General features: G+C 32.5%; 6 protein-coding genes and 1 long non-coding RNA gene across 7 annotated transcripts; all 7 read left to right on the top strand.

The window, feature by feature from the left end:
* The first annotated feature begins 12,397 nt into the window (after positions 1 to 12,397).
* On the top strand, positions 12,398 to 34,927 carry LOC139522747 (uncharacterized). The gene is made up of 11 exons (XM_071316252.1): positions 12,398 to 12,549; positions 18,974 to 19,161; positions 21,380 to 21,603; positions 22,208 to 22,322; positions 23,342 to 23,625; positions 24,920 to 25,034; positions 25,696 to 25,985; positions 30,166 to 30,280; positions 31,322 to 31,581; positions 31,937 to 32,074; positions 34,175 to 34,927. The coding sequence occupies exons 2-11, from the start codon at positions 18,974 to 18,976 to the stop codon at positions 34,336 to 34,338; spliced, it is 1,893 nt and encodes a 630-aa protein (XP_071172353.1). The 5' UTR covers positions 12,398 to 12,549; the 3' UTR covers positions 34,339 to 34,927.
* A 5,090-nt stretch (positions 34,928 to 40,017) lies between these two features.
* Positions 40,018 to 82,762, top strand: LOC139522750 (uncharacterized). The gene is made up of 9 exons (XM_071316256.1): positions 40,018 to 40,220; positions 41,488 to 41,645; positions 42,362 to 42,531; positions 45,356 to 45,403; positions 48,141 to 48,179; positions 51,831 to 51,948; positions 54,152 to 54,267; positions 66,422 to 66,542; positions 82,580 to 82,762. Exons 1-9 carry the CDS (start codon positions 40,041 to 40,043, stop codon positions 82,704 to 82,706), a joined length of 1,077 nt encoding a protein of 358 aa, XP_071172357.1. The 5' UTR covers positions 40,018 to 40,040; the 3' UTR covers positions 82,707 to 82,762.
* Positions 82,763 to 85,426: 2,664 nt separating this feature from the next.
* Positions 85,427 to 142,154, top strand: LOC139522746 (uncharacterized). Its single transcript, XM_071316251.1, has 20 exons — positions 85,427 to 85,797; positions 88,050 to 88,167; positions 89,360 to 89,568; positions 90,194 to 90,308; positions 91,604 to 91,887; positions 93,900 to 94,014; positions 95,403 to 95,614; positions 100,854 to 100,968; positions 101,573 to 101,832; positions 105,501 to 105,638; positions 107,631 to 107,711; positions 109,707 to 109,912; positions 111,178 to 111,335; positions 112,052 to 112,221; positions 115,056 to 115,103; positions 117,965 to 118,003; positions 122,348 to 122,465; positions 124,279 to 124,397; positions 129,730 to 129,850; positions 141,964 to 142,154. The coding sequence occupies exons 1-20, from the start codon at positions 85,725 to 85,727 to the stop codon at positions 142,088 to 142,090; spliced, it is 2,826 nt and encodes a 941-aa protein (XP_071172352.1). The 5' UTR covers positions 85,427 to 85,724; the 3' UTR covers positions 142,091 to 142,154.
* A 3,285-nt stretch (positions 142,155 to 145,439) lies between these two features.
* On the top strand, positions 145,440 to 169,955 carry LOC139522749 (uncharacterized). The gene is made up of 11 exons (XM_071316255.1): positions 145,440 to 145,605; positions 147,182 to 147,299; positions 151,826 to 152,034; positions 152,652 to 152,766; positions 153,788 to 154,071; positions 158,425 to 158,539; positions 161,066 to 161,277; positions 164,451 to 164,565; positions 165,254 to 165,513; positions 166,409 to 166,546; positions 168,648 to 169,955. The coding sequence occupies exons 1-11, from the start codon at positions 145,533 to 145,535 to the stop codon at positions 168,809 to 168,811; spliced, it is 1,803 nt and encodes a 600-aa protein (XP_071172356.1). The 5' UTR covers positions 145,440 to 145,532; the 3' UTR covers positions 168,812 to 169,955.
* A 1,494-nt stretch (positions 169,956 to 171,449) lies between these two features.
* LOC139522751 (uncharacterized) lies at positions 171,450 to 204,397 on the top strand. The gene is made up of 9 exons (XM_071316257.1): positions 171,450 to 171,629; positions 172,646 to 172,803; positions 174,370 to 174,539; positions 191,230 to 191,277; positions 196,040 to 196,078; positions 197,918 to 198,035; positions 199,384 to 199,493; positions 202,471 to 202,588; positions 204,132 to 204,397. Exons 1-9 carry the CDS (start codon positions 171,450 to 171,452, stop codon positions 204,256 to 204,258), a joined length of 1,068 nt encoding a protein of 355 aa, XP_071172358.1. The 3' UTR covers positions 204,259 to 204,397.
* Positions 204,398 to 207,584: 3,187 nt separating this feature from the next.
* On the top strand, positions 207,585 to 214,316 carry LOC139522754 (uncharacterized). The gene is made up of 3 exons (XR_011664485.1): positions 207,585 to 207,743; positions 213,057 to 213,174; positions 214,124 to 214,316. It is a non-coding gene; the product is annotated as an uncharacterized lncRNA (long non-coding RNA).
* A 6,182-nt stretch (positions 214,317 to 220,498) lies between these two features.
* Positions 220,499 to 282,729, top strand: LOC139522645 (uncharacterized). Its single transcript, XM_071316112.1, has 16 exons — positions 220,499 to 220,651; positions 226,717 to 226,904; positions 229,368 to 229,576; positions 230,189 to 230,303; positions 231,990 to 232,273; positions 233,810 to 233,924; positions 234,548 to 234,759; positions 237,797 to 237,911; positions 238,561 to 238,820; positions 253,307 to 253,453; positions 268,379 to 268,587; positions 269,973 to 270,130; positions 270,850 to 271,019; positions 272,251 to 272,298; positions 275,921 to 276,038; positions 282,651 to 282,729. Exons 2-16 carry the CDS (start codon positions 226,717 to 226,719, stop codon positions 282,727 to 282,729), a joined length of 2,427 nt encoding a protein of 808 aa, XP_071172213.1. The 5' UTR covers positions 220,499 to 220,651.
* Positions 282,730 to 288,358: the final 5,629 nt, after the last annotated feature.

The raw sequence follows: 288,358 nt of genomic DNA on the forward strand, positions 1-288,358 counted from the left end.
TTAGTCTAAAAAGGGGGGTGCGTCAAGGATGCCCCTGCTCTTCCATGATCTTCGTGATCGCAGTTGAAATTATGGCATGTAAATTAAGGAATGATTATAACATTAAAGGTTTTGAAATCAAACTTGACCATTCAAAACATAATTTAAAAATTTCCCAGTTAGCAGATGATACCACTCTTTTTCTTAAATCAAAAAATGAAATTATAGCAGCATTAAACGTTATTGAAATATTTGGCACATTCTCTGGTCTTAAATTAAATAAAAACAAAACGGAAGGAATTTGGATAGGAAAACTAAAAAATTGTAAAGATAAGGTAGATAATATAAAATTCACAGATAAACCCGTTAAAGTGTTGGGATTGTATTTCGGCACAAATAAAGCAGAATGCGCAAAACTAAATTGGGAAAATAAGTTTGAAAAAGCAAAAAAACTCATGAAATCTTGGGAAAAAAGACATCTTACGATCATCGGTAAAATTCTTATTATCAAATCACTTATCATCCCACAATTTACATACTTAGCAAGTATGACAGTCATAAATAAAATGTATAGCGACAATCTAGAAAAAGAAATTTTTAATTTCATCTGGAACGGCAAACAAGATAAATTAAAAAGGTCAACTCTCATAGCAGATTACAATACGGGAGGACTTAATATGATAGATATCGACAGCTACCTCAACACACTTAAAATTAAATGGGTATCAAGACTAATGGAGTCAAAACATGAAAATTGGTCAATTATTCCGAGATTCTTTTTTGATAAATACGGGAAAAACTTCCTTATCTTCAAAATGAATTTAGAACTTAAAAATTTAAAACCACTTAAAATAACAACTGAATTACCAGAATTTTATCTGGATATTGTAAAATGTTGGATACGGAAAGGTGGAGGTCAAACTAAATCACCCACTAACTTTAGAGAAATACGCAAAGAAATTATATGGGGTAATAAAAACATAAAAATAAAAAATAAACCATTATTGATGCTCAATTGGATCGGAAGCAATATAATCTATATAAATGAAATTATTGACGAAAACGGTCAAATCAACGAAAAGACAATACTGCGTAAGTTAGAAATAAAACACAACTGGATAGCCGAACTATCAATATTAAAAAAAGCTATTCCAAAATGTTGGATAGATATCCTGAAAACAAATAAATCTGTTAAAACCCGCGTTAATATCAACGAAAAAATAATCAGAATGAGTGAAACAGAAATAAATTTAGCAGATTTAGATAACAAAACCGTATATCAATATTTTTTAAAAAACAAAATAACTCCAAACATTGGATTAATAAAATGGCAAAAATTATTAGGCGTAAAACCATTACAAATTAAACACTCCTTATCATTTACAAACAAAGAAATATACACAAACAAACTTAAAGTATATAAATGGAAATTATTTAGCTATATATTGCCGAACACAGAAAATATATAATACGTCAGAGTGTACTTTATGCAAATGCACAGACAATTATCAACATTTTTTTATCGACTGTAAATTTTTAAAAGATTTGTGGAATAAAATAACAGAAAAAATGAATATCATAAACTTCTGTAAGAAAATAAACTTAATAGATATAGTCTTTGGATATAAAATAGGAGACCGACATTATAATGACATAAATCTTATTATAACGTTGATAGGTTTCTCAATTTACAAATCATTTTACACGTCGGAGCAAAGAACAAAATCCGCCGACATATACAATATCTTTAAAAAAGAATTTGAATTATATTTTGAAGTTAACAGATGTGTAAAAAAAAGTAAAAGTAATTTAATTCGCAAGTTTCAAAAAAATCTTTAAACTGTTAGATTATAAAATATAAAAATCGACACCTCAGCGGCCGTAAAGAAAAACCCTTAAATTACACCTATTCTAAAACTTAAATCAAAACACAATAAGGTACAGATTATGTACAAAGATAATAAATTCATATTTCTATAATAATAAACATAAAATATCCCACCTTTTGATAATAATCCAAAAGCGAAAAGATTAACACGTGAAGTATATTATCCCTCAATCACGTCAAGTTACGATTATCTGATCACATTAAGACATCTGCACGATTTTTCTAAACGAGCAATATGTGTCAGGTAGACTGTATTTAATAATAAGGATGTTAAAGTAAGGGTCAAATACGGTACAAAATTACGTAATTATAAATGTGAATGATTTGCAATTATATATGCTTATATTGTATTTTTTTTTCTATTTGTAATTGACTAACAATCAATCAGATTATATTATTAATTAAAAAATGTATGTTTCAAACACAAATTAAACTAACAAATATTAACAAAATTTATTATATACTACTAACGGTTAACGAGGCCGGGATAAGGTACCGGTATTTGATGTATCAACTAACAAATGTGAAAAACTATTAATAAAACATGAGAACTTTAAAAAAAAAAAAAAAAAAAAAAATTAATTCTACATGAACTATTATAAAGCCTAAGGAAGTACAAAATAGAAAGATCTCTCCTCACATGTGAACTATGTTTTTAATTAACTCCCATTTACAATCAAATTTCTCTCTTGCTCTAGGGGATCTGTAAAAGGAGGTAGATATTTTTTTCTATTTGGTAGGAATTTTTAATCATAGATATGACACCCGTAAGAGTCGGTAATGAAGTATTAAAGCGACATGTATAAATGTAATATTTAACCAAATCAAATCAAAATATATTTTATTGTCAATTAAAGACGCCCATTACAGGCAGAATAATCACAAGTTAAATTTGGTACAATGATAACAAAATGATTACAATTATTTGAATACAATTAAATCAATGATTACAACGAAAAGACAAGAAAGACACACTAATGTGTATTCATGAAATGTATCATGTGACCAGAATAGTGAATAAGTTTAGGGAAATATCCCAAGACTCTGACCCAAGAATAATGTTTTCCACATTAAGAATTTAATTTAAATTATTTTCAACTTGAAAAAGTGCTGCTATTTCTAACCACAAATTTATAACTAGGGTACATTCCCAAAAAAGGTGACTTATAGTTTCTTTAGTTTCATTACAGAAACTACATAAACCCATATTTCTGCAATAATGCATTTTTAGCGAGAGTTCTATGTAAAATCTTAAACTGGAACATACTAAATTTGTTGTTTTTAGTGCAACAAAAGGGTAAACTATAAATGAAATCCCAATTTTCTATATGAGTGCCTAGTTCCTTACACATTTTGTCTTCTGGTTTTGTAGGACGTTCTGTATACATTGACAAGATTTTTTTATAAAAGAACTGACATGACTTTCTATTGCTTTTTATAAATTCAAATTTATCGTTAGATATGTGCGTAATTTTCTCTGAAGTAGTGATTAAATTTTTCCAGTCTTTTGGAATCATATGCAGCAAAGATTGGTATTCCAAGAAATTAATATTAAGATTATATTTTTCGCACAATTCCTTTAACACATGTTTAAAGTAAAAAAAATACTGTTTTCATCAAGTAAATCACCTATAAAGAAAACTCCTGGTTCAACCCACATATGGTAAAAGACAGTTTTATTTTCAAACTCTTGTTTAGCCATATGGTCAGAGTACACAGTTATTTCGTAGTGCATTTCTTTTAGACAATAAATGAAAATTCAAAAAATCCCACCTGCGCTTTCTCAATAATATTTTTACAGTGTGTTGTACTACTATTGGTACAAATTATATCAAAATTATAGAAAACTCCTTCAGCTCTAACTCAAAATATGGACAATTGTATGTTGAGGGGGTCTTGAAATCTTTTGACAGCTTCCGAAGTGCTAATTTTTGACCTTTTTCAGCTGGACCTAATCACTACTTTACATTAATATTTATTACCCCAATTTTTTTACAGTGTCATTTCACCCCCCAACTTGCAATATGAGGCATAAAACATGGAGAAATAAATTTGGAAGGGGTATAACAAACATTGACAAGTAACACACTGTCCACACTAAGGACTATATTCGTGGACAACGAAAATCAAAGGACGATAACTGTGTACTCGGACCATATGGATTGTTTCATGATCCCTTCAGCAGTATCAATAGTGACAGTGTTTAGGATATTCCAGTTTAGTAAAATATCTTTACAGAAATTATTAAAATTTGAAGAAATCTTTTGTATACCATCAGGGGTCATCAACCATATTTTGTCTGCTCCTAATCTGTTGTATTGATCTATTAACAATGTTTTCCATGGGGATATATTCAAGGGGTCTAAAAGTTTATTTATCCATGTCATCTTTAATGAATAACAAAAGGATCTTATATCTGGCATTTTTAACCTCCAAATTTCAAAGACCCTATCATAACTTTTCTTTTTATCTTGTTTGGTTTTCTTGACCACAAGAAACTAAAAAAAATATTTTGGATTTCTTTTATTTTATCATCCGGCGGGATTGGTAAAACTGTCAATGATTGAATTAGAATAGGTAGAGCAAGTGATTCAATGACAGTGATCTTTCCCATATATGTTAAATCTCTATAAACCCAGGAATTTAGCAGGCTCTGTATTTTTTTGTATTTTTTCTTCAAAATTTACAAGCGTTTTAATTTTCACTGAACATGTCAAATTTTATTCCTAAAAGTTTAAATTTTCCTGAATGCTTCCAGTTTAAATTTCTTGTAGTTGTTAGTTTATTCCCTGAGTGAATCTTTGACCCAATCCATATGGCTTCAGTTTTATCAAAATTAGCCATAAGTCCCTCACTCATAAGTTCTAAAGATAATATAAAGAGATATGGAGATAGAGGATCACCTTGTCTAACACCCCGCCCAATATTAAAAAATTGAGAGCAATGTCCATTATTTATAATACAGCTCTGAAATTCTGATTATAAGGTCTTGACCCATCTACAAAAAATAGGACCAAATCCTATAAAAGACAAAGCCCAGTCTATAAATGACCACTCAAGAGTATCAAAAGCTTTCTCAAAGTCTAATAAAAGTAAAAGACCTGGTAGATTATCATCTTCTGTCTTTTCCATAAGGTCAAACATAAGCCTGGTACATTCTCCAATATACCTACCCTTTATGAAACCTTGCTGTGTTTCACAATTATATCCCCAAGAAAAGGTTTCATTCTATTTGCTAATGCAGCTGATGCAATTTTTGTATCAACATTTAATAAAGTGATAGGTCTCCAGTATTTAATTGAAATTTTGATTTACCCTCTTTTGGAATGCATGTTATTACTCCTTGTTTCTGACTAATCGAAAAAGAACCAGTTTCTAAGCTATAATTGAAAGATTTATTAATAAACTCATGGAGGTCTATCCAAAAAATTTTATAAAATTCTGTTGTTAATCCATCCATTCCTGGAGATTTACCATTTTTCATATTTTTCAATGTTTTTAAGCATTCATTAGTATTCAAATTACCCTCTGCCTGTAACCTCTGTTCATCAGAAAGTTTGCGGATAAAAGGATTATTTTCATCAAAAAATAGATTTTTATGTTCTTGATGAAGAATAAGATTTGTAGAGGAGAACAGTTTTTCATAAAATGATTTTTGTTCTTCTAAAATTTCACTTTGATTGAAAATTTCCTCCCCATTATTCTTAATAAATTTTGGAATTATCTTTCATTATAATTTCTTTTTTCACCTTCTGCTACCCATCTTGCCTTTGCTCTTGCCATAATACCTGTTATTATTCTCTCTGTGTGTTGAACAACTTTTTTAGAAAAAGGACGAGACGTTCTTTGACATACCCCTGGGTCATCAACTTTCTACTCAGACACATATGACGTTTTACAAAGTCTGAGTAGGTCTTGCACGCTCTTTAAAATCGAATAAGTTAAAATATATATCCCATATGCAGGTGAAGTTGGTATATTGCTACTAAGATGGGGGAAATTTATAATTTCAAAATTAAAATCTTTTGTCATAGATTCTGGTACTGAGATGACTGTGTAAGTCAAATTCGAGATGTAAGTCTAAGAATGAGGCGGAGGAAGCCGTGTCTGCTGTTTCTTTAATTTCTAGTTCTGGAGGATATATTAATGGAACCCAATTAGAAAAGTTCGGATTGTTGATGGAAAGAATATCATCAATGTATCTTTGATCCTCTTGTTTTTGACAAGTGTCTGAAGGAACTCCAATTCATATGAAAATAAGAAGAGGTCGACAAGAAGAGGCACACAGTTTGTTCATAAAAGGAATGCCGAAAGTTTGTTGGAAAAGTCTGCATCCAAACTCAACAAATATGTTGTCGATAAGGAACTCTGACCACTTGGTCTTCTGTGTAGTATGTTTTACCTTTTTGTTTGTTATTATTAACGAAATATGCCTTATGATATCCCAAAGTTATAAATGTATAGCGTATGCTACCATATATATGTATAAGATATTTGTATAAATATTTTGAATCTCAACACTATGTTGACACAAGCTGTGGTTACAAAAAACAAAACCCGAAATTTGGGTAAGCGACAAAATTAAACAAAGTGTAGAAAATTACACAGACTGACACATATACAAATCCGAAACAAATCAAATTTGAACAGGCCCAACAAATAGACACAAGAGCAAGCTAGAGTTAAATTAAGAAGGAAACGAGTTGGAAAAAAATGATTAAAAAAAAAATACGGTCATCATTGCCATTTCTATTTGCATAAAGAATTATAACCCTTGCTCAAACACTAAAAACAAAAACTAAAACTAAAACACATTGGTAAAGACTATTCGTGGAACAAACACATCAACGTACACTCCAAAAATTCTATTTTGAAATATAAATCCTTAATTGACAATAAAAAGTAATAAATAGGTGTTATGCAAAGTAATAAAAAAAAGTTTGATTTCTTCTCAAAAATAACTTTGCTGTAATGACAAATCACTCGACCTACAACAGTTGCCCGAGTATCCCTTTGAAATAGTCACTGAATTACCACGGTGATCATCCAATGAAATCATATTTAGAAGTATTTACTTGTAGTTAGTTTTACAACTCATTGTATTCTCCCTTCTTTCAATACAGGATATTTATGTTCAAAATTATTTAACACAATTACAAAAAAAAACTATCTAAACACGTATCATACAAAAATCTTCCATCTACATTTATTCAACATCAAAATACTTCATCGATTTCGAAAAGAACACGATCACTACAAACGAGATGTAAATATCACACACCGTTGATGTTTAACTGGGAGGGTGTGTTCTATTTTTTTGTTTCTTATATTGTTCGTCGTTGATACGCAAAGGTTTGTATTGAAATGCTATACTGATACACAAATCAGAATGTTCAAAGAAAAAACCCACCAAATCAATGTCGACACCTGAAAATAGTAATAAACGTTGTAGCCCTAATATAGGAATATGAAATAAAAAAAAGTTTTTTTCAATGTGTATAATATTTCAAGAGTATTATGTAAACAAATTTCTTCTATACTGAAAAAAGCAAATGCGATTATTGTTTACATAATTTGAAATGAAGTCTAATAAGAAAATTGTAAAATATGATAATGCGTCAGGAGCAGACCTGCGCACAGTTATGATAAGGAACAGATATGTCTTTTGGTCTGGTTTAGGGCATACCTGTCCCTAGGACTGGTCAAAAGCAGACTTGTCCGTTTAGTTTGTGGGAGCAGATGTGTAAATTAGTCTGCAGCAGTTCTTATTAAGTATAGCGAACATTATCGTAGATGGAGATTTATTTAGTATTCTTGCATCACCCTCCGTAATGCTTTATGAACAAACAATTTAAATAAATCATGCTATTTAAATCCTGCTGACATCGGAACACCTGCAACATTGTACTAAACAACATAATTAGAGATTGATTATTCATACAGCAGTACTGAAGACATGTATTATATAATTAATTTATAAACGACAAACTTAAATGCTCTTCAACTTTGTACTTATTTGGCTTTATAAGTATTTTGAAATGAGCGTCACTGATGAGTCTTGTGAACACGAAACGCGCGTCTGGCGTACTAAATTATAATACTTGTACCTTTGATAACTAATTAAACAGGTAAAAGTTGAATGATCTACATAATGTTTTTCTTTTCCTCGGTAAACGTACAATAGAGGCGGAATATTACAACGAGACATATAAAAAAGGCACTGCAAGACAACCCTAATACACAAAACACTGTCCTAAGTCAGGAGGCTGTAATTCAGTGGTTGTCGTTTGTTTATATATTACATATTTGATTTTCGTTCATTATTTTATACAAATAAGGCCGTGTGTTTTCTCATTTGTTTTACATTGTCATTTCGGGCCCTTGTAGAGCTGACTATGCGTTATGGGCTTTGGTTTGTTGAAGGCCGTACGGTTATCTATAATTGTCAATTTCGGTGTCATTTTGGTCTCTTGTGGAGAGTGATCTCATTGGCAATCATATCACATCTTTTGTATATACAACATAGAAAACTGAAGATCATTTTTTTTTGTCAATACAGTAAAGCAACATATTTGTAATGATGACGAATACATATGTTGCAAATTAGTACAGCAATTTTAATGTATTATTTATGATAACATTGTGTCCAAAACGAAAGCAGAATACACCAAGTTATTATTCAAAATTCACAAGTTCATAACAAAAAACCGGATAAGAGTATGACCAAAACTAAAAACAACAAATAAACAAAGCATAAATTACAGAAAAGAACCCGAAGTAAACAAAACTGGGGAAACACGAACTACAACAAAAAATCGCTGTGAAATCGAGGTCATCGAAGAAGGTAATCGCTACTGCCCCACATATTTCGAGGTGTATTTTTCAGAAAGGCAACACATACTCCTCGGTGAATCTTGTGCTTAAAAAGAGTAATCAGTTATTGCCTCACTTGCTTCTCTGTGACGCATGTGCTTAAAACTAGTACGCAGTTACATGTACTGCTCCCTATAGTCCGCAGTTATTTTTGTACGGTTTTGAAAGGTATTAAGTTGATGATTTACAAGTTGGATTAACAGTTAATGCTCCACTAGATTTGTGATAAACTCAGGTTCGTTAGAAGGGTAGGTAATAAAGGCTGCATATGCTTTGCTTAGAACTGAAGCGCGTGTATAGGGTTAACAGTTTATGCTCAACATGATCTTGTGGTGTACTCAGGTGCTTCATAAGGGTCACCATTTACTGCTTTATATTGTCTTCGAAGAGGGAGAGGTCAAAGATACCAGGACAGTAACCTACAATGTATATCTCTATAGTTTATGAAATAAGTACGTCTGAGTCAGTGACAACTCTACAACAGATGTATCCATCGGACCGCCATCAATGATAGTGATACATGGCTGTGTACATAATGTATATCCAACTCGTCTAAACATCAACCCAACAATGTTAGATCTTTAAATTTGCTTTCGCAAATTTTTGTTTCTTCCCTCGCCGGGATTCGAACCCATGCTACTGTGATATCGTGACACTAAATCGCCTGCACTGCAGCCGTCCCGCTAGACCACACGACCACCTGGGCTCTACAATAATAGAGCTTTTGCTGGCCATGTGTTACCTTTCCTCGTCAGTTTTAATTTAGCGGCGTACTACAGTACATGATATATAAGGAATGAAGATGTGATTGTTACAGATCAGCTAAATTATCTATAGTAAAGGATCCTACAAATTAATGTAAGATACAGTCACAGAAAATAATCATATTTATAAGTACGTCTGAGTCAGTGACAACTCTACAACATATGTATCCATCGGACCGCCATCAATGATGGTGATACATGGCTGTGTACATAACGTATATACAACTCGTCTAAACATCAACCCAACAATGTTAGATCTGTAAATTTGCTCTCGCCGAGATTCGAACCCATGCTACTGTGATATCGTGACACCAAATCGCCTGCACTGCAGGCGTCCCGCTAGACCACACGACCACCTGGGCGCTACAATAATAGAGTTTTCGCTGGTCATGTGTTACCTTTCCTCGTCAGTTATATACATCTCTCCCTTCACACCATTTTCAAGTCTTGGTCTTGAGAAAACGATGATAGTCCGTCGGAAGGGGACAATAAATGGCTGACCCGTGCTAATAGAGATCTCTTGCATGTTAAAGAAATCCTTGTAGATTTTGAAAAAGAGCAGGCTAATGCCGCTACAAGGCAGCACTCGTACCCGCAAAGTAGAAAGGGATTAACATAAGTTGTAAAACGTGTAAAACGTGTTTCCCAATCCACTATAAATAAACATGTTTAAACAAACTAAGTATATACATTAGTTACGATATGCTTATAAAAATTAAAATGCCAACCTGATCCTGTGCCTTATCAATAAATGACTTTATTTTATCAACTTACAATTAGAAAGTTCCTAATCAAATGGCATTATCAAAAGCTCAAACACATCAAACGAATGGTTAACAACTGTCCTGTTCCTGACATAGTACAGGCATTTTCTAATGTAGAAAATGGTTAATTAAACCTGCTTTGATAGCTAGCTAATCCTTTCACTTGTATGACAGTCGCATCAAATTCCATTATATATTTTAAATGGTTCTAATCTATACCACAAGCGTTTAACCCTAGTTTTCATAATAAGAAGAGCGTGATGCTTGTGCTTTGGTGTTGTATTGTGTCTCGTGACATTTTATTTACAACTTTTATTTTATTTCTACCGGTTAAAGTCAAACCTTTGTTCTGAAAAACACCTGTGTTTTAACATTTGATAATGATTATGGTAAGAAACAGTTTAATGCATCAGTGAATTCTGATTGGAAGAAATGTATGGGTTAGAGACTAGACATGGTCAATCTGCTTGTCTAACAATGTGAAACTCATTAGGTTTTTAGGAGATTAATATGTTGAATGATAAATAAAACAAAATTGCATTGAGTAAAGTGCACATTATATCTTAATAAAAGTAACAATCAGTATTTTTGTTCAAGATGGTTAACCGCTAAATAGAACAGTATAAATTGGGAATTTGACAAACGAGACGATTTTAATTTTGAAATTATAAATTTCCCCCACCTTAGTAGCAATATACCAACTTCACCTGCATATGGGATATATATTTCCCAACTTATTCGATATTCAAGAGCTTGCAGCTCCTACTCAGACTTTGTAAAACGTTATCAGTGTCTGAGTAGAAAGTTGATGAACCAGGGATATGTCAAAGAACGTCTCGTCCTTTTTCTAAAAGAGTTCATCGGAAGGTATCAAGACCTTGTTGATAAATGTTCCGTATCAACTTCTCAAATAATACACGATGGTCTTGATGTATAGATTATGCGTACTGATGTTGTTTATCATCTAAACAACATGTTTTATTGTTCTTTCATTTGTTTTTGTTATAGTATTAATATTACTTTTACTGTTGAATGGTTTTATGTGATATCAGTTTGACGTGGCTCGGTACTTATACATCTCGTCAATGTGTTTGTATTGGCTTTCATTTTTTTGTGGTTTGTTTTGTATATGCGACTTTTTGTATTTCTGTTCTTCTTATTACGTGACTGTAATTTAAAAGATCCCGTCAGTATTATATTGGTCTATTATATGTCATTATGATATATTTCTATTATGAATTACTATATACGTTGAACCACAAACGTCAAAATCATTCAATCGCGTAGTGGTATTAACTATTTTTGGATTCTCATAAATTCTACCTAGAACTTTTGGACTAGTTTTAATATCGGTCTATTTCTGTAATTTATTCTTACATACTTTTGATTTTTTAACCCTGTACGCTTACATTGCCTATGTAAATTTTAAAACTGTTTGTAGGCACATTGAACGGACAAATTTATGTGACGTATAAAATTTTCTGACGTCAGACACTCAAATCAATTAATATGTTCGTAGATAGAAGATGTTTTTGTGTTCGGTTAATTTGTCCCCTTTTAAAATTGTTATACGATGATGACTGATGTACCCATATTTTGACTATTTTATTAATTGTGACTGTTTACTTAACGCATCATGTAAATATAACGGAATTTGATGAGACTGTTATTAAAGTGAGAGGGTTAGCGTTATAGAACCAGGTTTAATCCACCATTTTCTACATTTGAAAATGCCTGTACCAAGTCAGGAATATGACAGTTCTTGTCCATTCGTTTTTGATGCGTTTTGTTATTTGATTTTGCCATGTGATTATGGACTTTCCTAATTGATTTTCCTCTGAGTTCAGTATTTTTGTGATTTTACTTTTTCCAGTTTCCTATGTGGAAACTTTCATTATCCAGTTTCTTATCTCGCTAAATGAACTGTTGAACTTGTGTAGGTGGACACTATAATTATTTCAGGCCAGGATTAGGGAAATATAAACAACGGATTGAAAATTTCAAATGCTTTGTGAAAGTAAGTTACTGTATGTTGGTAGTTGATTAAACATTATATCTATTTTCGGAAATCTTATTTCGGTGATATCTTTAAATGACCTCATTTATATGGTTCTCTTCCTGGATGATAAGCAAGTACAAAAGGAATTAGACCTCACGAACTCTTTATATACTTCTTCTGTTGAATAACTAGTTTCATTATTGGCTTAATATTTCGAAGGATTCTTTTTATTACTTAATATATTATAAGTAACTACAGGGAACAGTCTATCGAAAACAGAAGGTAAGTTTTGTATCATTATCATTCTTGAATCTAAAATTATGGAACGTCACAACTGTCTTATGTGAGACTCTGATGTTAATTTATGCTGTTCTAATATTACTTAATGATATGTTGTCATTACTTAATATGGTTTTGACATTACGTAATGATGTTTTAATATAACTCAATATGGAATATTCATTGCTTGATGATATTCCGATATAACACGATATGGTTTCGTATTGACTTGATATAGTTTTGTCATTACTCAATATGGGTTTGTCATTACTTTCAGTGGTTTCACCATTATTTAATATGGTTTTGTTATTAGTCAATGTGGTATTACATTACATGATGTGTATGTGACTTAACGTTATGTAGTTGTTTCATAACATGATGTGGGTTTGTTATTTCTAAATGATGATTTATCTATTCTTTATATGATTTTAAAATAACGTAATGATGTTTCAAAATTAGACTATGTTACACTATTTGATATGTTTGTTTCATTAATTGATGTGATCTTGTCATTCTTTGTTAGGGTCTTGTCATTCTTTGATGTGGTTATCCCATTACTTGATGAGGTAAAACCACGTGACCAATTCAGAAAAACCTGTCCTATTTTAAGATAGATTTTCATGTTCTATGTGGCATGAATGCGTGTGGACATCCATTAAATTAGTGTTAAATTAAAGTTTGGGTTACTGTTTGAGTTAAACTTTGCGTTAATTTTCGAATTCAAGTCATACTTAGAATTAAAGTTCTAGTTAGCATTGAGTTTCGAGTTGGACTTTGAGTTTGAGTCACATTTAAAGGCAGAGTTATAGTTACAACTTGAGTCACCTCATAATAAAGAGTTTGAGTAAGATTGAGTAAGACTCAAATGTGAGTCTCATTTAGATTAGATTAAGATATCGAGTTGAAATTGAAGAAATTTTATGTGTCTTTTGAGTTCGTTATTAAATGTTCTATCGCGGAACAAGGGCTTTTGCTCGGGCCTCCGAAAAGAGGGCTTTGGGATATGCGTACTAAATAGACAATGTTGCAGTATGCAAAACGCAACATAGGATTTGAAATAAAGTAAGAGGTGGTGTGATGGCAAATGAAACAACTATCCACCAGAGTTAAATGCAGTGGATGTAAGAATTCATATATAGGCAATCGTACAGCCTTCAACACTCCGTGTAGTCAGCTACAAAAGGCCACCATGCACTATGTGAAAAAAAAAATCAAACGAAAAAACTAACGGTATATTTTACCAAAAACAACCAAATATGTCATAAAGGTATATATCCAACGACAGCAATTGAATTTCATGCTCCTGACTTGGGGCAGGTACACAAACAAAGTGCCTGTTTCGGAGTTCAACATGTATGTGAACGAACATCGGACTGTAACAGTATTGTAACAGCACAACACGAGAAAAAAATGTAAACTAGATAAAGTGATGCCCCCGCACTCCACTCATTTAAATTAGATTAATTAAGATATCGAGTTGAAATTGAAGAAATTTTATGTGTCTTTTGAGTTCGTTATTAAATGTTCTATCGCGGAACAAGGGCTTTTGCTCGGGCCTCCGAAAAGAGGGCTTTGGGATATGCGTACTAAATAAACAATGTTGCAGTATGGAAAACGCAACATAGGATTTGAAATAAAGTTAGAGGTGGTGTGATGGCAAATGAAACAACTATCCACCAGAGTTAAATGCAGTGGATGTAAGAATTCATATATAGGCAATCGTACAGCCTTCAACACTCCGTGTAGTCAGCTACAAAAGGCCACCATGCACTATGTGAAAAAAAAATCAAACGAAAAAACTAACGGTATATTTTACCAAAAAACAACCAAATATGTCATAAAGGTATATATCCAACGACAGCAATTGAACTTCATGCTCCTGACTTGGGGCAGGTACACAAACAAAGTGCCTGTTTCGGAGTTCAACATGTATGTGAACGAACATCGGACTGTAACAGTATTGTAACAGCACAACACGAGAAAAAAATGTAAACTAGATAAAGTGATGCCCCCGCACTCCACTCATTTAAATCCCAAAAGGACAAAGTTCAATTTTTATCCAAAAAAAGAAAAAAAAAGAAAAAAAATCCTGACCACATGCACACCTTCAATACATATACAAACAGCTAGCAGAGTGATAAATTCCTAGCTTTCAAACTGTAGGAGCAGTTATCTGGAAACGCCTTACTTATGAAAGAATTTTTTTTTAAAAATGACGAAGTTCAACTTTCTCCTAAAAGGGCACATATTAATAACAATTTAACCCTGACCACATACAGCACACCTTCAATATATGTACAAACAGAAAATAAAGAGAAAAATTCCTAGGATTCAAACTGGAAATATGCGGAAGAACTATATACCCATAATGGGACGGAAATACGGACGGACGGACAGAGGTTAAACACTATGCCCCTTACTTTCAGTTGCGGTGTCTTGAACACAGTTTCAATTGGCTGACTCCATAGATTTGCATTACTAGATATATTAAATTCATCTGGGCGATACTGGCTTACCCATACAGGTATGGAGGTTCTGTTCAACGTGTGGCACCCGTCGTGTTATTCGCGAAATTACAAACCGAGTGATATGGTTCACATTCGAGCAAAAGGATGAAGGTATTATGGTTAAGACAACTGGAACATGTCCGTCGTCCCACATGTGAAACAGATATTCCAAAGCGTTAATTTTTCAATAAGGGCGGGGTAGATCAGTGAATTCAATTGATTAAAAGTAAAAGATAAATATGTATGTTCAAATGATCACTAACGCTAAAATAAATTCGGAAAATTATTATTTTATAGTATTGATGCTTTGTCGCTTAGTCCAGACCGCTCCCCCAATTTCCCTGTAACTGCAGTGTTTGTTTATTTGAAGTGTCTCAATTGTTCACAAAAAAGTATTAGTCTTTTGATTGTGTCGAGCCTGCGACATCAATGTATCGGCAGTGAGACACAACAACGTCGTCGAAAGTGGCGTCATTTCGGGACCTTTTATAGCTAACTGTCGGGTATGGGTTTTGCTCATTGTTGAAAACCATGAAGTTTTGTTTTAGTTAAATTAAACAGAATTAAATTGTTTTGACATGATAAATTTATTACCTTTATGATGTGTTTTAAAACTTGTATAGGAGTTTTTCCTCAATATCAAGAAAAAGCATCTACAGAAAAACATTATGTTTATATTTTTTTTACCGATTAATGTACAGCTAATCAACATTTCCTTTTCATACTGAAAGCAGCAATGTCAGGCGAGACACAGCATTCCGTGGACTATTTAAAAAATATTATAATTCTGCTTCTCTTTGAGGATCAAATTACAGGCCATGTGGTATGGGGATATCCCAATTTTGTCCGGAATATTGTAAATTTTTTAGGATTTAATTTTTAATAATTGTCTGCCGTTCCTCTTTTTCTACCAAATAAATCTGAACTACTTTCATCTGAACTTTAACTTTGGCGATACCCATTTAAAGCACATTTAACAAACGGCATATTGAAATCTGTTATAAAATAGTTTTTTTTCACATAGTGCATGGTTGCCTTTTGTAACTATATGGAGAGTACGGCTGCCTGTATTTGATTTCTTACACCCACATCATTTAAACTTCTATGTTGCGTTGTGTATACTGCAACATTTTTTTAAGAACGCATATATCCCGGAGCCCTCTTTACAGAAGCACGAGCAAAAGCCCTTGTTCCGCGACAGAAAATTTAATAACGAACTCAAAAAGACATATAAAATAGCGCGAAATTCAACTCGAAATCTTAATTAATCTAAATGAGACTTAATTTCGAATCTTACTCAAACTCTACCTCAAGAAGTGACACAAATTCAAAGTTTCTGCCTTTAAATGTGACTCAAACGCGAAGTCCAACCACAAACTCAATGCTCACTAGAACTTTAATTCTGAGCATGAATTTGATTCGAAAAGTAATTCAAAGCTTAACTCAAACAGTAACCCGAACTTTAATTTCAACACTCATAGTTAGATTTTTCAAGACACATACAGTACAACATGAAAATCTATATAAAAATAGAACAGGTTTTTCCGAATTGGTCACGTGGTTTTACCTCATCAAGTAATGGGATAACCACATCAAAGAATGACAGGACAACATTAAAGAATGACAAGTAATGACTATTTCATATTTAGTTATATAAAAACATCATTACGTAAGGTCAAAACCATATTAAGTAAAGACAAAACAACATAAAGTAATATCAGAGTTCCACATAAAACAGCTGTTGCGTTCTATATAAAATGTTTAAAAATGATTGTACGATAACCTAAGAATTGCTTTCAAATAATTATGTACAACTCAAGTAAAAGTTTTTTTTTTAAATAGAAACATGTACAAATAAACATATTAAACTTTGATTAATATCCGACTATTTGCGGGCTTGTCATTTGCGTTTGAATTCCTTATAATCATCAAGTTCTAGATTACACCGAACTGAAAGAAGAAGTGATAACATTCAATTAATTCAATTGTAGTTACCACGATTTCGTAATCACTAAGGTGATTCTGCCAACACCGAATTAAACTTATCGCATAATCGGTCGTTTATGTTCACACTATACAGAAACTATATAGTTGTAGATGCATGATTGTTTTATTAGTTGTAAGTGGCTTTGAAATAGCTGCCAGTTAACTGCAAGTACTCTCAGATATGTACCTAGTGTTGTTTTGTTTTGTCCATCTGGTGAGTTAACCTTTTATCAACTGATTTGTATATATTTCATGTTGTTATCGTTGAGTGCTATATTTAACATTGCCATACAATCGCGAGGTTCGGCTAGCCGCTTAACCAGGTTCAACCATACATTTTTGTTCTTTAATTGTCCTGTATCAAGTCAGGAAAATGACAGTTGTTATCTTATAGTTCGTGTCTGTGTGTTTTGCATTGTCGGTTTTGTTATTTTTACTGCACTTTAGTGTTTCTGTTGCTTCGTTGTTTTCCCTTTATTGTTGATGTGTTAACCTGATTTTAAATGTGTAACATGGATTTGTTTTCTCTCAATCGATTTGTGACTTTCGAACAGCTGCATACTACTGTAGTGTGTATTTAACAACTCATAAGCAATACAGAGTAGGTGACCGATGTTAATCCAGATCTGCATCTAATATTACAAACATTCTTTTTTTTTGGATTGTTTTATAGACTGTGTTGTTTGTTTTTCGTTTTCGATTGGTTTTGTTTCAGCCCTTCTTTGACTGAAAGTGTTTGATTACCTATAAAATAAAGAGCTGAAAAATTTAAAATGCCGTCTTCCTTTTATAAAAAAAAGTAAAAACACAAAAATACCGAACTCCGAGGAAAATTAAAAAAGGAAAATCCAAAATCAAAAGGCAAAATCAAAAGTCCAAACACATCAAACGAATGGATAACAACTGTCATATTCTTGGTACAGGCATTTTCTAATGTAGAAAATGGTGGATTGAACCTGGTTTTATAGCTAGCTAAACCTCTCACTTGTATGACAGTCGCATGAAATTCCATTGCATTGTCAACGATGTATGAACAAAACAAACATACTCAAAGAGTAAAAATGTCAAAAATAGGGGTACAGCAGTCAATATTGTTTTATCATCTTAATATCACAATAAAAACAACAAATGTAACGAAGAATCACAAAAAGGCATACATCAAATTTAACATACTCATTTTGCTTTTCTTGTACCAATTAATTTATGTATATAAAAAGTCTACCCGTAAAGGAAAGAAGGTTTTTATTGCTGGTGTAAAAATGCGCGTTTGAAATTCGCAAAGGTAGACATACAAATAATTTTGTCGTTCAAAGTATGAAGGTATACATACATGCATAGTCACATAAAGTTGATATAACAAACAACAGACTCAACAGTAAATGTAATAATAATAAATAAATAAGGTGTGGTTCAAAGTATGACGGGATACATACGTACAATATCACGTCAAATGTATAAAATAAAAAAAACAGACTCAACAGAAATTTAAAGTATTTTATTGAATGAAATAATTTAGTCATTTATAGTATGTCAAAAACCATAAGTAAGAGTAATTTAAGTAAATGAAATAATTTTGTCGTTCAAAGCATGATGTTTTTATATAACCACAGAGTCAATTCAAAAGAATGTCTCAAAATTTTACAAGTAATATTAATAAAGACTAATAAAATAATACTATAACGCGTTATTAAGATAACCAACGTCAGTACGCAAAATCTATACTTCAAGACCATCTTGTATTATTTGTGAAGTTGATACGGAATATTTATCAACAAGTTCTGGGTATCTTCCAATGAACTTTTTTAGAAAAAGGACGAGACGTTCTTTGGCATACTCCTGGTTCATCAACTTTATACCACCACAGAAATAATTTTGTATGGTTGTTACTTACTGAATTGACATAAGTTATGTGCCTTATTATATAACTATTACAGATGTATGTGTCTACATTGATGGTGAACAGCACTCTAATAGTTCTCACTGTTACGATGCTTGTGATTATACATGTGAATTTGAAGATACCTATGCCAACATCTTTAAAAGAAAATGAAAACGACACGTTTAATACTTTCAATGAGTCCGACGCATTTTTTTGGAATTACCTGTATAACTGTTCAGCAAGGTAAATTATAATGTGATTAAACAGGTAATGTTAAACTACTATAACCAACTGCTATAACTGTACAACAAGAAAAAAAGGTAAAATGATAGTATACGATGAAACGTGTGAATCTTAAAGTCACCAAACCTATCTCCATAACTGTACAACTGAATCCATCATGAGAATAACTGTGCAACAATTTAAATTTAAAGTCCTTCGTGTCAACTTCTATCTTTAACTGTGTTATAAGGTAAACTTTCATTTGATTTTACCTATGACTTTAAAATCCTCACATTAAAAGAGGGACGAAAGATACCAAAGGGACAGTCAAACTCATAAATCTAAAACAAACTGACAACGCCATGGCTAAAAATGAAAAAGAGAAACAGAAAAACAATAGTACACGTAACACAACATAGAAAACTAAAGAATAAACAACACGAACCCCATCAAAAACTAGGGGTGATCTCAGATGCTCCGGAAGGGCAAGCAGATCCTGCTCCACATGCGGCACCCGTCGTGTTGCTTATGTGATTAAAGTTCACAACGGTACCAGAAGGTACAATCAAATGTGCTGATACCTATTAATGCAAATAGTTATCAAAGGTACCAGAAGGTAAAATCAAATGTGGTAATACCTGTTAATACAAAGATATTTATAATATTTGTTCTACTTTAAAGCATGTAAAATGTCATGATATTTTACCTGTGACTTTTCCGATCACTACACCAACTTTATAACTGTTACAAGGTAAATTCGTGAGCAGCAATTATTCATATATATGATGTTCAAGCTTAAATCACATATTATCCAATTATTGAGTTTTTATGTCAGACTGTTGTATGTATGCGACTTTCATGCCTTGTAAACTTTATTCTTTTATAATTGTTTTATCAAAAACATAACAAATGGAAACATATATATTTAGTCCCACATTGAGGTATGTATTTGATAGCTTTCAAAGTTCCTAGGTTGTTGTAAGTTAATACAGAGAACACATGATACATTCAATCACCTTACTAGAAAGGTACCCTAGTATTAAACGTTCGACTTCATCTATATTGAGTCGTTGTGTTTGAACAATAACTTTATGACATCTTTATGAAGACCATGTTATGTTTATATATTGACAGATATAAAGTTCGATATCATTTATATTAAGTCGTTGACCTTGAACTTGTTGAACAATAACTTTCTGACATCTTCCGGAAGACCATGTTATGTTTTTATATTGACAGATGTAAAGCTTACTCTCTTAATAACTTTCTGGCATCTTTATGAAGACCATGTTATGTTTGTATATAGACAGATGTAAAGCTTACTCTCTTAATAACTTTCTGACATCTTTATAAAGACCATGTTATGTTTGTATATAGACAGATGTAAAGCTTACTCTCTTAATAACTTTCTGACATCTTTATAAAGACCATGTTATGTTTTTATATTGACAGATGTAAAGCTTACTCTCTTAATAACTTTCTGGCATCTTTATGAAGACCATGTTATGTTTGTATATAGACAGATGTAAAGCTTACTCTCTTAATAACTTTCTGGCATCTTTATGAAGACCATGTTATGTTTGTATATAGACAGATGTAAAGCTTACTCTCTTAATAACTTTCTGACATCTTTATGAAGACCATGTTATGTTTGTATATAGACAGATGTAAAGCTTACTCTCTTAATAACTTTCTGACATCTTTATAAAGACCATGTTATGTTTTTATATTGACAGATGTAAAGCTTACTCTCTTAATAACTTTCTGGCATCTTTATGAAGACCATGTTATGTTTGTAAATAGACAGATGTAAAGCTTACTCTCTTAATTACTTTCTGACATCTTTATGAAGACCATGTTATGTTTGTATATAGACAGATGTAAAGCTTACTCTCTTAATAACTTTCTGACATCCTTATAAAGACCATGTTATGTTTGTATATAGACAGATGTAAAGCTTACTCTCTTAATAACTTTCTGACATCTTTATGAAGACCATGTTATGTTTGTATATAGACAGATGTAAAGCTTACTCTCTTAATAACTTTCTGACATCTTTATGAAGACCATGTTATGTTTGTATATAGACAGATGTAAAGCTTACTCTCTTAATAACTTTCTGACATCTTTATAAAGACCATGTTATGTTTGTATATAGACAGATGTTAAGCTCACTCTCTTAATAACTTTCTGACATCTTTATGATTGTGAAGACCATATTTTGTTTGTTTATTGACAGATGTAAAGCTTACTCCAGTTTGCCATCAATTTGTACATTGAAACCAGACCCAACAGATTCATGTTGTCAGATTCCAGACTGTGGCACCTATATTCCAATCACTGGAAACAAATTCACAGGAACCATTCCACCAAACAAGTTTAATTTGGTTCCAATAGGAACACATACTGTTTTCTACGGATCCCGTCATAACCATAATGCTTTTCAGGATACTAGTAGTAAAGGTTATGAACTGTTATGTTTTTTTAAATATTTCTTTATATATGTAGTGGTGATCAGAAAAAATATACACCATCAAGAGAAAATTTTAGTGAATCTGCGATAAATTACAAAACAAAAACACAGTAAATAAAGCTACATGATTTCTGTTTGCACATTCATTTACTTGCTATTGTAACGACTGAAATCACGGAGTTTGTGTTTCATGGATCTGATGATCATTTATATGGAGTAAACGACTTGTAAGAGTGAAACACAATATAAAATTCAAATCTTTGACTTTATTTAAATTTAGCTATTCATATCCTTATAAAAAGCGCTGCATTACAAATTCCGTAGATTTTACAAGGAACGCATAATCATATAGACATCTTCCTATATCTATTGTTGTAAGATTTCAGAGATGTATTCAAGAAGTCAATTGTTTGGGTGTCTGTCAACCTGGTACCTGCATACATACAAAGTCAGAAGTATAAAAGTGTCTTTTTTCAAATAGCGTGTGTTTATTATAATACCTTGCAATATGTTAACTTCGATATCAAGGAGAGCACATTTTCAGAATATCACAGCTTAGAGTATTTTAAATAAGACTTGTGATTTTTCTTATAGACAGCTGCTTATTCAAGAACAATGCTTACAAACAGGGAGCCTCTTGGAATGATGGGTGTGAAGATGTGTGTACCTGTTTGATCGGACCTAAAGGACTGTACAGATGTATATCTAAGTGAGATTGTATCTGTTTATGTTTGAACTACATAAATGACCAAAAGGGGGCCTGGTCGTATTAACTCCAAAACCTTCCTAAATTCCTGTGTTATATAGTTAAATTTGACTTGAAGTTACATGTTTCTTCCTATACTTTGTCTTGTAGTTTTTAGTTTTCTATTAGTTTTTTTTCAAAATTCCTTATGTACGGCATACAAAATATGTCACATTATTTTAGTGTTAATGTCAAGTGAACCTCAAATCGAACAATGTTAAAAAAAAAGTAAAATCACAAAAATAACGAACTTAGAGGAAAATCAATTTGGAAAGTCCATAATCATATAACAAAATCAAATAACAAAACGCATCAGACACGATAGACAAGAACTGTCATATTCCTGACTTGGTACAGGCATTATTAGTTTCACTTTGTGTCTCCGGTGTCATCATTACTATAGAAGAGGGACGAAAGATACCAAAGGGCCAGTCAAACTCATAAATCTAAAAAATCTGACAACGCCATGGCTAAAAATGAAAAAGACAAACAGAAAAACAATAGTACACATGACACAACATAGAAAACTAAAGAATAAACAACACGAACCCCACCTAAAACCAAGGGTGATCTCAGGTGCTCCGGAAGGGTAAGCAGATCCTGCTCCACATGTGGCACCCGTCGTGTGGCTTATGTGATTACAAATCCAGTAAATAGTATTATTCGGTAGGTCACATTCATGACAGGGAAGGGGTTTGTAGTTACGACATAAGGAACACATCCGATATCATTAGTTAACCACCTAACGTTGATCAATAAGGAATGATGAATCTCGAATGCTTGGAACGATAACTGTCATACATGTCGAAAGTTCAATTCATCATTTCTACATTTGAAAATGCCTTTACCAAGTCAGGAATATGACAGTTGTTGTCCATTCGTTTCAAAAGTGGTTAAATTTGTCTCAATGATTATGGTATGGACGTTCTTTCTTTAAATTTGCCTTTTATATTTTGTTATCCTTTTCGATAAAACTATTTTAGGTGTCCAGCCTATCCAGCATTACCATCATACTGTAAAAAGAAGATGGTACCAGGACAATGTTGTCCAGTTATAAGTTGTGATATACCAGGATTTGGTACCATGGACCCAGTTCCTCAGCTTGTGCCAACGTCATTACCAACTAAAATAGGCTCGCTACCAACACCAGCTCCAACAAGTCTTATACAAATTATTCAAATCAGTCCTAACCCCTCACAAAACACAAGTAGTGTAATCCCAGGAGGAGGATACCCAATCAAACCAAATCAAATCACTGGCATCAGTAGTAAGTTAATGTAGTATATCCGTATATAAATACAAAAATTAAGAAACCGAAGACGAATACTCTGACCATTTCTTAACCTATACTTTGTTTTCAAGAAAAAACGTGTACATCAACCAGATTTCTTATTCTATATTTTGATATTTTATGTACAGATTGCTTGTGACCATGGGCGGGCTTTTGCTTATTTTGTTCTATATTATTAAGGTCTTTCCTTTTTCAAAAGGGAAAGAACTTACTGTATTTCTTCTGTTTTATTATTATTATTATAATAATTATTATTCTTTTTCCACCAAACTTTGACGAAGTTAGCAGCCTTAACCGTAAGACGTGTCGCTTTCATGTTCACACTTTGTATCGGTGTCATGAATACCTATCCGGAACTCGCCCTGTGAGTCGAAATATTTTGTCGGTTCGCAGTAATCCCTAAGAAACCCAAAAACCTTGTTATCGTACCAACACTGTAACCGTAATAGGTAGTAAAAAAACGAAGGGTGAAATTTGTTCAGGACCAGACCCTGGTTCTTCATTACATTTGGATCGAAAAGATTCAACGACTCATTGGTAGGGCTATGCCTCTATTGAAATTAACCGGTGTCGGTTGGCCACCAAAACTCAGAAACCGTGAGTTGTAGACACCTAGGATCTTCACCATTCATTATCATTTCATGCGACCTCAAGGTCAAATGTGTATGTTGACCTTGATCTTTGACCTAACACCTTGTTAGCGAACTCTTGTTTTAGGTTTCTGAAAAGGCAAACTCAGCTTTTGCTATATGACCAAAGGTCCTAGACCCAAGGTGTCTTCAGCAATGACATTTGGGACTAATGACCTTGACAAAGGTCAAAAGGTCAAAGGTCAAGGTCATGTCCCATATAGCGAATTATGTGTTTTTGACCTTATTTAAAGGATTTTCAGTATGTTTTAAAGCTTTTTAAGTTTGACCTTGAACTTTTCAATACATTCTACGTCTATTTGAACATGTAGTTTACATTACAAAAGGAAAGACCTGTCAATTGTTCAAGAACAAAAGACATTTTACGTATTTACACATCTGTTTTAAACAGATAAATGACAACTTTAGGTAATGTACCTTAGTATTCTATTTATAAATCAGTGTGTTTGTAATGACAGACTATACAACAAGGGAACACTAGAGTTTACTTGTTAAGGTATTATATTTACAGGTCAGTTTATATATAAGAACAATATATACAACTAGCAAGAGTCCTGGGATATTGACTCTGACTTTTCATGAACCTCTGTAAATTTTTCATTGTTTTATTATATTAACAGATCAGTGTGTATATAAGAACAAGGTATACAACAAGGGAGAATCCTGGGATATTGACTGTGATTTTACTTGTACCTGCGTAGATGGATCCACTGGATATTATGAATGTAAACCACAGTAAGTGTTTCAATGACAGTTTCAAGGGATTGTTCAAACACTAAAGAAACTCTTAACATTTTGATCATTACAAAATCCTTTAAATGTATAGGGAAAATACTCTTTCATACCTTAATTTCAAATTTCAGAATCAAACTTATCAAAACTTGTTGGTCTTGACTGACAAAATTGTAAGGTCTGCAGTGTGTTATATTCCGATTGTTCGATTGTTTCTTCAAAACAGAAAAATATCGTTTTGAATCATTGTTACTTCATTGTTTAGCATATAAATATGCAAGGCAATGGTTTAGAGCAAGTTATTTTTTTTTAATTTTAGTTTCTTTGGTATAATTCGGAGTAAGGTATGTCGTCCATTATCCCTGAACTAGTATGCAAATAAAAGCAACAGTAGTATACTGCTGTTCAAAACTCGTAAATCTATGGACAAAAAAAACTAAATCGGGGTAACAAACTAAAACCGAGAGAAACGCATTATATAAGAGGAGAACAAAGACTTAACATTATCCTGTTTATATGCAACAAACCGTCATACATCAAATGAATATCAGAGGGCAGTGGTTATAATCTTGTGACTATATTTGTTTTTTACCGTGGTTTGACTACAAAGATTGGAAAAAAATTTATCAATGTTTTTCAACACATTTCTGTTTTATTTCATCAGGTGTCCAACATACAATAACTTACCAAGAGAGTGTTTCACAACAACTGTACCAGGCAAATGTTGTAAAACAGTTCAATGTACCACCAAAGTTGGATCAATAGTGAAGCCTAATGCTCAATTTCCAGTTGTTGGTTCATATACTGGTGGATTCTCAGGATTTAGACCTGGAGTATCCTATAAACCAGGAGTCAACACCACCAGTGTTGGAGTATCCTATAAACCAGGAGTCAACACCACCAGTGTTGGAGTATCCTATAAACCAGGAGTCAACACCGCCAGTGTTGATGGATGTAAGACTTTCTTTATACAGATCGTTGGAGATAAAGTCAGATTTAATTATAGTTTATTGAACTTGTTTCTTTTGTTGGTTTTTTCCAGCATTTAAGGTGGTACTTAGTAGCAATAACCAACTTCACCTGCATATGGGATTTTACAAGAGTTTGCAGCTCCTACTGAGACTTTGTAAAATGTCACCAGTGTCTGAGCAAAAAGGTGATGAACCAGGGGTATGTCAAATAACGTCTCGTCCTTTGTATGAAAAAGTTCATCGGAAGGTATCAATATCTTGTTGATAAAAATTCAGTTTCATCTTCACAAATAATACATGATGGTCTTAAGCTTGATATATAGATTCTGCGTCTTGACGTTGTTTTTCATCTTAACAACGTGTTATATTGTTCTTCGTTATATTCAGGGTTTCCCCTGGGTCAATTATTTTTTCGCCACCATTTTAGCCAAAACAATATATTTTTCGCCACTTTTATTTTTTCGCCAAGTAACATGAATATATTTTTCGTTTTAAAATTTACCTTTTTTTCTACCCCCTCTCCCTTAAATAAGATGATTTTGCCCAATTGTGTCTATGATTATTCTCTCAAACTTATTTTAGAGTCTACATTTTAATGAATAAACACTAATCATTTACTTTGAAACAACATATTTTTTTTAACTTTAAATATTCATTGTATTTTAAACAACTTTTGTAAATGAGGAGGCCACTATACTTTTAATAATAAAGAATATATAAGTCCTGGAATATAACAAAATAAATGGACATGTTTTGATCATATAATATCAGTATAGTTCGTTGGGAAAGTTTCTTTTGAAAGAAAAATACTGATGTGCCCTTTTGAACTAAGAAGTTGTTTTTACAACAAAACAAAAGCTTTTATCGCACGAAATTGATCCCTCATTTCATTTGTATCATAACATTGAAGGGTTACTCTCATTCAAGGGGTTGTTCCCAACCTTTTGGATAGATTTCTTCATAACGACAGTTTTCTTTTCTTGACCATCGTAAATGAAAAAGTTGAGACGAAAAACTATGCTTGAATCACGTGTGTCACTCAAACGACTTTAAAGTAGTCTCCCAAATCGATTACCTATATTAAAGTCAAAGGATAATAAGTTTTCAATCGGAGATTTTTCTTGCTTTTGAACATTTTTCGTTAAAACAACAGCTTTATTTTCTAAACTATCTCTAAAAAGAGAGGAGACGTCAAAAGTTTGCTTCAAACACGTGCGTCGCAAAGTGGTAAATAAATTCTGTAGTGTGACATTTAGTGGAAGCCATTTAACCATATCATTTTGTCAAACAATTCAATCAACACCTTTATTAATTAGTCCTTTGTTGTCCATAGCTATACAATGCAATCAGCTGATTATTGATTTTCTGTCGTAATCTTAAAGAGGTCAAGGTGAATTCCGAGTATTGTCTAATCGGGTATTACTATAACAAATCGGGTAAAGTCAGAAAAACTCGGGAAAAAAGTAAATAAACAAGATGGAGAAAAATAAATCGTTACATATATATTTCTTTTGCCAAATTCTTTCGCAAATGCCGAATTTTTATCGCCACAATTATTATTTTTCGGCAAATTGCGAAAATGGCGACCGCCAGAGGAAACCCTGGTTATATTCCTAATACCACTTTTACTGTTTGGTTTGTTTTCTGTTTTATCCATTTGACGTGGCTCGGTACTGATACATCCCGTCAACGTGTTTGTAGTATTTTTTTCAATTTGCTGGTGTATTTTGTATACGCGACATTTTTTTTTTTGTTCTTATAACGTGAATCTGTACTTTAAAAGATCCCGTCATTATGTTATAGTTCTATTATATGTCGTTATTTTACTGTTCTATTATAAATTTGAAAATTCTAAAGACAAACGACAAAATTCTTTTACTCTCGTAATGGTATTAATCATATGTGTATTCGTAAAAGTTCTAAAGAACTTTTGGACAATTCTAAATCTCGGTCTATTTCTGAAATTGTTTTTAACATAACTTTTGATTTTTTAACCCTGTATACCACAATTTCCAAATGTGAAATTATAATATTTTTTTTTATTACACATTGAGCGACAAAATTTCTTCCTATGTGACGTTTACGTTTTCTGACATCAGACACGCAAAGCAATGCATTTGTTTTTTTTTTAATTGATAGATGCTTTAGGGATTTTTTTGTAAATGATTGTTTTGAGATTGTAACGCAGTAATGACTGCTGTACCGATATTATTATGTCTATTTTGTTTACGCATCGTTGTAAATATAACGGAATTGAATGCAACTGTCATACAAGTGAGAGATTTAACCCTATTAAAACAGGTTCTATATATATTATTTGATACTTTTGAAAACGCCGGAACAAAGTCAGGAATAAAACAGTTGTTTTTCATTCGTTTGATGTGTTTTGTCATTTGATTTTGTCATTTTATAATGGACTTTACGATTGAATTTTCCTCGGAATTAATTGTTTTGTGATTTTACTTTTTACAAAACACAACAGAGAGGTAGTTCTGTAATAAAAAGCTGAAAATGTTATTCATGTTGTATTGTAAAGGGGATGTTTATCCAATGATATTTTTCCGATTAAATGTGTCTTTCAATTCTTTTGACTTTTTCTAATATTTATTCAAAGGGTCAAAAATGAATTGAATCACACATTTTTTTTAAATTAAAGGCAATATAATTTTAATGAAGATGTTTGGAACTACCTTAAATAAAGGCAACATTAGTATACTGCTGTTTAATAGTCATGAATTGACAAACAGAAAACGAATCCAGATCACAAACATAAACCGAGTTAACAACACCAACTATAACAGAAAAAACAAAAGACCAACAGAAACACTGAAAAGAGGGAATGAATTAAATCGCCGAAACCAGCTTTATTTCATGAACTAACTATATCCCAGACATATTTATTGGTCTTCTTAAATTTGATAAGCTCATTTGAGATATAAACGTACAAATGCATAGCCCAATTGCTTTCTCTGTTAAATTCTGCAATTTCAAGCATTAATTGATACTTTGTCTTAAGTTGAAATAAGGTTGCATTCATTTCATGTAAAAAATAAACCTAATTCTAATTTGTACTGAAAAAATCAACATACCTTTGATTGCATTGAAAAAAGCGCACTGGTTCCAGGAAGATTCATAGAACTAGACACGGTACTTATAATCTATACAACAGGGCAAATATTCAATAGATGTTTGCGCTACTAAATTCTTATCTGGGGAACATGATCTGCTTACCTTACCGGAGCACTTGAGATAACTCCCATGACTTTGTCAGTTTACTGTTTTTGTATCTATGAGTATGACTGTCCCTCTTGTATCTTTGTTTTAATTGAGGTGACTATCGACACCAATTATTATAATTGAATTATTTCTGTTTGTATTAACAGTGGGTTGTATCTACAAAGGACAAATATACAAAGCTGTTTAATTAATTCTACATTATGATATTTTGTATTTAAAGTAGGTTTTATCTACAAAGGACAATCATACATTATACTATTTTGTCTTTTGTTTACAGTAGGATGTATCTACAAAGGACAATTATACATTATAATATTTTTTCTTGTGTTTACAGTAAGTTGTATATACAAAGGACAATTCTACAAAGCTTTTTACTAAATTCTACATAATAATATTTTTTCTTGTGTTTACAGTGGGGTGTATCTACAAAGGACAATTATACATTATAAAAGTTTGTGTTGTGTTTACAGTGGGATGTATCTACAAAGGACAATTTTACATTATAATATGTTTTCTCGTGTTTACAGTAAGTTGTATATACAAAGGACAATTCTACAAAGCTGTTTACTAAATTCTACATAATAATATTTTTGTCTTGTGTTTACAGTGGGTTGTATATACAAAGGACAATTCTACAAAGCTGTTTACTAAATTCTACATAATAATATTTTTGTCTTGTGTTTACAGTGGGTTGTATCTACAAAGGACAATTATACAAAGCTGTTTACTAAATTCTACATTATAATATGTTGTCTTGTGTTTACAGTGGGTTGTATCTACAAAGGACAATTATACAAAGCTGTTTACTAAATTCTACATTATAATATGTTTGTCTTGTGTTTACAGTAAGTTGTATCTACAAAGGACAATTCTATAAAGGTGTTTACTAAATTCTACATTATAATATTTTTGTCTTGTGTTTACAGTGGGTTGTATCTACAAAGGACAATTCTACAAAGCTGGTGATGAATGGGACGATGGTTGTGATTTCCATTGTAAATGTGTGGATAGTAAAACAGGAAGATATCAGTGTTTTGCACAGTTAGTTTTTCATTTTATTTTAAACCTTTGATTATAATTTAGCCAATTAAAATGGAGGTGTTTAATTAATTTTCTAGGAATTTAAATAAAAAGTAAATTATTCAGTTTTTGTTAATAAAATTGAGGGTGTTACCAAGGGAACTGGTTGAAATGTGGACAATAAATTTAATGTCATATTTAGGGAAACAACTAAGGGTAAATATCTGTCCCTATCCCTGTTTGAGTTGAATTGTAAAAGAGGGAGGAAAGGTACCAGAGGTACAGTCAAACTCATAAATCGAAAATGCACTGACAACGCCATGGCAAAAAATGAAAAGGACTAATAGACAAACAATAGTACACATGACACAACATAGAAAACTAAAGAATAAACAACACGAACCCCACCACAAACTAGGGGTGATCTCCGGTGTTCCATACCGGCTTGATAGCTATATTTGTAGGCCTTGTCACAACAATAACATAATTTAGATCCTATTCATACCCATCAAATAATTGAAACTTTCTTCTCAATATTTATTTAAGTTTTAAAATGATTTATATACCATACTTGTCAAGAAAACTATTTTATAGAAAGTTGCGCGGGGTCTGTTTTGTATGCCCCACCTACCGTCAATCCGTCCGTTTGTTCGTCCCACTTCTTGTTAGAGTTTCTGGTCAAGGTAGTTTTTTATGAAGTTGAAGTCCAATCAACTTTAAACTTAGTACACATGTTCCCTATGATATGATCTTTCTAATTTTAATGCCAAATTAAAGTATTGACCCTAATTTCACGGTCCACTGAAAATGTCCAATGATAGTACGAGTGGGGCATCTGTGTACTATGGACACATTCTTGTTTTTAAATAGATATAGTTAACGAATGAACAAAGGAAGATAACTCCACGTCAATAATTTTTACCCAATTGTGTTGCACTGCAATATACATTGAAGTTCTTACACGCAATGCTTTTCCAGTGATATGCAAAATTTCCTGTCCTTCTTTCCAGTTGGTTTTAATGTCTTGACTTGCTTTGACACTCTCATGTCTTATTAATTCAGATGTCCAGAGTTCACCAGACTTCCTGCTCTCTGTGAACTTATACCTGTACCTGGTCAGTGTTGTAAGAGACTGCAATGTAGAACTCCAACAACAGTAGCCCCCGGTGTTGTAACTCCTACTCCCTTCATACCAACACCAGATCCCCACCCTGGATGTACTGATGCCATAGAAAACTGTGCTGATTATGGCCAGTCTGTATGTCAGCCACCTTATGATGCCTGGGGAAGGAGAAATTGTCAACATAATTGTGGAATGTGTGGTATGTATTCACTATACATAGCTAGTTATACTATGTTTATGTCTCACCTTAAGGCTTTATGTTTTCAGGTTTGTGCATCATTGATATACTGACATTAAATTAGACAAATAATACCTTAAGCTACATTTGTCCCTCGGTTAGCTAAATAAAATGTACAATTTCAATTTGTCGGTTGCCCCTCTTTTAGTTTATGTTGATGGTTAATACAAATCTTGTGAAAAATTAATCTACACTCCGATACAAAATTTAAAAAAAGATTTTGCCTAACCTACCTCATTTGAAATCATATTTTTCAATACAGTCCAATCAGCTGTGACGACATTTAAGTATTAATAATTGTCATTGTATTTTACAGCTCAGCCTGGTATGAACACACCTACCCCTTCATGTCAAGATAAACTTCCAAAATGTGATTTATATGGTAAAAAGGTTTGTGTCAACGAGTATGTACCATGGGCTAAAGAAAACTGTCAACATTATTGTGGGATGTGTGGTAAGTTTATGAGGTTGTCAGTTTATTTTCAATCTCTGAGTTTGACTGTCCCTCTGGTATCTTTCGTCCTTGTTTTATTTAATAATTAGGAGGTTGTTTTTGCTTTGGTCGCTGTAGTAAAGGAAACACACACATACATTCATTAATTGCCCTGCTTATTCCAAGTTTGTCAAAGTTTGAAAATGTTATTCATTATTCATTGTACTGCTAAAAGTGTTTTATATTGTTCAATAGATTGCAAGAATGAAAATCTCTGTTTTTATAATATTAAGACAGACGTTCCACATTTATTGAAAACACGGCAATCAGATGTTAGTTAGTGACGAGCTATGATACTATATATTAAAACACAGTTTTGTTATAAATTAATGAGATCATAAAACATAAGAGAAAGGACTAAACACTGTAAAAAAAACAACAGCATGTTCTGACAAGATTTATTAGCAATGACATGGATGTACTTGTGAAAAATCTACATATCTACATTTAGATAACCTATACACGTGGTCATAAAACATAACAGACCTATTTCCCCTATATAAAAATGTGGAGATGTAGTAAGATTTGCCAATGAGACAACCATCTACCAAAGTCTAAATTTAGTTGTTAAAGGCATCTTTAGCCAAGTGTAAAACCTTCAAAAATGAGAACATTCATTTGAGTAAATTGAGTAAACTAATTACCAAATTTATAAGAAAACAATTCAATTGAGAAAACCTATGACCTAAATAATAACAGAACAATTCAATTGAGAAAACTAATGTCCTAGGTAATAAGAAAATAGTTGAATCAATTTGTTATAAGATACGGTTTGAACTGAAAAAAAAGATACATCAAATTCAAACAATATATTGTGTCAAAATGTGTACCATGTTTAAATACTATTTATGTTAATATAAAGCTGGCGATTCTTAAATGGAAGCAATGTTTCCCTATAGCGTTCACAATCACTTTAATTTTTCATCTCTTTAATTCACATAGTATATTTAATCCACGTATGCTTTTCAATCTACATATGCTCTTTAATCTACAAATGTTTTTTTTTAATCTAAATATGCTCTTTAATCTAGATATACTCTGCAATATACATAATTTTGTGCTCTTTAATCTACAAATGTTCTTTAATCAACTGTTCTTCAATCTTCATAGGCTCTTTAATCTGCATATGTACTTTAATCAACTGTTCTTCAATCTACATAGGCTCTTTTATCAACATAGTATATTTAATCCACGTATGCTTTTCAATCTACAGATGCTCTTTAATCTGCAAATGTTCTTTAATCTACATATGCTCTTTAATCTACATATACTCTTTAATCTACAAATATTCCTTAATCAACTGTTCTTCAGTCTACATAGGCTCTTTTATCCAAATAGTATATTTAATCCACGTATGCTTTTCAATCTACAGATACTCTTTAATCTGCAAATGTTCTTTAATCTAAATATACTTTTTAATCTACATATGCTCTGCAATCTATATATGCTCTTTAATCTACAAATGTTCTTTAATCAACTGTTCTTCAATCAAAATAGGCTCTTTAATCTGCATTTGTACTTTAATCTAAATATGCCGATCTTTTATCTACATATGCTACTCTGCAATCTACATATGCTCTTCAATCTACAATTTTTTTTTAATCAACTGTTTTTCAATCTACATTGGCTCTTTAATCCACATAGTATATTTAATCCACGTATGCTTTTCAATCTACATAATTATGCTCTTTAATCTACAAATGTTCTTTAATCTTAATATACTCTGCAATCTACATATGCTCTGCAATCTACATATGCTCTTTAATCTACAATTGTTCTTTAATCAACCCATCTTCAATCTACATAGACTCTTTAATCTACGTATGCTGCTCTTTAATCTACATATGCTGCTCTGCAATCTACATATGCTCTTTACTCTACAAATGTTCTTTAATCAACTGTTCGTCAATCTATATAGGCTCTTTAATCTATAAATGCTCTTTAATCTACAAATGTTCTTTAATCTTCATATTCTCTTTAATCTACATATGCTCTTTAATCTACACATGCTTTTTAATCTACATATGGTCTTCAATCTACATAAAGATATATATGTTTCAGCTGATCAGATGACAACTGCTACACCCTCTTGTGTCGACAAGAACCCCTCAGCATGCGCAGAAATTGGATCAAATGCTTGTACGTTTTTATTGACCTTGCCAGACAGAATTGTGCCCGACACTGTAATGTATGTCCTAAACCGTCAGTTTCGTCAGTACAAGTAACAAGTATGTTATCATCACAATGTGTAACTTATTCCCAAACCTTAGGTGTCATCAGTACAAGTAACGATTTTGGTCTAGATTTTGCTCACTAAACAAGGAATTGTAATCGTTTGAAAGCAGTGCATTTGGACGGTTAAAGTTTTCAGTTAGGGTAGCGTTGTACGAAGGTAGGGTTGCAGCAACGTGAAACTTACTGACAATTTATTGTTAAATTTAAACACCACTTTTAGCAGTCTTGGCTAATTCGACAGTCAATTTTTAACCAAGTTCACATGAGCATTATGATGTCAGATTAAGATATTTACCAAGATCATATCAAAATGAACACATAATCTTTTTTGAAATTTATAAGGTATGAAAGACAGAACTATTTACTAAATGTTTTGAATTGTCTTTTTCCACATTATCTGAGGTTTTGTTTATCATTTTGCAAAAAAAAACAACCAACCCTGTAATTTAGGTGTTAAAGCCAAGGTTGTTGCATATTATCCATCTGCCGTTTGCACCGAATTTAAAAGAAAGATCAACTGAAACAACTGTATACACACATTAGGTTATTTTTAACCATAAATTATATCTTGGTAACTTATGATGTAATACACTCAAAAACATTTTATATGACATATTCTAAGCACCATCACCAAAAAGTTATGTACTATTGATGATATTGCTTTTAAGCACCATCACCAAATGGTTATGTACTAATGATGATATGTTTTTTAAACACCATCACCAAATAGTTATGTACTATTGAGGATAATTTTTAAAGCACCATCACCAAATGGTTATGTACTATTGAAGGTATTTTTTTAAGCACCATCACCAAATGCTTATGTACTATTGATGGTATTTATTTTAAGCACCATCACCAAATGGTTATGTACTAATGATGTTATGTATTTTAAACACCATCACCAAATGGTTATGTAATATTGATGATATTTTTAAAAGCACCATCACCAAATGGTTATGTACTATTGATGATATCTATTTTAAGCACCATCACCAAATGGTTATGTACTATTGATGATATCTATTTTAAGCACCATCACCAAATGGTTATGTACTATTGATGATATTTATTTAAAGTAACATCACCAAATAGTAATGTTCTATTGATGATATCAATTTTAAGCACCATCACCAAATGTTTATGTACTATTGATGATTTTTATTTTAAGCACCATCACCAAATGGTTATGTACTATTGATGATATCTATTTAAAGTAACATCACCAAATAGTTATGTTCTATTGATGATATCAATTTTAAGCACCATCACCAAATGTTTATGTACTATTGATGATTTTTATTTTAAGCACCATCACCAAATGGTTATGTACTATTGATGATATCTATTTTAAGCACCATCACCAAATGGTTATGTACTATTGATGATATCTATTTAAAGTAACATCACCAAATAGTTATGTTCTATTGATGATATCAATTTTAAGCACCATCACCAAATGTTTATGTACTATTGATGATTTTTATTTTAAGCACCATCACCAAATGGTTATGTACTATTGATGATATCTATTTTAAGCACCATCACCAAATGGTTATGCACAACTGATGATTTTTATTTTAAGCACCATCACCAAATGGTTATGTACTACTGATGATATCTATTTTAAGCACCATCACCAAATGGTTATGTACAATTGATGATTTTTATTTTAAGCACCATCACCCGATGGTTATGTACTATTGATGATATCAATTTTAAGCACCATCACCAAATGGTAATGAACTATTGATAATTTTTATTTTAAGCACCATCACGAAATGGTTATGTACTATTCATGATATCTATTTTAAGCACCATCACCAAACGGTTATTTACTATTGATGATATTTATTTTAAGCACCATCACCAAATATTTATTTTAAGCACCATCACCAAATGGTTATATACTATTGATGATATTTATTTTAAGCACCATCACCAAACGGTTATGTACTATTGATGATATTTATTTTAAGCACCATCACCAAATGGTTATGTACTAATGATGATATGTTTTTTAAACACCATCACCAAATAGTTATGTACTATTGAGGATAATTTTTAAAGCACCATCACCAAATGGTTATATACTATTGAAGGTATTTTTTTAAGCACCATCACCAAATGCTTATGTACTATTGATGGTATTTATTTTAAGCACCATCACCAAATGGTTATGTACTAATGATGTTATGTATTTTAAACACCATCACCAAATGGTTATGTAATATTGATGATATTTTTAAAAGCACCATCACCAAATGGTTATGTACTATTGATGATATCTATTTTAAGCACCATCACCAAATGGTTATGTACTATTGATGATATCTATTTTAAGCACCATCACCAAATGGTTATGTACTATTGATGATATTTATTTAAAGTAACATCACCAAATAGTAATGTTCTATTGATGATATCAATTTTAAGCACCATCACCAAATGTTTATGTACTATTGATGATTTTTATTTTAAGCACCATCACCAAATGGTTATGTACTATTGATGATATCTATTTAAAGTAACATCACCAAATAGTTATGTTCTATTGATGATATCAATTTTAAGCACCATCACCAAATGTTTATGTACTATTGATGATTTTTATTTTAAGCACCATCACCAAATGGTTATGTACTATTGATGATATCTATTTTAAGCACCATCACCAAATGGTTATGTACTATTGATGATATCTATTTAAAGTAACATCACCAAATAGTTATGTTCTATTGATGATATCAATTTTAAGCACCATCACCAAATGTTTATGTACTATTGATGATTTTTATTTTAAGCACCATCACCAAATGGTTATGTACTATTGATGATATCTATTTTAAGCACCATCACCAAATGGTTATGCACAACTGATGATTTTTATTTTAAGCACCATCACCAAATGGTTATGTACTACTGATGATATCTATTTTAAGCACCATCACCAAATGGTTATGTACAATTGATGATTTTTATTTTAAGCACCATCACCCGATGGTTATGTACTATTGATGATATCAATTTTAAGCACCATCACCAAATGGTAATGAACTATTGATAATTTTTATTTTAAGCACCATCACGAAATGGTTATGTACTATTCATGATATCTATTTTAAGCACCATCACCAAACGGTTATTTACTATTGATGATATTTATTTTAAGCACCATCACCAAATATTTATTTTAAGCACCATCACCAAATGGTTATATACTATTGATGATATTTATTTTAAGCACCATCACCAAACGGTTATGTACTATTGATGATATTTATTTTAGGCACCATCACCAAATGGTTAATATGTACTTTTGAGGATATCTATTTTAAGCATCATCACCACAGGGTTATGTACTATTGATGTTTTTTTATTTTAAACACCATCACCAAATAGTTATGTACTATTGATGATATTTATTCTAAACACCATCACCAAATAGTTATGTACTATTGATGGTATTTATTTTAACCACCATCACCAAATGGTAATGTACTATTGAAAATATTTATTTTAAGCACCATCACCAAACGGTTATGTACTATTGATGATTTTTATTTTAAGCACCATCACCCGATGGTTATGTACTATTGATGATATCAATTTTAAGCACCATCACCAAATGGTAATGAACTATTGATAATTTTTATTTTAAGCACCATCACGAAATGGTTATGTACTATTCATGATATCTATTTTAAGCACCATCACCAAACGGTTATGTACTATTGATGATATTTATTTTAGGCACCATCACCAAATGGTTATGTACTATTTATGATATCTATTGAAAGCACCATCACCAAATGGTTATGTACTATTGATGATTTTTATTGAAAGCACCATCACCAAATGGTTATGTACTATTGATGATATTTATTTTAAGCACCATCACCAAACGGTTATGTACTATTGATGATATTCATTTTAAGCACCATCACCAAATGGCTATGTACTATTTATGATATCTATTTTAAGCACCATCACAAAATGGTTATGTGCTTTTGAGGATATCTATTTTAAGCATCATCACCACATGGTTATGTACTATTGATGTTTTTTTTATTTTAAACACCATCACCAAATAGGTATGTACTATTGATGATATTTATTCTAAACACCATCACGAAATGGTTATGTACTATTAATGATATTTATTTTAAGCACCATCACCAAATGGTAATGTACTGTTGAGAATATATATTTTAAGCACCATCACCAAATGGTTATTTACTATTGATGATATCTATTTTAAGCACCATCACCAAACGGTTATGTACTAATGATGATATTTATTTTAAGCACCATCACCAAATGGTTATGTACTATTGATGATATCTATTTTAAGCACCATCACCAAACGGTTATGTTCTATTGATGATTTTTATTTTAAGCACCATCACCCGATGGTTATGTACTATTGATGATATCAATTTTAAGCACCATCACCAAATGGTAATGAACTATTGATAATTTTTATTTTAAGCACCATCACGAAATGGTTATGTACTATTCATGATATCTATTTTAAGCACCATCACCAAACGGTTATGTACTATTGATGATATTTATTTTAGGCACCATCACCAAACGGTTATGTACTATTGATGATATCTATTTTAAGCACCATCACCAAATGGTTATGTACTAATGATGATATTTATTTTAAGCGCCATCACCAATTGGTTATGTACTATTGACAAATGATTGATGATATTTATTTTAAGCGCCATCACCAAATGGTTAATATGTACTTTTGAGGATATCTATTTTAAGCATCATCACCACAGGGTTATGTACTATTGATGATATCTATTTTAAGCACCATCACAAAATGGTTAATATGTACTTTTGAGGATATCTATTTTAAGCATCATCACCACAGGGTTATGTACTATTGATGTTTTTTTTATTTTAAACACCATCACCAAATAGTTATGTACTATTGATGATATTTATTCTAAACACCATCACCAAATGGTAATGTACTATTGAAAATATTTATTTTAAGCACCATCACCAAACGGTTATGTACTATTGATGATATCTATTTTAAGCACCATCACCAAATGGTTATGTACTATTGATGGTATTTATTTTAACCACCATCACCAAATGGTTATGTACTATTTATGATATCTATTGAAAGCACCATCACCAAATGGTTATGTACTATTGATGATTTTTATTGAAAGCACCATCACCAAATGGTTATGTACTATTGATGATATTTATTTTAAGCACCATCACCAAACGGTTATGTACTATTGATGATATTCATTTTAAGCACCATCACCAAATGGCTATGTACTATTTATGATATCTATTTTAAGCACCATCACAAAATGGTTATGTACTTTTGAGGATATCTATTTTAAGCATCATCACCACATGGTTATGTACTATTGATGTTTTTTTTATTTTAAACACCATCACCAAATGGTTATGTACTATTGATGATATTTATTCTAAACACCATCACGAAATGGTTATGTACTATTGATGATATTTATTTTAAGCTCCATCACCAAATGGTTATATACTCTTGATGATATTTATTTTAAGCACCATCACCAAATGTTTATGTACTATTGATGATATTTATTTTAAGCACCATCACCAAATGGTTATGTACTATTGATGATATGTATTTTAAGCGCTATCACCAAATGGTTATGTACTATTGATGAAGGGAGTGACTGGAGTAGGAACATATCCTCCTGGTGTTACTGATTTGTTTGGATTATGGAACTCAACTAAGACAATTAATGAATTCCAACAAGAAGCCAGGGCACTGACACCAAACTTCCCTGGACATTATAAGCCAATATTGTCAAACAACTGGACATTTCTTTGTTTGGATAAGGTAAAAAGAAAACAAAGTCCAATATAGAGAGTGCTTTAGTTATGTTCATGATGTTAAGGGATCTTATCTTTTTTTTTGGCATATTTAGCATATTATGGTAGAATTAAACTTCACTACTATTTTAGCTTACAGTACCATAATTACTTTTTGTTAATGTTATTTTTCTGCGTAAACAATCTCAAAACTTTAAAACTTATTAGGAATGATTTGTCGTCATGGAAATTTGATCTTTATGTCAAAATTTAGCTTGATGAAATATAAAAATATACAACAGTAGTATACTGCTCTTCAAACGAGAGATTGAAGTTATAATTATTTTTGAGTTCAGTACGATCTTTAAAGATTGTACTGTTATCGGCGTATATCCTTCACCGAAAGAACATCTCAATCACTTAAAGGTTAATAGACATACAAGGCAAATTAAAAAAAAAATCAATAATATAATTCTAAACTTTTATGATGAAACGAAAAACTAGGATTTCAATTTGTCAATGATATAAACTGTTTTAGAATGGTTTCACAATTTAATATTGAATAATAAGAATTTTGCTATTTTTGTTTCATATTTATTTTTACCAAATGCACAAAAGAGGGGAGAACGATACAAGAGGGACAGTCAAACTCATAGATCGAAAATAAACTGACAATGCCTCGGTTAACAACGAGAAAAAAAGACAAATAATAGTACAAACACACAACATAGAAAACTAAAATCTTAACAACACGAACCCAATCAAACACTGGAGGTGCTCGGAAAGGGTGCCCTGATCCTGCTCCACATGTTGGACTCGTCGTGTGGTTTATGTTATTACAAACCCAGAAAAATAGTCTAATTCGGTAGGCCATATTCATGAAATCCTTTATGGGCAATCAATACAGTAAAACGTTAATAATACATAACATCTAAAGCCAATGCATTCATGTATACTATAATAATATGCATCACTACTTTCAAAATTTGACCAAAAACTGTATTTTATCAAATAAAATGACAAAAAAATTGCTGAAGTGACAGTATTTTATTTATGATCATATTTTTTTTAAGAATGATCTGGACCTTTAGAAATGTGAAAAGCAATGGAACAGCGATGTGTCTCCTTTATGAACAAACAAACTCTCTCTGACCGACAAAAATTTCAGACAATAAATCATTCAGACAAACCAAAAAATAGTTTGGCACAGCCTACAATTTGTAAGGTTACCTTTTCTTATTTGAATAAAACGATAGAAAATAAGGTATAGAAAAAATAATCAAAATATATTACAGGTCAGGGTATCTATATACAAAAATGGTGTAGAAAAAGCTTTCATGCTGTTCAATGCTACAGGATCAGATAAGATGAGTTGGTTTACACCTAGCAGAATTATAGATTCTTCGTGGCTGGATTTCCAATCTACAACTAAACAGTACTTTGCAATGTCTCAGTAAGGATTTATACATTTGATAAGGTTTCAATTTCTCAGATACTAAAAGTAAATGTAAGCGTATGTTAAACCTGTATATACTGCATGATGCATTCTGGTTTTATATCCTGCTACTTAGTGTTTGTGCATATATAAAATTGTGTATTAAAACTGTACAGCTCAGGTTTTATTTTTCATTCTTGCAGGAAAAGTGCTGAATGATGCAAGATCGAGTTTAATGTTTGTTATAGTTACTGGCTGTTTACACAAATACAGCACTTATAGGTGTACTTTTGTTTGAATTATACTTTGGGAATAATCAGTGCCCCTTGGCATAAAACATTTCATGAAAATTTGAGTTGTCTGTAGATATTTTTATTCTAACATTCTAACTGAAGACATCCATAGCTTCTGGTTTGTTTAAACCGACTTTATCAGATTCTAAAAATAGATAATGCAATATCTCATATTCTTCATATTTGCTTCACTATAAATCAATTTTCTAAATGATGTAAATGTCTCTTTACTTATAACTTGTATATAACTTGCTTGTCAGAAATGTACATTCAACAACAAGGTTACAATACATACCACATTGTAACCTTATAGAGATCTATATTCCTAAAGCATAATGGTATAGATTAAATGCATCATCCTCAGTAAAATAAAAGAAAAATAATTTCCTCTTTTTATTTTGCAAATGTTTCATTTATCTATGAAAACAATAACCATTTCAGAGACCCAGATTTCCTAAGGGAATTCTATGCAAGTCAATATGCTGATAAATCAAAATGTGATTCAACTGGTTGGATGTTTATATCTACAGCAAACAGATGTTATCTGGAAACTGACAAGAAACCAGCTTTCTATTATGCTCCAGGACAGACCTCAGCTCACTGGGGATATAGTGAGTCTTCATTCAATTATAAAGCCTATGAAATTCTAATGGAACATATTTTCTTTTATAGAATGGATACTTTCTCCATTTTTTTTTTTTTTGCCATCTTCATTTGAAACAGACACCACCCCGAGATAAATATTGTTAAGACGGGTGGTGACAAATATGTTTATGATTTATACTCTTCAGCTCGCTGCGTCATATTTCTTTCTTAAAAGAGCTATATACAAATCTTTAATGTAATTTGTCTTCAATTATAGACTTGGTAAAGTTTCAAATCCAAGTACGACTAGGTAAAGTTACAGAGCTAAGTACAAGTCTAAGATTTAAGATTTTGATTATTTATTTTGCTTTAAAGATACTTCTAGATAAATTGTACATTACTTTCTTTATTTTGTGGGTACTAAGTAGACATACAATAAACAATGACTAATTGACATCTAGATTGATATAAAAATACAGGTATCACTACTATCTCTTACTTTTTGTAGAGAAGCGAAAGTGTATTTTAGTTATCATGATCTGTTGGCCTAATTTTACAACGTGTTAAATTGTGGTTTGTCATTACGTCGTTTGATCGTTTAATTATTGAACGTGACTTATTCATGATTGTGACTGTTTTGCATGGTGTAAATTCGCATTGGTATGAGACGTGTCACGGTTCCTTTCTATAGGAATTTCTTGTATTTAGTTTGATGTAGTATTTGTTATACTCGTCGGATTTTGTCATATGTTTTATCTTTTGTAGTTGTAAATCTTTTTTTGTTTGTTTGTATTCGTTTGTTAAGGAAGATATAATTAATCATCCAGTTCATTAATAAGATTTTTGTTTGGTTCAACTAAATTTATACGATATATTTGGTTTACATTTTGATTAAGAAGAAATACCAACATAGCTAGATAAAAAAAATAATTATCTAATTTCTACCACAATTTGATATCAATTAGTATTTATTTATCGTGTTATATCAACATTACAAACCTTGTCTTGAATTCTATCCTTATTCTATCCTATTAGTTGGGAAATGTTTAGATATTCAAATGTAACGTCACTTAAATTTGTGCGTTTATCGATTTAAGATTATTCATCTTTCCTTTTTTATTTTGTAGTTAGTCATTAGTTTTATCATTATTATATCCTGGTACCTGTGATAGCTATTATACAAATTTGCTGTTTGCAAAAGTATGAATTATTCTAAATAATAAGGTTTTTCGTATCTCAGGTAGCCGTATTTGGCTTAATTTGGAATTGTTGGTCCTCGGTGCTCTTCAGCTTTATGCATTTTTTTGTTTTTGAGATTTTATACATCAACGCTTTATTGGTTAGTTTTGTGTGGACGAACCGCGCGTCAGGCGTATTAAATTTAAACCTGGCATCTTTTGTTAGCTATTATTCTTGTGTTTTTCTGTCCTGTATGTTCTCCCATTTATTTCATATAGTCCTATCATATAATGTTGTCATTTAAGTGTTATAATTCACATTGTCATAAAAGCGGGAGGTTTGGCATGCCACAAAACCAGGTTAAACCCACCATTTTTTTATTAAATGTCCTGTACCAATGCAAGTCAGGAAAATGGCCACTGTTGTATTATAGTTTGTTTCTGTGTGTGTTACATTTTAATGTTGTGGTTCTGTTGTGTCGAAGTTCTCTTATATTTTTGATGTGTTTTCATCATTTTTAGTTTGTAACCCAATTTTATTTTTGTCTTAATCGATTTATGAATTTCGAACAGCGGTATACTACTGTTGTCTTCATTCCTGTTCTACTTTTTGAAATTTACCTGTGACGACACTTTTTTGTAGCTTTGATACATTTGTATGACGCATAGTTCATTTTTCTATTGGAATGTTCTGTCGAAAGGTAACTTGAGGTGTTACTGGCTACTCTTATGTGGTTTACATGTAAAAATGGACTGTGTTCTGAGTGTTCTTGTATTTATTTGTAGTTTATTTCTGTCACGTTATGTTGTTAGTTTAACGGTATATTTCATAAGGCATAAAGCCAGCTTTACCCAACCATTTTATTCTTTTTTTTTTGGGTTTATCTTTGTTTGGCTTTATTTTCAATTTTGACATTAGTGCATTAATGAATGACAAGTCTAGCGTATTTAATGTTAAGCCTGATAATTTTATAATTATTAGCTTGTCGTAATGTTCTATTGTATTGTTAATTTGTGAATTTCTCTATCCTGAATGTTTGTCCATTCATTTATATTGTAGTCCTGTCATGTGATGTTATCGTTTTAGCGGTACATTTTACGTTGCCATGAAAGCGGGAGGTTCGGCTAGCCACAAAACCAGGTTCAACCAACCATTGTTTTCTGAAAATGTCCTGTACGAAGTCAGGAAAATGTAGTTCGTTTCTGTGTGAGTAGCATTGTCGTTTTGTATTTTGTTGTTTTGTTGATTGCTCCTATATTTGTGTTTCCGTAAGTTTTAATTTGTAACCCGGACTTGTTTTTTCTCCATCGATTTATTACTTTCGAACAGCGGTTGCCTTTATTTGTTTCCCCCTTATAATTGATGTGTTTATCCAGTGTTGGTTTGTGACCTGGATTGGTTCTAGTAAAATCAATTTATCACTAGTTAATAGCGATATGTTACTACTGCCTTTAGTAAGCACTGGATCTTTTAGAGGTATGTGTTCTTCCTAAAAATTGGATGCTTATGTTAGAACGAACCCTTTCTTATTCAATAATCAATACCTACAATAATTCCCATTTTGATTATTCTGCAGTTTGGTTGCACAGTTTTAATTATCATATTAGCTTATTTATAAAACACTGAACACCTTGTAGTCATAATGAATATAGGATTGAGAATTTCTTACAGCTAAAGCAGGTGTTGGTGATGTATTTACTATCCAGGGACATAGTACATGTAAGTAGCCACGGTGAAAAGGTAAACAATGTGTCTGGTGTCGTCGTCGTCGTCTGCTTACTTTTATAAAAATAGTATCCTTATTAGCCAATTTTAGTCAAACTTTATCATTAGGGTATCTTGTTTTAGCATATGACCAATTATCCCAACTGCCAACCACGATGACCGACATGGCTAGATATAGAACATAATGGTAGCATGCAAGTTATGTATAATATTTTGAAAACTGTAATGAAAATAAAGAAATCTGACTGCAAAAAAAAAAAATGTTTAGTATGTTGAGCACTACCAAGTGTCTGAGTATGCACAACTGTCAGAGTATTGGTTACCTTTTAGCTTATTATGGTTTAACAAATATCAGTCAAAATTTGCATTTTACCCCTTTGTTTTTTGTTTAGTCGTATCGACCATCTTTTTTGGCAGATGGAGTCCTGAGACACGTTTAAAACTAGAAACTTCAAAGATGATTGTGCCCTAGTTACTGGTAAAATTTTACTTGCTTGAAGATCTTCACTACTGATCAGATTGCTTATTTTAAGTTTTGTTTCTATTTTAAACATAATTTATTGTACTCTTAATTGAATAAAATATCTGCAGCATTACAGTTTTTGTATTCTATTATAATGTTTGTCTTATAATAGCTAGGTCACACATTCACGGATTTGACGTCGGATTAGCTACGGATAGGATCCGGCATCATTCGTGGTAATCTGTAGATATCCGTTTTGTTGCCTGGTCATACGTACATGTAGTAGTACTTGTATATCTTTGACAATTTTTGAACATGCTCAAAGTTTGAACACGGATCAAGCAATACGTAGTAACTCCTTACTAAACCGTATCAGACCGTACTGATCCGTGTTAGTCCATATCAAAACCGTATATATCCGTACTTGTTCGTAGGCCAGAATGATTTATACGGCGTTTTTCGGAGAACTGTGTACTAGTACGGTTACATCAGGTATTGGCAAGGATACAATACGATTTGTAACTAATGTATCACGGAACGGCACGATTTCATTACGTTGCAATACCGAAAGCTAGGTATCAGCCAGGGTTTTGAAAGTCTAATAGGTTTGATAGGTTACAACACGACAGATTACGGAATACTGAGATTCTTTTATTTTCGTTGGTACCAATTTTCATGGTTTGCAAAAAACCTTGCATTTTTGTAGATAATTGATTACGTGATTATTCTAAAGTTTGGATACAACTTTATAGAAATTGGTTTTTCGTTGTTCGCCTGAGGCAAGAAAACGCATGAAACCCACATAACTCATGAATAATAATGAATCAGCAGTAATACCTATGCATTAAGGACAAACTGACATAAGGCTTGAGTATTAGTACTCCAAAATCATATATAGGGCCCTACTTATTCAGTCTTTTGAATTTAAGGTATTCATAATGATAATCCAATATGAATAATCAACAACTTCGTTTGCAATCGATTTACTGCAATTGGATATTGATCTGGCATCAAATGATAGAACAGGGTTGAGATACTTGATGACAGAGGTGATAGGAGGCTAAGTTAACTAGGGACTGACTTCTCTATCCATGACCAAATTGAGTTCCCTATAACTGACATGTATGCGGAAAATTCAGCTACATTTAAGGTGGTATGGGTGTCTTCCTCCATCTTGGATTGTAAAAAACAGAGAGTCAAAGGTCCAGATTTTCCATCAAGTTAGCAAAATGTGATGCAGGAATGCAGATGTTTAATGTACATTTTCATTTAAAAGTACCAATTTATAAAACTATAACTTCTAAATATTGATATGTTTTCAAGTGTTAATTATTTTTGGTTGTTTTTATTTATTTTTTTTAAATTGGCATTTTAAGGGGAGGTAACTCTAAAAAAGTGCATTTTCTGAAGGATTCTGTATGGAATTTTCCTATTTTGTATTTTAGCCGGAAAAAACGTACGGTGACCCTATCTTTTCTTTTGATATTCTCAAAGCAGTGTCTGGAAGCTATCTTTTCCTGACGTATTTAACAATTATATCATTTTGTTTAGTTTCTAATCACAAAATGGTGTTTTTTCCTGTATAATCCATACAAAATGTGTCATTTTGTCCCGTCCTGTAACTTGCGAAAATGCATTTTATTATATTTTTCAACATGTATCAATAGATACAACGTTTTGGCAAAGTATGAACAAATCCTATCATTTTTATTTTAGACTCCCATACCACCTTAAGAACTTTGAAAGAATAGTCCTAAACATGTTTCAAGAACTTTAAATGTCGCAGGTCCGAGGATTCCGAATATCACCACGTAGTACAGAAGGACAGATAAATAATTCATTTAACGCAAAACGGAAAAAGAAGAAGATAAGAATGACATTTAAGGGGAATAAGTTCAAGGGATTTGTTGTTATGTCATGCTTACCAATCTTGTCTTGATTATTATGTTTGCTTTAGTTTATATCTAGCTATTGTCATTTTAAGTACATACATATATCTTGAGCAAAGCCAAGAGAACATATATATAGCAGATTAACTTTAATCACAACTTACAACACCTGCTGTAAATGTTGATAAGCTAGAGATTATAAACTTTTCAAAAACATGAAGATAGATTAAAATATAGTATTGCAACAAACTATTACGACAATAAACGCATGGACATGCTAATCAGGACCGAGTGTCTTTGAAAAACGCACAGGGTTTTGTAAAAAGACACAGGGCGGTTTATAGTATATATTATTTCTAATATTTGTTTATTATTTTAGGCCCAGACAATGTGTCACTACCAACAGTCATATCCCCTGGTGAGTTGTATGTTTAGTTTATAAATTTTGTTATAACTTATAGGATAATAACATAGTAGTAGATATTTTGTATTACTTGGTTCTAGATATTTATATACCTATATGGAGTTATTTTCATTCTTTTGCAGAATCAACCCGGACGATACCATGTTTCAATGAATCATATCTAAGGCATAAAATAATTACCTGTTTGAGGTCATTATTTTCCTTGATAAAATGCAATCTATAATTTACTTTAAAATTACATTCGTCTGATAGTTTTTTGTTGCCGATTTAGGAATTTATTTTTTAAAGTTCAATCGATGATAGGTGTAAAAGAAGTCGTCTTTGCCCGCATTTTAATTTTAGAAACAACTATAACGTGAAATTTTGTTAATTTATCGCTACATTACAGAAACATTATCATATATATGAGATGAATTTTAATGTAGACTTTCATAAAATAAATCCAGGTTTAAAATATTAGCGTGTAAGATTTTTGAAAATCTTATTGAGTCACATTGAATAGGTTGATTGATTGTTGGTTGCTTGCTTAACGTTCAGTGGCAAATATTTCATGCGTGTTCAGGACGATACACACTGAATAGGAAATCCTACTGTAACCTACATGTAATTATATTAGTCTTCGTGTCAGTTCCAAACTTTTTTTAAATTTATGTATACCTTTTACTCTATCAAAAAATATGTTTATATTCCATTGAATTACATTCACGTAACTAATCAAAACCATTCCCCTCTCTTTTTCATAAACTAAGTTGGTACAAAAATTACTTACAATGTGTCTTGTATATGTCAAACACTGTTATCAGATGGTAACAATTCATTTGTTTCTTTCTTCATGCAGTTACAGTAATATTTTGATTGTGTATGGACAATAATTTTAAAGGGTTTATATCTAGATTTATTAGTGAGTTTTATTTCACATCTAAATGAGCCGTAGATCGTATTTAAACCTAAACGCATTAAAAAGGAATATCCCACTTTAGTTTGGTCGGTAAAATAGGATGCTAAATTTAAAAAAAAAAAAACGGTATATAAGTCAGATAATGCATATTTTAAGGTTTTTCTTGTCGCTGCACACACCTCGGGGTGTCAGGATTGCTCAATGAAAGACCTCCCTACGGTCGGTTTTTCATATGCTCAATCCTGACACCTTCGGTGTGTTCTACGACAAGAAAAACCTTAAAATATGCATTATCTATAACCAAACCTGATATCGTAATTCACTAATTCATTCCCACAATAACATCCTTTTATGGATATATAGAATTCCATCCATTTCTTGCCTTCCAAAAGAGTGTATTTGTCTATTACAACTTCCACATTTTCTAGTAAGAAATAGATTACATTGAGTTTAAATATTTGGTGTACTTCATTTCATGGAAAATCTCTTAAATCAAGATTATGCGAAATAGTATCCTATGTATTTTAACTTCTGATTTTTCAACCCTGTATACCACTATTTCCGATGTGAAATTGAAAAATCGTCTTAAGAAAAAAGGCCACAATGCTTTGAAACATTCAAATGGTTGCCCACGGAATCAATGTATTACTTGGGATATATCATACGGCATATTTTTGTTAAAAGTTAATAAAAAGGTCAATAATGCCATACAGACACTAGTTATTAGTATTTTGCTGTCTCGCATCGACAACGTTAAATTTTGAGGTAGACATTATTAAACAAATTGTCATCATTCCTATGGGAACGCACTGTCCAACTCTCCTTGCAGAACGTTTCTTATTTTCATATGAATGGGAGTTCATTCAGACAATTGTCAAAAACAAGATCAAAAAGCCCAGATCCCATAATGTCACATTGAGATATATTGATGATGTTCTTTCCATTAACAATCCAAACTTTAATGATTGAGTTTCATTTTTTTATCCGCCTCAGTTTTAAACTTATGTCTCGAAAATAACCTATACAATCACGTCAGTATAATAATCTATGAAAAACCAGACAAATTATCAATGTCCCTTTCCTTGATAGTAACATATCAACTGGATTTGGGATATGCATTTCCAAACTTATGTTGGAATACAAGAGCTTGCAGCTCCCACTCAGACTTTGTAAAACGTCACCAGCGTCTGAGCAGAAAGTTGATGCACAAGGGGTGTGTTAAGGACATTTTGTTTTTCTTCTTTTTTTTTAAGTTCAGTGGAAGGTAACAAGCTGTTGTTGCTAAATTTTCTGTATCAACTTCACATATAATACATGATTGTCTTGAAGTTTAGATTTTGGGTATTGACGTTGTTTATTTATCTTTATGAATATAACTTTTACTAATTAGTGATATGAATCTGACGTGGCTCTGTACTTATACATCCTGTCTATATCTCATCGTGTTATTGTTCTATGGTACAATTGCTGTATTCTTGTCTTTTTTCTGTGCTAATGTGCTTGGTCAATATGCTTTTTCGTGTTTCTTGGTCACATATAACGTGGCTCTGTACTAATACATCCCATCATTGTATTAGTGTTCTATGGTAAAATTATTGTATCTTGTCTTTCATTTTTGGTTGTGTTACATATGACGTGGATCAGAAATTAGACATCCCGTCATTATGTCATTGTGTGATGGTGAATGGTTTGTATCCATGACTTCCTATTTGCTACTGTACTTTGACTATGATTATAACACAATGTTTTTGTGATTTTACTTTTCATATTGACCACGTTCTTTTTTACATTTGTACCTACTATGTCAGTATGTTTTGTTAAAAAAAAAAGTAAAAACACAAAAATACTGAACTCCGAGGAAAGTTCAAAAAGGAAAATCCAAAATCAAAAGGCAAAATCAAAAGTCCAAACACATCAAACGAATGGATAACAACTGTCATATTCCTGACTTGGTACAGGCATTCTCTAATGTAGAAAATGGTGGATTGAACCTGGTATTATAGCTAGCTAAACCTCTCACTTGTATGACAGTCGTATCAAATTCCATTACATTGTCGATGATGCACATCGTTGTGAATATAATGGAATCGTAAACGACTGTCATACAAGTGAAAGGTTTAGCTACCTATAAAACCAGGTTTAGTCCAACATTTTCTACATACGAAAATGCTTGTATCAAGTCAGTAATATGACAGATGTTATCCATTCGTATGATGTGTTTGAGCTTTTGATTTTGACATTTGAATAGGGAATTTCCGTTTTGCATTTTCCTTGGAGTAAAGTATTTTTGTGATTTTACCTTTTATATTAGCTATAAAACAACTCTTATACTGCACACATTTTGCAGTTAATTTATTTAATACGTTTTCAAATGCTACGCAATGAAATGTGCAAGCGGTCTAAAGGTAAAAAGTAAATGTGGTTGTGACAGAAAAAAAGGCATTATTGTTCTCAGAAAACTAATGTTTTTTTTTGCACTTCATGAATTTGATTGATATTAGATAATGGTTTCTAGACTACTGCCTCCTTTACATTTAAAAAAAAAGGATTTTGTGTATGACAAAAACAAATCAATAATATGCAGTCCAGGAAGTATATATGTCGGCTGAATGTTATAACTTTTAATCGCTCTATATGTATACGCAAGGTTGTATATCACCATGGAGATTCGTATAACATAATTTAAATCGAGACATCTAGGAGGGGATAACCAAAGAGACATCTGATTATATCATCTTATTTGTTAGGTCCTGGATGTTGGTTTAAAGGTTCACTTTATCACCAAGGAGACAACTGGGAAGATGGTTGTGACTACAACTGTACCTGTGATGATGAACAAAGTGGACATTATTCATGTAATGCTCTGTAAGTTGAAAGATATTCAGCACAAAGTTAACTTGCGAAGGAAATTTTTAGACTGAAGGTTGATTTCAAACAGTAAAAGAACAAAAACTCCTAAATGCAAGGTGTAATTCAAAACGAAACGAAATCATAAAATTGCAAAATCAAATACACAAACATATGAAATGAATGGAAAACAACTATCACATTCCTGACATGGTACAGGTCTTTCATTATGTAGAAAATGGTGGATTAAACCTGTTCGTATAACTATAGAGACCCCTCGCATGTATGGCATTCATATTCAATTCCAAGGACAAAATGTTAATAAAACCATTGAGGCAATCGAAACTAAACTAAGTGATATCTCACAAACATGTTTAACCCCGACGCATTTTTGCGCCTGTCCCAAGTCAGGAACCTCTGGCCTTTGTTAGTCTTGTATTATTTTAATTTTAGTTTCTTGTGTACAATTTGGAAATTAGTATGGCGTTCATTATCACTGGACTAGTATATATTTGTTTAGGGGCCAGCTGAGGGACGCCTCCGGGTGCGGGAATTTCTCGCTACATTGAAGACCTGTTGGTGACCCTCTGCTGTTGTTTTTTATTTGGTCGGGTTGTTGTCTCTTTGACACATTCCCCATTTCCATTCTCAATTTTAAGTACAAATATAGTCAGGTCAGAATTAAAAAATAAACATTGAGCTCTAAACAGGGCTGGATTTTTAGTAGGATTCTAATAGGAAGAGTTGTGACCCTACTTTTTTACAAGTTATAGACATATAACCAATAAGTTGTGTTAGTGATTAATAACAGTTTTAATTCATATAAATTTGAGAGGATGAAAAAAAGTGTAATTCTATTTCTGGAAGATATATTCTAACTTCTGATTACTCAGTCCAGGTGTTTCCTTACCAAAGGTGATATACAGAAGAACGATAAATGCCTTTTTGTACTTCTTGTTATGTTTGTCACATGGATTATGAGAGGAATCCAGAGACATTCAACACTTTGATATTTTGAGTTTAAAGTTGTTGAGAAAGAATGCAAATCATGTGAAAGGATTATTGGTGGATTGCCTACGTCAATTTTTGAACTTTCTTATTTTGCATTTTGTCTTACACCTCTCTGTAATACGATTTTAGAGATAATTATTGAGTTGTTACCTCTCTATTAATAGAGTGACACAATATTGTTTAAAGAGTTGTTAAACACTCTTTATCATTAATTTGGATTCGAAATAAACTTATCATATAAAGAACTCAACATTTGTAGCATTCAAGAACGAAATTTTGCTATTTTGACTTCAAAATTCATGGAAATAAAATACGAACACAAAGGATCAGATTATAAAATCCCGAGCTGTTGATGACCTTAACAAAACATGGAGAGAAAGTTACGTGACAAGTATGATGTAGTAAGGAAGCTATTTAGGAAACTCTTTGAAGTTATTTTGAAAGGTATAGAATTATCCACTTCTTGAAATAAAATCAACGGTACCAATTTTCTTGCACCAGATGCGTATTTCGACAATACATGTCTCTTCAGTGATGCTCGTGGCCAAAATATTAGAAATTTGAAAGTTTCTTATACAAAAAACTAAGTATATCTTAAAGATCTCCTTTTATGAGTTTTACCTTAATTGTATTAACTTTTATGACAATAGAGATCAACAACCAGCAATGGAACTTTCGGTTTCACTTTGATTCTATGTATAGCTTTCCTTCATACTGAAACTTACAAAGACAGAGTAATTCACATTGAACTGTATGTTTAACTTTGATTCTGTGTATAGCTTACCTTTATAGTGAAACTTACAAAGATAGAATAGTTCACATTAACTGTTTGTTTAACTTTGATTCTATGTATAGCTTACCTTTATAGTAAAACTTACAAAGACAGAATAGTGCATGGTTAAGTGCATACTAAGATATTGTAACAGTGTCGCCATGAAGCATTGAAACCAACCGGCTTTCAATTTGGCTTCGAGTAAACAATTAAAAAAGACATGATTCAGTTGAACATTCATAGGGTCGTCATCGTATTTGAGAAATAGGCTAAATCAATTACTAAATTTCAGTAACATGTAATCTATAACTCCCAAAGGCAAACTTTTGGGGTGTTTTCCTTTTGGCCAAAAACATATTTCCTTCTATATAATCTCAATATATTGCTATTTTTTGCACATATTTCCAGAAAAGTAAACATGATTACTTATATTTTTAGTTGTCCTGTGTATGACCATCTGCCTAAGATATGTAAAGTTGTTATACCAAACGGTCAATGTTGTGGTCATGTTGAATGTGTTGAACCAATTTGCCGCTACCCTATACATGGTACACGTAAGTACAATTAACACATTGCACATTTCTTTTAAATCTTCTTTTTGTTCTTAATCACTCATGAAAATTCAAATAGGTCTTAACCGATTGGTTGGAATCTTATCTGATAAACACAATCCAATGGTACACCAGACTTGGTTGTCAGGTCTGCAAGTTGGAGATGACCATCTACCTCATATATATCTTTATAAGCACAACAACGAAAACACATTAAATAACACTGGATGTAGCTATTTTCCTTTTTTTTTCCAATTTTAAATATTTTATTTCACTACTGGTTGTGAACAATGTCCCTTGGCGCTACAACAATGACGCTAAGGTTCCTCCCTGTGTTGTTAATTGCTAATGAAACCAGGGGATTTGATTAGCAAAATATATCTTATATTTATATCTTGTGTTAGTTGCATTTTACAAAGTATTCATACGAGCACACAATACATAAATATTATTCAGTGATCCTATATATAAACAATCATATATAAGAAAGTAATAAAAAGAAGAACACCAGATAACCGGATTTTTGCCCGTCATTTGTTTTGATTATATAAAACCGAAAGTAGAATGATCAAGAATAATCAAGCATGGTTGACCTCATGGCTTAACCAAAAATTTCATGAAATGGTGAGTAATTTATTACAGTCGTCAAATCACTTATCAAATGTGTAAATTTTTAAACTTATAATAATCGAATATTTCAGGTAAGTAAGAATGAAGTATATCGAAGAGATCAAAGAAGGATCTATTGACCCCTGATCTTGATTGATTTGTAAATTATTAATTGATTGATTTTTTGGTTATTTAAATACTGTAGTATTTATATAAGGTCTAATTCTCATAAAAAATAAATATAATCAAAGTTTTGATATTTTCATATGAAATTTTCTCAAAAATAGACTATCTGGATGATATAACATTTGTGTTTCAATTTCATTTTTTAGAACTGACAACATGTTCACAAATTTAGTTCTCTTTTCTGATAAATAAAAACATTTATAAATCACAAAACAAATCATTGTTATGACATAATTAAGTGTATTATATTCAATATCTTCAATTTTATATCCAAGTATAAGATTTTTAAGACAGAAAACATGTTTATCTATATTAAAATACATAAATATGTCATGAATTATTGATCAATAATTTTTTACCCATTTACATTCAAAGAAAAAATGATTATAGTTATCACATTTGGAACAAATCACACAATTTGGATTATCAGATATTTTCCAACGATACAAATTATGATTAATTGCTATAATATTATGCATTAATTTCCATCTAAACATTTGTATTCTATTATCTTTTAAAAAATAGAATGTAAAAGTAAGGTTCTTCTTTATAAAATAAATAACGTTATCAAAAGTGAAATGATTTTTCCATACATAGAATCCTACTGGGAGCTCTTTATTAGATTTAATTAAAATATTATATATTTCTTTGAATGAAATTTTGTCCAGATTGTAATACAATCCATGGCTATTCATCTTTATATCTTGTTGAAAATTAATGTTTGTATTTGTAGATGTTTTACTCTTTAAATTTTCTTTCCAAGATTTGGGTATAGCTTTACGTAACATACATGTTTCTGCTATCCAATTTTGTTTCCTTTTAAGTTTGTCTAAAAGATTTTGAAAAATTTCTCCTTTATCGTCGATTATGTCATTAATAAAAATTATATCATCTTCTATCCAATGTTTAAAATGCAAACTTTTGCCTTGATTCTTAATATATTGATTTTCCCATATAACTTGTTTCCTGATATCTAAAAAGTTCTCAGGGTTTTTTGTCTTCCCGCCACCATTTTTGATACAGCATTTTAAGATTTCTAAATAAAAAGTAGGCAGGTTTTTTATGTTTTCTAATGATTTATGAGAACCCAGATTCATTTTAAATATGAGGTTATTACCCCCAAACTCACTGAAATAGTAGGTTGGAATAATTTTCCAGTTTGCCCAAGTTTCATCTGTAAGTCTTTTAACCCAATTTATTTTCATTGCTTCAATGTAAGAATCTAGATCTGTCATTTTTAACCCCCCTTCTAAATATTTTTTTCTTAGCACTGAGCGTTTAACTTTCTCACTACCACCCTCCCATAAAAAATGATATATCATCTTCTTAAACTTAGATATAGTTTCTTTGCACAGATTTATTAGTGATGCAATATATGTTATATTAGGTATAACAAGTGTTTTGATGATAGTGATTTTACCAATCATGCTAATTTTCCTTTTTTTCCAATCATTAATTATTTTTTCTGATTTTTCCAACTGTTTTTCTGTATTAAGTTTTTGACATTCTTTCTTATCATAGCCAAAATAAATACCAAGACTTTTTACATTATGTTTCCAATTAATGTTTTCGAATTTGTCCTTGCAGTGTTTAAGTTTACCTAGCCATATACCTTCTGTTTTGTTTCTATTGAGTTTGAGTCCAGAGAGCGATGATTTTATAAAAAGAGTTGTGTCATCTGCTAACTGTGAAATTTTTAGACTATGAGTTTTTTTTATCAATTTGTATTTGTATTCCTTTTATATCATTAGAGTCTCTTATTCTGCAAGCTAGTAATTCAACTGATAAAACAAACAATAAAGCGCGTAAAGGACATCCTTGTCGAATTCCGCGCTCAATGTTGAAGGTTTCTGAAATCCACCCGTTATTTAGAATACATCCTTTTATGTCATAATATAGGGTTTTAACCCACTTCTGAAATGATTCAGTAAACCCAAATTTCTTTAATGATTCCAACATAAAATCCCATTCCAGTGAATCAAATGCTTTAGAAAAGGCGATAAATAATATAGCTCCTTCAATGTTATAATTTTCAGAGTAATCTATAATGTCTTGAATTTGACGCACATTGAATCCTATATAGCGATTTTTTATGTATCCATTTCACTACAAACTATTAAAGTCTGAAATGGCCTATATCTGTACTCGACTGTACTGATTTTTACTCGACCAGTCTGAATTGGTCTGACTTTTACTTGACATTACTCGACCCCAGTCTGAACCATACTTGACTGTACTGAATCGTACTAGACCCTTATCTTTGCCGTTGAAAATAGTCTGAACTATTACTCGACCAGTCTGAAACAGTCTTAACCCATTCTCGACCTGTACTCGACCTATTTTTCCAGTCTAAACCATACTTAACCAAAGGTCTGAACAATACTCGACCAGTCTGAACCATACTAGACCAAAAAAACTCTACTTTTTTAACTGTTAAAATAAATTTCTTTTTAACTGACATATATAACAACAGCCAACAAAATTTATAAATTTTCAAACCTTATATTAGAAATATATCTATGATTATATTTAGGATAAAAAAAAACATATTATATACAATTTATATCAAAAAGGGATAAAATTTAAGAAATAAATAAAATTGTTTTTCTGATTAGTGGTGAAATATAAAGTATAACCTCTGCTTTGGGGCAAACTCATAAATAAGATCACACCTGGTCAGAGGTATTAAATTCTAAATAACATTGATTAAAAATTGCAACATCCTGTTTAAATTAAATAACAAGGCCTTTCGAATATACATGTATGTACTAGATAAGTAAAACACGAATTTAAGAAAATAGGACTTTCTTTTTACCTGTAAAACACACATGTACTGAGGTAATTAGACCATATTAAAGTGCTTCATGTGTGCCATGTTAATTTGACAAAAATTACTTAAATTAATTGAAATAGATTATTACTGTTACTTTGGAATACATTTCCTTTTTTAAAGATGGTTATCAAGGATTGCTATGGAAATTCTATTATTATGATTATATTAAATTCTTGGTTTAATAAAACAAAACAATTAAGGTCTCAATTTTTTTTAATTTATTAAGTTGTTTTATATACTATTTTATATATATATTAATAAAAAAAACATTCACTGCATTAATAACTAAACTCAACTGACACAATAAATCTATACTAGGCTTAAGTTAATGGTGAAAATAGTCCAGTTATCATATAATACTTCTGACATATTCATAAAATTTTGAATAATTTTGAAATATTAGTCACAATTCATTTTTTAGATTATTTGATCAGCTTGTTTTTTCATATTTTAAAAGTTGATATATATTATTATGTAAGTGTTGATTAATATTGTGTTGAAGTTATATATTATGATTGATTATTGTGAAATTTTAATTTCAATACTGTATTGAATACATTTTTAATTTCAAGTTGTTGTTCAAATTTCATTTTAATCAAAAATATTTCCTAAATTGATAAAATTCAGTTGATAGATACAAAGAATAGGTCTAGTTTGGTTAAGACATGGTCGAGTATGGTTCAGACTAGGTCTAGTATGGTTCAGACTAGGTCGATTACGGTTCAGACTAGGTCGAGTACAGTTCAGACTAGGTCGAGCATGGTTCAGACTCGTCTAAAATGGTTAAGTACTGGTCAAGTACACATTCACACTGTTAAGTATGGTTCAGACTATAGTCGAATATTATCAAGTAAATTTCAGACCAATTCAGACTGGTCGAGTAAAAATCAGTACAGTCGAGTACAGATATAGGCCATTTCAGACTTTTAATGGTTTGTAGTGTTTTGGTCTCTATGGATTATTAATGGTAAGATTTTTTTAAGTCTTTGTGCTAAAGTATATGTTATTAATTTCACATGTAGCTATTTTCCAATACGCCCAACTAGCAAGGTTCATTGTCTAAATTACTCTGTTGTGGTCAACTGGTGTCTATGGTCCATTTGTTCATTAGACATAGTGGTTTCGGTCTACAATGCTAAGATATTCAGTCCTATAATGGTGCCTATCAAGAAGCATATTTATAAGCACCACCAATCAATTAACTGAGTACCGCGGGCTGCATTTCTCTTCCATAGCTTGAACAATCAAGGTTCATAGTCTAAATCACTCTGGCGTGGTCTTGAACATTTACTTCATAGCAATGTAAGTTATTGGTACAAAAGCAGGTCGTCTATATTCATTTAAGATGATTTTTGGCATGTCATATCATATACTTTTAAAAGAGTCACCTTGTGAAGAGCAAATTAAGAACAAAAAGGTAACAAATAATTAGCAGAGTATAGTCAAGCGCGAAGACATGGAAATACGTGCCACCAGGTTTATTATACCCCAACGAATCAACAACGAACACCAGAAACAAGAAAACTAAGAAACGAAAATCATTTAAAAGAGGCAACGTATCAAATGCGAATCAACAACAGAGTAAATCTGGAGCGTAAAAACTGCTCCTAGTAAATATGCCCTGACTAGGTTATTTCAATAACACGAATACGGGACTAACACTAGAGACATGAAATGCCAAAAAAAACATTAAAAGAAAACCGGTAATGTGTATGATATGAATAAGGAACGAATAAGAATAACAAACTAAGATCCAACACATGAAACATGATGATCAAAAAAACAATTTATAAAAAGCGAATAAGAAATCAGTCGAGCGCGTAAAACGAATAGATACAATCTAACTGAATATTTTCATCTACAAGAACCTAAAACTTACACCAGAGAAAAAAACAAATAAAGACAATTTCAAAAAAGGACAAAGTTTAAAAAAAAACTATAAAGAATGAAAAAGTAACAGAACTTCTGTCGAGTGCTTTAACTGTTTTGTAAGCTCTAACTTGGGTTTTTCAACTCCAATTACCTAAGACTACCATCACACACTTAAAACGTAAAAAGACGTAACCATTAAAAAGGAGCAACGTATGAAATACAAATCAGGACCAAATAAATAGCGATAAAGAACAGGGTATCAGTCGAGCTCTGTTACGAATATGTAAGCGCTAATAAGGATGTGTCACATCGACAAACCCTGAGCTAACACCAGAGATAATATATGAAAAAGACAATAAAAACATTAAAAAAGTGCAAAGTATATAAAGCAAATAAGGAACGAATAAGTAGCAAGTAGTCCATAGTTCATAACAGACAGAAAAATGAAAAACAAGAATATATGATAAAAAATACAAAATACAAAATGTAAATACGAACTAGAATTGCCATTGCAAGCAATAGCGGATGTCACCCTTCCCCCTATTGCCACAAAGCGACAGCCTTTTCAAACTTGTTTAAAAGTAAATGCCCAAATATGCATGGTTATTCATCATTTTGTAAATTGTCAGTATATTCAGAGCATTTTAAAGTATTTCACATTTATACCGTTTCCATGGCAACGGCAGCCATTTTGAAAATTTCAAAGTCAAAAGTCTCATCTTTACTTGTCAGTTACCAATAATATCAAATTTCATTAATTTAAAACCATTTTGAGAATATTGACATTTTTGCAGTTTCCATGGCAAACGTGGCCATTTCGGAAATTCCAACTTCAAAAGTCAGATGTTGACTTGACAGTCAACAATCATATCAAGTTTCATCAGTAGTTCCGATGATAGTCAAAATCATTCAAAACTTGTATATAGTGGACAACTATATTGCATAAAAATTTGATGATTTAAAGTTCAAGCATAACAAAGTTATTCACCAAACCCGGAAGTTTATGGAGCATTTTGACCTTTCTGCATTGTTTCCAGGGAAACGGCAGACATTTTGGAAATTCCAACGCCAAATACCACATCTACCAAAGTTGTTCATCGTTATGCTAAAGTTTCAAAAAAATTGGAGCATTTTCATATTTTTGAAATATTTGGTGTAGTTTCCATGGCGACATAGTAGTTCCAATGATTGCCAAAATCGTCCAAAACCAGTATATGGGTGTCAACTTCATTGTATTAAAATATAATGATTCTGAGTTTAAGCATCTCCAAATTATTCACAAAAAACAAAAAGTGGAATTTTTCACAATTGTTTCGTTTCCATGGAAACGGCAGCCATTTTTTATGGTCTTAGACACTAGTGCAACTTGAAATTTTGTGTTCCTCATTATAGTTAACTATCTTTAAGATTGGTTCCATTGTCTCCAAAAAATGTGGCGGACAAAATAGTTGGCAGAATAATAATAATAACAAAGAAACAGAGGAAAAGCAATATGTCATCCGACATTGTCGATCGGGTGACACCATAAAGAACAAATAACGAACAAATAAGAATCAGGGTATCATTCTAGCGATGAAACGGGAACATACGCGCTAAATGGTTTTTATACACGTCTATAAACACATTTCTTACAACAATAAAAAAGAAAAAAAGAAATACAAATACAAGTATTAAGAGTTGCAACGTTTAAAAAGCGAATACGGAAATAATAGGCAACGAATAAGTAACAGGGTATCAGTCAATTACATTTAAGGATAACAGTACTGTAGTTGAAGAGTTGCCACCGTCAATTGTAGATTTGACGGTCGCAAATGCAGTTTTACTGGCGACGCGTACAAGTACAGTACTGTTATTCCGATTCAAATGCATTACAAAAAGAAAAAATACGATAAAACTTGAAAAAATGTCTAAATTTGTCGGATAAAATTACATTAAAACGGCGAATTCGAGATAGGTGTTGTTTTATTTTCGATTATATAGTAGTAATCGAACATTTGTTGATTCATCATCAATTTAAAATGACGGGTCCCTCCTTAGTTACGCCTGGTCAACTGTGGATTTGACGGCAACTGTTAGCCAATGAAAAAAATTGTTACATCCAAATTGCATTAGAATAACGTGTACATATGCGCAAAAATGGTAAGTTAACCTTTTACGGTCCGAAAAAATAATGAAAAGAAATAATTAAAAAGTTGCATTAAAGGACCGAATAAGTATCAGGGTATCAGTCTAGCACAACAACATGTACGTACGCGCTTATAGGTCTATTTCACGTCTTCAAACCCATAGTTAACAACAACAACAACAACAACAACAAAAGAGAACAGAGTTTCTAAAAAAAGCGAATAAGGAACGAACAAGAAGCGAATCTGTCACAGGTTATCAGTGGATCATGGAAACGAGTACATGTCCGCGAATAGACTAATAGACCTATTTTACGTCTAAAAACAGTCCTAGGTCCAAGTCCGCTTTTCAAGTTAACTAGATTTTGGTCCTAGGACTGGTCAGAGCAGTCCTATATTCGGTCACAGGTTAACTTTGACCAGTCCAAATGACTGGTTATCAAGTTAACTTGCTGTACAGGTTAGGAGTGCACCCATCTGTAGCTACATTGTAAAATCAACAACAATGACAAGGAAGGAAATTTAACAAAAGTCTTTACATGGTGCAACATTTAAGGTGGTATGGGAGTCTAAAATAAAAATGATAGAATTTGTTCATACTTTGCCAAATGTAGTATCTATCGATATATGTTCAAAAATATAATAAAAATGATAGATCAACGCACATTTTCTCAAGCTACAGGCTGTGACAAAATGACACATTTTGTATATATTATACAGTAAAAAACACCATTTTGTGATTTAAAACTAAATTAAATGATAGAATTGTAAAATAAATTACCAAAAAGATAGTCTTCAGACAATTCTATGAGAATATAAAAAGAAAAGATAGGCTCACCGTACGTTTAACTCGGCTAAAATACAAAAAATATATAAAAATTCCATGCAGATTCAGAAAATTCATTGTTTTAGAGTTACCTCCTCTTTAAATGCCAATTTAAAAACATTTAAAAACAATCAAAAATAATCTACACTATATTAATATTTATAAGTTATATTCTTATAAGTTGATTCTTTAAAATGACAATTCACATTAAACATGTTAAATTTCTTTATTCTTGGGTCAAACTTGATAGAAAATCTGGACCCAAGGTTCTCTTTTTTTTACAATCCAAGATGACGAAAGACACCCATACCTCCTAAAAAGGCGAATAAAGGACGAACAAATAGAGACCAATCCAGTCACGTATTTGTCCTTACAGCTGAACGGACGTACTGGGTCGGCTCTTCTTTGCCCGCTATCTACGATGAGGATTTACTATAGCTGGATCAACGACATACTATTTTTGGTGACATAAACCAATCCCACGCTGTACAGAAGTCAAACCGCGTAAATACCCGCGCCAGCATACACTCCAAAACCCCTTATGGTTGGGGGCGTGTTATGCCGACTGACGTCCGAGGGCTGTATCCTATAGCTAGGTATTGGATAATGGACCTTCATTTCACTGTATCACTACTTTGGTCCTAATGACGCTTTCTGTCATCGTTACTACTACGTCCGAGACTCATCGACCAGTACTCCATCATTGTGGTTAGCGGGCTACCAAGCCGACCATGCGAGGGCTGTAAAGCGAGTCAAGGTCGTTAAACACTTCCATCATCATCACGTAGCGAATAAGTAACAGGGTATCAGTTGATTGCGGATACGGGTATATGTGCGCTAATAGGCCTATATCCTGTCTATACACCCATATAATAACAACAACGACAAAGAAAAGAAATAAAAAAAAAACAAATTTAAAAGGTGCAACGTTTAAAAAGCGAATACGGAACGAACAAGAAGCGAAAAAGTAACAGCGTATCAGTCGATCGCGGATACGGGTACATAGGCGCTAATAGGGTTAGATTCAATCGTGAAACCAACGACTAACACCGGTACCAGAGACAGTTAATTAAGACACGGAATAATTAAAATGATACAACGTGTAAAAAGCGAAAAAGGAACGAATAAATAGCAAAAAAAATAACAGGGTATTAGTCGATTGCTGAAATGAATACATGCTCGCTAATAGATATATTTTACGTCTAGGAACCCAGAGCTAACACAGAAGAAAGGAAAGAAAGCATTAAAAGTGTTCAAAAGCGAATAAAAAACAAAAAAATTGCTAATAAGTATCAGGATATCAGTCGACGCTGCGATGAGTATGTACGCCCCAATAGAGTTATGGCACGTCTATAAAACTACAGGTAATAATTAAAAAAACAGAAAGGATATTAAAAGAAAGCAATAAAAGGTGAAACTTTTAAGAAGCGAATTAAAACGAATAAGTAACGTAACGAATAGGTATCAGTCGAGTGCCTACACTGGTCCATACAAGTAGTAATATATAACAAGAGTATAAGGAAAGAATAAGTAGAGAAAAAGTAACAGTCTGAAACGCTGAAACGGATTCTAATACTAATAAGTTTATTTTTACTTATAAATACATGGGTTTAACACAAGAGTCAGGTAAATGAAAGAAACTTAAGCATTTAAAAGGGTGAAACGTTTTAAAAATTATTACAGAACGAAAAAACTACGAATACTAAACAGTGTACTTTTCTAGCACTGAAATGGGTACAAACGCGCTAATAGGTATATTTCATGCTTACTTACCCTTATATACCACGAAAGAAAACAAAATGTTTCAAAAGGAGCAACGTATAACATACAAATAAGGATAAAATAAGTAACAATGTGTCTGTCGAACTCAGATACAGATACATACGCCCTTATTGGATAATTACACGTTACGAACTTATATAGCTACTACCAGAGACAAGAAAATAAAAGTTCATTTTTTTTTCAAAAAGGTTCAACGTAAAACAAACGTATAACAAAGAATAAGCAACGAATAAGCAACAGGATATTAGTCGAACGCTTAATCGGGTACATACGATCATAGTGTTGTTTTACCTCTTAGAACATAAGGCTTACACCAGAGACATGAAAATGAAAGAAAGTTGTAACTTATAACAAACGTATAACAAACAAAAAAGGAACGAATAAAAAAGGGGTATCAGTCGTTCCTGAAATGGATACATAATTGTAATTCAGGTTATTCCATCATTAAGAACCATAAGTTAACGTCAAAGACAAGAAAAAAATGTTGCAACGTATAACAAACGTCAACAAACGAATGAGGAACGAATGAGGAACGAATAAGCAATAAAGTATTAGTCGAGCGCTGAAATGGGTGCATACGCGTTCATATGATTATATTCGTTCTACAGTCAAAAAGCGAATACCAGAGACAAGGAAATAAAAGAAAAGAAAGTATTAAAGAGATGAAACGTATTAAAAGTGAAAAATGAACGAACGAGTAACAGGTATCAATCGAGCGCTGAAATGGGTACATACGCACTTATTGTTTATTTCTATCTACGAACCCATAGCTTACACCCGAGTCATGAAAATAAGATAATTATAAAATATTTAAAAGATGCAACGTATAAAACGCGAATAAAGAACGAAGAAGTAGCAAATAAGTAACAGGGAATCAGTCGATCGCTATAATGGGTACATAATCGATTACAGGGTAATGTCACCATGACGAACCAATAATTAACACCAGAAAATAAAAAAAAAAAACAATATCGTACCTCAGAATAAAACAGGTCTTAAATAGATAAAGGAAGATGTGGCGTGAGTGCCAATGAGACAACTCTCCATCCAAATAACAATTTAAAAAAAAACCATTATAGGTCAATGTACGGCCTTCAACATGGAGCATTGGCTCACACCGAACAACAAGCTATAAAGGGCCCCAAAATTACTAATGTAAAACCATTCAAACGGGAAAACCAACGGTCTAATCTATATAAAAAAACGAGTAACGAGAAACATGTACTATAAATTACATAAACAAACGACAACTACTGTTCATCAGATTCCTGACTTAGGACAGGAGCAAACATTTGCAGCGGGATTAAACGTTTAAATGGATCCAATCCTTCTCCCTTTTTCTGAAACAATAGCATAACATCACAACATAGAAAAACACACGATGAAATATCAATACATTTGCTTAAAACCTGTATATAAAGGATAAGCATAATAAAAAGCAAATAAGGAACGAATAAGAAATAAATAACAAATGAGTAACGAATAAGGAATAGATAATAAAAAGGTAACGAATACAACATAAAGAAATAAAAAACCAACTTGACCATCCTGATGTAGTAACGTCGTGAATGAAGAAAGGTTATTTACTATTGCTTCAGGTATATACCAGTATAAACATGGTCTGTCCTTCTCTTTATATACCTTTAATTACAAGGGACAATATTATGGACAGAATGACACATGGATTTATGATTGTAAATACAAATGTGAATGTCTTCAAGCAAGTCTAGGATTCTATAGATGTTAAGAATTGTAAGTCATAATATATATTATACTCAGATGTTTGAATATGATATAAAGAAAAACAAACAAGAAACCAACTTCACAACCTTGATGTGGTTATGTTCTGTCATGAAATGGAAACGGTTATAGTTCTACTGCTTCAGGTTTATAACATTATAAACATGATTTTTTCCTTCTGTTTAGCTCCTAATACCTGTTTTTACAAGGGACAATATTATGGACAGAATGACACATGGTTTGATGATTGTAAATACAGATGTGAATGTCGTCAAGCAAATCTAGGATTCTATAGATGTAAAGAATTGTAAGTCATAATATATATTATACTCAGATGTCTTTTTTTTTTTTTTACCAACAAATAAATATTCTTTATTCTTCAAATTGCTTGTTACATCTTTACTTCATTGTCCAAGATTCAATAAAGTATCCCTGTGAATTACTTTCTGAGTATCCAGGCAAATACACAGAATATAATAAAATATAATAAAACATTATTTTTTTTCCCATCAATTATATTAATCTTTTTAACTTTATGAAAAATACATTTTGAGATACTGTTTGGTTCTCATTCATAAACCTTCGTAAATCCTTTATAAACATAGCATACACATCTAAAAATTTCAGTTTTTGCTCGGATACATAGTACGACTTGTAAATACAAAAACCTATAATTGTCAAGAAATAATTAAAACCGTTATACCCTTGATCTGATATTTTGTATCCAAATACTATATGTTTTGCTAATATCTTGTTTTGAAAATTCATTTTTGCTAGAAGATAATGTACTTTCTCCCAAAAATCTTTCAAAAATGAACATGTAATAAAGAAATGCAAATAATCTTCTTCTTTTGTTTTACAAAAATTGCATTTATCGTTCTCAGATATTTTCCACTTTAATAGTAGCTGCTTTGTAGGAATAATATATTGAAGCAGTTTCCATCTGAAAATTTTTAACTTATTTTCCTTTAAAATTTTAAATATAAAATCGTATACAAATGACATCTGTGGTATGTATTCTAATTTTAAATATCTTGTCCAAATGTTGATACCTATTGGCTTTATATATTTTTTATCTACTAAAGTTTTATAGAGTATTTTATTGTTGATATCTTTTGTTTCAATTTGTTTATTTTGCCATCTTAATTTAACTTTACATATATTGATTATACTCTTAATGGAGTTTTCTTTTTTTAAAATAAAATTAACGGTACCAATTTTCTTGCACCAGATGCGCATTTCGACAATACATGTCTCTTCAGTGATGCTCGTGGCCAAAATATTTGAAATCCAAAGCTTATATAAAAGATGAAGAGCTATAATCCAAAAGGTCCAAAAAGTATAGCCAAATCCGTGAAAGGAACCAGAGCTTTGCATGAGGGAGATACATTCCTTAATTTATAATAATTTCTATCATTTTGTAACAGTAAATTTTAATAAAACAAAAAATCCGTATTTTCATGCCAGTACCGAAGTACTGGCTACTGGGGTGGTGATACCCTCGGGGACTAATAGTCCACCAGCAGAGGCATCGACCCAGTGGTAGTAATAAAATTAACGGTACCAATTTTCTTGCACCAGATGCGCATTTCGACAATACATGTCTCTTCAGTGATGCTCGTGGCCAAAATATTTGAAATCCAAAGCTTATATAAAAGATGAAGAGCTATAATCCAAAAGGTCCAAAAAGTATAGCCAAATCCGTGAAAGGAACCAGAGCTTTGCATGAGGGAGATACATTCCTTAATTTATAATAATTTCTATCATTTTGTAACAGTAAATTTTAATAAAACAAAAAATCCGTATTTTCATGCCAGTACCGAAGTACTGGCTACTGGGGTGGTGATACCCTCGGGGACTAATAGTCCACCAGCAGAGGCATCGACCCAGTGGTAGTAATAAAATTAACGGTACCAATTTTCTTGCACCAGATGCGCATTTCGACAATACATGTCTCTTCAGTGATGCTCGTGGCCAAAATATTTGAAATCCAAAGCTTATATAAAAGATGAAGAGCTATAATCCAAAAGGTCCAAAAAGTATAGCCAAATCCGTGAAATGAACCAGAGCTTTGCATGAGGGAGATACATTCCTTAATTTATAATAATTTCTATCATTTTGTAACAGTAAATTTTAATAAAACAAAAAATCCGTATTTTCATGCCAGTACCGAAGTACTGGCTACTGGGGTGGTGATACCCTCGGGGACTAATAGTCCACCAGCAGAGGCATCGACCCAGTGGTAGTAATAAAATTAACGGTACCAATTTTCTTGCACCAGATGCGCATTTCGACAATACATGTCTCTTCAGTGATGCTCGTGGCCAAAATATTTGAAATCCAAAGCTTATATAAAAGATGAAGAGCTATAATCCAAAAGGTCCAAAAAGTATAGCCAAATCCGTGAAAGGAACCAGAGCTTTGCATGAGGGAGATACATTCCTTAATTTATAATAATTTCTATCATTTTGTAACAGTAAATTTTAATAAAACAAAAAATCCGTATTTTCATGCCAGTACCGAAGTACTGGCTACTGGGGTGGTGATACCCTCGGGGACTAATAGTCCACCAGCAGAGGCATCGACCCAGTGGTAGTAATAAAATTAACGGTACCAATTTTCTTGCACCAGATGCGCATTTCGACAATACATGTCTCTTCAGTGATGCTCGTGGCCAAAATATTTGAAATCCAAAGCTTATATAAAAGATGAAGAGCTATAATCCAAAAGGTCCAAAAAGTATAGCCAAATCCGTGAAAGGAACCAGAGCTTTGCATGAGGGAGATACATTCCTTAATTTATAATAATTTCTATCATTTTGTAACAGTAAATTTTAATAAAACAAAAAATCCGTATTTTCATGCCAGTACCGAAGTACTGGCTACTGGGGTGGTGATACCCTCGGGGACTAATAGTCCACCAGCAGAGGCATCGACCCAGTGGTAGTAATAAAATTAACGGTACCAATTTTCTTGCACCAGATGCGCATTTCGACAATACATGTCTCTTCAGTGATGCTCGTGGCCAAAATATTTGAAATCCAAAGCTTATATAAAAGATGAAGAGCTATAATCCAAAAGGTCCAAAAAGTATAGCCAAATCCGTGAAAGGAACCAGAGCTTTGCATGAGGGAGATACATTCCTTAATTTATAATAATTTCTATCATTTTGTAACAGTAAATTTTAATAAAACAAAAAATCCGTATTTTCATGCCAGTACCGAAGTACTGGCTACTGGGGTGGTGATACCCTCGGGGACTAATAGTCCACCAGCAGAGGCATCGACCCAGTGGTAGTAATAAAATTAACGGTACCAATTTTCTTGCACCAGATGCGCATTTCGACAATACATGTCTCTTCAGTGATGCTCGTGGCCAAAATATTTGAAATCCAAAGCTTATATAAAAGATGAAGAGCTATAATCCAAAAGGTCCAAAAAGTATAGCCAAATCCGTGAAAGGAACCAGAGCTTTGCATGAGGGAGATACATTCCTTAATTTATAATAATTTCTATCATTTTGTAACAGTAAATTTTAATAAAACAAAAAATCCGTATTTTCATGCCAGTACCGAAGTACTGGCTACTGGGGTGGTGATACCCTCGGGGACTAATAGTCCACCAGCAGAGGCATCGACCCAGTGGTAGTAATAAAATTAACGGTACCAATTTTCTTGCACCAGATGCGCATTTCGACAATACATGTCTCTTCAGTGATGCTCGTGGCCAAAATATTTGAAATCCAAAGCTTATATAAAAGATGAAGAGCTATAATCCAAAAGGTCCAAAAAGTATAGCCAAATCCGTGAAAGGAACCAGAGCTTTGCATGAGGGAGATACATTCCTTAATTTATAATAATTTCTATCATTTTGTAACAGTAAATTTTAATAAAACAAAAAATCCGTATTTTCATGCCAGTACCGAAGTACTGGCTACTGGGGTGGTGATACCCTCGGGGACTAATAGTCCACCAGCAGAGGCATCGACCCAGTGGTAGTAATAAAATTAACGGTACCAATTTTCTTGCACCAGATGCGCATTTCGACAATACATGTCTCTTCAGTGATGCTCGTGGCCAAAATATTTGAAATCCAAAGCTTATATAAAAGATGAAGAGCTATAATCCAAAAGGTCCAAAAAGTATAGCCAAATCCGTGAAAGGAACCAGAGCTTTGCATGAGGGAGATACATTCCTTAATTTATAATAATTTCTATCATTTTGTAACAGTAAATTTTAATAAAACAAAAAATCCGTATTTTCATGCCAGTACCGAAGTACTGGCTACTGGGGTGGTGATACCCTCGGGGACTAATAGTCCACCAGCAGAGGCATCGACCCAGTGGTAGTAATAAAATTAACGGTACCAATTTTCTTGCACCAGATGCGCATTTCGACAATACATGTCTCTTCAGTGATGCTCGTGGCCAAAATATTTGAAATCCAAAGCTTATATAAAAGATGAAGAGCTATAATCCAAAAGGTCCAAAAAGTATAGCCAAATCCGTGAAAGGAACCAGAGCTTTGCATGAGGGAGATACATTCCTTAATTTATAATAATTTCTATCATTTTGTAACAGTAAATTTTAATAAAACAAAAAATCCGTATTTTCATGCCAGTACCGAAGTACTGGCTACTGGGGTGGTGATACCCTCGGGGACTAATAGTCCACCAGCAGAGGCATCGACCCAGTGGTAGTAATAAAATTAACGGTACCATTCAGTGGTAGTAATAAAATTAACGGTATCCATTCTTTTGGGATGCAGGATTTTAACATCTTAAACTATGCAATCCAGTTTGTTTTATTAATTAACTTTTTTTAAATAAAACTTTCGGATAAATTTCCTTCACGATCGAATATGTCGTTAATATAAACCAATCCACTTTTAACCCAGTTCGGGAAAAATAAGCATTTGTTGCGACATTTAATATATTTATTTCCCCAAATAATCTGTTTTCTAATATTAGAAAAGTGATTAGAAAATGTTGATAAACCTCCTGCTGTTTTAACCCAACTTGAAATTACTTGTAAATAAAAATCGGGTATTTTTGCAAGTCCATCTATTGATTTAATATTATCTAAATTCATGTTAAAAACAAGAAAGTTTTTACCAAGATTGTTCAAATATTAAGAAGGAATAATCTTCCAGTTCGGCATATTGGTTGTTGTTAATTTAGAGACCCATGAGGCTTTCAGTGCTGTAAAATAACTGTCAAAATCGATCATTCTTAACCCCCCTTTTTGGTATTCGCCAATAAGTGTGTTTCTTTTTACTTTGTCATTTTTTCCTTCCCAAATATATTTGAAACAGCAGCTTTCAATTTCTTTCAAGTAAATATCTGGAACTTTGCACGAAGTAGCCAAAAATGTAAATTTTGGTAATATTAAAGATTTTATGATCAATATTTTCCCAACCATTGTTAATTTTCTTTTTTCCCATGTTTTAATTAATGATTTCATGTTATCTATTTTAGGTTCCCAATTTAACTTTTCACATTGAAGTCTATCGTGACCAAAATAAATGCCTAAAGCTTTGACAGGTTTGTCTGTCCAGCGTATGCCCTCAATCTTATCTAGCGCCCCAATCCAAATTCCTTCTGTTTTATTACGGTTTAGCTTCAACCCTGAGAAAGAGCCAAATGTTTCAATTATATTCATAGCTTTAGATATATCTGATTTTGAACTACAAAACAGAGTTGTATCATCAGCTAATTGTGATATTTTGATGCTATGTGTTTAATTGTCTATAGTAATGCGAAAACCTTTAATGTCTGAGGTTTGCCTCAATCGCTCGGCCATAATTTCGACCGATAAAACAAAAAGTAAAGCCGATAAAGGACACCCTTGACGGATTCCTCTAGAGTTTTCAAAAATTTCGGATACCCATCCATTATTTATTACACACATCTGTATTCCCTTATATAATGTTTCCACCCATGATATGAATGATTCATTAAAACCAAAATGTTTTAGAACACCTAACATAAATTCCCATTCCAAAGAATCAAAAGCTTTTGTAAAATCAACAAATATTATAGCCCCATCTATTCCGTTTGATTCTGCATAGTCCATTATATCTTGAATTTGCCGTAAATTAAATCCAATAAATCGATTTTTTACATATCCAGTTTGATCTTCATTAATTAATTTAGGAAGAAGTTTTTTTTAGTCTCTGTGCTAAAACATGAGATAGTATTTTCAAATCTACATTTAATAATGATATTGGACGATAATTGTCTAAAGATAATGGATCATTTTTCTTGAATAATAAAGTAAGAACACCCGTTCGTTGTGTATATGAAAGAAGTTTTTCCTCATGTCCCTTGTTTAGAACTTTTACTAACAGTGTTTTTAATTTTTCCCAGAACGTCTTATAAAATTCTAATGTTAAACCATCTAGACCCGGTGATTTATTTAACTTCATCGTGTTAGTACATTCATCTATAGTAACCTCCCCATCACACATTTTAAATTCATTTACATTTATCTCCCTTTCCATAACAGTATCACCTATATATTTATGCAGTAGATCTTTATCTGGGGCCGTGGTTGTATATAATATTTTATAATAGTTTTTAATCATTTTTAAAATTTGTTCTTGATTTGTTGTTACCTCGTTATTTTCATTTTTGAGTTTATTAATAGATTTTTTTACCTGTCGCTGTTTTTCTAATCCCAGAAAATAAGAATTATTTTTTCCCCCTAGCTCTATTCATTTCTCCCTTGATCTAATTTGAGCCCCCTTTGCTTTATATTCATAAATTGTGTCTAATTGTAATTCTAATTGTTTATATTATTTGTAAGTGTTTCATCTTCGTTTAATTGTTCATCTCTGATTGTCGTTAAGTGTTCTAATTCGCTTTCTAATTTTCTTGTTGTCTCCCTTGATAATTTCGATTTTCTTTTACAGTATAAAATAGATTCGTCTCTAATTTCAACCTTTAGATTGTCCCATAATAGACGGATATCGCTACTGTCATTATTGATTAAACGATTTTCGAACTGATTTATTACTCTGTTGATTGTTTTTTTATATTCAATATCCTTTAAAATATAATTATTTAGTTTCCAGTATCCATTCCCTCTTTCTGAAGCCCCTGTCTTAAAGTTTAAAACTATCCCTTGATGGTCAGTCACCTTAATCAGTGCCGGTTTAATTTTACAATATTCAACGAGAGACTGAAATTCTTTTGCAATTAAAATTAAATCTATCCTACTGGCTTGTGTCTTATCCTTTCTTCTCCATGTAAACTGTTGTGTGCTTTTATGTAACATACGCCAAATATCTATAAAATTATGATTTTTCATTAGAACTTTTAAACTATTAACAGGCTCAGAAAATTTCGTATTTTTATTTAAGCTTTTCCTATCTAAAGTCTTCAACGCTTCATTAAAATCGCCGGCAACCAGAGTAATGCCTATAGAATTTTCTTTTATAAAATTGTTTACATTTTTAAAGAAAGAATTTCTATCTGTTCTATAATTTGGCGCGTATAGACAAACTAAAGACAATATTACATTGTCCATTTTCACATTTAATAAAATAATTCTTCCGTCGTTATCGACCTCAATGTCTGCATATTTGTTGATACCTATTGCTACCCCCCTACTTGCCGTAGTTCCATGACTGCAGTGAAAAATAAAATCAGTTTCCTTTTCTAGACTAGCCCTAGTTTCTTCATTGAGATGTGTTTCTTGTAAAAGGGCAATGGGACACTTATTACGTTTAACCCAATCTATAACTCTTAATCCTTTTTCTTTATTTTGTATACCATTAACATTAAGTGTACATAAATTGATATTTGTCATTGTAATGATTAATTAAAGGGTTATTTAATTTCGTTGACCTATCTACACGATCTATTCTAACATTAAAGTACAAACTTTCAATTGACAACAGGTAAAAATTTGCGACCTTATTTAACATGTTTAATCTCGTGTCAATTATTAACCCGTGAAGTACGGACGTACCCAGGTATACATAATTTGTTTCATCACCTGTTACAATGTGTATATTAAAAAAGCATTCAATTTGGACAAATAATTCTACCTCTATCGGTTTAAATGGATTATGTTGCAGTACACTAAAAACTAAGTGAAATAGAAATAATGTGCGAGTTAGACTTTTTAAACATTTGAATTGAGTATTTTGCAATTGAAAAGTGTTTTTGCAAATGTGGCATACTATAGATAAGCCTGAACTTAGAATGGATTTAAATACTGTTTTAGAATTCATACGTAAATGATTTTTTGGATTACTTTTACAATTCTGAAACAGATGTTTTCTGAAGATGAACACATTTCTGATAAGGTAAGTAATTTTGGATATATACCCAAGATTGTTTTTATATGTTTGTTTACAAATTACTTTGTTATCACTTGCAACAAAAGGTTGGTGTTTGTTATCAACTAATAGTAAGTCCCATAAAGTCTCGCAAAACGTATCGCCTTTATGATGTACATGCATATTTAAATCATATTTACGCACAATTACATTATACAAATACATTGTAAGAAATAACTGTTTCATATACGTACAGTTACAGGTTTTGAAAATGACAATATGTAATCTACCTTGTTCTTGTTTAAAGGTAGTTTTACGATTTTTTTTGCTATAACATCTTTCTAAAAATAGCTTTTGGAAAACCCAGTATTGCAAGTAAGCACAAAATTGCTTGATATATAACATCCTCGACATTGTACATGTAATCCTCTGTTTATAATATAATTTGATTAACTTCTCATCTACTTTCTTATAGTAATTGTATAAAATCTCAACTTCACATGTTGATCTTCGTGCTATAAAACCATAAATGTTGTACATTATCATTTCCATTTCAGATACGAACATTTCAAATTTAATCAATATACATTTGGCGGATAACAAAATGATAGTACTACATACCCATGTCCATGATACTATTGGTGTAGTACTAACAGCTAAATATATTTGATTGAAATTTATAAAGCAACAAAAAAATGTATAATATAAACTATTTTTTTTGGTCAATGAATAACTTCTGTTATCCGATAGATTTTCACACTGATTTGATGTTTCTAAATATAGCATAGGGAAAACCCAGTTTTTTAAAAACAGCTGGTTGACTTTTTTTCCTATGTATATACAATGATAATACTTAAACAAATGATTATGCAAAATCTGATTGATCATGATTCTGAAAATATATATTATCTTTTGACCTGTTAAATAATCTATGTAACACCATAACTTTGATTCTAATATTTTCAATTGACATCTTAAAAATACAAACATTTGTATAGTAATGCATAACTTTAGTCTTATTAATAGCGTTTTCAACACCATATTAACTTTTTCATACCATATCTTGTTTAATAACATTCCAACATTTTTAAATATTTCATCTTTACTTCGATTAAACTCTGTATTTGAGCTTGTTTTTTTTCCATTTATATATTTTTTTGTTTTTGTTTTTCTAAATAATATAAAAATATATGTTCAGTTCATTATAGTATAAAAAAAATTTTAAATGTACATTTCAGTGGTAAATCATTACAATACAATATTTTGAAATATGTTACAACAGTTGTTTTGACTATAAAATGATAAAATAGTCTATCCTTTTGATTTCTTAGGTGCAATGTCATCAGTAGGTGTTGGTGGGGTATGATTTCTCGCTGTGGTTCTTCTTGCATTTTTTGGAGTTCTCACAAATTTATCAATTGATTGTTGGGATTTATCATTTGCTGAGTTACTGACATTTGATATTTGCACATTTTTTGTTGAACCTGTTCTTGTATCACTGTGTTTGCTAGACCCCTTACTATTTTGTGATGGTTTAAGTTGTGATGTGTTAGTGGTTTTGTCAGTTGTTTCAGACATTTGTTCTTTTGTCTGAGCTTCATTGGATTGTAGATTTTCTGCACTTTCATTATCATCAACCTCTGAGTTGTCATCATTTTTATGTTCACTTTGAAGGTCAGTTGGGCAGTCCATCATTTTATGCCCACTTTCTTTGCAAGTTCTACAAACCCAGTCATTTGGACATTCATATATCAAGTGACCAGGCTGCAAGCATTTATGACAAGTTTTTACATTGTTTTCATAATTGATGCTTCTGTTGATTTCAGGTTGTCCAGCATGGAAAATCCTAGCCATGTATTTGCCTATCTGCAGATTTCTTGGTATAGTCTTGTATAGTACCTTGCTGATTACCACTCTGTCACCAGTCTGGCAAGCAGTTAATTCGCCATTGACTCTCAAATATTCTCGGAAAATGTCTTGAATCTCACACCCTTGTAGAGTTAGAGCTCTGTGGATTTGTCCATCGTCAGCGGACAGAGGGACATTCTTCACCTTAATACGAATAGTGTTTTCTTGAAGCCTACCAGGATTGCGAGGATTTTGTGAGTACAGGGGCACCTGCCTGCCACGCAGGTTAAGCCCTGTCACTAACAAAGACAGTCTGTCCTCCTCGTTGTCCATATAAAGGCGCCACATTTCTCTGATCCGTTGAATACCTTTAATACACTCTGCCGGGACTTTGGTACCTATGGCATTGTATATCTCTACATTTGTGAGCCAAAGAGTTATTGGGGGTTTTACTGAGCCATGTACGTACATCTTCGTCTTTAAGAAAGATGGGTTTTACAAAGTTTCCGGTATTATTACTTTGAGGTGTCTCAGATTGATTGTTTTCAGTTTGTTTGTTTTGAGATTTACCAGTGACTACTTCAGAAAAAGACGCCATTTTTTCTTTGTTTTGATTATGTTCATTCATTTCATCTCCGTCAGATTTACTTTCTTCGTTTTGTAGAACACTCAGGAGGCGTTTCATACGATCAGCATTCATACGCTTACATATTGCTTCAAGTTGTGGATCCATCTTACCTCTATTTCATTAATAATTAAATTTTTTTTAACGGAGTGCTATCTCAACGAGCCTTAGCAACAAGGGACATCACTCTACTCAGATGTCTTAATGTGATTGGAGAGTGTAACTGTAGAGAGTAACTGTAGAGAGTCATATTACCCTGTTTTACAGTACAATACCGGATATAGACTTGAATGAGAGAAATTATGTGTGCTTAATCCCTGTCATAATACTTGTTAAGAGTTATAGAATAAATAATCGAAGAATTCAAATAGAGAAAAGGATTCAACGAGTGACCGAACAACACTTTATTCACGAATGGGCGTAGCGCATTTGTTAATTATCAAAGTTTTTCGGTCACGAGTTGAATACACCTGAATTATTTGATTCGTTATTCTTTTGTTTATATTGCTAATTGAATTTGTATTGGACTTTAAGAAGAAAATGTAAGGAACTGTAACTTTTTTACGCATTCACATGTGTGTTGATGCGAGTTCATTGAAGCCAGAGGAGTGAAATAACCGAATGTTTTGGTTTTTATTTCACTGGAAAATTACAGTACCTCATGGCAATCAACGTAATAATTAAGAATATCTTTTATAAGGGTACAATAAGTGGAAAATTGGTCCTCATCAGGGAAGACTGACACTTGCATGTCTTTATATAATTATCAAATGTACCAGGACTATAATTTAGTACGCCAGACGCGCGGTTCGTCTACATAAGACTCATCAGTGACGCTCATATCAAAATATTCATAAAGCCAAACTAGTACAAAGTTGAAGAGCATTGAGGATCCAACATTTCAAAAAGTTGTGCCAAATACGGGTAAGGTAATCTATGCCTGGGATAAGAAAATTCTTAGTTTTTCGAAAAATTCAAAGTTTTGTAAATAGGAAATTTATAAAAATGACCACATTATTGATATTCATGTCAACACCGAAGTGTTGACTACTGGGCTGGAGATACCCTCGGGGACGAAACGTCCACCAGCAGTGGTATCGACCCAGTGGTGTAAATAATTATCAAAGGTACCAGAACTATAATTTAGTAAGCCTTTTTCAACAAATACGTCACTATTGTATACTATTTGAATGTGATGAATGTTGGTGACGTAGAGATAAAGCTCATATATACCTACAGAAAATTACTTGTTTCAAAAGTATGTGTATGTTTCCGTCCTTAGCTAATTACCAGTGAGGAATTGTGGGTATTACTTGTTATCCCTCGGCCCATCTCTCGTCGCTTTGGTGATGCAAGAAGAGTGTCAGCATATTTTTTGCCGTATCCTATTTAAATTTGGATGGCAGATTTCTGTCATTGTTTTTTGTTAGATTTTATCCATTTGAAAGAAGTAGGTTCACAAACGGTTAAATTGGCCCTAATAGTTTGGTATTCATTTAATCAGGCCAACATAGTACAAATTTAACATAGAAATAACATTTCTGTTACTTTTTATACATAATAACTTCCTTTAATCAAAATAACAAAATCTTAAATCCTTAAATATGCATTATTTTTACACAATAACATCCAAAAGTGTGCTTATTTGAAGCCAATAATGTACTCTTATGAAGAGATTTATTAAAAAAAAAAAGTATAGCTTTAAGCTACGGAATAGATCCATTTAGGAACCAATTTCTAATTTTATGATAAAGTTGAATATCGAGGACACATTTTGCCTAATGTGAACCTTGTACTTTGTCATCAATATGATGACATCAAAAATAAGAAGCATATTAAATGAAGAACATGTAGAAAAACAAGAAAAATTGTAAAACTTTTCACTATACGATCATTCACTATCATGTATGAATGGTATTGTCCACCTTTTTAGCTCTTGCTAATTGAAGCCTGAAATATGGTTCCTTAATGTTATGTTTGATAGTGTCGAACATGCCCAATTTTTCTGTACCTGCCTGCTTTATTCTTACATCCAAATGTAACCAACCTACATGAGTGATCACTGTTTCAATTTCATATATGTTAAATCACACACATGAGTTTTAATATTCCATGTGTAAGAGTTGTCTCCCATACCCTAGGTCTACCTCGTGACAAATTGTTTAACAAAATCAATTAACGTCAAAAAGAATTGTTTGTTTTTTCAATTTACTCAAACCCCCTTTAACTACAAATTTTTATTTCTTCTGATAAAAAATAGGTTACGAATATCAATTTCTGATTGAAATGAAAAAAATAGTTATAACAAATGAACCTCTACATTACACCAATTTTTGATATATTTGTTTATATTTGTTTATATTTGTTTATATTTGTTTATATTTATTGTTAGAGTTCTTGTGGCACAGTTCCGCTCATTGTTCACTTGATTAACTATTCATAATTACTTGTATAGGACCTTTATGTTACAAACCCTGCACATTTTGAGAGTTTTGATTTGACTATGAGATAATTCAACGTAATTTCTTGTGGCGTTAGACTTTTCATCAAATTGGAATATAATGCTTGTGTAAGGTTTTTTTTATTCAGTAATCTATGCAAAAACAAATATAAAACTTTATATCAATATCTTTTTCATTAACATTGAACTTTTCTCACAATCAATATTTACATTTCATTTGTAGTAAAACTAAGAGTAAGCAGTTAAGACTTACAAAAAACCTAACTGTGGTATGATTGCAAATGAGACAACTATTGATTGATAGAAAGCCTTTATACATATTAAAGGCAACCATTCGGCTTTCAACTGTGTGAAGAAACCTAGCCGTATAGTCGTCTATAAAAGGCCCCGACAAAAAAAAGAAATGAATTGAATTGAAAAAAATAAAGGTCTAATTTATATCAAAATTATTTACGAACACAAATATGACAGACATTACTGTAACATAGCTTCCTATCTTTGCTATGAACCAACAAAAACTTTTTAATCAAATGCTCCCCGTTTGAGAAAAAAGTCAAATCACAAAAAAGTGCTGAACTCCGACAAAAATTCAAAACGGAAAGTACCTAATCATGTGGCAAAATAAAAGCTCCAACACATTAAGCGAATGGATAACAACAGTCATATTCCTGACTTGGTAGAGGCATTTTCTTGTGTAAAAAATCGTGGATTGAACATGTTTGTTTATCTAGCTATACCTCTGACTTGTATGCAGTCGCCTAAAATTGCATCAAATAGACATAATAGGTAAAAATGTCAAAAATAGGGGTAATGTCCCAGGTTAGAGGAGGGTTGGAGTTTCGCTTACATCCCGCCACATTATGTATATATGTGCTTGTACCAAGTCAGGATCCTGTAATTCAGTTGTTGTCGTTTGTTTATATGTTACATATTTGTTTTTCGTTAATTTTTTGGCATAATAAGGCCGTTAGTTTTCTCGTTTGAATTGTTTAACATTTTCAAGTCGTGGCCTTTTATAGCTGATTATGCAGTATTGGTTTTGCTCATCGTTGAACGCTGTACGGAAATCTATAAATGTTTTAATTTCTGTGTCATATTGGTCTCTTGTGGAAAGCTGTCTCATTGGCAATCATACCGCATCTTCTGTTTGATATGCACAGCAGTCAACATTGTATTGTAATCTTACTCACTACATAAATCTAAGCTAAATGTTTTTCTTGTCCTCCTTATGACAAGCTGATACAGAATGAGGTTGGCAAATGATGTTTGTATTATATTAGTACATTATGATATAGAATATTACAAACGTATCATATTTGGTTCCGATGGTTAACTTTATTTTATAATCTGCATATGAATCATGTCTGAAGACATTTGACCTTATCAAATATCAAATAGCAGAGTTACAGCCTGCGGTCGTGATTTTAGTATATTGCAAAATATAATGGCAGTTCAAAAACGACAATTTACGACAGAATTTGGCAGCATAAATATAAAAATTCGACTTCATCTATCTAGTTTCCTTTTTTGTCCGGATTACTCGGACTCTACCTAATCAGACAATATTTGGAAATCACCATGGCAGAAAATAACTAATCAGCTGAGTGCATTTACTATCTGTAGGCAAACGTCGAGAGGCAACAATTGACTAATTAAAAAAGGAGTTGATGGTATTATTTTATGAAATGATGTGGTTATATAGCGTCACCTAACGGATTCATTTATAACTTTGAAACGACATGTTTGAAGCATAGTTTTACGTCTCCTCGGTTTTTTTTTACGATTGTTTGGAACTGAAAACTGTTGGTATGTCGATAACTATTCAAAAGCAAAAGCACCGACTTCACCTTCCCTTTAATTTTAGTAGAAATATTGGATTTACTACAAGAAAACCGTTGGTTCGACGCACATGTTTCAAGCATAGTTAAAGGTCTTTATTTTTTTCTATTCTCCGGAAAAGAAAGCTGTTGTTAAAAAGAATTAAATGTAATTGCAAGAACAATCTCTGACTTTATCAATCAACTAGACAGGAATGCACGTATCCGATAAAACTTATAAAGATGAATCTCGAGTTCCCAACGGTAAAAAATATATGATTTTAATTATCTATATTTCAAAAGAACAGTATATTTTGAAATATAAATATTAAGCGTTTATTCATAACAACGTAGATTTACATTAGGAAATGTACAATTTTCATAGACAACAAAGACAATAACAATCAAAACCAAGGAGTAAACAAAGACTCACAAAAACCAAAGGACATTTACACCAACAGTTATAAAAATAATTAAGAAACAACACGAACTCCACTAAAAACCGGAAGTGAAATCAGGTGCTCTGGAAGGGTAAGCATCTCCTGAACCGTATACGGCATCCGTCGTATTATTTCTTTGTTCAGTTCGGTAATGATGGAAGGTTATTATGACTGAGGAAAAATATCAGATATGATTTCTGAAACACTTTTGTCCTAATGGTCAATGAGCTCATGATGGCGACCATAAAATTTCTTGAGTGATGACCTTAATTTAATTGATTCATAGCCCTGTCTTAGCAACTTTTGAGAAAGCAGTATTCCTCGTTCAACTAAATTAGAGTACTTTGAGCTAGCTCTAGAGTAACGTATCAATTGAGACGCATATACTCCATATGCTGGTGCCGCTGGAATGTTGTTTTGGTTTTTATTTTGTCAGAGCGAAAATTAACCTGGAAAATCCTGATCATTAGGCAATTTATTTTTCCTAAGAAATTAGTATCTATATCATACTATACAAATGTTTAATAAATTTTTATTCAAATCATTTGTTGATTACTTATATAAGCAAAGCTATGCATTGTAATTACACATTTCAGGGTTTATATTTGTACGTCAATCGTATTTTGCATTTGAAATACAATGTTGTGTATTAGTAAGTACAGAAAAGGTACTGTTTGTCAAAGATACCAACTATTTTGTATATTTCTTTTTTATATATACATTTAGTAAGTATTGTTCTTTGTTCGTTTGTTTTTGATTAGTGGGATATTTTACAAACTGTACTAAAAATAATTTAAGATAACTTAGTTGGATGACGGTACAAAAATAAGTTTGAGATAAGTTATTTAGAACTATTTGTTTATTTTTCAGATGTTATCAATGGAATCTGCCTTCATCGTGCACACTCAATGAACCTGCTCCAGGGAAGTGTTGTAAAACACCAACTTGTCCTCCATGGATTATTATAAACTATCCAGAAGGATATAAGGAAGAATAGTTACTGAAAAAAAGCTTTGGAAATCATTTTTTCTACAAATAAAGCGTTAAGACATATGACATTCAATAGGTCGGAAGATACCAGAGGGACATCCAAACTCAACTGTCAGAAATAAACTGACAACGCCATGGACAAAAAATAGGAAAACAAACGAATAAAAGTACGTACACAAGACACAACATCGAAAACTAAAGAGTTATCAACACGAACCCTAACGAAAACGAGGGGTGATCCCGTGTGCTCCGGAAAGGTAAGCAGATCCTGCTTCACATGTGATACCCGTCATATTGCTCAAGTTATTAAAACCCTGTAAGTTGTCTTATTAGAAGGGTGACATTCGTTGAAAGGGAACAGGACTGTATTAAGGACATTTGGATAATATATCATGTATGAAACAGATAGTCTGTACTGGTCCACTTACTTGTGGTGCCATCTTTAAAATTTACGAAGCGAGGATTTCAACTTCACCACATCTGTATATTATTGATGAAAGACCAACAATAATATACAAAACACTGTCCCAAGTCAGGAGCCTGTAATTCAATGGTTGTCGTTTGTTTATGTGTTACATATATGTTTTTCGTTCATTTTTTTTTTTTATAAATAAGGCCGTGAGTTTTCTCGTTTGAATTGTTTTACATTGTCATTTCGGTGCCTTTTCAGAAAGGCAACAGCTGCTCCTCGGTGAACCATGTGCTTAAGACGAGTACACAGTTACATTTAATATTCCTTATAGGTTGCATTTCTGTAAATATTGACAATGTCATTTCCAATAGGAACTCCTTTTACGGCTAAAACTGTTCTTCTTTTACTATGAAGTTTTGAAAAAAATATCCTAGCATTGAAAGTTTATATGCCCACATTTCTTTTTCAAAGGTCAAAATATAAGAGTGTGCGGCATATTTTCAACGTTTATATGCCCTGAACTTCTCCAGTTTAAACTAACACTAATTTTCTACCCCTACCTCGAATGAAAGGTTACCATAGATTTCAATGTAAACAATATGCACATGTATATTTACTGGTAACATTCCCAAGTTATGTCTCTGTGAAATGGAACACAGAGATCATAACTGGGAACCAGTATGTAAACAAAATTAATTTTCTATGAATATTCAAGATCTCCCCAAAATAGGTGTGTTTTGAGAAACAGCTGTATTTACAAAGTGCAACATATAGTCCGCAGATATTTTCGTACTGTTCTGAAGGGTATTGAGTTGATGATATACAAGTTGGATTAACAGTTAATGCTCCACTAGATTTGTGATAAACTCAGGTTCGTTAGAAGGGTTAGTAATGAAGGCTGCATATGATTCGTTTAGAACGAAAGGGCATGCATAGGGTAACAGTTTATGCTCAACATGATCTTGTGGTGTACTCAGGTGCTTCATAAGGGTAACCATTTACTGCTTTATAATGTCTTCGATGACGGAGAGGTCAAAGATACCAGGACAGTAACCTACAATGTATATCTCTATAGTATATAAAATAAGTATATACATCTCTCCCTTGACACCATTTTCGAGTATGGTCTTGGTCTTGAGAAAACGATGATAGTCCGTCGGAAGGGGACAATAAATGGCTGACCCGTGTTAATAGAGATCTCTTGCACGTTAAAGACATCCTTGTAGATTTTGAAAAAGAGTAGGCTAATGGCGCTACAAGGCAGCACTCGTACCCGCAAAGTGGAAAGGGATTAACATAAGTTGTAAAACGTGTTTCCCAATCCACTATAAATAAACATGTTTAAACAAACTAAGTATATACATTAGTTACGATATGCTTATTAACATTAAAATGCCAACCTGATCCTGTGCCTTATCAATAAATTTTTTTTTTTGTCAACTTACACAAGGTAATGTGACGTACAGAGTCACCAGACAACACAAAATAAAAACGAATAAAAGACAGGGAAAAGGAGAAAAGATAATTTGTATCGATCAATTACTGTATTCTGATTTAATACAAATATTATGTATATCCCTTGCTCTGGGTGAAAAATAGAACTACAAAAATATTGACCGCCGAGGAAAATTAAAAAAGGGAAATCCCTAACCAAATGGCATTATCAAAAGCTCAAACACATCAAACGAATGGTTAACAACTGTCATACTCCTGACATGGTACAGGCATTTTCTAATGTAGAAAATTGTTAATTAAACCTGCTTTGATAGCTAGCTAATCCTTTCACTTGTATGACAGTCGCATCACATTCCATTATATATCTTAAATTGTTCTTATCTATAGCACAAGCGATTACCCCTAGTTTTCATAATAAGAAGAGCGTGATGCTTGTGCTTTGGTGTTGTATTGTGTCTCGTGCAATTTTATTTACAACTTTTATTTTATTTCTACCAGTTAAAGTCAGACCTTTGATGTGGAAAACACCTGATCTTTTTAACATTTGTAAATGATTATGGTAAGAAACAGTTTAATGCATCAGTGAATTATGATTGGAAGAAATGTATGGATAAGAGACTAGACATGATCAATCCGCTTGCCTAACAATATGAAACTCATTAGGTTTTTAGGAGATTAAAATGTTGATTGATAAATAAAACAAAATTGCATTGTGTAAAGTGCACCTTATATCTAAATAAAAGTTGCAATCAGTATTTTTGTTCCAGATTGTTAACCGCTTAATAGAACAGTATAAATTGGTAATTTTCCAGTTTACTATGTAGAACCTTTCACTGTCCAGTTTCTTATCTGACTAAATGAACTGTTGAACTTGTGTAGGTGGACAATATAATTATTTCAGGCCAGGATTAGGGAAATATTAACAACGGACTGAAAAGTTCAAATGCTTTGTGAAAGTAAGTTACTGTATGTTGGTAGTGGATTAAACATTATTTCTATTTTCGGAAATCTTATTTCTGTGATATCTTTAAATGACCTCATTCATATGGTTCTCTTCCTGGATGATAAGCAAGTACACAAGGAATTAGACCTCACGAACTCTCTATATACTTCTACTATCGAATAACTAGTTTCATTATTGGCTTAATCTTTTGAAGGATGGTTTGCAAACTCTTTCTATTTCTTAATATATTATTCGTAACTACTGGGGACAGTCTATCGAAAACAGAAGGTAATATATGTATCATTATCGTTCCTAAATCTAAAAATGTTTAAAAATGATTGTACGCTAACCTAAGTTTTGCTCTCAAATAATTATGTACAACTCTAATAAAATTCGTTATTATGCCCATAAAATTTACGGTATGTTATGTCTGATTGTTCCTCCCAATAATTATTCGGAGCAGTTTCTATGAAGGAGCACACTACTGTAAATGAATATGAAAAAAAGAAGATGTGGTATGATTGCAAATGAGACAACTATCCACAAAAGACCAAAATGACACAGACATTAACAACTATAGGTCACCGTACGGCCTTCAACAATGAGCAAAGCCTATACCGCATAGACAGCTATAAAAGGCCCGATAAGACAATGTAATACAATTCAAACGAGAAAACTAAGCACATTTTTACCAAGTCTTTAATTGTTGTTTGCCATTTATGTTGTCTTTTTTTTTAAATACCGAGCGTGAACTGTTTCCAAATGTGACTGTTTAGATGAGTATTATTTCGAAATACAATACGACGTGTCAGGGCACTTGTTATCCAACAATAATGTATTTAGTTATGATGTTGTATTTGTAATTCTTATCGAATATTGTTAAATGAACATCAATTATATAGTCATTTTTTATAGATTTACTGTTTGCAAAAGTCCATGTTTTTTCTAAATAATAAGGATTTTCTTATCCAAGCCATTAATAACCCTTTGATTATTTGTAATATCTTCAATTTTTCACTTATTCTTACAACATTTGTATAAACTTCAAGATTATAAAAAAACCGGTTTTTTTCTAAAGTGTACATTGATTGGTTAAATATTTCTCAGTCATGTCCTGTTTTTGAATTTGTTTGTTAGCTTTTTGGTCATGAATGTTTGTCTCTAATATTTAATTAACTGTGCATTTGTATTCAGATATCGCAGATCAAATTTATTCGTTCATTGTTTAATCATACGTTTTTTGATTGAGTTAAGTCTGCCAATTGATATTTTATCGTATGTTTTTCTTTGTTGTGATGTTATGCTATTGTTTCAGAAAAAGGGAGAAGGTTTGGATCCATTAAAACGTTTAATCCCGCTGCAAATGTTTGCACCTGTCCTAAGTCAGGAATCTGATGTACAGTAGTTGTCGTTTGTTTATGCAATATATACGTGTTTCTCGTTTCTCGTTTTGTTTATATAGATTAGACCGTTGGTTTTCCCGTTTGAATGGTTTTACACTAGTAATTTTGGGGCCCTTTATAGCTTGTTGTTCGGTGTGAGCTAAGGCTCCGTGTTGAAGGCCGTACTTTAACCTATAATGGTTTACTTTTTAAATTGTTATTTGTATGGAGAGTTGTCTCATTGGCACTCACACCACATCTTCCTATATCTATTAGCCGTTTTTAGCACAACTATTTTGCAATTTTGGTCATCAGTGCTCTTCAAGATTGTACTTTTTTGGCTTTCTTTACTAATTTAATCTAAGCGTCACTAGAGGATCGTATGTAGATGAAACGCACGTATGGTATCATACGTTATAAACCTTGTACCTTAATAACTATAAGCATGTCGAAATGTCCTATTGTAATGTTTATTTGTGTATTTCTCTGTTCGTAATGTTTTTGCATTTATTTGTACTGCCATGTATTGTTATCGTTAAGTGTTATATTAAACATTGCCATTCACGTGCGAGGTTTGGCTAGCCGCCAAACAAGGTTCAACCAACCATATTTGTTTCTTTGATTGTCCTGTACCAAGTCAGGAAAATGACAGTTGTTATTTATAGTTCGTGTCTGTGTGTTTTGAATTGTCGGTTTTGTTATTTTGTTGCACTTCAGTGTTTCTGTTGTTTTGTTGTTTTCCCCTTACAGTTGATGGGTTAATCTCAGTTTAACATGGATACTTGTTTTCTCTTCATCGATTCGTGATTTTCGAACAGAGGCATACTACTGTTGTATTTATTTAACAACTCATAAGCAATACAGAACAGGTGACCGATGTTAATCCAGATCGGCATCTGAGATCATTCACAATTTTTCTTCTTTTTTGTGGATTGATTTACAGACTGTTTTGTTTGTTTTTGTTTTCGATTGGTTTTTTTTCACCCTTTCTTTAAATGAAAGTTTTGTATTACCTATAAAATATAGATTTGCAAAATTCAAAATGTCGACTTCATTTTATACATCAACATAAATAAAATACCCAACTATAGGTTTTTGTATTGATTTGCTTATTGAATTAACATATATGTGCCTTATTGTTCAATGTAACTATTACAGATATATGTATCTACATTGACGGTTCACCGCACTCTAACAGTTCATACTGGTACGATGGTTGTGATTATACATGTGAATGTGAAGATTCTATTATAAACTTCTATAACTGTACTGCAAGGTAAATTATCATGAGACTATACATCAGCATATATAAATAACCACATCGTATTTTATAACTGTACATCAAGGTAAGTTATCATTCGAAAATACATGTGAATGTACAGATAATCACATCATTTTTTATAACTGTACAGCAGGGTAAATAATCATGTGACTTTACATGTGAATGTGCAGATAATCAAATCATTTTTTATAACTGTACATCAAGGTAAATTATCATGTGACAACACATGTGAATATACAGATAACCACATCATTTTGTATAACGGTAAATCAAGGTAAATTATCATATAACTATATAAATGTGAATGTACCGATAATCACATCCTTTTTTATAACTGTTTAGCAAGGTAAATAAGCATGTGCTAATATATGTAATTGTAAAGATTCTATTACCAAATTTTATACATGTACGACAAATAAGTTATTATGTGATTAAACATGTGAATATTAAAATCATCAAACCAATCACTATAACTGAACAGCTAAATCATAAGAATGTCATTTGTACAAAATTAGTCCTGCACTCATCTGAATCTTGACCTTAAGTTCAGCGTCTATGGTTAAACAGCTATGTAAACATCATGTGACTTTACATGTAGATTGGAAACCTGTACAACAATTTATATTTAAAGAGCCTCACGTCAACTTCTATCTTTAACTGTACTATAAGGTAAACATTTTCACAAAGGTACCAGTAGGTAAAATATAATGTGCTGATACCTGTTAATGCAAAGATATTTACAGTATTTCATCAACTTTAAAGCATGTAAACTGTCATGCTATTTTACCTGTGACTTTAACGATCCACACACCAACTTTATAACTGTACAACAAGGTAAATTCGTAAGCAGCAATTATTCATATATATGATGTTCATGCTTAAATCACATATAATCCAATTACTGAGTTTTTGCATTATGTCAGACTGATTTTATTGAATGCGTCTTTCATTCCTTGTAAACCTTATTCTTTTATTATTGTTTCATCAAAAACAAAACAAATAGAAATTCCTAGGTTTTTTTAAAAAGTTTTTATAGCGAATACATTATACATTCGATAACCTTATTAGAAAGGTATCCTAGAACTGGAAGTTCGACATCATCTATAATAAGTCGTTGCATTTTTAACCTTGAAAAAAAACTTTCTGACATCTATATGAAGACCATGTTATGTTTGTATATTGACAGATGTAAAGCTTACTCCAGCTTACCATCAATTTGTACATTAAAACAAGACCCAGCAGATTCATGTTGTCAGATTCCTGACTGTGGAGCCTATACTCCAATCACTGGAAACAAATTCACAGGAACCATTCCACCAAAAAAGTTTAATCTGGTTCCTATAGGAACACATTCTGTATTCTATGGATCCAGAGAGAATCCAAATGCTTTACAGGGTACTAGTAGCAAAGTTTATAAATTTTTATATTTTTATGATACTTCTTTGTCTATGGTGAACAGTAAAATTAATCACCAATATAGTAATACTACAGTCAATTTGCAAATAATTACACACAAAGTGAATCAAGCAGTTGTTGATATAATTTCTGCTTGCACATGTACTTCCTATTGTAAGAACTGAAATCCCGGCGTTTTAGTATAATAGATAGATAATTACTTTAATAATTATGAAAAAGTTTTGAAGACGGTAAATTAATATATTAAAAATCCAAACTTTTGACTTTATTCAAAATTTGCTTTTTATATCTTCATCAAAAGCGCTGCATGGCAAATTTTGTAGATGTTCCAAGGACCGCACACTCATATAGAAATTGTTGCAAGATACAAGAGGAGTATTGGGAAGGTTAATTGTTTTGCTCTATAAAATAAAAACGTGTGTCTCTCAAATTGATGCCTACATACATTAAAATCATAATCATACATATTCCTTTTAAAAAAAGTTTGTTTAATATTATATCTTGCCATATATTTAATAAGATATAAAAGATAAACACATTTAGCAAATATCGCAACTGAGTGCATTAGGAAATTTGAAGCAAGACTTGTAATTATGTCTTATAGATGCCTGCATATACAAGAACAACGTTTACAAGCAGGGAATGTCGTGGGATGACGAATGTAATTATATATGTACATGTTTGAACGGACCAAAGGGACTGTACAGATGTATATCCAGGTATGATTGTCTATATATAAATTAAATACGTTCAAAAATAGGATCTGAATAATTTTGTTTATTTCGAAATACTTCAAAATCTTCCTAAATGTCTGTGTCATGATCATAGTTATATTTGTAGTTACATTTTAATTCCTTATAGTCTAAACATTATCTTACAGTATTTTGTCTTTTGTTAAATTTTTATCAAAATTCTTTTGTACAGCATACCGAACATTTCACATACTAGATACACATATGTTCAATTATGTATAAACATATACAACAGAAGTTCATTTTCCCATCAAACATTACAACCTTTATCGGGTTTTAAATTGAAGAGCATCACTTTTGATATGTCTAAACACCAAACAATTGAAAATAAACTGCTGTTTCCAGACAGTTAACTGCATTGGAACATTTACATATCAACAGATACCAGAGATATTATTATCATTTCCTGTTGTATTCATAGTCATCTTTTAGAATATATATCAATTGTTATATTGTAGGCTGTTTTTGTTGAGAAATTAATACCCGTATTTACCTATATAAGCAGTCAAATTTACTGTAAAATCAAATTTTTATTATAAACATATGACTTGTAAAAATGTCATTTCCCAACAAAACGAGGTGCATTCCATACAAAAACACATGTATCCAAAAAAGGTTGTTGAACAAAATTTCCAAGTTCTGCCTGGTTTTCTCTGGCATTGCCTCTTAATAGGTTTATGTCAAGTAAACCTCAAATCGAACAATGTTAATAGTTTCACTCTGTGTCACCGGTGTCATCATTACTATATAAACAATTGAACGTAGATCAATAAGGAATCATGAATCTCTGCCAACTGGAATTATAAACAACTGTCATAAGAAGGAGGTTCAACTAGTTATCAAACCATCTTTAATCCGCTACTTTTCTTTTTAAAACTGCCGGTTCTTAATAAAAAATATGGCAGTTGTTTTCACTTGTTCCGATGATTTATAGCAGTTAGATTTGTTAGTGTATATGGTATGGACGTTCCCTGTTTGAATTTGCCTTTTTGTATTTTGTTATCCTTCTTCAATATTATAACGCTATTTAAGATGTCCATCCTTGAAGTATTTGTTATCCTTCTTCAATATTATTACACTATTTAAGATGTCCATCCTTGAAGTATTTTGTTAACCTTTTCGATATAACACTATTTAAGATGTCTATTTTAGGTGTCCGTCCTTGAAGTATTTTGTTATCCTTTTCGATATAACAACACTATTTTAGGTGTCCATCCTTGACGTATTTTGTTATCCTTTTCGATGTAACAACTCTATTTAAGGTGTCCAGCTTATCCAGCATTGCCATCATACTGTAAAAAGAACATGGTACCAGGACAATGTTGTCCAGTTTTAAGTTGTGATATACCTGGATTTGGTACCATGGACCCAGATCCTCAGCTTGTACCCAATCAAGCACCAACAAAAATAGGCTTGCCACAAACACCAGCTCCAACAAGTCTTGTGTCAATCATACAAATTGATCCTTACCCCTCCAAAAATATAACTGGAGGAATTCCAGGAGGAGGATATCCAATCAAACCAGATCAAATCGCTGGAATCAGTAGTAAGTTAACTTAATATTTATGTAAATCATTAATCTTCTTAGACTACCTCTAGTAGTATTATATAAAAGAGGAAACTTCGTCAAACTTATCACATCTCTTTGGAATCAATAGTTAGTTAACTCAATTGCATGGGAAGATAAACCATTAATATTAGTCAAATTTTGGTATCATTTGCAATATTAAATATTAGTAGGGAAAGATGACCAATCAGTTTGTCAAATCAAAGTAGTATTATATGTAAGGCAAGTATTTACCTATATTATTATATATAAGCTGTAAATAGGTAAGTACTAGCCTTACATATAATCCTACTGGAACAATCTCATGAGAAGGACATCCCACCCAACATCATCAAATATCTGTTCTCAGTAGAAAGTTAACCTAGTGTACAAGTAAATCCTTACCCTAAATTGATTACAACTTTAAGTAATTCTAGGAGAGCTCGATGATACCCGATAAAACCTAATCTTCTTCCTGGCTTCTGAATTACATTTACCTAGACTATAGGTAAATTCGTACCTCACATACAATACAACTGGGGGAATCGCAATAGGAAGATATCAAATCGAACCTAGATATAATATTTGGTATCCATAGAAACTTGATGTAAACCTTCATTCTGTACACTTCACGATTTGTAAATCGCAGAGGAAAATAACCACGACACACAGAAAATTATCTTAACAAGTTCAATCATGAACCTTAGTCAAGTCTCTGTTCTCAATATTATATGTAGAAAATGGAACTGCAATATTAAGCAAATAATACTAGTGGATTTCATGAGAGAGAATTTCCCTTCTAATCAAATTAGATATAAGTCATAGGATGAAAAGTAGAATTAAATTCAAAATGGACTTATCTTATCAACAGTGTAAATACTGGCGGGAGGGATTGTACTTAATTTTCATATAATAAAGACATAATCTTTCAATCTGTTAAATTGAGGGTTGGAGCTGGTCTGTCAGTAACTGCAAGTAGCCCTTTGATAATTTATGTATCATTTTGCTTAGTTACTTTTGTTACACTTTTCTGAAATCGAACTCGAAGTCCTTGACAATTGAGTTTCATTGTGCTCATTGCTATGTGTTTCTTTATTCTGTATTGGCTAGAGGTATAGGGGGACGGTTGAGATTTAAAAAAACAGGTTTAACCCCGTCACATGGTTGCGCCTGTCTAAAATCAGAAACTTCTGGCCTTTGTTCGTCTTGTTTAATTCTAGTTCATTTATATGTTTAGGAATTAGTGGGACGTCTATTCTCATTGAACTAGGACACAATTTTCTTAAAGGACCAGGTAAGGACCACCACTGGTGGGAGATTTTTTTTTCGATACGATAAAAACCCATTGGTGGCCTTCGGCTGTTGTCTGCTCTTCGGTCGGGTTGTCGTCTCTTTGACATTATCCCCATTTCCATCCTCAATTGTATTATTAAAAGATATACAGAACGCTGCAGTGTATGGTAATTTTCTATTTAAATTAATTGAGTTAATTGGTCAATTAGGTAGCAAAAAGCATTTGTACTAAACTATCATGTCTGCTGAAAAAAAATGTTGTATAGTGTGCACATTTACTCTGTGCTTACAAGAACTATAAAAAGTTATCCGTATATAAATACAAAACTTAAGGAAGCGAAGACTAATTACTATGGTATGTCACTCACACACATTGAACAACAATTTATTTTGAACATTTGTTGAATTAATTTAGTAATGTGGTTACAAGTTAATTCTGACCATTTGTCAACCTATACTTTGTTTACAAGAAAAAAAACATGTAAAAAATCTTATTTCATATTTTGATAATTTATGTACAGATTGTTTGTGTACAAGGACGTGGTTTTGCTCATTTTATTCTATCTTTTTATTTACACATTAGTTTGCATTGAACTAGAACAAAGAACAGCTGTAGATAATGCACCGTAGTATTCTATTTATAGATCAGTGTGTATATACTGGCAAAGTATATAACAAGGGAAAGCTATAGTTTATTTATTATGGTATTATATATACAGATCAGTGTGTATACAAGAACAAAGTATACAACAAGGGAGAGTCCTGGGATATTGACTGTGAATTTACTTGTACCTGTGTTGATGGATCCACTGGATATTATGAATGTAAACTCAGGTAAATAATTCAATGATAGTTTCAAAAGATTATTCAAGTACACAATAGATCCTGAACATGTTGCTTATTACGATAGTTCTTCAAATTTATAGGGAAAATACCCTTGCAGGTCTTAGTTTCAAATTTCAGAATCAAACTTGTCAAAACTTGTTTGTTCATTGTTTAGCTTAGAAATTTTCAAGGCACTGGTTTACTTTTTAACCTGAAGATTTCTCATTGTGAGTGTTGGTATAAGAACAGTTTTAAGATGTATCTAAAGGAATGTGACTCATTGCAACGAGGGTAAACAAAAGCCCTTGAAAATATAGAAACTTTTTGTATTTCTTTTTTGTTTCAGATTTTCAAATTTTTTCGAGTTCAATGAAACCATTTTGGTTTAGAGCTTTCAATGCTACCGTGTCTTAGTGTAAATAAAGTGTCAGTAGTCAACACTTCGGTGTTGACATGCATATCAATAATGTGGTCATTTTTATAAATTTCCTTTTTTTAAAACATTAAATTTTTCAAAAGACTAAGGATTTTCTTATCCCAGGCATAGATTACCTTAGCCGTATTTGGCACAACTTTTAGGAATTTTGGATCCTCAATGCTCTTCAATTTTGTACTTGTTTGGCTTTATAAATATTTTGATATGAGCGTCACTGATGAGTCTTATGTAGACGAAACGCGCGTCTGGCGTACTAAATTATAATCCTGGTACCTTTGATAATCAGTCTGTTCATGTCAAAACTATACATTATCCTGTTATATGCAATAAACCTTCATTCTTCAAATGAATATTAGAGGGTAATGGTTATCGAACGTAACCTGAACAAAACAGTTTTTTTCTGATATTAACAAAAGTTCAAACATGAGTTTTTTTTTTATTTCAGCCCTTAATTCCATACAAAATAACCCAAACATTTTTTTGTATGCCATTCAGATCTGGCCCTTTCACTGATTCACTGATAACTCCATTACCATTTCTGAAATGTAAGAAAACAACATTTGTGTAAGGCCAGCAATTATTTTTATCTTGTTAGTCTCATGTCTGAAGTGTCGCACCATCTGATTTGTGGCCAAATGGGGAAATTGAATTGAGAATAATGGCTTTATTGAAGTTAAGTAATCCTTAATACATAACCCATTTATTCATGTTATCATCTCGGAAAGGTGCATTTGAGAATGGTGGAAAATAACATTTATTTAGACTGAAGCTATAACCCATGTACAAAACAAAGGCTCCATAGGATACTTTACCATGATGTATGTATAAAGAATTGTTGTAACATTTTAATATGATATGTGTTGATCTTGAGACTATATTTGTTATTTCAGCAGTTTGACTACAAAGATTGAAAAAACAAATTGTCAATGTTTTTCAACACATTTCTGTTTTATTTTATCAGGTGTCCAACATACAATAACTTACCACCACAGTGTTTCACAACAACTGTAATGGGCAAATGTTGTAAAACAATTCAATGTGTCACCAAAGATGGATCAATTGTGAAGCCTAATGCTCAATTCCCAGTTGTTGGTTCATATACTGGTGGATTCTCAGGATTTAGACCTGGAGTATCCTATAAACCCGGAGTCAACACCACCAGTGTTGATGGATGTAAGACTTTCTTTTTCAAAATTATACAGATCGTTGGAGATAAAGTCAGATTTAATTATAGTTATTGAACTTGTTTCTTTTGTTGGTTTTGACCAGCATTTAAGGTGGTACTTAGAAGCAATATAACAACTTAACCTGCATATGGGATTTTACAAGAGCTTGCAGTTCCTACTCAGACTGTAAAACGTCACCAGTGTCTTAGCAAAAAGGTGTTGAACCAGGGGTATGTCAAAATTGGGGGGGGGGGGGGGGGGGGGGGGGGGGCAAGGGGGTTCCAATCACAGCAAAACAGTAAATTGATTTGGCTTAAATCAGATAACAAAGAATTGACAATGGATAAAAACAGGTAACAGTGAATGAAATTTTACAACCAGTACGGTCAAGAACCAATCCAGTAGATCTTATTATATAACTGGTTGTGTGGACCAAGCTAGGCCTTAACAGAGATATGTATATTGTGAAGATATTTTGATTATGATCCTCATCAGGAATCCCTTGCCGTATGTTTTCCGTTTTGTTGAATTGATAATTGATTTGGATTGTTCATGTACGCATGGGGATACCAAAACCATTATCACCAAATATACTTAAAATTCAAATTCGAATAATTCTTTATATCAAGAAAAGGAAAACATGGATACCTGGTGAGGATAGGAATATGTCCATACGATCTTAACAGAAACACCTTATATATGTTGTGTTTTAGTTATAATAAGTACAAATTTCGATTTAAATGCACTTAAAACTTGTACAAAAATTAATAGTATGGATGTTGGATTTTCTGAACAAAATTACTAGTTTCTGATTTTGTAAAGGAGTATTTTATTATTTTGTGGTCTGGTATTTTATTTTTTTCTCTTAAGAAAATGAAGCCAGTGACACCTTATATTAATTTGATTTTTAGAACTTTTCTTCTGAAAAGCAATATATAGTATGGATTTCGTTATAAAAACATTGATGCACACTACAGAATTTTTATTCAATGACCACATAAACCTTAGTTATAACATACAAAAATAAACAGATGAAAACATCAAATGTCATAATAAATGTATGCCAGTTACATGTACAAATAATTCTGATAAATTAATATAAGAGAAATTACCTAAAATTACTATTCTGCTAATATAATAGAAATTGGCCCAAGTGACAATTTGAATAACAACTAGTGAAACATAAATCATGTTTCTAATGAGGAATTATTGAATATGGAGAATTTGGGTACCGCTTTGGAACAACTGTAGGTTTTTAAAAGGATATTTGTCAAGAAATTATATTGAAGCTGTTTAAAAAAGACACAGCATCCTTGTTTGTTGCAACAGTTTCTGAATTTCTACTTCTACAGTTAAAAAGTTTAAAAAACTGATATTCGGGGTTCTCTTACATGTAAATGTAAAGAAGTGAGTAGCACTTATAGATGTGAACGTTAAAAGCGAAAGATAATTTAATTCCCCAATTCACTCACATGCTTATACAAATGATACCCAACTATTTTTGTATTTTGTAAATAAGTATCTGAAGGAGATGACATGTGGTATGGTTGCAAATGAGACAACTCTCAAACAGTGACCAATTGAAAACATTAGCAACTATTGCTCATTATACGGCCTTCAACAATGAGCAAACCCATACCGCATAGTCAGCTATAAAAGACCCTGAAATGACAGCTGTAAAACAGAAATCAAACGAGAAAATTAACGGCCTAATTTAAGTACTTAAAAATTACGAACAAAAAAACGTAGTAACACAGCCACATATGTCAACCACTGAATACGAGGCTCCTGACTTTGGACAGTCACATACAGTATGTGGCAAGGTTAAACATGTCAGTTGGCGCCAAATACTCCACTAACATGGGACAGTGGTCTAAAGGTACAACATAAGGTTTAATATATGGTCATTGAATAAAAATTATATAGGGTGACCGTACCAACGCATTTTTTTTATAAATCCGAACTATATGTTATTGTACAAGTTAGAAAAGAATCTAACTCTTTTATTATTTGTACAAAACGTGAACAAAGACAAGATACAAATTATAACTTGTGCACATTTTTTGTAAAAATTTGAATTTTTACAAAATGATACATCTGAATATATGTTAATAGACAATGGAATCCTTCTGCAAATACAGGACCACCATATTACCAGTTGAACGACCCCAATAGATATAAGAAGATGTGGTATGAGTGCAAATGAGACAATTTTCTTTCCAAGTCACAATGTTCAATTATCTTCATTTTCTACTAAAGTTTGGCTGTCAAAATTGGTAACATTCCGGCAATTTTTAATAACCGTTAACAGGAAATACATTATCACAATAACAGATAACAAAACAAATAGTCCTTTAACAACTAACAAGGAATAAGACAATAACAGCTAACAGCAAATGCATTTTCAGAATAACAGATCACAAAAAAATAAATTACCCTATAACAGCATAACTGTTAAATCTCTTGCCCCATTCAAAGAACGTCTCGTCCTTTTTCTAAAAAAAGTTCATCGGAAGGTACCAAGATCTTGTTGACAAAAATTCCGTATCAACTTCACAAATAGTACATGATGGTCTTGATGTATAGATTCTGCGTATTGACGTTGTTTTTCATCTTAACAACGTGTTATATTGTTTTTTCATTTTTCTTTGTTATATTCCTAATATCACTTTTACTGTATGGTTTGTTTTATGTGATATCAATTTGACGTGGCTCGGTTCTGGTACATCCCGTCAATGTGTTTGTATTATCTTTAATTTTTGCTGGTGTGTTTTGTATACGCGACTGTTTGTGCTTTGCGTCGGAACTAAACACATTTATACTAAAAACAGTTGTTGGCATGACACGGGTTATGTTCTTCTCATATATGTTATGATGGTATGATACTAAACCCCTAACGGGAAGGATTGTGCCTGATGTACATATGATGAAATCATAATCTTTCAGTCAGTTTAATTGAAGTCTGGAGCTGGCATGTCAGTTAACTGCTAGTAGTCTGTTGTTATTTATGTATTATTGTCATTTTGTTTATTTTCTTTGGTTACATCTTCTGACATCAGACTCGGACTTCTCTTGAACTGAATTTTAATGTGCGTATTGTTATGCGTTTACTTTTCTACATTGGTTAGAGGTATAGGGGGAGGGTTGAGATCTCACAAACATGTTTAACCCCGCCGCATTTTTGCGCCTGTCCCAAGTCAGGAGCCTCTGGCCTTTGTTAGTCTTGTATTATTTTAATTTTAGTTTCTTGTGTACAATTTGGAAATTAGTATGGCGTTCATTATCACTGAACTAGTAAATATTTGTTTAGGGGCCAGTTGAAGGACGCCTCCGGGTGCGGGAATTTCTCGCTACATTGAAGACCTGTTGGTGACTTTCTGCTGTTGTTTTTTATTTGGTCGGGTTGTTGTCTCTTTGACACATTCCCCATTTCCATTCTCAATTTTATTTTGGTTCTTATAACGTGAATCTGTACTTTAAAAGATCCCGTCATTATGTTATTGATCTATTATATGGCCTTATTTTCCTGTTCTATTATAAATTTGAAAAAATGCAAAGGGTAGGACAAATACAAAAAAAAATGCTGAAAATTTGATTCATGTTGTAATGTAAAGGGAATACTAATCTGCTACATGTACATATCAAATGACATTTTTCCGATTAAATGTGTGGTTCAATTCTTTTGATCTTTTTCTTATATTTTATCAAAGGGTCAAAGTTAATAAAAAAATTAGCCAATATAATTTTAATGAAGATGTTTGTAACTACCTTTAATAAAGTCAACAGTAGTAAACCGCTGTTTAATAGTCATGAATTGACAAAAAGAAAACAAATCCGGGTCACAACATATAATAAACTGAGGTACACACATCAACTATAACAGAAAAACAACAGAAGAACAGAAACACTGAAAAGAGGAAATGAATTAAATCGGCGAAGCCAGCTTTATTTCATGAACTAAATATATCCTAGACATATTTATTGTTCTTCTTAAATTTTATAAGCTCATTTGAGGTATAAAACTACTAATGCAGAGCCCAATTGCTTTCTTTGTCAAATTCTGCAATTTCCAGCATTAATTTGTCGTAAGTTAAAATAAAGTGGCAATCATTTCTTATAAAATCTTAACCTCATCCTAACTTGTGCTGAAAAATTCAACATACCTTTGATTGCATATTAGAGCGCACTGGTTCCCGGAAGTTTCAAAGTACCAAACCCGGTACTTCTGATCTTAACAACAAGGCAAATGTACCCTTTTATTATAATTCCATACCCTTCATTAAGATTAAAAAAAACTTTCATAAGGGTTCTACAGTTATTCCAAGGACACAAGCTTTCATTTTATACGAAATCTACCAAAATAATTCACCTATTGTGAAAGATACAGCTATGCGTAGGAATTATTGTGTTTTATATAAATTATGTACTACTTTCTGGTATACTGTTCCCGACCGGGCCTGCATTATTAGTTCTATAACTTTATCAAAAGTCTTTGAGGCCAAAGATTGTTTAATTTTATCTTACATTGCATACACTTTCAGTTATTTACAAAGGAGAAAGGATAATTTTCTAGCTTTTACAAAAAGGGGAAAGCAGAATTATTTTGCTCCTATGGGGCAGTCTTTTTAAATTTTTTAACAAGAAGTTTCATTTGCATATATTATAGTTGATGTGTTTCCCTCGATTTTGGTTTGTGACCCGAATATGTTATTGCTTAATCGATTTATGACTATTATACTACTGTTCTTGATATAACGCTATTTTAAAGTTTTCATGATTTTCTTCAACAAAATAGGGTATATCAGAAAGTTTTAAAAATGAAAGTAGTATATCATATTTTTAACTACTTTAGAGTGAATTTTATTCTTATCATTTTAGTTGATTTTGCAATTGAAGTGACTATCGACAGTTGTTTGAGCTACTAGATTGTTATACTTGAAGTAACTATTGACAGATATTTGAGCTACCAAATTCTTATTTGTGGAACAGGATCTGTTTACCTTACCGGAGCACTTGAGATCAAACTCCTAATGATTGGTTGGGTTCGTGTTCCATGCTCTTTAGTTTTATATGTTGTGTCGGTTTTACTTTTTTTTGTCTGTTTGTCTTTTTTCTTTTTTAGCCATGTCTTTGTCAGTTTGTTATTTTATCTATACGTATGACTGTACTTCTTGTATCTTTTATAATTGAAGGGACTATCGACACTTAATTATTATAATTGAATTATTTTTGTGTTGTGTTTACAGTGGGTTGTATGTACAAAGGACAATTACATCAAGCTGGTGATGAATGGGATGATGGTTGTGATTTCCATTGTAAATGTTTGGATAGTAAAACAGGAAGATATCGGTGTAGTGCACAGTTAGTATTTCATTGTATTGTAAACCTCTGATTAGAATTTAACCAACGAAAATGAAGGTTTTTAAATAATTAATTTTTATAGTTTTCTAGGATTTAAAAAAAAAAGTATTAAAATTTTGTTTATAAAAAAGGAGGGATAACCAAGGGAACTTTTTGGAATGTGGACAACACATTTGATATTTAGGGACACAACGAAGGGTACTTGATAGCTATATTTGAAGACCTTGTCTCAACAATAAAATACTTGAGAGCCTATTCATGCTCAGCAATTAATTGAAAATTTCTTCTCAATATTAATATTTATTCAAGTTTTAAAATGATGTATAAACCATACTTGTCAAGAAAACTATTTTATTGGAAGTTGTACATGGTCAATTATGGTTTATGAATCTGTTTGTTAAAAAAGGTAAATATAGCTATAGAATGGACAAAAGAAGATAACTCCACGACAATAATTTTTACCCAATTGTGTTCCATTGCAATCTTTACATTGAAGTGCTAACAAGCAATGCTTTTCAAGTGACACGCATGATATGTCCGTCCTTCTTTCCAGTTGGTTTTCATATTTGACTTGACCTGACACTTTTATGTCTTATCAATTCAGATGTCCAGAGTTCACAAGACTTCCTGCTCTCTGTGAACTTATACCTGTATCCGGTCAGTGTTGTAAGAGACTGCAATGTAGAACTCCAACAACAGTAGCCCCCGGTGTTGTGACTCCTACACCCACCATATCATCACTAGATCCTCACCCTGGATGTACTGATGTTATAGAAAACTGTGCGAATTATGGCCAGTCAATATGTCAACCACCATATGATGCATGGGCAAGGAGAAATTGTCAACATTATTGTGGAAAGTGTGGTATGTATTCATTATATATAGCTATTTATTGTATATATATATATATATACACACATAGATTGAAAGGGGGGCCTAGATAAAATGTAAGTGTACTTGTATTGTTTAAATCTGTATTCTCATTGTTTGACCTCATGATGTAATTAATGAATCCAACAAATACACTATAAATCAAAATCACTAAAGAAATTAGGTTTTATTTGGCTGTAAATTTGTCATGGCATTTATTGCAAGAAAGAAACACAATCAACTTGTCAATCAGAACTTGATGACGATTGAATTACTGAAGGGCGATCCAGCAGTAACAAAGTTATATCAGGAGCCACTGGGTAGTCCATAGCAGCTTAACATAAATTCCGCCAAAATTACAAGTTGAGTAACTAGTTGCACAACTTGTAATCCGCCATAAAATTTACCGCATGACAAATTTAACAGCAAGAATCAACATCAATCAACTTCAACATTATTATCAACTTCGATGTCATTATCAACTTCAACATCATAATCAATTTCAATATCAACAATATTATCAACATCATTATCAACTTCAACATCATTATCAACTTCAACATTATTATCAACTTAAATATTACCAACTTCAACATTATTATCAACTTAAATATTATCAACTTCAATATTATTATCAACTTCAATATTATCAACTTCAATATTATCAACTACAACATTATTATCAACTTCAATATTATTATCAACTTCAACACAAACATCAAAAACTTCAACATCAACTTAAATTCAATACTTTGAACTTCATTAAATTGATATTCATGTGGCAACATCAACATAAACTTCAGCTAAAATGCAAAACTGTCAACATCTAAGCTAATTTATTCATTGTAAGGGAAAACCAAACAATGAGGAAATTTAAAGAAAATAACATTTTCAGAGCTCCTTGAATCTGATTTAGGAATACACCCAACTATCTCTAATCCGAACGATGCACCTATAAGCTTAATATGACAGCTCCTATGACAATAAAAGAGCCAATTACCCAAATATCTTTCAGGTACCCTGAAATTAAGTGTTTCAACTATACAAGGTTTGTTCTTACATCACCTTTTTTTAAAGTGTATGAAAATGTCCATCATCTATGTGTCTCATGGCAATGTAGTCCGACATCAACCGGACAGGAAAAATTGAACTAGTTTATTCTTTGCCAGTTTGTCGTTACTGAATTACCCAGCTGATCTGTTTTCTAAGAAGGAACTTTTATAATAAATGACCCTGAATAAGCATCAAATTATATCTTGGATCGTTTTACAATAAGATTTTCATTAAAACTTGCAATTTCTCTACAACTAAGAAACCCAAAATTCTAGCTGAAAATGAAGCTTTGAATAAACATGTTTCATATACTGAATAACAAACTAAATTCAGCGCATCTAAAAGTCTAGTTAATATACCAATAGTAATAGGCTTACGACAGACGTGTCGCTTATGTCACTGAGCATCTTTTGAACAATAAAAGAATGAGTGTTGTCCAATAAACCATTGATCTTATGATTAAACCTAATGCCTGAAAGGTACGCATTCCCAGTGGAATAAGAATATTCATCCTTAAACATGTCAGCTAATATTAACTAAATGTGAAACGGGGCATGGCCATACGTCATACAGGTTTAGTTTATGTTTAAATTTTTGAAATTAATTTAGTCCATTTGATACGTAAGCCAAGTATTTGAGTAACTCTTGCACTACCGATAAAGAGATTTAAAACAGAACTCGACAACCACTTGTCACCCAAAATATAAGAAATGCCATTATAATTTCTAAAATTATTTTCCAAACACGTAGATTAGAAATAGGTCGATGATAAAAAGGCCCCGCAATTCTACCATTGTTCAATTCACTCATGATTTTTCCAAGCTAAATTGGGATTTCAAACAAATAATTATGTCAGATCACTGTATTAAAATACTTGTATGTATAAAAGGAAAGTAAATTCATATCTGTATATCGGTTACAATATTTATACAGTGAAATCTGTAAACCAATCTCATTCAGGACTGAAGTTCAAAATGCATTGAATGTGAATAGAATTCGTTGCCATACCTGGATTCATAGATTGTTTTCTTTATGTCCAGTGGCACATATTTCATGCATATTGAGGACTAAAAAGAATTTATAGATACATTTATATTGAAATTAATATGTGGCTTACTCACCGGTTACTTCGCGCTGCAAGATTTGGATTTCGATTAAGAATAAATAACATGGTAAATGTTCATTAGCGTATTAAGACAGTTAAACAATTAGATATAACAGCTCGCACAATAAGTATAACCATCTACTCAATTTACAAATATAAATATAAAATAATATCCAAGAAAAGATTGACAATTTACGCAATGATAGAATTTAAATTCAGTTATAACACCAAAGAAAAATTTCACGACTATTTAAAGCATTTAACAAAGTTAAAATTATTTAAGAAAGAAAAACAAGATTAAATTTTTGAGCTATTATTTTTTATAAAATGTTGCTTAATTCTAAAACTAAAAAAGAATACTCATCTTTTCTTCTGTGTTTTAAATTCTATAGCTTTGGTCAAGCTCCGTGTAAGGTTTGAATCCAAATGACCAAACCACACGAGGTAAATTGCACGGCCTAACATTTCGCGGGCTAAACTAATTAGCATATTAAAGTGACCAGTGTAAAATGAATCGAACACACCGTCAATTTAAATCAATAATAGGAATACCAAGTTATATAATTACAATAACTGAATTTAATTATTATTGAATTAAATTCTATTATACTATTTTATGCAGTTGAAGTCGAATCAACTTGTTATTTAATAAACATTATTTGCTATGATATGATCTTTCAAATTGAGAGTTTTGACCCTGATTTTACAGTCTACCGAACATAGAAACGGATAGTGTCCGTTTCATTTTTTTTTTTTGGTCATGATAGTTTTCGATGAAGATAGGGTCAAATCAACTAGAAATTTAGTGCACATGTTTCCTATGGTATGATCTTTCAAATCAAGAATTTTGACCCAAATTTCACAGTCGACTGAGATAGTGCGAGTAGGGCATCCGTGTACTATGTACATATTCTTGTTTCTAAATTGAATAGATATTAGCATTTGTGAATTTGACTTATTTGGTGTTACATACCAAACGAATCAATTTAGATATGTTGGTCTGACATTTTTTTATATACATTTGTTTCTTTTTCATTTCATCTTTGATTTAAAGATTACTTATCAGTTTTTATTGTTACAGCTTAAACCAGTCATGTAATCAGAGAAGTCCCAATTCATGTTCAATTCTCTGTAGATAAGCTATTAAACAAAGCAATGAATGCAAAGGACGGTCAATTTTCAGATGAGTTTTATGTGTGCTATTTTGACACCATGATCAGCTATTGAGAACCATTTGGATCGATTTGATCTTCCCGGATTATACCTTCAGCTACATTTGTTTGCTTAATAAAATGTACAATTTCAATGTGTCTGTGGCCCCTCGTTCAGTGTATGCTGATGGTTAAAACAGATCCTGTGAAGAAATTCATTACACTCCGATACAAAATTGTATATACTTACAAAAGATTTTGCCTTATCTTTCTCATTTGAAATCAAAGTTTTTAATACAGTCCATTCAGCTATGATGACACCTAAGTATTAATAATTGTCATTGTTTTTACAGCTCAGCCTGGTATGACCACACCTACAAATGTATGTCAAGATAAACTTCCAAACTGTGATTTATATGGTAAAAAGGTTTGTGTCAACGAGTATGTACCATGGGCTAAAGAAAACTGTCAATATTATTGTAGGATGTGTGGTAAGTTTTAGAGGTTGTCCATTTATTTTCAATCTCTGAGTTTGACTGTCCCTCTGGTATCAAAAGTGTTTTGTATTCTTCAATAGATTGCAAGAATGAAAATCTCTGTTTTTATAATATTAAAACAGACGTTCCACATTTATTGAAAACACAGCAATCAGATGTTAGTTAGTGACGAGCTATGATACTATATATAATGTTAAAACACAGTCCTGTTATAAATTAATGAGATCATAAAACATAAGAGAAAGGACTAAACACTGTAAAAAGACAACAGTATGTTCCGACAAGACTTATTACCAATGATATGGATGTACTTGTGAAAAATGTACATAATTTAGATAACCTATACACGTGGTCATAAAACATAACAGACCTATTTCCCCTATATAAAAATTTGGAGATGTAGTAAGATTTGCCAATGAGACAACCATCTACCAAAGTTTAAATTTAGTTGTTAAAGGCATCTTTAGCCAAGTGTAAAACCTTCAAAAATGAGAACATTCATTTGAGTAAATTGAATGAACTAATTGCCTAATTTATAAGAAAATAATTTAATTGAGAAAACCTATGACCTAATTAATAACAGAACAATTCAATTGAGAAAACTAATGTCCTAGGTAATACCAAAATAGTTGAATCAATTTGATATAAGATTAGGTTTTAACTGAAAAAAAAAATAAATCAAATTCAAACAATATATTGTGCCAAAATGTGTACCATATTTAAATACCATTTTATGTTAATATAAAGCTGGCGATTCTTTGATGGAAGCAATGTTTCCCTTAAGCGTTCACAATCACTTAAATTTTTCATCTTTCTAATTCACATAGTATATTTAATCCACTTATGCTTTTCAATCTACATATGCTCTTTAATCTACAAATGTTCTATAATCTAAATATGCTCTTTAATCTACATATGTTCTTTAATCAACTGTTCTTCAATCTACATAGGCTCTTTAATCTGCATATGTACTTTAATCTACATATGCTGCTCTTTAATCAACATATGCTATTCTGCAATCTACATATGCTCTCTAATCTACAAATGTTCTTTAATCAACTGTTCTTCAATCTACATAGGCTCTTTAAGGTTGCACTTTGTAAATACAGCTTTTTCTCAAAACACGCCTCTTTTGGGGAGTAATTGAATATTCATAGAAAATAAATTTTGTTTACATACTGGTTCCCAGTTATGCTCTCTGTGTTCCATATCGCAGAGACAGAACTTGGGAATGTTACCAGTAAATAAACACGTGCATATTGTTTACATTGAAATCTGTGGTAACCTTTCATTCAAGGTAGGGGTAGTTAAGAAAATTAGTGTAAGTTTAAACTCTGAGAAGTTCAGGCCATATAAACGTTGAAAATATGCGGCACAGCCCTATATTTTGACCTTTGAAAAAAATTGTGGTGCATATGAACTTTCAATTCTAGGATAAGATTATTTTCAAAACTTCATAGTAAAAGTGGTACAGTTTTAGCCGTAAAAGGAGTTCCTATGGGAAATTGCATTGTCAATATTTACAGAAATGCAACCTTAATCCACATAGTATATTTAATCCACTTATGCTTTTCAATCTACATATGCTCTTTAATCTACAAATGTTTTTTTAATCTAAATATGCTCTGTAATCTACATATGCTCTGCAATCTACATATGCTCTGCAATCTACAATTGTTCTTTAATCAACCCATCTTCAATCTACATAGGTTCTTTAATCTACATATGTACTTTAATCTACATATGCTGCTCTTTAATCTACATATGCTGCTCTTTAATCTACAAATTTTCTTTAATCAACTGTTCTTCAATCTATATAGGCTCTTTAATCTACAAATGCTCTTTAATCTACAAATGTTCTTTAATCTACATATTCTCTTTAATCTACATAATATATGCTCTTTAATCTACATACGCTCTTTAATCTACATATTCTCTTTAATCTACATATTGTCTTCAATCAACATAAAGATATTTATGTTTCAGCTGATGATCAGATGACAACTGCTACACCCTCCTGTGTTGACAAGAACCCCTCAGCATGCGCAGAAATTGGGCCAAATGCTTGTACGTTTTTTATTGACATTGCCAGACAGAATTGTGCCCGACACTGCAATTTATGTCCTAAACCGTCAGTATTATCAGTACAAGTAACAAGTGTGTTATCATTACAATGTGTAACTTATGTCCTAAACCTTCAGTACTATCAGTACATGTAACAAGTGTACATGTATCATTACAATGTGTAACTTATGTACTAAACCGTCAGTTCCATTAATACAAGTAATAAGTATGTTATTTTTACAATTTGTAAATTATGTCAAAAACCTTCAGTACCATCAGTACAAGTATGTTATCATCACAATGTGTAACTTATTCCCAAACCTTAGAAGTCATCAGTACAAGTAACGATTTTGGTCTAGATTTTTCTCACTAAACAAGGAATTGTAATCGTTTGAAAGCAGTGCATTTCGACGTTAAAATTGTCAATTAGGGTAGCGTAGTACGAAGTTAAGGTTGCAGCAACGTGAAACTTACTGACAATTTATTGTTAAATTTAAACGCCACTTTTAGCAGTCTTGGCCAATTCGGCAGTCAATTTTTAACCAAGTTCACATGCGCATTATGATGACAGATTGAGATATTTACCAAGATCATATCAAAATGAACACATTATCTATTTTGAAATTGATAAGGTATGAAAGACAGAACTATTTACAAAATGTTTGAAATTTTCTTTTTCAACATTATCCGAGGTTTTGTTTATCATTTTGCAAAAAACAGCCCTGTAATGTAGGTGTGAAAGCCAAGGTTGTTGCATATTATTCATCTGCCGTTTGCACCAACTTAAAAAAAAGTATCAAGTGAAACAACTGTATACACACATTAGGTAATGTGTAACCATAAATTATGTATTGATGCAACGACGGTTGGTAACTTATGATGTAATACATTCACTAACATTTTATACGACATATTCTAAGCACCATCACCAAATAGTTATGTACTACACAGGCAAATTTCACTCACATCAATTTCACGTGAAATTTAATTCATGTGAATCTCACGTGAAATTCACATGAATTTCACCTCAAACGAGCTTATACGTGAAACTCACGTGAAATCAGTTTTTGTGAGTTTCATGTGAATCTCATGTGAAACTCATGTGAATTTCACATGAAAATCACGTATATTTTTTCATGTGAAATTCACATGAATTTTTAAAATAGAGTATTTCAAATAACATCTAAATTTTTAAATTTAATCAAAATCATGAAAAATATTAAAAAATTTTGTTGTAAATTTCACGTGAAATTCATGTGAAAAAGTTCACATCAGATTCATGTGAATCTCAATTCACGTGAAATTCACATGAACATTTTCACGTGAGTTTCATGTATAAGCTCGATTGAGGTGAATCTCACGTGAAATTTTTCATGTGAATTTCATGTGAGATTCATGTGAAATTCATGTGAGTAAATTTTGCCTGTGTATTGATGATATTTATTTTAAGCACCATCACCAAATGGTTATGTACTGCTGATGATACTTATTTTAAGCACCATCACCAAATGGTTATGTACTAATGATGATATGTATTTTAAACACCATCACCAAATGGTTATGTAATATTGATGATATTTTTTTAAGCACCATCACCAAATGGTTATGTACTATTGATGATATTTTTTTAAGCACCATCACCAAATGGTTATGTACTATTGATGATATTTTTTTAAGCACCATCACCAAATGGTTATGTACTATTGATGGTATCTATTTTAAGCACCATCACCAAATGGTTATGTACTAATGATGATATGTATTTTAAACACCATCACTAAATGGTTATGTAATATTGATGATATTTTTTTAAGCACCATCACCAAATGGTTATGTACTATTGATGATATTTATTTTAAGCACCATCACCAAATGGTTATGTACTATTGATGATATTTATTTTAAGCACCATCACCAAATGGTTATATACTATTGATGATATTTATTTTAAGCACCATCACCAAATGGTTATGTACTATTGATGATATTTATTTTAAGCACCATCACCAAATGTTTATGTATTGATGAAGGGAGTGACTGGAGTAGGAACATATCCTCCTGGTGTTACTGATTTGTTTGGATTATGGAACTCAACTAAGACAATTAATGAATTCCAACAAGAAGCCAGGGCACTGACACCAAACTTCCCTGGACATTATAAGCCAATATTGTCAAACAACTGGACATTTCTTTGTTTGGATAAGGTAAAAAGAAAACAAAGTCCAATATAGAGAGTGCTTTAGTTATGTTCATGATGTTAAGGGATCTTATCTTTTTTTTGGCATATTTAGCATATTATGGTAGAATTAAACTTCACTACTATTTTAGCTTACAGTACCATAATTACTTTTTGTTAATGTTATTTTTCTGCGAAAAAAATCTCAAAACTTTAAAACTTATTAGGAATGATTTGTCGTCATGGAAATTTGATCTTTATGTCAAAATTTAGCTTGATGAAATATAAAAATATACAACAGTAGTATACTGCTCTTCAAACGAGAGATTGAAGTTATAATTATTTTTGAGTTCAGTACGATCTTTAAAGATTGTACTGTTATCGGCGTATATCCTTCACCGAAAGAACATCTCAATCACTTAAAGGTTAATAGACATACAAGGCAAATTAAAAAAAAATCAATAATATAATTCTAAACTTTTATGATGAAACGAAAAACTAGGATTTCAATTTGTCAATGATATAAACTGTTTTAGAATGGTTTCACAATTTAATATTGAATAATAAGAATTTTGCTATTTTTGTTTCATATTTATTTTTACCAAATGCACAAAAGAGGGGAGAACGATACAAGAGGGACAGTCAAACTCATAGATCGAAAATAAACTGACAATGCCTCGGTTAACAACGAGAAAAAAAGACAAATAATAGTACAAACACACAACATAGAAAACTAAAATCTTAACAACACGAACCCAATCAAACACTGGAGGTGCTCGGAAAGGGTGCCCTGATCCTGCTCCACATGTTGGACTCGTCGTGTGGTTTATGTTATTACAAACCCAGAAAAATAGTCTAATTCGGTAGGCCATATTCATGAAATCCTTTATGGGCAATCAATACAGTAAAACGTTAATAATACATAACATCTAAAGCCAATGCATTCATGTATACTATAATAATATGCATCACTACTTTCAAAATTTGACCAAAAACTGTATTTTATCAAATAAAATGACAAAAAAATTGCTGAAGTGACAGTATTTTATTTATGATCATATTTTTTTTAAGAATGATCTGGACCTTTAGAAATGTGAAAAGCAATGGAACAGCGATGTGTCTCCTTTATGAACAAACAAACTCTCTCTGACCGACAAAAATTTCAGACAATAAATCATTCAGACAAACCAAAAAATAGTTTGGCACAGCCTACAATTTGTAAGGTTACCTTTTCTTATTTGAATAAAACGATAGAAAATAAGGTATAGAAAAAATAATCAAAATATATTACAGGTCAGGGTATCTATATACAAAAATGGTGTAGAGAAAGCTTTCATGCTGTTCAATGCTACAGGATCAGATAAGATGAGTTGGTTTACACCTAGCAGAATTATAGATTCTTCGTGGCTGGATTTCCAATCTACAACTAAACAGTACTTTGCAATGTCTCAGTAAGGATTTATACATTTGATAAGGTTTCAATTTCTCAGATACTAAAAGTAAATGTAAGCGTATGTTAAACCTGTATATACTGCATGATGCATTCTGGTTTTATATCCTGCTACTTAGTGTTTGTGCATATATAAAATTGTGTATTAAAACTGTACAGCTCAGGTTTTATTTTTCATTCTTGCAGGAAAAGTGCTGAATGATGCAAGATCGAGTTTAATGTTTGTTATAGTTACTGGCTGTTTACACAAATACAGCACTTATAGGTGTACTTTTGTTTGAATTATACTTTGGGAATAATCAGTGCCCCTTGGCATAAAACATTTCATGAAAATTTGAGTTGTCTGTAGATATTTTTATTCTAACATTCTAACTGAAGACATCCATAGCTTCTGGTTTGTTTAAACCGACTTTATCAGATTCTAAAAATAGATAATGCAATATCTCATATTCTTCATATTTGCTTCACTATAAATCAATTTTCTAAATGATGTAAATGTCTCTTTACTTATAACTTGTATATAACTTGCTTGTCAGAAATGTACATTCAACAACAAGGTTACAATACATACCACATTGTAACCTTATAGAGATCTATATTCCTAAAGCATAATGATATAGATTAAATGCATCATCCTCAGTAAAATAAAAGAAAAATAATTTCCTCTTTTTATTTTGCAAATGTTTCATTTATCTATGAAAACAATAACCATTTCAGAGACCCAGATTTCCTAAGGGAATTCTATGCAAGTCAATATGCTGATAAATCAAAATGTGATTCAACTGGTTGGATGTTTATATCTACAGCAAACAGATGTTATCTGGAAACTGACAAGAAACCAGCTTTCTATTATGCTCCAGGACAGACCTCAGCTCACTGGGGATATAGTGAGTCTTCATTCAATTATAAAGGCTATGAAATTCTAATGGAACATATTTTCTTTTATAGAATGGATACTTTCTCCATTTTTTTTTTTTGCCATCTTCATTTGAAACAGACACCACCCCGAGATAAATATTGTTAAGACGGGTGGTGACAAATATGTTTATGATTTATACTCTTCAGCTCGCTGCGTCATATTTCTTTCTTAAAAGAGCTATATACAAATCTTTAATGTAATTTGTCTTCAATTATAGACTTGGTAAAGTTTCAAATCCAAGTACAACTAGGTAAAGTTACAGAGCTAAGTACAAGTCTAAGATTTAAGATTTTGATTATTTATTTTGCTTTAAAGATACTTCTAGATAAATTGTACATTACTTTCTTTATTTTGTGGGTACTAAGTAGACATACAATAAACAATGACTAATTAACATCTAGATTGATATAAAAATACAGGTTTCACTACTATCTCTTACTTTTTGTAGAGAAGCGAAAGTGTATTTTAGTTATCATGATCTGTTGGCCTAATTTTACAACGTGTTAAATTGTGGTTTGTCATTACGTCGTTTGATCGTTTAATTATTGAACGTGACTTATTCATGATTGTGACTGTTTTGCATGGTGTAAATTCGCATTGGTATGAGACGTGTCACGGTTCCTTTCTATAGGAATTTCTTGTATTTAGTTTGATGTAGTATTTGTTATACTCGTCGGATTTTGTCATATGTTTTATCTTTTGTAGTTGTAAATCTTTTTTTGTTTGTTTGTATTCGTTTGTTAAGGAAGATATAATTAATCATCCAGTTCATTAATAAGATTTTTGTTTGGTTCAACTAAATTTATACGATATATTTGGTTTACATTTTGATTAAGAAGAAATACCAACATAGCTAGATAAAAAAAAAAATTATCTAATTTCTACCACAATTTGATATCAATTAGTATTTATTTTTCGTGTTATATCAACATTACAAACCTTGTCTTGAATTCTATCCTTATTCTATCCTATTAGTTGGGAAATGTTTAGATATTCAAATGTAACGTCACTTAAATTTGTGCGTTTATCGATTTAAGATTATTCATCTTTCCTTTTTTATTTTGTAGTTAGTCATTAGTTTTATCATTATTATATCCTGGTACCTGTGATAGCTATTATACAAATTTGCTGTTTGCAAAAGTATGAATTATTCTAAATAATAAGGTTTTTCGTATCTCAGGCAGACAACTTTAGCCGTATTTGGCTTAATTTTGTTGGAATTGTTGGTCCTCGGTGCTCTTCAGCTTTATGCATTTTTTTGTTTTTGAGATTTTATACATCAACGCTTTATTGGTTAGTTTTGTGTGGACGAACCGCGCGTCAGGCGTATTAAATTTAAACCTGGCATCTTTTGTTAGCTATTATTCTTGTGTTTTTCTGTCCTGTATGTTCTCCCATTTATTTCATATAGTCCTATCATATAATGTTGTCATTTTAATGTTATAATTCACATTGTCATAAAAGCGGGAGGTTTGGCATGCCACAAAACCAGGTTAAACCCACCATTTTTTATTAAATGTCCTGTACCAATGCAAGTCAGGAAAATGGCCACTGTTGTATTATAGTTTGTTTCTGTGTGTGTTACATTTTAATGTTGTGGTTCTGTTGTGTCGAAGTTCTCTTATATTTTTGATGTGTTTTCATCATTTTTAGTTTGTAACCCAATTTTATTTTTGTCTTAATCGATTTATGAATTTCGAACAGCGGTATACTACTGTTGTCTTCATTCATGTTCTACTTTTTGAAATTTACCTGTGACGACACTTTTTTGTAGCTTTGATACATTTGTATGACGCATAGTTCATTTTTCTATTGGAATGTTCTGTCGAAAGGTAACTTGAGGTGTTACTGGCTACTCTTATGTGGTTTACATGTAAAAATGGACTGTGTTCTGAGTGTTCTTGTATTTATTTGTAGTTTATTTCTGTCACGTTATGTTGTTAGTTTAACGGTATATTTCATAAGGCATAAAGGCAGCTTTACCCAACCATTTTATTCTTTTTTTTTTGGTTTATCTTTGTTTGGCTTTATTTTCAATTTTGACATTAGTGCATTAATGAATGACAAGTCTAGCGTATTTAATGTTAAGCCTGATAATTTTATAATTATTAGCTTGTCGTAATGTTCTATTGTATTGTTAATTTGTGAATTTCTCTATCCTGAATGTTTGTCCATTCATTTATATTGTAGTCCTGTCATGTGATGTTATCGTTTTAGCGGTACATTTTACGTTGCCATGAAAACGGGAGGTTCGGCTAGCCACAAAACCAGGTTCAACCAACCATTGTTTTCTGAAAATGTCCTGTACGAAGTCAGGAAAATGTAGTTCGTTTCTGTGTGAGTAGCATTGTCGTTTTGTATTTTGTTGTTTTGTTGATTGCTCCTATATTTGTGTTTCCGTAAGTTTTAATTTGTAACCCGGACTTGTTTTTTCTCCATCGATTTATTACTTTCGAACAGCGGTTGCCTTTATTTGTTTCCCCCTTATAATTGATGTGTTTATCCAGTGTTGGTTTGTGACCTGGATTGGTTCTAGTAAAATCAATTAATCACTAGTTAATAGCGATATGTTACTACTGCCTTTAGTAAGCACTGGATCTTTTAGAGGTATGTGTTCTTCCTAAAAATTGGATGCTTATGTTAGAACGAACCCTTTCTTATTCAATAATCAATACCTACAATAATTCCCATTTTGATTATTCTGCAGTTTGGTTGCACAGTTTTAATTATCATATTAGCTTATTTATAAAACACTGAACACCTTGTAGTCATAATGAATATAGGATTGAGAATTTCTTACAGCTAAAGCAGGTGTTGGTGATGTATTTACTATCCAGGGACATAGTACATGTAAGTAGCCACGGTGAAAAGGTAAACAATGTGTCTGGTGTCGTCGTCGTCGTCTGCTTACTTTTATAAAAATATTATCCTTATTAGCCAATTTTAGTCAAACTTTATCATTAGGGTATCTTGTTTTAGCATATGACCAATTATCCCAACTGTCAACCACGATGACCGACATGGCTAGATTTAGAACATAATGGTAGCATTCAAGTTATGTATAATATTTTGAAAACTGTAATGAAAATAAAGAAAATCTGACTGCAAAAAAAAAAAATGTTTAGTATGTTGAGCACTACCAAGTGTCTGAGTATGCACAACTGTCAGAGTATTGGTTACCTTTTAGCTTATTATGGTTTAACAAATATCAGTCAAAATTTGCATTTTACCCCTTTGTTTTTTGTTTAGTCGTATCGACCATCTTTTTTGGCAGATGGAGTCCTGAGACACGTTTAAAACTAGAAACTTCAAAGATGATTGTGCCCTAGTTACTGGTAAAATTTTACTTGCTTGAAGATCTTCACTACTGATCAGATTGCTTATTTTAAGTTTTGTTTCTATTTTAAACCTAATTTATTGTACTCTTAATTGAATAAAATATCTGCAGCATTACAGTTTTTGTATTCTATTATAATGTTTGTCTTATAATAGCTAGGTCACACATTCACGGATTTGACGTCGGATTAGCTACGGATAGGATCCGACATCATTCGTGGTAATCTGTAGATATCCGTTTTGTTGCCTGGTCATACGTAGTAGTACTTGTATATCTTTGACAATTTTTGAACATGCTCAAAGTTTGAACACGGATCAAGCAATACGTAGTAACTTCTTACTAAACCGTATCAGACCGTACTGATCCGTGTTAGTCCATATCAAAACCGTATATATCCGTACTTGTTCGTAGGCCAGAATGATTTATACGGCGTTTTTCGGAGAACTGTGTACGGTTACATCAGGTATTGGCAAGGATACAATACGATTTGTAACTAATGTATCACGGAACGGCACGGTTTCATTACGTTGCAATACCGAAAGCTAGGTATCAGCCAGGGTTTTGAAAGTCTAATAGGTTTGATAGGTTACAGCACGATTACGGAATACTGAGATTCTTTTATTTTCGTTGGTACCAATTTTCATGGTTTGCAAAAAACCTTGCATTTTTGTAGATAATTGATTACGTGATTATTCCAAAGTCTGGATACAACTTTATAGAAATTTGTTTTTCGTTGTTCGCCTGAGGCAAGAAAACGCATGAACCCACATAACTCACGAATAATAATGAATCAGGAGTAATACGTATGCATTGAGGACAAACTGACATAAGGCTTGAGTACAAGTACTCCAAAATCCTAGGGCCCTACTTATTCAGTCTTTTGATTTTAAGGTATTCATAATGATAATCCCATATGAATAATCAACAACTTCGTTTGAAATCAATTTACTGCAATTGGATATTGATCTGGCATAAAATGACAGGACAGGGTCGAGATACTTGATGACAGAGGTGATAGGAGGCTGAATTATGGTTAACTAGGGACTGACTTCTCTATCCATGATCAAATTGAGTTCCCTATAACTGACATGTATGCGGAAAAACTTTGAAAGAATAGTCCTAAATGTTTCAAGAATTTTAAATGTCGCAGGTCCGAGGATTCTGAATAACACCACATAGTACAGATAGACAGATAAATAATTCATTTAACGCAAAACGCAAAAATAAAAATATAAGAATGACATTTAAGGGAAATAAGTTCAAGGGATTTGATGTAATGTCATGCTTACCAATCATGTCTTGATTATTATTTTTGCTTAAGTTTATATCTAGCTATTGTCATTTTTATTGTCATTTTAAGTACATACATGTATCTTGAGCAAAGCCAAGAGAACATATATATAACAGATTAACTTTAACCACAACTTATAACGCCTGCTGTAAATGTTGATAAGCTAGAGGTTATAAACTTTTCAGAAACATGAAGATTAAATTATAGTATTGCAACAAAATATTACACATGAACATGCTAATAAGGACCGAGTGTCTTTAAGGAACGCACAGAGTGTTAGTAAAAATACACGGGGCGGCTAATAGTATATACTAGAACACACCCGTGATATCACGGGTACGTGACTGAATTATAGTATATAACTATGCGCAAGCCTTATTTTAGTATTAGTATTGTCATCTGATAAAGTCATGCCGATTATAAGATACACAGTTTTTCTCTGCTTTCAAGTCTTTCTGTTTGAACCCGTCGAACTGAAACAATAATATTAATTATTTGGAAAACAAAAGGTCCTGGAATGGAGTATTTTTTAATCAACAGCATTGTCCTGTATAAGTTATAAATACAGTTGAATTCTTTGCTTCGCTGTTTTACGTCATGCCCACTAACAAATTGAAAACTGTACCTATACGCCTTATTTTTAGTCCAGATTTTTAGCATTCGTATTGTTATCTTAGAAAGTCTTACTAATTAAAATACTACAATAGGTAACAATTTGACAATTTAGTAGTGTCAACCCTGTGGTTATGACACGTGTATATAGCATATTAATCCTGAAAACAACGTTTGGTGGTGCGCCTGTCAGATGCGGAACGTACAGATAAGGTAATAGGTAACAGGTGAATATACTATTGGTATCGGTAGCGGATTCGACCCGGAACCTCTTAATTATTGGCAATATTAATTACATGGAAAACAAAAGGGCCTGGAGTGGTGTAATTTTTAATCTACACCTTTGTACTATATTAGTTATATATAAAGTTGAATTCTGTGATTCGTCGTTTTTACGTGATGACGGCTAACAAATTGGACCTCGTAATTTTAGTATTATAGATTATTTCTTATGTTTGTTTATTATTTTAGGTCCAGACAATGTGTCACTTCCAACAGTCATATCCAATGGTGAGTTGTATGTTTAGTTTATTAACTTTTAAGATAATAACATAGTAGTAGATATTTCGCATAACTTGTTTCTAGATATTTATATACTTATATGGAGTTATTTTCATTCATTTGCAGAATCAACCCGGACGATACCATGTTTCATAAAATCATATCCAAGGCATAAAATAATTACCTGTTTGAGGTCATTATTTTCCTTGATAAAAATGAAATCTATAATTTACTTTAAAATTACATTCGTCTGATAGTTTTTTGTTGCCGATTTAGGAATTAATGTTTTAAAGTTCAATCGATGATAGGTGTAAAAGAAGTCGTCTTTACCAAGAAACAACTATAACGTGAAATTTTGTTTAACTTATCGCTACATTACAGAAACATTATCATATATGTGAGATGAATTTCAATGTAGACTTTCATTAAATAAATTCAGGTTTAACATATTAGCATGAAAGATTTTGAAAATCTAATTGAGTCTCATTGAATAGGTTGATTGATTGTTGGTTGCTTGCTTAACGTCCAGTGGCAAATATTTCATGCATGTTCAGGACGATACACACTGAATAGGAAATCCTACTGTAACCTACATGTAATTATATTCGTCTTCGTGTCAGTTCTAAACTGTTTAAATTTATGTATACCTTTTACTCTATAAAAAAATATGTTTATATTCCATTTTATAACATTCACGTAACTAATAAAAACATTCCCCTCTCTTTTTCATAAACTAAGTTGGTACAATAAATTACTTACAATGTGTCTTGTAATTGTCATACACCGTTATCGGATGGTAACAATTCATTTGTTTCTTTCATTATGCTGTTACAGTAGTATTTCGATTGTGTATGGACAATAATTTTAAAGGGTTTATATACGTCAAAAAAAACTTAAAATATGCATTATCTATAACCTAACCTGATATCGTTATTCACTTATTCATTCCCAATATAACATCCTTTCATGGATATATATAATTCCATCCATTTCTTGCCTTCCAAAATAGTGTATTTGTCTATTACAACTTCCACATTTTCTAGTAAAAATTAAATTACATTGAGTTTACATCTTTGGTGTACTTCATTTTATGGAAAACCTCTTAAATCAAGATTATGCGAAATAGTATCCTATGTATTTTAACTTCTGATTTTTCAACCCTGTATACCACTATTTCCAATTTGAAATTGAAAAATCGTCCTAAGAAAAAAAAGCCACAATGCTTTTAAACATTCAAATGGTTGCCCACGGTATCAATGTATTACTTGGGATATATAATACGGCATATTTTGTTAAAAGTAAATAAAAAGGTCAATCATGCCTTACAGACACTAGTTATCAGTATGTTGCTGTCTCGAATCGACAACGTTAAATTTTGAGGTAGACATTTAAAAAAAAATTGTCATCATTCCTATGGGAACGCACTGTCCAACTCTCCTTGCAGAACTTTTCTTATTTTCATATGAATGGGAGTTCATTCAGACAATTGTCAAAAAAAAAAAGATCAAAGAGCCCAGATCCCATAATGTCACATTGAGATATATTGATGATGTTCTTTCCATTAACAACCCAAACTTTAATGATTGAGTTCCATTTTCATATCCGCCTCATTTTAGACTAAGGCCGTGTTCACATTGACCTAAACTCGGTGCTGTGTAAGTGTAACTCACACGTAAACTAAACAAAATTACGTTCCCATTGATAAAACTCAATGTTTACATGTAGTGTAAATCATGTTTTGTCTACATGCAGTCGATACACGATGTAGGCCTTGTGTAGATTAAGTGTTCACAAAACTAGGCATTTAAAACATAAGTTTCACCGTGTATATTTAAGGAAGAAACGATTTTTAAATAACATTGATATTTATAACAATTATTAATAAAGTTCTTTACAGAAATATTTGTCTAAACTTGGTAATTTTATATTTATTTGTTTTTTTAGAAAACAACTTAACGTAGCGTTATTAACCCCTTATCAAGAATCAAAGCAGCATCATTGCCGAACACATAATTCATTTAAAATTTCAAATTAAGGTCTTTCCGAATCGACTTTACTTGCACAGACATATTTGCCACTGGTCTTTACCTAAACGAGGTAAATGTTTTGTTTGTCTAGTATATCTGTTCCGTTAAATTACACTTAAAAATAAAAAAAAACATTACCCCCTCCCTTTGCCAAATACTCCTTGGAGGAGAAATACCATTTGAAACAAACAGAAATAATCTCTAATATATCAATTCTACTTCTTCGTCTGTAAGCACGCTGCTGCAGCCTACGTTTTCTAATGCTTAATCGAGACATCTTTAGTATCTTTAAAATACTGCAAATCATCAATATGGCTTTCATAAAGAAGCAACCACTTAACTTCAAAAGGGGTGGGGGGGGGGGGTATTTTGTTTATTTATCTGAGTCAGAATTTTTTTCACGGAAACCTTTAATTTCCTTTTTTTTCGATGCTGGTAATTTTTTTCAACATTTAATACTATAATGTATGGGGAGACTCTAGATTCAGAATATTTTTTTTTCATCAGTAGGACCAGAATTTTTTTGTATCCAATTGGGGTTGGGAATATTACCACTGCTAGAAAAGTTGTCCGAAAACTTTGCATTCGGTTCTCCGTAATGAACATTTAAATGATATAAAGTTTACAAGTGTGAACAAATCTTATGTACAGGTAATTAAACAAGGTGTATAGATGTGAACAAATTTAATGTGAAACCAATGTCCAGTACATTAAACTAATTGTAAACAAGTTTACTGTACATGGAGTTTGGTGTGAACACGGCCTTATACCTCGAATGTGACATATACAATCACGTCAGTATACTAATCTATGAAAAACCAGACAAATTATCAATGTCCCTTTCCTTGATAGCAATATATCACCTGCATTTGGGATACGCATTTCCAAACTTATGTTGGAATACAAGAGCTTGCTCCCAATCAGATTTTTTAAAACGTCACCAGCGTCTGAGCAGAAAGTTGATGCACAAGGGGTGTATCAAGGAATTGTTGTTTTCTTTTTTTTTCTAGTTCATCGGAAGGTAACACGATCTTGATGCTAAATTTTCTGTATCAACGTCACAAACAATACACGATTGTCTTGAAGTTTAGATTCTAGGTATTGACGTTGTTTATTTTTCTTTATGAATATTACTTTTACTGATTAGTGATATAAATTTGACGTGGCTCTGTACATATACATCCTTTCTATATCTCATCGTGTTATTGTTCTAAGGTACAATTTCTGTATTCTTGTCTTTCATCTTTGCTTAATGTGCTTGGTTTATATGTCTTTTTATGTTTTTTAGTAACATATAACGTGGCTTTGAACTTATACATCCTATCATTGTATTATTGTTCTAGGGTACAATTATTATATCTTGTCTTTCATTTTTGCTTTGGTTACATATAATATGGATCAGAAATCAGACATCCCGTCCTTATGTTATTGTGCGATGGTGAATGGTTTGTATCCTTGACTTCATATTTGCTACTGTACTTTGACTATATGCATTTTAGTGCTTCTTTGTTTGTTAGTTATTATAGAGAGTAAGATTATAACACAAAATTTTTATGATTTTACTTTTCATATTGACTGCTGTACCACGTAATGTTTTTTTTACAATTTGTACCTTCTATGTATGTTTTGTTCACACATTGATGTAAATATAATGGAATCGTAAACGACTGTCATACAAGTGAGAGGTTTAGCTAGCTATAAAACCAGGTTTAATCCACAATTGTATGCATAAGAAAATGCCTGTATCAAGTCAGTAGTATTACAGATGTTATCCATTCTTTTGATGTGTTTGAGCTGTTGATTTTGACATTTGAATAGGGAATTTCAGTCTTGCATTTTCCTTGGTGTTAAGTATTTTTGTGATTTTATCTTTTATATTAGCTATAAAACAACTCTTATACTGCACACATTTTGCAGTTGATTTATTTTATGGATTTTCAAATGCTACGCCATGAAATGTGCAAGCGGTCAATAGGTAAAAGGTAAATGTGGTTGTGACAGAAAATAGACATTATTGTTCTCAGAAAAACTGATGTTTTTCGCACTTCATGAATTGGATTGATATTAGATAATGGTTTCTAGTCTACTGCCTCATTTACATTTTTTTTGCAAAAAAAGATTTTGTATATGACGTTAACCATCCGATAATATGCAGTCCAGGAAGCATATACATGATATATGTCGGCTGAATGTTATAACTTTTAATCGCCCTATATGTATACGAAAGGTTGTATATCACCATGAAGATTCGTATAACATAATTTAATTCGAGACATCTAGGAGGGGATACCAAAGACACATCTGATTATATCATCTTATTTGTTAGGTCCTGGATGTTGGTATAAAGGTTCACGTTATCACCAAGGAGACAACTGGGAAGATGGTTGTGACTACAACTGTACCTGTGATGATGAACAAAGTGGACATTATTCATGTAATGCTCTGTAAGTTGAAAGATATTCAGCACAAAGTTAACTTGCAAAAGAAATTTGTAGACTGAAGGTTGAGTTCAAACAGTAAAAGAACAAAAATCCCTAAATGCAAGATGTAAGTCATAAAAAGTGCTTCATAAAATTGCAAAATCAAATACACAAACATATCAAATCAATGGAAACAACTATCACATTCCTGACATGGTACAGGTCTTTCATTATGTAGAAAATGGTGGATTAAACCTGTTCGTATACCTATAGAGACCCCTCGCATGTATGGCATTCACATTCAATTCCAAGGACAAAATGTTAATGGAACCATTGAGGCAATCGAAACTAAACTAAGTACAAATATTATCAGGTCATAATTAAAAAAAAAAAAACGTTGAGCTCTGAACAGGGCTGGATTTTAAGTAGGATTATAATAGGAAGAGTTGTGACCCTACTTTTTTACAAGTTATAGACATATAACCAATTAGTTGTGTTAGTGATTAATAACAGTTTTAATTCATATAAATTTGAGAGGATGAAAAAAGTGTAATTCTATTTCTGGAAGATATATTCTAACTTCTGATTACTCAGTCCGGGTGTTTCCTTACCAGAGGCGATATACAGAAGAACGAAAAATGCCTTTTTGTACTTCTTGTTATGTTTGTCACATGGATTATGAGAGGAATCCAGAGACATTCAACACTTTGATATTTTGAGTTTAAAGTTGTTGAGAAAGAATGCAAATCATGTGAAAGCATCATTGGTGGATTGCCTACGCCAATTTTAAACTTTCATCTTTTGCATTTTGTCTTACACCTCTCTATAATACAATTTTCGAGATAATTAGTGAGTTGTTACCTCTCTATCAATAGAGTGACACTCTATTTTTTAAAGAGTTGTTAAACAGTTTTCATCATTTATTTTGATTCGAAATAAACTTATAATATAAAGAACTAAACATTTGTAGCATTCAAGAACGAAATTCTGCTATTTTGACTTCAAAATTCATGGAACTTTAATACGAACACAAAGGATCAGATTATAAAATCCCGAGCTTTAGATGACCTTAACAAAACATGGAGAGAAAGTCACGTGACAAGTATTATGTACTAAGGAAGCTATTTAGAAAACTCTTTGAAGTTATTTTGAAAGGTATCGAATTATCCACTTCTTAAAAGTTTCTTATACAAAAAACTAAGTATATCTTAAAGATCTCCTTTCATGAGTTTCACCTTAATTGTATTAATACATATGACAATAGAGATCGACAACCAGCAATGGAACTTTCTGTTTCACTTTAGTTCTATGTATAGCATACCTATATCATTTGTATATAGTGAAACTTACAAAGACAGTATAGATCACATTAAACTGTTTGTTTAACTTTGATTCTATGTATAGCTTACCTTTAGAGTAAAACTTACAAAAGCAGAATAGTTCACATTGAACTGTTTGTTTAACTTTGATTCTATGTATAGCTACCTTTATAGTGAAACTTACAAAGACAGAATAGTGCAACGTTAAGTACATACTAAGATACTGTTACAGTGTCGCCATGAAGCATTGAAACCAACCGGCTTTCAATTTGGCTTCGAGTATACAATTAAAAAAAGACATGATTCAGTTGAACATTCATAGGGTCGTCATCGGATTTGAGAAATAGGCTAAATCAGTTACTAAATTTTAGTAACATGTAATCTATAAATTCCAAAGGCAAACCTTTGGGGTGTTTTCCTTTTGGCCAAAAACTTATTTCCTTCTATATAATCTCAATAATATTGATATTTTTTGCACATATTTCCAGAAAAGTAAACATCATTACTTATATTTTTAGTTGTCCTGTGTATGACCATCTGCCTAAGATATGTAGAGTTGTTATACCAAACGGTCAATGTTGTGGTCATGTTGAATGTGTTCAACCACCGGTATGCGAATACCCTATACATGGTATACGTAAGTACAGTTAACACATTACACTTTTCTTTTAAATCTTCTTTTTTTCTTAATCATTCATGAAAATTCAAACAAAATATAGGTCTTAACCGATTGGTTGGAATCTTATCTGATAAACACAATCCAATGGTACACCAGACTTGGTTGTCAGGTCTGCAAGTTGGAGATGACCATCTACCTCATATATATCTTTATAAGCACAACAGCGAAAACACAATAAATAACACTGGATGTAACTATCTTCCAATACGCCCAACAAGCAATGTTCATTGTCTTAATTACTCTGGTGTGGTCAACTGGTGTCTATGGTCCATCTGTCCATTATACAAAGTGGTTCGGTCAACAATGCTAAAATATTCAGTCCTATAATGGTGCCTATCAAGAAGCATATTTATAAGCACCACCAAACAATTAACTTAGTACCGCGGGCTGCATTTATCTTCCATAGCTTGAACAATCAAGGTTCATAGTCTAAATCACTCTGGTGTGGTCTTGAACATTTACTTCATAGCAATGTAAGTTATTTGTACAAAAGCAGGTCGTCTAAATTCATTTAAGATTATTTTTGGCATGTCATATCATATACTTTTAAAAAAGTCACCTTGTGAAGAGCAAATAAAGAACAAAAAGGTAACAAATAAGTAGCAGAGTATGGTCAAGCGAGAAGACATGGAAATATGTACCACCAGGTTTATTATACCCCAACGAATCAACAACGAACACCAGAAACAAGAAAACTAAGAAACGAAAATCATTTAAAAGAGGCAACGTATCAAATGCAAATCAACAACAGAGTAAATCTGGAGCGTAAAAACTGCTCCTAGTAAATATGCCCTGACTAGGTTATTTCAATAACACGAATACGGGACTAACATTAGAAACATGAAATGCCAAAACAAAAATTAAAAGAAAACCGGTAATGTGTATGAAATGAATAAGGAACGAATAAGAATAACAAACTAAGATCCAACACATGAAACATGATAATCAAAAAAACAATTTATAAAAAGGGAATACGAAATCAGTCGAGCGCGTAAAACGAATAGATACAATCTAACTGAATATTTTCATCTACAAGAACCAAAATCTTACACCAGAGAAAAAAACAAATACAGACAATTTCAAAAAAGGACAAAGTTTAAAAAAAACTATAAAGAATGAAAAAGTAACAGAACTTCTGTCGAGTGCTATAACTGTTTTATACGCTCTAACAAGGGTTTTTTTTCAACTCGAATTACCTAAGACTACCATCACACACTTATAACGTAAAAAGACGTAACAATTAAAAAGGAGCAACGTATGAAATACAAATCAGGAACAAATAAGTAGCGATAAAGAACAGGTGTATCAGTCGAGCTCTGTAACGAATATGTAAGCACTAATTAGCCTGTGTCACATCGACAAACCCTGAGCTAACACCAGAGATAATATATGAAAAAGACAATAAAAACATTAAAAAAGTATATAAAGCAAATAAGGAACGAATAATTAGCGAGTAGACCATAGTTCATAACAGACAGAAAAATGAAAAACAAGAAAATATAATAAAAAATAAAAATACAAAATGTAAATATGAATAAGGAACAAATAACGAACAAATAAGAATCAGGGTGTCATTCTAGCGATGAAACGGGAACATACGCACTAAATGGGTTTTATACACTTCTATAAACCCATTTCTAACAACAAAAAAAGAAAAAAAGAAATACAAATACAGGTATTAAGAGTTGCAACGTTGAAAAAGTGAATACGGAAATAATAGGCAGCGAATAAGTAACAGGGTATCAGTCAATTACATTAACGTGTACCTATGCGCAAAAATGGTAAGTTAATCTTTTACGGTCCAAAGACTACACCAAAGAAAAAAAATAATGAAAAGAAATAATAGAAAAGTTGTATTAAAGGACCGAATATGTATCAGTGTTTCAGTCTAGCACAACAACATGTACGTACGCGCTTATAGGTCAATTTCACGTCTTCAAATCCATAGTTAACAACAACAACAACAAAAGAGAACAGAGTTTCTAAAAAAAGCGAATAAGGAACGAACAAGAAGCGAATCTGTCACAGGTTATCAGTGGATCATGGAAACGAGTACATGTCCGCGAATAGACTAAAAGACCTATTTTACGTCTACATACCCATAGCTACATTGTAAAATCAACAACAATGACAAGAAAGGAAATTTAACAAAAGTCTTTACAAGGTGCAACATCTAAAGTGGTATGGGAGTCTAAACTAAGAATGATAGAATTTGTTCATACTTTGCCAAACGTATTATCTATCGATATATGTTCAAAAATATAATAAAAATGATAGATCAACGCGCATTTTCTCAAGCTACAGGCTGTGACAAAATGACACATTTTGTATAGATTATACAGTAAAAAACACCATTTTGTGATTTAAAACTAAAGTAAATGATAGAATTGTAAAATAAATTACCAAAAAGACAGTCTTCAGACAATTCTTTGAAAATATCAAAAGAAAAGATAAGGTCACCGTACGTTTAATTCGGCTAAAATACAAAAAATACATAAAAATTCCATGTAGATTTCTTCAGAAAATGCAATGTTTTAGAGTTACCTCCTCTTTAAATGCCAATTTAAAAACAACCAAAAAAAATCTACACTATATTAATATTTATAAGTTATATTCCTATAAGTTGGTTCTTTAAAATAAAAATTCACATTAAACATGTTAAATTTCTTTATTCTTGCGTCAAACTTGATAGAAAATCTGGACCCAAGGTTCTCTGTTTTTTTACAATCCAAGATGGTGAAAGACACCCATACCACCTAAAAAAGCGAATAAAGGACGAACAAGTAGCGACCAATCCAGTCACGTATTTGTGCTTACAGCTGAACGGACGTACTGGGTCGGCTCTTCTTTGTCCGCTATCTACGATGAGGATTTACTATAGCTGGATCAACGACATACTATTTTTGGTGACATAAACCAATTCCACGCTGTACAGAAGTCAAACCGCGTAAATACCCGCGCCAGCATACACTCCAAAACCCCTTATGGTTGGGGGCGTGTTATGCCGACTGACGTCCGAGGGCTGTATCCTATAGCTAGGTATTGGATAATGGACCTTCATTTCACTGTCTCACTACTTTGGTCCTAATGACGCTTTCTGTCATCGTTACTACTACGTCCGAGATTCATCGACTAGTACTCCATCATTGTGGTTAGCGGGCTACCAAGCTGACCAAATTGGCCATGAAAGCAGCCGTTGTGAAGATAAAACATCTAAATAGTCAACAAACCAAATGAAAACAATTCACAAAACCAAGACGGCGGCCTACCAAAATGACGTCTTTCACCTGTGCCTGACCGGCTGCACACATTATTTAAATGCTCACCAAACTCCTCCGAGCACCGAGCCGACCGTGCGAGGGCTGTAAAGCGAGTTAAGGTCGCTAAACACTTCCATCATCATCAAGTAGCGAATAAGTACCAGGGTATCAGTTGATTTCGTATACGGTTATATGTGCGCTAATATGCCTATATCCTGTCTACACACCCATATAATAACAACAACGACAAAGAAAAGAAATTAAAAAAACAAATTTAAAAGGTGCAACGTTTAAAAAGTGAATACGGAACGAACAAGAAGCGAAAAAGTAACAGCGTATCAGTCGATCGCGGATACGGGTACATGTGTGCTAATAGGAATATTTCACGTCTACACACACACACACAGAGAGGTAACAACAACAACCAGAGACATGAAAATGAAAGAAAGTTGCAATTTACAACAAACGTATAACAAACAAATAAGGAACGAATAAAAAAGGGGTATCAGTCGTTCCTGAAATGGATACATAATTGTAATTCAGGTTATTCCATCATTAAGAACCGTTAGTTAACGCCAAAGACAAGAAAAAAATGTTGCAACGCATAACAAACGTCAACAAACGAATGAGGAACGAATAGGCAATAAAGTATTAGTCGAGGGCTGAAATGGGTGCATACGCGTTCATATGGTTATATTCGTTCTACAATCAAACAGCGAATACCAGAGACAAGGAAATAAAAGAAAAGAAAGTATTAAAGAGATGAAACGTATTAAAAGTGAAAAATGAACGAACGAGTAACAGGTATCAATCGAGCGCAGAAACGGGTACATACGCACTTATTGTTTATTTCCATCTACGAACCCATATCTTACACCGGAGGCATGAAAATAAGATAATTATAAAATATTTAAAAGAAGCAACGTATAAAAAGCGAATAAAGAACGAAGAAGTAGCAAATAAGTAACAGGGAATCAGTCGATCGCTATAATGGGTACATAATCGATTACAGGGTAATGTCACCATGACGAACCAATAATTAACACCAGAAAATAAAAATTAAACAATATCGTACCTCAGAATAAAACAGGTCTTAAATAGATATAGGAAGATGTGGTGTGAGTGCCAATGAGACAACTCTCCATCCAAATAACAATTTAAAAAAAAAATCATTATAGGTCAATGTACGGCCTTCAACAAGGAGCCTTGGCTCACACCGAACAACAAGCTATAAAGGGCCCCAAAATTACTAATGTAAAACCATTCAAACGGGAAAACCAACGGTCTAATCTGTAAAAAAAACGAGTAACGAGAAACATGTACTATAAATTACATATACAAACGACAACTACTGTACATCAGATTCCTGACTTAGGACAGGAGCAAACATTTGCAGCGGGATTAAACATTTAAACGGATCCAATCCTTCTCCCTTTTTCTGAAACAATAGCATAACATCACAACATAGAAAAACACACGATAAAATATCAATAAATTTGCTTAAAACCTGTATATAAAGGATAAGCATAATAAAAAGCGAATAAGGAACGAATAAGAAATAAATAACGAATGAGTAACGAATAAGGAATAGATAATGAAAAGGTAACGAATACGACATAAAGAAAAGAAATAAGAAACCAACTTGGCCATCCTGATGTAGTTACGTCGTGAATGAAGAAAGGTTATTTACTACTGTTTCAGGTATATACCAGTATAAACATGGTCTGTCCTTCTGTTTATATACCTATAATTACAAAGGACAATATTATGGACAGGATGACACATGGATTTATGATTGTAAATACAAATGTGAATGTCTTCAAGCAAATCTAGGATTCTATAGATGTAAAGAATTGTAAGTCATAGTATATATTATACTCAGATGTTTGAATATGATATAAAGAAAAACAAATAAGAAACCAACTTCACAACCTTGATGTGGTTATGTTCTGTCATGAAATGGAAAAGGTTATATTGCTACTGCTTCAGGTTTATAACATTATAAACATGTTTTTTTTCCTTCTGTTTAGCTGGTAATACCTGTTCTTACAAGGGACAATATTATAGACAGGATGACATATGGATTGATGATTGTAAATACAAATGTGAATGTCTTCAAGCAAATCTAGGATTCTATAGATGTAAAGAATTGTAAGTCATATAATATATATTATACTCAGATGTTTTAATGTGATTGGAGAGTGTAACTGGAGAGAGTCATATCAACCTGTTTTACAGTACAATACCGGATATAGACTTGAATTAGAGAAATGATGTGTTCTTCATCCCTGTTACAATACTTGTTAAGAGTTATAGAATAAATAATCGAAGAATTCAAATAAAGAAAAAGATTCAACGAGTGACCGAAAAACACTTAATTCACGAATGCGCGTAGCGCATTTGTTAATTATCAAAGATTTTCGTTCACGAGTTGAATACACTTGAATTATTTGATTCGTTATTCTTTTGTTTATATTCTAATGGAATTTGTATTGGACTTTAAAAAGAAAATGTAAGGAACTATAACTTTTTCTACGCATTCACATGCGTGTTGATGCCTGTTCATTAAAGCAAAAGGAGTGAAATAACTGAAAGTATTGGTTTTTGTTCCACTGAAAAATTACAGTATTTCATGGCAATCAACGTAATAATTAAGAATATATTTTATAAGGGTACAATTAATAGAAAATTGGTCTTCATCAGGGAAGACTGACACTTGCATGTCTATAGCCTTTTTTAACATTATTTGAATGTGATGAATGTTTGTGACGTAGAGATAAAGCTCATATATACCTACAGAAAATGCATCATTTCAAAAGAATGTGTATGTTTCTGTTCCTAGCTAATTGTCAGTGAGGAATTATGTGTATTATACCTCGACTAATCTGTCGTCGCTTTGTTGTAGCAAGAAGAGTGTCATCATAGTTTTTGCTGTATCTTATTTAAATTTGGATGGCAGATTTCTGTCATTGTTTTTGGTTAGATTTTAACCATTTTAAAGAATTAGGTTCACAAATTGGCCCTGATAGTTTGATATTCATTTAATCAGGCCAACATAGTACAAATTTAACATTTAAATAGCATTTCTATTATTTTATACAAAATAACTTCATTTAATCAAAATGACACAATATTAAATCCTTAGATATGCATTATATTTGGACAATTACATCCAAAATTGTGCTTGTTTGAAGCCAATAATGTACTTTAATGAAGAGATTTATTTTAACAAAGAAGTAAAAATCTTAGCTACAGAATAGATCCATTTAGGAAACAATTTATAATTTCTAATATCTAGCGAGGACCCATTTTGCCTAATGTGAACCTTGTACCTTGTCATCAATATGATGAGATCAAAAATAAGAAACATATAAAATGAAGAACCTGTATAAGAACTTATCATGAAAAATGTTAAAACATTTCACTATAAGTATAAGATCATCCACTGTCATGTATGTATGGTATTGTCTACCTTTTTAGCACTTGTCTATTGAAGCTTAGAATATGGTTCCTTAATGTAATGTTGGTTAGTTTTGAACATGCCCAATTTTGCTGTACCTGCCTGCTTTATTCTTACATCTAAATGTAAACAACATAAATGCGTGATCACTGTTACTATTTCATATATGTTAAAGCACCCACATGGCTTTTAATATTCAATGTGTAAGAGTTGTCTCCCATATCCTAGGTCTAACTCGTGAAAAATTGTTTAACAAAATCAATTAACGTCATAAAACATTGTTCGTTTTTTTCATTTAATTCAATCATTCCCCTTTCACTACAAACTTTTAATTCTTCTGACAGACAATGGGTTACGAATATTAAATGTCTGATTGAAATGAATAATAATTTAAACAAATAAACCTCTACATTACCCCAATTTTTGTTTATATTTGTTTATATTTAATGTTAGATTTCGTGTGGTATAGTTCCGTTTGGTGTACACCTGATTAACTATTCATAAATACTTGTATATGACCTTTATGTTACAAACCCCGAATTTTTGAAAGTTTTGATTTGACTATGAGATAATTCAACGTAATTTCTTGTGGCGTGGGACTTTTCATCCAATTGTGATATAATGCTTGTGTAAGGTTTTTTATTCAGTAAAATATGCAAAAACAAATTTAAAACTTTATATCAATGACTTATTCATTAATATTGAACTTTTCTCACAATCAATTTACGTATGTACATTTGATATGGAGTAAAACTAAGAGTCTGCATTTATGACGAACAAAATACTAACTGTAGTATGATTGCAAATGTGACAATTATTGATTGATATAAAGCCTGTATAGACAACCATACGGCTTTCAACTGTGTAAAGAAACTTAGCCGTATAGTCGGTTACAAAAGGCCCCGACAAGAAGAAAAAATAAATGAATAGAATTGAAAAAAACTAACGGTCTAATTTATATCAAAATTATTTACGAACACAAATATGACAAACATTACTATAACACAGCTTTTTTTTTATATAAACCAACAACAACTTTTTAATCAAATGCTCCCCGTTTGATAAAAAAGTCAAATCACAAAAAGTGCTGAACTCCGACGAAAATTCAAAACGGAAATTCCCTAATCATATTGCAATATCAAAAGCTCCAACACATTAAGCGAAAGAAAAACATCAGTCATATTCCTAACTTGCTAGAGGCATTTTCCTGTGTAAAAAATCGCGGATTGAACATGTTTCTTTATTAAGCTATACCTCTGACTCTGCAGTCGCCTAAAATTGCGTTAAATGGAAAACAAACAGACATAATGGGTAAAAATGTCATCAATAGGGGTACTGTTATACCACTGTCCCAGGTTAGGGGGGATTGGGATCCCGCTTACATGTTTATCCCGCCACATTATGGATTTATGTGCCTGTCCAAGGTCAGGAGCCTGTAATTCAGTGGTTGTTTTTTTGTTTATGTATTACATATTTGTTTTTCGTTCATTTTTGGCATAAACAAGGCCGTTAGTTTTCTCGTTTGAATTGTTTAACATTGTCATTTCGGGGCCACATGTGGAGCAGGATCCGCTTACCCTTCCTAAGCACCTGAGATCAGATTTGGGGTCAACTACATTTGAATGTAATTAATTAAATTACACATTACATTTAAAAAATTATCAATTACACTATTTACAGATTACACAGTTTTTGAAATGTAATTAATTAAATTACAATTACTTTTCTAAAGTAATTAATTAAATTACACATTACATTTCATCATGATATTTTTTAACAATATTATACAAGTATATCTATTAAATGCATCTGTTAAATATTCATGTAAGCATAGTTTAAGCGTTGCATTTGATAATCATAAGCTATTCTAAAATAATGTTTTGTCATTTAGTCTGAATCTCTCTGGTCTGAACACTTTGACAGCAATTGTAAATGATCTTTCGGCAGCAGCTAATGTGGCAGATATTGCTTGATCAGAACATGGACGTCCCATGATTAGAAGATAATCATATTGATAGAAGAAGAAATGTGTTCCTATTAACTTGATTTAAATTAAAGTATACATAATAAAAATAAAGAAATTATACATTTAAATGAATTAAAAATATTTTTTGTTACTTTAAAAATATTAAAAGTGTGCTTGTCACAATATTGAAAATAATTTTTAGTAAAAACAATGTATATAATGTCTAAATATTAGCAATATTTTACTAATAGACCACTTTCGAGTTCATCCGTCACCAGAAAAAAACTCGTCAAGTATGCGCGCCTTTATGACGTCATTTACCATATAGAGGGGGTCGCCTGTATCCGTATCCCTGCACTGTTTACGTTCATCAAGCGTCTTAGTGATCGTCATTGTGCAGGATATACTAGAAGTAATGGTTGTTCTGTAGGTACTTAATGACAATTCCCTAATGACAGCAATGCTGATTGTCAATTTTTAGAATTCAATTTGCCGACTAATTCGTACAATATAGAATTATAGTTTTCAAACCTCTCTCTCAACCTTGGAATGAAAGTGACGACGCCCCTAAACGTACAAATGACGTTCACTGAAACCAGAGTTTTTGACGGAAATGCATCGAACTCGAAAGTTGTTTATAGATAAAATACATACATACCCGTATCGACTACATCCAATAGTGAGGAAAAACGTTATTTTTTTAAGGTAGAATTCGCCAATAAAGGTTTAGATGCTGTAAATATAAGCAATATTTTCCTTCAAAAATCTGTACAAAAAACTATACCTGATTACTTCAAAAATAAAGCTACACCTGTTATTTCTTATACTTACATCAAATCTATTGCATCCAAGGTTTTCAACCACAAGAGAGTTTTAGAGGCTTTTAACCTCAAAGATACAAAATCCAAGCCTCCGGATTGCTCATGTGCATCGTCACAATACAATTACAGTCCAGCTGGTCATATTATTACTGGTGACCTTGGCTTTGTTACCAATGAACAACTAAGAGAGTTGTTAGCCAAGGGACCAAAATATAGAATTCCCCAGCCCATCAACTGGAAAAAGAATTTCAAGTTACTAATGGATGCAGTTGAGGACTATGCAAGAAAATGGGTAAAGCGCGAACCAGACGAACCAGAACTGGACACTTTGTCTGAATGGATCAATCTATTAGATCATGCATTCACAGTCGCATACACAAACTACGATGTAATATGAATTCTAGAGTTTCTAACCCTTTTAAGAATCCGGAAGGTTGTGGATGCTTTATCCTCTTTGCATGACAAATATGTCGTTGTTCCAGCAGATAAAGCCTCCAATAATATTGTCTTCATATGTAAAACATTATTTGCAATGTCTCACTACAGCGCTTGGAATTGATAAAACTACTGGTAATCCTACATATTCTTTAACATCATTTACCAAGGACGAAATTTTACCAAATCATAAATCTGTCCTTCTTTCTTTTGGTATCAGCATCAAAGAAAACGAAGAAAACTTGCCTTCTTTATACTGGATACCTAAATTACACAAAACTCCATATATAGAACGATACATAGCTTGGTCTTCAAAATGTTCGACTAAACATCTTTCTAAAGTACTGACTACTATTCTTTCTACAGTTAAAGATGGGCTTCAAAAATATTGTGAGGAGATATATTCTACCAGTGGTGTTAACCAGATGTGGATTCTCACAAATTCGAAAGATCTACTGCTTAACCTTCGATCACAATTTTTGCAATTTTGCAGCAACATAAAAACTTTTAATTTTTCTACGCTATATACTACTATTCCCCATGCTCAGTTGAAAGATCGACTTCACCATCTCATAAAACAGAGCTTTTTCTATAAAAATGGGAATCGTAGATACAAATTTCTTGTTTTGGGTTACAATAATTCATATTTTGTGAAGAATCACACTGAATCTTCCAGAAAATATACTGAAGATGATATTATCAAAATGCTGGACTTTTTGATCGACAATATATTTGTTAGGTTTGGAGGATTTATATTTCAACAGACAGTCGGTATTCCAATGGGTACTAATTGTGCATCCCTGCTTGCTGATTTGTTTTTGTACTCGTATGAAGCAGAATTCATTCAGAACCTTCTAAAAGACAAAAAGAAAAAGCACCTTGCGAAATTCTTTAATTTTACTTTCCGATATATTGATGATGTTCTATCATTGAATAAACCATATTTCAGCCAATACCTACATCTCATATATCCCAATGAACTTGAAATGAAAGATACTATTGATACTAGAAGGATTGCTTCATACCTTGATCTTTTCCTCAATATTGACGTAGATGGACGACTTCACACGAAAATCTATGATAAACTGGACGATTTCAACTTCCCAATTATCAATTTCCCATTTCTCAGCAGTAACATACCCTCTGCCCCTTCGTATGGTGTTTACATATCGAAATTGATACGTTATTCTCGTGCTTGTTCACACTATACGGACTTCATATACAGGAGTGTGCTCCTTACGCAGGAACTGCTCCAACAAAGTTATGAGGAGGACAGATTAAAATTGACACTCCGTACATTTTATGGACACCATCACGAATTGGTGGATCCATACGATGTTTCTTTGACCAAACTAGCTAAGAACATTTTTACCACATGATAGATTGTGGTTTGTCATTATGTCGTCTAATTTTTAATTACCAAACGTGACTTATTCCCGATTGTGACTGTTTTGCTGAGTGTGAATTCGCATTACTATAAGACGTGTTACGGTACTTGTCTATCCAAAATTCATGTATTTAGTTTAAATGTTTAATGTTATATTTGTAATTCTCATCGGATTTTGTCAAATGTGTTGACGTCTTTTCTAATATATGTATATGTTATGGTAAAGAAAATTAATCACCGCATTCATTTATTAAATTTGAATTTGTTCAACGTAATCAGTACGATATTTTACGTTTCAAGTTAGATTCAATACAAACCGGACATAGCTTTATAATATAGTTAATAGCTACCTTAGTTTGCTATTAATAAGTATTAAAATGTGCATTGTTATTAAATGCAATATCAGTATTTAGTTCAAATAGTATCTTAAATCATTCCTAATTCTATCTTATTCATTCAAATGTGACGTCATTTTTCATTTTTTGATGATCTGTTTTACAAATTCAAATGACGTCATTTTTTTGTCATTTTTTACAATTTTAAATATGACGTCACTTGGCGTTGAGGTTTAAATTTATTCGGATGTGTCTACATTTTGTGTTGCAAATGTCTGGTTATGTAATGTATTTCAGTTGTTTCCTGTAATTAGTTAATACTTCAGTTTCATCATGTACATCTTTTGTATAGTAATTTTATAAATTTACTGTTTGCAAAAGTATAAATTATTCTAAATAATAGGAATGTTCTGGTAACAGAAAACCCTGGCCGTTTTTGGCACAACTTTTTTTATCTTTTGGTCATCGATGCTGTTCGACTTCGTGCTTGTTTCGGCTTTCACACCTTTCTATCTGGGCGTCACTAGTAGATCTTGTGTGGACAAAATGCACTTCTGGCGTATTAAAATTTTGAACTTGTTGCCTTTTGTTGGCTGTTGTTCGTGTGTTTGTTTGTCGATTGTGTTCTCCAATTTATTTATATTGTAGTCCTGTAATGTTGTGTTGTCATTTTAATGTTATATTTTACATGGCTATAAAAGAGGGAGGTTTGGCATGCCACAAAATCAGGTTCAAACCACCATTTTTTCCTTTAAAAATGTCCTGTACCAAGTCAGGAATATGACCATTGTTATATTATAGTTCGTTTCTGTGTGTGTTACAATTTAACGTTGCGGCGTTTGTTTTCTCTTATTTTTGAGTGTAAATTGACATTGCGATAAGACGTGTCACGGTACTTGTCTATCCCAAATTCATGTATTTGGTTTTGATGTTATATTTGTTATTCTCTAGGGATTTTGTCTGATGCTTGGTCCATTTCTGTTTGTGTTACATTGTAGTGTTATGTCGTTGTTCTCCTCTTATATTTAATGCGTTTCCCTCAGTTTTAGTTTGTTACCCCGATTTTGTTTTTAGTCCATGGATTTATGAGTTTGAACAGCGGTATACTACTGCTGCCTTTATTGCCCCTGGACATTTTAATCTGATTAATTGCTGTTTGTTTTTACAGCTGTCAAATTTTATTTCTATAATCCTTTTGTGTATACTAATTTGTCAAAATAATTGTGTACAGTGATTTTAAATTCTAAATGAAGTAAATCTATTAAGTTAAATGATCTTTCTTAAAAACTTCACAACACTAATATATAATTCTCACATTTTTTAAATTTCAAGACTATTAAAAAAAATTCTGTAGATCAAATAAATAATAGAAAAACTTCAGAAAAAATACAGACTTCATATATATTAAAAAAGTATGTGATATCAATATTTGAAAAATAAACATAATGTTACAATTTATATTATTAAACACAAATACTTATCTTTAACACCATAAAAGTACATGTAATTCAAATGTAATTAAAAAAAAAATTGAGCATTTCATGCTTTTTTCAATGTAATTAATTAAATTACCATTACATCTAATTAAAAAATGCTCAATTACACATTACATTCAATTACATGGAAAGTTGTAATGCATTACACTTAATTACCATTAGATTTTCAATTACCTCATCCCTGCCTGAGATCACTCCTAGTTTTTGGTGGAGTTCGTGTTGTTTATTCTTTAGTTTTCTATGTTGTGCCATGTGTACTATTGTTTGTCTGTTTGTCAGTTTCACTTTTAGTCATGGCGTTGTCAGTTTATTTTCGATTTATGAGTTTGACTTTCCCTTTGGTATCTTTCGTCATCTGTTATAGCTGATTATGCGGTATTGGCTTTGCTCATCGTTGAACGTCGTACGGTGACCTATGAATGTTTAAATTTCTGTGTCATTTTGGTCTCTTGTGGAGAGTTGTCTCATTAACAATCATACCACATCTTTATATATCTTTTATATGCACAGCAGTCAACCTTGTATTATAATCTTATTCACTACAAAAATCTAAGCTAAAAGTTTTCCCTGTCCTCTTTATGAGAAGCACATACAGCTTGAGGTTGGCTTATGATGATATTTGATAAAGTTAAATTCATTATGACATGAGTTACAGTCTGCGGTCGTGATTTTTGTATATTGCGAAAAAATTGTGGCAATTCAAAATCGGCAATTTACGACAGAAATTGGCCGCAGAAATATAAAAATTCAATTTCATCTATCTTGTTTACTTTATTCCGGATTACTCGGACTCGACATTGCCATTTCGGGGCCTTTTATAGATGACTATTTGGTATTGGGTTTGCTCATTGTTGAAAGGCGAACGGTGACCTATAGTTGTTAATTTCTGTGTCATTGTGGTCTCTTGTGGAGACTTGTCTCATTGACAATCATACTACATCTTTTTTTTTTTATATGCACAGCAGTCACAATTGTTTTATAATCTTACTCACAATAAAAATTACACATATGTAACAAGGAAGCATAACAAATGCATATGTGAAAGGACTAGGTGCAGTAAGACCCCTTTTCGGCCTCAAAATATAGCAGTTTTACTAAATTGTTAAAATGTAAAATTTTAGTTATTCACTGGAAAATAGAACGGTTCTACTACATAAATATGGGTTGATTTTGACAATACAATGCACACATTTCGGGTATTAGCATCATTTTGTCATGCTAAATTACTAAAATGTTCACAATTTTAGCATTTGAATTAAATTTTAGACGATTTCTGTGTAAAATGAAAGTGGCCGCATTTGTGTTCATTCTTAATATTGAAATGTAAGTTGTATTTGATGAATATACATAATATAGATAACAGTTAAGGATGAACACGGATGTGGCCACTTTCATTTTTGACAAAAACCATCTGAAAAGTGTCATTTGTTGGCATATGTGATAGATTTTCCATATTTAAGGTTGATTTGAAGTAAATCAGTTAAAATCTTTCACATCAACTAATTGAATCAACTAAAATAGATACTCTAGTGTTTAAAAAGTCTCCAAAATCTTTCGTCAGATGAACCTGAAATTTGAGGTCAAAATCGGCCTTTATCGGACCTACTCCATTTATTACAAAGTTATAATACGATTTTATAAACCATGTTATAAAATACGCTCAAAAAGGATTGAACGATTTTAAGCACTGGAACCGAATCCTTTCCCTGACAGACACATTGTTAGGTATTCAACGGCAAACTTTGGGATTTTTCTATTTTTCTCAAGTGGGACTAGTTGGCTTTCACGTCTCAGAAATAAAGATCATTTCTTTCTGCTTATAATTTCAACAAAAAGAAAAGAAAAGAACTGCAAAAATATGTTAATCTAATGTTTTCATAAGTATTGATTTTATTTTTAAGTGGAGTCAGAAACATAGATATACAAAGGGATTGCATCTTTGTTATAAGAGGTGCGAGCTTGTATTACTGCATTCACCATAGTTTATCTATATATGTGTCATGAGTGGGGTGAGTTTGCAGACCTCATTTGAGCGGGAATTTATAGGAGGGAAAGTTTTCCAACCTATTTTTAATGGGACTTTACCCTTTTTCATAAGCGGGACGAGTTGGTTTAACTGAGTGGGGCGATTTTTTAAAAAGTGGGGCGGTTAGGTGTGGGGCGATTTGCCAGTTGGGCGATTTGTCATGGATTCGTTAACATTACATCTGACGTAGAATCACGCGATCGGCGTACATCAGTTGATAATAAAGCAAAAGTCACACAGGTGGAAAAACATAATTTTGTCGGTCATGGTATCAACAGAATATAGCCAAACGTTATTTCAGTCATATCCTTTGCAGAATCTAAGCTAAAAGTTTTTCTTGTACTCCTTATGAAAAGCACATACAGAATGAGGTTGGCCAATGATGTTTGTATTATATTAGTATATTATGATATAGTATATTACAAACGTCACATATTTTGTTCCGATGTTTAACTTTATTTTATAATCTGAGTATGAATCATGTCTGAAATAATTTGACAGCAGAAATTTACAAATTCGACTTCATCGATCTTATTTTCTTTTTTTCCGGATTACTCGGACTCTACCTCACAATTTTTGATTCACCATGTCAGAAAATAACTAATCACCTGAGTTCATTTTCTACCTGTAGGCAAATGTCGAGAGGCAATAATTGACTAATTGAAAAAGGAGCTGATGGTATTATGTTATGAAATGATGTGGTTAAATGGCGTCATCTATTATAACTGATTCATTTATAACTTTGAAACGACGTGTATGAAGCATAGGTTTACCTCTCCTCGATTGGTTGGAACTGAAAACTGTTGTGATGTCGATAACCATTCAAAGGCAAGACAAAAACACCGACTTCATCTTTCAATTTATTTGGTAGAAATATTGGATTTACCACAAGACAACCTTTGAATTGAAGCACATGTTTCAAGCATAGTTTTACATCTTTATTGTTTCTATTCTCCCGAAAAGAAAGCTGTTGCTAAGAAGAATTAAATGTAATTGCAAGAAAAATTTCTGACTTTATCAATCAACTAGACATGAATACACGTATCCGAAAAAAACTTATAAAGATGAATATCGAGTTCCCAGCGGTAAAACAAAATATGACTTCATGATCTATATTTCATAATAATAGTATATTTTGAAATATAAATGTCAAGCGTTTATTCATTACAACGTAGATTTAGATTAAGAAATGTAGAATTTTCAAGGACAACATTTTTTTTAATTTTTTTTTTGTCAGAATGAAAATTAACCCTTGAAAATCCTGATCATTAGGCAATTTATTTTTCCTAAGCAATAAGTATCCATATCAAATGTTATAAATGTTTAATATATTTTTGTATTCAAATAATTTGTTGATTACTGATATAAGCAAAGCTATGCATTGTAATTACATATTTCAGGATTTATATTTGTGCGTCAATCGCACTTTGCATATGAAATAGCATGTTGGATATTATTAGTTACATAATGTGTTAGTGACCTAATATGATATATACAGGGTCAGTAAATTCGCTCTCACCCCATATGGAATTAACTTACCCTGCATATATCATATTAGGTCACTAGCACACTATGTAACGTATTTATCTTACCGACTATCTTTATTTATTGAATTTAGACTAAAGTTGTCTTATTTGATATCATAACACATATTCTTACTTTTGTATTAAAGTGTTCAAGTGTTCAATTTTAAGAACCTTCTTCAATTGGTCTGTACTATACAACTAATTTTAACGATTAATATTTATTATCAACAACCTTGATATCAACAATATTACACATAATTTTAATACTTTTAAATAACCAAACAGTGCCCAAGTCATAAATCCACAACTAACCGTGTATTGAAATAAGCCCCGCCTCCCTACTAACCCAATATGGAATATACACGGTCTCCACGAGGTCGCTTTGAACCAATCATATTCCTAGAAAAAGTAAAGGAGGTAAGATAATAGGAAATACAGAATAGGTACTGATTGTCAGATACCAACAATTTTGTCTTTTTCTTTTTTAACATATAAATTTACTAAGTATTGTTCTTTCTTCTTTTGTGTTTAATACTAAAGTTTTGACACAGCATTGATTAGTGGTGTATAATGCAATCTATTCTAGAACAAATTAAGAAAACCTAGTTGGGTGACGTTACAAGAATAAGTTGGAGATAAGTCATTCAGAAGTAATTTTTTTTAATTTTTCAAAGACAGAATTTTTACAAAGCATTGACAAAGAATATGTTGTACTTAAAAGATGAAAGACAATTGAGTTTATTGGAGTGAAAGACTTGTCTTTAATCAACACTGTGATGTGATTATTAACAGTTAGTTGTTTATTGTTGCAGGTGCTATCAATGGCAATTGCCTTCACAATGTACAATGAAAGAACCTGCTCCAGGGAAGTGTTGTACAACACCCAGTTGTCCTCCATGGATCACTATACAATATCCGGAAGGATATAAGGAAGAATAATTACTAAACAAAAGCTTTAAAAACCATTTTTTTTTCTACAAATAAAGCGTTAAGCCATATGAAATTCAACTGTGGTTACACAAACAGAACCTGAACTTAAGATAAACGAAATAATTAAACAAAATGTAGAAAATCACACAGACTGAGACAAATACAGCATTGGCTAGCTAGTCACAAATCCTGAACAAATCTAATTTTAACAACCTAGATTTTAAGTAAGGAGGGAAAGATTGGAAAAAATGATAAAAAAGAATCGTTCATCGTTGACAGTTCTACTTGTGCTCAACTAAAACACATTAATAAAGACTATTCGTTGAGCAAACACATCAATGTACACTCCCAAATTTCTTTTTTAGTAAAATATAAATCCGTAATTGACAATTCAGTTAAAAATAAATAGTTGTATTTCTTCTCAAAAACAAATTTGCTGTAACGACAAATCACTCGACCAACAACAGTTGCCCGAGTATCCCTTTGAAATATCCACTGAATAACCACGGTAATCATCCAATGAATTCATATTTAAGAGTATTTACCTGTAGTTAGTTTTACAACTCATTGCATTCTCCCTTCTTTCAATACAGAATATTTATGTTCAAAATTATATAACACAATTACAAACGTATTATACAAATATATTCCATCTACATTTATTCAATGTCAAAATACTTCATCGATTTCGAAAAGAATACGATCACTACGAACGAAATGTAAATATCAAACACAGTTGAATGTTTAACTGCGAGGGTGTGTTCTATTGTTATGTTTCTTATATTCTTTGTCGTTAATACGCAAAGGTTTGTATTGAAATGCTATACTGATACACAAATCAGAATGTTCAAACCGAAAAACCTCCAATTCATTATCGACACCTGAAAATAGTAATAACCGTTGTAGCCCTTATATAGGATTATGAAATAAAAAAAAACGTTTTTTCAATGTGTAAAATATTTAAAGAGTATCATGTAAACATTTTTTTCTTCTATACTGAAAAAAACCAATGCGATTATTGTTTACATAATTTGAAATGAAGTCTAATAAGAAAATTGTAAAATATGATAGTGCGTCAGAAGTAGACCTGTGCACAGTTATTGTAAGGAGCAGACCTGTCTATTTGTCTGGTCTAGGGCAGACCTGTTCCTATGACTGGTCAAAAGCAGACTTGTCCTTTCGTTTGTCTGAAGCAGATGTGTCAATTAGTCTACAGCAGTTCTTATTAAGTAGACCGAATATAATCGTAGATGGAGATTTATTTAGTATTCTTGCATCACCCTCCGTAATGCTTTATGAAAAAAACAATTCAAATAAAACATGCTATCCTGTCGACATCGGAACATTGTACTAAACAACATTATTAGAGATTGATTATTCATACAGCAGTACTGAAGACATGTATTATATAATTTATTTCTAAACGACAAACTTAAAAAAGTAAAAATTGAATAATCTACATAATGTTATTCTTTCCCTCGGTAAACGTAAAATAGAGGCGGAATATTACAACGGGACTGCAAGACAAACACTAATATACAAAACACTGTCCCAAGTCAGGTTATCTATAATTGTTAATTTCTGCGTCATTTTGGTCTCTTGCGAAAAGTTGTCTCATTGGCAATCATATCACATCTTTTTTTCATACAACATAGAAAACTGAAGATTATTTGTTTTTTTTTCAATATAGTAAAGCAATAATTTCTAATGACGACGAATACATATGTTGAAATTAGTACAGAAATTTTAATGTATTTTTTATGACAACATTGTGTCCAAAACGAAAGCAGAATACACCAAGTTATCAATCAATATTCACAAGTTCATGAAAAAACCCCGGATAAGAGTATGAACAAAACTAGAAAAAACAAATAAACCAAGCATAAATAACAAAAAAGAACCCGAAGTAAACGAAACTGGGGAAACACAAACTACAACAAAAAACCGCTGTGAAATCGAGGTCATCGAGGAAGGTAACCGCTAATGCCCCACATATACCGTGGTGTATTCTCCTGCTTCAAAAAGGCAACACATGCTCCTCGGTGAATCTTGTGTTTAAAAAGGGTGAGCAGTTATTGCCCCACTTGCTTCTCTGTGAACCATGTGCTTAAGACCAGTACGCAGTTACATGTACTGCTCCATATAGTCCGCAGATATTTCCGTACGGTTCTGAAGGGTATTGAGTTGATGATCTACAAGTTTATTTAACAGTTATTGCTCCACTAGATTTGTGATAAACTCAGGTTCGTTAAAAGGATAAGTAATAAAGGTGCATATGCTTCGTTTAGAACGAAAGTGCGTGCATAGGGTTTACAGTTTATGCTCAACATGATCTTGTGGTGTACTCAGGTGCTTCATAAGGGTCACCATTTACTGCTTTATATTGTCTTCGATGACGGAGAGGTCAAAGATACCAGGACAGTAACCTACAATGTATATCTCTATAGTTTATGAAATAGGTATATACATCTCTCCCTTGACACCATTTTCGAGTATGGTCTTGGTCTTGAGAAAACAATGATAGTCCGTCGGAAGGGGACAATAAATGGCTGACCCGTGATAAAAGAGATATCTTGCACGTTCAAGACATCCTTGTAGATTTTGAAAAAGAGCAGGCTAATGCCGCTACAAGGCAGCACTCGTACCCGCAAAGTGGAAAGGGATTAACATAAGTTGTAAAACGTGTTTCCCAATCCACTATAAATAATAATAATAATAATAAACAAACTAAGTATATACATTAGTTACGATATGCTTATTAACATTAAATGGCCAACCTGATCCTGTGCCTTATCAATAAATGATTTATTTTTATCAACTTACACAAGGTAATGTGACGTACAGAGTCACCAGACAAGACAAAATAAAAACGAATAAAAAGCAGGGAAAAGGAGAAGAGATGATTTATATCGATCAATTACTCTATTTTGATTTAAACACATAGTATGTATATCCCTTGCTCTGGGTGAAAAATAGAACTACAAAAATAATGCATTTAACTCATTAGGAGATTAATACGGTGACCGATCAATAAATCACAATCAGTTTTTTTTGTTCCAGATTGTTAACCGCTTAATAGAACAGTATGAATTGGGAATTTTCCAGTTTCCTATGTAGAACCTTTCACTGTCCAGTTTCTTATCTGGCTAAATGAACTGTTGAACTTGTGTAGGTGGACACTATAATTATTTTAGGCCAGGATTAGGGAAATATCAACAACGGACTGAAAAGTTCAAATGCTTTGTGAAAGTAAGTTACTGTATGTTGGTAGTGGATTAATCATTATTTCTATTTTCGGAAATCTTATTTCTGTGATATCTTTAAATGACCTCATTCATATGGTTCTCTTCCTGGATGATAAGCAAGTACACAAGGAATTAGACCTCACGAACTCTCTATATACATCTACTATCGAATAACTAGTTTCATTATTGGCTTAATCTTTTGAAGGATGGTTTGCAAACTCTTTCTATTTCTTAATATATTATTCGTAACTACGGGGGACAGTCTATCGAAAACAGAAGGTAAGATGTGTATCATTATCATTCCTAAATCTAAAAATGTTTAAAAATAATTGTACGCTAACCTAAGTTTTGCTTTCAAATAATTATGTACAACTCTAATAAAATTCGTTATTATGCCCATAAAATTTACGGTATGTAATGTCTGATTGTTCCTCCCAATAATTATTCGAAGCAGTTTCTATGAAGGAGCACACTACTGTATATGAATATGAAAAAAAAGAAGATGTGGTATGATTACCAATGAGACAACTATCCACAAAAGACCAAAATGACACAGACATTAACATATATAGGTAACCGTACGGCCTTCAACAATGAGCAAAGCCCATACCGCATAGACAGCTATAAAAGGCCCGATAAGACAATGTAATACAATTCAAACGACAAAACTAACGGCTAAGCACATTTTTACCAAGTCTTTAATTGTTGTTTGCCATTTATGTCGTCTTTTTTTTTAAATACCGAGCGTGAACTGTTTCCAAATGTGACTGTTTAGATGAGTATTATTTCGAAATACAATACGACGTGTCAGGGCACTTGTTATCCGACAATAATGTATTTAGTTATGATGTTGTATTTGTAATTCTTATATTGTTAAATGAACATCAATTATATAGTCATTTTTTTTATAGATTTACTGTTTGCAAAAGTCCATTTTTTTTCTAAATAATAAGGATTTTCTTATCCAAGCCATTATTAACCTTAGCCGTTTTTAGCACAACGTTTCTGCAATTTGGGTCATCAGTGCTCTTCAAGATTGTACTTCTTTGGCTTTCTTGACTTATTTAATCTAAGCGTCACTAGAGGGTCGTATGTAGACGAAACGCATGTATGGTATCATACGTTATAAACATTGTACCTTAATAACTATGAGCATGTCGAAATGTCCTATTGTAATGTTTATTTGTGTATTTCTCTGTCCGTAATGTTTTTGCATTTATTTGTACTGCCATGTATTGTTATCGTTTAGTGTTATATTAAACATTGCCATTCACGTGCGAGGTTTGGCTAGCCGCTAAACAATGTTCAACCAACCATATTTGTTTCTTTGATTGTCCTGTACCAAGTCAGGAAAATGACAGTTGTTATTTATAGTTAGTGTCTGTGTGTTTTGAATTGTCGGTTTTGTTATTTTGTTGCACTTCAGTGTTTCTGTTGTTTTGTTGTTTTCCCCTTACAGTTGATGGGTTAATCTCAGTTTAACATGGATACTTGTTTTCTCTTCATCGATTTGTGATTTTCGAACTGTTGTATTTATTTAACAACTCATAAGCAATACAGAACAGGAGACCGATGTTAATCCAGATCTGCATCTGAGATCATTTACAATTTTTTCTTCCTTTTTGTGGATTGATTTACAGACTGTTTTGTTTGTTTTTGTTTTCGATTGGTTTTTTTTCACCCTTTCTTTAAATGAAAGTTTTGTATTACCTATAAAATATAGATTTGCAAAATTCAAAATGTCGACTTCATTTTATACATCAACATAAATAAAATACCCAATTATAGGTTTTTGTATTGATTTGCTTATTGAATTAACACATATGTGCCTTATTGTTCAATGTAACTATTACAGATATATGTGTCTACATTGACGGTTCACAGCACTCTAACGGTTCATACTGGTACGATGGTTGTGATTATACATGTGAATGTGAAGATTCTATTATAAACTTCTATAACTGTACTGCAAGGTAAATTATCATGAGACTATATATCAGAATATAAAGATAACCACATCATTTTTTATAACTGTACATCAAGGTAAATTATCATGTGACTATACATGTGAATGTACAGATAATCACCTCATTTTTTATAACGGTACAGCAAGGTAAATTACCATGTGACTATACATGTGAATATACAGATAATCACATAATTTTTGATAACTGTACATCAAGGTGAATTATCATATAACTTTACATGTGAATGTACAGATAATCACATCATTTCAAAATTTGGTGACTATATGGAACGCATCTATCCCATCGAACTAGAGATAAAGGATACAACAGATACAGTTAAGTCAGCCTCATATATTGACTTACATATAGAAATTGACAATGAGGGTCGCTTGAAAACAAAACTTTACGACAAAAGAGATGATTGCAGCTTTCCAATTGTGAACTTTCCATTTCTAAGTAGCAACATGCCAGTAGCACCTGCATACGGGGTATATATCTCCCAATTGATACGATACTCCCGTGCTTGCATTCCCTATCATGATTTTCTTGATAGAGGGTTGCTGCTCACAAGAAAGCTATTAAACCACGAGTTCCAAATGGTGAAAATGAAACCATCCCTTCGTAAATTTTACGGACGCCATCACAAGTAGGTTGACCGTTATGGAGTAACCGTTTCACAAATGATATCGGATATGTTCCTTACGTCGTAACTACAATCCCCTTCCCTTTCATGAATGTGACCTACCAAATTACACTATTTACCGGATTTGTTATCACATAAGCAACACGACGGGTGCCACATGTGGAGCAGGATCTGCTTACCCTTCCGGAGCACCTGAGATCACCCCTAGTTTTTGGTGGGGTTCGTGTTGTTTATTCTTTAGTTTTCTATGGTTTGTCATGTGTACTATTGTTTGTCTGTTTATTTTAGATTTATGAGTTTGACTGTCCCTTTGGTATCTTTCGTCCCTCTTTTGTTATAACTGTACAACAAGGTATATTGTCATGTGACAATACATGTGAATGTACAGATAATCACATCATTTTTTAAAACTGTACAGCAAGGTAAATTAGCATGTGACTTTACATGTGAATGTACAGATAATCACACCATTTTTTATAACTGTACAGAAGGTAAATTAGCATGTGACTATACATCAGCATATATAAATAACCGCATCGTATTTTATAACTGTACATCAAGGTAAGTTATCATTCGAAAATACATGTGAATGTACAGATAATCACACCATTTTTTATAACTGTACAGAAGGTAAATTATCATGTGACTATACATCAGCATATATAAATAACCACATCGTATTTTATAACTGTACATCAAGGTAAGTTATCATTCGAAAATACATGTGAATGTACAGATAATCACACCATTTTTTATAACTGTACAGAAGGTAAATTATCATGTGACTATACATTTGCATATATAAATAACCACATCGTATTTTATAACTGTACATCAAGGTAAGTTATCATTCGAAAATACATGTGAATGTACAGATAATCACACCATTTTTTATAACTGTACAGAAGGTAAATTATCATGTGACTATACATCAGCATATATAAATAACCACATCGTATTTTATAACTGTACATCAAGGTAAGTTATCATTCGAAAATACATGTGAATGTACAGATAATCACACCATTTTGTATAACGGTAAATCAAGGTAAATTATCATATAACTATATAAATGTGAATGTACCGATAATCACATCCTTTTTTTATAACTGTTTATCAAGGTAAATTAGCATGTGATAATATATGTTAATGTAAAGATTATATTACCAAGTTTTATAACTGTACGGCAAATAAGTTATTGTGTGATTAAACGTGTAAATATTTAAATCTTAAAACCAATCACTATAATTGAACAGCTAAATCATACGAATGTAATTTTGTACACCATTAGTCCTGCATCCACCTGAATCTTGACCTTGAGATTAGCGTCTATGGTTAACCAGTTAGGTAAATAGCATGTGACTTTTCCCTGGGTCGATGCCACTTCTTGTGGACGTTTCATCCCCGTGGGTATCACCAGCCCAGTAGTCAACATTTCGGTGTTGACATGAATATCATTAATGTGGTAATTTTTATAAATTTCCTGTTTACAAAACATTGAATTTTACGAAAAACTAAGGATTTTCTTATCCCAGGCATGGATTACCTTAGCCATATTTGGCACGATTTTTTGAGTTTTGAATCCTCAGTTCTCCTCAGCTTTGATCTTGTTCGGCTTTGTAAATATTTTGATGTGGGCGTCACTGATGGGTCTAGTGTTAGCGAGGTGCGCGTCGGCGTACTAAATTAAAATCCTGGTACCTTTGATAACTATTTGCATCACTGGGTCGATACCACTGCTGGTGGACGTTTCGTCCCCGTGGGTATCACCAGCCCAGTAGTCAACATTTCGGTGTTGACATGAATATCATTAATGTGGTCATTTTTATAAATTTCCTGTTTACAAAACATTGAATTTTACGAAAAACAAAGGATTTTCTTATCCCAGACATGGATTACCTTAGCCGTATTTGAAACGACTTTTTGGAGTTTTGGATCCTCAGTGCTCTTCAGCTTTGTGCTTGTTTAGCTTTGTAGATATTTTGATGTGGGCGTCATGGGTGGGTCTTGTGTTAGCGAGGCGCGCATCGGAGTACTTAATTATAATCATGGTACCTTTGATAACTATTTACACCACTGGGTCGATGCCACTACTGGTGGACGTTTCGTCCTCGAGGGTATCACCAGCCCAGTAGTAAACATATCGGTGTTGACATGAATATCATTAATGTGGTCAATTTTATAAATTTCCTGTTTACAAAACATTAAACTTACAAAAAACTAAGTTTTTTTTTTTATCCCAGGCATGGATTACCTTAGCCTTATTGGCACAACATTTTGGAGTTTTGGATACTCAGTGCTCTTCAGCTTTGTGCTTGTTTAGCTTTGTAGATATTTTGATAGGAGCGTCATTGGTGGGTCTTGTGTGGGCGAGGTGTGAGTCCGCGTACTAAATTAAAATCCTGGTACCTGTAACTATTTACCTGTAAATTAAAGAGCCTCACGTCAACTTCTATCTTTAATTGTATTCTAGGGTAAACTTTCATGTTACAACCCAGCTCTATTGTTATACTCCATTGTTTCTATTTTTGAAACACGTGTAATTTGTATAGATCTTTAGTTCAGAATAATAATGGATTTTGATCACAGGCTGTGACAAGCGGGGTTTCTGGAAACCCCTGCTTCTTCATCCAGCAAACAAAGTCCATTGTTATTCATAACAATAGAAATTGATTATTCGTTAAATAGCATGAGCATGAGAAATTACTTACAGTGTTCACTAAAAACTGTTTCAAGATATTAAAAAAACATTTAAGGAAATTCCAATAGCGAAAAAAAATTAAGCATTTATTTTAAAATTAAAAAAATCCTTCAATAACTCATTTGCTGAAAGTAATATTTTTTTACCTTTATTAAACTGATACAGGTAAGTGCTTTGGGTTATGCTATAGCCTTTATCTTTTAAATTAGTCTCATATACCAAATACAACGCTTGCTAGATATGTCGTCCGTGTCATACCCTTCCATATTGACAACTATATACAAGGAGCATGGCGTATTTTTTTTGTTTTTGATATGAATACACGATACAGTCAACCTTGACCTGCTGATCCATATCAACACAAGGATTTATTTGGAATACGCAAAACAACCTTTAAATTGCTATATATGATGTTCAAGCTTAAAACACATAACTGAGTTTTTACATTATGTCAGACTGCTTTTTTTGAATGGGTTTTTCACTCCTTGTAAACCTTATTCTTTTGTTCTTGTTTTATCAAAAACAAAACAAATAGAAAATATATATATTGAGTCCCACATTGAGGTATATATTTGAGAGTTTTCAAAGTTTCTTTTTTTTTTTTTTTTTTTTATAGAGAATACATGATACATTTGATCACCTTATTAGAAAGGTATCCTAGAACTGGAAGTTCGACAACATCTATATTAAGTCGTTGACATTGAAACATAACTTTTGTTAACATCTTTATGAAGATCATGTTATGTTTGCATATAGACAGATGTAAAGCTTACTCTCTTAATAACTTTCTGACATCTTTATAAAGACCATACTATGTTTACATATAGACAGATGTAAGCTTACTCTCTTAATAACTTTCTGACATCTTTATAAAGACCATACTATGTTTACATATAGACAGATGTAAGCTTACTCTCTTAATAACTTTCTGACATCTTTATAAAGACCATACTATGTTTACATATAGACAGATGTAAGCTTACTCTCTTAATAACTTTCTGACATCTTTATAAAGACCATATTATGTTTGTATATAGACAGATGTAAAGCTTACTCTCTTAATAACTTTCTGACATCTTTATAAAGACCATACTATGTTTACATATAGACAGATGTAAGCTTACTCTCTTAATAACTTTCTGACATCTTTATGATTGTGAAGACCATATTTTATTTGTTTATTGACAGATGTAAAGCTTACTCCAGCTTGCCATCAATTTGTACATTGAAACCAGACCCAACAGATTTCTGTTGTCAGATTCCAGACTGTGGCACCTATATTCCAATCACTGGAAACACATTCACAGGAACCATTCCACCAAACAAGTTTAATCTGGTTCCAATAGGAACAAATACTGTTTTCTATGGATCCCGTCATAACCATAGTGCTTTACAGGGTACTAGTTGTAAATATTATAAACTGTCAGTTTTTTTAAATATTTCTTTATACATGTAGTGGTAATCAGAAAAATTATACACCATTAAGAGAATATTTTAGTTAATCTGCGATTAATTACAAAAAAATACAAAGTAAATAAAGCTACATGATTTCTGTTTGCACATTCATTTACTTGCTATTGTAACGACTGAAATCACGGAGTTTGTGTTTCATGGATCTGATGATCATTTATATGGAGGAAACGACTTGTAAGAGTGAAACACAATATAAAAATCAAATCTTTGACTTTATTTAAATTTATCTATTCATATCCTTATAAAAAGCGCTGCATTACAAATTCTGTAGATTTTACAAGGAACGCATAATCATATAGAGATTTTCCTATATCTATTATTGTAAGATTTCAGAGATGTATTTAAGAAGTCAATTGTTTGGGTGTCTGTCAACCTGGTACCTGCATACATAAAAATTCAGAAGTATAAACGTGTCTTTTTTCAAATAGCGTGTGTTTATTATAATACCTTGCAATATGTTAACTTCGATATCAAGGAGAGCACATTTTCAGAATATCACAGCTTAGAGTATTCTAAATAAGACTTGTGATTTTTCTTATAGACAGCTGCTTATTCAAGAACAATGCTTACAAACAGGGAGCCTCTTGGAATGATGGGTGTGAAGATGTGTGTACCTGTTTGAACGGACCTAAAGGACTGTACAGATGTATATCTAAGTGAGATTGTATATGTTTATGTTTGAACTACATAAATGACCAAAAGGGGGCCTGGTCGTATAAACTCCAAAACCTTCCTAAATTCCTGTGTTATATAGTTAAATTTGACTTGAAGTTACATGTTTCTTCCTATACTTTGTCTTGTAGTTTTTAGTTTTCTATCAGTTTTTTTTCAAAATTCCTTATGTACGGCATACAAAATATGTCACATTATGTTAGTGTTAATGTCAAGTGAACCTCAAATCGAACAATGTAAAAAAAAAAAGTAAAATCACAAAAATAACGAACTTAGAGGAAAATCAATTTGGAAAGTCCATAATCACATAACAAAATCAAATAACAAAACGCATGAGACACGATAGACAAGAACTGTCATATTCCTGACTTGGTACAGGCATTATTAGTTTCACTTTGTGTCTCCGGTGTCATCATTACTATAGAAGAGGGACGAAAGATACCAAAGGGCCAGTCAAACTCATAAATCTAAAAAAATCTGACAACGCCATGGCTAAAAATGAAAAAGAAAAACAGAAAAACAATAGTACACATGACACAACATAGAAAACTAAAGAATAAACAACACGAACCCCACCTAAAACCAAGGGTGATCTCAGGTGCTCCGGAAGGGTAAGCAGATCCTGCTCCACATGTGGCACCCGTCGTGTGGCTTATGTGGTTACAAATCCGGTAAATAGTATTATTCGGTAGGTCACATTCATGAAAGGGAAGGGGGTTGTAGTTACGACATAAGGAACACATCCGATATCATTAGTTAACCACCTAACGTTGATCAATAAGGAATGATGAATCTCGAATGCTTGGAACGATAACTGTCATACATGTCGAAAGTTCAATTCATCATTTCTACATTTGAAAATGCCTGTACCAAGTCAGGAATATGACAGTTGTTGTCCATTCGTTTCAAACGTGGTTAAATTTGTCTCAATGATTATGGTATGGACGTTCTTTCTTTAAATTTGCCTTTTATATTTTGTTATCCTTTTCGATAAAACTATTTTAGGTGTCCAGCCTATCCAGCATTACCATCATACTGTAAAAAGAAGATGGTACCAGGACAATGTTGTCCAGTTATAAGTTGTGATATACCAGGATTTGGTACCATGGACCCAGTTCCTCAGCTTGTGCCAACGTCATTACCAACTAAAATAGGCTCGCTACCAACACCTGCTCCAACAAGTCTTATACAAATTATTCAAATCAGTCCTAACCCCTCACAAAACACAAGTAGTGTAATCCCAGGAGGAGGATACCCAATCAAACCAAATCAAATCACTGGCATCAGTAGTAAGTTAATGTAGTATATCCGTATATAAATACAAAAATTAAGGAACCGAAGACGAATACTCTGACCATTTCTTAACCTATACTTTGTTTTCAAGAAAAACGTGTACATCAAGCAGGTTTCTTATTCTATATTTTGATATTTTATGTACAGATTGCTTGTGACCATGGACGGGCTTTTGCTTATTTTGTTCTATATAATTAAGGTCTTTCCTTTTTCAAAAGGGAAAGAACTTACTGTATTTCTTCTGTTTTATTATTATTATTATAATAATTATTATTCTTTTTCCACCAAACTTTGACGAAGTTAGCAGCCTTAACCGTAAGACGTGTCGCTTTCATGTTCACACTTTGTATCGGTGTCATGAATACCTATCCGGAACTCGCCCTGTGAGTCGAAATATTTTGTGGGTTCGCAGTAATCCCTAAGAAACCCAAAAACCGTGTTATCGTTCCAACACTGTAACCGTAATAGGTAGTAAAAAACGAAGGGTGAAATTTGTTCAGGACCAGACCCTGGTTCTTCATTACATTTGGATCGAAAAGATTCAACGACTCATTGGTAGGGCTATGCCTCTATTGAAATTAACCGGTGTCGGTTGGCCACCAAAACTCAGAAACCGTGAGTTGTAGACACCTAGGATCTTCACCATTCATTATCATTTCATGCGACTTTGAAAAATACCTCAAGTTCAAATGTGTATGTTGACCTTGATCTTTGACCTAACACCTTGTTAGCGAACTCTTGTTTTAGGTTTCTGAAAAGGCAAACTCAGCTTTTGCTATATGACCAAAGGTCCTAGACCCAAGGTGTCTTCAGCAATGACATTTGGGACTAATGACCTTGACAAAGGTCAAAAGGTCAAAGGTCAAGGTCATGTCCCATATAGCGAATTATGTTTTTTTGACCTTAATTAAAGGATTTTCAGTATGTTTTAAAGCTTTTTAAGTTTGACCTTGAACTTTTCAATACATTCTACGTCTATTTGAACATGTATTTTACATTACAAAAGGAAAGACCTGTCAATTGTTCAAGAACAAAAGACATTTTACTTATTTACACATCTGTTTTAAACAGATAAATGACAACTTTAGGTAATGTACCTTAGTATTCTATTTATAAATCAGTGTGTTTGTAATGACAGACTATACAACAAGGGAGTACTAGAGTTTACTTGTTAAAAAAGGGACGAAAGACACCAAAGGGACAGTCAAACTCGTAAATCTAAAACAAACTGACAACGCCATGGCTAAAAATGAAAAAGACAAACAGAAAAACAATAGTACACATGACACAACATAGAAAACTAAAGAATAAACAACACGAACCCCACCAAAAACTAGGGGTGATCTCAGGTGCTCCGGAAGGGTAAGCAGATCCTGCTCCACATGCGGCACCCGTCGTGTTGCTTATGTGATTACAAATCCGGTAAATAGTCTAATTCGGTAGGTCAAATTCATGAAAGGGAAGGGGATTGTAGTTACGACGTAAGGAACATATCCGATATCATTTGTGAAACGGTTATTCCATAACGGTCAACCAACTCGTGATGGCGTCCTTAAAATTTACGAAGGGATGATTTCAACTTCACCATTTGGAACTCTTGGATTAATAGCTTCCTTGTGAGCAGTAACCCTCTATCAAGAAAATCATGATACGAAATGCAAGCACGGGAATATCGTATCAATTGGGAGATCTATACCCCGTATGCAGGTGCTGCTGGAATGTTGCTACTTAGAAATGGAAAGTTCACAATTGGAAAGCTGAAATCATCTCTTTTGTCGTAAAGTTTTGTCTTCAACCGACCCTCATTGTCAATTTCTAGATGTAAGTCAAGATATGAAGCCGACTTAACTGTATCTGTAGTATCCTTTATCTCCAATTCGATGGGATAGATGCGATCTACATAGTCACCAAATTTTGAATTGTTTAGTGAAAGAACGTCATCTATATAGCGGAAAGTAGAGTTAAAGGATATTGCTAACTTCTTATCTTTCTTCCTAAGAAGTTCCTGCATGAAGTCAGCCTCATAATAATAAAGAAACAAGTCAGCAAGTAGAGGGGCACAGTTTGTTCCCATTGGGATGCCGACAGTCTGTTGAAAAACACGTCCTCCGAACGTAACAAATATGTTGTCAATCAAGAAATCAAGCATCTTGATAATATCGGTTTCAGAGAATTTTTTGTTTGAATCAGAATGGTTCTTTAACAAAGTATGATTTATCCCTCCCTAAGACAAGATACTTGTATCTACGTTGGCCATTCTTTTTTATGAAGCAAAGTAATACCAACTCTTTTAATTTGTCTTTTAGTTTGGAATGTGGAATACTTGTGTAAAGAGTAGAAAAGTCAAATGTTTTAATACTGTTACAAGATGAAAGAGAGTTAGATTGTATGTACTCTAAAAGATCTTTGGAATTTTTAAGTATCCACATCTGATTCACGCCACCTCTAGAATAGGCAGTTTCACAATAACTTTGAAGCCCATCTTTGATTGCTGATAAAATGGATGTTAATAATTTAGAAAGGGGTTTCGTGGAGCACTTGGAAGACCCAGCAATATACCGTTGTTTGTAAGGACACTTATGTAGTTTAGGTATCCAATACAGTGATGGAAGATCCAGTTCTTCATCTTTGGTTGAAATACCAAAGGAACAAAGAACAGACCTATGATTATCCAGGATTTCCTCTTTGGTAAGTGTCGTGAGGGTATATGTTGGGTTTCCAAGTGAATTGTCTATACCTAATTCGTTTATCAAGCAATTAATGTAATGACTTTTACAGATAAAAACGATGTTATTTGGGGCTTTGTCTGCGGGGACAACAACATATTCATCATGGAGGTCAGATAGGTGTTTAGCAACATTTGGATCTTTGAAGATTGACGTAGCATGGGCATTGATGGACCCATTCAGATTCTTAATTCTGATTTGTATTAACGACCTCACTGCCTTAATCCATTCGGATAGAGTGTCTACGTCTTCCTTCTCGCGCTTAGCCCATTGCCTGGCATAATCCTCGACTGAATCCATCAAAATTTTAAAGTTGTGTTTCCAATTGATGGATTTAGGCTCACGATATTTCGGACCTTTCGATAACACGTTTCGTAGAGAAGTGTTATTAACAATGTTAAGGTCACCGGTAATAACGTGGCCAGCAGGATTATATGTGAATTGGGAACTAGCACAAGTGCAATCAGGAGGTTTAGACTTGAAGTCGTCAATATCGAGATCCTGCAAAACGCGTTTGTAATTGAAAATTTTAGTTGCAATAGGTCTGGTATAGGTATAAGAAATTATTGGTACAGACTGGTCTTTGAAATAAGGAGGTATTTTCGATTGAACTAATTTATGATGAAGGATATTGCCTAGGTTAACGCCATCGAGACCTTTGTTGGCAAAGGAAAGATTTAGAAAAGATATTTTCTCTTTTTCATCTTTTCCAATGCGAACTGGCTTGAAAAGTCTGTGACTAGCAATATCCGAAATTATAGCTAGTAGTTTGTATTGGTTTGAATGAGGGTTTGTTACTGTGGATTCCAAACATAAATTGAACAGAGAATGAAGTTTTGAAAGGGGTAATGAATAAAGTTTCGTGCGAATGTGATGAATACCTTACGGTTTTTGTATGCATGGCAGCAAGTCATTAATAGAGACACCATGCAGAGAGGGTGATGTATAATGACGATGGCCATGACTACGTCTACGTCGAGGAGTCGAGTAGAAAATATTCATCACATTCACCGAGTTACACGAAGGACTAGATAGAATACCTATACCATCAATTTTGTCATTGCAGCCATACGGTGTTGCAGTTCCCAATTGTCTAATCCAGTAGTCTTCTTTTTGTCTACGGAGAGTCGTAGAAAGATTAGGATTGTTCGAGCTATGGTATATTTTTTCAATAATTCGAACTGTCATAGAAACGATGGAATGATCGGGCTGATTGAAATGCTGGTATAGAATGTCGTTAGCATTGAGGTTAATGTCTGATCTATGACCGCACATACGTTTGTTTAGCCTTCCTTTCGTTTCACCGACGTATACCAAGCCGCAAAGGTTGCACTCTACTCCGTAGACGACATTTATCGATTTACAATTCAGATCATCGTAACTTCTGGTAAAATATGACTTCTTGGTCCAATTGCTAGTGAATTCAGCATCTGTAATTAAAATAGCACAAGTTTTGCAGCCTTTGGTCTCACATTTTGAAATGCGACAGTGTTGTTAAGGTGTTATATTTACAGGTCAGTTTATATATAAGAACAATATATACAACTAGCAAGAGTCCTGGGATATTGACTCTGACTTTTCACGAACCTCTGTAAATTATTCATTGTTTTATTATATTAACAGATCAGTGTGTATATAAGAACAAGGTATACAACAAGGGAGAATCCTGGGATATTGACTGTGATTTTACTTGTACCTGCGTAGATGGATCCACTGGATATTATGAATGTAAACCACAGTAAGTGTTTCAATGAAGGTTTCAAAGGATTATTCAAACACTTAAGAAACTCTTGACATTTTGATCATTACAATAGTCCTTCAAATGTATAGGGAAAATACTCTTTCATACCTTAATTTCAAATTTCAGAATCAGACTTATCAAAACTTGTTGGTCTTGACTGATAAAATTGTAAGGTCTGCAGTGTGTTATATTCCGATTGTTCGATTGTTTCTTCAAAACAGAAAAATATCATTTTGAATCATTGTTACTTCATTGTTTAGCATATAAATATGCAAGACAATGGTTTAGAGCAAGTTATTTTTTTTTAATTTTAGTTTCTTTGGTATAATTCGGAGTTAGGTATGTCGTCCATTATCCCTGAACTAGTATGCAAATAAAAGCAACAGTAGTATACTGCTGTTCAAAACTCGTAAATCTATGGACAAAAAAAAACAAAATCGGGGTAACAAACTAAAACCCAGAGAAACGCATTATATAAGAGGAGAACAAAGACTTTTTTTTTTTTTTTTTTTAATAAAATAATGTCTTTATTGCACTTTTCTTTGCTGTTGTAACAAATTACTCGACCTACAGCAGTTGGCCGAGTATCCCTGTGAATTAGTCACTGGATAACCAGGGAATTTATTCAGTGAATTAATATATAAGATCATAGTTTGTTAGTTTTACAGTTCATGGTTATTACATACATTTTACAAACTATATTGTTTCATAATTACGGAAAGTGTACAGTTTTGTCCGGTTTTGTTTCTAAAGATTAAAACTTTATGATCGTTGACCTTTAACCTTATTGATGAAAACCGTTGAAGCTTGTTGATCAATTGTCCGGATTAATTTGTATGTTTTATTGATACACACGAACAACTTAAACTTTGGTTAAAAATTACATGTGGTAAGTTTCGACGTTGTAGTTGGAAATTCATTTGATTAAGTGATAAAGTGTGTATAAAAGTATTTTGAGACAAAATTCTGTACATTTTCACAAAGCATGCTGTTTTGGTATATTACCACGTGCTCGGATATATTGTCAACTTTTGCTACACAAATTCTATACATAAAAAAAATATTGTATCTAGCTATTCATGATCATATGTATCTTTTTACATCATTTAAAAATTTGCTGTTTTTAGCATTAATATATATGTTAATTTCGTATGTGTTTAAAAATTCATTTCTGAAAACTGTATAAGCGTCTATGTCTTTTTGTTTATAATTTGATATATGAGTGCTTTTATGAATTGAATATAATAAGACAGTAAGGAAGAGATTTATATCATTATACACAGGATCATGTATTTTATAGCCCAGTACTAAAGTTTTAAAATTAAAAATATGTGACCCAATTTTGATTTTGCTTACAAGTACATATATTTTCTCCCAAAATTCATGAAAGAATTGACATTTGAGAAAAAAGTGTTCGTAATCTTCAGTCACATTACACAAGTCACACATACTTGTTTCTTGTATGTGCCATTGTAGTAATAATTGTTTACATGGTAGGATGAAATGGAGTAATTTCCATCTTAACATTTTATATTTGTTATTAATTAAATAGGTAAAAGTAAATTGAAGCACATTATTTATTGGAGTGATTGATTCTAGATTGAAGATGTTTTTCCATTTGGAGAACCCTAGTGGTCTCTCCTCATTTTTGTTATTTAAATAGTTATATATATCTTTGGATGACATGTTTTCAATTAGTTCTGTTTTTTTGTTAACAATCAAGGACAAGTTTAATTTTGTTTTTACAGAAATATTCAAAGATTTGTCAGATTTTAATGTACTAACCCATTCTTTTGGAATACAATTTTTCAATTTTAAAAGTTCTGAGATCCAATTGGTTTTTGAGGTTAGTTTCTCCAATATAAGTTTTTGTGATATGTGCCCTTTTTGGTCAATTATATCATTAATGAAAATAATACCATCTTTTATCCAATTTGGGTAAACTAAACATTTTCCTTTAAATTTTATATTTTTATTACCCCACAACATTTGCTGCCTAATATTTCTAAAATTTATGATAGGTATATTACTTGTTGGTGTATTATATGCTTCATACCAGCTCTTTAATATGTTCAAGTAAAATGTGGGTAGAACATTACTTAAATTAGGTAATGATTTTATGTTGTCAGGCATCATATGAAATATAAGGTTGTTTTTACCAAATTTATTGAAATAATATGTTGGAATGACTTTCCAATTAGCAAATTCTTTTGCCGTTAATCGTTTAACCCATGAAATATTTAGTGCATTTAAGAAGCAATCAATGTCTGTCATTTTTAGACCTCCATTTGTGTAATCTTTGGTAAGTGTTGAACGTTTTACCTTTTCTTGTTTATTATTCCATATAACAAAGACTTAACATTATCCTGTTTATATGCAACAAACCTTCATACATCAAATGAATATCAGAGGGCAGTGGTTATAGTCTTGTGAATGTATTTGTTTTTTTCCGCGGTTTGACTACAAAGATTGAAAAAAACAAATGTCAATGTTTTTCAACACATTTCTGTTTTATTTCATCAGGTGTCCAACATACAATAACTTACCCCCACAGTGTTTCACAACAACAGTTCAAGGCAAATGTTGTAAAAGAATTCAATGTGTCACCAGAGATGGATCAATAGTGAAGCCTAATGCTCAATTTCCAGTTGTTGGTTCATATACTGGTGGATTCTCAGGATTTAGACCTGGAGTATCCTATAAACCAGGAGTCAACACCACCAGTATTGATGGATGTAAGACTTTCTTCTTCAAAATTATACAGACTGTTGGAGATAAAGTCAGATGTAATGATAGTTTATTGAACTTGTTTTTGTTTGTGGTTGTTTTGACCAGCATTTAAGGTGGTACTTAGTAGCAGTATACCAACTTCACCTTCATATGGGATTTAACAAAAGCTTGCAGCTCCTACTCAGAATTTGTAAAACGTCATCAGTGTCTGAGCAAAATGGTTATTAACCAGGGGTATGTCAAAGAACGTCTCGTCCTTTTTCTAAAAAAAAATCATTGGAAGGTACTAAGATCACCTTGATTTAAAAATTCCGTATCAACTTCACAAATAATACATGATGGTCTTGATGTTTAGATTCTGCGTACTGATGTCGTTTTTCATCTTAACAACGTTTTATATTGTTCTTTCATTGTTCTTTGTTATCTTTCTAATATCACTTTTAACGTTTGGTAATTTTCTGTGCTACTCATTTGACGTGGCTCGGTACTGATACATCCAGTCAATGTGTTTGTATTATTTTTCAATTTTGCTGGTGTGTTTTATATACGCGAATTTTTGTGTTTCTTTGGTTATTATATCGTATACCTGTACTTTAAAAGATCCTGTCATTATGTTTTTGTTCTATAATATGGCATTATGTTACTGTTCTATAATAAATTTAACACACGACAAAATTAGTTTACTCTCGTAATGGTATTAATCATATGTTGATTCGTAAAAATTCTAAAGAACTTTTGGACAATTTTAAATATCGGTCTATTTCTGAAATTAATTGTCACATAACTTTTGATTTTTTAACCCTGTATAGCAACATTCCCAAAGTAAAATTGTAATATTCTTTTTTTATTTAATATTGAAAGACTAAATTTCTTCCTATGTGACGTTTACATTTTCTGACGTCAGACACGCGAAGCATTGAATTTGTTTTTAAAATTGATAGATGCCTTAGTGCTTTTCTGTAAATGATTGCTTGTTTTGAGATATTGTAACGCAGTAATGACTGCTGTACCCATATTTTGACTTTAATTTAGTATGTCTATTTTGTTTACGCATCGTTGTAAATATTACGGAATTTGATGCGACTGTCATAAAGTGAGAGGTTTCGCGCTATTCAACCAAATATTCAATCCACCATTTTTTACATTTGAAAATGACTGAATCAAGTCAGGAATATAACAGTTGTTCTCTGTTCGTTTGATGTGTTTTGTCATTTGATTTTGCCATTTTATAAGGAACTTTACGATTGAATTTTCCTCGGAGTTCAATTTTTTTTGTGATTTTACTTTTTACAAAACGCAACAGAGAGATAGTTCTTTAATAAACAGCTGAACTTTTGATTCATGATGTATTGTAAAGGGAATATTAAGCTTTAGCATTAACAAATAAGTTTTTGTTAATCTGCTACATGCATATCCAATGACATTTTTCCGATTAAATGTGTGGTTGGTTCAGTTCTTTTGATTTTTTCTTATATTTTATCAAAGGGTCAAAGTTAATATTTTTATTTTTATTTTAGCTGATATAATTTTATGAAGATGTTTGCAACTACCTTAAATAAGGGTAACAGTAGTATACCGCTGTTTAATAGTCATAAAGTTACAAAAAGAAAACAAATCCCGGTCACAAACCTAAACCGAGGTAAACACATCAACTATAACAGAAAAACAACAAAACAACAGAAACACTGAAAAGAGGAAATGAATAAAATCGGCGAAGCCAGCTTTATTTCATGAACTAACTGTATCCCAGACATATTTATTGTTCCTCTTAACTTTTATAAGCTCATTTGAGGTATAAAACTACTAATGCATTGCCCAATTGCTTTCCATGTCAAATTCTGCAGTTTCAAGCATTAATTGATACATGTAATGTGTCGTAGGTTAAAATAAAGTGGTAATCATTTCTTGAAAAAGCTTATCCTAACTTGTTCTGAAAAACTCAACATACCTTTGATTGCATATTAGAGCGCATTGGTTCCGGAAGTTTCATAGTACCAAACCCGGTACTTCTGATCTGAACAACAGGACAAATGTACCCTTATATTATAATTCTATACCCTTCATTAAGATATAAAAAAAAAACTTTCATAAGGGTTCTACAGTTATTCCAAGGACCCAAGCTTTCATTTTATACGAAATCTATCAAAATAATTCACCTATTGTGAAAGATACAGCTATGCGTACGAATTATTGTGTTTTATATTAATTATGTACTACTTTCTGGTATGCTGTTCCCGACCGGGTCTGTATTATTAGTTCTATAACTTTATCAAAAGTCTTTGGGGCCAAAGGTTGTTTAATTTTATCTTACATGGCATACCTTTTCAGTTATTTACAAAGAAAAAAGGATAATTTTCTAGCTTTAACAAAAAAGGGGAAAGCAGAATAATTTTGCTTCTATGTGGCAGACTTTGTAAAAAATTTTAACAAGAAGTTTCAATTGCATATATTACAGTTGATGTGTTTCCCTCGATTTTGGTTTGTGACCCGAACATGTTATTGCTTAATCGATTTAAGACTATTATGCTACTGTTCTTGATATAACGCTATTTTAAAGTTTTCATGATTTTCTTCAACAAAATAATGTTTATCAGAAAGTTTTAAAAATGAAAGTAGTATATCATATTTTTAACTACTTTAGAGTGAATTTTATTCTTATCATTTAGTAGATTTTTCAATTGAAGTGACTATCGACAGTTGTTTGAGTGTCTAAATTGTTATTTGTGGAACAGGATCTGCTTACCTTACCGGGGCACTTAAGATCAAACTCTCAATGTTTGGTAGGGTTCGTGTTCATGTTTGTGTTACTTGATCTTTAGTATTATATGTTGTGTCGTTTGTACATTTATTTGTCTGTTTGTGTTTTTTTCTTTTTTAGCCATGTCTTTGTCATTTTTTTATCTATGAGTATGACTGTCCCTCCTGTATCTTTTATAATCAAAGTGACAATTGACATCAAAGTATTATAATTGAATTACTTGTTGTGCTGTGTTTACACTGGGTTGTATCTACAAAGGACAATTATACATTATAATATTAAATATTGTGCCTTGTGTTAACAGTGGTTGTATCTACAAAGAACAATTGTACATTATTATTATATTGTGTCTTGTGTTAACAGTGGGATGTATCTATAAAGGACAATTGTACATAATGACATTTTGTGTTGTGTTTACAGTGGGTTGTATCTACAAAGGACAATTACATCAAGTTGGTGATGAATGGGACGATGGTTGTGATTTCCATTGTAAATGTGTGGATAGTAAAACAGGAAGATATCAGTGTACTGCTCCGTTAGTATTGTTATCTTATTGTTTACCCCTGATTAGAGTTTAACCAACGAAAATGAAGGGTTTTAAATAACTCATTGATATTTTTTTCGAGGAATTTCTGAAAAAAAAGTAAATAATTCAGTTTTTGTTTATAAAAAAATAAGGGGTTACCAAGGGAACAGGTTGGAATGTGCACAATAATTTTGATGTCATATTTAAGGGAAACAACTAAGGGTACTATAGCTGACTTATTGTAAATATTTGCCCCAATCAAATATTCCTCTGTTGGGGTTGAATATTAAACCCTATTGTTACGGGCTTGATAGTTTTATTGGTAGGCCTTGTCTCAACATTAAAATACTCTAGACCCTATTCATGCTCAACAATTAATTAAAAATTTCTTTTCAATATTTATTCAAGTTTTAAAATGATTTATATACCTTACTTGTCGAGAAAACTATTTTATTGGAATTTGTGCACGATTAATTATGGTTTATGGAACTGTCTGTTAAAAAGTAGATATAGCTAAAGAATGAACAAAGGTAGATAACTCCAAGTCAATAAATTTTACCTAATTGTGTTCCACTGCAATCTATTCATTGAAGTGCTAACAAGCAATGCTTTGCTAGTGACCTGCATGATATCCTAACCGTCCTTCTTTCCAGTTTGTTTTTATGTTTTGACTTGACCTGACACTTTATCAATTCAGATGTCCAGAGTTCACCAGACTTCCTGCTCTCTGTGAACTTATACCTGTATCCGGTCAGTGTTGTAAGAGACTGCAATGTAGAACTCCAACAACAGTAGCCCCCGGTGTTGTGACTCCTTCACCCCTCATATTATCACTAGATCCTCACCCTGGATGTACTGATGTTATAGAAAACTGTGCGAATTATGGCCAGTCCGTATGTCAACCACCATATGATGCATGGGCAAGGAGAAATTGTCAACATTATTGTGGAAAGTGTGGTATGTATTCATTATATATAGCTAGTTATACTATTTTATGCAGCTGAAGTCGAATCAACTTGATATGATCTTTCAATTTGAGAGTTTTGACCCTGATTTTACAGGCTACCGAACATGGAAACGGATAGTGCCCGTTTCAGTTTTTTTTTATGTCATGATAGTTTTCGATGAAAATAGGGTCAAATCAACAAGAAACTTAGTGCACATGTTTCCTATGGTAAGATCTTTCGAGAATTTTGACCCAAAATTGCACAGTCGACTGAGCTAATGCGAGTAGGGCATCCGTGTACTATGGACATATTTTTGTTTCTAAATTGAATTGATATTAGCATTTGTGAATTTGACTTATTTGGTGTCACATACCAAACGTATCAATTTAGATATGTTGGTCTGACATTTTTTTTTATATAAATTTGTTTCTTTTTCATTTCATCTTTGATTTAAATATTACTTATCAGGTTTTATTGTTACAGCTTAAACCAGTCATGTAATCAGAGAATTCCTAATTCATTTTCAATTCTCTGTAGATAAGCTATTAAACAAAGCAATGAATACAAAGGACGGTCAATTTTCAGATGAGTTTTATGTTAGCTATTTTGACACCATGATCAGCTATTGAGAACCATTTGGATCGACTTGATCTTCCCGGATTTTACCTTCAGCTACATTTGTTTGCTTAATAAAATGTACAATTTTAATGTGTCTGTGGCCCCTCGTTCAGTGTATGTTGATGGTTAAAACAAATCCTGTGACGAAATAACTTTCACTCCGATACAAAATTTTAATTATTCACAAAAATTTTGCCTTTTCTTTCTCATTTGAAATCAAAGTTTTTAATACAGTTCATTCAGCTATGATGACACCTTAGTATTATTAATTGTCATTATTTTTACAGCTCAGCCTGGTATGATCACACCTACAAATTTATGTCAAGATAAACTTCCAAACTGTGATTTATATGGTAAAAAGGTTTGTGTCAACGAGTATATACCATGGGCTAAAGAAAACTGTCAACATTATTGTGGGATGTGTGGTAAGTTTATGAGGTTGTCAGTTTATTTTTATTCTCTGAGTTTGACTGTCCCTCTGGTATCTTTCGTCCTTGTTTTATTTAATAATTAGGAGGTTGTTTTTGCTTTGGTCGCTGTAGTAAAGGAAACACACACATACATTCATTAATTTCCCTGCTTATTCCAAGTTTGTCAAAATTTGAAAATGTTATTCATTATTCATTGTACTGCGAAAAGTGTTTTGTATTGTTCAATAGATTGCAAGAATGAAAATCTCTGTTTTTATAATATTAAAACAGACGTTCCACATTTATCGAAAACACGGTAATCAGATGTTAGTTAGTGACGAGCTATGATACTATATATTAAAACACAGTTTTGTTATAAATTAATGAGATCATAAAACATAAGAGAAAGGACTAAACACTGTAAAAAAAACAACAGCATGTTCTGACAAGATTTATTAGCAATGACATGGATGTACTTGTGAAAAATCTACATATCTACATTTAGATAACCTATACACGTGGTCATAAAACATAACAGACCTATTTCCCCTATATAAAAATGTGGAGATGTAGTAAGATTTGCCAATGAGACAACCATCTACCAAAGTCTAAATTTAGTTGTTAAAGGCATCTTTAGCCAAGTGTAAAATCTTCAAAAATGAGAACATTCATTTGAGTAAATTGAGTAAACTAATTACCAAATTTATAAGAAAACAATTCAATTGAGAAAACCTATGACCTAAATAATAACAGAACAATTCAATTGAGAAAACTAATGTCCTAGGTAATAAGAAAATAGTTGAATCAATTTGTTATAAGATACGGTTTGAACTGAAAAAAAAGATACATCAAATTCAAACAATATATTGTGTCAAAATGTGTACCATGTTTAAATACTATTTATGTTAATATAAAGCTGGCGATTCTTAAATGGAAGCAATGTTTCCCTATAGCGTTCACAATCACTTTAATTTTTCATCTCTTTAATTCACATAGTATATTTAATCCACGTATGCTTTTCAATCTACATATGCTCTTTAATCTACAAATGTTTTTTTTTAATCTAAATATGCTCTTTAATCTAGATATACTCTGCAATATACATAATTTTGTGCTCTTTAATCTACAAATGTTCTTTAATCAACTGTTCTTCAATCTTCATAGGCTCTTTAATCTGCATATGTACTTTAATCAACTGTTCTTCAATCTACATAGGCTCTTTTATCAACATAGTATATTTAATCCACGTATGCTTTTCAATCTACAGATGCTCTTTAATCTGCAAATGTTCTTTAATCTACATATGCTCTTTAATCTACATATACTCTTTAATCTACAAATATTCCTTAATCAACTGTTCTTCAGTCTACATAGGCTCTTTTATCCAAATAGTATATTTAATCCACGTATGCTTTTCAATCTACAGATACTCTTTAATCTGCAAATGTTCTTTAATCTAAATATACTTTTTAATCTACATATGCTCTGCAATCTATATATGCTCTTTAATCTACAAATGTTCTTTAATCAACTGTTCTTCAATCAAAATAGGCTCTTTAATCTGCATTTGTACTTTAATCTAAATATGCCGATCTTTTATCTACATATGCTACTCTGCAATCTACATATGCTCTTCAATCTACAATTTTTTTTTTAATCAACTGTTTTTCAATCTACATTGGCTCTTTAATCCACATAGTATATTTAATCCACGTATGCTTTTCAATCTACATAATTATGCTCTTTAATCTACAAATGTTCTTTAATCTTAATATACTCTGCAATCTACATATGATCTGCAATCTACATATGCTCTTTAATCTACAATTGTTCTTTAATCAACACATCTTCAATCTACATAGACTCTTTAATCTACGTATGCTGCTCTTTAATCTACATATGCTGCTCTGCAATCTACATATGCTCTTTACTCTACAAATGTTCTTTAATCAACTGTTCGTCAATCTATATAGGCTCTTTAATCTATAAATGCTCTTTAATCTACAAATGTTCTTTAATCTTCATATTCTCTTTAATCTACATATGCTCTTTAATCTACACATGCTTTTTAATCTACATATGGTCTTCAATCTACATAAAGATATATATGTTTCAGCTGATCAGATGACAACTGCTACACCCTCTTGTGTCGACAAGAACCCCTCAGCATGCGCAGAAATTGGATCAAATGCTTGTACGTTTTTATTGACCTTGCCAGACAGAATTGTGCCCGACACTGTAATGTATGTCCTAAACCGTCAGTTTCGTCAGTACAAGTAACAAGTATGTTATCATCACAATGTGTAACTTATTCCCAAACCTTAGGTGTCATCAGTACAAGTAACGATTTTGGTCTAGATTTTGCTCACTAAACAAGGAATTGTAATCGTTTGAAAGCAGTGCATTTGGACGGTTAAAGTTTTCAGTTAGGGTAGCGTTGTACGAAGGTAGGGTTGCAGCAACGTGAAACTTACTGACAATTTATTGTTAAATTTAAACACCACTTTTAGCAGTCTTGGCTAATTCGACAGTCAATTTTTAACCAAGTTCACATGAGCATTATGATGTCAGATTAAGATATTTACCAAGATCATATCAAAATGAACACATAATCTTTTTTGAAATTTATAAGGTATGAAAGACAGAACTATTTACTAAATGTTTTGAATTGTCTTTTTCCACATTATCTGAGGTTTTGTTTATCATTTTGCAAAAAAAACAACCAACCCTGTAATTTAGGTGTTAAAGCCAAGGTTGTTGCATATTATCCATCTGCCGTTTGCACCGAATTTAAAAGAAAGATCAACTGAAACAACTGTATACACACATTAGGTTATGTTTAACCATAAATTATATCTTGGTAACTTATGATGTAATACACTCAAAAACATTTTATATGACATATTCTAAGCACCATCACCAAAAAGTTATGTACTATTGATGATATTGCTTTTAAGCACCATCACCAAATGGTTATGTACTAATGATGATATGTTTTTTAAACACCATCACCAAATAGTTATGTACTATTGAGGATAATTTTTAAAGCACCATCACCAAATGGTTATGTACTATTGAAGGTATTTTTTTAAGCACCATCACCAAATGCTTATGTACTATTGATGGTATTTATTTTAAGCACCATCACCAAATGGTTATGTACTAATGATGTTATGTATTTTAAACACCATCACCAAATGGTTATGTACTATTGATGGTATTTATTTTAAGCACAATCACCAAATGGTTATGTACTAATGATGTTATGTATTTTAAACACCATCACCAAATGGTTATGTACTATTGATGGTATTTATTTTAAGCACCATCACCAAATGGTTATGTACTAATGATGTTATGTATTTTAAACACCATCACCAAATGGTTATGTAATATTGATGATATTTTTAAAAGCACCATCACTAAATGGTTATGTACTATTGATGATATTTATTTTAAGCACCATCACCAAATGGTTATGTTCTATTGATGATATCTATTTAAAGTAACATCACCAAATAGTTATGTTCTATTGATGATATCAATTTTAAGCACCATCACCAAATGTTTATGTACTATTGATGATTTTTATTTTAAGCACCATCACCAAATGGTTATGTACTATTGATGATATCTATTTTAAGCACCATCACCAAATGGTTATGCACAACTGATGATTTTTATTTTAAGCACCATCACCAAATGGTTATGTACTACTGATGATATCTATTTTAAGCACCATCACCAAATGGTTATGTACAATTGATGATTTTTATTTTAAGCACCATCACCCGATGGTTATGTACTATTGATGATATCAATTTTAAGCACCATCACCAAATGGTAATGAACTATTGATAATTTTTATTTTAAGCACCATCACGAAATGGTTATGTACTATTCATGATATCTATTTTAAGCACCATCACCAAACGGTTATGTACTATTGATGATATTTATTTTAGGCACCATCACCAAATGGATATGTACTATTGATGATATCTATTTTAAGCACCATCACAAAATGGTTAATATGTACTTTTGAGGATATCTATTTTAAGCATCATCACCACAGGGTTATGAACTATTGATGTTTTTTTATTTTAAACACCATCACCAAATAGTTATGTACTATTGATGATATTTATTCTAAACACCATCACCAAATGGTAATGTACTATTGAAAATATTTATTTTAAGCACCATCACCAAACGGTTATGTACTATTGATGATATTTATTTTAAGCACCATCACCAAATGGTTATGTACTATTGATGGTATTTATTTTAACCACCATCACCAAACGGTTATGTTCTATTGATGATATTCATTTTAAGCACCATCACCAAATGGTTATGTACTATTTATGATATCTATTGAAAGCACCATCACCAAATGGTTATGTACTATTGATGATTTTTATTGAAAGCACCATCACCAAATGGTTATGTACTATTGAAGGTATTTATTTTAAGCACCATCACCAAATGGTTATGTACTATTGATGATATTTATTTTAAGCACCATCACCAAACGGTTATGTACTATTGATGATATTCATTTTAAGCACCATCACAAAATGGCTATGTACTTTTGAGGATATCTATTTTAAGCATCATCACCACATGGTTATGTACTATTGATGTTTTTTTTATTTTAAACACCATCACCAAATAGGTATGTACTATTGATGATATTTATTCTAAACACCATCACGAAATGGTTATGTACTATTAATGATATTTATTTTAAGCACCATCACCAAATGGTAATGTACTGTTGAGGATATATATTTTAAGCACCATCACCAAATGGTTATGTACTATTGATGATATTTATTTTAAGCACCATCACCAAATGGTTATGTACTATTGATGATATTTATTTTAAGCACCATCACCAAATGTTTATGTATTGATGAAGGGAGTGACTGGAGTAGGAACATATCCCCCTGGTGTTACTGATTTGTTTGGATTATGGAACTCAACTAAGACAATTAATGAATTCCAACAAGAAGCCCACGCACTGACACCAAACTTCCCAGGACATTATAAGCCAATATTGTCAAACAACTGGACATTTCTTTGTTTGGATAAGGTAAAAAGAAAAGAAGTCCCCTAAAGAGAGTGCTTTAGTTATGTTCATGATTTTAAGGGATCTTATCTTTTTTATGCTTATTTAGCTTGGTAGAACTATACTTGACTACTTTTTAAGCTAACAGTACCATAATGACAGTTAGTAAATGTTATTGTTTGGCAAATAGAAAATCATAAAGCTTTATGATTGTTTTGTCGTCATGGAAATTTGATTTCTATGTTCAAATTTAGCATTTTGAAATAATAAAAAAAAATACAACTGAAGTATACCGATCTTAACACTAGAGATTACAGTTATAATTCTGTACGATCTTTACAGATTGTACTGTTATCGGCTTATGTCCTTCACCGACAGAGCATCTCAATCACTTTAGAGGCATTAAAAAACACAAAAGGCGAATTAAAAGAAAATACTAATGTAATTCTAATCTTTTATTATGATACGAAACACTAGGATTTCAATTTGACAATAATATAAAAATGTGTTCATAATTTATTATTAAATAATATTTTTTTACCAAGTGCTGTTGTGTCGTAGTTCTCTTATATTTGAAAAGTTTCCCTCAGTTTTAGTTTGTAACCCGTATTTAGTTTTTTTTTCTCTATCGATTTATGAATTTTGAACAGCGGTATACTACTGTTGCCTTTATTTAATAATACATAAGATCTTAATTTATTCATGTATACTTCAATAATATACATCACTACTTTAAAAAAGTTACCAGTAACTGTATTTTATCAAATAAAATGACAAACAAATTGCTGAGGTGACAGTATTTTATTTATGATCATTTTTTTTTAAGAATGAGCTGGACCTTTAGAAATGTGATTAGTAATGGAACATCGACGTGTCCTCTTTATGTGCAAACAAACTCTCTCTGACCGACAAAAATGTCAGACAAAAAAAGCTGTCAAACAAACCAAATGAAAGTTTGGCACAGAGTAAGGTTACCTTTTCTTATTTGATAAAAATGATCGAAAATAAAGTATAGAAAAATTAATCAAAATATATTACAGGTAAGGGTATCTATATACAAAAATGGTGTCGAGAAAGCTTTCATGTTGTTCAATGCTACAGAAACAGATAAGATGAGTTGGTTTACACCTAGCAGAATCATAGATTCGTCATGGGTGGATTTACAATCTACAACTAAACAGTATTTCGCAATGTCTCAGTAAGTATTTATATATTTGATATGGTGTCAATTTCTCAGATACCAAAGTAGTTGTAAGCGTATGTTAAACCTGTATATACTGCATGAAACATTCTGGTTTTATATCCTACTAATAAGTATTTGTGCCAGGGTTGGCAAAGTACTACCCGCCCGGGAATTCCCGGGTGGGAAAACCCGGGTTTTCCCGGGCTGGGCAATACTCCCAGAAATTGGTAATAGTGGGCAATACTGGGCAATATGATTTTCTATGCTTATTTTAACACTAAATAGTAAAGGCTTAGTACAGTTTCATAGTATAACAGCTAAATATATACTTTTTATACAGATAACCAGTGACAGTCATTACTAGAAGATTGAAATGTCAATTTCATTCTCTTCTCTATTAATTCTATATGTAGGCAGAACAGAAGATTTGTACATTTAAAGATACCTTTTTAATTACCAAGCATTGTTTTAATAATTCAAACCTTGAAACATGCATTTTATTGCATATAAGGAGCCTTGTTAATTTTATTTGTCATACATTCATATTGCTAAATAAACACCCTAAGGGGTCATGTCAATAAAACTTATAGAATTATAAGGGCTGATTATTGTTACATAAACAAATCTGTGTTCTAATCTGAATAATTACTAATTAATTAGTGACATTATTTAAATGTAATTTTTCTTACAAGTTATTGTTAATTCTCAATAGGAGTTATATTTATTGGAAAACAAAAAAAATTTTGCTTTATATTTACAGTTTGCCCATCTAGACAAATGCTAAACAAACAAAATAGGGTATAAAAATCTTATTAAATGTATTACATTTGTGTTTATCACTGAATCCTCTTTGAAATTCAGACAAGGATTTTATATTACCCAGTATTGCCCAGTATTACCCACCAAAAACCCAGTAAAACCCGGGTTTTCCCAGTATTTCCCACTGGGCTGGGCAATACTCATAAGACCCGGGTTTTTGCCAACCCTGGTTTGTGCATATATAAAAGTGTGTATTAAAACTGTACAGCTCAGGATATATTTCATTCTTGCGGGAACAGTGCTGAATGAAGCAAGATTGAGTTTAATGTTTGTTATAGTTACTGGCTGTCTACATAAATACAGCACTTATAGGTGTACTTTTGTTTGAATTATACTTTTGGAAGAATCAGTGCCCCTTGGCATAAAACATTTCATGAACATTTTAGTTGTCTGTAGATATTTTTATTCTAACATTCTAACTGAAGACATCCATAGCTGCTGGTTTGTTTAAACTGACTTTGTCAGATTCTAAAAATAGAAAATGCAATATCTCATATTCTTCATATTTGCTTCACTATAAATCAATTTTCTAAATGATGTTAATGTCTCTTGACTTTTAACTTCTATATAACTTGTCAGAAATAAACATTCGACAACAAGGTTACAATACATACCACATTATAACCTTATAGAGATCTATATTCCTAAATCATAATGATATAGATTAAATGCATCATCCACAGTAAAATAAAAGAAAAATAATTTCCGTTTATTTTATTTTGCAAATGTTTAAATAATCGCTGAAAACAATAACCATTTCAGAGATCCAGATTTCCTAAGAGAATTCTATGCCAGTCAGAATGCTGATCAATCCAAATGTGATTCAACTGGTTGGATGTTTATATCTACAGCAAACAGATGTTATATGGAAACAGACAAGAAACCAGCTTTCTATTATGCTCCAGGACAGTCCTCTGCTCATTGGGGATATAGTAAGTCTTTATTTAAACCAAATTTCTATTATGCTCCAGGACAGACCTCCGTTCATTGGGGATATAGTGAGTCTTTATTTTAACCAGCTTTCTATTATGCTCCAGGACAGACCTCTGCTCATTGGGGATATAGTGAGTCTTTATTTAAACCAGCTTTCTATTATGCTCCAGGGCAGTCCTCCGCTCATTGGGGATATAGTGAGTCTTTATTTAAACCAGCTTTCTATTATGCTCCAGGGCAGTCCTCCGCTCATTGGGGATATAGTGAGTCTTTATTTAAACCAGCTTTCTATTATGCTCCAGGACAGACCTCCGTTCATTGGGGATATAGTGAGTCTTTATTTTAACCAGCTTTCTATTATGCTTCAGGACAAACCTCTGCTCATTGGGGATATAGTGAGTCTTTATTTAAACCAGCTTTCTATTATGCTCCAGGACAGACCTCTGCTCATTGGGGATATAGTGAGTCTTTATTTAAACCAGCTTTCTATTATGCTCCAGGGCAGTCCTCCGCTCATTGGGGATATAGTGAGTCTTTATTTAAACCAGCTTTCTATTATGCTCCAAGACAGACCTCTGGTCATTGTGGATATAGTAAGTCTTTATTTAAACCAGCTTTCTATTATGCTCCAGGACAGACCTCTGTTCATTGGGGATATAGTGAGTCTTTATTTAAACCAGATTTCTATTATGCTCCAGGACAGACCTCTGCTCATTGGGGATATAGTGAGTCTTTATTTTAACCAGCTTTCTATAATGCTCCAGGACAGACCTCTGCACATTGGGGATATAGTGAGTCTTTATTTAAACCAGCTTTCTATTATGCTCCAGGACAGACCTCTGCTCATTGGGGATATAGTGAGTCTTTATTTTAACCATCTTTCTATTATACTCTAGGACAGACCTCTGCACATTGGGGATATAGTAAGTCTTTATTTAAACCAGCTTTCTATTATGCTCCAGGACAGACCTCTGCTCATTGGGGATATAGTGAGTCTTTATTTTAACCAGCTTTCTATTATGCTCAAGGGCAGTCTTCTGCTCATTGGGGTTATAGTGAGTCTTTATTTAAACCAGCTTTCTATTATGCTCCAGGACAGACCTCTGGTCATTGGGGATATAGTGAGTGTTTATTTAAACCAGCTTTCTATTATGCTCCAGGACAGACCTCTGCTCATTGGGGATATAGTGAGTCTTTATTTAAGCAAGCTTTCTATTATGCTCCAGGACAGACCTCTGCTCATTGGGGATATAGTGAGTCTTTATTTAAACCAGCTTTCTATTATGCTCAAGGACAGTCCTCTGCTCATTGGTGATATAGTGAGTCTTTATGTTAACCAGCTTTCTATTATGCTCCAGGACAGACTTCTGCTCATTTGGGCTATAGTGAGTCTTTATTTAAACCAGCTTTCTATTATGCTCCAGGACAGACCTCTGCGCATTGGGGATATAGTGAGTCTTTATTTTAACCAGTTTTCTATTATGCTCCATGACAGACCTCTGCTCATTGGGGATATAGTAAGTCTTTATTTAAACAAGCTTTCTATTATGCTTCAGGACAGACCTCTGCTCATTGGGGATATAGTGAGTCTTTATTTTAATCAGCTTTCTATTATGCTCCAGGAGATACCTCTGCTCATTGGGGATATAGTGAGTCTTTATTTTAACCAGCTTTCTATTATGCTCCAGGACAGACCTCTGCTCATTGGAGATATAGTGAGTCTTTATTTTAACCAGCTTTCTATTATGCTCCTGGACAGACCTCTGCTCATTGGGGATATAGTGAGTCTTTATTTTACCCAGCTTTTTATTATGCTCCAGGACAAGCTCTGGTCATTGGGGAGATATTGAGTCTTTATTTTAACCAGCTTTCTATAATGCTCCAGGACAGACCTCTGCTCATTTGGGATATAGTGAGTCTTTATTTTAACCAGCTTTCTATTATGCTCCAGGACAGTCCTCTGCTCATTGGGGATATAGTGAGTCTTTATTTAAACCGGCATTCTATAATGCTCCAGGAAAGACCTCTGCTTTTTGGGGATATAGTGAGTCTTTATTTAAACCAGCTTTCTATTATGCTCCAGGACAGTCCTCTGCTCATTGGGGATATAGTGAGTCTTTATTTAAACCAGCTTTCTATTATGCTCCAGGACAGACCTTTGCTCATTGGGGATATAGTGTGTCTTTATTTTAACCAGCTTTCTATTATGCTACAGGAAAGTCCTCTACTCATTGGGGATATAGTGAGTCTGTTTTTTTAAAAGCTTTCTATTATGCTCCTGGACAGACCTCTGCTCATTGGGGATATTGTGAGTCTTTATTTTACCCAGCTTTTTATTATGCTCCAGGACAAGCTCTGGTCATTGGGGATATAGTGAGTCTTTATTTTACCCAGCTTTCTATAATGCTCCAGGACAGACCTCTGCTCATTGGGGATATAGTGAGTCTTTATTTTAACCAGCTTTCTATAATGCTCCAGGACAGTCCTCTGCTCATTGGGGATATAGTGAGTCTTTATTTAAATTAGCATTCTATAATGCTCCAGGAAAGACCTCTGCTTTTTGGGGATATAGTGAGTCTTTATTTAAACCAGCTTTCTATTATGCTCCAGGACAGACCTCGCCTCATTGGGGATATAGTGAGTCTTTATTTAAACCAGCTTTCTATTATGCTCCAGGACAGTCCTCTGCTCATTGGGGATATAGTGAGTCTTTATTTAAACCAGCTTTCTATTATGATCCAGGACAGTCCTCTGCTCATTGGGGATATAGTGAGTCTTTATTTAAACCAGCTTTCTATTATGCTCCAGGACAGTCCTCAGCTCATTGGGGATATAGTGAGTCTTTTTTTAAACCAGTTTTCTATTATGCTCCAGGACAGACTTCTGCTCATTGGGGATATAGTGAGTCTTTATTTTAACCAGCTTTCTATTATGCTCCAGGACAGACCTCAGCTCATTGGGGATATAGTGAGTCTTTATTTAAACCAGCATTCTATTATGCTCCAGGACAGACCTCTGCTCATTGGGGATATAGTAAGTCTTTATTTAAACAAGCTTTCTATTATGCTCCAGGACAGACCTCTGCTCATTGGGAATATAGTGAGTCTTTATTTAAACCAGCTTTCTATTATGCTCAATGACAGACCTCTGCTCATTGGGGATATAGTAAGTCTTTATTTAAACAAGCTTTCTATTATGCTCCAGGACAGACCTCTGCTTATTGGGGATATAGTGAGTCTTTATTTTAATCAGCTTTCAGCTATCTCCTTGATGTTTAGAAATCACATTTCTAAACATCCAGGAGATACCTCTGCTCATTGGGGATATAGTGAGGTCTTTATTTTAACCAGCTTTCTATTATGCTCCTGGACAGACCTCTGCTCATTGGGGATATAGTGAGTCTTTATTTTAACCAGCTTTCTATTATGCTCCAGGACAGTCTTCTGCTCACTGGGGATATAGTGAGTCTTTATTTAAACCAGCTTTCTATTATGCTCCAGGACAGACCTCTGATCATTGGGGATATAGTGAGTCTTTATTTAAACCAGCTTTCTATTATGCTCCAGGACAGTCCTCTGCTCATTGGGGATATAGTAAGTCTTTATTTAAACCAAATTTATATTATGCTCCAGGACAGACCTCCGTTCATTGGGGATATATTGAGTCCTTATTTTAACCAGGTTTCTATTATGCTCCAGGACAAACCTCTGCTTTTTGGGGATATAGTGAGTCTTTATTTAAACCGGCTTTCTAGTATGCTCCAGGACAGACCTCTGCTCATTGGGGATATAGTGAGTCTTTACTTAAACCAGCTTTCTATTATGCTCCAGGGCAGTCCTCTGCTCATTGGGGATGTAGTGAGTCTTTATTTAAACCAGCTTTCTATTATGCTCCAGGACAAACCTCTGGTCATTGTGGATATAGTAAGTCTTTATTTAAACCAGCTTTCTATTATGCTCCAGGACAGACCTCTTCTCATTGGGGATATAGTGAGTCTTTATTTTAACCAGCTTTCTATTTTGCTCCAGGACAATCCTATGTTCATTGGGGATATAGTGAGTCTTTATTTAAACCAGCTTTCTATTATGCTCCAGGACAGACCTCTGCTCATTGGGGATATAGTGAGTCTTTATTTTAACCAGCTTTCTATTATGCTCTAGGACAGACCTCTGCCCATTGGGGATATAGTGAGTCTTTATTTTAACCATCTTTCTATTATGCTCTAGGACAGACCTCTGCACATTGGGGATATAGTGAGTCTTTATTTTAACCAGCTTTCTATTATGCTCTAGGACAGACCTCTGCCCATTGGGGATATAGTGAGTCTTTATTTTAACCATCTTTCTATTATGCTCTAGGACAGACCTCTGCACATTGGGGATATAGTGAGTCTTTATTTAAACCAGCTTTCTATTATGCTCCAGGACAGACCTCTGCTCATTGGGGATATAGTGAGTCTTTATTTTAACCAGCTTTCTATTATGCTCAAGGGCAGTCTTCTGCTCATTGGGGATATAGTGAGTCTTTATTTAAACCAGCTTTCTATTATGCTCCAGGACAGACCTCTGGTCATTGGGGATATAGTGACTCTTTATTTAAACCAGCTTTCTATTATGCTCCAAGACAGACCTCTGCTCATTGGGGATATAGTGAGTCTTTATTTAAGCAAGCTTTCTATTATGCTCCAGGACAGACCTCTGCTCATTGGGGATATAGTGAGTCTTTATTTAAACCAGCTTTCTATTATGCTCAAGGACAGTCCTCTGCTCATTGGGGATATAGTGAATCTTTATGTTAACCAGCTTTCTATTATGCTCCAGGACAGACTTCTGCTCATTTGGGATATAGTGAGTCTTTATTTAAACCAGCTTTCTATTATGCTCCAGGACAGACATCTGCGCATTGGGGATATAGTGAGTCTTTATTTTAACCAGTTTTCTATTATGCTCCATGACAGACCTCTGCTCATTGGGGATATAGTAAGTCTTTATTTAAACAAGCTTTCTATTATGCTCCAGGACAGACCTCTGCTCATTGGGGATATAGTGAGTCTTTATTTTAATCAGCTTTCTATTATGCTCCAGGAGATACCTCTGCTCATTGGGGATATAGTGAGTCTTTATTTTAACCAGTTTTCTATTATGCTCCATGACAGACCTCTGCTCATTGGGGATATAGTGAGTCTTTATTTAAACCAGCTTTCTATTATGCTCCAGGACAGACCTCTGCTCATTGGGGATATAGTGAGTCTTTATTTTAACCAGCTTTCTATTATGCTCTAGGACAGACCTCTGCCCATTGGGGATATAGTGAGTCTTTATTTTAACCATCTTTCTATTATGCTCTAGGACAGACCTCTGCACATTGGGGATATAGTGAGTCTTTATTTAAACCAGCTTTCTATTATGCTCCAGGACAGACCTCTGCTCATTGGGGATATAGTGAGTCTTTATTTTACCCAGCTTTCTATTATGCTCAAGGGCAGTCTTCTGCTCATTGGGGATATAGTGAGTCTTTATTTAAACCAGCTTTCTATTATGCTCCAGGACAGACCTCTGGTCATTGGGGATATAGTGACTCTTTATTTAAACCAGCTTTCTATTATGCTCCAAGACAGACCTCTGCTCATTGGGGATATAGTGAGTCTTTATTTAAGCAAGCTTTCTATTATGCTCCAGGACAGACCTCTGCTCATTGGGGATATAGTGAGTCTTTATTTAAACCAGCTTTCTATTATACTCAAGGACAGTCCTCTGCTCATTGGGGATATAGTGAATCTTTATGTTAACCAGCTTTCTTTTATGCTCCAGGACAGACTTCTGCTCATTTGGGATATAGTGAGTCTTTATTTAAACCAGCTTTCTATTATGCTCCAGGACAGACCTCTGCGCATTGGGGATATAGTGAGTCTTTATTTTAACCAGTTTTCTATTATGCTCCATGACAGACCTCTGCTCATTGGGGATATAGTAAGTCTTTATTTAAACAAGCTTTCTATTATGCTCCAGGACAGACCTCTGCTCATTGGGGATATAGTGAGTCTTTATTTTAATCAGCTTTCTATTATGCTCCAGGAGATACCTCTGCTCATTGGGGATATAGTGAGTCTTTATTTTAACCAGTTTTCTATTATGCTCCATGACAGACCTCTGCTCATTTGGGATATAGTGAGTCTTTATTTAAACCAGCTTTCTATTATGCTCCAGGACAGACCTCTGCTCATTGGGGATATAGTGAGTCTTTATTTTAACCAGCTTTCTATTATGCTCTAGGACAGACCTCTGCCCATTGGGGATATAGTGAGTCTTTATTTTAACCATCTTTCTATTATGCTCTAGGACAGACCTCTGCACATTGGGGATATAGTGAGTCTTTATTTAAACCAGCTTTCTATTATGCTCCAGGACAGACCTCTGCTCATTGGGGATATAGTGAGTCTTTATTTTAACCAGCTTTCTATTGTGCTCAAGGGCAGTCTTCTGCTCATTGGGGATATAGTGAGTCTTTATTTAAACCAGCTTTCTATTATGCTCCAGGACAGACCTCTGGTCATTGGGGATATAGTGACTCTTTATTTAAACCAGCTTTCTATTATGCTCCAAGACAGACATCTGCTCATTGGGGATATAGTGAGTCTTTATTTAAGCAAGCTTTCTATTATGCTCCAGGACAGACCTCTGCTCATTGGGGATATAGTGAGTCTTTATTTAAACCAGCTTTCTATTATGCTCAAGGACAGTCCTCTGCTCATTGGGGATATAGTGAATCTTTATGTTAACCAGCTTTCTATTATGCTCCAGGACAGACTTCTGCTCATTTGGGATATAGTGATACTTTATTTAAACCAGCTTTCTATTATGCTCCAGGACAGACCTCTGCGCATTGGGGATATAGTGAGTCTTTATTTTAACCAGTTTTCTATCATGCTCCATGACAGACCTCTGCTCATTGGGGATATAGTAAGTCTTTATTTAAACAAGCTTTCTATTATGCTCCAGGACAGACCTCTGCTCATTGGGGATATAGTGAGTCTTTATTTTAATCAGCTTTCTATTATGCTCCAGGAGATACCTCTGCTCATTGGGGATATAGTGAGTCTTTATTTTAACCAGCTTTCTATTATGCTCCAGGACAGACCTCTGCTCATTGGAGATATAGTGAGTCTTTATTTTAACCAGCTTTCTATTATGCTCCTGGACAGACCTCTGCTCATTGGGGATATAGTGAGTCTTTATTTTACCCAGCTTTTTATTATGCTCCAGGGCAAGCTCTGGTCATTGGGGATATAGTAAGTCTTTATTTTAACCAGCTTTCTATAATGCTCCAGGACAGACCTCTGCTCATTGGGGATATAGTGAGTCTTTATTTTAACCAGCTTTCTATTATACTCCAGGACAGTCCTCTGCTCATTGGGGATATAGTGAGTCTTTATTTAAACCAGCATTCTATAATGCTCCAGGAAAGATCTCTGCTTTTTGGGGATATAGTGAGTCTTTATTTAAACCAGCTTTCTATTATGCTCCAGGACAGACCTCGCCTCATTGGGGATATAGTGAGTCTTTATTGAAACCAGCTTTCTATTATGCTCCAGGACAGTCCTCTGCTCATTGGGGATATAGTGAGTCTTTATTAAAACCAGCTTTCTATTATGTTCCAGGACAGTCCTCTGCTCATTGGGGATATAGTGAGTCTTTATTTAAACCAGCTTTCTATTATGCTCCAGGACAGTCATCAGCTCATTGGGGATATAGTGAGTCTTTTTTTAAACCAGTTTTCTATTATGCTCCAGGACAGACTTCTGCTCATTGGGGATATAGTGAGTCTTTATTTTAACCAGCTTTCTATTATGCTCCAGGACAGACCTCAGCTCATTGGGGATATAGTGAGTCTTTATTTAAACCAGCATTCTAGTATGCTCCAGGACAGTCCTCTGCTCATTGGGGATATAGTGAGTCTTTATTTTAACCAGCTTTCAATTATGCTCCAGGACAGTCCTCTGCTCATTGGGGATATAGTGAGTCTTTATTTAAACCAGCTTTCTATTATGCTCCAGGACAGACCTTTGCTCATTGGGGATATAGTGTGTCTTTATTTTAACCAGCTTTCTATTATGCTCCAGGACAGTCCTCTACTCTTTGGGGTATAGTGAGTCTTTTTTTAAAAAAGCTTTCTATTATGCTCCTGGACAGACCTCTGCTCATTGGGGATATAGTGAGTCTTTATTTTACCCAGCTTTTTATTATGCTCCAGGACAAGCTCTGGTCATTGGGGATATAGTGAGTCTTTATTTTAACCAGCTTTCTATTATGCTCCAGGACAGTCCTCTGCTCATTGGGGATATAGTGAGTCTTTATTTAAACCAGCATTCTATAATGCTCCAGGAAAGACCTCTGCTTTTTGGGGATATAGTGTGTCTTTATTTTAACCAGCTTTCTATTATGCTCCAGGACAGTCCTCTAGTCATTGGGGATATAGTGAGTCTTTTTTGAAAAAAAACTTTCTATTATGCTCCAGGACAGACCTCTGCTCATTGGGGATATAGTAAGTCTTTATTTAAACCAGCTTTCTATTATGCTCCAGGACAGACCTCTGCTCATTGGAGATATAGTGAGTCTTTATTTTAACCAGCTTTCTATTATGCTCCTGGACAGACCTGTGCTCATTGGGGATATAGTGAGTCTTTATTTTACCCAGCTTTTTATTATGCTCCAGGACAAGCTCTGGTCATTGGGGATATAGTGAGTCTTTATTTTAACCAGCTTTCTATTATGCTCCAGGACAGTCCTCTGCTCATTGGGGATATAGTGAGTCTTTATTTAAACCAGCATTCTATAATGCTCCAGGAAAGACCTCTGCTTTTTGGGGATATAGTGAGTCTTTATTTAAACCAGCTTTCTATTATGCTCAAGGACAGACCTCGCCTCATTGGGGATATAGTGAGTCTTTATTTAAACCAGCTTTCTATTATGCTCCAGGACAGACCTCTGCTCATTGGGGATATAGTGAGTCTTTATTTTACCCAGCTTTTTATTATGCTCCAGGACAAGCTCTGGTCATTGGGGATATAGTGAGTCTTTATTTTAACCAGCTTTCTATTATGCTCCAGGACAGTCCTCTGCTCATTGGGGATATAGTGAGTCTTTATTTAAACCAGCTTTCTATTATGCTCAAGGACAGTCCTCAGCTCATTGGGGATATAGTGAGTCTTTATTTTAACCAGCTTTCTATTATGCTCCTGGACAGACCTCTGCTCATTGGGGATATAGTGAGTCTTTATTTTACCCAGCTTTTTATTATGCTCCAGGACAAGCTCTGGTCATTGGGGATATAGTGAGTCTTTTTTTAAACCAGCATTCTATTATGCTCCAGGACAGTCCTCTGCTCATTGGGGATATAGTGAGTCTTAATTTTAACCAGCTTTCTATTATGCTCCAGGACAGTCCTCTGCTCATTGGGGATATAGCGAGTCTTTATTTAAACCAGCTTTCTATTATGCTCCAGGACAGACCTCTGCGCATTGGGGATATAGTGAGTCTTTATTTTAACCAGTTTTCTATTATGCTCCATGACAGACCTCTGCTCATTGGGGATATAGTAAGTCTTTATTTAAACAAGCTTTCTATTATGCTCCAGGATAGACCTCTGCTCATTGGGGATATAGTGAGTCTTTATTTTAATCAGCTTTCTATTATGCTCCAGGAGATACCTCTGCTCATTGGGGATATAGTGAGTTTTTATTTTAACCAGCTTTCTATTATGCTCCAGGACAGACCTCTGCTCATTGGGGATATAGTGAGTCTTTATTTTACCCAGCTTTTTATTATGCTCCAGGGCAAGCTCTGGTCATTGGGGATATAGTAAGTCTTTATTTTAACCAGCTTTCTATAATGCTCCAGGACAGACCTCTGCTCATTGGGGATATAGTGAGTCTTTATTTTAACCAGCTTTCTATTATGCTCCAGGACAGTCCTCTGCTCATTGGGGATATAGTGAGTCTTTATTTAAACCAGCATTCTATAATGCTCCAGGAAAGACCTCTGCTTTTTGGGGATATAGTGAGTCTTTATTTAAACCAGCTTTCTATTATGCTCCAGGACAGACCTCGCCTCATTGGGGATATAGTGAGTCTTTAGTTAAACCAGCTTTCTATTATGCTCCAGGACAGTCCTCTGCTCATTGGGGATATAGTGAGTCTTTATTTAAACCAGCTTTCTATTATGTTCCAGGACAGTCCTCTGCTCATTGGGGATATAGTGAGTCTTTATTTAAACCAGCTTTCTATTATGCTCCAGGACAGTCCTCTGCTCATTGGAGATATAGTGAGTCTTTATTTTAACCAGCTTTCTATTATGCTCCTGGACAGACCTGTGCTCATTGGGGATATAGTGAGTCTTTATTTTACCCAGCTTTTTATTATGCTCCAGGACAAGCTCTGGTCATTGGGGATATAGTGAGTCTTTATTTTAACCAGCTTTCTATTATGCTCCAGGACAGTCCTCTGCTCATTGGGGATATAGTGAGTCTTTATTTAAACCAGCATTCTATAATGCTCCAGGAAAGACCTCTGCTTTTTGGGGATATAGTGAGTCTTTATTTAAACCAGCTTTCTATTATGCTCAAGGACAGACCTCGCCTCATTGGGGATATAGTGAGTCTTTATTTAAACCAGCTTTCTATTATGCTCCAGGACAGACCTCTGCTCATTGGGGATATAGTGAGTCTTTATTTTACCCAGCTTTTTATTATGCTCCAGGACAAGCTCTGGTCATTGGGGATATAGTGAGTCTTTATTTTAACCAGCTTTCTATTATGCTCCAGGACAGTCCTCTGCTCATTGGGGATATAGTGAGTCTTTATTTAAACCAGCTTTCTATTATGCTCAAGGACAGTCCTCAGCTCATTGGGGATATAGTGAGTCTTTATTTTAACCAGCTTTCTATTATGCTCCTGGACAGACCTCTGCTCATTGGGGATATAGTGAGTCTTTATTTTACCCAGCTTTTTATTATGCTCCAGGACAAGCTCTGGTCATTGGGGATATAGTGAGTCTTTTTTTAAACCAGCATTCTATTATGCTCCAGGACAGTCCTCTGCTCATTGGGGATATAGTGAGTCTTAATTTTAACCAGCTTTCTATTATGCTCCAGGACAGTCCTCTGCTCATTGGGGATATAGCGAGTCTTTATTTAAACCAGCTTTCTATTATGCTCCAGGACAGACCTCTGCGCATTGGGGATATAGTGAGTCTTTATTTTAACCAGTTTTCTATTATGCTCCATGACAGACCTCTGCTCATTGGGGATATAGTAAGTCTTTATTTAAACAAGCTTTCTATTATGCTCCAGGATAGACCTCTGCTCATTGGGGATATAGTGAGTCTTTATTTTAATCAGCTTTCTATTATGCTCCAGGAGATACCTCTGCTCATTGGGGATATAGTGAGTTTTTATTTTAACCAGCTTTCTATTATGCTCCAGGACAGACCTCTGCTCATTGGGGATATAGTGAGTCTTTATTTTACCCAGCTTTTTATTATGCTCCAGGGCAAGCTCTGGTCATTGGGGATATAGTAAGTCTTTATTTTAACCAGCTTTCTATAATGCTCCAGGACAGACCTCTGCTCATTGGGGATATAGTGAGTCTTTATTTTAACCAGCTTTCTATTATGCTCCAGGACAGTCCTCTGCTCATTGGGGATATAGTGAGTCTTTATTTAAACCAGCATTCTATAATGCTCCAGGAAAGACCTCTGCTTTTTGGGGATATAGTGAGTCTTTATTTAAACCAGCTTTCTATTATGCTCCAGGACAGACCTCGCCTCATTGGGGATATAGTGAGTCTTTAGTTAAACCAGCTTTCTATTATGCTCCAGGACAGTCCTCTGCTCATTGGGGATATAGTGAGTCTTTATTTAAACCAGCTTTCTATTATGTTCCAGGACAGTCCTCTGCTCATTGGGGATATAGTGAGTCTTTATTTAAACCAGCTTTCTATTATGCTCCAGGACAGTCCTCAGCTCATTGGGGATATAGTGAGTCTTTTTTTAAACCAGTTTTCTATTATGCTCCAGGACAGACTTCTGCTCATTGGGAATATAGTGAGTCTTTATTTTAACCAGCTTTCTATTATGCTCCAGGACAGACCTCAGCTCATTGGGGATATAGTGAGTCTTTATTTAAACCAGCATTCTATTATGCTCCAGGACAGTCCTCTGCTCATTGGGGATATAGTGAGTCTTTATTTTAACCAGCTTTCTATTATGCTCCAGGACAGTCCTCTGCTCATTGGGGATATAGTGAGTCTTTTTTTAAACCAGCTTTCTATTATGCTCCAGGACAGACCTTTGCTCATTGGGGATATAGTGTGTCTTTATTTTAACCAGCTTTCTATTATGCTCCAGGACAGTCCTCTACTCTTTGGGGTATAGTGAGTCTTTTTTTTAAAAAGCTTTCTATTATGCTCCTGGACAGACCTCTGCTCATTGGGGATATAATGAGTCTTTATTTTACCCAGCTTTTTATTATGCTCCAGGACAAGCTCTGGTCATTGGGGACATAGTGAGTCTTTATTTTAACCAGCTTTCTATAATGCTCCAGGACAGACCTCTGCTCATTGGGGATATAGTGAGTCTTTATTTTAACCAGCTTTCTATTATGCTCCAGGACAGTCCTCTGCTCATTGGGGATATAGTGAGTCTTTATTTAAACCAGCATTCTATAATGCTCCAGGAAAGACCTCTGCTTTTTGGGGATATAGTGAGTCTTTATTTAAACCAGCTTTCTATTATGCTCCAGGACAGACCTCGCCTCATTGGGGATATAGTGAGTCTTTATTTAAACCAGCTTTCTATTATGCTCCAGGACAGTCCTCTGCTCATTGGGGATATAGTGAGTCTTTATTTAAACCAGCTTTCTATTATGCTCCAGGACAGTCCTCAGCTCATTGGGGATATAGTAAGTCTTTTTTTAAACCAGTTTTCTATTATGCTCCAGGACAGACTTCTGCTCATTGGGGATATAGTGAGTCTTTATTTTAACCAGCTTTCTATTATGCTCCAGGACAGACCTCAGTTCATTGGGGATATAGTGAGTCTTTATTTAAACCAGCATTCTATTATGCTCCAGGACAGTCCTCTGCTCATTGGGGATATAGTGAGTCTTTATTTTAACCAGCTTTCTATTATGCTCCAGGACAGTCCTCTGCTCATTTGGGATATAGTGAGTCTTTATTTAAACCAGCTTTCTATTATGCTCCAGGACAGACCTTTGCTCATTGGGGATATAATGTGTCTTTATTTTAACCAGCTTTCTATTATGCTCCAGGACAGTCCTCTACTCATTGGGGATATAGTGAGTCTTTTTTGAAAAAAGCTTTCTATTATGCTCCAGGACAGACCTCTGCTCATTGGAGATATAGTGAGTCTTTATTTTAACCAGCTTTCTATTATGCTCCTGGACAGACCTCTGCTCATTGGGGATATAGTGAGTCTTTATTTTACCCAGCTTTTTATTATGCTCCAGGACAAGCTCTGGTCATTGGGGATATAGTGAGTCTTTATTTTAACCAGCTTTCTATTATGTTCCAGGACAGTCCTCTGCTCATTGGGGATATAGTGAGTCTTTATTTAAACCAGCATTCTATAATGCTCCAGGAAAGACCTCTGCTTTTTGGGGATATAGTAAGTCTTTATTTAAACCAGCTTTCTATTATGCTCCAGGACAGACCTCGCCTCATTGGGGATATAGTGAGTCTTTATTTAAACCAGCTTTCTATTATGCTCCAGGACAGTCCTCTGCTCATTGGGGATAAAGTGAGTCTTTATTTAAACCAGCTTTCTATTATGTTCCAGGACAGTCCTCTGCTCATTGGGGATATAGTGAGTCTTTATTTAAACCAGCTTTCTATTATGCTCCAGGACAGTCCTCAGCTCATTGGGGATATAGTGAGTCTTTTTTTAAACCAGTTTTCTATTATGCTCCAGGACAGACTTCTGCTCATTGGGGATATAGTGAGTCTTTATTTAAACCAGCTTTTTATTATGCTCCAGGACAGACCTCTGCTCATTGGAGATATAGTGAGTCTTTATTTTAACCAGCTTTCTATTATGCTCCAGGACAGACCTCTGCTCATTGGGGATATAGTGAGTCTTTATTTTACCCAGCTTTTTATTATGCTCCAGGACAGGCTCTGGTCATTGGGGATATAGTGAGTCTTTTTTTAAACCAGCATTCTATTATGCTCCAGGACAGTCCTCTGCTCATTGGGGATATAGTGAGTCTTTATTTTAACCAGCTTTCTATTATGCTCCAGGACAGTCCTCTGCTCATTGGGGATATAGTGAGTCTTTATTTAAACCAGCTTTCTATTATGCTCCAGGACAGACCTCTGCTCATTGGGGATATAGTGTGTCTTTATTTTAACCAGCTTTCTATTATGCTCCAGGACAGTCTTCTGCTCATTGGGGATATAGTGAGTTTTTATTTAAACCAGCTTTCTATTATGCTCCAGGACAGACCTCTGCTCATTGGGGATATAGTGAGTCTTTATTTAAACCAGCTTTCTATTATTCTCCAGGACAGTCCTCTGCTCATTGGGGATATAGTGAGTCTTTATTTAAACCAGCTTTCTATCATGCTCCAGGACAGACCTCCGCTCATTGGGGATATAGTGAGTCTTCCTAAGCCTATGAAATCCTAATGGAAAATATTTTCTTTTATAGAATGTAAACTTTCTGTAATTTTGTTTTTCTTTGGCATCTTCATTTGAAACAGACACCACCCCAAGATAAATATTGTTAAGACAGATGGTGACAAATTTGTTTATCATTTATACTCGTCAGCTCGCTGCTTCTTATTCCGTTATAATAAGAGCAGTATACAAATCTTCAATGTAATTTGTCTTCAATTATAGACTTGGTAAAGTTTCAAATCCAAGTACAACTAGGTAAAGTTTCACAGCTAAGTACAAGTCTTAGATGCAACATGAGTTTTGATTTTTTATTTGCTTTAAAGATTCGTCTAGATAAATTGTACCTTATTTTCTTTATTTTGTGGGTACTATAAACATACAATGAACAATGACTAATTAACATCTAGATTGATATAAAAATAGAGGTTTCACTACTATCTCTTACTTTTTGTAGACAAGCGAAAGTGTATTTTAGTTATCATGATCTGTTGGCCTTATTTTACAACGTGTTAGATTGTGGTTTGTCATTACGTCGTTTGATCGTTTAATTATTGAACGTAACTTATTCTTGATTTTGACTGTTTTGCTGAGTGTAAATTTGCATTGGTATGAGACGTGTCACGGTTCTTTTCTATAGGAAATTCTTATATGGCGTATTAAATGTTAAACCTGGCATATTTTGTTAGCTATTATTATTAAATTTGCATTGGTATGAGACGTGTCACGGTTCTTTTCTATAGGAAATTCTTATATGGCGTATTAAATGTTAAACCTGGCATATTTTGTTAGCTATTATTCTTGTGTTTTTCTGTCCTGTTTGTTCTCCCATTTATTTGTATTGCAGTCCTATCATATAATATTGTCATTTTGATATTATATTAAAAGCGGGAGATTTGGTGTGCCACAAAACCAGGTTAAACCCACCAGGTTGTTTTATTAAATGTCCTGTACCAAGTCAGGAAAATGGCCACTGTTTTATTATAGTTCGTTACTGTGTAAGTTACATTTTAATGTTGTGTTTCTGGTGTGTCGAAGTTCTCTTATATTTGATGTGTTTCCATCATTTTTAGTTTGTAACCCAATTTTATTTTTGTCTTAATCGATTTATGAATTTCGAACAGCGGTATACTACTGTTGCTTTCATTCATGTTCTACTTTTCGAAATTTACCTGTGACGACACTTTTGTGTAGCTTTGATACAGTCGTATGACGCATAGTTTGGCTTTATTTTCAATTTTGACATTAGTGCATTAATGAATGACGAGTCTAGCATATTTAATGTTAAGCCTGATAATTTTATAATTATTAGCTTGTCGTAATGTTCTATTGTATTGTTAATTTGTGAATTTCTCTATCCTGAATGTTTGTCCATTCATTTGTATTGTAGTCCTGTCATGTGGTGTTATCGTTTTAGTGCTATATTTTACGTTGCAATGAAAGCGGGAGGTTCGGCTAGCCACAAAACCAGGTTCAACCAACCATTTTTTTCTGAAAATGTCCTGAACGAAGTCAGGAATTTGTAGTTCGTTTCTGTGTCAGTAGCATTGTCGTTTGTTACTTTGTTGTTTCGTTGAATTCTCCTATATTTGTGTTTCCGTAAGTTTTAAAATTTGTAACCCGGACTTGTTTTTTCTCCATCGATTTATTACTTTCGAACATCGGTTGCCTTTATTTGTTTCCCCCTTATAGTTGATGTGTTTATCCAGTGTTGGTTTTTGACCTGGATTTGTTCTAGTTAAATCAATTCATCACTAGTTAACAGCGATATGTTACTACTGCCTTTAGTAAGCACTGGATCTTTTAGAGGTATGTGTTTTTCCAAAAAATCGGATGCTTACGTTCGAACGAACCCTTTCTTATTCAATAATCAATACCTACAATAATTCTCATTTTTATTATTCTGCAGTTTGGTTGCACAGTTTTAATTATCATTTTAGCTGATTTATAAAACAATGAACACTTTGTAGTCATAATGAATATAAGATTGAGAATTTCTTACAGCTAAAGCAGGTGTTGGTGATGTCTTTACTATACAGGGACATAGTACATGTAAGTAGCCATGGTGAAAAGGTAAAAAATGTGTCTGGTGTCGTCGTCGTCGTCGTCGTCGTCTACTTACTTTTATAAAAATATTATCCTTATTAGCCAATCTTAGTCAAACTTTATCATTCGGTGATCTTGTTTTAGCATATGACCAATAACTATCCCAACTGCCAACCACGATGGCCGACATGGCTAGATATAGAACATAATGGTAGCATGCAAGTTATGTATAATATTATGAAAACTGTAATGAAAATAAAGAAAATCTGACTGCAAAAAAAAATGTTGAGTATGGTGAGCACTAGCAATTGTCTGAGTATGCACAACTGTCTGAGTATGCACAACTGTCAGAGTATTGGTTACCTTTTAGCTTATTATGGTTTAAAAAAATATCAGTCAAAATTTGCATTTTACCCCTTTGTTTTTTGTTTAGTCGTATCGACCATCTTTGTTCGCAGATGGAGTCATGAGACACGTTTAAAACTAGAAACTTCAAAGATGATTGTGCCCTTGTTACTGGTAAAATTTTACTTGCTTGAAGATCTTCACTACTGATCAGCTTGCTTATTTAAGGTTTTTTTCTATTTTAAACCTAATTTATTGTACTCTCAATTGTATAAAATATCTGCAGCATTACAGTTTTTGCATTCTATTATAATGTTTGTCTTATAATAGCTAGGTCACACATTCACGGATTTGACGCCGGATTGGCTACGGATAGGATCCGGCATGATTCGTGACAATCTGTAGATATCCGTTTTGTTGCCTGGTCATACGTTGTAGTACTTGTATATCCTTGACAATTTTTGCACATGCGCAAAGTTTGACCACGGATCAAGCAACACGAAGTAACTCCTTACTAGAGATGACCAGGATATTGACGAACGAACGTACGAAAGCGTAACTCGACGAATCTTACGAAGCGGGAGCGGCAGTTTATACGTATACATATTAATGAATTGATCCAACATAAAATCATCGAAGTGAAAGAAATTGCATGGTTCTGCATGTAGTGTAAAGAAATATTACCTGTTTATATGCTTAATCCAATCATTAATAATCTAATGTTTGCTTCAATAGAAAAAGGTGCACTGGATATTCCAGACTCGGTTTAAAATTTGAGGTCCCAAAAGCGTTTTTTTAAGGGGGGGGGGGTTAAAAGGGTGAAAGCATAGATATCAAAGTTTACCATATTGATATAAGTTATTTTTAATTTTAAATCTTGTTTTCTTTTCCGATTTTTTTTCTATCTTTGTTGGCTGATGTCCCCAGACAAGCCAGATTAGGCTGATTACAAAGATTCATTCTTATCAATCAAAGAAATAAGTTCCTAAAAGGGGTGCTACAAAAATAGAGATTGAAGTTTATTACTAGTGTATTTGGTACTTTTGATAATCAAAGTGCAGTTGCATATCTTATTGTTATTACATTTTCCCCACATTTAATAAGTTTATTCATTATAATTGCAAATTTGCTGGAGTCTTGTATGTCGTACACTTTCACTGAACTAGTGCATACTTTTAATGAGGGGCCAGCTCAGGCCCACCTCCGAAAGAGAGATTTCTAGCGGAGTTGAAGACCTTTTGTGGCCTTCTGCTGTTATCTGCTCTTTGCTCGGGTTGTTGTCTTTTTGTCATATTCCCCATTTCCATTCTGAATTTTATTTAAAGATAATTTTTGCTGATTTTATTTTGTAACAGCGGTTCAGGTTTTTGCCTAATAGTGAAAGGAGAATCAGTAAATCACAATAAGGCTTGCAATATCAAGGGACCATTTTGATTTTTTTTGTATTGTTATTTTGTGATAATTTAACAGAATAACAGCCGATTGCATTGAGTGTGTAGGTAAAGGTAGAATCTTTGGTTATCTTGCTTGTAAGCTTAACAATAAAGTCATTATTATGTTACATGTGGGTATACTACCCTCCTTTTATTATGGGTCAAGTACGGCCTTCAACACGGAGCCTTGGCTATAATGTATAGTTTTTTTTATCATCAGCTTGATGAGATAAAAAAAACCTATTAAGAAATATATATTGTTTTTGCAATAATAATGTTGTTCCAACATGAATAGTGAACTAAGAAATTGTAACAGAGTTTACGTTGGTAGCACTAGTAGTTAAGGTTCCACTAAAGTCAAAATATAGGACACTTCATAAACATCTAAACTTTGCCTGTATTTTTCAACCTATAAGGAATAAAGTCATAAACTATGAGAACATATGTTCATTTAAACATACTTTATATATACACATTGTGTAAATTGTAAATAAACTTGAAATTGTTATGTTGTGGCCAAACCGGTTCTTGGGGTGAACACTAAATTTTCAAAAAAATCTGCAGGCAAGACGACTAAATTTGCTTAAAATTGGTATGGATGAATACTGTCACATGTAATGCAGGGCAAGCGGATGCTGATTTGTCACATACATATGTTTTAATGGCATATTTGTCCAATTTCTGTATTGTACCTTCGATATTCGTTCACTTAGATACATGAAATTAACTGAAACTCGAAAATCAATACATTTTATAAAAAATCAACATCCGCCTGCCCTGCATTACATGTAATAGTATTCGTTCATACCAATTTTAAGCAAATTAAGTCGTCTTGCAGGCCTCCAGATTTTTTTGAAAACTTATTGTTCACCCCAAGAACCGGTTTGGCCACAACATAACAATTTCAAGTTTATTTACAATTTATACAGTGTGTATATGTAAAGTATGTTTAAATGAACATATGTTCTCATAGTTTATGACTTTATTCCTTATAGGTTGAAAAATACAGGCAAAGTTTAGATGTTTATGAAGTGTCCTATATTTTGACTTTAGTGGAACCTTAAGCTAACATACGAAGTAGTGATAGGTAACTTGTAAAAACATGGACAATCTGATATTTAATCAATAAGAATTACACCAAAAAAATCAGTTAAAAGAACATACATGTACTGCCCCTCCTTCCTCCTTTTAAATTTTTTTTTTGAACGGGTTAAAAAACGATATATTTTTTTATATATTAACTGATCGATGAGATTACATATAAGACTTGAATACCCAATTAAAACGATAGATAAAGAAACGTTCACACAACATCACATTTACATATTGTTTCAGAGCATCTTAATTATGCATTCATATCTGTATGAGTATAGTAAAAGTTGTCGGTGCACTCGAATACTCCTGTGCGTGATGTACATTTTATCGTGCGTTCAACAATAACAAAACCTACAGGTATATACGTCTTTTATCGATAAATCATGAAAATCCTTTAGAATTGGTTTATTTGACGCATTTCTCTCTTTTATCGTGATTGCATCCGAATACAATTCAAACATATTAACCATAACATAACAAAACCTTTTGGTTTTAAGTACGTTGTAAACATGCAATTACCGCTCCTAATACGTTCGTTCGTCGAGATAGGTTCGTTCGTCAATATCCTGGTCATCTCTACTAAACCGTATCAGACCGTACTGATCCGTGTTAGTCCATATCAAAACCGTATATATCCGTACTTGTTCGTAGGCCAGAATGATTTATACGGCGTTTTTCGGAGAACTGTGCACTAGTACGGTTACATCAGGTATTGGCAAGGATACAATCCGATTTGTAACTAATGTTTCACGGAATGGCACGATTTCATTACGTTGCAATACCGAAAGCTAGGTATAAGCCAGGGTTTTGAAAGTCTAATAGGTTTGATAGGTTACAACACGACAGAATACGTAATACTGAGATTCTTTTATTTTTGTTGGTACCAATTTTCATGGTTTGCAAAAAACCTTGCATTTTTGTAGATAATTGACTACGTGATTATTCAAAATTCTGGATATAACTTTATAGAAATTTGTTTTTCGTTGTTCGCCTGAGGCAAGAAAACGCATGAAACCCACATAACTCACGAATAATAATGAATCAGCAGTAATACCTATGCAATGAGGACAAATTGACATAAGGCTTGAGTATAAGTAGTCCAAAATCATAGGGCCCTACTTATTCAGTCTTTTGAATTTAAGGTATTCATAATGATAATCCCATATGAATAATCAACAACTTAGTTTGAAATCAATTTACTGCAATTGGATATTGATCTGGCATAAAATGACAGGACAGGGTCGAGATACTTGATGACAGAGGTGATAGGAGGCTGAATTATGGTTAACTAGGGACTGACATCTCTATCCATGATCAAATTGAGCTCCCTATAACTGACATGTATGCGGAAAATTCAGCTACATTTAAGAACTTTGAAAGAATAGTCCTAAATATGTTTCAAGAACTTAAAATGTCGTAGGTCCGAGGATTCTGAATAACACCACATAGTACAGATAGACAGATAAATAATTCATTTAACACAAAACGCAAAAATAAAAAGATAAGAATGACATTTAAGGGAAATAAGTTCAAGGGATTTGTTGTAATGTCATGCTTACCATTCATTTCTTGATTATTATGTTTGCTTAAGTTTATATCTAGCTTTTGTCATTTTATTGTCATTTTAAGTACATACATATATTTTGAGCAAAGCCAAGAGAACATATATATATAACATATTAACTTTAATCCCAACTTATAACACCTTCTATAAATGTTACTACGCTAAAGGTTATAAACTTTTCAGACAAATAAAGATAGATAAAATTACAGTATTGCAACAAAAGATTACGACAATAAACGTATGGACATGTTAATGTCTTTAAAAAAACGCACAGGGTGTCAGAAAAAAGACACGGGTCGGCTAATATAGTATATATTATATATTATTTTAGGCCCAGACAAAGTGTCACTACCAACAGTCATATCCACTGGTGAGTTGTTTGTTTACTTTATAAACAATACTTTATTCTGTTATAACTTATATGATGATAACATAGTAGTAGATATCTAACATAATTTTTTTCTATTTATCTATCCTGACATCGTAATTCACTAATTCATAACCACAATAACGCCCTTTTATGGATATAGAGAATTCCATGCATTTCTTGCCTTTCGAAAGAGTGTATTTGCTTATTCCAGCTACAACATTTTATAGTAATAATTAGATTACAATGAGTGTGTACTTCATTTCATAGAATGCAATTTTTACTTTACAAGAGAAATACACATAGTAATGTGTATTTCATAGCCAGTTCAGAAGATTAACCCCCAGAAAATCAAGATTCTGCAAAGTAGTGTCCTATGTATTTTTAAAAACTTTTATTTTTCAACCCTGAATACAACTATTCCCCAAAAAAAACGAATAGATTTGCAGATAAATCATGTATATCAGTCTTTATCTGATACTTTTGTATTCAAAACACATCTGCTGTATTATGATAACAAATAAAAAAACTGAAAGTACTTAAATTTGCCTGTGTTTTAATCATATAAGATATGTGCTTTCTATTTCATAAATAGTAAAAATTGACTCAAAATATTCTGAAATTGAACATGATTTATCTGCAAATCTATTCGTTTTTTATTGGAAGCCTCTATCCCTTGAGATGCCAAATCTGACAACCCGAGCGACACTTTATATTTTGATGAAAAACTAGTTTTAAAACCAATTAATTTTAAGTATGAAGCTGGTATTTGGTAAAATTCCATAATGGGAATTCAATTCTATATAAATGATGCAGAGGGAAGTCGTCTAAAGTAGTTTTTATCCAGAAATTTGCATACGAAGCCTCAAAATCTGCAAAACGGAAAACTAGGGAGAGGTGTTTGAGAAAACAGAGCAATGAAAACAACTGATTTTGCTTGCAGGAAATAGATTGTGTTTCAGTTCCTTCCGTGCAGTACATTATATGGTACTAAGAATTCTAAATAACGAAATTTTGATACTTGAACTTACTTTGATAATTTTTCTTCGCTTCGCAATTGCCACCCCGTGTCAAACATCGCCGACACCCCGCATGTGGCGTTCTACACGGTGAATTGTAATAATGTATAAATGTTTTGTATCCTTGACTTCCTATTTGCTACTTTGACTATATGCCTTTTAGTGCTTCTATGTTTGTTAGTTATTATAGAGAGTAAGATTGTAACACAATGTTTTTGTGATTTTACTTTTCTGCTTTATTTTATATTGACTTCTGTACCCCGTAGTTCAGTTACATTTTTAGCCACTAAATGTATGTGTTTATTATTTGTTCGCATATCGCTGTCAACATAACATAATCTTAAACGACTGTCATACAAGTGAAAGGTTTAGCCATAAAACCAGGTTTAATTCATAATTGTCTACGTAAGAAAACGCATCTATTAAGTCAGGAATATGACAGTTGTTGTCCATTCGTTTGATGTGTTTTATCTTTTGATTTTTACACTTCCGTTTTGCATTATCCTTGGAGTTAAGTATTTTTGTGATTTTACGTTTTATATTAGTTATAAAACAACTCTTCTACTGCACTCATTTTGCAGTTGATTTATTTTATAGGTATTTAAATGATGCGCCATGAAATGTGCAAGCGGTCTATAGGTAAAAGGTAAATGTTGTTGTGACAGAAATTTGACATTATTGTTCTCAGAAAACTGATGTTATTTGCACGTTCACTTCATGAATTGGAGATGCGTATTACATAATTATAATCAAAGTATCTAGGTTTGGTATAAGGTACTTAATATAACCATGCAGACTATGATAATATCATTTTCTTTGTAAGGTTCTGGTTGTCTGTATAAAGGTTCGATTTATCACCAAGGAGACAACTGGGAAGATGGATGTGTCTACAACTGTACCTGTGATGATGAACAAAGTGGACATTTTTCATGTCAGGCTCTGTAAGTTGTTAGATATGCAGCACAAAATATTTATGCAGTTTCCTTTTTAATGACATGAGTTGCAAACAATAAAATAACAAAAATACCACTGTTAGTGAAATTCAAACCGGAAACTACTTCATAAAATGACAAAAGCTAAAGAAAAAAAACACATCTAACAAATAAATAACAACTTTCATATTTTGTCCCAATTGGGGTTGACATTATTAATGTTTAAACATATTTCTCCTTTGACATTTTGTTTTAAATGAAACCTGCTCCTTTTATCATAATTTTTTTCTCCGTTAATAAGCTCCTTTAATTGTTTTATGTTTCTCCGTTATTTATATTTGAGTATCTCAATTAATTGTTATAGAAAACTTGATATTCACTAAATTATCGTGCTTTATGCTTTAGTTGTCCCTATAGCTTAGAATGGAAAATTTATTTGATTTACTATAAAATTGAACTGGAATATGTGAACTTTAACTGTATGATGTATGACTGTATGATGTATGATAAATCATAGACTAAATATAAAAAATGCTGATGTGTTTTTCATTATAAAATGTGGAATTGGTGGTCAACCTCTCAAACAAGACAGTTGTCTCATTGGCACTCACACCACATCTTCCTATATCTATAAACAACAAAAATACAATGTTCGTTAACAATTACCTACGCAACATATTTTTGACTTGCTTCAGGGCTTACATTATGTATAAAATAGTGAATTAAACCTGCTTTTATAGCTAGCTAAACCCTCCACTTGTATGACAGTCGTAATGAATTCCTTAACATTGATTACAAGGCGTGAAAAAATCCATCAGAGACAATAGGTTAAAACGGCAAAAATTTTAGGACAGATAGCAACATTGTATTATAATTTTAATCATTATACAAACATGTACATGTGTAAAATTGAAGGGCAATAGTTTAAAATTGACTGTAGCACAATAACACAATGGCAAGACTCATGAGTACTAAACCACGTCATATGCATTTTTTAAAGCTTTCTTGGGCCTTGTGTACTATGTTTTGTCTGTTTGTCTTTTTCTTTTTTAGCCATGGCGTTTTCAGTTATTTTATATTTATGAGTTTAACTGTGTCTTTGGTATCTTTCGTCCTGCTATTAATAGTATACATTGACAAAATAAGAAAAATGTAGCACGTAGTTAAGATGATAAATACATTTAGTACTTATAATCTGCGTTTCAAGAAATTTATCATTGGTGAGGTATTGAATGGAAATAGTTATCAACAATAACAATAGATAATGGCAACAGTAGTACACCGCTGTTTGAAACTCATATCGATTGAGAAAATATACAAATTTCCAGAAAATTAAATATCGTAACTTATGTTTTAGTTGTCCAGTGTATGACCATTTACCTAACATATGTAAAGTGGTTATACCAAATGGTCAATGTTGTGGTCATGTCGAATGTAGTCCCGTCAGACCCCTCCCTACAGCTCCAGGTAAGTACAATTAACATATTGCTTTCAATTGCGGAAAAATATAGGTCTAAACCGCTTTGTTTGAAGCTTATCTGATAATAATATAATGGAAACGCCAATAAGAACAATAAGGAATCAAACCCAGGCTTCAGTGCTCTCTCGTGTAAGGCAGAATTGCTTTAGAAATAAAGTTATTTCCATCAGCGGATTCGGGGTTAGGTAGCTCGTCAAAATCGACAAAACTAATTCCATCGGCAGAATTTCATGATCGGGCGAATGAAATAAATATTGATCTGCATAAAAGCAGTTGTTTTCGTGTGAGAAATTATGAGAAATGTTCTACCAGTATACGAATACCCTGTCCGAAGCAATGACGTTTGGAATAAATTATCCAATACTTCGGGAATATATCCGAGTTAAATGTATGGAACAATGAAAGGTCAACATAAGGTCTTACCTAGTACTCTTAGGGTACAAGTTGGGGATGCCAGTGATAATACAGATAATTATTAATTATAATCGTCTAACGGAAGATTAAAGAAAGATTCGGACATACGCCGATAAAAAAAATGTATGTGACAGAGGCTTAACTGAGAAAGAGAAACCCGGAAGAATCTTTGATAGATTTCGGTGAAGTTTTAAATCTTTTAAAAATAAATATACGTACCTGTGTGAACTGTATTATAAGTTGCTCAAGGTGAGTTTTATTATAATTTATGTTGTGGCACACACACTGAACCGTTGAAGTTAAGGGCTATGAGGGGGCTGTGTAACAATTTTCAATAATTACATGCATCAGTGGGTTTTTCCATCATGGTATAATTAGATTTCCTATTCTCATTAACAGTTATAAAGTTATTTCTTGCAATCTATGTTTATCTGCTTCAATCAGATTGTACTTGTTCAATGTCAAATTAATCATGTTAACCAGCTGGTGCCCATTGCTATTGTTGTACAGGTGTCTCGGTTGCATTTAGTTCCTGGCTCCTGCAATTTAGCTCCTGTTCAGAGTCATTTAACCATATTGTAATCCGGTTACTAGAGTGGTATAAAAAAGAGAAATAGTTGTAGAGAAGGGGAGACAATTTTTGCACAAGACGCGTGTACTTTCGATTTACGATTACATTTGTAACATACCCAACTATATCAGTCCTATTTAGGACCGATAACTATGTCAATCAATATTGTCGGGTATACAATGTTGTTGAAATCAGAGCAATAGTAGTATATGTCTCTGTGGAAATATATACAAAAACAATTTGTGTACACAAGTTAATCTTAAATTTATTGAATGCCTGAATTTTGCTATAAGTATTAAATAAAAAAAATAATAAAAGCATATGCAATGAACATGATGAAATCTCGTTTAATTTTCTATGAAATAAAAAAAATCTATTTAGATTAAAATTAAATCAGAATATTATTTAAATAATTATGGAAACATAAATATTTAGTTATTTTTTTAAGCAAAAACATTTTTTTCAAAGAATTTTTTATGATATTCATCTTTTCTTAAAGTTTATTTTGATACATACTTCTTCTGATTTGACACGGGAAGAGAAAATATTTCTTGTTTTTTCATGCATATTCGTTTTTTAAAGTTCCTAAATATTAAAAAAAAAAATGATTTCCAACTTATTGATAACTTCCGATCATTTCAAATTTCAGTGAGTTAATTCAATAACTGATTTGCTAAATACAGAAGAATAGCAGATTAAATTAGCCTGACTTTTTTGTTATAGTTTAAATATTAAGTTGCAATTACATAATTGAACTTTTATCTTAATTTGAGATTAAGGTTGTGTTGATCTGTAATAACCTTGAATAATTTATCAGTATAGATTCGACCATCCGATATTTTCAAAAAGACGTTCAACTTAGACCGATAGAGACTGTTGTGATTTAAAATAATGTGCACACTTACTGGTTTATTTAAATCGATTCAAATTAGATCATTAAAAAATGCTAGTGCGAACGGGGTCTTACGAACAGGGTATATGTTTAACCTAGAAATTGGTAAACACGTTCTAATAGGTATAGTTTATGCCATTAGCTACCATCAAAAACAAAAAGAAACGTTTAAAAAGGTGCTACGTATCGCAGACTGATAAAAAACGAATACAGAACAAATCAGTAACAGGGTATCATTCAAACTAAGAAACAGATACATACGGGCTAATTAAATACTTTGACCGTACGAGCCAATATAGCTAACACCGGTACAAGAAAAGTAACAATTTTATTTCAAAAAGGTTCTCCGTAAAAGAAACGTATAATAAAAGAAAAAGGCACGAATGAGTAGCAGGGTTGCAGTTGAACTCTTAAACTGGTACATATGCACTTATTTCAGAGGCAAGAAAAGAAAAGAAAGAAAAGCATTTAAAAGATTCAACGTATAAAAAGGAGATAAGGCACGTAGAAGTAGCGAAAAAAGTAGCAGGGTATCAGTCGACCGCTATAATGAGTACATTCTCGCTTCCAGGGTTATGTCACCATGACGAACCAATGAATAACAGGAGAGATTAAAAAGGAAACAAAAAACACATTTAAAGGAAGCAATACATTAACTTCGTACTTTATTTGTTTTTTTTTTAAAACTTTTTGGGATTCGAGCGTCACTGATGAGTCTTTTGTAGACGAAACGGGTGTCTGGCGTATGTACTTAATTTAGTCCTGTTATATATGGTGAGTTTATTTAAAAGCGAATCCGTCACAGAGAATCAATCGAGCGCTAAATCGGATACATTCACACTGACAGGGTAATTTCACCTCCTCCAAACAATATCTTACCTTTGATAAAACAAGGTATTTAAAGGGGGCAACCTAATGGAACCTGCAAAAAGGGAACAAATGAGGAATATGTAACCAGAAGTAATGAATAAGATATAAAGAATAAGAAATATGTAACTAACTTGATGTAGTAATGTCATGAAATTAAGAAAAACTACAACTTCAGGTATATATACTAGTATAAACATGGTCTTTTTCTTCTGTTTAGATGGAGGCTGTTTTTACAAGGGACAATATTACGGTTGCAGTGAAACAATTATTGATGATTGTAAATACAAATGTGAATTTGTTCCAGCAAATCTAGGATTCTATAGATGTAAAGAATTGTAAGTTTTATAGATTACATTTCATAAGTTTGTAATGTGAATGGGGAGTGTGATGGAGAAGCAAACTTTTATACAGTATAAAGAGTGACTTTAATATGTTTATAGCATTTTTACTATTCTATGCTATTATATTTGAATGTGTTGAATGTAAGTGACGTACAAAATAAAGTACCTACAGAAGGAGAAGATGTAATTCATACGTATATGGACCTATAATGGGTCACTTATTTTTAAATTAATTGTTATTTGGATGGAGAGTTGTCTCATTTGCACTCACACCACGTCTTCCTATATATGTAGATGTATATATATGTGACTATATAAGATGATATATCTAACGCTTATTTATCGCAATTAGTTAAGTGAGGAATAGTATAGTGTTATTACCTGACTGTTTTTGTATTGGCAATGGTATAGATTCCAGGTTTGCTGTATTGGCCTCGAGACCGGAATCCGACAACCAGTTGGTGATTTTAAAGAAATTTTACAGTTTTTGGTTATTATCTTGAATATTATTCTGGTTAAAAAATCAACACGAAAATAATGAAAACAGGTTAATATTAAAAAACAAAAAAAAAAGCATTTTGATTTTTCTATGTATTCAATTGTTATGTTGTTTTACATTGTTTTGTCAGACTTTCGTAATGTTAATGATTTCGTGTTGTGTGGACGGAAAGTGGTTCAACTGATTTTTTTCATCTTTGTCATAACTTTTGCATTGAGACAGCAAAGCTTGTATGCACTTAGTAATTTACATTGATAGTCGGTTGAAAACAAAAGTTAACGACAAAAGAGAAATAATTTTAGATTCCAAATTGTGAACCATCCATTTCTATGTATAAACAATCCAGCAGCGCCTGCATACGGAGAATTTATATCCAAATTGATACGATATTCCAGGGTTGTTTTTTCCTATCATTATTTCCTTGATAGAAGGTTGCCACTCACATGAAAGCTATAAATCCAAGAGTACCAAACGGTTATTTTGAAATCATCTATCTATAAATTTCACGGACCCCATCACGAGTTGGTTGTTCTTTATGGAATTTCCGTTTCACCGATGATCATGATGATAGCGGATATGTTCTTTTTCAATTTCGTGATCGTTTCACGAATGTGACCCACAGACTTATTACCGTCTCAAACTTCCAGTGAGGTGAGATTGTTTTGTTATTCTGTGTGTAAGGCCTCACTGTTAATTTGAGATGAATTACAGTCATAAAATCTTTGAAATATGTATGGTTTGTTTTGGCTATGCATATACAAATCAATAGTAAAAAAGACAAAGTCAATAATTTGTATATTAATGATTTATTTATATTGAACTGTTCCATGTTTTCTCCCTATCAATTTTTGTCTTTACAATCGAAAAACAAAAAAAAAAGTAGAAAAACTACGAGTCTGAAGTAATGATGTATAAAATAAAATAATTGCTTGTATGATTGCCAATATGAAAACTGATTTATTGACAGCAATTCTTTGTTGTTCTGCGATAATGTTTTTATTGTGATAAGTAATTAAGAACAAGTTGTATATTTTGCAGATGTTATAAATGGGATCTGCCTGCATCGTGTACACTCCGTGAACCTGCTCAAGGAAAGTGTTGTAAAACACCCAGTTGCCCTCCTTGGATCAGTATAGAATATCCAAGAGGATATAAGGAAGAATAGTGACAGAAAAAAAGATCGAAGAAAGCTTTAGTAACAAACTTTTTTTTAGAAATGAAGCGTCAAGACAATGAATTATACAGACAAAATAAACATTATGAATAGATATTGACTCATACTGACATAATAAACATTAAAAATATATACTGATTCACACAGACATAGCACAAATTATAAATAGATGCTGTGGTTATAGAAATCAAGGATTTTCATCTACATCGCGAACAAATACTAGTAAGTCAACATCATGTCATCATTAAGACGGTGTACTTATCCTAAGTCTTATAACTGAAATAAACGATCTCATTAAGCAATGTATCAGTGTATCGTAACAAACAAAAGGGCGAAAGATACCAGAGGGACATTTCAACTCAAAGATCGAAAATAAATTGACAACGCCATGACCAAAAGCAGAAAACAGACACACAGACACACAATAGTACACAAGACACGACAAAGAAAACTAAAAACTAAGCCATACTAACCCACAAATAAGTGCGGATGATCTCAAGTGCTCCGGAAAGGTTAGCAGATCCTGCTCCACATGTGGCGTCCATTGTGTTGCGGATGTTAATACACTACCGGTAAAAAGTTTAATTAGGTAGGTCACATTCGTAAAAAAAGAATGGGATTGAAATTATGAGATTAAGAAAATATACGATATCATCTATGAAACTCATATTCCGTAACGGTCGACCAGCTCGTTATGGTGTCCGTAAAATTTACGAAGGAGTGATTTCAACTTCACCATTTGTAACTCTTGGTATAACATAAGCATAAAATCAATAAATTCTAAGGAAAATCAAACGGTAAGTGTATTGAATCCCGACACTAGGTTCACACATACAATAGTATATTGCAAGGTTCATGTTCGGAACCATATCAAAATATATTGGTTTCAATTATGTCCTGCAATTATTATATCACATACTCTATAATTATGTTTATAAAGAAATAGATTCCTTCTGATAAAAAAATTGTCAAGTTTGTATTATATATGCTATTTATAAATTTTATATGTTTGCATTTAAAATAAAACAAAACCCAACGTCCACGGCTTCCCTCTTCATCTTATTTTAATTGTCTACACAAAAAAAAACTTAAACAAGCGAAACAATTAAAAAAAAATTAGAAAATCAAATTTGCACAGAAGTTATAATCAGTGGTCTTCTAAAACGCATTGGGAAAGACTATTCGTCGAGCAAACACACCACAATACACTCCCAAAATTCATTTTGAGGAAAATGTAAATAAAAAAAAAAACAATCGGGGTTTTAGTTCAAAAAATATCTTTGTTGTAATGACAAATCACTCGACAGTTGACCCAGTATCCCTTTGAATTAGTCACCAAATCACCAGGGAAATCATCCAGCGGATTTATGTTTAGAAGTTATAATTGTGGATTTATTTACTTTCGTGGGTACCAATTTTCGTAAATTAAGGAAAACTTAAGTGAATATTCAATGTCCTGATTTAGCAGAAGTCTACATAAAATTTTATTTCGTGGTTCACCCGTCCAAACGAAATCCTTGATTATTTAACGAAAAAGTATCATCAAGATAACGGTAAGTGTTGTTGAATTTATTTATTAAATGTAATTTCGACGCGTCTTTACTGAGTTTAGTCATTAACTGTGATTCGTAACCGTACAAAAACAAGCCTGCTATTAAAGAGGCATAATTAGTGCCCATTGGGATACCTACGACCTGTCGATAAATTTTGTTGCCGGAACGTACATAAATATTATCAAGGAGAACATTAACAACTTCATTATCTCATTACACCTCCAGTAAGTATATCTAACATATTCACCATTCTCATTAGAGAAGAAGGCTTTACATGAGTAACAGTAAATAGATTTGCATTCAGCTTTACCAAACGGTCCAGAAAGTATAGCCAACTCCGTGAAAGGAATCAGAGCTTTGCATGAGGGAGATACATTCCTTAAATTATGTTAATCAGTTAATGATTCAAATGCTCAATGACGCACCAGGTTCTTCAGTAGCATATGAGCAGTTAATGATCCATATGCTCAATGACGCACCAGGTTCTTCAGTAGCATATGAGCAGTTAATGATCCATATGCTCAATGATTAACCATGGTTCTACAGTAGTTAAACAGTTAATGCTCCACATGCTCCACGGACAACCCAGGTTCTACAGTAGTTAAACAGTTAATGCTCCACATGCTCCACTGTCAACCTAGGTTCTACAGTAAGTGAAGCAGGTAATGCTCCAAATGCTCCACGGTCAACCCAGGTTCTACAGTAAGTTAAGCAGGTAATGTTCTACATACTACACGGTAAACTAAAACTTTTCAGTAGAATATGCAGTAAATGCTCCTCGCTTTCCGCGTTAAACTCAGGTACTTCAGTAAAATCATTGAGAACATTCTAATGTGCATCGTGTCACATGATTATGGATAGTTTTGGCACTTCTCGAGTATTTACGTTTATCCCTCCAATAACTTGAATTTCTTGCTGTGAGTGACAAAACTGGTGTCACAAGATTATGGGTAGTTTTGACAAGAGTGTTGCTATAGTTTATGTGTTCAGTATTGTATTTTGTGAATTGTTATGTCAATGTCTGTGTTGTCTCTATCGGTTAAAGTCAATTATTGTTCATTGTTTTTTCATTTTAACCTTAATACATGTATCATGATTATGGTTAGAAAATTTAAAATGGATTTTAATTCTGGTAATTACGTGTGTAAGAGTGGGAAAATATTCAAATCCCCTTTTCTTACAACAGGAATTGCATCAGTATTATTTGAATTCATAAATTAAACATGTTTATCATTGATTTGTGTCAACTGCAAAATGCACAAAAATTAAAATTTAAAACGGTTTGTTTGTTCAAGCCTTTAATGGTGATCTTGTATGGAAACAGACAAATGAAAACTTTAAAACGTTGGCTTCAGAACAATGATTATTCATTTAGACAGTTTTTTTATCTGGATAAAATTAACAGTTGGACTAGTGTATGTGGACTCTAGGATTATTTTATGCCACTATTAGAGAAATCTATAGAAATCTTAATAAAAAGAAAAATCACAAAAATACTGAACTTCGAGGATAATTCAAAACGGAAAGTCCCCTTTTCAAATGGCAAAATCAAATGATGAAAAACATTAACGAATGCACAACTGTCATTTTCCTGACTTGGTACAGGCATTTTCAAACGTAGAAAATGGCAAACAGACAGTGAGATTATATGAGCAGTATAGTATGATCGTAGAGAGTGTACTTGTTTCCATATCCGGAAAAACTTTATCACGCTGGTATCAATCCTCACAACATGGCCTATTTACATAATTCTCAGCTGTCAGAATGATAAGTAAAGTCGAACAGGAAGTTGAACTATGAATTTTCAACTATATATGTAAGGTCTCTTGAAAAAATATCATTTCATAATTGATTTTTGAAGGATGGATTGCAAATTGTTTGTCATCATTTTTCAATTATTTGCTGTTGCAGCTACGACTTCAGGTTTGTTACTTTGATTTGTTTTTTCTCAATCTATCTATGAGAGTTGAACAACGTTATACCACAGTTGCAACATATATGCATAGGACTACTAACACAAAGGTTCCTGGTTCGATCCCTGGGGAGAAAGTTTCAGGGACTGAATTTTCAGCTCTCCCGTGACACTATTGCGAGTATGGTCTTAGGGAAACTATGATAATCCGTCGGAAGGGGATGAAAAATGACTGACTCGTGTTAAGAGAGAGTCATAACTCTTGCACGTAAAAGACACTCTTGTAGATTTCAAAAATGAGTAGGCTAATGTCGCTACAAGGCAGCACTCGCACCCGCAAAGTTGAAAGGGATTAACATAAGTTGCAGAAACTTGTTTCTTAATCCACTATAAATAAATGTTTAAACTTATATTTATGTTGGTAATGAAAAATATCCATACATTTTATTTTGATGTGGCAAAACAAATCAAATAAATACACGAAAAAGACGTACATACGACGACAAGATAATTTCACATTTTTTATGTTTTTACTCATTCATGCAGCTGTATTACTTAACCTATACATTTTGTTTTTCAAGAAAAAATCATTGGAATGTAATCATTTTACATAACTATTTTTATAATATAAAACAATATGTAAAATTGTTCTAAGGATTTTAAAGGCAAGTTAGTGCGTATAGACAAGCCTTTAAGTGAAAGGTGCACATGACTGTCTTTATTGATAAGATAAAGAGTAGTTATAATGTCTTTGTTGAAATTGTTTGGTTTTTTATTAAAGTTTTGAAATCGTTTTTAACAAAAAATATGTACCTCACTATTGCATAGCTTTTTTTTTGTCTGGGGTTAGGTTTTCGTTTTAATCAGCATTCAAACGTCAGTAAAGTGTTTGTATTATAATTATTATTTTGGCCTCGTCTATCAATGAAGGGACATCGGTCGACGAAATTCACACTTAGTGAAAATCAAAAAGTACCATTTTTTTGTTAGACTTCGTTATACAATGTTATACTGCTGCCAGTTAAATTTTTACAATAATACAATTGTTGGGACGTACGTCTATTGATTGATCGTGGTGTCTATTTCCGAAGCAATTTTTCCTTAATTGTGCGGTGACATGAACTTACGAAAATATATATTCAATAGTTACCTTTGTATGCTTAATTTCATAAAACTTGAATTTGCCAATTTACTTATTTCTGTTCATTAATGAAATTAATTTAAATACTTATCATCATTTTTAATAATTTCTTTTATATTCAGCATGTATGTATGATTGACATCAACACATCGACAAAACCTCTCGGCTACCAATGGGTTGCAAGAAAGATGCAAATGAATATATGTTGCACATCGGTACAAATAAAAAAACTTTCACCTTTATATATACATGTACATTATAGATAATCCTTTGATAACTATAATAGTAGTTGGTAGCCGCCAGGTTTAGATGATGAGTTTTGCTGTAAATAAATCAACATTAATTCCAAGATTAAAGTTTGTTCTTACGCCAGCCCCGCGTTTCGTCTACAAAAGACTCATCAGTGACGCTCGAATCAAAGAAAGTCAAAAAGGCCAAATAAAGTACAAAGGGAAAAAGCATGGAGGCTCAAAATTCCTAAAAGTTTTGCCATATACAGCTAAGGTAATCTATCCCTGAGGTAGAAACGCCTTAGTATTTAAAAAACTTAAAAATGTTTTGTAAGCAGTTAATTTATAAATATGACCATATCAAAAATAATTCATGTCACCACAGAAGTGCTAGTAACTTGCTGGTGATACCCTCGGGGAGTTAAAACTCCACCAGCAGTAGAGTCAACAAACTTTCTGTTGAAAAAGTCCTCCTCAACAAACAGTTTGAATAATTTTACCATTACTAGCTATAGTCATCACTCAAAATTAACCTTGTAACGAAAATAAAGAACATAACAGCATGACTTTATGGGTCAATGTTATCAGATCTCACATGATAATGAATTAAAGTAACTTTGCCATATGTCATGATAGTTATCAAAGGTACCAGGATTATAATTTAGTACGCCAAACGCGCGTTTCGTCTACATAAGACTCATCAGTGACGCTCATATCAAAATATTTATAAAGCCAAACAAGTACGAAGTTGAAGAGCATTGAGGATCCAAAATTCCAAAAAGTTGTGCCAAATACAGCTAAGGTTATCTATCCCTGGGATAAGAAAAGCCTTAGTTTTTCGAAAAATTCAAACTTTTGTAACCAGTAAATTTATAAAAATGACCACATAATTGATATTCATGTCAACACCGAAGTGCTGACTACTGGGCTGGTGATACCCTCGGGGACGAAACGTCCACCAGCAGTGGCATCGACCCAGTGGTGTAAATAGTTATCAAAGGTACCAGGATTATAATTTAGTACGCCAGACGCGCGTTTCGTCTACATAAGAAATTTCATGAAATTAATGAAAGTTATATATAAACTCATCATAGATACCAGGACTAAATTTAGTATATACGCCAGACGCGCGTTTCGTCTACAAAAAACTCATCAGTGTCGCTCGAATCCAAAAAAGTTAAAAAGGCCAAATAAAGTACGAAGTTGAAGTACCACTGCTTAATTAGTTATGTACCAGTATTTACATTGTATTTTCCTCTTTGTAGTAAATGGCTGTTATTACAAATAACGATTGTATGGTCAAGGAGATATGTTTATAGATATAGGAAGATGTGGTGTGAGTGCCAATGAGACAACTCTCCATACAAATAACAATTTAAAAAGTAAACCATTATAGGTTAAAGTACGGCCTTCAACACGGAGCCTTAGCTCACACCGAACAACAAGCTATAAAGGGCCCCAAAATTACTAGTGTAAAACCATTCAAACGGGAAAACCAACGGTCTAATCTATATAAACAAAACGAGAAACGAGAAACACGTATATATTACATAAACAAACGACAACTACTGTACATCAGATTCCTGACTTAGGACAGGTGCAAACATTTGCAGCGGGATTAAACGTTTTAATGGATCCAAACCTTCTCCCTTTTTCTGAAACAATAGCATAACATCACAACAAAGAAAAACATACGATAAAATATCAATTGGCAGACTTAACTCAATCAAAAAACGTATGATTAAACAATGAACGAATAAATTTGATCTGCGATATCTGAATACAAATGCACAGTTAATTAAATATTAGAGACAAACATTCATGACCAAAAAGCTAACAAACAAATTCAAAAACAGGACATGACTGAGAAATATTTAACCAATCAATGTTCACTTTAGAAAAAAACCGGTTTTTTTATAATCTTGAAGTTTATACAAATGTTGTAAGAATAAGTGAAGATATTACAAATAATCAAAGCTGGTGTACAGACAAGATCCGTATAAATAAAAAATGACAAAAAAGCATTATAAACAGTATCAACAGGTCGAATTAACAAGAAAATACGATTTGAGAGTACTCGCAGTTACTGACAGCTAGTTAAAAGCCAAAACCAATTAATAATAAAAAATCATGCATCAGAGACTAAAATCGACTAAAACACATCACAGGGATTTAGTATTTTAACGTCATTAATAGTCAAAGAAGACATGACTTGTGCAATGCCAAAAATAAATGTATCGACAGGTAGTAGTATAGTGAAGAGCGACTTCTATAGAAATAAAAGTTAACGTGTCTGTGTCTCTATACATCTCGCCTCAAAAGATACTGAAATTTAGTTATGTTTTAATTTGCTAGTGACAATATCAATATTAGTGCCAATGTGACCTATATTCAGAGATCTTATTACAATATCGGTACGATAACCCTTACTTATAAGTTTGTTTAAAGGTTCGATGAGTTTACAAGGATCACATAGTGATTTCCTCGCTTTAAGTACAATATTACCATAAAATTTAGGATGTGAAATACCATTTTTAATAAGCTTTCTACAGGTATAGCCAAATTTACTAATCAAATCTTTGTATCTATGAAAGAATTTAGTAAAAGTTTTAAGTAATTTATGGTATCGAAATCCCTGACACAACAATTTACCAGTGATGCATTGATTACGTTCGTTAAAATCTATGACATCAGAACACACACGGGCAAACCGAACGAGTTGCGATATATAAACACCGTATGATGGAGCCAAAGGCACATCGCCGTCTAAAAAAGGAAAATTAACAATAGGAAATGAAAAATCGTCTCTTTTGTCGTAAATTTTAGTGTGAAGTTTCCCGTTTGAAATTGAAATGTCTAAATCTAGAAAAGGACAACTGTTGCTGTTTATGTTAGATTTAGTTAAAGTAAGTTCGTTTGGGTAAATTTCTGAAGTATATTTAGAGAACTCTGGATTATTCAACGAAAAAATATCATCCAGATAACGGTAGGTATTTTTGAATGTATCAACCAAATGTAACAATGATGGGTCTTTACTGAGTTTGGTCATAAACTGAGATTCATAGCAATATAGAAATAAATCTGCTATTAAAGGGGCACAGTTGGTGCCCATAGGAATACCTACTACCTGACGATACACTTTATCGCCGAAACGTACATAAATGTTATCAAGCAGAAAGTTTAAAGCTTCAATCATATCCTCACATTTCCAGTAAGTGTATCTAGCATACTTTCCCTTTTCGTTACAGAAAAAGGCCTTAAACGAGTTGCAGCAAATAAAGTTACAATGAGATTTTTCAAAAGACCATTTTATCAAATACAAAAACTTTGTCTTTATAAGATTGTGTGGAAGTGTAGTGTACAGAGTAGAAAAATCATAACTGTCAACAGAATTGTAAGGACCATTGAAAGCTTGTATTTTATCTAAAACCTCTAAAGAATTTTTAACACTCCAAAAATAATTAATACCATTATTTTCATAAGCTTTATTACAAAAGTTAATAACCAGTTCTTTGATAGTAGTAAGGGAGGTGGTTAGAAGCACTGATAGATTAGTAGTAGAACACTTACTGGAAGCGGAGATGAAACGGAATTTAAATGGTTTTTTGTGTAATTTCGGTAACCAGTACATGGTAGGGACTTTCAAATGTTCGGAAGATGCTTTAAGCTGGGCAGTGGCAGTGGTATGCTTGTTAACGATTTGACTCTCTGTGGTGCGCACTGACCTGAATGTAGAGGAATTGATAATTTCGTTTTGAAGAACTTTCGTGTAGTATATGCGTCACACCACCACTACATTATTTGCTGCCTTGTCTGCCGGTACGAACACAAACCGCTCTGCGAGTACCTTGAGTTTGTTTTTTATTCTAGAAATGGGTATATCATGGTTTATGTTTAGTTATGTCATTAAATTAACAAAGGTTATTTACTACATGGCATTTTCTTCTGTTTAGTAAGAGCCTGTTTTTACAAACACCATATGTATCGTCAGGGAGACAAATGGGTTGATGGTTGTGAATACAAATGTGAATGTCTTCAAGCTAACATAGGATACTATAGATGTAAATATCTGTAAGTTTTATAGATTGTATTATACTTATAGGTTTTAATGTGATGTAAATATTTGTAAGTTTCATAGATTATATTATACTTATAGGTTTTAATGTAATGTAAATATTTGTAAGTGTTATAGATTATATTCTACTCATAGGTTTTTAATGTGATTGGAGAGTGTGAGTGAGAAAGGGCATATCAACTTTTATACAGTATGATACCGGATATAAAATTAAATGAGAACCAAAATTGAGAATGGAAATGGGAGCTTTAATTTGAACACTAATTTGATGGATGGCCACACGCATTCAAGGCACATACCACATGGAACTCTATCTAAAAATAGGTTTTTCAGAATTGGTCTCGTGGTTTTACCTCATCAAGTAATAGGATAACCACATCAAAGAATGACATGACCACATCAAAGAATGACAAGTCCACATCAAATAATGAAACAAACACATCAAGTAGTGTAAAATCGTCAAATTTTGAAACATCATTACGTAATTTTAAAACCATTAAAGAATTAGACAATAGACAAATCATCATTACGAAATAACAAAACCACATCATGTAGTGAAACAACTACATTACGTTAAGTCACATACACATCAAGTTATGTTAAAACCACATTGACTAATGATACAACCATATTAAATAATGGGGTTTCACATCGAGTAATGACAAAACCATATTGAGTAATGACAAAACTATATCAAGTCAATACGCAACCATATCGTGTAATATCGAAATATCATTAAGTAATGACTATTCCAAATTGAGTAATATTAAAACATCATTACGTAATGTCAAAACCATATTAAGTAAAGACAAACTATCATTAAGAAATAATAATACAGCATAAAGTAATATCAGACTTCCACATAAGACAGCTGTGGCGTTCCATAATTGTTCTATGATGTTTTTATTGTGATAAGTAATGAAGAACAAGTTGTTTATTTTGCAGATGTTATAAATGGGATCTGCCTCCATCGTGTACACTCCACGAACCTGCTCCAGGAAAGTGTTGTAAAACACCAAGTTGTCATGAGCCATGGAACACTATACAATTTCCAGAAGGATATAAGGAAGAATAGTGTCAGAAAAAAAAATCTTCAGTAACCAACTTTTTCTTTAAAATAAAGTGTCTAGACAATGAATCGTACAGCATAATACACATTATATATACTGATTAATACACGTGATACAGACATATCAAACTTCACTGCGCAAACATATACTGTGGATTCATTTATCATCGTGGGTATCAATTTTCGTGGATCGAGGAAAACTTTTTCTTGTATATTTCTGCATGTCAAACCTATAGAAAATTTGTAATTTGTTGAACTTTTTAATTCGTGCTTCTACTGTTCCGTTTATTTCGTCATGAAGACAGCTAGCTTATTCAAAGTCTTATTACTAAGATAGACTGTCTCACTGAGCCATGTAACAGTCTAGTATGTTAACAAAGAGGGGTTTACTGGTATTAGAACAATCAGAAGCTTGCTTATTATCACTTGGCCATATACTTAATTATGAGTTGTCTTATATTGATAATACATTTATATCACTTGTGGTCCTGGTATTAGAACAATCAGTAGCTTGATAATCAACATTTGGTCATCTTCTTAAATAGGAGTTGTCTAATATTGATAATACATTTATATCACTTGTGGCCCTGGTATTAGAACAATCAGTGGCTTGCTTATTAAATGTAACACTTGGTCATCTTCTTAAATAGGAGTTGTCTAATATTGGTAATACATTTATATAACTTGTGGCCCTGATATTAGAACAATCGGTGGCTTGCTTATTAACACTTGGTCATCTACTTCAATATGAATGGTCTTATAGTGATAATAAATTTAATCACTTTTGGTCTTGGAATTAGAACAATCAGTGGTTGCTTATTAACACACGGTCATCTACTTAAATATGAATGGTCTTATATTGATAATACATTTATATCACTTGTGGTCCTTGAATTAGAACAATAAATGGCTTGCTTATTAACACTTGGTCATCTACTTTAAATATGAATGGTCTTATATTGATAATACATGTATACCACTTGTGGTCCTGGAATTAGAACAATCAGTGGCTTGCTTATTAACACTTGGTCATCTACTATAGTATGAACGGTCTTATATTGATAATACATTTATATCACTTGTGGTCCTGGAATTAGAACAATCAGAGGCTTGCTTATTAACACTTTGTTATCTATTTACGAATAAGTTTTCTAATTATGGAAACTAGGACAATGTTCTGCATTTATTAGGGAAATCATAACAAAAAATAAAACATTCTACACGGAATGTCACAAGGCAATTGGCAAATCAATTATGAAAGCACATCAACTGAATGGACGGACATCTGTCATATTCCTTATTTTCAAATGTAGAAAATGGCGAATAGACAGTAAGTTTATATTGGGATAGGACAGTAGTATAACACTTGGTCATCTACTTTAAATTCATATAATTTTTGTATGTTCGTAGGGAGTGTGATTGTTTTCATATCCGGGAAACCTTGATCAAGCTGGTACCAATCCTCACAACATGAACTATTTACATAATTCTCTGTCTGAATTATAAGTAATGTCTAACATGAACTATCAACTTTTAACTATATAAGGTCTCATTTTTAGATTATAGTTTCATCATTGATGTTTGAACGATGAATTGCAAGTTATTTGTCATAATTATTCAATTATTTGCTGTTGCAGCTGGAATTGCACAAAGCATAGTTGCCGAAAAGCGTGAGTTACTTTGTTGTGTTTTATCAATCTATTTATGAGAGTTAAACAATTTTAAACCAATGCTTCAATTTATGTTGATAATGATAAGTATCAATACATTTAACTTTGTTGTGGCAACAAATATAAAAATACGACAGAGAAAGATAAAATTGAGAATGGAAATGGGGAATGTGTCAAAGAGACAACAACCCGACCATAGAAAAAAAAAACAACAGCAGAAGGTCACCAACAGGTCTTCAATGTAGCGAGAAATTCCTGCACCCGGAGGCGTCCTTCAGCTGTCCCCGAAACAAATATATACTAGTTCGATCAGTGATAAGGAACGCCATACTAATTTCCAAATTGTACCCAAGAAAGTAAAATTAAAATAATACAAGACTAACAAAGACCAGAGTCTCCTGACTTGGGACAGGCGCAAAAATGCGGCGGGGTTAAATATGTTTATGAGATCTCAACCCTCCTCCTATACCTCTAGCCAATGTAGAAAAGTAAATGCATAAGAATACGCACATTTAAAATTCAGTTCAAGAGAAGCCAAAGTCTGATGTCAGAAGATGAAACCAAAGAAAATAAAGAAATGACAATAATACATAAATAACAACAGACTACTAGCAGTTAACTGACATACCAGCTCCAGACTTCAATTAAACTGATTGAAAGATTATGATTTCATCATATGAATATCAGGCACAATCCTTCCCGTTAGGGGTTTAGTATCATACCATCCTAAAATATATGAGAATAACATAACCCGTGTCATGCCAACAACTGGTTTTTAAATAAATGTGTTTAGTTCCGATGTAAAGACCCTATAAGTGAATCATGATTAACGCCAAAATATGAAATCTTTAATGACCTGACAACAGTATCGTAACTATATCCCTTCTCAATAAGTTTATTTAAAGGTTTTGTTAGTTTCTGAGATGAATACTGACATTTTTGTGCTTTATAAAGAATATTCCATAAAAAAATGGATGTGAAATACCTGAACGTATAAGAAGTCTGCATGTTGAGCTATATTTACGAATGATGTCCTTATACCGATGATAAAATTTTGTAAATGTTTTGACTAGTTTGAGATATCGAAAACCCTGGTTTAATAATTTTTCAGTAATACATAAATTTCTCTCGTTAAAATCTAAAACATTGTTACATACACGAGCGAATCGTACAAGTTGAGATATATAAACACCGTAAGATGGTTGACAAGGGAACGTCACCATCTAAAAATGGACAATTAACGATAGGAAATGAAAAATCATCTCTTTTATCATAAATTTTAGTATTAAGCTTTCCGTTAGTGATATAGATTTACCAGCATTGAAATTTTATATTTACGCCAGGTGCGCGTTTTGTCTACAAAAGACTCATCAGTGACGCTCGAATAAAAAAGATAAAAAGGCAAAATAAAGTACGAATTTGAAGAACATTGAGAACCAAAATTTGCTAAACGTTTTGCAAAATACAGTTCAGGTAATCCATTTTTAAAACGTAAAAGAATTATTGTAGGTCGAAATCACATCTTATATATTAGTACGCATTATACAGTTTTATTAATTAACCTGTAGATTCTGTTTTCGAGAGAAAAAAAAAAAATTTGAATGTTATTATTTCACATAATCATCTGTGGAATATAAAACAATTTGAAAGTGTGTTCTAAAGATTTTACGTGCAAATAAGTGCAAATAGACAAGCCTAAAATTAATGTGAAAGGTGCACACGACTTTCTCTTACGATAAGATAATGTGTAATCATTTCATAGTTCTTCTGTCCTGGAGTGAAAATACGGATATTGTGCTATTGAAAAAGTTTTGGAATCATTTTCTGGCATAGCTTTTTTGTCTGCGGTTAGGTTTTTGTTTTCATCAGCCTGTAAACGTCGGTAATATGAATGTTTTATTAAATGTAATATCAGTATTTAGTACACATATAATATTAAATCAATCCTAATTTTATCACATTTTCGACAGATAGTCTTATTTATTCAAATGTGACGTCATTTTTCATTTTTGATGTTCTGTTTTACAAATTAAAATGTGACGTCATGTTTTTGTCATTTTTTACAATTTCAAATATGACGTCACTTGGCGTTGACGTTTTGACTAATTCTAGTGTTTCTACTTGCCGATTGCGGAAAAAGAAAAGATAACTCTTATGTATACCGGAAGTGTGATTCGGTTGTGTGCTGCACGATAACAAGGAAAAATTGACAAGTGGTGCTGCTAAATGACGTTTTGTAACGAAGTAGAAAATAAGAGATTGGTAGGAATAAAAGCGTACGTACAAAATATGAATTATTATGGAATCTATTTGTTAAAATAACCATTCATTTATTTATTTTGAGTAAATATTCAACATGGCAAAAGCGATCCTTCCCTGCAATATATTTTTTTAAATATAAAGGGGTGTTATAGCTATTCTTACCATGGATGTCTAATGAGCCAATAAGATGGACAATTGAGTGTAAAAATTTCAAAAACGTCACTCCAGTGCTTTTAACTTTATATGATTTTTCCTCTGCCGGTATTAAATTTCCCGTCAGAGTGTGATTCTATATCAGAAAAGAAATATAATGAATGATAAAATATTTTTTCTCTCCTCATGGAAAAAAAGCATTCAAAAAAAAATAATATTGTATCTTTCTTTGTTGTGTTGAAGCACTATTGCTTTGGGTAGGGATAAAGATTGGTACCTATTGTAACGTTTAATCCCGCTGCATTTGTTTGCACCTGTCCTTAGTCAGGAACCTGATGTATAGTTGTTGCCGTTTGTGATGTGGTTCATAAGTGTTTCTTGTTTCTAGTTTATCATATAGATTAGACCGTTGGTTTTTGCAAGAAGAATGGTTTTAAATCGGTAATTTTAGGCTCTTAAAAGCTTGCTGTTCGGAATGAGCACATTCTCCGTGTTGGAAACCATACTTTGACCTATAATAGGTTTTCTTTTGCAAATTGTAACTTTGATTGAGAGTTGTCGCATTGACATTCATACCACTTCTTCTTATATCTATATAAACACATCATGAAAAACAAATGTCTTGGTAACAAGAACCCCATCAAAACTTGTGATGATTCCAGGGAAACCAGTTCCTCCTCCCACATGTTTTGCGTTGAATTCTGGTAGTATAGAAAGTGGACCAGCTCATGCTGATCATATTCCGCGGCGAACGCGTGTTCATATGCATATGGGTACCCCGTTAATGATGTACATCTTCCAAAGTATACACAGATGCGTTAAAAAGTATGCTCTGCGATGAACTGTTGATGCTACACACGTATGCTACGCAGTAAACCCTAGTGCTTTAGAAAAGGAAACAATTGGTTTTATACAATGTGAAACTATGTTTTTATAATTCGGAGTTTAGTATGACGTCCATTATCACTGTACTAGTATACATATTCTATAGGGGCCAACTGAAGGACACCTACGGGTGCAGGAATTCTCGATACATTGAAGACCCATGGGTGGCCTTCGGCTATTGTCTGCTCTATGATCGGGTTGTTGTCGCTTTGACACATTCCCCATTTTCTTTCTCAATTTTATTTTGTTCATTGAGGACTTGCGAAGCTACATATAATGTATACCTCTATAATATATATACTTAGTTTTGTATATAAGTTATGAAATGATATATTTATGATCAATGCACCCTAACTATTTTGACAATTTTCTATCAACTAACACAAGGGTATTTGATGTACGTAATTATCACACAACACAACAGTAAAAACGAGGAAAATAAAAAGCAAATGAGAAAATATTGATTTTAATCGACCAATTACTTGAATCTGACATACACAAATATGACTTATATCACTTTCTCAGGGTGAAAGTGGAAATAGGTAATGTTGACTCATCTAAAGCACATGTATTTTTACTAGTTGTTAGGAAAATGATGATCATAAAGATTTAGTGCAGTACAGTGGTTCGGTCAATTTTATTTTTTTATTTTTACATTATCTCTTCCTGTAAAGGGCAAATATTTGTTCTGGAAAGCACTGTTTTTATTTTAGAATTTCAAAATCATTATGATGAGATACCGTTCAATGTATCGCAAAGTGTTTTTATTGAAGCTCTACTTGTATTGGTTATAAATTGGACATGATCAATCCACGTGTTTAACAATATTAATCTCTTATACAACCAGCGTTTTTAGGAGGGAGGTATTTTTTAATCGATAAATGAAAAGAAATTTTACGCTGATTTGAATGCAATTATAAGACCTTACCCTGAATAAGAGTCAATAAATGTATTTAAATTCATGCTTTTGGGAAGATCTTTTATGTTAACCGCTGAATATGACTGAAAAAATATCGCATTTTCCAGTTCCATATATATGACCTTTTACTGTCCAGTTTCTTATCTGGCTAAATGAACTGTTGAACTTGTGTAGGTGGACAATATAATTGTTTCAGGCCAGGATAAGGGAAATATACACAACGAACTGAAAAGTTCAAATGCTTTGTGAAAGTAATTTACAGTACGTTGGTAGTGGATAAAACATTATTTCTATCTTCGGAAATCTTATTTCGGTGATATCTTTAAATGACCTAATATGTATGGTTCTCTCCCTGAATGATAAGCAAGTACAAAAGGAATTAGACCTCACGAACTCTTTATATACTTCTTCTATTGAATAACTAGTTTCATTATTGGCTTAATCTTTCGAAGGATTCTTTTTATTACTTGATATCTTATTAGTAACTACAGGGAACAATCTGCCGAAAACAGAAGGTAAGTTGTGTATCATTATCATTCTTAAATCTAAAATTATAGAACGCCACAACTGTCTTATGTGGAACTCTGATATTACTTTACGTTGTTCTATTATTACTTAATGTTGTTCTATTATTACTTAAAAATATTTTGTCATTACTTAATATGGTTTTGACGTTACATAATGATGTTTTAATATAACTCAATATGGAAATATCATAATACTATTTCGATATTACACGACATGGTTTCGTATTGACTTGATATAGTTTTGTCATTACTCAATATGGTTTGGTCATTACTCTGTGTGGTTTCACCATAATTTAATATGGTTGTGTCATTAGTCAATGTGGTATTATCTTACTTGATGTGTATGTGACTTAACGTAATGTAGTTGTTTCATTACATGATGTGGTTTTGTTATTTCGTAATGATGATTTATCTATTCTTTATATGATTTTAACATTACGTAATGATGATTCAAAATTTGACGATGTTACACTACTTGATGTGTTTGTTTCATTATTTGATGTGGTCTTGTCATTCTTTGATGTGGTCCTGTCATTCTTTGATTTGGTTATCCCATTACTTGATGAGGTACAACCACGTGACCTATTTGGAAAAACCTGTTCTATTTTTAGATAGATTTTCATGTTCTTTGTGCCATGAATGCGTGTGGCCATCCATTAAATTAGTGATGAAATTAAAGTTCGGGTTACTGCTTGAGTTAAATTTTGAGCTAGTTTTCGAATTCAAGTCATGCTTTGAATTAAAGTTCTAGTTAGCATTGAGTTTCAAGTTGGACTTTGAGTTTGAGTCACATTTAAAGGCAGAGTTATAGTTACAACTTTGAATATGAGTCATTTCTTAAGATAGAGTTTGAATAAGATTCAAATTTAAGTCTCATTTAGATTAATCAAGATTTAGATTTGAAATTCGAGATATTTTATGTGTCTTTTGAGTTTCGTAATTAAATTTTCTATCGCGGAAAAAGGGCGTTTGCTCGTGCTTCTGAAAAGAGGGTCCCGGGATATGCGTACTAAATTAACAATGCTGCAGTATGCAAAACGCAACATTTGAAATAAAGTTAGATGTGGTGTGATGGCCCATTAGACAACTACCCACCAGGGTTAAATGTAGTGGATGTAAGAATTCATATATAGGCAACCGTAGAGCCTTCAACACTCCGTATAGTCAGCTACAAAAGGCCACCATGCACTATGTGAAAAAAATCAAACGAAAAAACTAACGGTATATTTTACAAAAAAAAACCAAATATGACACATATGTATACAACGACAACAATTGAACTATATGCTCCTGATTTGGTGCAGGTACACAAAGAAAGTGCACGTTTTGGAGTTTAACATGTATGTGAGCGAACATCGGAGTGTAACAGCACAACACGAGAAAAAATGTAAACTGGACAAAGTGATGCTCCGGCATTCCACTCATTTAACCCCAAAAAGGACAAAGTTCAATTTTTATCCCAAAAGAAGGAAAAATAATAAAAAATGAAAAAACCCTGACCACATGCACACCTTCAATACATATACAAACAGCTAGCAGAGTGATAAATTCCTAGCATTCAAACTGTAGGAGCAGTTATCTTAGTACGCATTACTTATGAAAGAAAATTTCCCAAAAATGACAAAGTTCAACTTTCTCCAAAAAGGGCTTATATTAATAACACACATGCAGCACACCTTCAATATATGTACAAACAGAAAAAAATAAGAAAATTCCTAGGATTCAAACTGTTGGAGGAATTATGCGAAATAACTATATACCCATAATGGGACAGAAAGACGGACGGACGGACAGAGGTTAAACACTATGCCCCTAACTTTCAGTTGCGGTGGCTTAAAAACAGTTTCAATTGGCTGACTCAATAGATCGGCATGACTGGGTAATTAAAATCCATCGGGGCGATATCGGGTTCCCCATAATGGTAAGGACATTCAACGTGTGGCACCCGTCGTGTTATTCGCGAAATTACAAACGGAGTGATTTGGTTCACATTCGAGAAAAAAGATGAAGAAATTATGGTTACGACAACTTGAACATGTTCGTCGTCACATGTGAAACAGATATTCTAAAACGTTTATTTTTCAATAAGGGCGAGGTAAAAAGTAAAAGATTGATATTCGTATATATGTTCAAATGTTCACTAACGCTAAAAAAATTCGGAAAATTCTTATTTTATCGGATTGATGCTTTGTCGCTTAGTCCGGACCGGTCCCTCGATTCCCCTGTGACTTAAATTTTTATTGATTTGAAGTGTCTCATTTGTTAACAAAACATTATTAGTTTTTTAATTGTGTCGAGCCTGACAACGTCGTCGAAAGTGGCGTCATTTCGGGACCTTTTATAGCTAACTGTGGGGTAAGGGTTTTGCTCATTGTTGAAAACCATGCAGTTTTGTTTAAGTTAAATAAAACAGAATAAAATTGTTTTGACATGATCAATTTATTACCTCCATGCCGTGTTTTCAAAGTTGTATAGGAGTTTATTAATATACATTGTATATCAAGAAAAAACATCTACAGAAAAACATTTTTTTTTATATTTGTTTTACCGATTAATGCACAGCCGATCAACATTACCTTTTCACACTGAAAGCAGCAATGTCAGGCGAGACACAGCGTTCCGTGGACTATTTTACAAATTTATTATAATACTGCTTCTCTTTGAGGATCAAATTACAAATTATCCCAATTATGTCCGGAATACTGTAAATTTTTTAGGATTTAATTTTTAATTGTTGTCTGCCGTTCCCCTTTTTCATACCAAATATATCTGAACTACTTTAATCTGAACTCAAACTTTGGCGATACCCATTAAAAGCACATTAAACAAACTACATATTGAAATCTGTTAAAAAATAGATTTTTTTTTCACATAGTGCATGGTTGTCTTTTGTAGCTAAACGGAGTGTACGGCTGCCTATATATGATTTCTTACACCCACTTCATTTAAACTCTATGTTGCGTTATGTATACTGCAACATTTTTTAAGTACGCATATATCCCGGAGCCCTCTATACGGAAGCAAGAGCAAAAGCCCTTGTTCCGCGATAGAAAACTTAATAACGAACTCAAAAAGATATATAAAATAGCTCGAATTTCAACTCGAAATCTTATTTAATCTAAATGAGACTTAAATTCGAATATTACTCAAACTCTACCTCAAGAAGTGACTCAAATTCAAAGTTTCTGCTTTTAAATATGACTCAAGTTCAAAGTTTCTGCTTTTAAATATGACTCAAACTCGAAGTCCAACTCGAAACTCAATGCTCACTAGAACTTTAATTCTAAGCATGAATTGGATTAGAAAACTAACTCAAAGTTTACCTCAAACAGTAACCCGAACTTTAATTTCAACACTAATAGTTAGATCGTTCAAGACACATACAACATGGACATCTATCTAAAAAAGAACAGGTTTTTCCGAATTGGTCACGTAGTTTTACCTCATCAAGTAATTTGATAACCACATCAAAGAATGACAAGACCACATCAAATGATGTAACAAACACATCAAGACGTGTAAACTCGTCAAATTTTGAATCATCATTACGTAATGTTAAAATCATATAAAAAAATAGACAAATCATCATTACGAAATAACAAAACCACATCATGTAATGAAACAACTACACGACGCGAAGTCACATACACATCAAGTTATATAAAAACCACATTGACTAATGACACAACCATATTAAAAAATAGGTGAAACCACATCGAGTAATGACAAAACTATATCAAGTCAAAACGAAACCATATCGTGTGATATCGAAATATCATTAAGTAATGACTATTTCATATTGAGTAATATTAAAACATCATTTCGTAATGTCAAAACCATATTAAGTAAAGACAAAACAACATAAAGTAATATCAGAGTTCCACATAAGACAGCTGTTGCGTTCCATATAAAATGTTTAAAAATGATTGTACGCTAACCTAATATTTGCTTTTAAATAATTATGTACAACTCAAATAAAAGTTTTTTTTAAATAGAAACATGTACAAATAAACATATCAAACTCTGATTAATATCCGACTATTTGCGGGCTTGTCATTGGCGTTTGAATTCATATAAATCATCAAGTTCTAGATTACTCCGAACTGATAGAAGAAGTGATAACAATCAATTATATCAATTGTCGTTACCATAATCCCGTAATCACTAACTTAAAGTTGATTCTGCCATCATGGAATTAAACTTATCACCAAATCGCTCGTTTATGTTCACACTATAAATTTAAAGAAACTATATAGTCTTAGATGCATGATTGTTTTATTAGTTGTTAGTGGCTTTGAACTAGCTGTCAGTTAACTGCAAGTACTCTCAGATCTGTACCTAGTGTATTTTTGTTGTTAGGATGTACAAGTACCCGGCCATCTCCACTTGTTTTGTTTTGTCCATCTGATGAGTTCAGCTTTTTTCAACTGATTTGTATAGGTCGTTCTTATGTTGCACTGTTATACCACTGTCCAAAGTAAGGGGAGGGTTGGGATCCCGCTAACATGTTTAATCCCGCCACATAAAGGCAGGAGCCTGTAATTCAGTGGTTGTCGTTACTTTCTCGTTTGAATTGATTTACATTGTCATTCGGGGCCTTTTATAACTGACTATGCGGTAAAGGCTTTGCTGTTGTTGAAGGCCGTACGGTGAGCTATAGTTGTTAGTTTCTGTGTCATATTGGTCTCTTGTGCAGAGTTGTTTCATTGGCAATCATACCACATTTTCTTTTTTTCATATTCATATACAGGAGTTTGCTCCTTACGTAGAAACTTCTCTGAATAATTACGAAGAGGAACAATTAGAAGTAACACTCCGTAAATTCTATGCACACTATAACGAATTGGTTGATCCATACAATGTGTGTCTGTCTAAACTAACTAAGGACAATTTTACCAAGTCTTAAATTGTTGTTTGCCATTAACGTGGTCTTTTCTTTAATTACCGAACCTGAACTGTTCCAAAATGTGACTGTTTTGATGAGTATAATTTCGAATTACATATGACGTCTCAGGAGTATTTGTTATCCAACAATAATGTATTTAGTTATGATGCTGTTTTTGTAATTCTTATCGAATATTGTTAAATGAACATTAATTATATATTATTTTTTACAGATTTACTGTTTGCAAAAGTATTTTTTCTTCTAAGTAATAAGGATTTTCTTATCCAAGCCATAAATAACTTTAGCCGTATTTGGCACATTTTTTTGAAATTTGTGTCATTAGTACTCTGCAACATTGTACTTGTTTGGCTTTATTTACTTATTAAATCTAAGTTTCACTAGTGGGTTGTATGTAGACGAAACGCACGTATGGTTTAATAAGTTATAAGCCTCGTGATAACTTTAAGCATGTCGAAATGTCCTATTATAATTTTAATTTGTGTATTTCTCTGTCCGTCATTTTTTTGCATTTATTTGTATTGCCATGTGTTGTTATCGTTGAGTGTTATATTTAACATTGTCATACAAGCGCGAGGTTTGGCTAGCCGCTTAACCAGGTTCAACTAAACATTTTTCTTCTTTAATTGTCCTGTCCCAAGTCAGGAAAATGACAGTTGTTATTTTATAGTTCGTGTCTTTGTGTTTTGCTTTGTTTGTTATTTTATTTTACTCACTTTAGTGTTTCTGTTGCTTCGTTGTTTTCCCCTTATAGTTGATGTGTTAACCTCATTTTAAATGTGTAACATGGATTTGTTTTCTCTCAATCGATTTGTGACTTTCGAACAGCTGCATACTACTGTAGTTTATATTTAACAACTAATAAGCAATACAGAGCAGGTGACCGATGTTAATCCAGATCTGCATCTAATATCAGAAACATTCTTTTTTTGTGGATTGTTTTATAGACTGTGTTGTTTGCTTTTCGTTTTCGATTGGTTTTTTTCAGCCTTTCTTTGACTGAAAGTGTTTGATTACCTATAAAATAAAGAGCTGAAAAATTTAAAATGCCGTCTTCATTTTATACCACCACAGAAATAATATAGTTTTTGTATGGTTGTTACTTACTGAATTGACATAAGTTATGTGCCTTATTATATAACTATTACAGATGTATGTGTCTACATTGATGGTTAACAGCACTCTAATGGTTCTCACTGTTACGATGCTTGTAATTATATATGTGAATATGAAGATACCTATACCAACTTCTATAAGAAAAAATGAAAACAACACGTTTAATACTTTCAATGCGTCCGCCACACTTTTTTGGAATTACCTGTATAACTGTTCAGCAAGGTAAAGTATAATGTGATTATACAGGTGAATGTTAAAATACTATAACAAACGTCTATAATAGAAAAACAAGAAAAAAAGGCAAAATGTATAATAAACGATGAAAAGTGTGAATCTTAAAGTCATCAAACCTATCTCCATAACTGTACAGCTGAATCCATCATGAGAATAACTGTGCAACAATTTAAATTTAAAGTCCTTCATGTCAACTTCTATCTTTAAGGATTATGTACCCTTGTGTTGTTTCAATGCTAAACATATGGAAATTTTATAGAAAATCCACAGCCTTTATCCTTGTTTTATCATATTTGGCAATTTGATGACCGATAGATATAGGATTATTACATGCAGTGCTAGCATTGATTTCCTTAAAACAAGTTTATTAATGTAGTTATTGGTTAGAACAAATAAAAATATGGACCAAATCAAGTACACCTTTTAGGGTGCGCTCGAATTTAGTTACTCTGCACGAGGGATTTTGGAATTTACAGGTTTGTTAGAACTTTTTGTAAAAAACAAACACTAGCACATCATAGAAAAGCAAGTGAGTAATCTATGTTTCAAATTTTATAACAAAAATCTCTGTATTAAAGGCTGTGGATTTTCTATAAAAATCTTGGTTTATTTGCCATAAAGTGCTCCTTTTCTATTAAATGCAATGCAACAGTAAATAATAATGCTTTGCATCAAGTTTCCCCCTAGTATATGTTCAAAATGGCCTGTCTCTATTATTCGTTATATCTGTAGTTTTGATACAATTGATGTTTAAAAAATTCGTACAAAAATGGCTACAGAAGGGTACATAAACCTTAACTGTATTATAAGGTAAACTTTCATTCGATTTTACCTGTGACTTTAAAAAATCCTCACATTTATTTTCACAAAGGTACCAGAAGGTAAAATCAAATGTGCTAATACCTGTTAATACAAAGATATTTACAGTATTTGTTCAACTATAAAGCATGTAAACTGTCATGTTAATTTACCTGTGACTTTAACGATCACCCACCAACTTTATAACTGTAACAAGGTAAATTCGTAAGCAGCAATTATTCATATATATGATGTTCAAGCTTAAATCACATTTACATTTTTTGGTGGGATTCGTGTTGTTTATTCCTTAGTTTTCTATGTTGTGTCATGTGTACTATTGTTTTTCTGTTTGTCTTTTTCATTTTTAGCCATGGCGTTGTCAGTTTGTTTTAGATTTAAGGAATAACAGTACTGTAGTTAAAGAGTTGCCTCCGTCAATTTTGATTTGACGGTCGCAAATCTCCGTTTTAAAAGACAAACAGAAAAACAATAGTACACATGACACAACATAGAAAACTAAAGAATACAGTACGGTTATTCCGATTCTAATGCATTACAAAAAAGAAATATTACGATACAACTTGAAAAAAGATCTAAATTTGACAAATAAAAAACAATCCGCGAAACTTCATGAATGATTTTGGCGCAAAGACGTCATGGCTAAACGTAACGTCATACAAATGAAAACTTACAAACTGGAGATTATTACGTTACCAGTACGATTCAAATTCGGGCAAAATTACATTAAAACGGCGAATTCGAGGTAGGTGTTGTTTTATTTTCGATTATATAGTAGTAATCGAACATTTGTTGATTCAACAATTCAAAATGGCGGGTTCATCCTTAATTACGCCTGGTCAACTGTGGATTTGACGGCAACTTTTAGCCAATGAAAAAAAATGTTACATACAAATATCATTAGAATTATGAGTTTGACTGTCCCTTTGGTATCTTTCGTCCCTCTTTTTTTTTCTCTTCCAGTAATATTATATGTAAGGCTAGTATTTACCTATATTGCATTATGTCAGACTGTTGTATTGTATCCGTCTTTCATTCCTTGTAAACCTTATTCTTTTATAATTGTTTTATCAAAAACATAACAAATGGAAACAAATATATTTAATCCCACATTGAGGTATGCATTTGATAGCTTTTAAAGTTTCCTAGGTTGTTGTAAGTTAATACAGAGAATACATGATACATTCAATCACCTTACTAGAAAAGTACCCTAGTATTGGACGTTCGACTTCATCTATATTGAGTCGTTGACTTTGAACAATAACTTTCTGACATCTTTATGAGGACCATGTTATGTTTGTATATTGACAGATGTAAAGTTCGATATCATTTATTTTAAGTCGTTGACCTTGAACATGTTGAACAATAACTATCTGACATCTTTAGGAAGACCATGTTATGTTTTTATATTGACAGATGTAAAGCTTACTCTCTTAATAACTTTCTGACATCTTTATGTAGACCATGTTATGTTTGTATATTGACAGATGTAAAGCTTACTCTCTTAATAACTTTCTGACATCTTTATGAAGACCATGTTATGTTTGTATATAGACAGATGTAAAACTTACTCTCTTAATAACTTTCTGACATCTTTATGATTATGAAGACCATATTATGTTTGTTTATTGACAGATGTAAAGCCTACTCCAGTTTGCCATCAATTTGTACATTAAAACCAGACCCAACAGATTCCTGTTGTCAGATTCCAGACTGTGGCACCTATATTCCAATCACTGGAAACAAATTCACAGGAACCATTCCACTAAACAAGTTTAATCTGGTTCCAATAGGAACACATACTATATTCTATGGATCCCGTCATAAGCATAATGCTTTACAGGGTACTAGTAGCAAAGTTTATAAACTGTTATGTTTTTATAATATTTCTTTATATATATGTAGTGGTGATCAGAAAAATTAAACACCATTAAGAGAATATTTTAGTCAATCTGCGATTTATTACAAAAAAACACAGTAAATAAAGCTACATGATTTGTGTTTGCAAATTCACATACTTGCTACTGTAACGACTGAAATCGCGGAGTTTGTGTTCAATGGTATTTATGATTATTTAAATAGTTAGGAAACGATTTGTAAGAGCGAAACATAATATAAAATCCAAATTTTTGACTTTATTCAAATTTAGCTATTCATATCTTTATAAAAAGAGCTACATTACAAATTCTGTAGATTTTACAAGGAACGTATAATCATAGACATTGTTGTAAGATTTCAGAGAAGTATTCAAGAAGTCAATTGTTTGGGTGTCTGTCAACCTGGTGCCTGCATACATAAAAAGTCATAAGTATAAAAGTGTCTTTTTTCAAATAGCGTGTGTTTATAATAATACCTTGCAATATGTTTACTTCGATATAAATGAGAAACACATTTTCAGAATATCACAGCTTAGTGTATTTGAAATTTTAAACCAAGACTTGTAATTTGTCTTTCAGATACCTGCTTATACAAGAACAAGGTTTACAAGCAGGGAGCCTCTTGGAATGATGGGTGTAATAATGTGTGTACCTGTTTGAACGGACCTAAGGGGCTGTACAGATGTATATCTAAGTGAGATTGTATATGTTTATGTTTGAACTACCTAAATGACCAAAAGAGGGACTGAGAGTATTTACTTCCAATGCTTCCTAAAATTCTGTGTTATGTAGTTAGATTTGACTAGTTACATGTTTATTCCTAAACTTTGTCTTAAGAGGTTGTTTTTTTTTTTTAGTTTATTTTCAAAATTTGGTTTTCTTTTAGTTTTTTTCAAAAGTCCTTATGTACGGCATACAAAATATTATTAAAATATTTATGTCAAGTAAACCTCAAATCGAACAATGTGAATAGGTTCAATTTGTGTCACCAGTGTCATCATTACTATGGTAAACAATCTAACGTAAGTCAATAAGTAATGATGAATCTCCAATGAAAGAGGGACGAAAGATACCAAAGGGACAGTCAAACACATACATCTAAAACAAACTGAAAACGTCATGGGTGAACATGAAAAAGACAAACAGACAAACAACAGTACACATGATACAACATAGAAAACCAAAGAATAAACAATACGAACCCCACCAAAAACTAGGGGTGATCTCAGGTGCTCCGGAAAGGTAAGCAGATCCTGCTCCACATGTGGCACCCGTCGTATTGCTTATTTGATATCAAAATTGATAAATAGTCTAATTCGGTAGGTTACATTCATGAAAGGGAAGGGGATTGTAGTTACAACGTGAGGAACATATCCGATATCATTTATGAAACTGTTATTCCATAACGGTCAACCAATTCGTGATGGCGTCCGTAAAATTTACGAAGGGATGATTTCAACTTCACCATTTGAAACTCTTGGTTTAATAGCTTCCTTGTGAGCAGCAACCCTCTATTAAGAAAATCATGATAGGAAATGCAAGCACGAGAATATTGTATCAATTGGGAGATATATACCCCGTATGCAGGTTCTGCTGGAATGTTGCTACTTAGAAATGGAAAGTTCACAATTGGAAAGCTGAAATCATCTCTTTTGTCGTAAAGTTTTGTTTTCAACCGACCCTCATAGTCAATATCTAGATGTAAGTCAAGATATGAAGCCAACCTAACTGTATATGTAGTATCCTTTATCTCTAGTTCAATGACATAGATGCGTTCCACAGTCACCAAATTTTGAATTATTTAGTGAAAGAACATCATCTACATAGCGGAAAGTAGAGTTAAAGGATATTGCTAACTTCTTATCTTTCTTCCTAAGAAGTTACTGCATGAAGTCAGCCTCATAATAATAAAGAAATAAATCGGCAAGTAGAGGGGCACAGTTTGTTCCCATTGTAATGCCGACAGTCTGTTAAAAAACACGTCCTCCAAACGTAATAAATATGATTTCAATAAAAAAAAATCAAGCATCTTGATGATTTTAGTTTCAGAGAGTTTTTTTCCAATGACTGGAACTATAACTGTCAAGTTCAATCCACCATTTTCTACATTTGAAAATGGCTGTACCAAGTCAGGAATATGACAGTTGTTGTCCATTCGTTTGATGTATTTTATCCTTTGATTTTACCATTTGACTAGGGACTTTCCGTATTGAAATTTCCTCAGAGCTCAATATTTTTGTAATATTACCTTTTTGCTAGTTATCAAACCATGTCAAACCAACCATGATTTAAAGCGGTTGAATTTGTCTCAATGATTATGGTATGGTCTTTAAATTTGCCTTTTATATTTTGTTATCCTTCTTCGATATAACTATTTTAGGTGTCCAGCTTACCCAGCATTACCATCATACTGTAAAAAGAACATGGTACCAGGACAATGTTGTCCAGTTATAAGTTGTGATATACCAGGATTTGGTACCATGGACCCAGTTCCTGAGCTTGTGCCAACGTCATTACCAACTAAAATAGGCTCGCTACCAACACCAGCTCCAACAAGTCTTATACAAATTATTCAAATCAGTCCCAACCCCTCACAAAACACAACTAGTGGAATCCCAGGAGGAGGATACCCCATCAAACCAAATCAAATCACTGCAATCAGTAGTAAGTTAATGTAGTATATCCGTATATAAATACAAAAAAAAAAGGAACCGAAGACGAATACTCTGACCATTTCTTAACCTATACTTTGTTGTACAAGAAAAACGTGTACATCAAGCAGGTTTCTTATTCTATATTTTGATATTTTATGTACAGATTGTTTGTGACCATGGGCGGGCTTTTGCTTATTTTGTTCTATATTATTAAGGTCTTTCCTTTTTCAAAAGGGAAAGACCTTACTGTATTTCTTCTGTTTTATTATTATTATTATAATTATTATTATTCTTTTTCCGCCAAACTTTGACGAAGTTAGCAGCCTTAACCGTAACACGTGTCGCTTTCATGTTCACACTTTGTATCGGTGTCATGAATACCTATCCGGAACTCGCCCTGTGAGTCGAAATATTTTGTCGGTTCGCAGTAGTCCCTAAGAAACCCAAAAAACTTGTTATCGTTCCAACACCGTAACCGTAATAGGTAGAAAAAAAAACGTAGGGTGAAATTTGTTCAGGACCAGACCCTGGTTCTTCATTACATTTGGATCGAACAGATTCAACGACTCATTGGTAGGGCTATGCCTCTATTAAAATTAACCGGTGTCGGTTTGCCACCAAAACTCAGAAACCTTGAGTTGTAGACACCTAGGATCTTCACCATTCATCATCAATTCATGCGACTTTGAAAATACCTCAAGGTCAAATGTGTATGTTGACCTTGATCTTTGACCTAGCACCTTGTTAGCGGATAATATCAGCAACCTTAATACTTTCAGAAGTGTTGTATAGTGGAAAGTGTTTGGGTCATTAATGCACAACTTTGTTACATTTTGACCGAAGAGATTTGACCTTTCTGTAAGGAACATAACTCTTGTTTTAGGTTTCTGAAAAGGCAAAATCAGCTTTTGCTATATGACCAAAGGTCCTAGACCCAAGGGGTCTTCAGCAATGACATTTGGGACTAATGACCTTGACAAAGGTCAAAAGGTAAAAGGTCAAATTCATGTCCCATATAGCAAATTATGTGTTTTTGACCTTATTTGAAAGGATTTTCAGTATGTTTTAAAGCTTTTTAAGGTTGACCTTGAACTTTTCAATACATTCTACGTCTATTAGAACATGTATTTTACGTTACAAAAGAAAAGACCTGTCAATTGTTCAAAAACAAAAGACATTTTAATTATTTACACATCTGTTTCAAACAGATAAATGACAACTTTAGGTAATGTACCTTAGTATTCTATTTATAAATCAGTGTGTTTGTAATGACAGACTATACAACAAGGGAGCACTAGAGTTTACTTGTTAAGGTATTATATTTACAGGTCAGTGTATATATAAGAACAATATATACAACTAGCAAGAGTCCTGGGATGTACCTCTGTAAATTATTTATTGTGTTATTATATTAACAGATCAGTGTATATACAAGAACAATATATACAACTAGCAAGAGTCCTGGGATAATAACTGTGACTTTTCATGAACCTCTGTAAATTATTCATTGTTTTATTACCTTTGATAACTATTATTATATTAACAGATCAGTGTGTATATAAGAACAAGGTATACAACAAGGGAGAATCCTGGGATATTGACTGTGATTTTACTTGTACCTGCGTAGATGGATCCACTGGATATTATGAATGTAAACCACAGTAAGTGTTTCAATGAAGGTTTCAAAGGATTATTCAAACACTAAAGAAACTCTTAACATTTTGATCATTACAATAGTCCTTCAAATGTATAGGGAAAATACTCTTTCATACCTTAATTTCAAATTTCAGAATCAAACTTATCAAAACTTGTTGGTCTTGACTGATAAAATTGTAAGGTCGGCAGTGTGTTATATTCCGATTGTTCGATTGTTTCTTCAAAACAGAAAAATATCGTTTTGAATCATTGTTACTTCATTGTCATTTTTTTTCATTTTAGTTTCTTTGGTATAATTCGGAGTTAGGTATGTCGTCCATTATCACTGAACTAGTATGCAAATAAAAGCAACAGTAGTATACTGCTGTTCAAACCTCGTCAATCTATGGACAAAAAAACAAAATCGGGGTAACAAACTAAAACCGACAGAAACGCATTATATAAGAGGAGAACAACGACTTAACATTATCCTGTTTATATGCAACAAACTTCATACATCAAATGAATATCAGAGGGCAGTGGTTATAGTCTTGAGACTATATTTGTTTTTTTTCCGCGGTTTGACTACAAAGATTGAAAAAAACAAATTGTCAATGTTTTTCAACACATTTCTGTTTTATTTCATCAGGTGTCCAACATACAATAACTTACCCCGACAGTGTTTCACAACAACTGTACCGGGTAAATGTTGTAAAACAATTCAATGTACCACCATAGATGGATCAATAGTGAAGCCTAATGCTCAATTCCCAGTTGTTGGTTCATATACTGGTGGATTCTCAGGATTTAGACCTGGAGTATCCTATAAACCAGGAGTCAACACCACCAGTGTTGATGGATGTAAGACTTTCTTTTTCAAAATTATACAGATCGTTGGAGATAAAGTCAGATTTAATTATAGTTTATTGAACTTGTTTCTTTTGTTGGTTTTGTCCAGCATTTAAGGTGGTACTTAGTAGCAATATACCAACTTCACCTGCATTTGGGATTTTACAAGAGTTTGAAGCTCCTACTGAGACTTTGTACAATGTCACCAGTATCTGAGCAAAAAGGTGATGAACCAGGGGTATGTCAAATAACGTATTTATTTTTTCTGGAAAAGTTCATCGGAAGGTACCAATATCTTGACAAATAATACATGATGGTCTTGATGTATAGATTCTGCGTCTTGGCGTTGTTCTTCATCTTTACAAAGTGTTATATTGTTCATTGTTATATTCTTAATACCACTTTTACGGTTTAGTTTGTTTTCTGTGCTATCCATTTGACGTGGCTCCGTACTGATACATCCCGTCAATGTGTTTGTATTATTTGTTCAATTTTGCAGGTGTGTTTTGTATACGCAACTTTTTTTTCTTTCTTATTACGTGAATCTGTACTTCAAAAGATCCCGTCATTATGTCATTGTTCTATTATATGGCATTATTTAACTGTTCTATTATAAATTGTAAAATACTAAAGACAATCGACAAAATTCTTTTACTCTCGTAATGGTATTAATCACATCTGTATTTGTAAAAATTCTAATGAACTTCTGGAAAATTTCAAATCTCGGTCTATTTCTGAAATTGATTTTAACATATCTTTTGATTTTTTAACCCTGTATACCACAATTTCCAATGTAAAATTATAATATTTTTTTTATTTAACATTGAACGACAAATTTTTTTTCTATGTGACAATTACGTTTTCTGACATCAGACACGAGAAGCAATGCATTTGTTTTTTTAAATTGATAGATGCTTTAGTGCTTTTTTGTAAATGATTGTTTGTTTTGTAACTGTAACTCAGTAATGACTGCTGTACCGATATTATTATGTCTATTTTGTTTACGCATCGTTTTAGATATAACGGAGTTAAATGGGACTGTCATACAAGTGAGAGATTTAGCGCTCTAAAACCAGGTTCAATATAACATTTTATACTTTTGGAAATGTCGGAGCCAAGTCAGGAATTTAAGAGTTGTTATCTATTCGTTTGATGTGTTTTGTCATTTGATTTTGCCATTTTATAAGGGACTTTTCGATTGAATTTTCCTCTATATTAGGTTTTTTGTGATTGTACTTTTTACAAAACACAACAGAAAGATAGTTCTGTAATAAAAAGCTGAAAATTTTGTTCATGTTGTATTGTAAAGGGAATGTTAATCTGCTACATGTTAATCAAATGATATTTTTCCGATTGAATATGTGATTCTATTCTTTTGTTGTTTTCTAATATTTTATTAAAGGGTCAAACAATTTTTTTCTTAAATTTAAGCCAATATAATTTTAATGAAGATGATTGAAACTACCTTAAACAAAAGCAATAGTAGTATACTGCTGTTTAATAGTTATGAATTGACAAAAAGAAAACAAATCCAGGTCATAAACATAAACCGAGTTAAAAACAGCAACTATAACAGAAAAAACAACAAAGCAACAGAAACACCAAATTAAATCGGCGAAACCAGCGTTATGTCATGATTTAACTATATCCAAGACATATTTATTGTTCTTCTTAAATTTTTTAAGCTCATTTCAGGTATACAACTACTAATGCATAGTCCAATTGCTTTCTATAATGAATTCCGTAATTTCAAGCATGAATTGATACTTTGTCTTAAGTTAAAATAAAAAAGTGGCAATCATTTCTTGTAAGATCTTTACCTTCTAGGAACTTGTATTGAAAAATTCAACATACCTTGTATTGCATATTAGACCGCATGGATTCCTGGAAGTTTCATAGTACCAAACTAATACTTCTGACCTGAACAGCAGAACAAATGTACCCTTTTTCTATAATTCCTTACCCTTCATTCAGATAAAAAAAAACTTTCATAAGGGTTCTACAGTTATTCCAAGGACCCAAGCTTTCATTTTTTACGAAAACTACAAAAATACTTCACCCGTTGAAAAAGATACAGCTATGCATAGGAAGAATTGTGCTTTAGATAAATTATTTACTACTTTCTGGTATGCTGTTCCCGACCGGGCCTGCATTATTAGTTCTATAACTTTATCAAAAGTCTTTGAGGCCAAATGTTGTTTTATTCTAGGTTATATGGCATACACTTTAAGTTATTTACAAAGAAGAACGGATATTTTTTTAGCCTTAACAAAAAGGGGGAAATCAGAATAATTTTGCTCCTATGAGGCAGTCTTTGTAATGTTTTTAACAAGACGTTTCATTTGCATATACTATTGTTGATGTTTTACCCTCGATTTTGGTTTGGGACCCAAATATTTCATTGCTTAATCGATTTATGACTATGATACTACGGTTCTTCATATAACGCTATTTCTATGTTGTGGCATGTGTAATATTGTTTGTCTTTTTGTCTTTTTCATTTTTAGCCATGGAGTTGTCAGTTTGTTTTAGATTTATGAGAGTGACCGTCCCTTTGATATCTTTCGTCCCTCTTTCAAAGCGTTCATGATTTCCTTCAACAAAATAGGGTATATCTGAAAGATTTAAAAATGGAAGTAGTATATTATATTTTCAACAACTTTAGAGTGAATTTTATTCTTATCATTTAAGTTGATTGAAGTTACTATCAACAGTTGTTTGAGCTACTAGATTGTTATACTTGACGTAACTATTGACAGATATTTGAGCTACCAAATTCTTATTTGTGGAACAGAATCTGTTTACCTTACCGGAAAATTTGATATCAAACTGGTTGGGTTCGTGTTCGTGTTTGTGTTCCTTACTCTTGAGTTTTATATGTTGTGTCGTTTGTACATTAATTTGTCTGTTTGCCTTTCTTTTTAGGCCATGTCTTTGTCAATTTATTTTTATCATGCGAATGACTGTCCCTCTTGTATCTTTTATAATTGGAGTGACAATCGAAACCAAATTATTTAATTTAAATTACTTTTTTTTCGTGCATTTACAGTGGGTTGTATCTACAAAGGACAATTATACAAAGCTGGTGATGAATGGGACGATGGTTGTGATTTCCATTGTAAATGTGTGGACAGTAAAACAGGACGATATCAGTGTACTGCTCAGTAAGTATTGTTATCTTATTGTTTACCCCTGATTAGAATTTAACCAACGAAAATGAACGGTTTTAAATAAGTCATTGGTATTTGTTTCTAGGAACTTTGTGAAAAGAAGTCAATTATTCAGTTTTTAATTTATTGAAAAGAAGGGGTTACCAAAGGAACTGGTTGGAATGTGTACTATAGCTGACGTATTGTAAATATCTGTCCCAATCATATATTCCTCTGTTTGGGTTGAATATCTAACCCTATTGTTACGGGCTTGATATCTATATTTGTAGGCCTTGTCTCAACAATAAAATACTCTAGATTCTTTTCATGCTCAGCAATTAGTTGAAATTTCCTTCTCAATATTTATTCAAGTTTTGAAATGATGTATTTACCTTACTAGTCAAGAAAACTATTTTATTGAAAGTTGTGCATGATCAATTATGGTTTATGAATCTGTCTGTTAAAAAATAGATATAACTTAAAAATGGACATAGGAAGATAACTCCAAGTCAATAATGTTTACCAATTGGTTCCACTGCAATCGTTACATTGCGGTGCTAACAAACAATGCTTTTCCAGTGATATCCATGATTTCCAGCCCTTTTTCCAGTCGGTTGTATTATCTTTTGACTTACCCTGACACTTTTATGTCTTAATAATTCAGATGTCCAGAGTTCACCAGACTTCCTGCTCGTTGTGAACTTATACCTGTATCTGGACAGTGTTGTAAGAGACTGCAATGTAGACCTCCAACAACAGTAGCCCCAGGTGTTGTAACACCTACTCCCATCATAACAACAACAGATCTTCACCCTGGATGTACTGATGTCGTAGAAAACTGTGCGAATTTTGGCCATTATGTATGTCAGCCACCATATGATGCATGGGCAAGGAGAAATTGTCAACATTATTGTGGAATGTGTGGTATGTATTCACTATATATAGCTAGTAATACTTTTTGTATGTCCCACTTAAGGACATTATGTTTTCAGGTCTGTGCATCATTTCATCTGTTTGTTTGTGGACCATCCATCCGTTTTTCTGTCAATCTTCGGGCAAAAAGTTTTGGGCAAGGTAGTTTGTTATGCAATTGAAGTCCAATCAACTTGAAACTTAGTAAACATATTTTCTATGATATGATCTTTCAAATTAAAAGTTTTGACCCCGATTGTACTGTTAACCAAATATAGAAAATGATAGTGTCCGTTTCAGTCAAGGTAGTTCTCGATGAAGATAGGGCCCAATCAACATGAAACTACGTGCACATGTTACCTATGATATTATCTTTCAAATGAAGATTCTTGACCCAAATTTCACATATGACTGAGAAAGTGCGAGTAGGGCATCCGTGTTCTCTGGAAATATTCTTGTTTTAAATTGATAGATTTTAGCATTTGTGAATCTGACTTACTTAGTTTTACATACCAAAGGTATCAATTTTAATATGTTGGTCTGCCATTATTGGATATAAGTTTGCTTCTTTTCCATCTATCTTTTATTTAAAGATTACTTATTATATTTTATACAGAGGATACAAAGGACGATCATTTTTCAGTTAATATACTGACATTAAGCAATTTTTTAGACAAATGTAACTACCTATTCTCTTGATTCTCTTTTAAAATAAAGATGAGTTTTATGTGTGTTATTTTGACACCATGGTCAGCTACAGAGAACACTTTGAATCAACTTGGTCATACCGTATTATACCTTAAACTACATTTGTCCTTTGGTTAGCTAAATAAATATACATTTCTACTACACTTTGATATTACCTGTAAGCAGAGTCTTTCACCATATAAGATTAATTCATTTGAATTAAAATTTGTTCTATAGATAAAGATATGGTGTGAGTGCCAACAATTTATAAAAAGGTAAACCATTATAGGTCAATGTACGACCTTCAACACGGAGCATTGGCTCACACCGAACAACAAGCTATAGAAGGCCCTAACATAACTAGTGTAAAACAATTCAAACGGGAAAACCAACAATCTAATATCCAACCAAAGAACTGGATTTCCCATCATTTAATTGAATACCTAAACTGCATACCCAAACTCCACTTGTATTTTTGTCCATCTGATGAGTTCAGCCTTTTTCAACTGATTTTTATAGTTCGTTTTTATGTTATAATTGCAGGTATACCTAGGTCCCAGGTTAGGGGAGGGTTGGGATCCTGTTAACATGTTTAACTACGCCACATTATTTATGTATGTGCCTGTCCCAATTCAGGAGCCTGTAATTTAGCGTTTGTGGTTTGTTTACTAATATGTGTTACACATTTGTTTTTCGTTCATTTTTTTTATTTAAATATAGCCTTTTGTTTTCTCGTTTGAATTGTTATATATTGTCACAACTGGGCCTTTTATAAATATGTTATATATTGTCACAACTGGGCCTTTTATAACTGACTATGCGGTATGGGCTTTGCTAATTTTTTTTTTTTTTAACGATAACAAATATTTTATGCAATCATTTCCTGTTATATAAATACCTAAGTAGCCCAGGATGCATACTTAGGGGCCCCTGTTTTTTAACATCCTCACTTGACCAGGGAAAATATCAAATGAGTTTATACAATAGTTTTACATACATAATTATATTTAAATAACCATTACAATTGATTTTCCCACCTGATAGGATCACTGTAGGGAAAACGTTACTATTTATTCTGCCATAGGCGACAATACTAACATTTTCTAAATTTACCAGTTTTTATAATAAAAACTTGGATAAAACAGTTATGTGTGGTGTTTGTACTTTATTACTGCATTCTTGAAATTGAAGCCAAATAGTATCATGACCAATTTCCAACGGAGCTGGTTTATGTTATCCATGCCCACCGTCATTTTGCACCAAATTTATGAAATTTTGGAAGCCTTTTCGAATAATTCTCTAGAAAATATTTCAATAGGTTTTAAAATTTATATTGTAAATATACAAACTGCAGTTATTCATAGATAAATAAAAAATATATTGTACCCTTACATCCAATCACAGCGCTCATAAGTTGACTTCCTTCACCTGTCTTGGGTACACAAAAGGCCAACCTAATGCTGGGAAAATGTAATACTACCGTTTTCCCTATACTGTGACACAAAGCTATAAAGAATTCTTATGACACCATCAATGCAATACTGGGTTATTGTGGAAACCTTGACTATAATTAATACTTGTATGTCCTCATTACTTAAAGAAACATGGATAATTTGATGTCCCCACCCCTACATGCTGATTTACCTCTTTCTCTACTTCTTTCAGATAAGGCTAAACAAACAACCTGTATCCAACTATATCTTATCTTATTTAAGAATAATGATAAACATTTCCTATTAAACAAATAAAAATGACAATTCCATTCAATTTGTATACATTTTATCCGAGATTTACAACATAAGCATACATTGAAGATTTTTCATACTAATCTCCATTCCATGTTTTAGTATATGCCATATTGTGGTTCAAAATTTCAGAGCTGGTTATAAATTCCATCATTCTGTCTTGAGATGATAAAAACAAGGATATTAGACACTTGAAACATTAAATCTGCAAAATACTCAGCTGTAAAGTTGCCTTTGTTGCCTGTATTAATCTATGAAAAAGCTGAATTATGTCCCTTGGGAGTATTAAATCCCAACAAAAGTCCTTTCAAACAGTACAAAATAACAAATTGTATATGCCTGATATGATAAAAGATAGAAACTACAAAATGAAGCACTATTGAAATATTTGCTGCATGAATTGCCAACAATGTGAGCAATTCTTTACACAGGAGAGTATAAATTCTATCTAAATTTAGCCTCAAGTGGGCCTCTTTTTTTCTTAGATGAACAATTCTAACAGTGAAAATGTTTCTAGCATGACCAAATACTGTCTTACTATATAAACAGTACAAACTTAACCAGACAATATCCAATTTTAATAGATTGTGTCAAGGGAAATACTCAATTTATACATTTAGGGAATAACACAGCTAAAAAGGCAAATATTTCAGTTAAAAATATATGTCGCGACTTAAATTCTGGGTTTTCAAATTGAATTAATCATTGCGAAAGGTGAAAACAAATACAAAAGAACAATAGTTTGGTGCAGTTTATACAATATAGTTAATATTGACATCCTAGAATAAAGTTTTATATCAGTACCAATCAATTTGACTTATTATGATGACTCAGCACTATTCTCAACACTGTACTGTCCTCAGATAAAAATTTCTATTCTTTGTGATAAAAATCAAATGTTCTTATCAAATGCTAAAAATAGTATAATATGACTGATGTTTGATTGATTTTGATTTCCCTTGCTATCTTGAGTATAGGAAAAACGGTACTATCTATTCTGCCATAGGCGACAATACTAACATTTTCTAAATTTACCAGTTTTTATAATAAAAACTTGGATAAAACAGTTATGTGTGGTGTTTGTACTTTATTACTGCATTCTTGAAATTGAAGCCAAATAGTATCATGACCAATTTCCAACGGAGCTGGTTTATGTTATCCATGCCCACCGTCATTTTGCACCAAATTTATGAAATTTTGGAAGCCTTTTCGAATAATTCTCTAGAAAATATTTCAATAGGTTTTAAAATTTATATTGTAAATATACAAACTGCAGTTATTCATAGATAAATAACAAATATATTGTACCCTTACATCCAATCACAGCGCTCATAAGTTGACTTCCTTCACCTGTCTTGGGTACACAAAAGGCCTACCTAATGCTGGGAAAATGTAATACTATCGTTTTCCCTGTATAACATCACTATCATATATCCGGTTCACTGAACAAAACATGTGTTGATTTAAACTGGAAATACTTTAAAATTTGATTGCGAAAATAAGTTATTGTTTGACTTGAAGAATTTTGATGTGAATGAACAGAATTTAAAATGATTCTTTAATATATATATATATATGGATTATAAAAAAGGATAAAGCACATTTGGTGAGTACAAATGTATTACGAAGGATAATATATGTGGTAATTTACTTATGTAACTAATATGCACAGACATAGATTCAAATAATAATTACAATTAAAAACCAATTGTTCAGAGAACAATTGAAAGTCTTTCCACAACAAAGAAATTTGGATAAGAAGGTAATTTCTTCATACTGATGCGATAAATGATGGTTTAATTATCTTTTTGAGTGATATAAGGGAAATAATATGCTACTTCCGGTAAAATGAATGCCACATCCTGTCTCATATGATAGCTTCTTTCACACTGATTCCAAAAATATATAGTTTCTATATACTTTTGTATGTAGAATGGGAGATAATTGGCCACTTCCAGTTTGTTGGAAGTCATTTTTAGTCTTCAGTTATCTTTTTTATGTATCTATATGACAAAATATATGGATTCTGGGTACTTTTAGGTGAAAAAATTGCAAAAAAAGCTACTTCCGGTTTTCTAAAGTTCACTTCCGGTAGCCATTTTTCAAGGTCATTTGTCACTTAACCTTTTGTATGAGGTCAAATGTCTGTATAATGAACTTAATTGAAGTTATAATCAAATAACCTCATATCAAGACATTTCAGGGGCAACAACTCCTATAAGATGCCATTTAATTGTATAAGACTAAATGTAGCATATCTTCATTACTATAAAGCTGACATTTTGAACTTGTTCTTTAATATGGATCTTTCAAAGTGTCAGAAAAAATGCAAAAACAAGCAAAAGTCACAATTGAGAACTTGACCTTGACCTTTGACCTTGACCTCATTTTCTAAGTTAGGACCTAGGGGCCTCAAATAAAAACATTCCAGGGTTATACGGTTAACTGTTTATGGGTTAAAAAAACATACCGACAAATTTATTTTGTAAAGGTAGATAACTCCTATAAAATGTCATCGAATCGCTTCGATCAAAATGAGCCAAAAATTACTGAGGATGTAACGAATAATTTGTAAAAGGAATTTTGTCGCTATCTTTTTTTGTTACGATGGAGATGCACACAGATGATAAACAGTTAATAGGGAGATAACTCTTACAAAGAAAATAGTTCACCTTAGCAGGGTGAAATTCAAAAGCGCATAAACTATACGATACCATATCAGAAATATCTAAGCGACATATTGCGAAACAAACATTTATCGCAAGAACAAAATTTGGCGGAAGAAAAAAAAAAAAAAATAATAATCAGAAGAAAAACAGTAAGTCTTTCCACAGAAAAGTGGAAAGACTTAATAAAGGATATTGTTTTTTCTTTCTGTCATAATAACATAGTGTTCACTACTTTATACACAATATACAATAAGATAAGTATATATGAAATCAAACACACCTTTCGTTTAGAGCAGTAGAACTAAGTACATCTTCCTAAATTTTTTCGATGAAGAGTTTAATTTTCGTTTTGCATATATACTTTATATCCGAGCGTAGCAGAAAAATTTAATTCGTTTTTCATGTGCATTTTTAGCATAACCTGTATAGACTGCACATTCAATTTAATTTTATCGAATTTGCTTTTTTTACGTATTTTCCAAATAACCCATTTGAAATAAATGTAATATTGCATTAACAATGAAATTACTCGAATTCTCTGTACAAATTCCTAATAAAACATCTTTTTCAACGAGAACCTCGTCGTTTATAAAGTTACAAAGTTGTAAATTTCTAACAACCGTTTCTATCAATGGTTTAACATTGTTACATTGATAAAATAAATGCTCAAGAGTTTCAATATTATTGATTTCATCACATAAGTGACATTTTACATTTGACATGCGCATTATTTTCAGTCTTTTTTCTGTATATATAATCCTGTGTATACATTTCCATTGATATTCTTTAACTTTTCTATTAATAAAATTGAGAATGGAAATGGGGAATGTGTCAAAGAGACAACAACCCGACCAAATAAAAAACAACAGCAGAAGGTCACCAACAGGTCTTCAATGTAGCTAGAAATTCCCGCACCCGGAGGCGTCCTTCAGCTGGCCCTTAAACAAATATATACTAGTTCAGTGATAATGAACGCCATACTAATTTCCAAATTGTACACAAGAAACTAATATAAAAATAATACAAGACTAACAAAGGCCAGATGCTCCTGACTTGGGACAGGCGCAAAAATGCGGCGGGGTTAAACATGTTTGTGAGATCTCAATCCTCCCCCTATACCTCTAAACAATGTAGAAAAATAAACGCATAACAATACGCACATTAAAATTCAGTTCAAGAGAAGTCCGAGTCTGATGTCAAAAGATGTAACCAAGGAAAATAAACAAAATGACAATAATACATAAATAACAACAGACTACTAGCAGTTAACTGACATGCCAGCTCCAGACTTCAATTAAACTGACTGAAAGATTATGATTTCATCATATGAACATCAGGCACAATCCTTCCCGTTAGGAGTTTAGTATCATACCATCATAGCATATATATGAGAAGAACATAACCCGTGTCATGCCAACAACTGTTTTTAGAATAAATGTCTTTAGTTCCGACGCAAAGACCTTATCAGTGACTCAATATTAACGCCAAAATATGCAATCTTTAATGACTTGACAACAGTATCGTAATTATATCCCTTCTTAATCAGTCTATTTAAAGGTTTTGTAAGTTTCTGGGGTAAATACTGACACCTTTGTGCTTTATAAAGAATATTTCCATAAAAAATTGGATGTGAAATACCTGAACGTATAAAAAGTCTGCATGTTGAGCTATATTTACGAATTATGTCTTTATACCGATGATAAAATTTAGTAAAAGTTTTGACTAGTTTGTGATATCGAAAACCCTGGTGTAATAATTTTTCAGTAATACATAAATTTCTCTCGTTAAAATCTAAAACATTGTTACAAACACGAGCGAATCGTACAAGTTGAGATATATAAACACCGTAAGATGGTGACAAGGGAACGTCACCATCTAAAAAAGGATAATTAACGATAGGAAATGAAAAATCATCCTTTTTATCATAAATTTTAGTATTCAGCTTTCCGTTAGTGATATAGATATCAAGATCGAGGAAAGGGCAGTGGTCATTATTAGTATTAGCTTTATTTAAAGTATGTTCAGCGGGATAAATTTCATTAATATACATACTGAAGTCGTCATTATTGAGAGCCAAAATATCATCCAAATATCTAAAAGTATTATTAAATTTGTTTATCAGATGTTGTTTTGATGGGTCTTTGCTTATTTTTGTCATAAATTGTAACTCATAACAATACAAAAAGAGGTCCGCAATAAGTGGTGCACAGTTATTCCCCATTGGAATTCCGATAATCTGATGATATACGGAATCCCCAAAGCGAACAAAAATGTTATCTAGTAAAAATTCATTTTACTTAGTTTAAGCCAAATTTTTTCCCAATTTATATACTCGCTATACACATTTTCCCATTTTGTTTGACACTTAGGGGTCTCAATTATGTTAATGTTTGATTGAACATATTTTAATGTCAAATCCTTGATTTGAAAATTCAAGGTTTTCAGAAATGTTTACTTTGTTGCTTTTTAAAGCAGGTTGATCATCGTTATTTTTTTAAATCTGCATGAATGTTTGTGGTATGGAACTTTTAATTCGTGAATATTCCGAAATACAATTACGTTTATCTATTAATTGTCTATATATTTATATATTATGGTATTATCGTCCCATATATCAACAAGAGTTTTGATCTGACTTTTTGAAAAGGAAGAATAAAATAAAGATTTGCCCTGAAATAAAATATTTGAGTTTCCAAATAATTGCTGTTTCTTTACTTCCATTACGTTAAATATACTCTGTGTGATCTTTGTCAGTTTTGACCACGATTGTAAAGCGCTTCTGTAATAATGTGGTATGTTTTTTTTATTTCAAGACCTGAAAGGTCAGAACATTTACACAGAAATAGTTCTTCCTCAAATTTCTTATCACATTTTTTTAACCAAAATTTACCTATTGCATTCCAACTAGATAATGGCTTATGTTATATCGAATATAAAGATTTGATATATTTACTTTCTATCCAACTATCTAAATTTACCATTCCCATGCCCCCCTTTTTAACATTTAAACAATACACCTTCCGGTCTACTTGATTCACTTTCCCATCCCAAATAAAATTCCATATTATCTTATTCAATTCTGTTTTGTATTTTTCGGGTAAACCTCTTATTTCTAACTCATAACCACACACTGATATAATTAAATTTTAAACAATAAGGACTTTTCCAGAGTAAGTCAATTTTCGACTTTTCCAGACGTGTACACAATTTTGTACTTTTTCTTATATTGATTTCCAAATTTTGTCATTGTCAATGTTATAACCATGGTGAATACCTAGTGTTTTTATGTTATCTGTTGTCCAGCTTATCTTTTTCAAAGTAGGTCGTCTACGTTTATATGCGCCAATATGTATTCCCTTAGTCTTTTCGAAATTAATTTTAGAACCCGATGCCTTTTCATATTTGTCAAATATTTCAAAAGATTTTTTTACAGAACTTTCATTTTTATTAAAATAATTGGGTGTCGTCTGCAAACATATTTAATTTGGTTTCTATTAGCTCCCAATTTTCTTCCCCAGGCAATATAATGCCTTGAATGTCTTGTTCTGCCCTTATTGCACAGGCCAAGGGCTCTGCCTGTAATATTTATAAAAAGGAAGTCTAGCCATCCCCATTCCATCCTATCAAAGGCCTTTTGTTGGTCTAAAAAGACAATTATACCCTCTTCATCTTCATCATCAATATATTTTATGATACCCTGTATCATTCTACTCGCTTTCGTTATATGTCTGCCTTTTACAAACCCTTTTTGGTCGGGATGTATAAGCTTAGGAAGGACTATTTTTAATCTTTCTGCTAGTATTTTAGCTATAATTTTATAATCGCAATTCAGTAGTGTAAGAGGTCGACAGTTACGTATATTTTCCCGTTCCCCGCACTTAAATAATAATGTTAAAACTCCTTTATATTGCGAATCCGACAATGTTTTGTCATTAAATATTTCTTGCAATAACGTACAAAATTCTTCTTGTATGATATTCCAAAATATTACATAAAATTCAGATATGATCCCGTCCTCCCTAGGGATTTATTAGTTTTTAAATTTTTTAGAACTTTCATTAGTTCCTCCGCGGTAATATCACGGTCAAGTAATTTTTTGTCGTCATCGCTTAGTTTATTTTCGATGTGACTGGTTAAATCTTTAGCACTTTCCAAATTCCATCCCTCGGAGCTAAATACATTTGAGTAGAATTTAACTTGTTCATTTAGTATTTCGTCTATATTGTATTTAAAATGTCCATTGTCTGTTTTAAATCGACTCCATAATTTATTTTTTCCGTTTTGTTTTTCAGGGGTTGAAGAAGTAGCTCGACGATTTTTCCCCTTCTTCCGCCCATTTTACACGCGCCCTTATTTTAGACGCCTCTGATTTGTTCTCAGAGTAATTTTTAATTAGTAATTCTATTTCTGATATCTTATTTTCAACCTCCCCAGAAGTAGTATTATTTAATTTAAGCTTTTCTAACTTCTTTTCAAGGTTGGTAATATAACTTTTTTCAGAATTTTTGTTTAATATTTTACTTACTTTCATGGTTAACTTTTTTATTTGTGATTTTGTTACATCCCACCAATCTTGAATTTTTTCGAACCTACTTTTTTCATTTTTCCAGGTTTGCCACCAAATTTTAAATACATTATTAAATTCTTCACTTTTTATAGTATTAATATTCATTATCCATATACCCGGACCTCTTTGTATTTCATCAAGTTTTAATTTGAATGACACAAGATCATGATCGCAAAAAGGACAATGCGCGATACCAGCATTGTAAACTTTATTTGACAGACTTTTATCACAAAAGATATAGTCTATTCTAGACTTTGAGATTCCTCTTTGAAACGTTTTCCGTTTATCTTTTGGGTATCTGTCTCTCCAAAAATATGTTAGATTATATTGTGACAATAAAAAAGTAATTAATTTGTACCAATATCATCACGATTATGAGAGGGATTTCTATCAATTGTTTTGTCAAGAGTACAGTTAAAATCCCCTACCAAAATATTATAATGGTCTACACTATCGTCTGTAAAATTACCAAAAAAATTATGAAGCGATTCAAAAAGCTGTTTCCTCTCGACGCCACTATTGTTGGAATATATATTTGAAATATGATAAATCGCACTTTCCGTTTTGATACTACATTTTATTATTCGACCGACTAAATTACGTTACTTTTTATCACGTTAGCCGTTTACATTCAAAGTGATGATTTGGATCGACATTCTTTAGTGTTGTTTTTAAAAAAAAATGGAAAACAACACGTTTTATAATTTATTGCGTCCGAAGCGCTTTTCTGGATTTACCTTCACCAGGAACGCTCAAAGCCAAACATTTGAAATCCGAAGATGTATAAGTACCGAAAATCGTTGAAGAGTACACGAGTTCATTTAAAGTTCACGATTTGATCTACATTTTAACACCGCTATGCCTCGTTGATTTATTGAAATTCACGGTCAAAGCCACTGTTTTAAGTTTAATTTCAATTTTTCGAGTCATTGACCAATTATAACAATACACATTTGGTGAACACATTTCAAAGTGTCCACCTACAATAATAACAATACAGATACATCGATACAGTTTGAGGTACAAAAGATAGAAAAATAATCTAAAATAATAATTCAAAAGCTGCAAATCAGTACATATGTACATATAACACTTTCGGATTGATTTGTTTTTATTGTTTACATAAAAAGTAGCAAATAGCAAATTTCGGTTTGTGTATTATTACTCATTATCATCTGGGGAACCTGGTTTGCTTTGTTTACTGTCTTTCTCTGCAGACATTGGCGTCAGCGATATGTCACTAAGTTTGCGCTTGTTGTCACAAGGACGAGGAATGTTCTGATTTGATGACATCTTAGGGTGAAGAAATTCATGTAGTTTGACACGAATTGTTTGGGCCCCTTCAATTGTGATGTGAACTCCACTAGCATCTGTTTTATCGTAATACGCCTTAACCACGTTTCCATTTTTTATGAAGATATTGTCTACATCAATATAAGTCAGCACTTCATCTTTGAGACACAATTTTTCCAAGAACACATTAGCATGTGTAGCTGTTTTTTTGACTGTGTGAATGTGGTTACTGTTACCTTTTCTTGGATTAATACCACATACACCAATATCTGCATTCGGAAATGCTTGTTTAACTTTGACAATAGCCTGTGTTGCGTACACATTCACCTGATCACTGTCGTGCTTGTTTCTACTCAAGTCATTACAACTTAAGGTTATGATGACCTTGCCTACATTTGAGCCATTGCTTTTCACAGGATGATTTTCAAAAGCCGCACCCAAAGACTGATCTATTTTTTCTAGAGTGGCGCCATTTATAGAGGCATTTATTAAATTGTCCTCAAATTAACCAACTCTTAAACTATTTGAAGCTCCCAATATTACATTTGTTCCCTTTGATTTGGTGTAGTATGTGTTCGGTGTTTGTAGATGGTTTGTTGTCACTAATGGGTTGATGGACTGACTTTCATTTTTGTCGTTTTCTTGAGCTTCTCTACCTTCGAGAATTTTGCTAGCATAATTACCATAAGACGTAATCATAGTATGGTGTTTAAAATAAGCGCAATCATTACGGACATGACCACTTTTTTTTGCCGAATGAACATTTGGATTCGTTAAGACAGTCTCGTGCCCAATTTCTGAACAGTTATAGCAGCGCTTACTATGATCTGGTTTGTCTTTGCAAGCATAGGAAGGGTGGTTTCTTTGTTTACAATGAATACATTCTGTTCGACCATTGTCGGCAAACATTCGTACATCATATCTACCAAATGTTGTTTTGTTTGGAATTGTCGGAGCACAATTGATGATTTGAATGTATCTTGAACCATTTTCTATATTTTTTCCTCGAATGTATCCCCGCTGTACTGAACCCCGGACGATTTTGCAATACTGAAGCATTTGTGTTGTAGGTAGCAGTCATTAAGTTCATAAGGAAGGTCTTTGATTGTTATGTTTGTTATTGTGTTGTCCACCTCAATAAATTTGACGGTTCTGTTTTTTATTGTTATATCACACTGTACTAACCTTTCTTTGGCATCTATGTCACTTAAAGTTACAAATCAATTGGATGGATTTAACACTCTCTAAATCTATTTGTTTTTCAAGTTCTTTTATTATTTCGTCGTGTGTTATCCCCTTAAAGCCACGAGTATAGAAATGAACTGATAGTGTTCTTTGTATATTGGCCATTTTGAAAAACTGGTGAGTTGAAATCAGATGTCGCACAAAAACATAGCAAAATCATCTATGCATACGAAAATCCAAAATCAATTTGGCTCCAAGAATGTTTTACAACAGAAAATCGAAGATTTATTGGAGCTCAAAAATATCCTCACTCTACAAACAAGGGACATAACCATGGGCATTGCTAATTATTTAAGACCGTACGGTGACTTATAGATGTCTCTTGTGGACAGTTGTCTCATTGGCAATCATACCACATCATGTGTCCATACAAGCAGCGGTATATAGCTGGGTTTTCAAAGTGCAACTTGAAACCTCTTCCTAAACTATTAACATCTAATTTATCAGCAATCAAAGCCGGGCCTCTAAGATATTGTTTGTTCTAAAGGTGGCGTAAATCAAATTCCAAAGATCTTTTAGAGTGCAAATTACACTCTTAGATTCTCTCATCTTGCAATAGTAATAACACTTTTGACTTTTCTTCACTTTACACAAGTATTCCCCACTTCAAACTAAAAGACAAATTGAAAGAGTTGGTATTGCTTTGTTTCATACAAAAGAATGGCGATCGTAGATACAGGAATTTTGTCTTCAGGATAGATAAATCCTACTTTGTAAATAATCACTCTGATTCAACAAAACATTCTATGAACCTGACATTATCAAGATGCTTGCTTTCTTGATTGATAACATATTTGTTACGGGTAGAGGACTTTTTTTTAAACAAACTGTCTATATTCCAATGGGAACCAATCGTGCCCCTCGTCTTGTCGACTTGTTTCTTTATTATTACAATTAGTTATCAAATGTACTAGGGTTTATAATTTAGTACGCCAGTCGCGCATAAGACTCATCAGTGACGCTCATATCAAAATATGTATAATATTTATAAAACCAAACAAGTACAAAGTTGAAGAGCATCGAGGATCTAAAATTCCAAAAAGTTGTGCCAAATATGGTTTTGGTAATCTAAGCCTGGTATAAGAAAATAATTAGTTTTTCCAAAAATTGAAAGTTTTGTAAACAGGAAATTGATAAAATAAAACGACCACATTATTGATATTCGTGTCAACATCGAAAGTGTTAATTACTGGACTGTTCAACATTGCCACCAAATATTTTACTATTTAGTGAGAGACAATCTTCTATATAGCGGAAGGTAAAGTTAAAGAGTATTGCTTACTTCTAATCTTTCTTCCTAAGAAGTTCCTGTATCAAGTCAGTCTTAGGTATCATTTTTTATGTCATAATAAAACTTATTCCTCTAAAACTAGTCATCGTAACCATAATGAAACTGACTTTAAACTCATAAGTTCTTAATAGAGGTATTTCCAAATAATGTTATAAACTTATCAGATCATACAACCAAAGAGAAAGGAATAAACACTGTGATAAGACAAACAATTTGTTATGTATTTATTCAGTTAAAGATGTGGTTAGATTTACCAATGAGACAACCATCCACAACAGAAACACAAACAATATGATGTATGGTAACTCAAAAATCCTTATAAATATGATTATAAATTAAACATCCAGATATATTGTACCCAGATGTTCAAGTAACACAATTATATACACTTATACTTGTATTACCCAACTTGTCAAGAAGACTAGCACTATTGAATTAATTAATTTTTACGTCAGTTATGCATTGCATATGATATAAAAATAAGGAGATGTGTTATGATTGTCAATGACGTTCAAGTTATATACACTTATACTTATATAACAAAACTTTCAAGACGACAAGAACTATTTAATTAATCATTAATCATTACAGCATTGCATATGATATAAAAAAAAATGAGATGTGGTATGATGGTCAATGAGGCAACCATCCACCAAAGTTCAAATAAAGTGGATGTACAGATAACACTAAGGCCTTTAACAGTGCAAATGCCCCGTATCCTAAGGGTGGCTATGAAAGGTTCATCATGAAAATATAACACAATTCAATTGAGAAAACATATTGCCTAATTTGATATCAAAACAGTTGAATATATTTGTTATAAGATAAATAAAGGAGGTTAATTCAAATTGAAACCATATATTGTACCAAAATTTGTTCCTATACTCAATACAATTTGATATTTTATTTAAAGCAATTTTTACCCTTTAGCCCTCAAAGAACTTTTCTTCTCTTTTATCTAGATATTCTCATCAATCTACATATGGATATTTATATTACAGTAAATCAGATGACAACTTCTACACCCCCTTGTGTTGACAAGAATCCCTCTGCCTGTGCAGAAATCGGACCAGATGTGTGTACTTTGCTTATTGACTTTGCCAAAGAAAATTGTGCTCGCCAGTGTAAATTTTGTCATGAATCTGCAAGTATGTTATCATTACAATGTGTAACGGGTGTCCTAAACCTTCAGTATCATCAGTACAAGTAACAAGTATGTTATCATTACAATGTGTAACTTATGTCTAAACCTTCAGTACCATCAGTACAAGTAACAAGTATGTTATCATTACAATGTGTAACTTATGTCCTAAACCTTCAGTATCATCAGTACAAGTAACAAGTATGGTATCATTACAATGTGTAACTTATGTCCTCAACCTTCAGTACCATCAGTACAAGTAACAAGTATGCTATCATTACAATGTGTAACTTATGTCCTAAACCTTCAGTACCATCGATCAGTACAAGTAACAAGTAGGGTATCATTACAATGTGTAACTTATGTCTAAACCTTCAGTATCATCAGTACAAGTAACAAGTATGTTATCATTACAATGTGTAACTTATGTCCTCAACCTTCAGTACCATCAGTACAAGTAACAAGTATGTTATCATTACAATGTGTAACTTATGTCCTAAACCTTCAATACCATCAGTACAAGTAACAAGTATGTTTATCATTACAATGTGTAACTTATGTCTAAATCTTCAGTATCATCAGTACAAGTAAAAAGTATGTTATCATTACAATGTGTATCTTATTTCTAAACATTCAGTAACATCAGTACAAGTAACAAGTATGTTATCATTACAATGTGTAACTTATGTCCTAAACCTTCAGTACCATCGATCAGTACAAGTAACAAGTAGGGTATCATTACACTGTGTAACTTATGTCTAAACCTTCAGTATCATCAGTACAAGTAACAAGTATGGTATCATTACAATGTGTAACTTATGTCCTCAACCTTCAGTACCATCAGTACAAGTAACAAGTATGTTATCATTACAATGTGTATCTTATGTCCTTAACCTTCAGTATCATCAATACAAGTAACAAGTATGTTATCATTACAATAAGTAATTTATGTCCTCAACCTTTAGTACCATCAGTACAAGTAACAAGTATGTTTATCATTACAATGTGTAACTTATGTCTAAACCTTCAGTATCATCAGTACAAGTAAAAAGTATGTTATCATTACAATGTGTATCTTATTTCTAAACATTCAGTATCATCAGTACAAGTAACAAGTATGTTATCATTACAATGTGTAACTTATGTCCTCAACCTTCAGTACCATCAGTACAAGTAACAAGTATGTTATCATTACAATGTGTAACTTATGTCCTCAACCTTCAGTACCATCAGTACAAGTAACAAGTATGTTATCATTACAATGTGTAACTTATGTCCTCAACCTTCAGTACCATCAGTACAAGTAACAAGTATGTTATCATTACAATGTGTAATTTATGTCTAAACCTTCAGTATCATCAGTACAAGTAACAAGTATGTTATCATTACAATGTGTAACTTATGTCCTCAACCTTCAGTACCATCAGTACAAGTAACAAGTATGTTATCATTACAATGTGTAACTTATGTCCTCAACCTTCAGTACCATCAGTACAAGTAACAAGTATGTTATCATTACAATGTGTAACTTATGTCCTCAACCTTCAGTACCATCAGTACAAGTAACAAGTATGTTATCATTACAATGTGTAATTTATGTCTAAACCTTCAGTACCATCAGTACAAGTAACAAGTATGTTATCATTACAATGTGTAACTTATGTCCTCAACCTTCAGTACCATCAGTACAAATAACAAGTATGTTATCATTACAATGTGTAACATATGTCCTAAACCTTCAGTACCATCAGTACAAGTAACAAGTATGTTATCATTACAATGTGTAACTTATGTCCTAAACCTTCAGTATCATCAGTACAAGTAACAAGTATGTTATCATTACAATGTGTAATTTATGTCTAAACCTTCAGTACAATCAGTACAAGTAACAAGTATGTTATCATTACAATGTGTAACTTATGTCCTCAACCTTCAGTACCATCAGTACAAATAACAAGTATGTTATCATTACAATGTGTAACATATGTCCTAAACCTTCAGTACCATCAGTACAAGTAACAAGTATGTTATCATTACAATGTGTAACTTATGTCTAAACCTTCAGTACCATCAGTACAAATAACAAGTATGTTATCATTACAATGTGTAACTTATGTCTAAACCTTCAGTATCATCAGTACAAGTAACAAGTATGTTATCATTACAATGTATAACTTATGTCTAAACCTTCAGTACCATCAGTACAAGTAACAAGTATGTTATCATTACAATGTGTAACTTATGTCCTCAACCTTCAGTATCATCAGTACAAGTAACAAGTATGTTATCATTACAATGTGTAACTTATGTCTAAACCTTCAGTATCATCAATACAAGTAACAAGTATGTTATCATTACAATGTGTAACTTATGTCCTCAACCTTCAGTACCATCAGTACAAGTAACAAGTATGTTATCATTACAATGTGTAACTTATGTCCTTAACCTTCAGTATCATCAATACAAGTAACAAGTATGTTATCATTACAATGTGTAACTTATGTCCTCAACCTTCAGTACCATCAGTACAAGTAACAAGTATGTTATCATTACAATGTGTAACATATGTCCTAAACCTTCAGTACCATCAGTACAAGTAACAAGTATGTTATCATTACAATGTGTAACTTATGTCCTCAACCTTCAGTATCATCAGTACAAGTAACAAGTATGTTATCATTACAATGTATAACTTATGTCTAAACCTTCAGTACCATCAGTACAAGTAACAAGTATGTTATCATTACAATGTGTAACTTATGTCCTCAACCTTCAGTACCATCAGTACAAGTAACAAGTATGTTATCATTACAATGTGTAACATATGTCCTAAACCTTCAGTATCATCAGTACAAGTAACAAGTATGTTATCATTACAATGTGTAACGGGTGTCCTAAACCTTCAGTATCATCAGTACAAGTAACAAGTATGTTATCATTACAATGTGTAACTTATGTCCTCAACCTTCAGTACCATCAGTACAAGTAACAAGTATGTTATCATTACAATGTGTAACTTATGTCCTCAACCTTCAGTACCATCAGTACAAGTAACAAGTATGTTATCATTACAATGTGTAACGGGTGTCCTAAATCTTCAGTATCATCAGTACAAGTAACAAGTATGTTATCATTACAATGTGTAACTTATGTCCTCAACCTTCAGTACCATCAGTACAAGTAACAAGTATGTTATCATTACAATGTGTAACTTATGTCCTCAACCTTCAGTACCATCAGTACAAGTAACAAGTATGTTATCATTACAATGTGTAACATATGTCCTAAACCTTCAGTATCATCAGTACAAGTAACAAGTATGTTATCATTACAATGTGTAACTTATGTTTTAAACCTTCAGTATCATCAGTACAAGTAACAAGTATGTTATCATTACAATGTGTAATTTATGTCTAAACCTTCAGTATCATCAGTACAAGTAACAAGTATGCTATCATTACAATGTGTAACTTATGTCTAAACCTTCAGTATCATCAGTACAAGTAACGAGTATGGTATCATTACAATGTGTAACTTATGTCCTCAACCTTCAGTACCATCAATACAAGTAACAAGTATGTTATCATTACAATGTGTATCTTATGTCCTAAACCTTCAGTATCATCAATACAAGTAACAAGTATGTTATCATTACAATAAGTAACTTATGTCCTCAACCTTTAGTACCATCAGTACAAGTAACAAGTATGTTATCATTACAATGTGTAACTTATGTCTTAATCTTCAGTATCATCAGTACAAGTAACAAGTATATTTGGCACAACTTTTTTGGAATTTTGGGTCCTCAATGCTCTTCAACTTTGTATTTGTTTGGCTTTTTAACTATTTTGATCTGAGCGTCACTGATGAGTCTTATGTAGACGAAACGCGCGTCTGGCGTATAAAATTATAATCCTGGTACTTTTGAAAACTATTTACACCACTGGGTCGATGCCACTAATGGTGGACGTTTCGTCCCCGAGGGTATCACCAGCCCAGTAGTCAGCACTTCGGTGTTGACATGAATATCAATTATATGGTCATTTTTATAAATTTTCTGTTTAAAAAACTTTGTATTTTTCAAAAAACTAAGGATTTTCTTACCCCAGGAGTAGATTACCTTAGCCGTATTTGGCACAACTTTTTGGAATTTTGGGTCCTCAATGCTCTTCAACTTTGTATTTGTTTGGCTTTTTAACTATTTTGATCTGAGCGTCACTGATGAGTCTTATGTAGACGAAACGCGCGTCTGGCGTATAAAATTATAATCCTGGTACTTTTGATAACTATTATCATTACAATGTGTAACTTATGTCCTCACCCTTCAGTATCATCAGTACAAGTAACAAGTATGTTATCATTACAATGTGTAATTTATGTCTAAACCTTCAGTATCATCAGTACAAGTAACAAGTATGTTATCATTACAATGTGTAACTTATGTCCTCAACCTTCAGTATCATCAGTACAAGTAACAAGTATGTTATCATTACAATGTGTAATTTATGTCTAAACCTTCAGTATCATCAGTACAAGTAACAAGTATGTTATCATTACAATGTGTAACTTATGTCCTCAACCTTCAGTATCATCAGTACAAGTAACAAGTATGTTATCATTACAATGTGTAATTTATGTCCTCAACCTTCAGTATCATCAGTACAAGTAACAAGTATGTTATCATTACAATGTGTAACTTATGTCTTAACCTTCAGTATCATCAGTACAAGTAACAAGTATGTTATCATTACAATGTGTAACTTATGTCCTCAACCTTCAGTATCATCAGTACAAGTAACAAGTATGTTACAATTACAATGTGTAATTTATGTCCTCAACCTTCAGTATCATCAGTACAAGTAACAAGTATGTTATCATTACAATGTGTAACTTATGTCTTAACCTTCAGTATCATCAGTACAAGTAACAAGTATGTTATCATTACAATGTGTAACTTATGTCCTCAACCTTCAGTATCATCAGTACAAGTAACAAGTATGTTATCATTACAATGTGTAATTTATGTCTAAACCTTCAGTATCATCAGTACAAGTAACAAGTATGTTATCATTACAATGTGTAACTTATGTCCTCAACCTTCAGTACCATCAGTACAAGTAACAAGTATGTTATCATTACAATGTGTAACTTATGTCCTAAACCTTCAATACCATCAGTACAAGTAACAAGTATGTTTATCATTACAATGTGTAACTTATGTCTAAACCTTCAGTATCATCAGTACAAGTAAAAAGTATGATATCATTACAATGTGTATCTTATTTCTAAACATTCAGTATCATCAGTACAAGTAACAAGTATGTTATCATTACAATGTGTAACTTATGTCCTAAACCTTCAGTACCATCGATCAGTACAAGTAACAAGTATGTTATCATTACAATGTGTAACTTATGTCTAAACCTTCAGTATCATCAATACAAGTAACAAGTATGTTATCATTACAATGTGTAACTTATGTCTAAACCTTCAGTATCATCAGTACAAGTAACAAGTATGTTATCATTACAATGTGTAACTTATGTCTAAACCTTAAGTACCATCAGTACAAGTAACAAGTATGTTATCATTACAATGTGTAACTTATGTCTTAATCTTCAGTATCATCAGTACAAGTAACAAGTATATTTGGCACAACTTTTTTGGAATTTTGGGTCCTTAATGCTCTTCAACTTTGTATTTGTTTGGCTTTTTAACTATTTTGATCTGAGCGTCACTGATGAGTCTTATGTAGACGAAACGCGCGTCTGGCGTATAAAATTATAATCCTGGTACTTTTGAAAACTATTTACACCACTGGGTCGATGCCACTAATGGTGGACGTTTCGTCCCCGAGGGTATCACCAGCCCAGTAGTCAGCACTTCGGTGTTGACATGAATATCAATTATATGGTCATTTTTATAAATTTTCTGTTTAAAAAACTTTGTATTTTTCAAAAAACTAAGGATTTTCTTACCCCAGGAGTAGATTACCTTAGCCGTATTTGGCACAACTTTTTGGAATTTTGGGTCCTCAATGCTCTTCAACTTTGTATTTGTTTGGCTTTTTAACTATTTTGATCTGAGCGTCACTGATGAGTCTTATGTAGACGAAACGCGCGTCTGGCGTATAAAATTATAATCCTGGTACTTTTGATAACTATTATCATTACAATGTGTAACTTATGTCCTCACCCTTCAGTATCATCAGTACAAGTAACAAGTATGTTATCATTACAATGTGTAATTTATGTCTAAACCTTCAGTATCATCAGTACAAGTAACAAGTATGTTATCATTACAATGTGTAACTTATGTCCTCAACCTTCAGTATCATCAGTACAAGTAACAAGTATGTTATCATTACAATGTGTAATTTATGTCTAAACCTTCAGTATCATCAGTACAAGTAACAAGTATGTTATCATTACAATGTGTAACTTATGTCCTCAACCTTCAGTATCATCAGTACAAGTAACAAGTATGTTATCATTACAATGTGTAATTTATGTCCTCAACCTTCAGTATCATCAGTACAAGTAACAAGTATGTTATCATTACAATGTGTAACTTATGTCTTAACCTTCAGTATCATCAGTACAAGTAACAAGTATGTTATCATTACAATGTGTAACTTATGTCCTCAACCTTCAGTATCATCAGTACAAGTAACAAGTATGTTACAATTACAATGTGTAATTTATGTCCTCAACCTTCAGTATCATCAGTACAAGTAACAAGTATGTTATCATTACAATGTGTAACTTATGTCTTAACCTTCAGTATCATCAGTACAAGTAACAAGTATGTTATCATTACAATGTGTAACTTATGTCCTCAACCTTCAGTATCATCAGTACAAGTAACAAGTATGTTATCATTACAATGTGTAATTTATGTCTAAACCTTCAGTATCATCAGTACAAGTAACAAGTATGTTATCATTACAATGTGTAACTTATGTCCTCAACCTTCAGTACCATCAGTACAAGTAACAAGTATGTTATCATTACAATGTGTAACTTATGTCCTAAACCTTCAATACCATCAGTACAAGTAACAAGTATGTTTATCATTACAATGTGTAACTTATGTCTAAACCTTCAGTATCATCAGTACAAGTAAAAAGTATGATATCATTACAATGTGTATCTTATTTCTAAACATTCAGTATCATCAGTACAAGTAACAAGTATGTTATCATTACAATGTGTAACTTATGTCCTAAACCTTCAGTACCATCGATCAGTACAAGTAACAAGTATGTTATCATTACAATGTGTAACTTATGTCTAAACCTTCAGTATCATCAATACAAGTAACAAGTATGTTATCATTACAATGTGTAACTTATGTCTAAACCTTCAGTATCATCAGTACAAGTAACAAGTATGTTATCATTACAATGTGTAACTTATGTCTAAACCTTTAGTACCATCAGTACAAGTAACAAGTATGTTATCATTACAATGTGTAACTTATGTCTTAATCTTCAGTATCATCAGTACAAGTAACAAGTATATTTGGCACAACTTTTTTGGAATTTTGGGTCCTCAATGCTCTTCAACTTTGTATTTGTTTGGCTTTTTAACTATTTTGATCTGAGCGTCACTGATGAGTCTTATGTAGACGAAACGCGCGTCTGGCGTATAAAATTATAATCCTGGTACTTTTGAAAACTATTTACACCACTGGGTCGATGCCACTAATGGTGGACGTTTCGTCCCCGAGGGTATCACCAGCCCAGTAGTCAGCACTTCGGTGTTGACATGAATATCAATTATATGGTCATTTTTATAAATTTTCTGTTTAAAAAACTTTGTATTTTTCAAAAAACTAAGGATTTTCTTACCCCAGGAGTAGATTACCTTAGCCGTATTTGGCACAACTTTTTGGAATTTTGGGTCCTCAATGCTCTTCAACTTTGTATTTGTTTGGCTTTTTAACTATTTTGATCTGAGCGTCACTGATGAGTCTTATGTAGACGAAACGCGCGTCTGGCGTATAAATTTATAATCCTGGTACTTTTGATAACTATTATCATTACAATGTGTAACTTATGTCCTCACCCTTCAGTATCATCAGTACAAGTAACAAGTATGTTATCATTACAATGTGTAATTTATGTCTAAACCTTCAGTATCATCAGTACAAGTAACAAGTATGTTATCATTACAATGTGTAACTTATGTCCTCAACCTTCAGTATCATCAGTACAAGTAACAAGTATGTTATCATTACAATGTGTAATTTATGTCTAAACCTTCAGTATCATCAGTACAAGTAACAAGTATGTTATCATTACAATGTGTAACTTATGTCCTCAACCTTCAGTATCATCAGTACAAGTAACAAGTATGTTATCATTACAATGTGTAATTTATGTCTAAACCTTCAGTATCATCAGTACAAGTAACAAGTATGTTATCATTACAATGTGTAACTTATGTCCTCAACCTTCAGTATCATCAGTACAAGTAACAAGTATGTTATCATTACAATGTGTAATTTATGTCCTCAACCTTCAGTATCATCAGTACAAGTAACAAGTATGTTATCATTACAATGTGTAACTTATGTCTTAACCTTCAGTATCATCAGTACAAGTAACAAGTATGTTATCATTACAATGTGTAACTTATGTCCTCAACCTTCAGTATCATCAGTACAAGTAACAAGTATGTTATCATTACAATGTGTAAGTTATGTCTAAACCTTCAGTATCATCAGTACAAGTAACAAGTATGTTATCATTACAATGTGTAACTTATGTCCTCAACCTTCAGTACCATCAGTACAAGTAACAAGTATGTTATCATTACAATGTGTAACTTATGTCCTAAACCTTCAATACCATCAGTACAAGTAACAAGTATGTTTATCATTACAATGTGTAACTTATGTCTAAACCTTCAGTATCATCAGTACAAGTAAAAAGTATGATATCATTACAATGTGTATCTTATCTCTAAACATTCAGTATCATCAGTACAAGTAACAAGTATGTTATCATTACAATGTGTAACTTATGTCCTAAACCTTCAGTACCATCGATCAGTACAAGTAACAAGTATGTTATCATTACAATGTGTAACTTATGTCTAAACCTTCAGTATCATCAATACAAGTAACAAGTATGTTATCATTACAATGTGTAACTTATGTCTAAACCTTCAGTATCATCAGTACAAGTAACAAGTATGTTATCATTACAATGTGTAACTTATGTCTAAACCTTCAGTATCATCAGTACAAGTAACAAGTATGTTATCATTATAATGTGTAACTTATGTCTAAACCTTCAGTATCATCAGTACAAGTAACAAGTATGTTATCATTACAATGTGTATCTTATGTCCTCAACCTTTAGTACCATCAGTACAAGTAACAAGTATGTTATCATTACAATGTGTAACTTATGTCCTCAACCTTCAGTACCATCAGTACAAGTAACAAGTATGTTATCATTACAATGTGTAACTTATGTCCTCAACCTTCAGTACCATCAGTACAAGTAACAAGTATGTTATCATTACAATGTGTGGCTTATGTCCTAAACCTTCAGTACCATCAGTACAAGTAACAAGTATGTTATCATTACAATGTGTAACTTATGTCCTCAACCTTCAGTACCATCAGTACAAGTAACAAGTATGTTATCATTACAATGTGTATCTTATGTCCCAAACCTTCAGTATCATCAATACAAGTAACAAGTATGTTATCATTACAATGTGTAACTTATGTCCTCAACCTTTAGTACCATCAGTACAAGTAACAAGTATGTTTATCATTACAATGTGTAACTTATGTCTAAACCTTCAGTATCATCAGTACAAGTAAAAAGTATGTTATCATTACAATGTGTATCTTATTTCTAAACATTCAGTATCATCAGTACAAGTAACAAGTATGTTATAATTACAATGTGTAACTTATGTCCTAAACCTTCAGTACCATCGATCAGTACAAGTAACAAGTATGTTATCATTACAATGTGTAACTTATGTCTAAACCTTCAGTATCATCAGTACAAGTAACAATTATGCTATCATTACAATGTGTAACTTATGTCTAAACCTTCAGTATCATCAGTACAAGTAACAAGTAGGGTATCATTACAATGTGTAACTTATGTCTAAACCTTCAGTATAATCAGTACAAGTAACAAGTATGTTATCATTACAATGTGTAACTTATGTCCTCAACCTTCAGTACCATCAATCAGTACAAGTAACAAGTATGTTATCATTACAATGTGTAACTTATGTCTAAACCTTCAGTATCATCAGTACAAGTAACAAGTAGGGTATCATTACAATGTGTAACTTATGTCTAAACCTTCAGTATCATCAGTACAAGTAACAAGTAGGGTATCATTACAATGTGTAACTTATGTCCTAAACCTTCAGTATCATCAGTACAAGTAACAAGTAGGGTATCATTACAATGTGTAACTTATGTCTAAACCTTCAGTATCATCAGTACAAGTAACAAGTATGTTATCATTACAATGTGTAACTTATGTCCTCAACCTTCAGTACCATCAGTACAAGTAACAAGTATGTTATCATTACAATGTGTAACATATGTCCTAAACCTTCCGTATCATCAGTACAAGTAACAAGTATGTTATCATTACAATGTGTAACTTATGTTTTAAACCTTCAGTATCATCAGTACAAGTAACAAGTATGTTATCATTACAATGTGTAATTTATGTCTAAACCTTCAGTATCATCAGTACAAGTAACAAGTATGCTATCATTACAATGTGTAACTTATGTCTAAACCTTCAGTATCATCAGTACAAGTAACGAGTATGGTATCATTACAATGTGTAACTTACGTCCTCAACCTTCAGTACCATCAATACAAGTAACAAGTATGTTATCATTACAATGTGTATCTTATGTCCTAAACCTTCAGTATCATCAATACAAGTAGCAAGTATGTTATCATTACAATGTGTAACTTATGTCCTCAACCTTTAGTACCATCAGTACAAGTAACAAGTATGTTATCATTACAATGTGTAACTTATGTCTTAATCTTCAGTATCATCAGTACAAGTAACAAATATGTTATCATTACAATGTGTAACTTATGTCCTCAACCTTCAGTATAATCAGTACAAGTAACAAGTATGTTATCATTACAATGTGTAATTTATGTCAAAACCTTCAGTATCATCAGTACAAGTAACAAGTATGTTATCATTACAATGTGTAACTTATGTCCTCAATATTCAGTACCATCAGTACAAGTAACAAGTATGTTATCATTACAATGTGTAACTTATGTCCTAAACCTTCAATACCATCAGTACAAGTAACAAGTATGTTTATCATTACAATGTGTAACTTATGTCTAAACCTTCAGTATCATCAGTACAAGTAAAAAGTATGTTATCATTACAATGGTATCTTATTTCTAAACATTCAGTATCATCAGTACAAGTAACAAGTATGTTATCATTACAATGTGTAACTTATGTCCTAAACCTTCAGTATCATCAGTACAAGTAACAAGTATGTTATCATTACAATGTGTAACTTATGTCCTAAACCTTCAGTATCATCAGTACAAGTAACAAGTATGTTATCATTACAATGTGTAACTTATGTCCTAAACCTTCAGTACCATCGATCAGTACAAGTAACAAGTATGTTATCATTACAATGTGTAACTTATGTCCTAAACCTTCAGTATCATCAGTACAAGTAACAAGTAGGGTATCATTACAATGTGTTACTTTTTTCTAAACCTTCAGTATCATCAGTACAAGTAACAAGTATGGTATCATTACAATGTGTAACTTATGTCCTCAACCTTCAGTACCATCAGTACAAGTAACAAGTATGTTATCATTACAATGTGTATCTTATGTCCTAAACCTTCAGTATCATCAATACAAGTAACAAGTATGTTATCATTACAATGTGTAACTTATGTCCTCAACCTTTAGTACCATCAGTACAAGTAACAAGTATGTTATCATTACAATGTGTAACTTATGTCTTAACCTTCAGTATCATCAGTACAAGTAACAATTATGTTATCATTGCAATGTGTAACTTATGTCCTCAAAATTCAGTATCATCAGTACAAGTAACAAGTATGTTATCATTACAATGTGTAATTTATGTCTAAACCTTCAGTATCATCAGTACAAGTAACAAGTATGTTATCATTACAATGTGTAACGTATGTCCTCAACCTTCAGTACCATCAGTACAAGTAACAAGTATGTTATCATTACAATGTGTAACTTATGTCCTAAACCTTCAGTACCATCAGTACAAATAACAAGTATGTTATCATTACAATGTGTAATTTATGTTTTAACGATTTTGGTCTAGACTTTGCTCGTTAACCAAGGAATTGTAATCGTGTGAAAGCAGTGAATTTGGAAGTTAATGTTTTCAATTAAGGTAGCGTTGTACAAAGTTGAGGTTGCAGCAACGTGAAACTTACTTTAAATTCATTGTTAAAGTTAAACGACACTTTAAGCAGTGTTGGTCAATTCGAGAGCGTTGCTTTAGGAGCAGAAAGCCATTGTACCTAGAGAGAACCACTATCCTTCGGCAGTCAATTTGTAACTAGGTTTACATGCTATATGATGTCAAATTAAGATATTTACCAAGATCATATCAAAATGAACACATAATTTATTTTGAAATATATAAAGTATGAATGACAGAACTAATTTACAAAAGGATTTAAAAAGTCTTTTTCAAGGTTTTGTTTATCTGTCCGCAAACTACAGCACTGTAATGAAGGTGTTATAGCCGAGGATCTATCTGCCTTTTGAACCAAATTTGAAGAAAAAGTAACAGTGAAACAACTGAATACTCAAGTTTAGTCATGTTTAGTCACACATTATGTACTGATGCAAAGATAGTTGGTAACTTATGATATAAAACATTCTATAACATTTTATATCATTTGTTTTAAGGGCCAACACCAATAGGTATGCACTATTCCTGAAATTTATTTTTGGCACCATCACCAAAAAGTTATGTACTATTGATGATATTTATTTTAGGCACCATCACCAAATGGTTATCTACTATTGGTGATATTTATTTTAAGCACCATCACCAAATGGTTATGTACTATTGATGATATTTATTTTAAGGACCATCACCAAATGGTTATCTACTATTGATGATATTCATTTTAAGCACCATCACCAAATATTGATGTACTATTGATGATATCTATTTTAAGCACCATCACCAAATGGTTATGTACTATTGATGATATCTATTTTAAACACCATCATCAAATGGTTATGTACTATTGATGATATTTTTTTAAGCACCATCACCAAATGGTTATGTACTATTGATGATATTTATTTTAAGGACCATCACCAAATGGTTATCTTCTATTGATGATATTTATTTTAAGCACCATCACCACTGTTTACGTTCTATTGATGATATTTGCACCATCACCAAAAGATTATGTACTATTGATGATATTTATTTTAAGCACCATCACCAAATATTGATGTACTATTGATGATATCTATTTTAAGCACCATCATCAAATGGTTATGTACTATTGATGATATTTTTTTTAAGCACCATCACCAAATGGTTATGTACTATTGAGGATAATTATTTTAAGCACCATCACTAAATGGTTATGTACTATTGATGATATTTATTTTAAGCACCATAACCAAATGGTTATGTACTATTGATGGTATTTATTTAAGCACCTTCACCAAAGGGTAATTTACTACTGATTTAAACACCATCACCAAATGGTTATGTACTATTGATGATATTTATTTTAAGCACCATCACCAAATGATTATGTACTATTGATGATATTTTTAAGCACTATCACCAAATGTCTATGTACTATACCTCATATTTGCTTTAAGCGCAATCACCAAATGGTTTTTTACTATTGATGATATCTGTTTCAAGCACCATCATCAAATGGTTATCTACTAGTGATGATATTTATTTTTAGCACCATCACCAAAAGTTTATGTACTATTGGTGACATTTTTTAAGCACCATCACCAAATGATTATGTGCTATTAATTATATTATATAAGCACCATCACCAAGTAGTTATGGACTATTGATGGTATTCATTTTAAGCACCATCACCAAATGAGTATGTACTATTGATGATATTTATTTTAAGCACCATCACCAAATGGTTATGTACTATTGATGATATTTATTTTAAGCGCCATCACCAATTGGTTATGTACTATTGATGATATTTATTTTAAGCATCATCACCAATTGGTTATGTCCTATTGATGATATTTATTTAAAGCACCATCACCAAATGTTTATCTACTATTGATGACATTTATTTGAAGCACCATCACCAAATGGTAATGTACTATTGATGATATTTATTTTAAACCCTATCACCAAATGGTTATTTACTATTGATGATATTTATTTTAAGCTCCATCACCAAATGGTTATGTACTATTGATGATGTTTTTTCTAAGCACCATCACCAAATGGTTATGTACTATTGGTGATATTTATTTTAAGCACCATCACCAAATGGTCATTTACTATTGATGAAATTTATTTTAAGCACCATCACCAAATGGTTATGCACTATTGGTGATATTTATTTTAAGCACCATCACCAAATAAACTCATCATAGATACCAGGACTGGTTATATACTATTGATGATATGTATTTTAAACACCATCACCAAATGGTTATGTACTATTGATGATATTTATTTTAAGCACCATCACCAAATGGTTATGTACTATTGATGATTTTTATTTTTAGCACCATCACCAAATGGTTATGTACTATTGATGATATTTATTTTAAGCACCATCACCAAATGGTTATGTACTATTGATGATATTTATTTTAAGCACCATCACCAAATGGTTATGTACTATTGATGATATCTATTTTAAGCACCATCACCAAATGGTTATGTACTATTGATGAAGGGAGTGACTGGAGTAGGAACATATCCCCCTGGTGTTACTGATTTGTTTGGATTATGGAACTCAACTAAGACAATAAATGAATTCAACCTAGAAGCCCGGGCACTGACACCAAACTTCCCAGGACACTATAAACCAATATTGTCAAACAACTGGACATTTCTTTGTTTGGATAAGGTAAAAAAACAGTCCGATATAGAACGTACATTTATGATTTTACGGGCTCTAACCATTTTTGGCTTTCTTAGCATATCTTGGTATAACTATCTTTAACTACTTTTGATAATTTTGTCGTCATACAAGGTTGATCTCTATGTCCAAATTTAGCATATTGAAGGGAAAAAATACAAAAGTAACATACTGCTCTTAAAACGAGGAATTGTAGTTATAATTCTTTTTTTTGAGTTCACTACGATCATCAAAGATTGTACTGTTGTCTGTTTATATCCTTCACCGTAAGAGCATCTAAATCACTTAAGTGCATGAATAGACATACAAGGCAAACTAAATAATGTATTTCTACACTTTTTCCATTAACGAAAAACTAGGATGTCAATTTGGCAAGAATATAACATTTTTTTGAATGGTTTCACAATTTAATGTTGAATAATACAAAAAATGTTATTTATGCTGTTAACATTTTTTACCAATGCACAATCCTTTATAGACAATTTTACAGTAAAACGTTAACAATACATAACAAATTCAGCCAATTTATATATGTATACTATAATGATATGCATCACTGCTTTCAAAAATTGACCAGTAAATGTATTCTATCAAACAAGGGGTACAATCAAAATACACACACCGGAAGTTACAGTCGAACTCGCCGCTTGAAAGGTTAGTAGTTGCATTTTCTTGTTTATATCAATCAAATTTTGATTAATAAGTTGGCACACCGAATGTCGGATAGTATGTAGTTTTAAAATGCACAATTGTTTTTGCTAGAAAGCGTGCAGTTATTGCAAACACTTCGACACAGTTCCAAATTTTCGACGGATAACTGTGTCGAAGTGTTAGCATTAACTGCACGCTTTCAAGCAAGGATAATTGTGTATTTCAAAACTAGATAGTATCCGAATTTGGTGCACTACCTTATTTATTTTATTTTTTTATATATAAACAAGTAAATACGACTACTTACCTTTCAAGCGGTCTGCTCGACTGTTACTTCCGGTGTTTGTATATCCATCAAGTGATTTTGATTGTACCCCTTATCAAATAAAAATGACAAATTGCTGACGTGACAGTATTTTATTGATGATCATTTTTATAAGACTGAGCTGGACTTTTAGAAATGTGATAACCAATGGAACATCGAAGTGTCCTCTTAATGAGCTTACAAACTCTGTCTGACCGACAAAATGTCCAACAAAAAATCATTTTTCAAGACAGAACTATTATGATTTTTTGGTTGAATATATAGTTGAAGAGTTAAAATTTCTCTTTCGGTCAAACAAACGCTAAAACAGTTTAGAACAGACTGAGCTTACCCTTTCTTATTTGAATAAAATGATAGAAAATCAAGTAAAAAAAAAATGAATCGAAACATATTACAGGTGAGGGTATCCATATACAAAAATGGTGTAGAGAAAGCTTTCATGTTGTTCAATGCTACAGGAGCAGATAAGATGAGTTGGTTTACACCTAGCAGAATCATAGATTCGTCATGGGTGGATTTACAATCTTCAACTAAACAGTACTTCGCAATGTCTCAGTAAGTATCAATACATTTGATATGGTTTCAATTTCTCAGATACTAAAGTATTTGTAAGCATAATGTTACACCTGTATATAATGCATGATGCATTTTGGTTTTATATCCTGATACTTAGTGTCTGTGCATATATAAAACTGTGTTTTAAACTTATATAGCTCAGACCTTTATAAAATCCTTGCTGGAAAAGAGCTGAATGAAGCAAGCTTGAGCATAATGTTTGTTATTACTGGCTCCCTTTATACATACAGCACTTATAGATGTATTTTTGTTTTAATTATACTTTGGGTAGAATCAGTGCCCATGGGCATATAACATTTCATGAAAACTTTAGTTTCTATATATTTTTGACCTTACAGTATTCCTTAAGACAGCCATAGCTTCTGATTTGTTGTATCTGACCTTTTCCCATTCTAAAAGTAAATAATGCAATGTCTTGTACTCTTCATATTTGTTTCACTATAAATCAATTTTCTAACTGTTCTACATGTAAATATAGGTCGTTTGATTCATCACTTTTTTATATAAATTGTCTGAAATGTACATTCCACAACAAGGTTGCAATAAATACCACATTAGAACCTATGAGAGATCTTTATTTCTAAAGCATTTAAAGTAAGATTTAAAGCATAATCCCCAGTACAATAAAAGAAAAATAATTTCCGTTTATTTTATTTTGCAAATGTTTGAATTATCAATGAAAACAATAACCATTTCAGAGATCCAGATTTCCTCAGAGAATTCTATGCTAGTCAGAATGCTGATAAATCCAAATGTTATTCAACTGGATGGATGTTTATATCGACAGCAAACAGATGCTTTTTTGAAACAAACAAGAAACCAGCTTTCTATTATGCTCCAGGGCAGTCCTCAGCTAATTGGGTATATAGTGAGTCTTTATCAATTATATAACCAATACAATCGGCAAATACTATATATTATGTCTGTTTTGTTCACGCATCGTTGTAAATATAATGGAATTTGATACGACTGTCATACATGTGAAAGATTTAGCGCTATAAAACCAGGTACAATCCACCTTTTTCTACAATTGAAAATCCCTGTACCAAGTCAGAAATAAGACAAATGTGGTCCATTCGTTTGATAAGTATTATCATTCGATTTTGCCATTTGAATAGGAACTGTCTGTTTTGAATTATCCTCTGAGTTTAGTACTTTTGTGATAACACTTTTTAGTTAGCACTGAATCTTTTTAGTGCATACTTTCTTACAAACTCCAGCTATCTTACGTATAAAATTGAGAATGGAAATGGGCAACATGTCAAAGAGATAACAACCCGACCATGCATGGAACAGCAGATGGTTATCAACAGGTCTTTAACTCAGCGAGAAACTCCGGCACCCGGAGGCGTTCTTCAGCTAGCCCCTTAACAAATATATATACTAATTCAGTGATAATAAAGCCATAATAAACTCCAAATTGTACACAAGAAACTAGAATTAAAAATAATACAAGACTAACAAAGGTCAGAGGCTCCTGACTTGGGACAGGCGCAAAAATGCGGCGGAGTTGAACATGTTTATGAGATCCCAACCCTATCCCTATACCTCTAGCCAATGTAGAAAAGTAAACGCACAACAATACGCACAGTAAAATTCAGTTCAAGAGAAGTTCGAGTCCAATGTCAAAAGATAAAACCAAAGAAAATAAACAGAATGACAATAATATTTAAGTAACAACAGACTACTAGCAGTTAACTGACAGGCCAGCTCAATACTTCAATTAAACTGATAGAAAGATATGTCTTCATCATATGAAAATCAGGCACAATCCCTCCCGCTAGGGGTTAAGTATCATACCATCATAACATATATGAGAGGAACATAACCCGTGTCATGCCAACAACTGGTTTTAAAATAAATGTGTTTAGTTCTGATGTAAAGACCCTATAATTGAATCAATATTGACGCTAAAATATGAAATCTGTAATGACCTGACAACAGTATCGTAACTATATCCCTTCTAAATAAGTCTTTGCATTTATGTCTATATTTTCCCCTATTTGTACTGCATTTTGATCATACATCTATATTAGCTGCTTTTTGAAACAATGAACACTTTGTAGTCATGATATATATAAGATTGAGATTTTTTACAGACAATCAAGGTGTTGGTGATGTTTTCACTATCCAGGGACATAGTACAAGTAAGTATCCAAGGTAAAACAACTTGTGTGTTGTCGTCGTCGTCCCACTTACCAACTAAGATGAGCGACAAATGCAAATTTTGTCTAATACATTGAAAACTATAATAATAAATAGAGAACATCTTGCTTCAACAAAAATCAGAATGTTGAGCTCTAACAGTTGTCTGGTAACGTCAAAACTGTAAGAAGATTTGTTACATTTTAGTTTATTTTGATTTTAAAAATATCATGCAAAATATACAGTTTTTCCCCTCTGATAATTGTGTAGGCATGTCGGCCATCTTTGTTGACAGGTGGGGTCATTAGACTCTTTTAAAAACAATATACTCTAATGATAATTTGCGCCAATTTTATCCTGATGAATCATAGGAGAATAATTTTGTAAAGAATAACGTCGATGGGCTAGCTTGACCGACAAAGAATGACTAGTGTGTAGGTCTTGACTTCTGATCATTTTGATTATATCAGGGTTTTTTATATTATTTATTGATGTTATAATGAGTATCATAACTAAAGCCTTTAAGGTTTTATCTATCTATTATAATCTTTATCATACTCTATCATATAACGCAAGACGCAAAAAAATATGATACGAATTACATTTAAGGACAATAAGTTCAAAAAGAAATCGTCGGACAATTTTATCCAAGTTTGCATGATTATCCAGCATGTCTTGGTTATCATTTTTGCTTATTTAAGTTACATCTAGCTATTATGAATTTCTAGGTGTATCAATATCTTACGCAAAGAGAAGGGAACACACATACTGAATACATATAATGACAACTTTTCTCTGATGTAAATGTTTATAAGCTTAGGGTCATAACGTGTCAGAAACATGAAGACAGATAAAATTTTAGCATTTGCAACAAAACATCACGGCAAAACACACATGCACAGGGTGCATTGACAGGAAGCAGGGCGTGAGATATTGGACAGAGGGTAACAGTCGAGAAAACTGTCTGATAAGTATATATGACGAAAATAGGCGTTTGGACTTCCTAATTGGGTCCACATCCTGTCGATTGCGATCCGTTTTTGCCAAAAACGTTCCGGAACAGTCTAGTTATTAATACGAAACTCGTCAATGATACCCACGTCAGAAGCCCGACAATAACAGAATACAATACGACTGAGACCAGACAAAGCCGTTTGCAATGCGATATAGCGGACTGTGATAGGATTACGTTCCGATAGTACCAGTTCATCCGGAGTATGCCGACAGTTTTCGAACAAATAATTTCCGTTAGCGTCGGTTCACTGTCCAGTCACTTTCCGATCTCTGTCGGATTACATTCGGTAGAATTGGGACGCAGTCGTGACAGATTCGGTCGAATTATACCAAGCGAAATATACAAATGGATTATAAGCGGATTAAGAATGGGAAGATCGGGATAAATTCGCTTGAAAACGGTTGAATATCGACGCTCTCTTAACATTATCTGATTTTTGTTGTGATTACATTATTTGTTTTACAAATTTTAGTTAAAGTTTGAATTTCCATCCACGATTCACAGGGTCTTGATCAGACTTTGAAAAAGGAGTAGGTCCGGTAGGGCCGATTTTTGCCTCAATTTACAAGTTCATCTAACGAAATATTTAAGACACTTTTTGAACACGTAAGAGTCTATTTCAATTGATTTAATTAGTTTCTGTGAAAGAATTAAACTGAGTACGTCAATAAGAACGCTCCGATTTAAGCTTCCATATGAAAAATCTATCAAATATGCAAAAAAAAATCATTTTTTACATGGTTTTTGTCAAAATGAAAGTATCCGCATCCGTGTTCATCCTCAACCTTCATATGTATGATGTATTATCATCAAATGCAACTTATATTTCAATATTATGAATGAACACGAATGCGGCCAAACTAAAATGCTAAAATTGTGAAGATTTCAGTAATTTAGCATGACTTAATGATGCTAGTAACCGATATATGTTCATTATATTATCAAAAACACCCCATTTCTATGTAACAGAGTCATTCCAATAAATAGCTCAACAATTACATTTTCACAATTTTTTAAAACTGCTATATTTTGGGGCCAAAAAGGGGTCTAACTCAACCTCCTCTTTTTAATCGGAAATGGTCCTGTCAAGGACGGCAGTAAAAATCGTGAATGTTTGGCCCAAGCTTAACACTCGTATTGGTATGAACGATTTGTGGATTCCTTTTAAGACTATTTTGGCAGTTTTTAATCTCGATTTGTTTTTTAATAATTTCTATCATTTGATTTTTCAACTCTGAATACCACTATTCCCAATGTAAAATTGAAAAAGCGTCTCAATAAAAATAATTGAAAATGCTTTTTAAATATAAAATTTGGAAATTATCACCGTCTCCTTCCTTGAAAGCAATATACCATCTGCATTAAAACTTATTTTAGAATACAAGAGCTTGCACCTCACACTCAGACCTTTTGAAACGTCACCAGTGTCTGACGTTATTCATTTGTCTTTATGACTATTACTTTTACTGATTATTGATATGAATTTGACGTGGCTTTGTACTTATACATCCTTTCTATATCTCATCGTGTTATTGTTTTATGGTACAATTGCTGTATTCTTGTCTTTTATCTTTGGCAATATGCCTTGTCGTGTTTCTTAGTAAAAAGTAACTTAGCTCTGTACTAATATATCCTATCATGGTATTATTGTTCTATGGTACAATTATTTTACCGTGTCCTTGATTTTTGCTGTTGTTACATATGGATCAGAACTTAGACATCCCGTCATTATGTTTTGTATCCTTGACTTCCTAGTTGGTACTGTACTTTGACTTAATGCCTTTTATTGCTTCTTTGTTACATGTTTGTTCGATATTAAAGAGAGTAAGATTATAACACAATGTTTTTGTGATTTTACTTTTCTTCTTTACATTATATAGACTGCTGTACTCAGTACATGCAGTATGTTCTTTACATTTTTGTGTATGTTTTGTTCACACATCGTTGCCAATATAATGGAATCGTAAACGACTGTCATAAAAGTGAGAGGTTTAACTTGTTATAAAACCAGGTTTAATCCACAATTATATACATAAGAAATTGCCTGTATCAAGTCAGTAATATCCATTCTTTTTATTTGTTTGAGCTGTTGATTTTGGCATTTGAAAAGGGAATTTCCGTTTTGCATTTTCCTTGGAGTAAAGTGTTTTTGTGATTTTACCGTTTATATAAGCTATAAAACAACTCTTATACTGCACACATTTTGCAGTTGATTTATTGTTATGGGTTTTCAAATGCTACGGTTTGAGATGTGCAAGCGGTCAATATGTGGTTGTGACAGAAAATAGAGATGATTGTTCTCAGAAAACTAATGTTTTTCGCACTTCATGAATTGGATTAAAATTAGATAATGGTTTCTAGACTACTGGCTTCTTTACATTCTTTGCAAAAAAATACTTTGTGTATGACGAAAAACATCCAATAATATGCAGTCCAGGAAGCATATATGTCGGCTGAGTGTTATAACTTTTAATCGCTTTATATGTATTCGGAAGGTTGTAAATCACCATGAAGATTCGTATAGCATAATTTAAATCAAGACATCCAGGAGGGAATAAGGTTTTTTATATAACTAAAGAGACATCTGATTATATCATCTTATTGGATAGGTCCTGGATGTTTGTACAAAGGTTCACGTTTTTACCAAGGAGACAACTGGGAAGATGGCTGTGATTTCAACTGTACCTGTGATGATGAACAAAATGGACATTATTCATGTAATGCTCTGTAAGTTGATAAATATCCGCCACACAAAATTAACTTGGGAATGAAAATTTTAGACTGAAGGTTGAATCCAAACAGTAAAATAACAAAAATTCCGTAACACAAATATCTATTTTTACATTTGAGTTTGCCTGTACCAAGTCAGGAATATGACAGTTCTTGTCCATTCGTTTTCGATGTGTTTTGCCATTTGATTTTGCCATGTGATTATGGACTTTCCGATTTTATTTTCCTCTGAGTTCAGTTTTTTTGTGGTTTTACTTTTTTTTCAAAATGAAAAGTCCTTCATAAAATTGAAAAATCAAGTACACAAACATATCAAACGAATGAAAAAAAACTGTCACGTTCCTGACTTGGTAAGGCATTTCATTATGTAGAAAATGGTGGATTAAACCTGTTGTTATAAATATCGAGAGCCCTCGCATGTATGGCAGTCATATTCAATTCCAAGGACAAATTGTTAATGGAACCATTGAGGCAATCGAAACTAAACTAAGTACACATATTATCAGGTCATAACTCAAAAGAAGCGTTGAGCTCTAAACAGGTCAGAATCTCTAGTAAGATTTTAATAGGCAGAGTTGTTACCCTTCTTTTTTGCAAGTTATAGACAAGTTATAGACATATAACCAATTAGCTGTGTCAGTGATTAATAACGGTTTTAAATTCATATAAATTTGGGAGGATGACAAAAAATTGTTAGTCCAACTTCTGATTACTTAGTCCAGGCCTCACGGTCATAAAACTTTTGAGCAAGATTTTTGTACTCAGACTCGAAAATTAACCAATCAAATTGCTTGATTTTCATGTTTCTAGCATGATTTTTGTGCTCAGAGCACTGAGAAAATTGTTATGCCTTCAAGGCCAGGCCACCGTTTCACAAAGCCTTCTTAACTTACGATCATCGTATCAGTTTACGATCCATTTACGTGTTGTTCTACGTTCCCGTTACGTGTGTTTCACAAAGGCATCGTAAAGAACTACTAAGTTGATCGCAAGTTACGTCCTGTGTATCATCGTTAGTGTACCGTTAACCGAGAACAGTGCTTTCTTTCACGTCCGCACTTTTATCGAGTATGGCATGCCAAATAAACATTTTAAATAATTATCACGGATGGCGAATTAGGAAGATGTTTAGCTACTTTTCAATAATCAAGATATGACACTTGTTATAGATATAAATGTAATACATAATTTAGTACGATTAAAGAAGTATGCAAGTATTCCTGAAAAATATTCTGCCTAACGAGTTTAATAACATATTGCACAGGGAGGGAAGCTTTAACATACTTTCTTTCATTGAAATGAAATTACTATGACGGCTGAGAGGACATGGTATATGAGGACATGGTATATATTGTCCATTATATATATATTAACAACACTTTGAACGAATACTCTTTTTGAATACAAAAACAGCTAACGAGGGTGTGTGTGTGTGTGTGTGGGGGGGATGGGTCTTTATTTCTTTCTTCTGTATTTTTTTTTTTTGCCATTCTGATCTATTCAGTAAGAAATATGATTATTCTAATTTTTGAATTGTGTACATGTGTCCTTTTTGAATTTGTCATTGCACTACACAAGTGACCCCATTTATCAATTTTTATTAATATCTGATTGAAACCAAAAAAGGAAAAATATAGATATAAATATAAAATTGTATTTGTCATAATTAAGATACATGGGATAACAAGCAGTAGATAAGATGAAATTTGTTATATAAGATTTTATCTAGTTTGCGAACCGGTAGTTTGCGATGGGGAGGTAATAGTACTGAAAATTCGAAGCTGAACATTCATTTTATAACATATACAGCAGCATTAGTTATCCGACATAAGAGGACATTTAACATTGATACGTAGTAAAACAAAAACTTGTTTACCCCCCCCCCCCCTTAAAAAAAACCCAAACCTAAACAATGTCATCCCTCCTCGAGCATTCGTCTCCCAGACCTTAGCAATAAATTGTTGTTATAGTTTGGAATGAATTATGGGTCTTACAAATATGAAACTGAAGACTTAGGAATCATTCCGACGAAAGCGACGTTTTGATTCTGAAATCACCTTTAATCATGTTATTTGTCCATAAATGTTGATATGATAAAGAAACTAAGGTTTTAACTCCATCAGGCAAAGTTGACCTTCGACTGATTTGGCTATTTATTAGGTCCTTTTTGGTCAGATAGCTCTTCAATTGTTTCTATAAAAAAAGTAGATGTGGTATGATTGCCAATGAGACAGCTCTCCACAAGAGACCAAAATGACACAGAAATTAACAACTATAGGTCACCGTACGGCCTTCAACAATGAGCAAAGCCCATACCGCATAGTCAGCTATAAAAGGCCCCAAAATGACAATGTAAAACAATGTAAACGAGAAACTAACGGCCTTATTTATATAGATAAAATAAACGAAAAACAAATATGTAACACATAAACCAACGACAACCACTGAATTACAGGCTCCTGACTTGGGACAGGCACATACATACATAATGTTGCGGGGTTAAACATGTAAGCGGGATCCCAACCCTCCCCTAACCTGGGACAGTGGTATAACAATACATTATAAGAACGAACTATAAAAATCAGTTGAAAAAGGCTTGACTCATCAGATGGACAAAAATACAAGTGGATGTGGTCGGGTACTTGTTCATCCCTACAACAAAAAGACACTAGGAACAGATCTGAGAGTACTTGCAGTTAATTAACAGCCACTAACAACTAATAAAAAAATCATGCATCTAAGACTTCTGTTCTTTTTGCATCCTTGGTTCCAAATATTCGGCTCTAAGCGTAATTGATAAATAGAGAATCGCTCTTTGATTGTATGAAATTCATAACTACTTGTTTTATAGTTTTTCTGTTATTGCAGAGCTTTTTGTTGTCAGATGTTATTTTGGCCTGAACTCTATCACGAATTGTTTTATCAGTGTTGCTATGATTTCTGTCACAATGTAGGAGAAGAATGTAAGGTTAACTGTGTCTGCTATAGTGGACGAAATGGTAAGTTCAAGATTGATAAAGTCGTGCAAGATCGTGATTTTGGAGGAAAATACCGATGCTTGAAATTGAACATAATGTGCATGGTTAAAAATCAATGAACCAGTTCTTATAAGGACCAGGTCAACATTTCATTCAAAATGATATACTTATATCAATGATTAATTTGGTATGCAGAAAACGAAGAGTTTAGTTAATATTTTAATCAACTTTGCTTTATATTCTCTCATATATCGGGTTATTTCAAATAAATACAGTCCGACCGTATGCGTATTTTGAAAAAGTACGCATACGGTCCGGACCAGACGCGTACGGTCCAAATACTCATAACCATAGACACCTACCTATATTGTTGAAAACTATACTATATGTTGCCCTCTAGATGTCCTTAGTTTGTCTTTGTCATTTGATTGCTGTCTTAATAACGTATAACCTACATCTCAAACAGTTTTGTATAACTAAAACGGTTTCTGTGTATGGAATAATTGTCTTTCTTCCCCTCAATATATAACATACTTAAAGGAAGATGGACCGAGGAGAGATGTACACAGACACTTGTTTCTATCAATGGAAAGTCGACCTTCCCATGAATAGAAACAGGTACCTGTGGCGATGTCCCTAAATTAAAAAAAAATAAGTAAACAGAAAAAAAAAGCTTCGCTTTTTTTAATTTTCTTCCAAATTTTGTACTACAAAGTCAAATTAATCTGCAGCTTACCCCCTCCCCCCCACCCGCAGTTTTGATATAAATGATCCACATTAAATTTTATTTCTTTCGATATTCTAATTAAACATTTCTTTTTTGGCAGAAATTACCAAAAAATAATTATTACCTGGTTTGACTGTGAAATTAACACTGATTTTAGATTAACATTGTACACAAACCATTATAAAGTTTTATGTCCCCTCTTTTGATTTTGAGTAAGAACAAAGACATTTTACCCATGTCATTAGTTAAACTATTATAACTGTGTATATTGTGTTGGTGTCTAATTTTTATCAAATAATGATATATATTGTATTGATATGTTCATTGTGTTCTCTTTAAATGGGAATAAAACATCCTTCTTTAAACGTTTTATCGATTACCACTGTGCCTGCAGTGATATAATTATAAATAGATATCAGAACGCGGACGTGATAGAAAGCCTATTTATTAGATTGTTAAGACGGACGCCGGTAGGAAATAAGATGAGTGAAAAGTGATTAAAACCTTAGATTTGCATTATGTAAGTTGCTTGCATATTCAAATAAACAAACGAAGAGAGACTGTAGGTTAATTTCTATAGATTCTTCTTCGTCTTCTAACATTTGCGGAATCTTGATCAAGAATAAAGAACGCTGCAGCCATGTTAGATGGATTAATCTATTTTCGCAGAAAAGCTACGATGGAGATACGATTGGGTATAGCTGTATTAAGTTACGCCAGGTTTTACGCATTATTTACGATCATCTTAACTTACGACGGCTTTGTGAAACGGCTGTAAACCCTACGATTTATTTACGATGGACTTACGATGACACGTAGACTTACGAAGGCTTTGTGAAACGGTACCCAGGTGTTTTTCTTACTATAGCGATACTCAAGACATATATTTTTTGTACTTCTAGTTATGTTTGGCTTATGAAGCATGAGAGGAAACCGAAGACATTAAACACTGATATAATGAGTATAAATTATTGAGAAAGAATGCAAATTATGCACATGTGAAAGGATTATTGATGGATTGCCTACGTCAATTTCAAACTTTCTTCTTTTGCGTTTTGTCGTACACCGCTCTATAATACGATTTTCGAGATACTCTGTGAGTTGTAAATACTCTATTAATAGAGTAACACAATATTTTTAAACAGTTGTTATTAAATATTAAAAAGTTAATGCGAAAGGCATCGAATAATACACTTCCTAAAAGTTTCTTATACAAAAAAAATGATATATATATCATAAAGATCTAGTTTTAGGAGTTTTACATCAATTGTATTAACTTTTATGACAATAGAGATGACCCAGCAATGGACCATTCTGTTTCACTTCGATTCTAGGCATAGCTTACCTTTAAAGTGAAACTAACATAGACAGAATAGTTCACATTAAAAGGTTTGTTTAACGTTGATTCTATGTATAGCTGACCTTATATAGTGAAACTTACAAAGACAGAATACTTCACATTGAACTGTGTGTTTAACTTTGATTCTATGTTAAGGCTACCTTCATAGTGAAACCAACATAGACATAATAGTTCACATTAAAAGAGTGTTAAACTTTGATTCTATGCACAACTGACCTTATATAGTGAAACTTACAAAGACAGAATACTTCACATTGAACTGTGTGTTTAACTTTGATTCTATGTAAAGCCTACCTTCATAGTGAAATCAATTAGACATAATAGTTCACATTAAAAGGTTTGTGCAACTTTGATTCTATGCACAACTGACCTAATATAGTTAAACTTACATAATACTTACATAATGTACCCATATTTTTACTATCTTATTGTTTATTTAACGCTTCAATGTAAATATAACGGAATTTGATAATACTGTCATTAAAGTGAGAGGGTAAGCGCTATAGAACCAGGTTTAATCCACCATTTTTTACATTTAAAAAATGCCTGTACCATGTCAGGAATATGACAGTTCTTGTCCATTCGTTTTTGATGTGTTTTGTTAATTGATTTCGCCATGTGATTATGGACTTTCCGTATTGATTTTCCTCTAAGTTCAGTATTTTTGTGATTTTACTTTTTACAATGACAGAATAGTTCATATTGAACGGTTTATTTAACTTTGATTCTATGTATAGCTAACCTTAATAGTGAAGCTTAGAAAGACAGAATAGTTCACATTGACGGGTTTGTTAAACTTTGATTCTATGTATAGCTGACCTTCATAGTGAAACTTACAAAGACAGAATAGTTAACATTGAACGGTTTGTTCAACTTTGATTCTATGTATAGCTAACCTTTATAGTGAAGCTTAGAAAAACAGAATAGTTCACATTGACCGGTTTGTTAAACTTTGATTCTATGTATAGTTAAGTCTGCCAATTGATATTTTATCGTATGTTTTTCTTTGTTGTGATGTTATGCTATTGTTTCAGAAAAAGGGAGAAGGTTTGGATCCATTAAAACGTTTAATCCCGCTGCAAATGTTTGCACCTGTCCTAAGTCAGGAATCTGATGTACAGTAGTTGTCGTTTGTTTATGTAATATATACGTGTTTCTCGTTTCTCGTTTTGTTTATATAGATTAGACCGTTGGTTTTCCCGTTTGAATGGTTTTACACTAGTAATTTTAGGGCCCTTTATAGCTTGTTGTTCTGTGTGAGCTAAGGCTCCGTGTTGAAGGCCGTACTTTAACCTATAATGGTTTACTTTTTAAATTGTTATTTGTATGGAGAGTTGTCTCATTGGCACTCACATCACATCTTCCTATATCTACTGACCTTTATAGCGAAACTTAGAAAGACATAATAGTTCACATTAAACTATTTGTTAAACTTTGATTCTATATATAGCTGACCTCTATAGTGAAACTTACAAAGACAGAAGAATTCACATTGAACCGTTTGTTTAACTTTGATTCTATGTATAGCTTACATTTATTTATAGGTTAGACAATACTTGCTCATGTTTTATGAAGATTAAAGCCCAAGGCGAAGCCGAGTGCTTTAATCTTCATAAAACATGAACAAGTATTGTCTGACCAATTTAGAACATATTCACACTTTCGAGTGACCTTACAAATCTATTCTTTCCTATTGTAATGTTCAAACCTAATTAAATAAGAGTTCACTTTTTATAATGAACTAAATATAAAACATAGGTAATGATCATTTCAATTGATGAAATGAAATAGCACTGACATAGTTTGTGAAGGATACATTGTTTTTCTTCTGCTTCAGGTTAAATTTAATACTTAAATATCTTTAGATATTTAAAAAGCAACACAATGTTATATAAATCCCCTTTTTGAATCATTTTTTTTATAAATATAAAACTCTATATGAATATTTGAATTTAGACAATTCAATATTAAATGCTGAATTTTTTTTTGATATATTTAATTTTATTGTGTTTCTCAGAAAACAATAATTTGCTTTATATATCAGCAGTCTGGCATTGTTTTTTTGAAAGAAAAAGAAAATAATTCCATCAAATGTAAGTTATATAAATTAAATAAATATCATTTTATATATCCTTTTCATTTTTTTTTGTATTATAATATGTGTATCATTTGAAAATGCATGAAATTTCGAAAAAAATCAAAATGTTTTTATTTTAATCTTTGCTCTTTCATCTAATCAGTAGGCTATTTTCCCAAGCAAAATGCCTAAGGGAATTGAACACTTCATTAGTGCAGCTATAGAGAGTTCATTTTCATAATTAACTGACAATGAAAAGTCATTCATGTATAGCATTTCATAGTGCATGGAAAACCATGTACTATGAAAATAAGAGGGCAAAAATCTTACTTTTCATTGAACGAGAAGGGGTGAGTATGTTCTAAAGTGAAACTAACAAAGACATAACAGTGCACATTGAACTGTTTGTTAAACTTTGATTCTTTGTATAGCTTATATTTATAGTGAAACTAACAAAGACAGAGTAGTTCACATTGACCTGTTTGTTTAACTTTGATTCTTTGTATAGCTTATATTTATAGTGAAACTTACATAGACATAATAGTGCTCATTGAACTGTTTGTTAAACTTTGATTCTTTGTATAGCTTACATTTATAGTGAAACTAACAAAGACAGAGTAGTTCACATTGACCTGTTTGTTTAACTTTGATTCTGTGTATAGCTTACCTTTATAGTGAAACTTACAAAGACATAATAGTGCTCATTGAACTGTTTGTTAAACTTTGATTCTTTGTATAGCTTACCTTTATAGTGAAACTTACATAGACAGAGTAGTTCACATTGAACTGTTTGTTTAACTTTGATTCTTTGTATAGCTTACCTTTATAGTGAAACTTACAAAGACAGAATAGTGCACATTGAACGGTTTGTTCAACTTTGATTATATGTATAACGAACCTTTATAGTGAAACCTTCATAGACAGAATAGTTCACATTGAACGGTTTGTTCAACTTTGATTCTATGTATAGCTAACCTTTATAGCGAAACTTAGAAAGGCAGAATAGTTCACATTGAACCGTTTGTTTAACTTTGATTCTTTGTATAGCTTACATTTATAGTGAAACTAACAAATACATAATAGTGCTCATTGAACTGTTTGTTAAACTTTGATTCTTTAAAATTGAGAATGGAAATGGGGAATGTGTCAAAGAGACAACAACCCGACCAAATAAAAAACAACAGCAGAGGGTCACCAACAGGTCTTCAATGTAGCGAGAAATTCCCGCACCCGGAGGCGCCCCCCAGCTGGCCCCCAAACAAACATACACTAGTCCAGCGACAATGAACGTCATACCAATTTCCAAACCGTACACAAGAAACTAAAATCAAAATAACACAAGACCAACAAAGGCCAGAGGCTCCCGACCCGGGACAGGCGCAAAAATGCGCCGGGCTAAACATGCCCGCGAGACCCCAACCCTCCCCCCATACCCCCAACCAATGTAGTAAAGTAAACGCACAACAACACGCACACCAAAACTCAGCCCAAGAGAAATCCGAGTCCGATGCCAGAAGACGCAACCAAAGAAAACAAACAAAACGACAACAATACATAAACAACAACAGACCACCGGCAGTCAACCGACATGCCAGCTCCAGACTTCAATCAAACTGACCGAAAGATCATGATTTCATCACATGAACACCAGGCACAATCCTTCCCGTTAGGGGTTTAGTATCATACCATCATAACATATATGAGAAGAACATAACCCGTGTCATGCCAACAACTGTTTTTAGAATAAATGTGTTTAGTTCCGATGCAAAGACCTTATCAGTGACTCAATATTAACGCCAAAATATGCAATCTTTAATGACTTGACAACAGTATCGTAATTATATCCTTTCTTAATAAGTCTATTCAAAGGTTTTGTAAGTTTCTGAGGTGAATACTGACACCTTTGTGCTTTATAAAGAATATTACCATAAAAAATTGGATGTGAAATACCTGAACGTATTAGAAGTCTGCATGTTGAGCTATATTTACGAATGATGTCTTTATACCGATGATAAAATTTAGTAAATGTTTTGACTACATTGTAGTTTGTGATATCGAAAACCCTGGTGTAATAATTTTTCAGTAATACATAAATTTCTCTCGTTAAAATCGAAAACATTGTTACATACACGAGCGAATCGTACAAGTTGAGATATATAAACACCGTAAGATGGTGACAAGGGAACGTCACCATCTGAAAACGGATAATTAACGATAGGAAATGAAAAATCATCCCTTTTATCATAAATTTTAGTATTCAGCTTTTCATTAGTGATATAGATATCAAGATCGAGAAAAGGGCAGTGGTCATTGTTAGTATTAGCTTTATTTAAAGTAAGTTCAACAGGATAAATTTCATTAATATAGATACTGAAGTCGTCATTGTTGAGAGCCAAAATATCATCCAAATATCTAAAAGTATTATTAAATTTGTTTATCAGATGTTGTTTCGATGGGTCTTTGCTTATTTTTGTCATAAATTGTAACTCATAACAATACAAAAGCAGGTCCGCAATAAGTGGTGCACAGTTAGTCCCCATTGGAATTCCGATAATTTGACGATATACGGAATCTCCAAAGCGAACAAAAATGTTATCTAGTAAAAATTCAAGGGCATATATAGTATCAAAGCATGTCCAATTAACATAGTTTTTTTGTTTATTGCTATTAAAAAATGACCTAAAAGAGTTTGAACATATATATTCACATTCTGATTTTTTGAATGCCCATTTAATAAGGTGTGTGAATTTTTTCTTAATGAGAATGTGAGGCAATGTGGTATACAGGGTAGAAAAATCAAAACTTTGAACAGATTCAAAATCACTAATATAAGCATGCAAATTTATCAAGTACTATCAACGAGTTCTTGACACTCCAAAAGTAATTTATTCCACTATTTTCGAAGGCCTTATTTGAACAATTTATTATCAGGTTTTTAATTGTACCAAGTGTGCTGGTAAGAAGAATAGACAATTTAGTAGTTGAACAATGGCTTGAAGACGAAACAAATCTATATTTGTAAGGGGTTTTGTGTAGCTTGGGAAGCCAATACATAGTTGGGACTTTCATTGTATTTGGCTCTGCTTGTAAAGCGGTGGCTAAAAGTTAATGTTTGTTATAGATTTCGTTTTCTGAAAATGGAGTCAGTTGGAATGTTGGTGAATTGGTGATTTCCTTTTTCAGAACCTCAATGTAAAATTTACGTCAAACAATAATAATATTATTAGCAGCTTTATCTGCCGGGACAAAAACAAATTCCTTGGCTAGTTCTTTTAGTTTATGTTTGATACGAGAAATAGGTTTATTGTGGTTATTGTTTATAGTAAAATGTTCTTTAAAATGTTGAATACGTATATCAACTATCTTCATTACTGAATTAAAAAAAGAGTCCAAAGATTTTTTGTCAGCTTTTTCCCGTTTTATCCATTTCATACAGTAAGTATGGAGTGAGTCGTGGATGATATTACGACACTCATTCCAATTAATAATTGACGGGGGACGATATTTAGGTCCTTTACTGAGGAATGATTTTAACTCTCGGTCTTGAACGATGTTAAGATCTCCTATTATAACATGGGAAATGGGTCCATAAATATATTCGGAATTACTGCAATTACATGAAGTAGGTGTATTTTCACTGATATTAACATCTTTACACAATTGACTATAATTAAACACAAATTTCCGGGTAGATTTCTTGTAAATATAACAAATAAGAGGTAGCTCAGTATTGTCAAAATATCCAGGAATTTGTTCTTTAACAGAATGGTCGTTAAATATACCGGCAATATTTACAAAATCAAAGCCTTTATTGACATACTTAATTGTAATAAAATGTTTTATTATGATCTTCAGGGCGATCAATTTTGGGAAATAATTTAGAATAACAATATGCCATAATAATTTGAACAATTTCATACTTAGGACTGCTATATGAAACTGTGTTGCAATCCTCCAAAATTTTATTTAACTTATTAACCGGTAACGAACAGAGTTTTGTTAACAGATAATGTCTGCCGTTGTTTTTTGAAATAGAAATTAGGTCCGAAATATTGGTATGATTGGCCCGAAATTTTCTTTGATTGCGATTTGTTCTACGACCGTGAGAACGTTTTTTACGAACAGTTTTAGAAACTATATCCAAAATGTTAACGGAATTGGTTCTAGATATATTACCAATTCCCATGATATTATCATTTAGACCGAGAGGGTAAACTGTCTGTAATTTTTTAATCCAATTTAATTCAATTATTTTCCGTGATCGTACAAACTTTGAATGCGATTCACCAGGCTGCTTATTTACAACTTCTAAAGGTTGAACTGCTAAATATTTAAAAGGATGGTTGTGCTTCTTAAGGTGTTGGTAAATGATACTTTTGAATTTATCGGGTCTTTTAAAACGATACAGATGTTCTTGAGTGCGTTTAGATAAATATCGTCCAGTTTCTCCTACGTACTGAATACCACACCCCGGTTTGTTTCATGTGAGTAAATAAATAATACTGTTTGTTTTTCAAGTTATATCAGTTTCAAAATTTAAAGAAAATGTGCGACCATTAAACGTGGACCTTACCGTATTGTTGGTGGAAAGACGAGGACATGTAAGTCATTTTTTGGCATGACACTTATCGATAGAAGGGTAACCACGATTTTTATAGTTAAAAATGTTAGCGATGGTAGTATTTTTAGATAACCGATTTTGAAGATTGAGACGTGTGGATACCCTTTGAACAAGTTTAGTATTTAGTAATTTTCCATTTCTAAGCTTCATAATTGTTTTGTTAGTGAATTATATAATAAAGGAGCAAAGATTGGCGTCCAGAATATGAACCAGCATACAATAATTAAAGTTATATAAAATGGATAAATTTGTTCGGCTAAAAATGTCAAACGCTATCAGTATTAAATAGTAGAATGAGGCTGAATATTGAAATACTACTTTTTGATAATTATTCCTAAAGTAATGAATTAGAGCAGTTCTCGCTCGGACACACACTCCATAATCTAGTATATTATAAGAGCATAAACCTGATGCACGGGGAGGCACTCTACTGCCTCCACACGGCACTAAAGACAAACTCTGTAAAAAATAAAATTGAGAATGGAAATGGGGAATGTGTCAAAGAGACAACAACCCGACCAAATAAAAAACAACAGCAGAGTGTCACCAACAGG

The sequence above is a fragment of the Mytilus edulis genome, chromosome 5 (genome assembly GCF_963676685.1).
Source record: "Mytilus edulis chromosome 5, xbMytEdul2.2, whole genome shotgun sequence".
NCBI classification, from domain to species: domain Eukaryota; kingdom Metazoa; phylum Mollusca; class Bivalvia; order Mytilida; family Mytilidae; genus Mytilus; species Mytilus edulis.

Coding starts and splice junctions, on each gene's coding strand:
- LOC139522747 (XM_071316252.1), top strand. CDS start 18,974: ATGTATGTGTCTACATTGATGGTGAACAGCACTCTAATAGTTCTCACT. Junction 21,604..22,207: donor TCAGGATACTAGTAGTAAAG/GTTATGAACTGT, acceptor TTTTTCTTATAG/ACAGCTGCTTATTCAAGAAC. Junction 31,582..31,936: donor ACATAATTGTGGAATGTGTG/GTATGTATTCAC, acceptor TGTATTTTACAG/CTCAGCCTGGTATGAACACA.
- LOC139522750 (XM_071316256.1), top strand. CDS start 40,041: ATGAAGGGAGTGACTGGAGTAGGAACATATCCTCCTGGTGTTACTGAT. Junction 45,404..48,140: donor TATCCAGGGACATAGTACAT/GTAAGTAGCCAC, acceptor TTATTATTTTAG/GCCCAGACAATGTGTCACTA. Junction 54,268..66,421: donor CTACCCTATACATGGTACAC/GTAAGTACAATT, acceptor CCTTCTGTTTAG/CTCCTAATACCTGTTTTTAC.
- LOC139522746 (XM_071316251.1), top strand. CDS start 85,725: ATGGTTTGCAAACTCTTTCTATTTCTTAATATATTATTCGTAACTACT. Junction 94,015..95,402: donor TATTATGAATGTAAACTCAG/GTAAATAATTCA, acceptor TTATTTTATCAG/GTGTCCAACATACAATAACT. Junction 115,104..117,964: donor TATCCAGGGACATAGTACAT/GTAAGTAGCCAC, acceptor TTATTATTTTAG/GTCCAGACAATGTGTCACTT.
- LOC139522749 (XM_071316255.1), top strand. CDS start 145,533: ATGGTTTGCAAACTCTTTCTATTTCTTAATATATTATTCGTAACTACG. Junction 145,606..147,181: donor CAGTCTATCGAAAACAGAAG/GTAAGATGTGTA, acceptor TAACTATTACAG/ATATATGTGTCTACATTGAC. Junction 164,566..165,253: donor AGATATCAGTGTACTGCTCC/GTTAGTATTGTT, acceptor TTATCAATTCAG/ATGTCCAGAGTTCACCAGAC.
- LOC139522751 (XM_071316257.1), top strand. CDS start 171,450: ATGAAGGGAGTGACTGGAGTAGGAACATATCCCCCTGGTGTTACTGAT. Junction 199,494..202,470: donor ACCCCTCCCTACAGCTCCAG/GTAAGTACAATT, acceptor TCTTCTGTTTAG/ATGGAGGCTGTTTTTACAAG. Junction 202,589..204,131: donor TTCTATAGATGTAAAGAATT/GTAAGTTTTATA, acceptor TATATTTTGCAG/ATGTTATAAATGGGATCTGC.
- LOC139522645 (XM_071316112.1), top strand. CDS start 226,717: ATGTATGTGTCTACATTGATGGTTAACAGCACTCTAATGGTTCTCACT. Junction 237,912..238,560: donor CGATATCAGTGTACTGCTCA/GTAAGTATTGTT, acceptor TTAATAATTCAG/ATGTCCAGAGTTCACCAGAC. Junction 268,588..269,972: donor CATTTCTTTGTTTGGATAAG/GTAAAAAAACAG, acceptor AACATATTACAG/GTGAGGGTATCCATATACAA.